The sequence below is a fragment of the Malaya genurostris genome, chromosome 3, assembly GCF_030247185.1.
Source record: "Malaya genurostris strain Urasoe2022 chromosome 3, Malgen_1.1, whole genome shotgun sequence".
Classification (NCBI taxonomy): Eukaryota; Metazoa; Arthropoda; class Insecta; order Diptera; family Culicidae; genus Malaya; species Malaya genurostris.
This window is the reverse complement of record NC_080572.1, coordinates 138119508-138407865: the sequence shown is the minus strand read 5'-3', so window position 1 is coordinate 138407865 and position 288358 is coordinate 138119508. Positions and strand designations below refer to the sequence as shown.

General features: G+C 37.2%; 3 protein-coding genes and 2 long non-coding RNA genes across 10 annotated transcripts in view; 3 read left to right on the top strand and 2 right to left on the bottom strand.

Moving 5' to 3' along the window:
• The window catches only part of LOC131438980 (protein unc-79 homolog), a 676107-nt gene extending 556662 nt beyond the window's left edge, over nt 1-119445 (top strand). For all 4 annotated transcript variants that reach the window (XM_058609436.1, XM_058609433.1, XM_058609434.1 and 1 more), the window contains 3 exons: nt 40643-40821; nt 40879-41311; nt 119062-119445. In XM_058609436.1, the coding sequence (XP_058465419.1) occupies nt 40643-40821; nt 40879-41311; nt 119062-119355 (906 nt within the window). In that variant the 3' untranslated portion in view covers nt 119356-119445. The remainder of the gene's footprint in view (nt 1-40642; nt 40822-40878; nt 41312-119061) is intronic.
• Nucleotides 119446-132739: 13294 nt separating this feature from the next.
• Nucleotides 132740-133780, bottom strand: LOC131434007 (uncharacterized protein K02A2.6-like). The gene has a single exon (XM_058600626.1). It carries the CDS (start codon nt 133778-133780, stop codon nt 132740-132742), a length of 1041 nt encoding a protein of 346 aa, XP_058456609.1.
• Nucleotides 133781-154048: 20268 nt separating this feature from the next.
• On the top strand, nt 154049-155031 carry LOC131438988 (uncharacterized). 2 transcript variants are annotated; one of them, XR_009231035.1, is made up of 2 exons: nt 154049-154490; nt 154777-155031. It is a non-coding gene; the product is annotated as an uncharacterized LOC131438988 (long non-coding RNA). The 2 variants fall into 2 exon arrangements; XR_009231036.1 differs by having other exon boundaries at nt 154774-155031.
• An 8031-nt stretch (nt 155032-163062) lies between these two features.
• Nucleotides 163063-165887, bottom strand: LOC131438987 (uncharacterized). The gene is made up of 2 exons (XR_009231034.1): nt 165225-165887; nt 163063-163505 (listed from the first exon to the last, which is right to left on the bottom strand). It is a non-coding gene; the product is annotated as an uncharacterized LOC131438987 (long non-coding RNA).
• On the top strand, nt 163199-288056 carry LOC131438982 (probable arginine--tRNA ligase, cytoplasmic). 2 transcript variants are annotated; one of them, XM_058609437.1, is made up of 5 exons: nt 163199-163340; nt 163403-164221; nt 164273-164594; nt 287439-287793; nt 287858-288056. In XM_058609437.1, exons 1-5 carry the CDS (start codon nt 163308-163310, stop codon nt 288009-288011), a joined length of 1683 nt encoding a protein of 560 aa, XP_058465420.1. In that variant the 5' UTR covers nt 163199-163307; the 3' UTR covers nt 288012-288056. The 2 variants fall into 2 exon arrangements, with proteins under 2 accessions (XP_058465420.1, XP_058465421.1); XM_058609438.1 differs by lacking the exon at nt 163199-163340 and having other exon boundaries at nt 164087-164221; nt 164277-164594.
• The last annotated feature ends 302 nt before the right edge of the window (nt 288057-288358 follow it).

The following is a 288358-nucleotide window of genomic DNA, read 5'->3' as shown; positions in this document are numbered from 1 at the left end:
GCAGTAATCATTAAAGCGAGGGGGGGGGCGGTGGGGTTAAAGTTATGTCAGTTTATAAATTGATAATAAATTGACAAAAATATGAATTGTCAAGTTATTTGCACTTTAATATAATAAGTACTCCATTGTTCATGAAACTTAATTTTAAAAAAATTCTTCATGGGGGGGGGGTGTTAAAATCCCCAACCCCCACCCCCACCCCCTGCGCACGGGCCTGACTATGTGTCATGCTGAAGAAACTCATTTCATCTGCGTGAATCATAATACTACTAGAGCTATATCATTCAAAATGGTATAAAATACTGTACTGCTCGATATGATGAAGTGTTGAAGAGATTAGTAAATTCGACTAGTTCTTCAACGCTACGAAATTCTCGATGATATCAATGACGATGCTGACATCATACACCACAACTGAGCGGAATGGACGTTGTCGTGTAATTTACGACAGGGGTTCTAGATCTGAAGACTGATTAATACTCCTAATACCAAGCCTAAAAAAGTTACGCGGAAAGTTGGAACGGTAACTTTGAGCGATCAAAGCTCAGTTGTTACTTGACCAATTACGATAAATTTTACACCCTCGAATTTTGTGAAGTTTGTAGATTATTTTAAGTATATCATTATTGACGATCGTTTAGGAAAAACTAATGAAAATCTGATTTTTCCCGTTCCAAGTTTTTTTTTTCAAACTCAAAAGATGCCCTATCTACATTCATGCGGCACCTGCATCGCGATCGGATATTGAGAACCTCAACTTTACCGAGTCATAACTTTGTTGTTAGTCAACCGATCTTCAAAATTTGTTCACCATTGGAAAGGTACTACTTCCAGAAATAAAATGCATTGAAAAAACGAAAAATAGGGTTTTCAACCCAAAGTTATAATGAAATCTGTAGATACATGATCTAAGGAAAAATGAGACTTTTTACAATGATCGTAAATATCTCGAAATTCAAAGCAATGACCCATATAGTTTTACACATCATTCGATTGCTAGTGATACCAGCTACAATTTCCACTCAACTACCATTCCTGCACAATCAAAAGAAAACATTACAAAACCGATGAAATTATAAACATATATGAATTTTTCATTTTTTTTTTTCACATGTTTGTATATAACTCAAAAATTAAAGCGATGCGATTTTTTTGATTCAAAATATTGGAATCATTACCAGAAACAATGAATTGTGACCAAAATTATATATCCGTTCAAAGAATCTCAAGAAATTTGGTACAAATACAGAGAATTTCTATTATAGGGAATATTTTTCAAAAAAAAAACAAATCAAAACTTTTAAATTTTATGACATATATTTTTTTATTATTTTAGTTGGAAATTTATTATGAACAAAATTTACAAAAAAATGAAACTTGGATTTCACTAAAAATTTTAAAAATTTTGGTAAATAACCTAAAACTCTAAAAATAGTTATATTTTTGTATTGGACAGAAGATCTAAACAATTTTTATGCACAACCCAAACGCAATTGATAACTACTAAAATTTTGATTTTGTTTTAGGTTTGCCGTAGAATCTTAAAAAATAGGTAAAAGGTAATTTTAAAATTTCCGAATTATATTGCATTGCACAGTGGTCCGGATCCACATTTTTGGGGGACAAAACATTTGTGGCTTAACCTTATACTTTAGAGCTATGATGTCTTCAAAACAAATGATCAGTGAAGATTAGCCATATGTCGATGTACATGGTATTGGGGTGGCTCTTATTATTAAGGTGATGCAAAACTTTCCGGATGTGTTAAGATAGAGGACTGCATTTTTCGGCAGAATTGTAGATAAACTTATATCGAGCAGCTTTGCTGAGGACACCATAGTAGTATCTGCAATGGTTTTAGTGTTATAGCTATTTTCAAAGAGCAGATTGTTTGCTCTAGAATTTATATTTTTCTCTTTTCGTATTAAGGGGTACATAAAAGACGTCACACCGCAACGGGGAGGGGGGTGGTTCACAAAACGTGAGCTTTTGTGACAGGGGGAAGGAAATAAGGTTGTTGGAATGTGACGTCCAAAATTTTCAATGAGCGCATTTTTGAAATACCTAATTATATTACTGCTTTGCCCTATTTCCTGAAAAAAATCTCCACAATAAACGTTTACATTCTATAGGAAAACGTGGATTTGTTGATGTAAAAGCTTCTTCTTGTAAATTCGGAAATGAATGACGCAGGAAATCATTTCTGTTATGATCAGCAAAAGTGCACGGAGGGGCGAGTAAACTAGCGAAATTTTAGCTACTATTAGTAAAAAAAAGATGCCTTCAAACGGTTCAACTTAATTTATGCACTGACAATTTTTGTCAATGTATATGAGTTTGGGTGCACCAATCGCTTGGAATTATGAATTTTTTAACTTTCGGAAATCTAATGATAGGTATTAGGCAGATGTGGATAATAACCACACAAAGAATAAAAGAATTTATAAAAGTTGGTTTGATCGGTTGCATCAAAATTTTATGCTTCTTGATGTATTTAAAATTCATTCAGGCGGAGTAATTTCAATAAAACCAGCAAATAACATTATCAGGAATCAGAACAAATTGGCTCAAATGGCACGTTCCCCTTGATATTTGGAGATTTGTGCCTTGCCATCAATTTGTTTTTAGCATCATTTTCCCGATATATAAGAGGGAAGGATTGAAAGGAAATGGTAAGGGTTGGACTAGGAGGATGGGAAAAATTGACGACACAAAAACACATAAAAGCAGAAGTAAATTCTGCACTCCTAAGGGATGCTGAACAATCTGCTGAGGATCACATTTAGTGATCTACGAGGCCCCGAACAGTCTGATGTTAATAAAACCTCCAACCCCCGAGAGGATTTAGAGATCTTACAAAAGCGACACCATTCTGCACTCCCGGAAGAATGTTGAACGACTCGCAGTATGTACGAGCAGAAGTAAATTCGGTACCCCCCAAAGGATGCCAAACAATCTGCTAAACCCTATTTAAGGTGAATACAGAAGGGATTCATTCACTCCAGGAAGAACGATGAACCCTTCTGACTATAGCTCCTTACCACATTGGGTGAGAAACGAGAGAATATCTTTCAATTTTAGCTCCGCATACACAGACTCAACCATGTATGGAGAACCAAAAACCAGGATACGTAGCTGCGTCAATGCGGGACAGTTACATATCAGATGATATGAATTACCATAATCGCATTCACACAAATCACACGAATAATACTCAGCACGTTGAATAGTAGCCATGTGATAATTGAGTTTACAATGTCCAGTCAGAGCTCTGACCAGAATACTGCAATGATACTTGGAGAAATGCAGTAGACACTTTGACATTTTCAGACTTAAATCTGGTAGAAATGCTTTTGTCTGAGCGCAAGTTTGCAAGCTGCGCCAGTAGCTGGCATGTTTGGATGCAGCCCAAGAACGAATCCTGTGCCTCATCCAACCAGTTGAAAGTGGTAAAGCTGATTCAGGACCAACGAAATCATTCGTTGCACCAGCTCTAGCCAACTCATCAGCCCATTCATTTCCAGTAATACCAGAATGGCCGGGTACCCATAAGAAGTAAACAGCATTTGAAATGCTGAGGTCTTCAATTTGAGTTCGACATGCGATCACTAGATTCGACTGTGAGTCATTCGAACTAAGTGCTTTTAAGGCTGCCTGACTGTCCACTGTGAAGATCCAATGAATATATCTGGGTTTGAGTCCTCATGATTTTCCAAAAGCTCGTCTGCATTGGCCGAAAGCCATGCAAGCTCTTTCAATCCTGAAGTCAATGTGAGCAGACCAATTCAGTTTTGAGTCAAGAATAACCCTGACGTATTTAACTTGATCGACCACAGTGACCTCTGAACCAAAGAACTGCAACGGACGAGCTCCAACCTGACAACACCATTGTTCAACAGATCGCAGGGCTTGCTGCATTAAATCAAAGAGAGTGTTAATGCTTATACCGGTCATCAATATATGATAATCGTCGGCAAAACTATAAGTCGGAAAGCCAAGGTTATTAAGTTTCCTTAACAAACCATCAACGACTAGGTTCCATAAAAGTGGGGATAGTACACCACCTTGAGGACACCCACAGACACTCAGCTTTCTAATCTCTGGCTTGCCGAAGCGATGATCAAAGAAGTTGATTGCTAAGCATTGCGTGTATCCAGTAAGGGAAAAACCCAAGATATTCCGTTCATGACTGCAATGTTTAACCTCCTGCAGCCATTCAGCCTTCGCACGGAAATACACCTTGACTTAGGAGTTTCTATTTTTGTGGCCTTTTACGACATGGAACAGGAAACCAGTGGATCAATTCTTGGTAAAAAAAATAATTCCGCCGGATGCCACACGACTTACCTGTTTGGTGGACTTATACCACCGGTACAGGTGGACCGTAGCGTTATTCTTAGCCAGTTGGGAAACCGCTACCGCTACCGACACGGCTATCTAGGCTGCTCAGAGAGGGAAGTTGACATTGATGGTCAACTCCCATGGATGGCCGAGCAGCCTATTCACATATATGCTGTGATTATCAATAATTATAATGATAAGACAAACATGTTCAATCATAAAGCATGTCATGCAGCTGATTAATTTACCCTCTTCAGCTTGAATATCATACACAGAAGTAACAGCCCGGGTTTAAGTGATTTGCAAACCAATTATTAAAACCAAACATCTCAATGAAAGAAAATAACATTATTTAGTTTGATATAAGAGTTAAAATATAAAAAAGTATGGGTGTGTAATGTCAGAGACATAACTGAATGTCGTGAATACGAATAAAACTGACACGATTTCTTTACACTTTCGAATTCGAATTGATAGTTGATCGATTGTGTGAAGATATGTGCCTGACTACCTCAAAATCGTCGTCCTTGCGCGAAAAACCCAAGCAAAAGTAAAGAGTTTTCCGCGTTGTTTTAAAATTTTCAGAAAACATATTTTTTGATTTGTTTGTGGTTATCTCACACTGTTCAAAATATTATCCTGAATTCCTGATCATATTTTTGATGAAATAGTGAAAGAATTATGTTGCTGCCATTAATACAAGCCGAGATATTCACGATTAAGTTCTGCCCATTGTTCCATATGACTAATTTTGAAAAGGCGCCCCATAGTAAAGTAAGTCGTATTCACGACAAAATCATTGCAAAGTCTGCATGAGAAAATAGCAACAAAATATAAAATTCTGCCATTGTAACATCAAAGCAAGGGCAAAACATTTATGGAAGACGACTTTTTTCAGTAATTTGATTTTCTAGCATTGAGAATAGTATATCATAGGAATTTCTCTCATATGATTCTGATGCAGTTTATTGAATTGTATTCCATTTGAAAAGGAACCACTGGATCAATTGTACTTAATGAAATTGGTATGCCTCATCAATAACGAAATGAGATATAATAACAAATCTTGATGCTAAAATAGATATTGTCTAATCTAAAGATAAAATATAAAGAAAATATGAAGTATTGCTATGACAGCACAGGACCATCAAGACAAGATATGTTGGTAAAATTTGTTATTATTTTGATTTTTGTTCACTATTCACATCTACCCTGGAGAGGTGCAGGTTTCAAACGCACCTGCTGTGTGCTCAAACATTGTGCTCCTGTTACTTCCATAAATCAAATTCATGTCATTTTTTTATTGAGTTTAATCAAAATAGTGCATCATCATAAACATCATCATCAGCATCAACCAGCTGGGAGTAGAACAAAGTCTTTTGTCGCTCTAATCACTATGGTGTGTGAAATATTTGTTTAAACTAATTTTGCAAGGAGCATTGCTATTGCGTAGAGAATGCTGTCAAATTAACAATATCAATGTGATTACGATAAGGGGACGGGTGTAGCGTGATGAGTAAGTCGATGCATTTCACGCTGTCCACCTGGGTTCAATTTCCAACCCCGCACATAGGGTCAGAAGGTTTTTCTGGCCCGAAGAGGCGTATGACTTTAATGTTAAAACTTCTATAATCGAAAAAAATGTGATTACGATCCAATCTTATTATTTTCATGAAACTTTCATCTAGCATTTATTGTTCTTAATCTAGTATTCATTTATTGCGAATGAAACAACGGTTGCGAAATCGAACACGGGATGCATCAAACGAGAATATATGTTGAAACTACGTAAACCGTGTCGTAACGAAACCGTGTTTTCCCCAACTCTGTTGATAAGGAGTGTTAGAAGAGCATTTCCCAAAGATACAAAATTGACAATGTTCTATGATTTTGGAAAATTCTCATTGACACGCGTTATAAGTTCCTGTAGGATTGCTATTGTTACTAATTTTCACACCCCTCAGCGGGGGATCAACGATTTCAGACGTAGATCATGCCATGTCTTATCTTGATCATATGTGGTTTTCCTCCACCAAGATCAAAGACGATCGAATCATCCAATGATTGAACTTACATAAGTCAAGAATCATTTTAGCTCAAAATCATTACCGATTTTGTGTGACGGAAGATCAGTACCAATTTTGATCGATGTGATTTAAATATCACTGGTCAACTGATCTTGAAAAGATCAGATCAGATGTGATCTTTATTGGCAAAGATCACAAGCGATCTTCTTCGGCAGTGATCTCGATTTGATTAGGTTTTGATCTTTATTTTCTCAGCCCTGTATGCTGCACTAGGGAAATATTACTCCTTAGCTAAAGAAATAACATATCTGTGTACCCCTAGGAGGATTGAAACAGATGATTTAAATATTTCATTACTTTTGTTAAATTATATAATTAATATTAATAAAATAATTTCGATGGCTTTATAATTTTAAGGATATTTTTTAATCTAATGACAGCATGTAATAAATCGATTTTTCCCTCATATTTGTATGGTTTGTCATACATATTTAGTGTGTATTGAGATGAATTTTATTTATTTTGAATTCGTGACATAGGGGAGATGGGGGGTCTTTGTTGCAGTGAAAATTTGTGATAAAGGGAGGGTGGGGAGTCAAAAATTGCCAAAAAATGCGTGACGTCTTTTATGGACAGCCCCTAGGTATCTTTGAACATCTTTTAGAGTTTGTTAAAACCAATTATTTAATGATTGGCGCATTCAGGTAGCGTTTTCTGAACCGAAGTTATAAGCAAAACTAGTTCAAAAACAGGTTACTACGAAACGAAAAAGGCGGGTGGGTAATGTCAGAGACATAACTGGATGTCGTGAATACGAAAACAACTGGCATGTTCCTTAACACTTCCGAATATCAATTAATTGATCAATTGTATGAAATTGTATGTAGAATTTGAAACGATGCACCTAAACTAAAGTTACATTTAACATTCTGAAACACAAATATTATGAAATAACCAGTATAGTTCTTTATAATAAAATAATGGTGGCCCGAAAAGAACCTTTTATGAAAGCGTTTGTGATGGAGAGTGATGAGTTGAATTCGAATTCCGATGGATGCCGCTGACTTCCGTCATCTAATTTCAGGCTGAACTGTTGTCCATAATTGTTGTCGATAATGATATGGTTGGTGTAGGTGTAGCGTTTACAACCGATTATAATCTTCCAATGAAGGAAACATTAATTCGCTGGGTTGATCAATGATACAATAGGAACAATTTATTGAACGAAACTATCAGTATGCTATAGGGATTCGTTTCTAGCATTCAGGAGGGTCAAATTGCGTAATTCTCTACGACATTAAACTCTAAAACATTTTTCGCAAAAACAAAGAAGGCTTCACTTGATCTCGATTACTGTGAATTTCACACAGCGAAAAGTGCACAAATCTAACCAAACTGTACTAGATTTGCACTAAACTGGGGATCTTTACCTTCGATTTGCGAACAACAAATCCTAATAGTTCTTTAGAAAACTTTTGAGCCATTAGAACGGCTGATTTTGTGTAATGCTCTCCACCGTTGATTTTTCACCAATGCAAACGACTGACAGCTGTGACGTAATCGCTCTTGTCGGAAGCGAAACTAGCTTTGCAAACGACACAAAATACATCTGCTCGCATTGGCGATAGAATCCAAACTGATACAATTTTTGTTAGAAGTTTCTTTTTACGTGATTTCGTTTGTAGCTTTTTCACTAATGGGCGATCCTTACGGCTATAAAAAAAGCCGCATACAGAATTTTAATGTCGATTATTTCATTTTGGATTTGCATAATTTATTGAAAGAAACTATCAATATGCTGTAGGGATTCGTTTCTAGCATTCAGAAGGACCAAATTGACTAAACTCACTACGATATTCACCACTTTTCGGAACATTTTTCTCGGACGATTTGTACAGCAGCTTATATTTTGTTCTCTTCCTCAGAACGCGTTCTGATTGGCTGGTGTTAACATGGGTCAAATGAGACAGGTTTTTCAATAGTGTACTATTGAAATACTTCAATGCTTTTGCTATACACGTTTTAGTGGAAAAATTTCGATTCTATTGGTAGTTAGATTATATAAATCCTTTCACAAATCACTGAGCTATGAGCTTTAAAAATACGAGAAATTCAAACGCGCCTTATGAATTATCCTCTTTGATACTCGTTTATACCAAACATTTCAGAAAAGTTTAATTTTGAATTATTTGAGATTATGTCACACAACTGAAAATTTTATCATAAAATTATGATCATATTTCCGATGGCGTGTAGCAAAAATTATGTTGATTCGTTAGATACAACAAGAGATATTCACGATCAAAAACTTATCACTCTCTCAGAGGGTAAATTTTGAAAAGGAACCCCATAGTAAAGTAAGTCGTGTTCACGACAAAAAAAAACCGTTTCTTGTATTTGACAGTAATTATTTTCCAGCATGTTTATAAAAAAAGGCGGAGGAGATATTTTTTTCTAATTTTTTTTAAATTATGTTCAAACATTGGATTTTTTCATTGAAAAAAAATACTCGTATCATGTAAGTCATTTATTAGCTATATATGAAAATAATATATTTTTGTCTTCTAAAGTGTTAAATTAATTCAAGTGCATATTTGGGAAGAAATCGTTCTGCATTCTTCTAGGAATGCAGAATGGTGTCGCTTTATGTTTTGTGCTGTTTTCCCACCTCACCCAATTCCCAATTCCTTTCCATGTTCCTTTTATCTTTCCCTTCCCATCAGAAAGTTAATGAGAAGCTACGGCAAGGCACAAATCTCCAAATAACTAGGGGAACATGCCATATGAGCCAAGGTGTAGGGTTTCATTCAGTAAAAAGCATTCAAACGAAGAGGTTGTTTTTCGAGACGAAGACAACTGTAAGCTGCAAATAGATTGGTTGGTGGGTGCTGATCGCAAAGGCTGCTGCAAAGCCAATATTCGGGGCGATTCCAGTTTCATAAGTACCTGAAATAGTGGAACTCACTTCACTGAGAAAGATGGCCTAACCGATTTGAGAACTGTTTCATTTTGTAGGTTACACTAGTTCATGCACTAGCTTTCATGTTTTTCGAAAATCAAACAAAACTGTTTGAAGAATACATTTCTTATATGAGAATAAGAGTGATATGAGAAAGCCATCATTACACCACAAGGTGGATAAAAACAGGTTTTAGTTAATTTCGTATGATTTTTTGTGCTAAATTTGGAATTTTACTTTTTTTGAATTGTTTACTAATATAAAATTCAAATAGTTATCGAATTCTATACATTCCGAAATAATTCTAAGTTTGTGATATTTAAACTTTTATATTCTATCGATTGTAATTGATGTCGTTTAGGATAGCGGAAAATTTAAGATATATATTTTTGTTCTTAATTGCTTGTAAAACAAAAATCAAACAATTTTTTTAATCGTTCTAATTTGACATAATTTATTTTATTAATAAAACACAAATTCTACGTCTCTTTGAAACAGATGGATTCCAATATTTTCACTTTGATTTGCAGAAACGTTTTAACGCAATATATATAAGAATTTTGAAATTTCCGATCTTCTACCGATTTTTTGAGATTTTACCGCAAACCTAAAACAAAATCAGAATTTTAGTAGTTATCGATTGCGTTTGAGTTGTGCATAAAAATTGTTTAGATCTTTGTTCAAAACAAAAATATAATTATTTTTAGAGTTTAGGTACATTTACCAAAATTATTAAGATTTTCAGTGAAATCCAAGTTTCAGTTTTTTTTTAAATTTTGTTCATAATAAATTTCCAACTAAAACAATAAAAAAAATATATTTCATAAAATTTTAAAGTTTTGATTTGTTTTTTTTTTTTTGCAAAATTTTCCTTAGAACAGAAATTCTCTGTATTTGTACCAAATTTCTTGAAATTCTTTGAACGGATATATAATTTTGGTCATCAATTCATTGTTTCTGGTAATGATTCCAATATTTTGAATCAAAAAAATGTAAATGTCATCGCTTTAATTTTTAGTTATATACAAACATGTGAAAAAAATGAAAAAATCATATATATTTATTAATTTATCGATTTTTTAATGTTTTCTTTTGATTTTGAATGGTAGTTGAGTGAAAATTGTAACTCGTATCACTAGCAATCGAATGATTTGTAAAAATATATAGGCCATCGCTTTGAATTTCGAGATATTTACGATCATTGTAAAAAATCTCACCTTTTTTTAGGTCATCTATCTACAGTTTTCATTATAACTTTGGGTAAAAAACCCTATTTTTCGTTTTGTTTCAGTGCATTTTATTTCTAGAAGTAGTACCTTTCCAATGGTGAACAAATTTCTGAAATCGGTTGACTAACAACAAAATTATTACTCGGTAAAGTTGAAGTATTCAATATTTTCTATGCGACGATTATGCCAAAGGAACGAAAATTGGAAAGCAGATAGGGCATATGAAGCGCGTTGAAAAAAACCTGGAACGGGAAACATCAAATTTTCATTGGTTTTTTTACCAATCATCTCCTACAAAGTTTTTGAATCAATCTACGAACTTCACAAAATTCGAGGGTGTAAAATTTATTGAGATTCGCTGAAAAACAGTTGAGCTATGGCAGCTCGAAGTTACCGTTCCAACTTTTTTTGAGGCTTGGTATTTGGAGTGTTAATCATTTTATGGAACGACATGTAAAACTCCCGCGAATTGTTAAATGAATGATTTTAGTTAACTTTCAAACTTTGAATTAACTCTCGTAATCGTTTTCTTACAGACAACCTGCGCCCTTTTTTAAAATTTTTCTCAAAAAACTAATGACAGTGCTTTTTAAACTCTCATCAGAAACCGTGTTAATTGCGAAAACGGAATCCATGTAAAAAACCGTGTATAAAAAAAACCGTGCGGAAAAAAACGTGTAAAAAGAGACCTTAGTGTACTACAAATCGTCTAACTTCATCTGCATTAGTAGGGGTAGGATAATTTTTTATTGCTGAGAATTTGGATGGATGTGGCAAAATACCCTTTTCCGAAACCTGGTGAGATAAATATGTGACGTCATTTCCGAAAAAGATGCATTCTGTTGAGTATAAATTTAGGTTATATTTCCTGAGTTTTTGAAAAACAATTTCAAAATTTTTCAAATGGTCGTTGGTCGATTCATAAGAACGTATACTCTGGTGGTAATCCACTCAGCGCGATTGTCACCATACGTTGGAAACCATTGGGTGAAATATTTTGTCCGAATCTGATGAAAGCCTGACATCAGGTCAAGTGTCGTAAAATACTTTGCTCGGTCTGAATTTCCAAGTATATTATCGATTCTTGGTAATGGCAATTTATCTGCAATAAATTTTTTGTTCAATTGTGGAAAATCAATGACAAATCGCCATTTTTTTTCTTCAGTAGTTGATTTTTTGGTATTAGTAAAAGGAGGTACTTGTACGAGGATACTGACGGCTGAATAAAACCTTCATCAAGCATTTTATCAATTTGGTTGTTCATTTTCTTCTCTTTTCTCAGAGATGACTGAACCGAGATTTTATCATTTCTCAGAGATGGCTATACAGATTTCAACAAATTTAGGCTCGTTTAAAAGCTACTGTTCGAACAAATTCGAAGATCAAATGGCTTTGACTTTTGGTTCCGGAGATATGATGATATAAGTGACGTAACCGACGAAACACATTGTTTTTTCACCACTCAATTTTCCCAGAGATGACTGAAGCAACTAAAACAACCTTAAGATCGTTTGAAATCTATTATCGAACCATTGTTCAAGTTCGAATATCAAATAGCTGTGACTTCTATTTCGGGAGATATAATGGTATAAGGGATTGAACCGATAAAACGCTGTTTTTTTACCGCGCAAGTTTCTCGGAGATGGTTGAATTGATTTTAACAAACCTAGGCCCGTTTGAAAGCTATTATTAGGCCATTGATGAGGTTTGAAGATCACATGGCTCTGGCTTTTGGTTCCGGAGATATGATGGCATAAATGATGTAACCGACAAAACGCGTTGTTTCTCTACCGCGCAAGTTTCTCGGAGATGACTGAACCGATTTTAACAAACTTAGACTAGTTTGAAAGCCACTATTGAACCATTGATCAAATTCGAAGATCAAATGACTGTGATTTTTGGTTCCGGAGATATGACGGTATAAGTGACGTAACCGACAAAACGCGTTGTTTTTTTTATCGCGCAATTTCCTTAGAGATGGTTGAACCGAATTTCACAAACTTAAATTCAAATGAAACAACTTATAGCATTAAATTGTTTTCTTGAATTTCATCTGGATCGAACTTCCGGTTCCGGAATTACAAGGAAATATGTGCAAATTTAAAAAAAAATGCGCACTCAATTTTCTCGGAAATTTCTTAACCGATTTTCGCAAACTAAGATGCAAAAAAGCTTTTTAAATCCTTTAAAAAAAACGATCAAATAATCAAAATCGGACTTAAAGTTGTGGTAATACAGTGCGCTTAGTGAAAATTTTCAATTTCATGAGTATTTTCTCACAAGCGATGGCGAAACGAGATGCATATTTTTATAAAACTTACTGCTTACTTCATGTAGTTGGCAGATCCTGTTATAGTAAGTTTGAGAGGTAAAAAGTTTCTACCCCCTAATTTATGCTAGGTGCACATAACAAATTTCACTTGATTTTACGTTTCGTCTTAGACTCATCAATGCGTAGCAGTTTATGTTGAACTGCTACCTCCGACCTGACGGTTCAACATAAACCGCTAGGCAGACGTAAAGTTAATGTTATTTGCAAAACACTTCTTTGATATTAGTGTAACATCAAAACTGACGTCCCGAACGAAACAAGTTTCGGCTTACTAGCCGTACAGATAGTGGTAAGTTTGAGAGGTAAAGAGTTTTTACCCCCTAATTTAATTTTCTTTACCTCTCAAACTTACCACAATCTGTACGGCTAGTAAAGGGGGGTAAAAACTCTTTACCTCTCGATTTCTCAGCAACTGTTGAACCGATTTTCACGAATCATGATTCAAATTAAAGCTCTGGTTGTTTTTAAATCTACTGTGCAATTTCTTCCAGATCCGACTTCCGGGTCCGAAATAATACGGCAATGAGTGCCAAAACATTCAAATCGTTATTCAAAATGACGATGCAAAATTGGTACACATCGATACGTGCTGTTAAGCATGATTGCCACATTAAAATATACATTTTTCAGATGGAAAAGTGTAAATTATGTAAATTTGTAAATCTTTTATTCAATGTGTACCTGGTTGTTAGTTTTATTAAGAAATCATGATAACAGTGCTTTTCCATAAAAGTACACTTTTTGCCTTTCTCATCTAGAAAGTTTATGCAATCACTTAAAAAATGAACTAGTGAAAATTGGCCCAGATGGCTAAGTGTTCCATATCATTCGACACAGTTCATCGAGCTGAGCAATGTATGTTTCTGTGGTGTATGTATGTCACTCATAAAATTAAAAAGTCTCATAGTCCCATAAGTTGCTATTGAATTTCATCATACTTGCATAGGGTTTAAAGTTGCACACCGTCATTTAAAGCGATAATGCAAAAAGGATAAGATTCTTCTAGATTTGGCTCAAAACTGATTCAATTTGTAGGCTATATTAGATACTTACTAAACGAACCGACTTCGGCTATATTGGGTCCAAGTTCCCGGTTCCAGTACCGGAAATAGTGATCAAAAACTCTAAAACGAGACTTATTCAATTTTCTCAGAAATGATTTGATCGATTTCCACAAACAGGTTTAAATAAAAGTTACTTTAGTCTCATAGGTTGCTGTTTAGGTTCATCCTGGCCTGGCTTCCGGTTCCAGATCTATAGGGTAAAGTGTGTTTAATCATTTATTCCTATTAACTTGGCATAACTGTTCACAAATTGAAAAGAATATATTAGTTCATACCCAAAGAAAGTTTCTTATTTTATTCAAGATTTAAAAAAATTCTTCGCAGAATATTCTAGTAGTATTTTTGTAAATGAGTATTGTAAAATCGGTTACCCCATTTTTCACGAGGTAACCGATTTTACAATAAGTGTTGTTGTTTTGTAGTATTAGTATCTACGAACATATTCGTGAAATATTTCGTAGATATTCGAATTTTTTATACTATTTTTAGTTACATTAACATTTATATACCTTTTCATTGTAATGCTTCCTGAAACTCAAGTTCTCTTTCGAATTATACGAAACTTTGCAAATGCATAAACAACTATTTTGGTCATAGAATGAAGAAAAAAGTTTTTAAAAATGTTCAAGTTTACTAAAATTTCTACTTAAGTTTTCCAAAGAAATCGATATTAAAATACCTTTTTCACGCGATTTTCGTTTCTGTTAAATGCTAAAATGTTGCATATGTTATTGGTTTTCATAATCAACAAAAAATTTTTTGTGCTCAAATAGGGTTTTTGAAATATTTGATTTTTTGTATACGCGCGCTGTATGCAAAGTGCACCATGCGAGCAAATCGGTATGGTGCGGCAGGGTTCGGTAGGGTGCGATGTCGTCGGTGTGATTGAAGCGAGCTGCGACAGGTTTGGACAAGTAGGTATAGAAAATTATTTTGTCGTGAATACGACTTACTTTACTATGGGGTGCCTTTTCAAAATTAGCCATATGGAAGAATGGGCAGAACTTAATCGTGAATATCTCGACTTGTACTAACGGTAGCAACATAATTCTTTCACCATTTCATCAAAAATATGATCACGAATTTAGGATAATTTTTTTTAAATAACTATTTATTGGAATATGAGTTAAAATTAAATTATTAAGATTTAAATTGGGTGTTCAGCCACAAGTGGTGACTTTTCAGCCCTATTATATATGTGATTTGGTTATTACCATGAGGACATTATTTGCTTCCCCAATTCTGAGATTTTTGTGTAGGAAAAATTCTAAACCTACTTGTATTGTGTAATGGGGAAAAGGAACTTATATACTAACTTACTAACTAATACAGAGAGCGAATCGATTCAATTGAAGATTGCATCGATTTTTGTCGGAATTTGCTTATAATATTATGTGACATTACATCTAATGGTTCTATATTTGTGAGTCTATGTAACTGATTTGTACTAAACCAGGGAGGACGCTTCAAAATCATTTTCAGAATTTTATTCTGAATCCTTTGAAGCGTTTTCTTCCTGGTGGAACAACAACTTGACCAAATTGGTACTGCATAAAGCATGGCTGGTCTGAAAATTTGTTTATAAATTAACAATTTTTTTTTAGACAAAGCTTAGAATTTCTGTTTATAAGAGGATATAAACATTTAATATATTTATTACACTTTGCCTGGATTCCTTCAATGTGATCCTTGAAAGTGAGCTTTTTGTCAAACGTTAAACCTAAGTATTTAGCTTGATCAGACCATGTCAATTCCAAGCCATTCAATTTGAGAATGTGATTATTGTTTGGTTTAAGAAATTAAACTCTTGGCTTATGAGGAAAAATAATTAATTGTGTTTTTGCTGCATTTGGTTTAATTTTCCATTTTGACAGATAATCACTGGAAATATTTAAACTTCTTTGTAGGCGACTGCAGATCACTCTTAGATGTCTACCTGTGGCTAACAGACTTGTGTCGTCACAGAATAGCGATTTCTGACAACCAACGGGTAGATTTGGAAGATCAGAAGTGAAAATATTATACAAGATTGGAGCTACGCTCGAACCCTGCGGAACACCGGCTCGTACGGGTAGCAATTCAGATTTACAATTCTGATAGCTAACCTGAAGAGTACGATCAGTTAAATAATTTTGAATCATTTTGATCAAATCAATAGGAAACTGGAAATCAGACATTTTTGCTATTACCCCTTTGTGCCAAACACTGTCGAATGCTTTTTCTATGTCTAGAAGAGCAACTCCAGTGGATAACCCAGAAGATTTATTTGCTTTTATCATGTTCGTTACTCTGACAAGTTGATGAGTAGTTGATTGTTCATGACGAAATCCAAACTGCTCTGGTAAAAAAAATTGAATTCTCATTTATATGAGACATCATTCTCAACAAGATAATTTTTTTCAAAAAGTTTACTGATAGAAGAAAGTAAGCTAATTGGTCGATAACGTGATGTTTCTGCTGGATTTTTATCAGGTTTCAGGATAGGAATTACTTTAGCGTTTTTCCATTTTTTGGGAAGTAAGCTAATGAAAAACACTTGTTGAAAATTTTAACCAGGAGTCTCAAGGCAACATCGGGAAGATTTTTAATAAGAATATTAAAAATTCCATCATTACCAGGAGCCTTCATGTTTTTGAGTTTCCTAATAATTGATTTAATTTCATCAAAATTCGTCTCAATAATGTCATCGTGTGATAACACTTGGGTTGAAATATGCTCATATTTCAGTGAGACTTCATTTTCAATAGGACTCACAACGTTCAAATTAACATTGTGTACACTCTCGAACTGCTGAGCAAGTTTTTGAGCTTTTTCGCCATTTGTAAGAAGTATTTGATTTCCTTCCTTGAGAGCAGGAATTGGTTTCTGAGGTTTCTTAAGAACCTTAGAAAGTTTCCAGAAAGGTTTAGAATATGGTTTAATTTGTTCAATTTCATTAGCGAAATTTTCATTTTGCAAAAGAGTAAATCTATGTTTAATTTCTTTTTGTAAATCCTTAACTATGTTTTTCATAGTAGGATCACGAGAACGTTGATATTGTCGTCGACGAACATTCTTCAACCGAATGAGCAGTTGAAGAATCTGTAATTCAACCAATTAGCTCTATGATAGTTGAATATAGAACTAATTGGATTAATTATAGCTTCGTTGGAAAGTCTGAATGTTACAGGAAGATGATCTGAGTCAAAGTCAGCATGTGTAATCGGTTCACTACAAATGTGACTTTGATCCGTTAGAACCAGATCAATTGTAGACGGGTTTTTCACGGAAGAGAAACAAGTCGGATTACTGGGATGAAGAACTGTGAAGTAACCAGCTGAGAGTTGATTATGAAGTATTTTACCATTACTGTTATTTTTCCTACAATTCCACTGGACATGCTTAGCATTTAAGTCCCCTATTACGAAAAATTTCGATCGATATCTTGTAAGTTTTTGCAAATCGCCTTTAAAGAAATTCAATTGTTCGCCGGTGCATTGGAATGGCAAATATGCTCCAGCGATGAAATAAATTCCATGAATGGTTTCAACTTCGTTTCCCAAGCTTTCAAGAACTTTAGTATTGAAAGAAGGTAAAATTCGATGTTTAATTTGCCGTTCGACAAAAATGGCAACTCCACCACCCATTCCAGTAAACCTTTCAAATCGATGAACCACATAATGTGGATTACTTTTCAATTTGACATTTGGTTTAAGAAAAGTTTCTGTCACAAAATGGCATAATGGATTTTGTGAACTTTGAGAAAATTATAAAATTCATCTTCACTCGATTTCAAAGATCGAGCATTCCAATTTAAAATATTCAAATAATTATTTAATATCACTGTTAAATTTTAAATTCATTACAATACTATTTGCAAACTGCTATCCTATTTGAAATGCTTCAAAAAGTGATGAAGTCAAATTCATTTGGATGATCATTTGAAAAAGTTGATCTTGTAGGTAGATCATTTTATTTTCAGTTATATCGCCTAAATCGACTTCATTTAAAGAAGCGATTGGCTTTGAAGGAATATTTGTAGGTAGACTGCCATTAAAAGAAGATGATTTGGCCGGTCTACCTATTAATAAATTGTTTTCGTTAGAGTTATTTACATTAGAAGAAATAGGTGGTAGATTTCTACCTAAAATACCAGCATAACTGACATTAGAAGAAGATGATGACGAGGTCGATCTACCTGTCAATAAATTGTTTTCGTTAGGAGACGAATTGGCAGGCGTACCTGTTTTTTGTTTTAAATTCGAAGAAATCAGTGCCTTAGAAGAATTAGGCGTGGCATTTGTAACGGTTTTTTGATTTTCAGGTATGTTCTGTAAATTTAAGGTCGTTGATTTGACTTGTTGTCTAAGCGAACGAGCGTTTAAAATTTTTTCCCTGACAGAACATTTCAAATAATTGGATTTATGATTTCCATCGCAATTTGAACATGAAAATTTATCAGTGGTTTCATGCATTGGACAAACGTCTTTCGAATGCGATTTACCACAATTCAAACACTGTATATCCATATGACAATTTTTGGTTCCATGTTCGAAGCCTTGGCAACGACGACATTGCGTTAAGTTTGCAATACGATTATACCGTTTATAATGTTCCCAATGAATTTTAATGTGGGAAATGAAACGTACTTTTTCTAAAGTTTTCAAATTGTTTACATCACTTCGATTAAAGTGTATTAAGTAAAGTTCATGGGAAATTCCAGAGCGTGGTTTAGAAGTACCATTCGCTCTTTTTTCATAAGTATTACTTGGGAAGGGGCAAAACCAAGCAATTCTTTCAGTTCATTTTTAATTTCATCAATACTTTGATCATTTGATAAACCTTTCAAGACAGCCTTGAAGGGTCTGTCTGATTTTATATCATATGAATAAAATTTTTGAAGTTTCTCGGACAAATATCGAATAAGTCGTTCGTAATCTTCCAATCCATCAACCAAGACTCGACATTATCCTTTTCGTCCGATTTGAAATGAGACTTTTACTTCCGGGAGAAAAGTAGAATGCTTTGAAGTCGGAGATCATCACCGTCACTGGTGGCATAGATTGATGTTTCTTCCCAGAACGAACAGCGTCCATTTTGGGAATTTTTGAAGAATAGAAGTCGCTACAATCGGATTCAGGAATAATCTCGTAAATATTGTTAGACGGCATAGGATCAACGGAAGGGAAATCCGTCCGTTGTCTTTTATTTTTACATTCCGATTCTAGGATAATATTTTGAACAGAGTGAGATAACCACAAACAACTCAAAAATTAAGTTTTCTTAAACAACGCGGAAAACTCTCTACTTTTGCTTGGCCTTTTCGCGAAAGGACGACGATTTTGAGGTAGTCAGGCACATATCTTCAACTGACTGCGTATAAAAGGGGAACCGTGGTCAAAAATCGTTCATTTCTTCTTGTGCGTTGGACGGAAGCAGACGTCGTCTGACCAGCAGCTTCGGATAGTGCACCTTCTGCGTGGTTAAAAACCTCAAACGCTTAGGTCGTGCTTTCATTTGAATTTCAATCGTCGAGAGCAGCGGTCGTCAATAATGAGAGCAGAACTTTTGCGTGGTACAAAACCTTCAAACGCTCAGGTCGTGCTTTCATTTGGACTTCAATCGTCGGGAGCAGCGGCCACTAGTAATGAAAGCAGACCTTTAGCGTTGTACAAAACCTCAAACGCTCAGGTCGCAGTGCCAGTTTCCCTTCGAAGAAGATCGATTACATCATCTTGTTGGTGGTCGTTTGCATTGGAGCAAAATACTACGGGAAATGGACAACAATGTGGAACATTATGCAAAATCAGCCTTTCTAATGGTTCTAAATGTTACCTAAAGAACTATAAAGATTGCTTCTTTGTAAATCGAAAATTAAAATTAGCAGTGCAGTGCAAATCTAAGATAATATGATCAGTTTTTTTTTGCAATTTTCGCAGTTCTAAATTCGCAACAGTGTTCAAAATCGTTTATCAGTGTTTAAAATCGTAGAAAATTATACAATTTGGCCCTTCACGCACGCCTTCATAAAAGGTTCTTTCCAAAACCACCAATATTTTATCATGAAGAACTATACTGGTTATTTTGTAGTATTTGTGTGTCAGAATGTCTGATGTAACTAATCTGTACTGTAGTTTGGGTGTATCGTTTCAAATTCAAGTAGTGAAAAATAGGAAAGCTTGCACAATTCACACAATCGATCAACTAATGGATATTCGGAAGTATAAAGAAAGCGTCAGTTTTATTCGTATTCACGACATTCAGTTATGTCAATTACGGCTCGGCAAAGCAAAATTTCAAAATTCTAAGAATACTTAGTTATGATAAATTTGATTTCGAAAACTGTGTTTTTGGTTTTTCGAAAATCGGTCTAGTTTTTGAATAATTGATCAAAAACGCGATTTTCGCATTCCGCTACATTTCACCTTAAAGTCAGTTTCTAACTTGTATTGTTTCCATGGCATTTTGTCGGAACTAGTCGACGCTTATTAACGGAGGGCAATAAAATAACATTATAACTGAACCGACTGGTTCATGATTACTGGACCAACATTTTTCAACGAATCGTATGGGACATTGTAATCTTGAGTTTATCTTTGGTTAAACTGACTCTTCGTTAAACTGCGTTTAAATGAACCATTTCACACACTGGGTCTTATATACAACATCCATCAGAGCGTAATATCGGACAGAATTTTTCACATGATTCATTGTATGTACACTTTCATGGCCGGATTAGTTCGTTGGCCTCCACGTGATGAAATAAAAAACACATGCCAACTTCATTTCGACGCAAATAGAAAGATCGTGTAACTATTATTCTAGACTGTTTCGAAATACCAATTAAATCACCAAGATCTCAAGAAATGACTGCAAATGCAAATGTTTACAGTTTCTACAAACAACATACGACAATCAAAGCTCTTGCAGGAATAACACCAGATGGATGCTACTCATTTATATCAGATGCATTTGGAGGAAAAACATCTGATAAACAAATAACTGTCATGTCTGGAATCCTCGATTTTATTGAGGATGGAGACTTTGTTCTCGCGGATCGAGTATTTTTAATTGAAGATCTTTTACGACAAAAAGGAGGAAATCTGAGCATTGCTGAATTTAAAAGAGCTAATAAACAATTAGAACCTTCGGATGCCTATGATTCAAAAGAAATTTCAGTTCTTCGTGTTCATGTCGAAAGACTAATTGGTTCACTGCGACAAAAAATGTTAATTTTAACTGACACTATCCCAATCACGTTGTTAGAACGGTGGCATGGTCAAACACTAGTACTTGATCAGATTTTGAAAATAGCTGCTGCAATTGTGAACCTATGTCCAACTATTGTACCTCAATAAAATGCATGTATTGTCGTGAATACGACTTACTTTACTATGGGGCGCCATTTCAAAATTAGCCATATGGAAAAATGGGCAGAACTTAATCGTGAATATCTCGACTTGTATTAATGGTAGCAACATAATTCTTTCACCATTTCATCAAAAATATGATCAGGAATTCAGGATAATATTTTGAACAGTGTGCGATAACCACAAACAACTCAAAAATTAAGTTTTCTTAAAATTTGAAAACAACGCGGAAAACTCTTTACTTTCGCATGGGTTTTTCGCGCAAGGACGACGATTTTGAGGTAGTCAGGCACATATCTTCAACTGAATGCGTATAAAAGGGGAACCGTGGTCGAAAATCGATCATTTCTTTTCGTGCGTTCGATGGAAGCAGACGTCGTGGGAGTGGAATCATCAACCAGCAGCGACGGAGAATGCACCTTCTGCGTGGTTAAAAACCTCAAACGCTCAGGTCGCATCTCTCATTCGCTTGCTGGCCATCAAGGCGAGAACCAGCAGCGATTGAAACTGGATTCTGAGTCTGTTATTGGATCTAAATTTAGGTCTTGAACTCAGGGTCCAGTTCTCTATTCCAGACTTCTATTCGGTTCTTCTTAAAACCATAATAATACTCCTAAAGAATTATGCGGAATTTACTTTACTGTACCTCTATACAACCCATTTTTGTCGTGAATACGACTTACTTTACTATGGGGTGCCTTTTCAAAATTTACCCTCTGAGAGAGTGATAATTTCTGATCGTGAATGTCTATTGTTGTATCTAATGAATCAACATAATACTTGCGACATGCCGACATGGAAATATGATCACAATTTTATGATAAAATTTTCAGTTTTGAGACATAGTCTCAAATAATTCAAAATTAAACTTTTCTGAAATGTTTGGTATAAACGAGTATCAAAGAGGATAATTCATAAGGCGCGTTTGCCTTTCTCGTATTTTGAAAGCTCATAGCTCAGTGATCTGTGAAAGGATTTATATAATCTAACTACCAATAGAATCGAAATTTTTCAATTTAAACGTGTATAGCAAAAGCATTGAAGTATTTCAATAGTACACTATTGAAAAACCTGTCTCATTTGCTCCATGTCAACACCAGCCAATCAGAATGCGTTCTATGGAAGAGAACAAAATATCTGCTGCTGTACAACAAATCGTCCGGGAAAAATGTTCCGAAAAGTGGTGAATATCACAGTGAGTTCCTCAATTTGGTCCTTGTGAATGCTAGAAACGAATCCCTACAGCATATTGATAGTTTCTTTCAATAAATTATGCAAATCCGAAATGAAATAATCGACAATAAAATTCTGTATGCGGCTATTTTTATAGCCGTTAGGACCGCCCATTAGTGAGAAAGCTACAAACGAAATCACATAAAAGGAAATTTTTTTTCTTAACAAAAATTCAATCAGTTTGGATTCTATCGCCCCTGCGAGCAGATGTGTTTTGTGTCGTCTGCACAGCTAGTTTCGCTTTCGACAAAAGCGATTACGTCACAGCTGCCAGTCATTAGCATTAGGAAAAAAACATCGGTGGAGAGCATTGCACAATATCAGCCGTTCTAATGGCTCTAGAAGTTTTCTAAAGAACTATTAGGATTTGTTGTTCGAAATATCCTCAGTTTACGGCAAATCAAGAACAGTTTGCTTAGATTTGTTCACTTTTCGCTGTGTGAAATTCACAGTAATCGAGATCAAGTGAAGCGTTTTTTGCAAAACATGTTTTAGAGTTTAATGTCGTAGAGAATTACGCAATTTGACTCTTCTGAATGCTGGAAACGAATCCCTACAGTATATTGATAGTTTCTTTCAATAAATTATGCAAATCCGAAATGAAATAATCGACAATAAAATTCTGTATGCGGCTATTTTTATAGCCGTTAGGACCGCCCATTAGTGAGAAAGCTACAAACGAAATCACATAAAAGGAAATCTCTTAACAAAAATTCAATCAGTTTGGATTCTATCGCCCCTGCGAGCAGATGTGTTTTGTGTCGTCTGCACAGCTAGTTTCGCTTTCGACAAGAGCGATTACGTCACAGCTGCCAGTCATTAGCATTGGGAAAAAACAACGGTGGAGAGCATTGCACAATATCAGCTGTTCTAATGGCTCTAAAAGTTTTCTAAAGAACTATTAGGATTTGTTGTTTGCAAATCGTAGGGAAATATCCTCAGTTTACTGCAAATCAAGAACAGTTTGCTTAGATTTGTGCACTTTTCGCTGTGTGAAATTCACAGTAATCGAGATCAAGTGAAGCGTTCTTTGTTTTTGCGAAAAATGTGAAAAAGGGGAATGCGTACATAATTCATACAATTGATATTCGGAAGTGTTAAGGAACATGTCAGTTGTTTTCGTATTCACGACATCCAGTTATGTCTCTGACATTACCCACCCGCCTTTTTTCTATGGCTTTTCATTTCAGAATAATAAAAGAGAATATTATGATTTTTTAAACGTTTATTCTACACTATTCAGTAGGCTAAATGTAAATGTTTTAAATAACAACTCGGGGAGCAATACAGATTTGAAGAATATCATAGCTCGATTTTGACAGATGCTCCAGAATTCGTCATTTTTTGATTTCAAAAATGTATTGTTTCTATGAAAATAAACGTAACTGGCATTTACGATGTGAGTTTCGGCCAAAACCTGATAATAATATTTATGCCGGCAATTCAACACAGTTTCTCCTTTTTCATTCATAATTATGAATGGATTAGTCATATAAAGGAGTGTATTGGTGAAATCTTCGTCGTTGCGCGCAGAGTATGGACATTTGATTTCCACCACGATTGTTCCATGACAGTCACATTCAATTATCCCGTCAGGAGATGCGCCGAGATATGGGTGCTCAGTGAGTATAACGAGACCACAATTCTTTTTAACGGCGTTTGTGTGACACTGAAATACACTCGCAAACAGCTGTTCATAAGCACGAGTTTCGTTTTAATGTGGAACACATTTTTGTTTTCTATATAGGGGTGCAAATTAGAATCTCAAGAAAAATACTCGTAGAAATGTGGTCAGGTTTTGAGCAATTACAGCTCAGTCAATTTTGTATCAATTATTATTATTATGTCACCATTTGATTGGAAATATTTCTACGTATTGATTTGAATTTCGTTGTCTAAAAAGCAAATACAAATCACGACAAATAAAGTCTATATTCTGGATTCGCGTGTTCGGTCCTTGTAGTTTTTCTTTCCATATTGAATATCGGCTATCTTCTGGACGATTTCATTATTATAGCAGATTTTCTTGATTAATGAAATCGATGGTGATTGTAAACTTGTGTGACAGACTTCTTTAAGCACTGAGGCGGTGATAAGACCATGTCGGAAATCTACGCAATGAGCTCCATCTGCTTGGGATGTAGTTAGTTGGCGAATTCTTGACAACTTATCTTCGTCATTTGCCATATTTTCAAAAGCCATGTCTATCAACAATTTACGTTCACTTAATATCTTCATACGATTATCAGAATGGAATAGTCATTCTAGAGCGTATTCATGAAGACCCTTGTTTCTTTACATGTTATACATGTGAAAGAACCGACGCAACGACAAATTCATAGCTGCCACCTGTCTCCCACTGTTTAGTATATTTTCAAAAAAATATATCGTACCGGTTCTCGTATATTCGTTATCTGAATCCCAGTATCGTTTTATTTTCCTTCCAAATGAAATGTCTCTTATCTTTTTGTACAATTTTTTTTCAACACTCATTGGGGGCTTATTCCAGTAAGATATCAGTTACAGATATCTAAAGATGAATTATTTCATTAGTCTGCTTGATATAAACAAAACACTAAAATACCTCAGTTTTTGCAATGACTGAGCGGAAATATATATTGGAGAAGCCAAGTGAAAGAAAAACTAACAGAAAAGATGATTTTTTGGAAAAAGATACGCTCAGAGACAGGACTCGAACCTGCGTTCTTATGCATTCCGTGCATACGCGCTACCATTTCGCCACTCTGATCTTGCTTTAGCCACACTAAAACTCACAGACATGGTAGCAACGTACATCGAACATGGTCTACATCCTGGCCGTCACCCGACCGACACCTTATATCCAAACATCTTCTCTGTCCATCAAACACTAGTCCTCTCGCTTTATACCTATTTCTCCGATCAAGCATTGAGTAGGAGAGTGTATTTATAATCGCTTGTCACCTTCTTTAATGGTGCCAGTCGCTGGCTGGACATCGTGCCAGTCGCTGGCTGGACTCTCCTACTCAATGGTTGATCGGAGAAATAGGTATAAAGCGAGAGGACTAGTGTTTGATGGACAGAGAAGATGTTTGGATATAAGGTGTCGGTCGGGTGACGGCCAGGATGTAGACCATGTTCAATGTACGTTGCTACCATGTCTGTGAGTTTTGGTGTGGCTAAAGCAAGATCAGAGTGGCGAAATGGTAGCGCGTATGCACGGAATGCATAAGAACGCAGGTTCGAGTCCTGTCTCTGAGCGTATCTTTTTCCAAAAATTCATCTTTTCTGTTAGTTTTTCTTTCACTTGGCTTCTCCAATATATATTTCCGCTCAGTCATTGCAAAAACTGAACTTAGTCATGGCGGCTTTACGTCAAACTAAAAATTAATAAATCGTTAAAAACAATTGCGGTTTGATTTTCCGTAACAATCTGCTTCTGGTAGGAAAGGGCAGACAATCAATACAACCTTCATAGGGGTCTGTCGCTGACGATGTCCAGCCAGTGACTGGCACCATTAAAGAAGGTGACATACGATTATAAATACACTCTCCTACTCAATGCTTGATCGGAGAAATAGGTATAAAGCGAGAGGACTAGTGTTTGATGGACAGAGAAGATGTTTGGATATAAGGTGTCGGTCGGGTGACGGCCAGGATGTAGACCATGTTCGATGTACGTTGCTACCATGTCTGTGAGTTTTAGTGTGGCTAAAGCAAGATCAGAGTGGCGAAATGGTAGCACGTATGCACGGAATGCATAAGAACGCAGGTTCGAGTCCTGTCTCTGAGCGTATCTTTTTCCAAAAATTCATCTTTTCTGTTAGTTTTTCTTTCACTTGGCTTCTCCAATATATATTTCCGCTCAGTCATTGCAAAAACTGAACTTAGTCATGGCGGCTTTACGTCAAACTAAAAATTAATAAATCACTAAAATACCTGTTTGTCAAGAAATTTTCTTTGTATATCTTCAAGAGTAAACAATGTTGCTCCAACGTGCGAACAAGTTTCTAGTAGTCCAATGGCACATTCACAATGTGCGGCTAAAATTTTTCCCGTTTGATGAATTCATATCCACGGTTTCAGTGGACTAGCACGTAGGTTGAACGAATGTAGTACTTTGCCGTGAACAACAAATATATCGTTGATTTTTCTCCCACTAACACATTTCACCCATCCTTGTTGGAACCAAAAATTAGCCTGCATTCCTTTGAAACTATCCTTAGCTGCGCCAGTGTATGGATTTGGTTCGATTACCATATAATTATATATAAATTCAAAGCTCACATTCATTGGAACTTCTTGTGTGAAAGTGCGGACTTTACACGGATCCATTCCATTTATTCTTAGTTTTTTCTCGTAGCGTTTTTTAGCTTCTTTTAGAATCCTGTAAATAAAAATGTGGTTTAAAACCCTCAGATGAATTATTTAGCATATTTTACTTACCATAGTTGAAATGTTTTCCAATGTTATGGTAATTTCCAATCTTCAAATCAAATGTCGTGGAAGTATTTAATTCACTTTTTTTGACAAGTCTTTGTTTTCACCAGGAAACGAATTGCCCGCCCATTTTGTACTAGGGTCGACGTTCATTTTTCACCGGGCATAGGAACCTCAATTATTTTTAACATTTCAATTCTGGATGCACGCTAAACGCAGACTGTTAAACATGACTGCACTAATAGCCTTTTTTGTCACAAGATGATGTTACTGTGATATCTTTTTCGATTTTTATTGGATTCGTTTAAGTGATCCATATTGATATATAATATATTTGATATCACTTTACCGAAAGAAACTCGATTGACAAGTGAAATGAATATCATAGTCAGCTAATGTGACTGATATTTCAAAAAAAGCAAAGCCTTGGTATTACATTCCTGTAGTGGAATTTGACTTTCTGTTTCAGAGATGCCATATCTGCAGATTTGTCTGTAAATCTGCAGATTTTGTACATAGTGCTGCAGACATTTTTAGTTGTGCAGACTTTTTAAAATCAAGTTTTTCGCAGACTTTCGTCAAAATGTACAGACATTTGAAATTGTCGCGACCTTTTTTTTCTCGCCAAGTCAGTTTAGCGTATCAGTCTTCATAGAGAAATAAAGACATACTTGCTAACTGCAAATTTTTTTTTCGGATATACAGACTTTTGCAACCTTGTTTGAAAATATTTGAAATTTTTACCTGGCATCTCTGTTCTGTTTCAACAGACTTCGCAGTCGATTCCGAGTGTACAAAATCATTGCTTGGCTGGTGTTACGATTCTACTGACACTACAAATCCTTCCAGGTCGGGGCTCGAACATACGACAACTGGTTTGTAAGACCAGTGCCCCGCTATCCCGGAACAATGACTGATATTTCACTATGACTGATTTTCAGTATCGATTATCGAGGATCGATTTTTTCTCAACCTTGATCCGGCGAGCGACTGATTTTCATTTTTTTACAATAAATCGGGAAACTATCTAATACCTGTCTAATCTAATATTAATTCGGAATACTGTCTAATTTCACGTTTTACAACAAGGTTTTTGGCGCAGTGGATATCAACAACTCACTGATCATTTGCAAGCTACCGATTTACCCCACAGCTGGATGGGTACGGTACAGATGAACGTGACGTTACAGACGTTATCGAGCTTCCTCAAGAGTATCGTACAAGACGAAAGCGAAGTCGTGGCAAACGGACACGCATCAATATCTGTCGAATATTGTTTTTAAAAATAGTAAAACAAATAGCCGAAATGAAGAATACGTGTATGCGCACGATACATTGGTACGTTCGATTTTATCAGCACAGGAAAGAGTACCGTGTAGAATCTGTGACGGACTGAATCATCGGATCAAAAACTGTGACAATTTTCGAAAACTTCCCCTTGCCAAAAGGTGGAACCTGTACGTAGGTGGAAGTTGTATCAGTTATGCTTAAACGAACACGGAATAGCTGCAATTTGAGTTTCCGTTGCGACATCGAAGCATGTAAAGATCGACAAAACCCTCTGCTACAAGCGGTAAGGCTGTCTAGCGGTTTAAACTGCAATTTCCACGGTATCCAACCAAAGCCTCCGTGATATTCCGAATGATGCTTGTTACGCAACGCTACGGAGAGAATGCGGTGGATACGATAGCCTTTCAGGATGAAGGTTTCTCGTTACACTTTTAGAGAAGGAACTGGTCAGTCGTTTGGAGTTGAAGGTGTACCGCAACCGCTACGCGTGACGTGAATTACCGAAGTTTTACGACTTGAAAAGGAATCAGCGCGCGTGAATTGACACATTTCTACAAAAGATCAGTGCCCTGATAAAAAGTGCCCACACGGTAGAAAGTTTGAAGCTTCCGACACATTCCTTATCTCTGTTTGAAATGGTTAAAAAGTTCACCCATTTTCAAGGTGTGTTAACTACCGTTATTCGTCCAGTCTCACCACAGATCTTCATCGGTTTGAAGGACCTATCCGTCTGCACCAATAGCAGTCAGATAAAAGCTTGGCTAAACCGTCTAAAAAAACTGTAAAAAGACAAAGGGACGAAGGAGCTATTAAAGAAGACGACGCAAGAACGAAGAGTTGAACAACGCGCACACATAAGAGTTGAGGCCAGTAGGTTGCGTATAACCACGGGGCTCGCTCTGCATATTACATCTATTTATTTATTTATTCATTTCGTCAAGAAAATGTAGACTACATATAAATTATTTACAATGTTCACTTACATACTACGCATTGTTTCTACGACAAAGTTGAGATTTAATTTGATTTCCTGACATAGTAAGGTCAAGATGTTCGCAGTATAGGTTGTAATGGCGCATTATTCGATTGACTAGACTGTATTTTGCATTATTTGTTCTAGTACGTTTTTCTAAAAATAATTTCCTGGAACGTAGTTGACGGCTAGGTTTATAAAAATTTAATTGCGATAATAATGAAGCTGATTGAATGCGTTGAGATATAATGTCGCTGACAAAATAAAGCATTGTAAAGTCTTTAAGTGTTTGTATATTGATAAGCATGCAGCGTGCTTCATATGATAGTAGAGGAAATGCTGTCCAGTTTAATTAACGAAGTGCATATAAAAGAAATCCTGCAGTGCTACGACATCGAAGCCGCGGATTTGAAGCTCATCATGCAGCATTCGGTCGTATCCTGGGAAGCCAAGCGATTTGCAGTTCCATGTGCCAAGCTTCTAATCGTAGTCCTTATTTCGTCGCGTAGGTCTTTGCCGATTGTTCCGAGTCGTATTTATATCCTGATTATTCGTAACAAGTGTTTTCCGGGCGGCTTGTTAGGCCTGCACCAACCTCCTGTCTCGCCGAAGGGCCATCGTGTCAGCATTGTTTAGAGTCCCACACTGACACAAGGACGGTAATCAGTCGCTAATAACCAGTTGTCCAGTCGTTTACCAACTTGCACGAATACGGTTTCCCGGTTAAACTGACGCGATTGGTCAAAGCAACGATGGATAGAGTGATGTGCTACGTCCGAGTATCTGGGTCGCTCTCGAGTCCCTTCGAATATCGGAGAGGGCTACGTCAAGATGATGGACTTTCTTGTATCTTGTTCAATATTGCCCTGGAAGGTGTGATTCGAAGAGCGAGGATCGACACGAGTGGCACGATCTTCCGAAAGTCCGTACAACTTTTTAGATTCGCTGACGATATTGATATTGTGACATGTAACCTTGAGAAGATGATGGAAACCTACATTGGACTGAAAGCTGAAGCTAAGCATATCGGACTGGCCATAAATGCGTCGAAAATAAAATAAATGAGAGGAAGAGGCTCTAGAGAAGAAACACTACCCCTCCTACCACGAATATTGATAGACGGTGACGATATCGAGGTGATTGACGAGTTCGTGTATTTGGGCTCACTGGTGACCGCCGATAATGACACCAGCAGAGAAATTTATAGACGTATTTTGGAAGGGAATCGTGCGTACTTTTCACTCAGAAAAACCCTCCGATCGAGAAAAGTACGCAACCGCACGAAATTGACCATCTACAAAACGCTCATTAGACCGGTTGTTCTCTATGGCGACGAGACCTGGACTATGCTGGCAGAGGACCAACGCGCCCTCAGTGTTTTCGAAAGAAAGGTACTGAGGACCATCTATGGCGGAGTGCAGATGGAGACGGCGTATGAATAACGAATTGCAACAGCTGCTAGGAGAACCACCCATCGTACGGACAGCTAAAATCAGACGTCTACGATGGGCTGGGCACGTCATAAGGATGTCGGACGACAGCCCAGTTAAAATGGTTCTTGAATCTAATCCGACTGGTACAAGAAGAAGAGGAGCGCAGCGAGCCATGTGTATCGATCAAGTGGAGGGTGATCTCAGAAGCATCCGTGCCTTGAGTGGCTGGCGACGAGTAGCCATGGACCGAGTTATGTGGAGACGTATGCTTGATACAGCAAAGGACACCCCAGGCCTATAGCTGTTATGTAAGATAAGGTAATAAAAAAGAAATTGTTTTTGTATCGATTCAATGCGGTCTTCGTGAATAATGTTATATGGATTCCATACTAGGCTGCAATATTCCAAAATGGGTCTGACATATGTACTATATAGCAATTTTATAGTATATGGGTCTTGGAAATTATACCTGAAGCGTTTGATAAAGCCCAGCATACTTTTTGCTTTATCGATTACTGTGTTGTAATGTTCCACAAATGTTAATTTGGAGTCCAAAATTACACCTACATCTCATACAATTTTACTTATTTCTACTATTTGATTTCCTAAAAATATGTCTACAGATTGGGTTTCGTTTTTCCTACTGAAAGTTGTTGAGTTGAATTTTTTTACATTGAGTTGAAGAAAACTTTTTTCAGCACCAAATGTGGAATAGATTGATTTCGTTCTGGAATATTACAGCGTCGTTGATATTTTTAATTTGCATGAAGAGTGTCATGTCGTCTGCATATATAAACACTTTTAGATTTTTGAGTATGATGGAAATGTCCTTTATATTTGAAATGAAAAGAAGAGGCCCTAGGTGAGTGCCCTGAGTTACGCCAGACGTTACATTAATTAGTTCAGAGTTGATGTTTTGGAAGCGAAGTACTTGTACACGATTCGTTAAGTATGATTCAAGCCACTCCAGAAGGCTATGCATTTATGGCTATTTTGAGTTGATTGCAGAGGTCTATGTAATTTTGGAGATGAGTGGCACTGTTTTCGTGTTTGTAAGTTTTGTGTGCTTTTTGCTTTCTATTTTTCAGATGTTTCAGTTGTGAATTGAGCCACACAGGTAATTTGCTATTATAATTTTTTCTTCTTCTTTTCTTTGTTAAAGTTTCTGCTAATATATTGTTTACAATTTGTTAAAATTTGTCTACTTCGTCGTCGACATTTCCTTCTACTTTCAATACATTTCGCCAATTGATTGTACTTTGTCTACGCTTGACTTCTTCAAAGTCAATTTTATTGTATTCCGGCACTTCCTCATACTCCAAGTCGCAGGGAAGGGATGCATTGTGTGAATATAATGAATATTCAATTGCTTTGAAAAATGCTTCCTTTTTTCATAATGGCAGGTTTGATGCATTCACACAAAAGTCTTCTGTGCAATTTGTGAAATAAATCTAAATATGCATTTTGTCGATTTTTCTACGATGCAGTTTTCTTGATGCAGACCAAAATTAGAAATTTTGTCGAAAAAGTAATGCAATGTTGCGTTTTCTCCTACGACGGGAAGTAAGATGGATTCATTTTCAATGTCAGAAATGAAGTCCGCATGACGTTGGTTGAAGTGGCCGAAAATATGAAGCTTTACTGCTAGTTCCATATTCGAAATGACTGTGTCTAAAGATTAAAAGAATAATTTATGATTTGTTTGAATTTTCGGGGGTTGGGGGGTTCCAATTCTTTATATTTAGGAGTAATAATTTCTGCAGAAGTAAAGGAAGGCTATGAGGACTCCACCTCTAGATTATTTCTGACACAGAGATAAATTTCGATCGTGCCGAAATACATTAAAGTTATTTCCAAATACTTTTTCGCTTCTGACACTTTCATCCCAGCTAGTTTCAGTTGCTAGAATTACTTCAAAAGAGGAGGTTATTAAATTTTGATGAATTTCTTTCATTTTGTCTGGGCTTTTCATGCGATATACCAGAATTTCAGTCACACTGGAATTCCTTCGGAGACGAGCAGCATTTTTATACTTGTTGGAGTTTGTCCGTCGATGCACACGTTGGATGATTGATCCTTCATGTATGCTATATATAGTTTATTTGATGCGGGTGCGACCAATTAATGTTGTTTCAAATAAAGAGATGGCTTTTTGGTCAATACGTAGGTAGAAGTTGTATCAGTTATGCTTAAACGAACACGGAATAGCTGCAATTTGAGTTTCCGTTGCGACATCAAAGCATGTAAAGATCGACAAAACCCTCTGCTACAAGCGGTAAGGCTGTCTAGCGGTTTAAACTGCAATTTCCACGGTATCCAACCAAAGCCTTCGTGATATTCCGAATGATGCTTGTTACGCAACGCTACGGAGAGAATGCGGTGGATACGATAGCCCTTCAGGATGAAGGTTTCTCGTTACACTTTTAGAGAAGGAACTGGTCAGTCGTTTGGAGTTGAAGGTGTACCGCAACCGCTACGTGTGACGTGAATTACCGAAGTTTTACGACTTGAAAAGAAATCAGCGCGCGTGAATTGACACATTTCTACAAAAGATCAGTGCCCTGATAAAAAGTGCCCACACGGTAAAAAGTTTGAAGCTTCCGACACATTCCTTATCTCTGTTTGAAATGGTTAAAAAGTTCACCCATTTTCAAGGTGTGTTAATTACCGTTATTCGTCCAGTCTCACCACAGATCTTCATCGGTTTGAAGGACCTATCCGTCTGCACCAATAGCAGTCAGATAAAAGCTTGGCTAAACCGTCTAAAAAAACTGTAAAAAGACAAAGGGACGAAGGAGCTATTGAAGAAGACGACGCAAGAACGAAGAGTTGAACAACGCGCACACATAAGAGTTGAGGCCAGTAGGTTGCGTATAACCACGGGGCTCGCTCTGCATATTACATCTATTTATTTATTTATTTATTTATTTATTTATTTATTTATTTATTCATTTCGTCAAGAAAATGTAGACTACATATAAATTATTTACAATGTTCACTTACATACTACGCATTGTTTCTACGACAAAGTTGAGATTTAATTTGATTTCCTGACATAGTAAGGTCAAGATGTTCGCAGTATAGGTTGTAATGGCGCATTATTCGATTGACTAGACTGTATTTTGCATTATTTGTTCTAGTACGTTTTTCTAAAAATAATTTCCTGGAACGTAGTTGACGGCTAGGTTTATAAAAATTTAATTGCGATAATAATGAAGCTGATTGAATGCGTTGAGATATAATGTCGCTGACAAAATAAAGCATTGTAAAGTCTTTAAGTGTTTGTATATTGATAAGCATGCAGCGTGCTTCATATGATAGTAGAGGAAATGCTGTCCAGTTTAATTAACGAAGTGCATATAAAAGAAATCCTGCAGTGCTACGACATCGAAGCCGCGGATTTGAAGCTCATCATGCAGCATTCGGTCGTATCCTGGGAAGCCAAGCGATTTGCAGTTCCATGTGCCAAGCTTCTAATCGTAGTCCTTATTTCGTCGCGTAGGTCTTTGCCGATTGTTCCGAGTCGTATTTATATCCTGATTATTCGTAACAAGTGTTTTCCGGGCGGCTTGTTAGGCCTGCACCAACCTCCTGTCTCGCCGAAGGGCCATCGTGTCAGCACTGTTTAGAGTCCCACACTGACACAAGGACGGTAATCAGTCGCTAATAACCAGTTGTCCAGTCGTTTACCAACTTGCACGAATACGGTTTCCCGGTTAAACTGACGCGATTGGTCAAAGCAACGATGGATAGAGTGATGTGCTACGTCCGAGTATCTGGGACGCTCTCGAGTCCCTTCGAATATCGGAGAAGGCTACGTCAAGATGATGGACTTTCTTGTATCTTGTTCAATATTGCCCTGGAAGGTGTGATTCGAAGAGCGAGGATCGACACGAGTGGCACGATCTTCCGAAAGTCCGTACAACTTTTTAGATTCGCTGACGATATTGATATTGTGACATGTAACCTTGAGAAGATGATGGAAACCTACATTGGACTGAAAGCTGAAGCTAAGCATATCGGACTGGCCATAAATGCGTCGAAAATAAAATAAATGAGAGGAAGAGGCTCTAGAGAAGAAACACTACCCCTCCTACCACGAATATTGATAGACGGTGACGATATCGAGGTGATTGACGAGTTCGTGTATTTGGGCTCACTGGTGACCGCCGATAATGACACCAGCAGAGAAATTTATAGACGTATTTTGGAAGGGAATCGTGCGTACTTTTCACTCAGAAAAACCCTCCGATCGAGAAAAGTACGCAACCGCACGAAATTGACCATCTACAAAACGCTCATTAGACCGGTTGTTCTCTATGGCGACGAGACCTGGACTATGCTGGCAGAGGACCAACGCGCCCTCAGTGTTTTCGAAAGAAAGGTACTGAGGACCATCTATGGCGGAGTGCAGATGGAGACGGCGTATGAATAACGAATTGCAACAGCTGCTAGGAGAACCACCCATCGTACGGACAGCTAAAATCAGACGTCTACGATGGGCTGGGCACGTCATAAGGATGTCGGACGACAGCCCAGTTAAAATGGTTCTTGAATCTAATCCGACTGGTACAAGAAGAAGAGGAGCGCAGCGAGCCATGTGTATCGATCAAGTGGAGGGTGATCTCAGAAGCATCCGTGCCTTGAGTGGCTGGCGACGAGTAGCCATGGACCGAGTTATGTGGAGACGTATGCTTGATACAGCAAAGGACACCCCAGGCCTATAGCTGTTATGTAAGATAAGGTAATAAAAAAGAAATTGTTTTTGTATCGATTCAATGCGGTCTTCGTGAATAATGTTATATGGATTCCATACTAGGCTGCAATATTCCAAAATGGGTCTGACATATGTACTATATAGCAATTTTATAGTATATGGGTCTTGGAAATTATACCTGAAGCGTTTGATAAAGCCCAGCATACTTTTTGCTTTATCGATTACTGTGTTGTAATGTTCCACAAATGTTAATTTGGAGTCCAAAATTACACCTACATCTCATACAATTTTACTTATTTCTACTATTTGATTTCCTAAAAATATGTCTACAGATTGGGTTTCGTTTTTCCTACTGAAAGTTGTTGAGTTGAATTTTTTTACATTGAGTTGAAGAAAACTTTTTTCAGCACCAAATGTGGAATAGATTGATTTCGTTCTGGAATATTACAGCGTCGTTGATATTTTTAATTTGCATGAAGAGTTTCATGTCGTCTGCATATATAAACACTTTTAGATTTTTGAGTATGATGGAAATGTCCTTTATATTTGAAATGAAAAGAAGAGGCCCTAGGTGAGTGCCCTGAGTTACGCCAGACGTTACATTAATTAGTTCAGAGTTTATGTTTTGGAAGCGAAGTACTTGTACACGATTCGTTAAGTATGATTCAAGCCACTCCAAAAGGCTATGCATTTATGGCTATTTTGAGTTGATTGCAGAGGTCTATGTAATTTTGGAGATGAGTGGCACTGTTTTCGTGTTTGTAAATTTTGTGTGCTTTTTGCTTTCTATTTTTCAGATGTTTCAGTTGTGAATTGAGCCACACAGGTAATTTGCTATTATAATTTTTCCTTCTTCTTTTCTTTGTTAAAGTTTCTGCTAATATATTGTTTACAATTTGTTAAAATTTGTCTACTTCGTCGTCGACATTTCCTTCTACTTTCAATACATTTCGCCAATTGATTGTACTTTGTCTACGCTTGACTTCTTCAAAGTCAATTTTATTGTATTCCGGCACTTCCTCATACTCCAAGTCGCAGGGAAGGGATGCATTGTGTGAATATAATGAATATTCAATTGCTTTGAAAAATGCTTCCTTTTTTCATAATGGCAGGTTTGATGCATTCACACAAAAGTCTTCTGTGCAATTTGTGAAATAAATCTAAATAGGCATTTTGTCGATTTTTCTACGATGCAGTTTTCTTGATGCAGACCAAAATTAGAAATTTTGTCGAAAAAGTAATGCAATGTTGCGTTTTCTCCTACGACGGGAAGTAAGATGGATTCATTTTCAATGTCAGAAATGAAGTCCGCATGACGTTGGTTGAAGTGGCCGAAAATATGAAGCTTTACTGCTAGTTCCATATTCGAAATGACTGTGTCTAAAGATTAAAAGAATAATTTATGATTTGTTTGAATTTTCGGGGGTTGGGGGGTTCCAATTCTTTATATTTAGGAGTAATAATTTCTGCAGAAGTAAAGGAAGGCTATGAGGACTCCACCTCTAGATTATTTCTGACACAGAGATAAATTTCGATCGTGCCGAAATACATTAAAGTTATTTCCAAATACTTTTTCGCTTCTGACACTTTCATCCCAGCTAGTTTCAGTTGCTAGAATTACTTCAAAAGAGGAGGTTATTAAATTTTGATGAATTTCTTTCATTTTGTCTGGGCTTTTCATGCGATATACCAGAATTTCAGTCACACTGGAATTCCTTCGGAGACGAGCAGCATTTTTATACTTGTTGGAGTTTGTCCGTCGATGCACACGTTGGATGATTGATCCTTCATGTATGCTATATATAGTTTATTTGATGCGGGTGCGACCAATTAATGTTGTTTCAAATAAAGAGATGGCTTTTTGGTCAATTGGCTTCTCGTCCAAACATTTATTTTTCGTTAAAGACCAACGTTTCGAAGGTTATACCTTCATCTTCAGGGCAACTGTAATTTTATGTATTATTTAGTCACAAAATTTTTTTCACAAAATACAATAATTTTACAAAATGTACTCACATCGAAAACAAATATTTTTCGTCATGTAATATTTATAATGATTGGTTAAAAAACGGCTACTCTACACTAAAACACAAAACGATTGCGCTGTTTACGGACCTTTTCACTCCAGTTACTCTTCAAAGTTTTTTTATTCCCTATGAAGCGCCAGCCATGCTCGTTGCAAGTGTCTTTTTTCTATTGGTTTTGGTGGTTTGTCTGCTTTCAATTGTTCAGCTAGAGTTTTAGACTGAGTATTTTCCACGTCTTTAGCGACGATATTCGAGATTGATTTGACTTCATCACTCAATTCTTCAAAGATAGGATTGAATGCAGCGGTGGGGGGTTCGACAATTTTCGAAGGAAGCATAAATTCGTTTTAGAGGCGAGAAAGACGCTTACTTATTTTATTCATAATTTTGTTGTGGATTTGTTCGATTTGAAGACGTCGCTTATGGCTGTATACAGAGAGGCCTCGCATGACTGTATACGCTGACCTAGATTGCCGCAAATCCTATTGTCATTTTTGCCGATATTAAGTAATGACTGCTTCACGTCAATGACTAAGCACTCGACACTATCGAAAATTTCAAAGTAGTGACTTTTGATTGTGATGGCACCATCACAATGGTGCACCACTGGCACCATTAATGCCAAGATTAAATGTTCCTGATGTCGTTGGACTCCAATTCAAGCGGCGTGATAAGCCTTGTCGCAATATTCGCATTTCCATAGGAAGCGGTTGTCAATGTCAAAGCAAGAATCCACTATACACTTCATTTTTCTTAAATTTCACTAAATTTGATAGCACTATATACTTAGGCTATAAGAAGCCCACGAGCGATGTTTGACTATCCGTGCGAAAAATAAAATAAATAAATTATTACTTGGGAGCGCTCGAAAAAGCGAACCGCGCCCGATGAAGGCGATGAAGGCGCGCCCGATTCGAGGCGAAAAAACAAAGAATCAAATCGGCGATCGAATTTCCCTCCATGCTCTCTCGCAAATGTGCAAAATAACTCTCGATGTGGCCGGGTGCCCAAGAAAGTTTTGATATTTTCGTTCACAAGTTTGACTACATCACATAAAATCCAATAAAGCTTCCACTTGTTTGGCAGCCTTGTTGAACCGATTTATTTTTTCTCTCATGTTTCGTTACGTTACCAGGAAACAAGAGCAGAAAAAGTGGCGCGTCTATAGAAATCGACTCACCGTCACAAAAATAACATTCACTTCATTTTTATAGCGACAACATATATGTTTCTATGCATTATATAGCCTTGGTATTACATTCCTGTAGTGGAATTTGACCTTCTGTTTCAACAGACTTCGCTGCCGATTAAGAGTGTACAGAGCCATTGCATGGCTGGTGCTACGATCCTACTGACACTACGAATCCTTCCAGGTCGGGGCTCGAACATACGACAACTAGTTTGTAAGACCAGTGCGCTATGCATTGAACCGCCAACCCGGGTTACTATGCATTAATCGCATCTAAATTATATTATCTAGATCAGTGATTCCCAAAGTGGTCGATATAGACCCCTTGGGGTCGATATCCTTTTTGCGGGGGTCGACGTAAACGAAAACTGACTATGGGGGTCGACGAGGTTTAGAAATCGACCCCTATTGTTCGATATAAGTTGTTATTTGAAATATTTACGCTAAAACAGTTATGTTTATTTGATCATCCGCAGAAATCGGTAAGTATTTTACATCAATAATAAAAAAGCAAGAAATTGAATTTTCAAAGGAATTTGTTGATCGAGGTCTGAGGCCTAAGTTAATTTTAGTAAAAAGGTCCATGACCCAAAATAGTTTGGGAACCCCTGATCTAGACATTGCCAGGATAGATTTTTGATCCATGCTTTTGAAGGCGAAATATTCAATGAACAAGTTCAAAGACGGCGTTTTCAGATATGCAATTCTTCCTTAAGAAAAAAGACTTTTCCGAACGCTATGTCAATGAGTGATTCTGAAAATTTCATAGAATAATCTGAACTAATCTGGTTCTAAGAGATTGTCAGTTGGGTTTTCTGATATTCGTCACCGTTTCTGAGAAAATCAGATTTGAAGCGTGAAAATAGCCCTCTGAAACGCCCCAAAACACACTGGCCCCATTCCTTAAGCGAAGACAAGGTGTCTGGATGCGAGCGAGTACTCGAGATAGTATAGAGTTCGGCGTACGACGGATTCTCGTTTTACACTAAATTGAGAGACTATCTAACACCTGCGTAATAAGATTCTTCGATCGCATAAGAAAGCTGTCTCATTTCACGTTTCACGGCAAAATCTATGGCGTAGTGGATGTGAGTGGGATCAGCAGATCAATAATGCGTTTTCAGAAAAGTAAAGAAACTGGTTCCAAAGCCTTCCGGATGTTGAAAACATGCCAATCCCTCGCTATTATTTCCAAAGGAGCTGTTTGTTTGATTACGACAACCTACAGCTGCATACGTTTACCGATGTTACTCAGGAGGCGTACGGAACAGTTGCGTATAGGACTAATATGATTTCCTGTTGTGTCGAAATCAAAGGTATCACCATTCCAGAGCATGCCAATTCCTCTTTGGAGCTCCAAGCAGTAGTGTTGGGTGCAAGACTTGCAAACTCTGTATCCGATGTTCTTTCGCTAGAGGTGAAACGATGTTTCATGCAATCCGATTCGAAAACGGCCTTGTGGTGAGGATCAATTCAGTGATTCTAGGACTCGCTGGAACTTCAACCCATCCACCGCATCTCATATGGGCGGGGTACGGGAGCGACTGGTTCGCTCTGTAAAAGCAGTTCTAACTGTGTTTGACAACGGTCGGTCATTCACTGAAGAAGTGCTCCTAACGACTATCGCGGAAGTCGCCTCGAACTCGCGGCTTTTGACGTGTATCTCTCTGGAGCCTGAAACAGAAGAAGTGTTGATCCCGAATCATTTTTTTCGCGATGTCGGTGCTATTGAAACCGAACAAATAATAATAACAATAATAATAACAACAATAATAATAATAATAATAATAATAATAATAATAATAATATAAATAATAATAATAATAATAATAATAATAATAATAATAATAATAATAATAATAATAATAATAATAATAATAATAATAATAATAATAATAATAATAATAATAATAACCATACAAATTTATTTTATTTGTTTTTTATTTATTACTAGTCAATTATCAAATTCCTAGATTTTTTTTCTAGGTCACAAATCTGTTAAGCTTTAGTAACAGCCTCACACAATAAATTAATGTTTTGATTTGTATTACACTTAACAGAATTTTAGGAATGGCGCCATAGCATCTGGATTAAGTGAAGATACGTTAGGTGGAGTATTGAAGGGAGCTATTGCTCAATATCTAGCCCTTGAAATGTCACGTGGGAATTCGAGAGACAACCGAGCAATTACAAGATATCTCCCGTGGTTGAACAACGCTCCATCATCCTTGCAGCAAGGGTACGTATGAAAATTGTGTATCTCCTATATTAATTTATATAATAATTTACATTTTAGTCCAAAGGAATTCACGGAATGCGTTGGACATATGCGCTTATTATCATGGTTACTGATGGGTTCACTAACGCACACTGCATTAATGGGAAAACGTGGCGGGCAAATCGGACAGCACGGAGCTACTATTCATTACCATCTACAACAACCAGTTGATACTATTGCACAGCCTGTGCCACAGGAGTCAAGCTGTCACATAGCTGACCATATCCAAGTAATTTTTGCTGGATTCGCCGAGCAGTCAAAGACATCGGTTTTGCATATGTCTTCGCTTTTCCATGCATTCACTCTTTGTCAACTATGGACAGTGTACCTAGAGCAGACAGCTTGTTCCGCGGCACCGTCTGCTGAATCGTATAATATTACAATGGGCATTTTATTTGAATTTTGGGCGAAAGTGACACCTTGCATACTGCAACTAGTTTCCCATTCTAAGGTAATTGTTCATAACTTATTTATTTATTTCGATAATGTAGATTTAGGCAGGAACGAACGATTTCTTCGAAAGTCATTTCTCCATAAGCTCTTTATTCAAAAGCAACACTGTATCAAACAGACTTCAATTACTCACCATTCAATTATCAAATTCAAATCAATGTGAAAACTAACTTCAATTACTTCAGAGTAAATCCAAAGCATGAAATTGCACCAAACTGTATCCTTGCTCAAATCCCAATTAATATATCCTGAAATCATACGAATTTCTAGAAATTCGTAAAAATACTTGAACGATCGATAATTTTTTAACTCGTCCCGCAAAACCAGATGTCCTCGATCTCACTCTTCAGTTTAACCACCCGCGTTGCAACACTCGCTGAACATGCAGCATTTCCTCGGTTACCCGTCCGGCATAGGCTACAACTCGTAGACATGCCTTACACTTCACCAACCCGATCAAAATCGATCGTGCCGATACATCATTCACTCATACACTTAATCCCACATTCTTCTTTATCCCTCACTCTGGACAAAATAAATAGGTGGACTTCATTTCTCAAACAAAAAGAGTCACATGGCTTCCTGACTATTGATTCTACGTCGAGAGAAAAAAAAATACTTTAAGCCTAAGTCCGCGCGAGAGATTTGAGAAAAAAAATGTTAGTGTTAACATGGGAAATCCGAAGTGAGTGTTTTGATATGTCTTAGTCCGTGCAAGGGACTTGTGAAAAAACTGTAGTGCGGAGATGCGAAACCCGGAATAAATGCGTTGATTATGAAATATTGATAACAGTGCAAATAAAGTGTGATAAACCGACAGTTGATAGCCTCCCAAGTACAGTGGTTGTGTGTACATGTAATTGTTCGGTAAAAGAACTATTATCTGCTGTGAACATACCGTGTCCACTATTTCCCCTCGAAGTGTCAGTAAGTGACGAAAGATAATTTAAAAAAAATTAAGACCCGAAAACCAAAAAGATTTAAACAAGTAGCAACGAGCAGTTCGCTTTCACATCTCATCCAAGTCAGTCGATAAAACAATACCGCTTACGTTCGGAACGGAAGAAACCAAGTACAGTATTGTGTAGTGAAGAATAGAACGACCTCGAAATGAGTGAACCAAACGAACAAAAGCTAGCGCCGACACGAAAGAATACAATTATTGTTGACTTCAGGCAGTGCAGAATTCGACCTTCGATACGAGAACTTGAAGGTTTGCTTAAGGAGCAAATGAATCTTGACATTAAACGTGTATATGTTACATCCAGTTTCATAAAGAGTTTAATGCAATTCAATTTGTAAAAGACAATAACAATGTGCACTATGTGGAGCACGAAAACATTAGGTAAAACATTACAGTGTATATGGAAGATAGTGCTATAGAAGTGCGTGTGCATGATCTTCCCTCAAGCGTCATCGATCCTTATATTCGCAAAACTATGTCTCAATACGGAGAGATTCTCTCTATCGAAAAAGAAAAGTGTAAAAACTTTTTTCGCGGTATTTTGAATGGCGTACGTTTGTTACGCATGCGCTTGAAGAGGCCTATACCTTCTTATGTGACTTTCAGTCAGGATACAAGAATCCCGTGCAAATCACTTGTTATCTATGACAATCAGATGGCCACATGCCAATATTAGAAAATAGCTATGCACTACGGTAAGTCATGTGATAAACTGGACAAGGAGACAACTACACCAAAGGACAACGGTGACTCCTTCACGCCAACTCCAAGTAACCCCAGCACACCTGTGACACAATGAAGCATCCCCTTCAACGAATTCTTCAGTATCTCGTACAGAACAAAGTCCACCAGCTGCAGTTAACAACTTACCCTCCAACCAACAACACTTGTACAACAAGGCGCATCTACAGCAATTAGCAACGAACTCAAGACTGCGAACAATAAGGAAAACGAAAAGAAGACGGAAATCAACAACAATACCACCGATGCGGCAATGGATGACGAGACGAGCCACGAACAAAATCCTCCTCCTCAATCCTCGCAAGAGGGGAATAGAAGCGCCACTACCCCTAGAAAAAGGGTGACAACGAGAACCAATACAAAGAAATTTTTATTTTGAAAATCGATATATATATATATATATATATATATATATATATATATATATATATATATATATATATATATATATATATATATATATATATATATATATATATAACACATGGATCAATAAGTCCCGAGACTAAAGCGGAGATGACGCTCGTAGTAAACCAGTAACCACGTCTTTCTAGAGTACTAACCTTTGCTTGAAACGGGTCAAAATTTAAAGTCGATCCGACCAGAAACAGCTGAGTTATCGAAGTTGGAGTAAAGTCGTTTTGTAGTTTGTTTAAAAAATGGAAAAAACCGAGTTTCGTGTTTTGATAAAACAGTGTTTTTTATGGGTAAAAACACCGTGCAAGCGAAACAATGGATTGAAAAATATTATCCGGACTCTTGTCCATCAAAAGCAACGATTTGTCGGTGGTTCGCCGAGTTTAAACGTGATCGTACCGACACAAATAACGCGGAACGCTCGGGTAGACCTGTGGAAGCCGTTACACCGGAAAATGTGAGTGAAGTGACAAAAATTATAATGAAAGATCGTAAAGTGAAGCTCCGTGAGATTGACACAGATATCATATGGAAGTGTATTTACTATCCATCATGAAAAATTGAGCATGGAAAAGATTTTTTCCAAGTGGGTGCCGCGATTGCTTTCGATGGAACAAAAACAGCAACGAGTCGATGATTCAGAAAGCAGTTCGTCGCAATTTACTCGCAACAAAAAAGATTTCTTGCGTCGTTACGTGACCACGGACGTAACATGGATACATAACTACACTCTAGAGTCGAAGCGGCAGTCATCTGAGTGGCGCACAGCTGGCGAAAGCCTTCCGAAGCGTCCAAAACGCAGCAATCAGCTGGCAAAGTCAAGGCGTCAGTTTTTTGGGATACGCATGGCGTCATTTTCATGGACTACCTCGAAAAAGGTAAATCGATCAACAGTGATTATTATATTGACTTACTGGTGCGTTTGAAAGAGGAAATCGCAAAAAACGACCGCACATGCAGAGAAAAAAAAATCCTTTTTCATCAAGACAATGCACCCTGCCACAAGTCGATGAAAACAATGGCGAAAGTGAACGAATTGGGCTTTGATCTGCTTCACCACCCCCCATACTCGCCAGATTTAGCCCCCAGTGACTACTGGCACTTTGCTTATCTTAAAAAAATCCTCCAGGGAAAAATATTTGGCTCAAATGAGGAGGTCATCGCTGAAACTGAAGCTTATTTTGAAGCGAAAGATAAATTTTTTTATAAACATGGTATTGAAAAAATGGAAAAACGTTGGAACCATTGTATCACCCTAAAAGGTGATTATGTTGAAGAATGAAAAAAAATTTTGCGAAAAAATGTTGTTTCCATTGTTAGTCTCGAGACTTAGTGATCCATATATATATATATATATATATATCAGTTACGATTACCGAACAAAATGAGTGAATGACAAAGCGAACGAAAACGATCGGTGTACACTGGGGTCTCTTTTTACGCGGTTTTACCTTTATTATAAATATAAAAAATAGGTACAGAATTCGCTCAAAGTTTAGAAAAATCTTCCGAGGGGCGGAAGGGCCGAGTGTCATACACCAATCGATTCAACTCGACGAACTGAGCAAATGTCCGTGTGTGTGATTGTATGTGTGTTGTAAACAAAGAGGTCGAGATCTCAGAAATGACGGGACCAATTTTGATCAAACCGGTCGCAAATGGAAGGTCTCCCCGTTACCCTGAACGCTATTGAATGGTTTTGAGATCGAATGTTTACTTTTTGAGTTATATGTCCATTTTCAACGGAGATATCGATATTATTGTGTAAGCGACTTTTCGCCTTATTCCAGTAGTAAGAGTTTTGAGCGCTGAATGACAAAGTAATTGTTGGGAGCAACGTGGAACACGATTTTTTATACAATTGTTTCTAAGTACCAAAAAGACTGTGTACAGCCTACATTTTCATGAAATTATGCCTCGGACCGATTTCAGCACCGTTCGTTTTTGGCAACATAGTTGTTCGAATATGACACATGTAAACTAGATGATGGCTGCATTTTCAAGTTGAAAGTAATTGCATAATTATATTGATATAAACTACTTATAATAAATGCTAGAAGAACATAACACCCATATACTATTCGAATCAGTTCGTCGAGAACATCAAATACGTATTTGTTAAATAATGTCACTCAATTTTCTCGGAGATGACTCAACCGTGTTCTACAAACTCAGATTCACATGAAAAGTCGTATGCTACCAAACAAAGTTCCTGAATTACTTCTGGTTCCGGAACTACAGGATGATATGTGAAACGAAATTAAAATAGTGCTACTTATTTTTCTAAAACGATCTAAGATTCAAATGAAATAAAAGAGCAATAAAAGATTGATTCCGGTTTAGGTGATACAGAGTGATTAGTATAAAATGTTCATTTCACATTTATTAATCAGGTTTATCGGGTTTAAAGATTTGGATAGTCGATAACCCAATAAACTTATCTCAATTTTAGCGGTATTCTACTTTCGATTCGGAAGGTACCCAAAAATTTAATTTGCACTACGATTTCTCAAAGATGTCTACACTGATTTTCAAATAGTTTGAATCAAATGTAAACTATACAACTCCTGACTTCGACTACACCGATTTTGGAATTCCGGTTCCAGTATCAAATCGTTTCTCAAAGCTCAATCGTTTTCTCAATAAAGTCCAAGTTGAATTTCTAAACCCAAAATTCAAATTAAAGGATTTATGGTCCCATACAAAATTAATGAATTTTATCAAATTCTGGATAAATGGGTGATGAGTTTTTAAGATTCATACCGATATAGAAGATGACAATTCAAAATGCTTCAAAATTGGACTCAAAACTATTGTAATTTATTCGTCATATTAATTTATGGCCATACGAATCGATTTTGGTTATGCTGCCTCCTGAATACCGGTTCTGGTAGTACCGTAAATAACCGTAAACTCTAAAGTAGAAGTTATTTCGACATCTCATGGAATGTTCAATCGATTGTTACGCGTTTAGATTCAAACTCGATCCGATTACCAGTTTCGACATTACAGGGTAATGAGTGAATAGAACTTTAAATTGACACTTGAAACGACGGTCATTAAAATAATGTCATGAGAACTAAACCACCGAAGTATATTCATGCAAAAAAAACACATGCAGATGATAAAACAAGTATCATCTCACTGCTAGGTGGAATAAGCACGTTTTTTTAATGCCGTTTCTTTTTATGCGGGTTTTTTACGCGGAATTCCGAAGTAACGCGGTTTTGTCGTGAATACGACTTACTTCACTATGGGGCGCCTTTTCAAAATTTACCCTCTGAGAGAGTGATAAGTTTTTGATCGTGAATATCTCATGTTATATCTAATGAATCAACATAATTCTTTCTACACGCCATCGGAAATATGATCACAATTTTATAATAAAATTTTCAGTTCTGTGACATATTCTCAAATAGTTCAAAATTAAACTTCTCTGAAATGTTTGGTATAAACGAGTATCAAAGAAGATAATTCATAAGGCGCGTTTGCCTTTCTCGAATTTTGAAAGCTCATAGCTCAGTGATCCGTAGAAGGATTTATATAATCTAACTACCAATAGAATCGAAAATTTTTAACTTGAACGTGTATTGCAACAACATTGAAGTTTTTCAATAGTACACTGTTGAAAAACCTGTTTGATTTAACCCATGAAAGCACCAGCCAATCAGAACGCGAGATGGCTGAATCTATACAAGAGCATTCATATAAAAGTAGAGTGGTTCATTTTTCCTACCATCTGTTCCCGAAGCAAGACACACGAGAGCAACATCGAGGACCTGTCGTCTCACTGTTTCCCGATCTGAATGCACGAGACACAATGACGCACAATGACACCGAAAATCGGTAGAAAGGCAGCTAAAAAGTCCAGCAAGACCCATTGCTGAAACAAGACACACAAATAAGGCACATATCTCCAAATATCAAGGGGAACGTGCCATTTGAGCCAATTTGTTCTGATTCTGAACACATTCAATTACGAAAGGCAATGCGAAAGCGAAAGTGATGATGTTGAACACATCTTTATACTAGTATGGGGTCGTGTGAAAATATGCCATGCGATACAGGGTTGCCATATAAACAGATTAATCTGTATTATTATTATTATTATTATTATTATTATTATTATTATTATTATTATTATTATTATTATTATTATTATTATTATTATTATTATTATTATTATTATTATTATTATTATTATTATTATTATTATTATTATTATTATTATTATTATTATTATTATTATTATTATTATTATTATTATTATTATTATTATTATTATTATTATTAGTATTATTATTATTATTATTATTATTATTATTAATGACTTGCATACCGAATATCGTCGATACATTTCAGACCAGGTCATTGCAATTGTTTCGTACTGAAATTTCGAGTAGAATCAGATATCTTCAAACTTCATAGCTTCAATAAAAATAAACTACAAATTTGTCGTACCTAGCCTCCTATATTGGCAAACTAAAAAGGAATTGTTTCAAGTTTGGAATATATAGCTGTAGAATAGTAACTGTTTAATGTAACTAATCTGTACTTTAATGTAGGTGCATCGCTTCAAACTCTATTAGTGAAAAAGGGGAAAGCTTGCACAATTCATATGTTATAATCAATCAACTAACTGATATTCGGAAAAGTGGTGGGAGCGTGCCAGTTTTTTCGTATTCACGACATCCAGTTATGTCTGACATTACCCACCCGCCTTTTTTACGCGGTTTTGTTCGGCATAAAAAAATTCGGTTTTTTGGAAGCCTCAAAATTTTTCTATGTCTCAAAGTCGATTTTCACAAACACCAGATCTGGACGTTTTATGCATTTCTAAGATATTTGGCATCAAAAAATTGTTTTAATGTGGAACACATTTTTGTTTTCTATATAGAGAAACTCTAGAAACTCAAGAAAATACACGTAGAAATGTGGTCAGGTTTTGAACAATGACAGCTCAGTCAATTTTGTATCAATTATTAATATTATGTCACCATTTGATTCGAAATATTTCTTTTATATACTACTCACCTTAGGATAAAAAGGTCAAAGTGGAAATATCACTAAGTGAAAATCACAAATGGAAAGAACACTTTGAGAAAAGGCACTGTGATAACTTTGTTGATCTAAACAGTTTAGTAGTCTTGTAAGAACTGATTCGATCTTGGTCGAGCAACTTTATTTTGTGAACGTTTCTTGATCGTTCCGTGTTGCCAGAACTTTTGATGTTTAATTCTATTTTTTCGTTAAGTTATATAACAGTATATAACAGCTCTTATCCTTTTAGAAAATTCTTTAACAATTCAATACAATTTTGTATAAAATTTAAACATTTTTTTTTACAATTATGTTATTTAATTATTCGAATTCAAAATTATGAAAGTTTCAACAAATCAAAAATATAAATAATCACTTTCAGCCTTTGCCGTTTTCTTCACTGCTTTCAGGAAATCCACAAAAATCTTCTTCTCCTTCCATGCTTCTCGATAGCTTCTCCGAGGGAGCCGTAACGAGAAGATTCGGTCTCGATAGATTCGATTGGTCCTTAGACACTCGTATCTGGTCTCGATGGGCCTCTGCCCAGACGTTTCCAATGGTAATCTGAAATATGTTTTTGGAAACTCGTTTTAAAAAAATAGCTTTTAACCATCTTACTTTATTATTTGGGTTATGGTTTTTATACCAAATTTCATCCCCTTCAATCAGTTCATTTAATGGATCATTCTGTTCCTTGCGAAACGTAATCCTATCATTTTCTATATTTTCATCATTTTTTGTTTGCGGAAGAAGCAAATGTCTTTTATAACCCAATTTATGGTTCAATAAATTTATTAAAGTCTTTGGTTTATGAGAATATTTTCTCTGATGGAAAATATCCATCGCTTGTCAAACAGTTATTTCTATAATTAAACAAAAATAAATTTATCTGATCCTCCAAATTTAACTCAGACACTTCCGGTTCTAATAGAAATTTCTTTAATACTTCTTTGGTTGTTCTTACCAATCGCTCCGCTTGACCATTACTTGATGGATTGTAAGGCGGGCTTTTGAGGACTTTAATGCCTTGTCTCTCCAGAAAAGTTGTAAAAGAATGAAGTTGTAATATTATTTCGCTTTTATTTGTACTGCCGACACTTTCCTTATAATAAAAGAAAAAAAAAGAAATATTAGAATGAGGTTGAAAAACGTGTTCAATTGTTCCAATAAAACAAAGGATCTATTATTGTATTAAAACTTTTATTGTTCAACAAACAAAAGAAAAAAAAACGACGCCACGCTTGCTATCAAAAGGTTAAATTCCACCATAGAACAACGCGCGCTAAACTTTTCTTTAAAATAAAACACTGCCACTATGATACACTTTTACCCTATATCCACTTACCACTCATTATGTAAATGAAAACAAAATGTATTAGTAGCGTCGGTATCGACCGCCGCTATTTGCAGATAACTTGCCTGCGGAAACAAAAAGCTATACAAAAGCACTAAAGCACACCGCAAAAAATGCCACTTAATAGAATTTTCCTCGTCGCCACTTTTTATATACTACTCACCTTAGGATAAAAAGGTCAAAGTGGAAATATCACTAAGTGGAAATCACAAATCTCGGTTAATTTTTCAAAAGGGCGTATAAGCAAGTGACGATTTCTCTTTAATCACTCTCTCTTTCGATTATTGTGATGTAATTAAAAAAGATTTTCTTTGATATCACTATTCTGTTTGAAAGTCGAAAGTTTCGGGTATAAACTTGGAAACCGCTTGGTAATTAATAGAAGAGAGAGTAAACAAAGAGAAACTGTCACTTGCTTATACGCCCTTTTGAAAAATTAACCGAGAAATGGAAAGAACACTTTGAGAAAGGGCACTTTGTTGATCTAAACAGTTTAGTAGTCTTGTAAGAACTGACTCGATCTTGGTCGAGCAACTTTATTTTGTGAACGATTCTTGATCGTTCCGTGTTGCCAGAACTGATGTTTAATTCTATTTTTTCGTTAAGTTATATAACAGTATATAACAATTTCTACGTATTGATTTAAATGTACATAGCAGTGTCCTATTTGGTCTGCAAAAATCTCCGGCATACCGGATTTCCCTGCCATAGTCGACGGTTTTGAAGGAGTAAGCGATATATCAATTGGAAAACATCGCTCTGATTGATCGATCGATCGATCTAAAAGCGAAGCTGTTGGAAGCACGCGAATTTATAAATAGAAGCAAAATTATAGCTAACGTTTCAGTCTTACGCGTAGTATGCTAGAGGTAGATTGTTGCTAGACAGCAAGACAAAAAGTGCCATAAAACGATTTGAAGCTTTAACTGGTATACTTTGATCTTGTGTCATGCAAGATCGGATGAAATTCCATGTTATGTCGTTTCGCCTGAGAAAATGACAACTACCCCATGGTGAATTTTGAGTGCATAAGATTAATTTCTAATTTATATAAGACGAACTCGATTGATGATGAGATAAAGTTTATCGCTTCAACTAAAATTGCAGAAGGATAGTAATGGTAGAGAAACGCTATAAAAATAACTGCTTGCATACAAAACTTGAACACAAGCTTGGCGAAGAGAAGCTTAAATATCGATATCCGTATCGCAAGCATGTACAAACATAATTGCATACATTTGGGCTATTGATGTAATTTCGTCGGCTACAAAACAAATACAAATCATGACTATTAGAGTCTATATTCTGGGTTCGCGTGTTCGGCGTTGGTTCCTAATACAGATCAATCTAAGCAGACTCTTATGCATTTGCGGATTCAAAAGTGTGACGATTAATTGAAAATATCGATCATTAGAAATTTTGGTTGCCTTGTTCCACATCAACGGCTCGAACAACCCCATGGGGCTGATCCTTGTAGTTTTTCTTTAGTTTGGAGGTTTTTTACGCGGATTCCCGAAGTTACGCGGTTTTTAAGCGAATTTCCGAAGTGTGATATCCCATGAGAACCAAATTAATTATCCATACTAAGTAAAGACCAACTGTAAACACATGAACTTATCATAATAGGCCAGCAGTGATCGAACCAAGTGAACGATCGCTGCGTTTTGCCGACGCTGCACATGACTGGCAAGCGAAGCGAGCCATAAGTGCGCGACACTAAATTTTGTCACACGCAACACATTTATTTGATATAAAAGCATGTTGGAAATCAATATATCAGCAGATACCTAATTAGTCTATACTCATTGCTGCTCCTAGCTAGACCGGAAAACACCGTAATCTAGCTAGGACACCAGCCTTTGATGACTTCCCGACTTATTACACCGCAATCCGTGGCAAATATCGTGTCAAGAGTGTAGAAGCATTTCAATAATGGGATAGTCAAGCGCAAAAAGTGCGCAGAATACCGGTGACCCTCAGGTGAACATTCTAAACAGACTAGATGTGCACGAGGAGTTGCACGAAAACCAAGATTTCAAGCTTATACTGATACTTGGTGTAGTGAGTTTACAGCTGTTTATTACAATGTACCAACTAATTAAGCGCTAAAAACGCCAACAAACATTAAAAATTTCCAAATCGGTGGCTAACATACAGAATGTGTAATCAAGAATATGAACCTTGTAATATAGTTCAACTAGAATAGTGATAAATGACACCCAAAACTGTTTTAAGAAGATGCAACAAGAATTAAAAACAATTAACAGTGCAATCAAATCACAGCAATAAACAAAACCGTAAAAAACATAATACAGATAATAGCGGAAAATGAAGCAGTAGAAATTCAATTTCTGGATGCAAGTGCCATGGTGACATTGTATAAAATATGTACAATATAAACGGTAACGAAGATAACAAATGTGAAGTACAAGGATCTGGTCAAATGGAGACAGCAATTATTGCCGCATGGAAGACCCGGAAGATTGGTTTTAGCAACGAGCATGACGTCCAGGCAGAAAGACAAAAGATTGGAGGTAAACTACTTTGTTATTTCTATTAAAGGAGCTGCGAATTGATGAACAGCATTGCGTTGAGTTTTATGGTTTATATTACTTTGTGAATTTTAGCAACTAGATGCTCAAGAAATAACTGTAAATTCCATTTTTTAATGCACAATTATTACATGGCATGCACACTATACGAGAAATAGAGGCTTATATAATACTTGGAACACAAAATATACAAAAAACAGGACTACAAGCTTGCAAGGCATTTTAGAGAAAAAGGAACCATTGAACAAAGCTATTCAATCCATGAAATTTACTATGTTACAAAAAAAACAGCCAACGCATTAGTTTACGAGATTGGGCTAATGAAGTAGAAAATTATGAAGCTCTACAAGTTAGAATCAAACTTGCACTGAAAATTTTAGACGAGACAGAATTGTTAGCTGAGACAAAAATGAGTAAACCCAACCTAATAAACTACAAACGACGATAGCAACTATTAAAGCCCTTACGCCTTCAATAAATGATGACAGTCCCAACGCAGCGATTAATGTTATCATTTCAAAATTATCAAGCAAGGCACGAGTAGCTGTCGGTGAGAATCCCGAAAGTCCAGAAATAATAATACGAAGATTAATCGAAAAATGTAAAAATCAACAACAGCCAGAAGTTATTCAAGCAAAATTCAAAGCTGTAAACGTCCGATTTTAGCTGTCCGTACGATGGGTGGTTCTCCTAGCAGCTGTTGCAATTCGTGATTCATACGCCGTCTCCACGTTCCGTCTACCATCTGCACTCCACCATAGATGGTCCTCAGTTCCTTTCTTTCGAAAACACTGAGAGCGCGTTGGTCCTCTGCCAACATAGTGCAGGTCTCGTGGGCATAGAGAACAAGCGGTCTAATGAGCGTTTTGTAGATGGTCAATTTCGTGCGGTTGCGTACTTTTCTCGATCGAAGGGTTTTTCTGAGTGAAAAGTACGCATGATTCCCTGCCAAAATACCAGTAGTATTTTGGCAGGGAATATCTGCTGGTGTCACTATCGGTGGTCACCAAATACACGAACTCGTCAACCACCTCGATATCGTCACCGTCTATCAATATTCGTGGTGGGAGGTGTTGTGTTTCTTGTCTAGAGCCTCTTCCTCTCATGTATTTTGTTTTTGACGCATTCATGAGCAGTCCGATACGGTTAGTTTCAGCTTTCAGTTCGATGTAGGTTTCCGTCATCTTCTCAAGGTTACGTGTCACAATATCAATATCGTCAGCGAAGCCAAAAAGTTGTACGGACTTTCGGAAGATCGTGCCACTCGTGTCGATCCTCGCTGTTCAAATCACACCTTCCAGGGCAATACTGAACAAGATACAAGAAAGTCCATCACCTTGACGTAGCCCTCTCCGAGATTCGAAGGGACTCGAGAGCGTCTCAGATACTCGGACGTAGCACATCACTCTATCCATCGTTGCTTTGACCAATCGCGTCAGTTTATACGGGAAACCGTATTCGTGCATTATCTGCCATAGCTGTTCTCGATCGATTGTGTCGTGTGCCTCTTTAAAGTCAATGAATAGGTGATGCGTGAGTACGTTGTATTCACGACACTTCTGGAGTATATGTCTAATCGCGAATATGTGATCCGTAGTGGCGCGGGCTCCAGTAAATCCCGCTTGGTACGGCCCTACGAATTCCTTAGCTATTGGGGATAGACGACAGCAAAGGATTTGGGAGAGTACCTTGTAGGCGGCGTTCAGCAATGTGATTGCGCGGTAATTGCAACAGTCTAGCTTATCGCCCTTTTTGTAGACGGGACATACTACTCCATCCATCCATTCCTGCGGTAGAATCTCCTCCTCCCAAATCCTAGAAATCATCCGGTGCAGCGCTCTAGCCAGTGCCTCTCCTCCATGTTTGAGCAGCTCGCCTGGCAACTGGTCATTGCCCGCGGCTTAGTTGTTCCTCAGCTTGCCGATCTCCTCACTTATCTCCGACAGATCAGGGGCTGGGAATCTGTCGTCGGCTGAGCGTGCACCCAGATTGATTCCTGTACCGTTCTCTATATCTTGTGCTTCGCCATTCAAATGCTCGTCATAGTACTGCTTCCACCTGTCGATCACCTCAAATCACCTCGTCGTATCCTTCACGATGCGCTTGTTGTTGTTTCCTCCGAAACCGGTGGCAGTCCGTATGCGACACGTCTATATTCATAATGGCCTGAAAATTAAACGGCTTCCTTGAAAATCAAAGTCGTTGCCGACACAATTATTGAACAATACTCAATGCAACTTACTTAACTTACTTGAAAAACCAACATCAATGAACAATTACGAGCTTAATTCCAACACATTTTGCATTCCTTTACAGTTTCATTGTACCACGTACATGAGATTTGGCGTTCCAATGAAATGAGGATTTGATCATTTGTATAGTCATCCCAAACGAATTACATAGTTGAAAAAAAAAAACTTTACGGTCATGTAGTTATCACATGGATTCTGTTCATATGAACAATATGAATAGTGTTTTCAAACTTCACAATCTTCTAGCCAACTATATATGTACGCATGGTAACATTTTTACATTGTAAAGAAGAACATACTGACATGGTAGCAATAACTACTTCGCTTTTCAAATTTATCATGAGCGATTTCACCTTCCTTGTGATGGTTATTTTATCTATTTGTTCTTAGTTTTGAGATGACAACCATTGTTAGAATGACCATACCAGAAAAGTCATAAATACAAACAGTCTTCTCAAGTTATAGTCTTTGTTATCTAGTACTTTATACAATACAGATAGTGAATAATCTCATATCATGGTCGTTGTTACTATTTAAGCATATAGTTGAAATAACCATGACAAACAGGTTACGGCTACTATAGTATTATTCTCAGTGTACTATTACAATTCTATCACGATCAGTTAGTTTATTAAAGAGCTCATTCAAACAGGCTGCATGTTGCTCATATAAAGAAGGTTCGGAGTTCGCTGGTAAATAAACTGCACAAATAACAAACGAAATGCCTCCGCACGTAATACAAACCACTATCTGCTCAAGACAATTCGCTCCTTGGACAGTCATGATACTGCCGTGATTGCCTTTTTTAAAAATCAAATCAATCTGATTGCCTTTTTTAAAAATAAATGCAATCAGAACACCGCCACCTCGAAGATATCGGCTTGTAAGATTGTTGCGATCACATCGGTAAATGCTATACTGGTCAGTGAGTTATGCATCAAGTATATTATCGTTTATCCAGGTTTCTGTTAGAACAATGACATCGTGCGCAGACCACGTACGTTTTGATAATATATTGATACAGATCCATTCGAGGGGTTACTTGAGTTGTTTAAAACAGTGCTAACATGTATCAATGGAGAATATGAAGTTGAGTTAGCGCATCTAAGCGGAGTGGATCGCGAGTCTGCCGTTGAATCACTATTACTTAGCGGGTTGAAAGTGAAAAGTTGATCGTGCTTTAAACTCGAATTCCCGAAAAGTAATTCCCTTCTGCCTGGTTGATGTTAGTAACGAAAGAGATTTAAACTGCATACCAACTCCGACTTTGAATGACACAATTGAAAGTTCATCAAGATTTTTACCTTTGGGAACTAACTTGTGCACTTCGATAGTCTCATTAGTGTCCAGGTTTCATAGTACTAATTTCCGTATATCCTCCTTAGTGGCTTTAGGATCGAAACCGGAAAAGTGCAGCCAAAACAAGTCATCATTAGGCTTGCGTGCTGCCAAAGGTATCATCAAATTTGGATCAGCATCTTTAGTGCCTACTGATGTATCCGAAGCGGACTGATCGAAATCAATGTTTGTCCGGGGACGTTTCCGGGGATTATCACTAGACGTACCTTTTTGTCCGGCTTGCTGAAGGATGGTTGGAATTTGCTGCAGAATTTGAATTATTTTCAATCTGTTTTGTTCCATCTCGTCCTTAAACTCCAAAAGTGCTTTGTTGTGTTTTACACTCATGGTGATGTTGTTTGTTGACGAAACTGAATATCCAGAGAAGATTGGAGGATTTGACGATTGAATCACGAATCGCATTTGATTATTTATCACACTTAAGATGGAAAGACGACCTACAAAATCCACTGCACACAATTTCTTCTGCTTTTGCTACTTCGCAGGCACAAGCACAATAAGCTGAAGCGGAATCCATTGTTAGGTTAAGGATGTATATTCAGTTTTAAAATCTCTCTGGAATTGCTGGTTCGATGGCTTGAAACAAGTGTACTCCAGATGAAATTGGTGATACGTAGATCGGCAGTTTTGATGAAAACGTAAGTTTGTGATGGAATGGATATAACAGATCGGCTGAAAAGTTCGTATCGTTTCTATGAGAGGGCGCCACTAGAATTAAATCCATACCATTTTCAGTTAGTACCAACCTTCAAAAGATACGTGTATAAATTTGACAGCTGTCTGAGTGTAGCTACTTTTGTTATTGTGAAAAAAATGGAAAAAAAGGAATTTCATGTGTTGATGAAACACTACTTTTTGATGAAAAAAAGTGCCGCCGATACCAAAAAATGGGTTGATGAGTGTTATCCAGACTCTGCACCGGTTGGTTTGCAAAATTTCGTACTGGTCATATGAGCACCGAAGACGATGAACGCAGTGGACGTCCAAAAGAGGCTGTTACCGATGAAAACGGGAAAAAAAGGCGGGTGAGTAATGTCAGAGACATAACTGGATGTCGTGAATACGAAAAAACTGACACGCTCCCATCACTTTTCCGAATATAAGTTAGTTGATTGATTGTATGAATTGTGCAAGCTTTCCTCTTTTTCACTAATAGAATTTGAAGCGATACACCTACATTAAAGTACAGATTAGTTACATTAAACAGCTACTATTCTACAACTATATATTCCAAACTTGAAACAATTCCTTTTCAATTTGGTAATATAGGAAGCTAGGTACGAAAAATTTGTAGTTTATTTTTATTGAAGCTATGCCGTTCGTACTTGAATGAGTTAGTGACGGTACAAATCTGCCATCTTTTCGGTGCCATCGTGCTGACGGTGCCTCGTACGTTCAGAGTAGCTGCTTTAACTTAAATGACGCTATTTCTCACATCACATTTCCTTTTATACGTGCTAGTGGTAGCGGTGGAAGGACGTCCCCTTTGTTAGAATTCCTTTCCTATACGCAGAACGGGAAACAGTGAAACGATATAAAAGAGAGAGTTAGCAGAGCGGCAGCCAGTTGAATTCGTCATCTAACACTCGATGTGGATAGACGAATAACCTACTACGACTAATTTCGATTTTGTTTTATTTTTTATTCGCAGTTGTCTACCTACCCAAGCTATGGGTAAAAACCGCCATAGATCCGAGAAGGATCCAAAGGATGCTAAGCGTCTGAAGCCAAGTGATGTACAGGTAAACGACCGTTTGCTGAGTAAAAACCAATATGCTGATCTGCCAGTAGATGTCGAAGATGAACTGCAGAAGAAGGAAAAAATGCCGCCTTTCTACCTGAAGGGCTTCCCACCAACTCTACGCTCGGATTTCAACACACTGATCAGCAAAGGACTACAGGCAACAATCCGTTTATGTACTGAAGGCTACAAAATAACTGTTCCGGCTTTGAACCACTACAAAGGAGTGGAATGCTATCTGAAGCAGACAAAAGCGGAATACTTCACACACGATATTGCCGTCAACAAACCTATGAAGGTTGTAATTCGAGGACTACCCGACATGATGGAAGCCGAACTAAAGCAGGCACTGTCGGAGGCTGGACTAAAGCCTTTGATGGTATTTAAAATGAAGCGCCATAATACGGACAAAAAGTTTAGAGATCAACTGTACCTGATTCATCTGGAGAAGGGCTCCATCACCATGAGTCAACTGAAAACGATTAAATCGTTATTTCACATAATCATCGAATGGCAAAAGTATAAACCGGTACATCGGGATGTCACACAGTGCACGAACTGTTTGAACTACGGCCATGGAGCGAGGAATTGCCACATGAAAAGTCGGTGCGGGAAATGTGCCGAACCACACAATACCAACGATTGCCTACTAGATGACATCGCTGTAAAATGTGTGAACTGTGATGGCGACCATCCATCTACTAGCAAATCGTGTCCCAAACGTGCTGAGTTCACAAAAATTCGACAACAGGCATCCCGTAAACAATCAACGCACAAGAATGTTCCACAGAAGGATGAAATTAATTTCCCACGGCTCCCACCGAAGAGGGACATTCCGAATTTGCCGCCACTTCCTCGCAGCAATCCAAAGACTTCAGCCTCTGGATCCCAAAAAGAATCTTCCTCAAGAATCCCTCCTGGATGGGGCAATAATCAACCACAAGCAAAGGATGACTCTGGTGATTTATTCTCTGCTGAACAACTGATCGTCATTTTTGAAACAATGACAACAAAACTACGAAACTGCAGAACGCGGTTAGATCAAATCAACGCCTTAGGCAAATTCATCATCGAATATGCAATATAATGAGTTGGTTATAGTAAATTGGAATGCTTGCTCACTCAGGAGCAAAACTGCTGAATTGTCCGACTTTCTTCAAGAGAAGAATGCCGATATTGCTATTTTAACTGAAACTCATCTTAAACCTGAAATTTCTATTTTTATTTCCAATTACAGGATTCACAGGCTCGACAGGACAACTACCAGAGAAGGGGGAGTTGCCATTGCCGTTAAACGATCCATTCAGCACAGGCTTCTGTCAGCCTTTAAATTGCAACTCATAGAAGCCATCGGAATTGAGATTACAACGACGATGGGACCCATCATCATCATTGCAGCGTACTGCCCCAAACAAACCAATCTTCGAGATGGTACGTGTGCATCATTGAAGCGAGATCTGGCTATGCTCACTCGACGACAGAACGAATTCATCATTGCTGGGGACCTGAACGCACGGCATGAGCTGTGGGGAAACAGAAGACAGAATCGAAACGGATTCGTACTTGCCGAAGATTACGAAGCTGGACAATACAACATCTTCGCTCCGGATCAACCAACGCGACTTTCCAGATCGGGAGTTCATTCCATTTTGGATATATTCATCAGCAACATCGCCATAGACAGCTCTCCGGTTGTCTTCAACGAGCTCTCTTCCGACCACTTTCCAGTAATATTGACGTTGGGATCTTCACCAGAAACAGTGCCTATTCAACCTCGGAGGAACTATTATCGCACTGATTGGGTCCAATTTCAACATATCGCCGACCAACTTATTAATATCGATTTGCCACTTGATTCCCCGATGGAAATCGATGCAGCCCTATCTTCCTTCCAGCATTCAATCACAGTCGCTCGTGATAGGACGGTTGTACGGTTCCAGTACAACACATGCCGAGTTCCTCTCTTCAAATCGACAGTGTCACCAAGAAACTCATCCGACTTCGGAATATCTACCGGAGGCAGTATCAACGAACTGGCATTCTAGATAGGAAGACTACTTATAACAACTTAACTAGGATAATCCAGGAAAGGATATCTGAGCTTCGCAACAGGAACTTCCAGCAAAAGCTTCGAGTAATTCTCCCACATTCAAAGCCCTTCTGGTCCTTAACGAAGGTGCTTAAGAAAAAACCGAAGCCTATTCCTCCTCTGATGTCACCCCAGGACGCAGCTGAAGGAATACCTTTAATCACACCAGTAGAGAAGGCAAATGCGCTAGGCCAGCAGTTTGTGTGTTCTCACAATTTAGGACTTAACATTGTTAGTCCATATGAAAGAGCCGTTGCTGATAGCGTAGCTGAGGTTGACCAATCAGACAGCTTGGTTCCTGAGGAAAGTAGAGTCACTGCGAATGAGCTGATGGCTTTTGTGAAAAAATCCAAAAATATGAAGGCCCCCGGTTTCGACAACACATTCAACATTGAGCTGAAACATTTGAGTATTCGCTCATTTGTCTTCTTAGCTAAAATTTTTAACAGGTGCTGGGAGCTTGGTTACTTCCCTTCAATGTGGAAGTTAGCTAAAGTTATCCCAGTTTTGAAACCGGGGAAAGATCCTTCCTTTTCCAAGAGCTATCGGCCCATCAGCTTACTCTCTGCCCTATCCAAGCTGTTTGAAAAGTCAATACAAAGGCGAATTCTTGCTTTTGCAGATGAACAGGATATATTTCTGGAAGAACAGTTTGGGTTCCGGAAAGGAAGATCCACCATCCACCAGCTCACAAGGGTTAACAACGTCATCCAGCAAAACAAATCAGTGTCCAAAACGACTGCCATGGCAATATTGGATATTGAAAAGGCATTCGATAATGTGTGGCACGATGGCCTGGTGTTTAAACTGCATCGGTATAATTTTCCCATGTATCTTATTAAAATTATCAAAAATTATCTTGCAGATAGAGCATTCCAGGTTTCTCTGAATAATGCACTTTCAGAAAGATTTACTATTCCTGCTGGTGTACCCCAGGGAAGTATCCTAGGTCCCATTCTATACAACATTTTCACATCAGACATCCCACCTCTTCCAGGTGGTGGTGTTCTGTCACAATTTGCTGATGATACTGCCATTCTTTACAAAGGTCGTGTCATTAATGCTCTGAAAAATAAACTACAGACAGGTCTGGACGCTTTAACGGAATATTTTACAAGCTGGAAAATTGTGATCAATGCAGCAAAAACTCAGGTCATCTTGTTTCCACATTCAAGATCTCCAAAACTTGTTCCATCAGACGAATGCAGAATACGATTCGGTGATGAGGTCATTCAATGGTCCGATGAAGTTATCTATCTAGGACTCACCTTTGACAGGCATCTGATATTCAGGTCACATGTTGACAAAATCGTGCAAAAATGCAGCATACTCATTAGGTCTCTGTATCCGCTGATTTGTAGAACATCTAAACTATGCCTGAAGAATCAGATGGCTGTCTATAAACAAATCATCTACCCCGCAATTGAATACGCAATCCCTGTTTGGCGGGGCTGTGCACGAACACACAAACTTAGGCTTCAGCGCATTCAAAGTAAGATCTTAAAGATGATTCTAAATCTACCCCCTTGGACAAGAACTAGTGAAGTACATGAGATGGCCTCACTGGATATACTAGAACAAAAATTCGAACAATACTGCACGAAATTTGAAGAGAGGTGCTCAATCTCTGAAATACAAATAATTCAAAATTTGTACGTATTAGTTTAAGGATAGTTATAAGTAGGTAGACATTTTATAAATAATTAAAATAAATATTATGATTAAACATTAGTATGTAAAACAAGAGTAACTAAAACACCTAATATTAATAACGAATCGTATGAACAACAAAGATGAAAGGCCAAAGGGTCAAAACACTTGTACTGTAAAATGTTGATGTAATACACAAAAATAAGATTAATAAACAGATATTTATGCAAAAAAAAAAAAAAAAAAAAAAAGCGGCAGCCAGTAATACTGAATGGGTCGTCGAGCTGTCAACAGCATATTGTGGAGGAACAGTTAAGGGCAAGGCAAAGTCCCGCTCAAACCGTGCTAGTCTGAAGTGCCCAGTTGGCGGCAGAATCCATCGTTTGCCTCGGAAGGGGAACTACGCCGAGCCTGTCAGTGCTGGTGCATCGGTCTATCTGGCGGCAGTGATGGAATACTTGGTTGCCGAAGTGTTGGAATTGACCGGTAACGCTGCCCATGACAACGAAAATCATCCCTCGCCATCTGCAGCTGGCCATCCGTTGAAAACCCCGTCCTTTTCAGGATGACCACATCACTGTGATAAAGAAATATTTAGAATTGCTTTAAGTTTAGCCAGTTCTGATACGCCTGGAAAGTAGAATGCGCAAATCAAGTGGAAACATTTGTTCTAACAATTTTTGTTTTCGGCCGCATACTAAAGTAATCGCGACAAAAATACATATTGATCTGTGGCAACTCTGTTTCGCACGGCATATTTGTAAACTAGTATAAAGATGTGTTCAAAATCATCACTTTCGCTTTCGCATTGCCGTTCGTAATTGAATGTGTTAGTGACGGTGCAAATTATTTTAACTCCCATCTTGAATCTTTTGGTAGGAAAAATTGAGATCTGAGATGGTTCTCGTGTGTGTCTTGTTTCGGCAATGGGCCTTGCTGGACTTTTTGGCTGCCTTTTTCGGTGTCATTGTGCTGACGGTGTCTCGTTCATTCATATCGGGAAACAATGAGACGACAGGTCCTCGATGTTGCTGTCGTGTGTCTTGTTTCGAGAAGAGTTGCTCAGCAAATGGTAGGAAAAATGAACCATTCAACTTTTATATGGATGCTCTTGTATAGATACAGACATCTCGCGTTCTGATTGGCTGGTGCTGTCATGGGTTAAATCAAACAGGTTTTTCAATAGTGTACTATTGAAAAACTTCAATATTGTTGTAATACACGTTCAAGTTGAAGATTTTCGATTCTATTGGTAGTTAGATTATATAAATCCTTCTACAGATCACTGAGCTATGAGCTTTCAAAATACGAGAAAGGCAAACGCGCCTTATGAATTATCTTCTTTGATACTCGTTTATACCAAACATTTCAGAAAAGTTTAATTGTGAACTATTTAAGAATATATCACACAACTGAAAGTTTTATCATAAAATTGTGAGCATATTTCCGATGGCATGTAGCAAGAATTATGTTGATTCGTTAGATATAACAGGAGATATTCACGATCAAAAACTTATCACTCTCTCAGAGGGTAAATTTTGAAAAGGCGCCCCATAGTAAAGTAAGTCGTATTCACGACAAAAATCCACAAAATGATTTTCAATGACCGTAAAGTGAAGTTGATCGAGATAGCTGACACCCTGACAGATATCAAAGGAACGTGTTGGACATATTATTCATGAATATTTGGATACGAGAAAGCTTTTTTTTCAACGACTACCTTGAAAAGGGAAAAACCATCAACAGTGACTATTATATAGCGTTATTAGAGCGTTTGAAGGACGAAATTTCAAAAAAACGGCCTCATTTGAAGAAGAAAAAAGTATTGTTTCATCAAGACAATGCACCGTGTCACAAGTCGATGAAAACCATGCTGAAATTGAACGAATTGGGCTTCGAATTGCTCCCTCATCCACGGTATTCTCCAGATTTGGACCCCAGTGACTTTTTCCTGTTCTCAGACCTCAAGAGAATACTCCCTGGTAAAAAATTTAGAAGCAATGAAGAGGTAATCGCTGAAACTGAGGCCTATTTTGAGGCAAAGGACAAATCGTACTACAAAAATGGTATCGCTATAATCGCTGTATCGCCTCTGATGGCAATTATGTTGAATAATAAAAACGAATTTTGGCAAAAAATGTGTGTTTCTATTAAACGATACGAACTTTTCAGCCGAACTGTTAAACATGCAAAAAACACTGATTGAAAAAGTACACAGCTAAAAAAAATGAGAAGTAACCTCGGCATAATAATGTTTATCACATAGATATCAGTCATGTAATCACACTTTGAGTGTATTTTGCTGCAATATATCATGCACATGAAATGAATGTTTTAAATCATGTGAATTTCAGCTCGGTCTTGAATATTTTTGACATTTTTATTGAGATTTTACACGACTTGCTCAATATTCAGCTAACTGAGGTGTAATTTTACACGATTTGGCGCGGAACAGTATTGATTCAAGATAAACGTCAAAGATTAAGCTCTGCCATATTAAATTTTGTGTTTAGTTTCGACGGCAGTGGAAAGTTTTGAAGGTAATTTTAAAATGGAAGAAATCATTAAATGTACCATCTGCTGTACAAAAAACAGTGGAGTGAAAAACTACTTAGTGCACATGAAAACTCATAGGAATGCAAGATTGCATGAGTGCCCGATTGTTGATTGTGAAAAAAAATTTAGTTCCTTCCGCAAGCACGTTCGATTTCGTCATGGATATTTAGAAGCAGAAAAAATGGATAATCGTTTTAAGTGTTCTCTCGCAACGTGTTGTTTCGAATCCAATTGTTTCGAGAAAATTATGAAACACACCACAGTGCACATTTCTTCCGAACAACCTGTTTATTAACCTTTACGGTGCCCCACAAGAAAACCTTTCGCGACAAGCAATAGTTTCAGAATACACAAAATGTATGCACATAGAAGAATATCCAGAAAATCAGAAATTTCGAAAAATTTGACAGAAACACCGATTGACCACTATGCGGAAAATGAAGAAATAATTATTGACGAAAACAAATTAACGAGCATATTGCCTCTGTGCAAGAATTATGTGATAATTGTACCGATGAGACTGTTCTTGTGTGTGGAGACTACAATCAACCTCGAATAAGTTGGACTGAAAATAATTCTGATGCTATGTACAACAACGCACAATTGCCATCGGCTAGCCATGCATTGCTTGACGGAATTGAATTCTTACTGCATACGTAATAATCTCGGTCGCGTACTTGATCTGGTGTTTTGTCCATCCGATTGTGAAGCTACAGTCGACCTCAGTTTAGCCCCGCTGCTCCCCGTTGACACCCATCACCCACCGCTTGCTATTTATCTTCAAACGAGTATTGTTAGCGTTCACTCATCGATTTATTCATTATCGGTTGGCGGCAGTAACAGTGTATGGCCACTAAATTATAAATTATTGGATTTCACTGCGCTCTCTGATCATTTGAGAAATATCAATTGGGCGGTATTGTTTTCAACTGAGGACGTTGACGATATGGCAAGGATTTTTTGCAGTGAAATCAATCAGTGGCTTGATAGTAATGTTCCTCGTATCAGGCCGGCTGTCATTCCAGCATGGAGTACATCAAAATTACGTCAATTGAAACGTGAGCGGAATTCCTGTCAACGTAAGCTGCGGCGGAATCGATGCTTAGCAAATACTATAAAATTTCACCAATCTGTAAATGCATATCGCACACTGAATTCGACATTGTATAGATCGTATGTACTTAAAGTGCAGACAAACCTCCGAAGAAACCCTCGTAATTTCTGGCGATTCGTAAATTCAAAGAGAAAATGTTCTTCAATCCCCTCAAACGTATTTTTGGACAATACGGTTTCTGCTTCAATTCCAGAATCTTGTGAACTATTTGCGAGTTTCTTTGCCGGTGTTTTCTCGAGTAGTTCTACCTCGACATTCGACGCGAATGACGCTGCTTCAAATGTACCTACCGATTTGTTGGATTTGGATATTTTTACCGTTACACCATACTTGGTTGAACAAGCAGCAAAAAAACTTAAACGCTCCTTTTCTCCTGGTCCGGATGGTATACCATCCGTTGTTTTGTGTCGCTGTATTTCAACTTTAGCTGAACCATTGAGCATTATTTTCAATCGATCGTTTGAGCAAGCTAGGTTCCCTCGTATATGGAAACAGTCGTTTATTTGTCCCATTTATAAAAGTGGTGATCGACGTAATGTAGCGAATTATCGTGGAATAACAAGCCTCTCGGCATCGTCGAAATTATTCGAGATAATTGTGAGTGTTGCAATTTTGGATCGCGCAAAGAATTATATCTCATTCGATCAGCATGGTTTTATGCCGGGGAGATCAGTTACAACGAATTTGTTGGCCTTCACATCCCAGTGCATAACTAGTATGGAAGCTAAAATACAAATGGATGTTATCTATACCGATCTCAAAGCTGCTTTTGACAAAATAGATCATAAAATACTTCTTTGCAAATTATCTCGCCTTGGATTATCTTCGCAACTCGTATCTTGGTTGGACTCATATCTTTCCGATAGGAAATTACGCGTGAAAATAGACCACAGTACATCATCCGAGTTTTCGAATAAATCAGGTGTCCCACAAGGTAGTAACTTAGGACCCCTGTTGTTCGTATTATTCTTCAACGATGTGGCGTTGCTTTTGGGAGCTGGATGTAAATTAGTCTACGCAGATGATTTAGAACTGTATCTCACTGTTCGTAGTGTAGATGATTGCCAGCGACTACAATGTCTGCTTACATTGTTCAGCGATTGGTGCAGGAAAAACAAACTCATGATAAGTGTAGCCAAGTGCCAAGTCATCACATTTCATAGGATTTCATCTCCAGTTATATTTGACTATAACATTGATGGTACAATTATCTCTAGAGTGGATCAAGTGTGTGATCTTGGTGTACAGTTGGATGCTAAACTGACGTTCGATGCTCATCGTTCTCAAATCGTTTCGAAAGCAACACGTCAATTGGGTTTCATCGCTAAGATTGCAAAGGACTTTAAAGATCCGCATTGCCTTAAGGCTTTGTATTGCTCACTCGTTCGCCCAATTCTCGAAAACGCGTCGGTAATCTGGACTCCGTATCAAGTATCGTGGAGCCTTAGAATTGAACGAGTGCAGAAGCGATTTGTTCGTATGGCATTACGAAATTTACCGTGGAGAGATCCAGTAAACTTGCCACCATATTCAGACAGATGCCAATTGTTAGGAATCGACACGTTACAGCGACGTAGAAAAATTCAACAGGCTTTGATAATTGCTAAGTTGATCAACGGAGAGATTGATGCTCCTGAACTACTTTATGACCTCAATTTTCGAATACCGAATAGATCACTGCGTAACACAAACCTGCTTCAGAACAGATTCCATAGGACTGTATTCGGATACAACGAGCCAATTACTGCATGCATAAGAACATTCACTACAGTAGAAGAGTTGTTTGAGTTTGGAGAGCCTTCCCGCCGCTTCATTGAAAAAATCAAGCGTTCTGAAATAATCTGACTATGGATAATTTATTTTTTGTTAGTTGTTTGTAATAGCTTTTAAGTAGTTGTGTAGTTGTCATGTAATTTTTGTGATTGTTTTAAAAGATAGTGGTTTTTATGCCTATCTGAGAATGATATACATTTTTCAACTCAGATGGGCTTTTTCCCACTCTGTTAGTCCATTTAGACATCAGTCCGATAGATTTTGTTTAATAAATAAATAAATAAATAAATAATTGGCCTAAATAAATGAAATAGAAGAAGAAGAAAATGAAGATCAGCATCCCATCACTGGACCACTGCTAGTATCTGTGAGTAAGTTTAGACATAAAAAAATAACAGAAGTCTTTCGTAAATGCGGATTAGACTGATGTTCCACTCAAGGCTCAAGGCAACTGTTAAATCGAGTTACTTAAACAATCATTGAAAATCATTGATAATTGTAGTTAATTTTTTTATAGGCATGGGACAACAACGCTACATGTTTTACGTCTACGCAGATCAGATTCGGCTAACCGAAGGTACAATTGAATTCATCCGAGCCATTTAAGATCTTGTGGGTATTCACTTCGTTCACAACTATAAATATTTAAAATTGTCGTCAAAATTGTTGGAGTTTATACAGCTCTATTTTTTGAAAATAAATTCTGAGTATGGTTCCAAATCGAACGCCTACAAAGTAGGAAATACACAGCGTGTAGTACACCGCGCGATAGACGCCTTGTCAAAATATGCCGCCTAATATTTGTAAGTCATATATATCAGAGAAATGATAAATAAAAAGAATAAACGTGAAATCAAATAAAATATGTTTTCCTGGCATACAAAGCTTTTCATTCAAAACTTTTAACAACTTTAACAAAAAAATACACGATGTTTAATACCTCTGCTAACATTCCTGTAAAATCACATGTCGTGCCTGTATAAACCAAATCGGGCGTGTAAATTTTAACTCTCGTGTAAAACTACGCAAAACATAGCGTTCCTTTTGTGTGCATAAGATTTGGCGCAATTTTACATGGATTTTTTTAACTGTGTAAGCTCGATATTCAAACAACCAGACTGTTTACCTCAACTGTCAAGTATTCGATTACTACAGCAATTTTTCAGTAATTCTAATATCTTTCTAGGTAAAAAAGAAGTAATAATGGAATATTTGTTTGATGACATAAGCTCTATTCAATAGAATTATTTAATAATCAAGATATACTTATTCGCTAAATTAGACAATATCTTCTCAGGAACTCAGTTTTAGCGGATTCTGAGATGATTATGACATTCATTGGTTTAGTTTTCGATAAAATATTTGTTAACGAAGTAGCTTACAAGTTACTACGACTCCAACTGTCGTCAACAGTAACAGCTATAACAACCGTAGCTGTTAGAGAAGAAAAACTTTTCATCAGTACAAACCTAACCACCGATCAGAACAGTTCAGAAATAAACTGCTTTTAATTGTTTCCCTCCGGTCTTGCTTACTGCACTCTGTAACATACAAGAGGTTATGGGCACCCCGCAAATTCACGGAATTCCACAATATTCCGGTGGACCAGGATTCGAAAATTGGAGTTTCCGCGTCAAGTTGTTTCTGGATTCAGTGGACGTGCTGAAGGCCTTGACAACCGATGTTCCATCTGTGGAAGCGGAGAGGAAGAAGTTCGAGGAAGCTGACCGGAAGGCAAAAAGCTTAATCGTTGGATTCCTGGCTGATGAAGTTCTGGAAGTGGTCCGGAACAAACAAAGCGCAAAGGATATGTGGACGAGCTTGGGCGAAGTTTATGCCAAGAAGTCGGTGGCGAGTCAAACTCTCCTAAGGAAGCAACTGGGTCGTTTGCGTATGAAGGAGGGGGCCTCAATGCGGTCACACTTTCTGATGTTCGAAGATTTGGTAAGACAACTGAGAACGGCTGGTGCGGTTTTATCCGATGGAGATCTCGTCTCTCAGTTGTTTCTGAGTTTACCGGATACGTATGATCCGTTGGTCACGGCACTTGAAAATATCAGGGAAGAAGATTTGAACCTGGATTTTGTCAAGAAAAGACTGTTAGCGGAAGAGCAAAAGCGTACCGATCGCATGGATGAAACTTCTGAAGCAAGACCAGCAGCGTTTGCAGGTAACCAGCAAAAGAAGTATGTTGGCAAGTTCAAGGGAAAATGCCATAAATGTGGAAAACTTGGTCACATGAAGAAGGACTGTAAGCAGAGAGAAGCACATGCAGTCACAGAAGAAAAGGCTGTCAGTTTTATGGTGAGTCGCGACGCAGCTACGAAACCGAGTGAAAAGACTATCCACTTCAAACTGGATTCGGGAGCTAGTGATCATTTAGTGAACGTGAAGAGTTTCTTTGATAAGGTTGAAACCTTGACGACTCCCGTGGTGATAAATGTTGCGAAGGATGGGCAGAATCTAGTTGCAAGGGAAGAAGGTGAAATAAATGGTTTAAGTAACCAAGGCATACATCTCAACGTGCGGAAGGTGCTGTATGTACCGAATCTACGAGATAACCTACTGTCGGTACAAAAGCTCGCGAACGTTGGTATGGAAGTACTGTTCCTGAAGAATAAAGCGGTATTGAAAAAAGATGGTAATGTTGTCGCCACTGCCCCGAAGAAAGGAAATCTTTACGAGCTCGATATCAAGGTAATGGTAGCTGCTGCGTACAGTTGTCAAGTTGATTGTAATGAGCTTTGGCACCGACGCTTGGGACATCTCAGTCAAAGTGGTATGGCTACGATCGTTCGGAAAGAGCTAGCAACTGGTGTAAATTTCAAACCTGGGAAGCTTCAGTTCTGCGATGCTTGCGCTCAAGGTAAGCATTGTCGGGATCCTTTCAATGGATCACGTGATAGAGCAAAGCAAATTTTGGAACGTATCCATTCTGATGTGTGCGGCCCGATTGATCCCTCTGCCTGGGATGGCTCAAGATACTTCGTGTCATTCATCGATGACAAGACACATTTTGCAATGATTTATCTCATGAAGCGGAAGTCGGAGGTCTTTGAGAAATTTCGAGAATATGAAGCGCTGGTGACCGCTAAGTTCGGTATGCGGATCTCGAAACTAACCGTAGATCAAGGTCGAGAGTATGGCTCTACGGCGCAAAAATCATTCTACAAAGAAAAAGGTATCCAAGTAGAAACTACAGTGGCTTATACACCCCAACAGAATGGTGTGGCTGAGCGGTTCAACAGAACGCTTGTTGAAAAAGTAAGGACTATGTTGATTGATGCGTCAATGCCGAAGTCGATGTGGAATGAAGCTGCCTTAACCGCAGTGTTCCTGATCAATCGCAGTCCTTTCTCTGAAAGTGTTACGCCAGCTGAAAGCTGGATTGGTTCCAAACCAGATCTAGCAAAGCTTCGTGTGTTTGGATGTAAGGCTTATGCATGGATTCCATCGCAGCTTCGCAAAAAGTTGGATGCCAAGAGTCAAAGCGTGGTAATGATCGGCTACGCTCCTAACGGATACCGCCTTTGGAACAAGGAAACCAAAAAGATGGTAATTGCTCGAGATGTTCGTTTCGACGAAAACTGTTTTCCGTACTCAGCTGAGTCCAAAGAACACGAGAAACCATTCGTAGTATTACCGCCACTCGAGCAAGAGGGGGATGCTGAACCAGTATCAGATGATCTAGAAGAAGAGCAAGTTAACGAAGAAGTCAGTGATCAAGAGGATGAATCAATTGAATCTTCAGCTGCCCGCGCGCTCCCTTCGCAATCAGAAAGACACGAGATTAACATGGACTCATCGTCAAGGCATAGCGAACGGGAGCGCAGGTTACCTGGTAAGTTGCTTGATTTTTTTACTAGTTACCGAGCAACTTCTGCCGTAAACTCCTCTGTCGTAGATGTTCCTGAAGGCTATCAGCAAATTTACGCTCGTGATGATCAAGAACAGTGGCTGGAGGCTGTGCGTGACGAACTGAAATCAATGGAGACCAATCAAGTATGGAAATTGGTTCAATGTCCTGTTAATGTAAATCCACTAAAAACCAAGTGGGTGTTCCGGCTAAAGGAGGACGAGACTGGAAGGATATTGAAATACAAGGCGAGACTTGTCGCCAAGGGATTCCAGCAGAAACCAGGATTGGATTTCGAGGAAACGTATGCACCAGTAGCCAAACTTGCAACGATCAGGATTGTACTTGCGGTTGGTGTACACAAAGGCTTCTACTTTCATCAAATGGATGTGAAGACGGCTTTTCTCCATGGCGAGCTGAAAGAGACAATTTACATCTCGGTTCCAGACGGAGTCGAAGCTCCACCAGGAACAGCATGTAAGCTGCTGAAGTCGTTATACGGGCTGAAACAATCTCCACGTTGTTGGAATGAAAAGTTCAACAGTCAGATCGAGAAACTGGGATTCGTTCGATCAATGCACGACTACTGTCTGTACATTAGAATTCGTGAGGCTGACGAGCTGTATGTTGTCCTGTACGTCGATGATCTAATCATAGCTGGAGGAAACTTAGAGTCGATTAACAAGCTGAAAGTGCAGCTTGCGTCCGTGTTCGCTATGACCGATTGTGGAAAAATGCGCCATTTTCTCGGGATAACGATTGAGTATAACCACAGTGAAGGTATCATGAAGCTCTCACAAAAATCCAGTATCGTGAAGGTGCTTAATCGTTTTGGCATGAACAATTGCAATCCGACCAAGACTCCTATGGAAAAAGGACTTCAATTGTCTCGTGGTGGTGAAAGTGCGGGCGAACCTTACCGAGAGTTGCTTGGAAGCCTGATGTACATCATGCTCTGTGTCAGGCCAGACATTTGTTATCCTGTGGGTTACCTCGGTCGTTTCCAGCAGGAATCGTCGACTGTTCATTGGAATGCATTGAAACGAGTATTGAGATATTTGTGTGGAAGTACAAAAATGTGTCTCGTATATAAAAAGAACAACGAGTCTGAAGCTTTAGTCGGGTATGCAGATGCGGATTGGGCTGCTGATCTCGAGGACCGAAAATCGATCAGTGGATACATTTTCAAAGTTTTTGGATGTACTGTATCATGGAGTAGCAAGAAGCAATCCACGGTGTCATTGTCATCAAGTGAAGCCGAGTATGTTGCTCTTAGTGCTGCAACAGCAGAGTCTGTGTGGATAACTGGTATTTTGAAGGATCTTCAGGTAGTTCGTGACGATGCTGTAACGATCTATGAAGATAATCAAGGATGCGTGTGTATGGCGAAAAACTTGGAAAATAAAAGAACCAAGCACCACTTTGTCCGGGATCTAGTTGCAAATGGAAAACTGAATATCAAGCCAATTGGAACACGGGATCAGTTAGCGGATCTTTTCACGAAACCACTAGAAGCCACTCATTTTCGAAAACTTAGGTCTCATCTCGGATTGTCGGATTGAGAGGGGGTGTTAACGAAGTAGCTTACAAGTTACTACGACTCCAACTGTCGTCAACAGTAACAGCTATAACAACCGTAGCTGTTAGAGAAGAAAAACTTTTCATCAGTACAAACCTAACCACCGATCAGAACAGTTCAGAAATAAACTGCTTTTAATTGTTTCCCTCCGGTCTTGCTTACTGCACTCTGTAACATACAAGAATATTTTTGTGGGATTTGTCATTTTTAGACTATAGCCGTTTGAACAGAATTTGTAAAAATAGATTAACCCTTTTCAAAAGACAGTTTAGATCAGTTTTTGAAAAACAAAGTATGCAAAGAGGCTTTTCGTGAAAGTCTTCATGTACAGAAAGTTTCAATAAAATCTGAGAGGGTGCTACCCACTCTAAATACGATTTGATTATTACCATCATGACTTATTTTGCTTCCACAATTTTGTGATACTCATTGCAAAGAATAATGGAAACCAACTTAACCTATTACAGGTGATCTTTTACATAAGCTTTCTTTTTATTTTAATTATTGAAGTTGGACTTAAAACGTCAGCTACTGATACTTAAAAATAATCAGTAAAACACAAGAATAAATGATTGATTTTCAACCATAGTTTACCTATTACACTCGTCAAGTTGAACATCGGGACTGATACCCGCATGTACATGGAAAAAACAATTCTTGAGACGAGGTAAATGAGATTGAAATATTGGTATGTTTGGTAATGAGAAAGCACTGTTGTTGGCAACATTTTCCATAATTAGTATTTATGAAGGCAATAACTTATTGCCTTTCATATGTACTTTTTTAAGGGGGGGGGGGTCATAATTTGCAATGTCCACTGTATCTCAGCGCAGACTAATCATAAGTTAACAAATGAACGCAGCATAATTAGAATAGAAGTTTTTCTAGACCCCAACGTTTCTGTTTGATTTTTTTTTATTTTTTGGTGGTTGTTCAAATTGAAAACTACAGTTTTGCACAAAAAAAACACCATTTTGTAGCTCTTAAACCTCCCCAAAGTAACAAACAACGAAAAAGAAAACGTTGGGGTCTGTTTTTTATATGTAGAAATTGTGTGCAAGATTTGAAAAAAAAATGTGCAGTAGTTTTTGAATGATGATGGACAAAGACTTTCAAAACCTACTTTCGAGGAAAACGCGTGTAAAGATTTTTGTCTATAAAATCAATGAAAACAAATAATTACTCCAGGGAGCCAGAAGAGTCTAATGTTTTCGAAAAATCATTTTTTATCTTTTATAATTTATAATTTATAAAAGATAAGATATGATTTTTTTTTAAATTTATTATAACGATTATGGATTTATTGGATACAATATTGCATTTTTTCATAAGTGATAATACCTTAATCTTCTATTATTACAACAAAACTGCGTACTGAATTTATATACATCAAATTGTTTGAATCTTGTATGCAAATCGACATAATATCACAATCGAAGTTATATAGTAAACAATTTTCATCAAACAATGTAATGAGAACGTCGATATAATTCTGATCGCGAAAAATTCTGTCCTATGAAATGCGTTTTATTACACGCTTGGATTTATTAACATGTTTAAATTAATACTCATCTATACTTCCCCTAAAAATTGTGTGATATTACACTATTGCGCGCATTAATAAATTAAAGTACTTTTTCCCCAGTGCAATACTGTTTGTGCCAAACTTTGTGGACCTTTCGTGAGCTAAGAGCTAAGTTCGTAAGTTCAGGGAAAACTTACAAGATTTTCTCTTTTCCTGGGTATGAAATATTTTGTAATGAAGAATATCATTAACGCTATAACTGCCACGGATTTAATGTTCAGAAAATTATTCATTCTAATTTTCCATAATATATCCTCTATTTCTAGCGCCGGTATCAGAGTTCTATGTTTTATCTATCAGTAAATCAAATGGCATTGAAACACCGTCAGGATATTGCATTTATGCTCGAAAATGCAATACCAGAGCAATCTACGCCACCAGTGCTTTACAATGAAAAACGGCATTAGTAATGCATTTAAAAGAATGCAGGTTACGCGTGTTCGCTTGTAGCTGAGCTCCCAACCCACTGCAGTTGATAGCAGTAAAGTTCGAAACTGAATTATTTTCGGTTTCAAACGAAACTGTTCCATAGATTTTCAAAAAAATAAATCAGAATTGCAACCGCTAACGTATTCTGCATTGCACATTGATCGTAATGCAAGCTACTGTATGACCAAATTTTTTGTCATTTTCAAGCAATGGGAATAAAAACGAAAAAAATGTTTCTAATTTTGGCATTTGTTTAGCTTCAATGTAGAACGCTAAAAATGTGGAACCGATCGAAAACGGTTCTACAAATCTTGTATGGCAAGAATCTGACAGAAACAGAACCGTTAATAACCGCTAGGCGAAATTCGCTGCCGAAAACAGGGATGCCAGGTCATTTTTTAAAAAATCTGTGATCAAACCAAAAACCTGTCTGTGAAAATCTGTGCCCGGGAATAAACCCGGGAATAAAAACGAAAAAAATGTTTCTAATTTTGGCATTTGTTTAGCTTCAATGTAGAACGCTAAAAATGTGGAACCGATCGAAAACGGTTCTACAAATCTTGTATGGCAAGAATCTGACAGAAACAGAACCGTTAATAACCGCTAGGCGAAATTCGCTGCCGAAAACAGGGATGCCAGGTCATTTTTTAAAAAATCTGTGATCAAACCAAAAACCTGTCTGTGAAAATCTGTGCCCGTTTTCCGTACCATAATTTTGGTGAGCAAAAAAAAAGGTCCTACTCCCAACACGCTCTGTACCTTTTTCCTCAACCGCTCTGTACTTTTTGGTGCTAAACTGTGCTCGATTTCAAAAATCTGTGATTTATTCCAGAATCTGTGGAAATCTGTGATCATTTTCAGAAATCTGTGAAAATCTGTGTCATTTTTAAAATCTGTGCAGAAAATTGAAAATCTGTGTAACACAGATAGATCTGTGAACCTGGCCGGAAACGGTTGTTGCATTGTTGCCAGATTTTAGCCTGAATACTAGCAGAATTCCGACAAAAAATGGCTGGCAGACACAGCCAGCCGTCTGGGGGAAATTTCCCCGCCGCATACAAGTGGATATGTGCCTGAATACCTCAAAACAGTTGTCCGAGTGCAAAAAGGGCTAGAAAGCGTGATGAGCTTCCCTAATTGATTTTGCAAGTTTGAAAAATCTGTATTTTTGGAGTATGCACCATTCCAGATATTCACGATTGAATTATAGCCAGTTTTCCCAGGGTGAATTTGAAGAAGCGACCCATAGTTAGGCAAAACGCATTAACGACAAAAGTCAAATATTGATCTTACTTGCAACTTTAGTTATAATTAAGGCTCGGATCCGTACTGTATTTTACAGTATTGTACTGTATTTTGGACCCAAATACTGCGTACTGTTTTTCACTCTAAAATGTACTGTATTTTTCTTTGTACTGTATTTTGCCTTTCAAGAGTACTGTTTTTTTAAACAGAAAAAAATAAATACACAATTTTATTCTTTTGACGCTACGAATTTTGGTATACCGAATCTAGTTTATGTTCTGTGGCAATAAAATAAAAATAATGCCTGATATCAAGTGATATGCGGATATACTTGATAGTTGAGAATATTCCATACAATTTGATGCCAACGCATATCACAATCGCATAGCGAATATAAATACATGCAAACAGCCAGGGATTAATCTGTGAATCTGGCATCTCTGCACACAGCAAACGGTGAATTTTATCGCTCCACGATAGAAGGGCATATCTGCAAATGAGAGCCTCTCTTTGTTGACATTCTTTTTCAATTATTGCTGCGCTTTTATAGAAATTTTCTCAGTTTCTAATAATATTCGAAAGATTAAGGATTTTGCTTGAGACTTATGCGAAGTGTTAATAATTATCAAATAATAAATCAATCAGGTATTTTACGAATCGCCAAATAAATAAAGACAATCTGTCATTTATAGCACGGCCCTTTTTTGTGAGACGATAGTACAGAACGAATGGAAATGTCAAAAAATTTGTCGTTCTCCTTTTCGTCATGAAAATATCACAAAATTGAGAAATGGCAACGTTTCAATTATGAATCGCTGGATGGAAATATTCAACCATCTTAAACGTGCAGATTGCAAGTATAAAGACATTGCTATAATAGTTGAGTATATTTCATGCTTACCAGGAACATCAGCATCAGTGGAACGCATATTTTATGCAGTCAATAAAACTTTGACCACAGATAAGACGTGCTTGGAAGTGGATACACTGGAAGCGATACTGATTGTGAAGTGCAATTCAAAGTACGAATGCGTTGAATTCTACAATTACCTCAAAACAAAATATGGACTGCTTCGTCAAATTTCATCAAAAGAGAAATACGAGACGGCAACTGCAGAAAGATCGAAATCGAAGGTCGATACAAATGTATACAATTGATGGTTATTTCATGATTCGTATTTTTTGTTATTTTTCATTTAACTTAGATATTTATTTTATTTCAACTGAGAAATGAAAAAAAAAATAATGAGAATATTAATTAATAGTATCTGATAATAGTTTTGTTTTGTTTTAGTCATCATTTTTATATAAAATGTGTACTGTAAAACGTACTGTTTTTTTAAAGCCGATGTACTGTATTTTTTTGTTTTTTCTGTAAAATGTACTGTATTTCAAGAAAAAAAATATCCGAGCGTTAGTTATAATCTAAGTAATAATCTCAGTTATATTCTTAGTTATGATTTTAGTTATAATCTTAGTTATAATCTTAATTATAACTGTTAGAAATTTCGTAGTTTTGTTTAAATGGCAAGAACTCGAACTAAAATTTATTGGAATGTTATTTCGGGATTTCACATAATTTTAGCTTACTTACTATTAGTATCTAACCGAGTGCTCGCTGGCTACTGAGTTCCCAACTTGGCAATTTGTACGGTTACTGGTATTCCTATCGAGCTATAGTTAAGGTTACCTGTATAAGTTAAGTTCACTGTTAATGACAATTCTCTTCATACCTGGTGAAGTTACTTCACTTAGCTCGGGCCTACTTCTACGGCAAACGTAATTTATAAATAGAAAAATGAATTGTGTACGATGATAACGGTAATGAATCTCAACGGTGATAAATCAAGTTAACTTATCCAATAAGGTTAACTTCTCCGATCTTCGCACGTGAATATATCTCCGGTTATGACGTTGGATGTCCTGCTGTCAGTCCACTAGTGACACGATTTCTCCGAAACGATTTCTCCGACACGATTACTCCGACATCACTGCGTACGGCGATCGAGGGGCCTACTCCATACATAATATAACACCCCGACCCGTAATACCCGTTATTTCTGGGTTTTACCGACCTCCTGAACGTCCAGAAGGGCTACCTTGATCGCTGGTCTCTGCAGTACTCCCGAATTGGTTTGAACGTCGACTTTGCGTACCTGTCCGTCCACAGCTGTATACGTCTTGACGATGCGGCCTCGTAGCCACCCGTTTCTCACAGATTCGTCGACCACAATAACTAAATCGCCTTCTTCTAGTGGACGCAACTCTGAGAACCATTTGGTCCGCCGAGCGATTGTCGGAAGATACGCCTGGATCCACCTTTTCCAGAACTGGTTTAGAAGATGCTGCATAAGTTTCCAGTTTGTTCTCAGCGAAATTGGTTCATCTATTGGGATTCTGTTGAGGTTGTTGGATCCACTCGAGCTCATGAGGAGAAAACTGTTCGGTGTAACAACATCTTGTTCAGCTCCTTCCAGTGGTACGAATGTTAGAGGATGAGAGTTGATAATCATTTCGACTTCTGCAAGAAGTGTAACCAGCCCTTCGTCGTCTAGTCTTTCGTGATGCGCTAACACTTTGAATGCGTCTTTAACCGAGCGCACCTTTCTTTCCCACACTCCTCCCATGTGCGGGGCAGAAGGTGGATTAAAGTACCATTTCGTATCGGTGTTGGTAAAGGTGGCTGCTATCTCGTGGTTAATTGCCTTAATTTCGTTCGCCAAAATTCGAGCAGCGCCGTGAAAATTTGTGCCGTTGTCGCTGAAAATCTGCTGCGGTGCACCTCTTTTTGCCACGAACCGTCGTATGGCCATTCTACAGGATTCTGTTGATAGCGAATGGACGGCCTCTAAGTGAACAGCGCGTATTGTAAGGCACGTGAAAAGTGCCACCCAGCGTTTGACGTTGCTTCGACCTCGCTTAACGACCAGCGGTCCGAAGTAGTCAAGACCTGTGAATGTAAATGGACGCACGTATGGTTGCACTCGTGCTTGCGGTAATGATGCCATTATTGGTTCGCCTGGTTTGGCTCGGTACACGCGACACCACATACATTTTTTTATCGCTTTTTTCACTACTGAACGCATCTTTGGTATGTAAAATTTCTGGTGCATCTCATTTATAACTGTTTCTGTATTTGCGTGTGCAAACCGCTGATGGAATCGAAGTATGAGCAAATCTGTCACGTGGTTCTCCCTTGGTAGAATCACTGGATTGCGAAAATCGAAACAATAGTACGCCGCTTTGGGGTCGATTCTACTTTCTGAACGGATAATACCATCTTCATCTAGAAAGGGCGATAGACCTCTCAAAGTGCTTGCTTTTCCCAGACGCTGACGCTGAGCTATGGGTCGCTCTGAGTTTGCTTTCAATAATGAGATTTCATTTGCGTAAGGACCGGCCTGTACCATTCGCCACAGACTCTTTTCCGCCGAAACGTAGTCTTCATGATTCAGATACACGGTACGGGACTTTGTTAGAACCCTGTTTTTGTAACAGCACTGATTGCGAAAATGTTGGAGGTACGACAGCCGTTTTATTAGATCATCGAAGCGGGAACACTTCGCGAAATCAAACGGTGTTTGATGCGGAATTTCTCGATGAATAAGGGCGGTCCGCAGTTCTTCGGTAGGATCTTTCAATGAGGGCTCAGCTGATGGCCAAAGGTGCTCGGGCGAGTACAAAAACTCGGGGCCGCGATACCAGCAGCTCAGTGGATCGAAGCTTGGACCACTATTCCACTTTGTAGCTTCGTCGGCGATATTCATCCTTGTCGGTACCCAGTGCCAATCGTCAACATTCGTTTCGGTGAGAATTTCGGCAACCCGAAATGCCACGTAAGGGCGATATTTACGAGGGTCTGCTCGTAGCCACGAGAGGACGGTTGAGGAGTCTGACCAGATGAATCGTCTCTTAATGGATAGGGAATGATTTTCTACTATACTCCTCATCAATCTAACGCCCAGCACGGCAGCGTTCAATTCGTTTTTAGGAATAGTCTGCGGTCGGAGCGGAGTTACTTTCGCTTTCGATGCTACCAGGGAACATCTTGGTGTTCGATCCTCAACGATACGAAAGTACGCTACACTGCAGTATGCCATCTCGCTCGCGTCCACGAAAATGTGTAGTTCAAGCGAGTCGTAGCTTCCGGGTGAGTAGTTGTTGAAGTAGCATCTTGATATTCTCACTTGTCGCAACTCGGGAACCAATGTAATCCATCGTCTCCAACTATATAAATCCTTTTTTGTAATGGGATCATCCCATTCAATTCCAGATCTCCACACATCTTGGATGAGTATCTTTCCGTGTATCGTGTAGTTAGATATAAACCCCAGCGGATCGAACAGGCTCATTACGATTTGTAGAACTTGACGTTTTGTAGGAGTAATATCGCCCGTCAGTAAAGGCTGAAGATCCTTGCGAAACTGTGTCGTGAAGCTGAAAACATCATCACTTGGAATCCACGCAATTCCTAATATCGATAGTATCTCTGCTATCTAAGTAGTCATCGACATACGTGTTATTAACGATTGCTGAAACTGCTAATGGGAATATGGACTCGAATTCCTTCGCGTTTAGATTTTTAACATAATGCGCGGAGCATGGGGAGCATTTCGCTCCGAAGGTTGCTACATCCATGATGTAAACATCTGGGGCACATTTTGCATCAGTCCGCCATAGAAATCGTTGGGATTGGCGATCTTGTTCTCGTATCAGGAGCTGATGAAACATCTGCCTTATGTCGCCAGTTATCGCGTATTGTTTTTGACGGAAATTACACAGAACTTTTAAAAGTGGGGTCAGCAGGTCTGGTCCTTTTAACAGATTGGAGTTTAAGGATATTCCCTCAACACAAGCAGCCGCATCCCATACGACGCGGATTTTGTTCGGCTTTCTTGGATTGCAAACCACTCCGAGTGGTAGGTACCATACTCTGCGAGAATCACATTCCTGTAGCTCCTTCGCTGACGCTTTATGAGCGTAACCTAGCCTTTGGTATTCCATGATCTGTTCGTGAACCGCCTGCTTCAGTTCCAAATTTGTTTCGAGTCTACGCTCGAGACATTTCAGTCGGCGATTTGCCATCGGATAGCTGTTGGGGAAGTTGATATTATCAGTTTTCCATATTAGTCCCGTCTCAAATCTGCCGGACTCCGTTCGTCTTGTTGTGTCACGAAGTATCTTCCAAGCACGTGTATCTCCCTCCGATTCACGTGGTGTACAATTATTAATACCTAAGTTCTCGACCAGGAAGTAATCTTTCACCATTTCGTTCAACTGTCGTTCTTCAGTACAGGAGCAGATATGAACCAAAACGTGTTGGGTTTCACTGGTTCCGCTTATGCCTCCAAAGATAGTCCATCCCAGGCGAATTTTAATAGCTACTGGCTCTTTGTCTCGTCTGTATCGGTGATTGAGCGGCAGCTTTAATCGCGCGTTGTCCACTCCAATTAGAATACCTGGACTGGCCCCGGTATAGCTTTGAACGGGAAGCCCATGTAGATACGGGAATTGCTTCACTAACTCCGGATAGTGCAGACTTTGCCTAGGTAGGTCGAGGCTATCCACGGTGCGTACGTTTCGAAGAGCATATTCCTCATTAGCATTGAAACCTGAGATGTTTAGATGGACTTTTTTTGAAGATGATTCCTTTCTAGTAACGTTACCAGTCCATTGAAGACAGAGCGTGCTTTCGGTCCCATGAAGGTCAAGTTTATCTGCGAGGTCCTTGTCCAGTAACGTCAAATCAGAACCATCGTCTAAAAACGCGAACGTTTCCACTGACTTTCCGTTATTGCGTAGTATGACTGGTAATATTTTGAATAAAGATGATGTACGATGGTTGTGAGTGTATATGATAGCTGGAGAACTGGTTTGAGAATTTATGGTTGGTAGTTCGATCGTATGCAGTAGTTTATGATGCGCTTCTTGACAGCCATTTACACTACAGGGCTGTTTCGTTCTGCATGGCCATCTCCCATGCCCGGTAAGGCATCGTTTACATAGTCCGTTCTGTTCCACGAACTTGATGCGATCTGAGACAGAGTACTTTAGGAATGTGCCACAGTTCCTGATCTTGTGTTCAGTTCTCTGGCATACGTGACATGATTTTAACTTTACGTTCGACGAGCGTGATATAATTTCATTGCTTAATTGTGTGTCGGAATCGTCTTTCGTCGAGTGCGCATTCAGGAAACCGTCCTTTTCTCTTTTCGATCCGCGTCGTGTTATGCTGTCTGGTAAATTGGAAGCACATTCAAGCGGAGAGCTCACTTGGCAGGCTGCTGTTTTAATAGACGATACATAGTTACTAAAGGCTTTCAACGTGCTCTCAGATATCCGTTGACTGTACAATCCCCAGTCCAGTCGCAAACTCGGTGGCAATTTGCCACGAGTTCAGACAGCAACATCGGGTTCGAAAGGTGGGAATGTAAGTTGGCAGCTTCGATATAAGTTACTAGATTCCTTACTTCCCTGCCGAATATGACTAACGTCTCTAGTTTGTTCACGTTAGGAGCGTTCCGTATTTTCGAAAGCAGACAGTGAACTAATTGTTCCGGTCGACCACACTCATCTCTAAGCGTACTTAATATTTCCGGAATAGCCGATGGAAGAGTGAGAAGGCTTTGAACCTTCTCTCTGGCGCTTCCAACCAAACTTTTTTGCAACCTGGCCAGATTTTCGTCCGGTTGTATTCCACACATGACCGTGGTTGATTCGAATGCGCTCAGAAACATAGGCCACTCCAACGGATCTCCCGCGAATTTAGGTAGATCCCTGCAGACAACGTGACGAGCTGCAAGTTGATGTGGACTAATAACTCCGCCTGCAGGCCAAAGGTATTGTGATGGCTGGGGGTGTGACGTTGATTGTTGGGATGGCATGAAATTATCAAAGCCGTTAACCAGGGGGTTCGAATGCACTGTCATATGATTCATTCCTCTTGCCGGATGCGCGGTTTGTGTCGTTGGAACGTTAACAGTACACTGCGCTGTACGGTCATAATCATTCCCTGCCGTCGAAGGTGGATTCATATTATGTATATTAGAGCTTACCAGATGTTGACGATCGTAAGGCTGATATAAACCAATTCTATCGGGATACCATATGGCATCAGACTTGCGTAAATTCATTTCCATCGGCCGCTGGGTCTCTGACTGGCTCATCGAGGGGTGTGTTCTTGATTGTTCCGCGATACAGGAGATAGGTACAGACCCTAATGCGAACTCATTTACATTATTAGCTAGGTAATATCGATAGTTGTACGTTTCGGGATCTACAGGACTTGATGCTCTTATTCCATTAGGTAAATTTGTCGCTGAAGGCATAAGCTTCGTTAAACCGGCCGGCGGATTCAAGAGGTACTGCTGTTGGTTAGGGATTGTCATTTGATGTGTAGGCATGGTAGCCGTTGTATAAACCGATTGTGTCAGAGGCGGTAAGTTTACTAACGAGAGCTGTGATTCGGGCGAGCATATCGATGAAGCAACACTTATGTGTGCTGCTGAGGTAACGGGAGTTGAAGTACAGGAGACAAGTAGATTAGTTCCCTCACTCACTGTGTTTTGCTCTTCTATCCAGCTACTTATATCGAAGCGGCAGACACTGCCACAGTTCTCTACACTATCTTCGTCACTTTCTGCGTCTTCTTCCAGCTGATGTTTTTGTGCCAGATACTCCCTTTCCTTCTGGACCCGCAGATCCAGAATTTTATCTTCTAAAGCCTTTTTTTCTTCCAAGTGTTTCAGGCGAAGTCGAGTGGTTTTCGCTGTTCTACCTGATACAATGGAACCGCAAAGAGGTGAGCAGTTATTGCATTTCCATGATCGATCAGCAACTGAGTCTGCCACACCTGCACAACTAAAGTGCCACCAAGTGCTGCACTTGTCGCAGGCCACCATGTTTTCTTCCTGATCTGGCCGCTCACAGCCTTTACAGTTGAAGGTTACGGAGGTGTAGGCTCCCGGCCGAGCGGTGGCGGGTGGCAGAATAACGAAGATGACGTTTCTTTTAGTTCTATACGGAGTAATACCACGAAATTCACCTTTTTTCTGAGTTTATAGTTTATCTTTTTATGCTTTTCACTTAACAGCTACTTATTCTCAATAGTGCAGGATTAGGCTGTTTTGGGAGTTCTTTCCCACAATCTAACAACGAACAATAACGATTGTTAATAAGGCTAACGCTTCACGCAGTCTCACTAAGTTCGGCATATCATTAAGTTTACGCACATATGAACGTATGTCCTACTGCAGTACAATCTAGTGCATACTCCACTAGTTTGAAAATCTATTCACAACACTTCATGGTGATCTCAAACACTACACATGAATCTGTTAAATCTCTATTCATTACAGCAATTTTCACTTCTTTAGATGCCTTCCGAAAACATTATTTCTTGCTTGTTTTTGAGGTCACTTGATACTTGACCCTCACAATGCACACTATGCATACTCCTACGGCTTACTGTATTACACTCCGAACTAGACTTAACTTTTCACTTAATTCTTCAGAGATTGAGTCTGGTATGTGCTGAACCGAGCTGAACTCTAACTTTTCACTTAATTCTTCAGAAATTGAGTCTGGTCTGTGCTGAACCGAGCTGAACTCCAACTTTTCACTTAATTCTTCAGAAATTGAGTCTGGTCTGTGCTGAACCGAGCTGGACTCTACTGAACTGAACTCAACTGAACTGAACTGAGCTGACTACTAACTTGTCTACGGGCCGACGCCCGAGACTAACGGATATTTTCCGCGCACTCTGAGACTGAACTACCCCTAACTCTTCCCGACTAGTGGTTTTTGTGTTCCTAACATTTCACTAGCTGTTCGGCCTAAACCCGAGACCATCGTGAACGTTACCGCGGTTGTCCGTGAAATTTGTTTGTTTACGCAGAGCACCTCAGTGTCGCGTAAACAAAAACACCTCAGCGACCCCGAGCACATTTCAAGTGCGCGTAACCAAAAACTGCTGCGCCAATGCAAACTAGCAATACAGCAAATTCGCTAAGGGCGCTGCATGCCCCCTTACTTACTGAGCTTGATGATACCTTAAGGGTTAGCATCAAGTCGATTGTGATGGTATCAGACTTAGGCGCGAGGATATGGGTACTAAAAAATTTTGTATAGTTTTCATAACTTAATGATAATCTTGGATTGTAAATTTTAGCTCGGCTTATTGACTTTGTGGACAGAAAAAATATTCCGATTTTATCTAGTCAGCTGTTATCATCCTCAATTGAAGTATCCTAAAACGGATTACTTAGGTGTTTTTGTTTTCATGTGTTTTCGTTTTGCTCTGTATTTTATTATTCCTTTTGTTTAATAAGGCTAGTATACAATATGCGTTTTTAGTTTTTGTCGATCAACATAATGAACATCCCCCTTCTGCCGATCATCTCCGAATTCTGGTAGTCACTTGGGTTTGCGTTCCGATGATGTCTTCCTTTGCCTCGCAAAGGACCACCGCTGTCACCACTTGTAGGCTCCCGGCCGAGCGGTGGCGGGTGGCAGAATAACGAAGATGACGTTTCTTTTAGTTCTATACGGAGTAATACCACGAAATTCACCTTTTTTCTGAGTTTATAGTTTATCTTTTTATGCTTTTCACTTAACAGCTACTTATTCTCAATAGTGCAGGATTAGGCTGTTTTGGGAGTTCTTTCCCACAATCTAACAACGAACAATAACGATTGTTAATAAGGCTAACGCTTCACGCAGTCTCACTAAGTTCGGCATATCATTAAGTTTACGCACATATGAACGTATGTCCTACTGCAGTACAATCTAGTGCATACTCCACTAGTTTGAAAATCTATTCACAACACTTCATGGTGATCTCAAACACTACACATGAATCTGTTAAATCTCTATTCATTACAGCAATTTTCACTTCTTTAGATGCCTTCCGAAAACATTATTTCTTGCTTGTTTTTGAGGTCACTTGATACTTGACCCTCACAATGCACACTATGCATACTCCTACGGCTTACTGTATTACACTCCGAACTAGACTTAACTTTTCACTTAATTCTTCAGAGATTGAGTCTGGTCTGTGCTGAACCGAGCTGAACTCTAACTTTTCACTTAATTCTTCAGAAATTGAGTCTGGTCTGTGCTGAACCGAGCTGAACTCCAACTTTTCACTTAATTCTTCAGAAATTGAGTCTGGTCTGTGCTGAACCGAGCTGGACTCTACTGAACTGAACTCAACTGAACTGAACTGAGCTGACTACTAACTTGTCTACGGGCCGACGCCCGAGACTAACGGATATTTTCCGCGCACTCTGAGACTGAACTACCCCTAACTCTTCCCGACTAGTGGTTTTTATGTTCCTAACATTTCACTAGCTGTTCGGCCTAAACCCGAGACCATCGTGAACGTTACCGCGGTTGTCCGTGAAATTTGTTTGTTTACGCAGAGCACCTCAGTGTCGCGTAAACAAAAACACCTCAGCGACCCCGAGCACATTTCAAGAGCGCGTAACCAAAAACTGCTGCGCCAATGCAAACTAGCAATACAGCAAATTCGCTAAGGGCGCTGCAGAGGGTTGCGTCGTCATCTGGTTAGTAGATGTTGAATCTTCGGCTCCTAAGTCGCTCATCACTCGTAATTTTCGAGATTGTTAGAAATTTCGTAGTTTTGTTTAAATGGCAAGAACTCGAACTAAAATTTATTGGAATGTTATTTCGGGATTTCACATAATTTTAGCTTACTTACAATTAGTATCTAACCGAGTGCTCGCTGGCTACTGAGTTCCCAACTTGGCAATTTGTACGGTTACTGGTATTCCTATCGAGCTATAGTTAAGGTTACCTGTATAAGTTAAGTTCACTGTTAATGACAATTCTCTTCATACCTGGTGAAGTTACTTCACTTAGCTCGGGCCTACTTCTACGGCAAACGTAATTTATAAATAGAAAAATGAATTGTGTACGATGATAACGGTAATGAATCTCAACGGTGATAAATCAAGTTAACTTATCCAATAAGGTTAACTTCTCCGATCTTCGCACGTGAATATATCTCCGGTTATGACGTTGGATGTCCTGCTGTCAGTCCACTAGTGACACGATTTCTCCGAAACGATTTCTCCGACACGATTACTCCGACATCACTGCGTACGGCGATCGAGGGGCCTACTCCATACATAATATAACAATAACCTTAATTATAATCTTTAAAAAGGTTGAGTAGCTGAGAATGTGACTTTTTGGATAACAATGTTTATGAAAAGGCTAACTAATCATTAGCATTTAAAAAAAATACGGGTGTGTAATGTCAGAGACACAACTAGGTGTCGTGAATAATAATAAAACTGACACGTTTTCTTTATACTTTATACTTTCGAATTGATAGTTGATCGATTGTGTGAATTGTGAAACTTTCCCCCTTTTCACTACTAGAAATTTAAACGATTTTGACGTCAATTATCTCATTTCGGAGTTGCATATTTCATTGAGAAAACCATCAAGATGCTGTACAGGATTTATTTCTGCCTCTTAAAAGGACCAAATTGTGGAATTCTTTATGATATATAGCACAGTTCGGAACATTTTTCTCGAACGATCTTCGCACAGCGAAAAGTGTACGAAGGAAATCAAATTATTTTGGATTTTCACTAAACTGATGATTTTTAACTTCGATTTGCAAAGAAGTATTCTTAATAGTTCTTTAGATAACATTTAGAGCCATTAGAACAGCTGATTTTATATAATGTTGTCCACTTTTCGTTTTTAGTTTTCTTTCTCTCCAATGCAAACGACTAGAAGCTCTGTTGTATGATGCAATCGCTCTTGTTTGAGTTGAAACCAGCTTTGCGTACAAACCGCAACACATCCGCTCACAGCGCCAAATGATGCGAAACTGGTTTAATGGGTCTTCTCGCCTTGACAACTGGAAGGCCAATGCGAACTACGACCTGAGTGTTTGAGGTTTTTAATTACGCAGAAGGTGCGCTCTCCGATGCCGCTTCCATCCAACGCAAAAGAAAAACGGCGGGTGGGTAATGTCAGAGACTAAACTGGATGTCGTGAATTCGAAAACAACTGACATGTTTCTTAACACTTCCGAATATCAATTAGTTGATCAATTGCATGAATTACGCAAGTATTCCCCTATTTCGCATTTTTCGAAAAAACAAGAGGTTTCTTTTTACGTGATTTCGTCTGTAGCTTTTTCACTAATGGGCGGTCCTAACGGCTATAAAAATAGCAGCATATAGAATTTTAATTTCGATTATTTCATTTCATTGAAAGAAACTATCAGAATGCTGTACGGGATTCATTTCTGCCTTTCAGAAGGACCAAATTGTGGAAATCACTACGATATTAAACACTGTTCGGAACATTTTCTCGAACGATTTGTTATACAGCAGCAGATATTTTGTTCTTTCCCTCAGAACGCGTTCTGATTGGCTGGTGTTGACATGGGTCAAATGAGACAGGTTTTTCAATAGTGTACTATTGAAATACTTCAATGCTTTTTCTTTACACGTTTGAGTTGAAAAATTTCGATTCTATTGGTAGTTGGATTACATAAATCCTTTCACAAATCACTGAGCTATGAGCTTCAAAAATACGACAAAGGCAAACGCGCCTTATGAATTATCCTCTTTGATACTCGTTTATACCAAACATTTCGGAAAAGTTTAATTTGAATTATTTGAGATTATGTCACACTACTGAAAATTTTATCATAAAATTGTGATCATATTTCCGATGGCATGTAGCAAAAATTATGTTGATTCGTTAGATAGAACAAGATATATTCACGATCAAAAACTTATCACTCTCTCAGAGGGTAAATTTTGAAAAGGCACCCCATAGTAAAGTAAGTCGTATTCACGACAAAAATGATCGATTTTCGACCATGGTTCCCCTTTTATAACGTTTAGTTGAAGATATGTGCCTGACTACCTCAAAATCGTCGTCCTTGCGCGAAAACCCCAAGCGAAATTAAAGAGTTTTCCGCGTTGTTTTCAAATTTTGAGAAAACTTAATTTTTGAGTTGTTTGTGGTTATCTCAAACTGTTCAAAATATTATGGCTAATTTTGAAAAGGCGCCCCACAGTAGAGTAAGTCGTATTCACGACAAAAAAATTCAAGTGTTCCATGTATGCTTGAATCAGAGCTGATATCTGTCACTATCAATTAGAATCATTAAAATAAATGTTGAATGCTTCATGTTACTAGACCAGGCTCTAAAAATTACAATGTATTGATGTCTGAGAGCAGGTATGTAAAACCTCAATTTTTTTTTAAATATTTCATTCATTGGTTGCCGATGCAATTAATATTAATAATATATTAATATTATTATTTAATTAATTCGTTTCTCCTATCACTGCTTGATTATAATGTGACAAAATACTAATCGAATAGAGAAAATATTGACATATAATCATTTGCACTAATACCTTATGATCAAAAGAGAACCGGAATTTTCATTTTAAAATTCCCGCGCTTGTCCAATCGAAAACTTTAATCTCTCAACGTTGGCAACACTTTTATACACATTCTGTCAAATTTTGACGCATATCCTACGATTAGTTTTTGTTTGGCGTCTATACAAAGAAGTTGAAAAATTTTCGTACACGCTGCCAAAAAAAACCCAACGGTTGACTTAAATTCACCTAACATGAAGTAATCAAGCATGTTTTTAATTGTTGGGTGAAAAGTACTGTATCGATTGAGTAGTTTTCACTCAACAGTGTAGTTTACTTCAATAAGTTGCTGTTGGGTGAAAAAATTTTGTGCGTTGCATCGCAGAAACTATCGGTCAGATTTGAAGTGAGTGAAATTATTTTGTAAAATTGCCGGTTTTAGGAGAATAATTCAATGATTATCATCAATCGCAGTGTGAGTAGCTTTGTATAATTTCTTTTTAAAACAATAATTACACCGCAATATCATTTCAGGCGATGGAAGATATTGAGATGCGTTCGATCGCTCAACGGTGCAGTTCCAGCAGCTCAATAGAGCAGCCTTGGCAGTTCAATTAAATAGTCTGTAGATTTTATACTGTTGCAGCTCCAATTGCAAAGTACAATGAATATGAATTCCCATAAGTGTGCTTTAATTTTATTACCCATTCTGAATTTTGTAAATGTAACGGTAACAAACCATCTGAACATAATTACATTGTTGAAATATGTAAAAAGATAAATATTAAATATATAAAGTAATCATAGTTGACTTCATTGTTTGCGTTTTATTTTTCAAACCATCGAACGAAAACTGAAATCAAATTACCCAAGTTGATTTTTATATCGCTTGCGTAGTTTCTACCTAATCAGTACTATTGATTCTTTTACTCAAAAATAAGTAAAACCCATTTTACCCAAAATTGGCTTCCTGCACACAACCCCTCTATTGAGTGAAAAGTACTTAAAATTAGGTAATTTTTTGGCAGCGTGTACAATTAATACGATATGCGTCAAAATTTGACAGAATGTGTATAAAAGTGTTGCCAACGTTGAGAGAATAAACGTTTACCGATTGCACAAGCGCGGGAATTTTAAAATGAAAATTCCGGTTCTTTTTTGATCATAAGGTACATTTCAAGTACGATGACTTTTTGCAAAGAATAATTATTATTATCGTTTTATGTTATACTAGTACTTCTTGGAAAATGAGATAGCCATAAATAAAGGTATATAACTTTCAGAGTTTCGTTCCAATAGGTTTGATAATTTCACAGAAAATTCTTCAAATGTTTTACTACAAGAAAATATAAAGAAAATAGTAAATGATTTTTCAAAAGTGTTAGACCCCCCCTTAAATGTAAAACCGATTCAAAACGGTTCTGCCAATCTTGTATGGCAAAAATCTGACATAAACAGAACCGTTAATAACCGCTAGGCGAAATTCTCTGCCGGAGACGGTTGTTGCATTGTTGCCAGTTTTTTGCCGGAATACTAGCAGAATTCCGACAAAAAATGGCTGGCAGACACAGCCAGCCGTCTGGAGGGGGGGGGGTATATTTCACGATTGAATTATAGCCAGTTTTCCCAGGGTGAATTTTGAAAAAGCGACCCATAGTTAAGCATAACGCATTAACGTCAAAAGTCAAATATTGAACTTACTTTAAACTTTATTTATAATCTTAGGAGTGTATCGAAAAGTAGTTAGCAACATTGATTATTGAATAAAAACGCGAAAAAAAACATATTTTGACATCAGTTTTCGATATATTGTAGAAAAATCACATTTTCATGCATTTCACTGATTATATTGAAGAAAATCCTAGTTTCTGTGAAACGCTCGCACTTTGGCCTTGACATTCTTCATTAAATTCTGCACAGTTACTTTTGTGACTTTCCTGGTGGCAGCTGTCCAGTTTTTTTTAACCCCTGCATGTTTTGGGACACTGTACCTTCCTTCCGAAAGTGCCGCTTGACAATTGCCCAATACCTTTCAATTGGCCGAAGATCCGAGCAGTTCGGTGGGTTGATGTCCTTTTCCACGAATTGTACATTATTTTTTGACAACCACTGTAGAACGGAGTTGGCGTAGTGGGTTGAAGCCAAATCCTGCCAGAACAGAGGAAGAGCCTTATGCTTTCTGTACAGTGGCAGCATTCTCTTCTTCAAACATTCTTCCTCGTACACCATAGCGTTAATTGTGCCCTTCGTGAAGAAAATCGACGACCGCAAACCACAGGTACAAATTGCTTGCCACACCAACACCTTCTGCCCAAACTTTTCCATCGCCACCGTGGTGTCAGCGTCGTCCTGGTACACCGATTTCGTATAATATTGTGGTCCGGGCAGCGCTCGAAAGTCTTCCTTAGCGTAGGTTTCGTCGTCGATTAGGATGCATCCGTTTTTATTCTGTAGAATCCGTTTATACAGTTTTCGCGCTCTTGTTTTGGCCTGCGCTTGCTGTACCAGGGACTTTTTCGGCACCTTCTATTTCTTGTACGTTTTCAGGGAGTTTCGAGCTTTGATCCGTTAAATCATCCCGACGCTGGTATTAAACTGCTTGGCCAAATCCCGCCGATGGGTTTTTCCTGATGTACTCAAACACTTTTATGTCCCGGCCGAGCTGGCTGGGACCCGTTTTCCTACCGGATCGGGGCAAATCCTTCATGAAAAGGGTCTTACCGAACTTCTCGATAAAATTTTTGACACTAGTGTGGTGCACTTTCACCCATTTTGCAATTTCGTTGTAAGTGACACCACTTTCTGAGCACCAAGTGTGCAGAATTGTCTTTCGCGTTTCCGAAACAATTCGACTCATCATTGAAACGATAAACCGTACCGAAACCAGTCGATTGCGTAGCTGTTATTGACATGTAAACAAACATGTCACCGCAAAACACGCTGCAAAAATTTAAGCCATTTCAGAGTAATAACTGTTTGAATGTTGCTAACTACTTATCGATACACTCCTTAAGTAATAATCTCAGTTATAATCTTAGTTATGATTTTAGTTACAATCTTTATACTTTCGAATTCGAATTGATAGTTGATCGATTGTGTGAATTGTAAAACTTTCTACCTTTTCACTACTAGAATTTTAAACAATTTTTGACGTCGATTATCTCATTTCGGAATTGCATATTTCATTGAGAAAACTATCAAGATGCTGTACAGGATTCAGTTTTGCCTTTTAGATGGACCAAATTGTGGAATTCTCAATGATATATAGAACAGTTTGGAACATTTGTCTCGAACGATCTTCGCACAGCGAAAAGTGTACGAAGGAAATCATATTATTTTGGATTTTCACTAAACTGATGATTTTTACCTTCGATTTGCAAAGAAGTAATCTTAATAGTTCTTTAGATAACATTTAGAGCCATTAGAACAGCTGATTTTATATAATGTTGTCCTCTTTGCGTTTTTCGTTTTCTTTCTCTCCAATGCAATCGACCGGAAGCTCTGTTGTATGATGCAATCGCTCTTGTTTGAGTTGAAACCAGCTTTGCGTACAAACCGCAACACATCCGCTCGCAGCGCCAAATGATGCGAAACTGGTTTAATGGATTTTCTCGCCTTGACAACTGGAAGGCCAATGAGAACTACGACCTGTTTGAAGGCCAATGAGAACTACCGAGTGTTTGAGGTTTTTAATTACGCAGAAGGTGCGCTCTCCGATGCCGCTTTTTGAATGCGTCTTCTCGCCCCGACGTCTGCTTCCATCCAACGCACAAGAATAAATGATCGATTTTCGACCATGTTTCCCCTTTTATAACGTTCAGTTGAAGATATGAGCCTGAATACCTCAAAATCGTCGTCCTTGCGCGAAAACCCCAAGCAAAATTAACACTCCTAATACCAAGCCTAAAAAAGTTACGCGGAGCAACAAGCCTCAAAAAAAGTTGGAACGGTAACTTTGGGCTATCATAGCTCAATTGTTACTTGACCAATTGACCTGAAAAATTCTTAAAATTTCCGAGTTAAATTGCATTGCCCAGTGATCCGGATCCACAATTTATTGGGACAAAAACATTTGTGGCTTAACCTTATACTTTAGAGCTATGATGTCTTCAAAACAAATGATCAGTGAAGATAATCCATATGTCGATGTACATGGTATTAGGGTAGCTCTTATTATTAAGGTGATCCAAAACTTATTTTCCGGATGTATTGAGATAGAGGACTGCATTCTTCGGCAAAATTGTAGATAAACTTATATCGAGCAGCTTTGCTGAGGACACTATAGTAGTATCTGCAACGGTTTTAGTGTTACAGCTATTTTTAAAGAGCAACTTAGGGTGTTCCCCAAAAAATCAGTTTATTTTGCTCTAGCATTTATATTTTTCTCTTTTCGAACTAGGGGTTGTCCATAAAAGACGTCACGCCGCAAGTGGGACGGGGGATTTCACAAAACGTGACCTTTTGTGACAGGGGAAAGGGGGAGGGTTGTTGGAATGTGACGTCTAATATTTTCAATGAGCGCATTGTTAAAATACCTAATTATATTACTGGTTTGCCCTATTTCCTGAAAAAATCTTCACAATAAACGTTTACATTCTATGGGAAAACGTGGATTTGTTGATGTAAAAGCTTTTTCTTGTAAATTCGGAAATGAATGATTCAGGAAATCATTTCTGTTGTGATCAGCAAAAGTCCACGGAGGGGCGAGTAAATTGGCGAAATTAATAAATTTTGCCTTATATGTGTAAAAAAAAAGATGCCTTAACACGGTTTAACTTAAGTTATGCATTGACAATTTTAGTCAACGTATATGAGTTTGGGTACACAAATCGCTTGGAATTATGGATTTTTTAACTTTCGGAAATCTAATGATAGGTAGTAAGCAGATGTGGATAATAATCACACAAAGAATAAAAGAATTTCAAAAAGTTTCGCATCGAAATTTCATGCTTCTTGATGTATTTAAAATTCATTCAGCAAAACCATGTTGACGGAGTAATATCAATAAAACCGGCAAATAATGTTAACATATATGCTGTGATTATCAATAATTATAATGATAACAAAAACATGTTCAATCATAAAGCAGGTCATGCAGCTGATAAATTTACACTCTTTAGCTTGAATATCATACACAGAAGTAGCAGTCCAGGTAGAAGTGATTTGCAAACCAATTATTAAAACCAAACATCTCAATGGTAGAAAATAACATTATTTAGTTTGAAATAAGAGTTAAAATATCAAAAATCATTGGAAAGTCTGCATGAGAAAATAGCAACAAAATATAAAATTCGGCCATTGTAACATCAAAGCAAGAGCAAAACATTTATAGAAGACGAATTTTTCAGTAATTTGATTTTCTAGCATTTAGAATAGTATATCATAAGAATTTCTGCAGCTTATTCAATTGTATTCTATTTGAAAAAGGAACCACTGGATCAATTGTACTTAATGAAATTGGCATACCTCATCAATAACGAAATAAGATATAATAACTAATCTTGATGCTAAATATATTTTCTCTAATCTATCTAGAAGATTCCTTCGATGAAATATCAAGAAAATATGAAGTATTGCTATGACAGCACAGGAACATCAATACAAGATATGTTGGTAAAATTTGTTATTGTTTTGATTTTTGTTCACTATTCACATCTACCATGGACGAGTGCAGGTTTTGCTATGGCAATTCAAACGCGCTTGCTGTGTGCTCAAACCATGTGCTACTGTTACTTCCATAAATTAAATTCATGCCAAAAAGCGTCTTTTTTTAGTTTAATCAAAAAAGTGCATCATCATAAACATTATCATCAGCATCAACCAGCTGGAAGTAAAACAAAGTCTTTTGTCGCTCTAATCGCTATGTGTTGTGAAATCTATTTTTAAACTAATTTTGCATGGAGCATTGCTATTGCGTATAGAATGCTGTCAAATTAACAATATCAATGTGATTACAATCCAAACTTATTATTATCATGAAAATTTCATCTAGCATTTATTTCTCTTATCTGTATTCATTTTATTGCGAATGAAACAAAGGTTGCGAAATCGAACATGGGATGCATCAAACGAGAATATATGTTGAAACTAGGAAACCGATCAATATCCCCGCAAGGATATCCACAAAGCTACCTGGAGATCACCTGACCAACAAACCGAAAACCAAATCGACCACGTTTTGATCGACGGAAAATTTTTCTCGGACATCAACAATGTTCGCACCTAGCGCAGTGCGAATATAAATTCGGACCACTACTTGGTTGCTGTATGCATGCGCTCAAAACTTTCGACGGTGGCTACCAAACGTCGAAGCCGAACGTCGCGGTTTAACATCGCACGGCTCCGGGATGCTGGAGTAGCTCAAGATTGCGCGCAGTTGGCAGTGGCACCACCAACGGAAGAGAGGTGAAGATATTCTTGAAGATGACTGGAGAGACATCCGTTCTGCCATAGGTAGCACTGCATCAACAACGCTAGGTACGGCGGCTCCGAACATAAGGAATGACTAAGCAAGCTGCAACAGCGAACAAGAGACAGTACAGACATGCGCGGAACAGACCAAACTCGGTATCTCGTAGCAAAAAGCGCCAACAGGAAGACCGAGATCGCGAAGCGATGGAACAGCTGTTCCGACAACTAATGACACAAGGAAGTTCTACGAGACGATGAACCGTTTGCACAGAGGCCATGTGCCACAGGCCGATATGTGCAAGGATAACAACGGGAATCTTCTCACAAACGACTGTGAGGTGATCGAGATGTGGCGGCTGTATTTCAACGAGCACCTCAATGGCGATGTGGCGGAGGACGATAGACTGCCGGTCCTAGACCTCCAAGAAATCGAGGAGGAAGTAAGCCGGTTGAAAAATAATAAGGCCGCTGGCGTTGACCAACTACCAAGCGAGCTACTAAAACACGGTGGTAATGTACTAGTGAAAGCACTGCACTGGGTCGCTACCAAGATCTGGGAGGACGAGATTTTACCGGAGGAATGGATGGAAGGAATCGTGTGTCCCATCTACAAAAAGAGCGATAAGCTGAATTACTGCAATTACCGCGCGATAACTCTGTTGAACGCCGCCTACAAGGTACTCTCCCAAATCTTATGCCGTCGACTTTCACCGATTGCAAACGAATTCGTGGGACAATATCAGGCTGGATTTATGGGCGAATGCGCTACCACGGACCAAGTGTTCGACATCCGCCAGGTGTTGCAAAAGTGCCGCGAATACAATGTGCCCACACATCACTTATTCATCGATTTCAAATCAACCTACGACACAATCGATCAAGATCAGCTATGGAAAATCATGCACGACTACGGATTCCCGGACAAACTGATACGATTGGTCAAGGCTACGATGGATCGAGTGATGTGGGTTGTTCGAGTATCGGGAATAAACTCGAGTCCCTTCGAAACTCACAGAGAGCTACGGCAAGGTGATGGCCTTTCGTGTATGCTATTCAACATTGCTTTGGAGGGTGTGATAAGAAGAGCGAGGATTGACAGGAGTGGCATGATTTTCAGAAAGGACTAGACATCAATGTGTCAAAGACAAAGTACATGAAAGGCAGGGGCTCGAGAGAAGATAATGTCAGCCACCCATTACGCGTTCTGATTGGCGGTGATGAAATCGGTCGACGATATTTTTCAATCTAATGACAGCACGGATATTTTTCAATCTAATGACAGCATGTAATAAATCGATTTTTCCCTCATATTTGTATGGTTTGTCTAACATATTGCCTATGTATTGAGATTAATTTTTTTTTATTTTGAATTCGTGACATGTGACATAGGGGAGATGGGGGGCTCTTTGTTGCAGTGATAATTTGTGACAAAGGGTGGGGAGTCAAAAATTGCCAAAAAATGCGTGACGTCTTTTGTGGAGGTATCTTTGAGCATCTTTTAGAGTTTGTTAAAACCAATTTTTTTAATGACTGGCGCATTCAGGTAGCGTTTTCTGAACCGAAGTTATGAGCAAAACTAGTTCAAAGACAGGCTATATCTAACATTGAGGCAAACGAAAAAAATCCGTTTCTTGTGTTTGACAGAAAATATTTCCGAGCATGTTTATAAAAAAAGGCGGAGGAGATATTTTTTTTTTTAAATTATGTTCAAACTTAGGGTTTTTTCATTGAAAAATACTCGTATCATGTAAGTCATTTATTAGCTATATAAGAAAATTAGGTATTTTTGTCTTCTAAAGTGTTAAATCAATTCAAGTGCATATTCGGGAAGAAATCGTTCTGCATTCTTATGGGAATGCATAATGGAGTCGCTTTTGTAAAATAGGCCTCTCGGTGGTTGGAGGTTTTATCAACCGTGCATTTTGGCACCTGCAGATCGTTCAGCATCCTTTGGAGGATGCATGGCGATTTATTTCTTTACGTTTTGTGCTGTTTTCCTACCTCACCCAATTCCCAATTCCCTTCCATGTTCCTTTTATCGTTCCCTTCCCATCAGGAAGTTGATGAGAAGCTACGGCAAGGCACAAATCTCCAAATAACTAGGGGAGTGGCATCACTTGAGCCAATTAGTTCTGATAACATACACTCAGAAAAATCCTCACTTTAATGCTACGTGAAAACGTATGTGATTTTTATCCATAGAACATTTCTTGTAATACTTATGTGAAGTATGGATAACACAGAATGAACTCATGAACTTTTAGTCCACGTTTGTATCACGTAATATCTATGTCACTTTTTTCGTAGATTCTATAGAATACTTTGGCGAAATTTATACAAAGTGTGGCAGGTTTCTTTCATTAACGAAGAAGTCCAGTTCCCGCATTGGTTACTGAATGAATGTTCAATTTTATTTCTGCATTTTGGTTTTTATAAAATGTACAAATTTTCTCTGTGTACGTGTAAGTTTGACGAGAAGTCTTGAGACTTGACAATTACATATATCGTAAAAGTTTTGGTAATGATTATATGGAGAAGGCTAGTGTTTAATAAACAATTGAAGTTATTTATTTTCCTTCGCGCGAGGCGGAAAATCCACGCCAGCGGCGCAATGGTTTAAGGTGTTTATATTCATTGCGTTACTTTGCTTGTGCGCTGTAAGCAGTTCAAGTGTTTAAGATAGGGGGACCGTTTTTGGTACCGAGCATAATTTCGGCTGTATCGGTCCAACTCATAAAATATTTAAAGTTTATGATTTGTAAAGTGCCGATGCATCAAATCATAAAGCTGTATGTGCTACGATGTATGGCTGATTTCCGTACAAAGTATTCCCAAGAAGACGTTTACAATGTAACTACATTGTGTCGAAATGAAATGAAATGAAATGTACTATTGCAATTGTTCTGAGTGTTTAACGTGGAAAACGTGGTGGTTTTGTAATTCCGCCACAAAAGTTCATTTAAATTGTGCTGTAAAATTTATTACATCTGAACTTACTTTTTACCAGAATTTTACTTAAGAGTCACATTATTTTCATGTAATTCTTACTATAAAGTTCTATATTGAATCTTAATAATGTATATTAGTACGAAAAACTAATAGATTACATAGTCTGTTGGACATTACATTGCGATAAATTTTGTTCGCACGCAGATATTCTGAAAATTTTACTTTTAAATTCGTTTCTTTTGAATCACTTGCGAAAAAGATCAAAAATACAGCATGCATTGTTCTAAATCCTTTCTCCGGAGCAGCTAAACTGAAGCAAACATTGTTCCTTTTAAGGAATGCATTCAGCTGGAACTAGTAGTTCAAGATGTGATTGATGTGCTGGAACACAATCTAGAGGTTTTGCCTTTTGAACTCCGCTGTAGAAAAAAACAAAATTGATATGTGTTTCAGTTTCGTATTTTTGGAGCACAGAATTCGCGTAATGCCAATTGGTCATGCAAAAAAGTTGTTGAGGATTGGGTTCGCAGAGCCATTTAGTAAACTCACTAAATGGTACATTCGCTTATAAATTATACTTCTGCTTGGTTCTAATATTAGATCTGAAAGTATAATAAAAATTAGCTAGACTTCATAACTGTTGATAAAATCAATGAGCAATTATTTACCCTAATATCACTGTGATAAATACCGTAGAAGGGTCAAAAGGGATTTGGCCTATGTTGTTTGTTCTAAGTTTTTCAACTGACACCATATATCGAGCACAAAATGAACATGACAAAATGAATTCAAGTAAGTGACACATAAACACAAGTAAGTGACACATAAAATATATGTGACAACAGCAATAATTCTGACATATGGCTCATTTCATATTCAATCATGATCCGCTGGTTGTTAAGAAGATCACGTGAACTCCGATGACAAAGCCATTTTTGGAATCTACGTGTTTTTTCACATAAGGTTAACGTGTGGATTTTTTTGAGTGTAGGTGTAGGGTTTCATTCAGTAACAGCATTCAAACGAAAAGATCTGGCAACCTGGCAACGCTGACTGTAAGCTGCAAATAGATTGGTTGCTTGGTGCTAATCGCAAATGCTGCTGCAAAGCCAATATTCGGGGCGATTCCAGTTTAATAAGTACCTGAAATAGTGGAACTCACTTCACTGAGAAAGATGGCCTAACCGATTTGAGAGCTGTTTCATTTTATAGGTTACACTAGTTCATGCACTAGCTTTCATGTTTTTCAAAAATCAAACAAAACTGTTTGAAGAATACATTTTTTATATGAGAAAAAGAGAGATATGATAAAGGCATCATTACACCACTAGGTGGATAAAAACAGGTTTTACTTAATTTCGTGTGACTTTTTGTGCTAAATTCGGAATTCTGCTTGTTCTGAATAGTTTACTGATAGAAAATTCAAATAATTTTCAAATTCTATACATTCCGAAATAATTCTAAGTTTGCGATATTTAAATTTTGATATTCTATAGATCAATGTCGTTTAGGATAGCGGAAAATTAAAGATATATGTTTTTGTTCTTAATTGCTTGTAAAACAAAAATCAAGCAATCCTCATTCAGTAAAAACCATTCAAGCGAAGAGGTTGTGTTTCGATTGTACTGGCTCGTGAGTTGACGGCTGCTACCGAGACAATTCTAAGCTTCAGGTAGTTAATCTGTCCATAGCAAACGCAATATTCGGATCGTTTCCCGACTGGAAAGCTAGCAACGAAGGCCATCCCGTTCATACGCACAGAGGTGTAGAGACACAGAGGTGCGAGAGCATAGAAAAATGCGTGACGTCTTTTGTGGAGGTATCTTTGAGCATCTTTTAGAGTTTGTTAAAACCAATTTTTTTAATGACTGGCGCATTCAGGTAGCGTTTTCTGAACCGAAGTTATGAGCAAAACTAGTTCAAAGACAGGTTATTTTAAATTGCTATATCTAACATTGAGGCAAACGAAAAAAATCCGTTTCTTGTGTTTGACAGAAAATATTTCCGAGCATGTTTATAAAAAAAGGCGGAGGAGATATTTTTTTTTTTAAATTATGTTCAAACTTAGGGTTTTTTCATTGAAAAATACTCGTATCATGTAAGTCATTTATTAGCTATATAAGAAAATTAGGTATTTTTGTCTTCTAAAGTGTTAAATCAATTCAAGTGCATATTCGGGAAGAAATCGTTCTGCATTCTTATGGGAATGCATAATGGAGTCGCTTTTGTAAAATAGGCCTCTCGGTGGTTGGAGGTTTTATCAACCGTGCATTTTGGCACCTGCAGATCGTTCAGCATCCTTTGGAGGATGCATGGCGATTTATTTCTTTACGTTTTGTGCTGTTTTCCTACCTCACCCAATTCCCAATTCCCTTCCATGTTCCTTTTATCGTTCCCTTCCCATCAGGAAGTTGATGAGAAGCTACGGCAAGGCACAAATCTCCAAATAACTAGGGGAGTGGCATCACTTGAGCCAATTAGTTCTGATAACATACACTCAGAAAAATCCTCACTTTAATGCTACGTGAAAACGTATGTGATTTTTATCCATAGAACATTTCTTGTAATACTTATGTGAAGTATGGATAACACAGAATGAACTCATGAACTTTTAGTCCACGTTTGTATCACGTAATATCTATGTCACTTTTTTCGTAGATTCTATAGAATACTTTGGCGAAATTTATACAAAGTGTGGCAGGTTTCTTTCATTAACGAAGAAGTCCAGTTCCCGCATTGGTTACTGAATGAATGTTCAATTTTATTTCTGCATTTTGGTTTTTATAAAATGTACAAATTTTCTCTGTGTACGTGTAAGTTTGACGAGAAGTCTTGAGACTTGACAATTACATATATCGTAAAAGTTTTGGTAATGATTATATGGAGAAGGCTAGTGTTTAATAAACAATTGAAGTTATTTATTTTCCTTCGCGCGAGGCGGAAAATCCACGCCAGCGGCGCAATGGTTTAAGGTGTTTATATTCATTGCGTTACTTTGCTTGTGCGCTGTAAGCAGTTCAAGTGTTTAAGATAGGGGGACCGTTTTTGGTACCGAGCATAATTTCGGCTGTATCGGTCCAACTCATAAAATATTTAAAGTTTATGATTTGTAAAGTGCCGATGCATCAAATCATAAAGCTGTATGTGCTACGATGTATGGCTGATTTCCGTACAAAGTATTCCCAAGAAGACGTTTACAATGTAACTACATTGTGTCGAAATGAAATGAAATGAAATGTACTATTGCAATTGTTCTGAGTGTTTAACGTGGAAAACGTGGTGGTTTTGTAATTCCGCCACAAAAGTTCATTTAAATTGTGCTGTAAAATTTATTACATCTGAACTTACTTTTTACCAGAATTTTACTTAAGAGTCACATTATTTTCATGTAATTCTTACTATAAAGTTCTATATTGAATCTTAATAATGTATATTAGTACGAAAAACTAATAGATTACATAGTCTGTTGGACATTACATTGCGATAAATTTTGTTCGCACGCAGATATTCTGAAAATTTTACTTTTAAATTCGCTTCTTTTGAATCACTTGCGAAAAAGATCCAAAATACAGCATGCATTGTTCTAAATCCTTTCTCCGGAGCAGCTAAACTGAAGCAAACATTGTTCCTTTTAAGGAATGCATTCAGCTGGAACTAGTAGTTCAAGATGTGATTGATGTGCTGGAACACAATCTAGAGGTTTTGCCTTTTGAACTCCGCTGTAGAAAAAAACAAAATTGATATGTGTTTCAGTTTCGTATTTTTGGAGCACAGAATTCGCGTAATGCCAATTGGTCATGCAAAAAAGTTGTTGAGGATTGGGTTCGCAGAGCCATTTAGTAAACTCACTAAATGGTACATTCGCTTATAAATTATACTTCTGCTTGGTTCTAATATTAGATCTGAAAGTATAATAAAAATTAGCTAGACTTCATAACTGTTGATAAAATCAATGAGCAATTATTTACCCTAATATCACTGTGATAAATACCGTAGAAGGGTCAAAAGGGATTTGGCCTATGTTGTTTGTTCTAAGTTTTTCAACTGACACCATATATCGAGCACAAAATGAACATGACAAAATGAATTCAAGTAAGTGACACATGAACACAAGTAAGTGACACATAAAATATATGTGACAACAGCAATAATTCTGACATATGGCTCATTTCATATTCAATCATGATCCGCTGGTTGTTAAGAAGATCACGTGAACTCCGATGACAAAGCCATTTTTGGAATCTACGTGTTTTTTCACATAAGGTTAACGTGTGGATTTTTTTGAGTGTAGGTGTAGGGTTTCATTCAGTAACAGCATTCAAACGAAAAGATCTGGCAACCTGGCAACGCTGACTGTAAGCTGCAAATAGATTGGTTGCTTGGTGCTAATCGCAAATGCTGCTGCAAAGCCAATATTCGGGGCGATTCCAGTTTAATAAGTACCTGAAATAGTGGAACTCACTTCACTGAGAAAGATGGCCTAACCGATTTGAGAGCTGTTTCATTTTATAGGTTACACTAGTTCATGCACTAGCTTTCATGTTTTTCAAAAATCAAACAAAACTGTTTGAAGAATACATTTTTTATATGAGAAAAAGAGAGATATGATAAAGGCATCATTACACCACTAGGTGGATAAAAACAGGTTTTACTTAATTTCGTGTGACTTTTTGTGCTAAATTCGGAATTCTGCTTGTTCTGAATAGTTTACTGATAGAAAATTCAAATAATTTTCAAATTCTATACATTCCGAAATAATTCTAAGTTTGCGATATTTAAATTTTGATATTCTATAGATCAATGTCGTTTAGGATAGCGGAAAATTAAAGATATATGTTTTTGTTCTTAATTGCTTGTAAAACAAAAATCAAGCAATCCTCATTCAGTAAAAACCATTCAAGCGAAGAGGTTGTGTTTCGATTGTACTGGCTCGTGAGTTGACGGCTGCTACCGAGACAATTCTAAGCTTCAGGTAGTTAATCTGTCCATAGCAAACGCAATATTCGGATCGTTTCCCGACTGGAAAGCTAGCAACGAAGGCCATCCCGTTCATACGCACAGAGGTGTAGAGACACAGAGGTGCGAGAGCATAGAAGTGACGAGTCACAGAGGTGCCATCGCATAAAGGTGCGAAGACGAAGGGGTGCAAAGGCACAGAGGTGCTAAAGCAACCCAGTGCTGATCTACCAGGTACCAGAATTTGAACGCTGCGTAGGATCAAAAGAGACGGCATATATCGCGAGGTGCTACACTGCAAGCATCGCATTTGATCGCCACCAAGAGCAAAAGCACTGTACCTGGGGTCAGGTACAGGCAGCACAGCAAGTGCAGTGGTGTTCACAACGACGGCAGAGCAACTGAGATAGCAGTAAACGACAGAAGACTGTCAATTGGAAACAGCAGAAGATTGCCAAATGGAAATCGTCGGAAGAGCTTCACGTCGTTCTTCACGATAAAGGAACAGAGACATCAGCTAAAAGGTAGATTTAATTTAATTTATTTTTTATTTCTTATATCTGAAATTTTACTAAACATAAGTTTTTATTTTGGTATTATTAATTTACAAAAAAATTTAATGTAATGGATGATCTCATGGAAAATCATCCGAATCCGATTCCGGATGCTAGTGAGAGTTTAAATACTCCAAGGGCTAAACATTATCCACAGGGTACCACTGGGCCATGGATAGTCTATCTTCGAAAAAAAGAAAAGATTTTAAACTTGATGCAAATTACAAAGGATTTGACATCACATTTCTCTGAAGTTAAAGAAATCTGTAAGGTTAATAGAGATAAAATTCGAGTTGTTGTTAACGACTTGAAACAGGCAAACGATATTGTAACCTGTAAATTATTTGCTATTGAATATCGAGTTTACATTCCATCGAAGGAGGTAGAAATTGACGGTGTTGTGACTGAAGCAAGTCTGACAGCAGATGATTTACTTAAAAATGGAGTTGGCCGTTTTAAAAACTCCATGCTTGAGGGAGTTAAGATACTCGAGTGCAAACAATTGTACTCAGCATCTATTGTCGATGGAAAAAAGTCTTATCGTCTCTCAGATTCGTTTCGCGTAACATTTGCCGGATCTGCATTGCCTAGCCATGTCTATATCGATAAAATTCGTCTTCCTGTTCGGCTTTTCGTACCGCATGTTATGAATTGCACGAACTGTAAAAAATTCGGACGTACAGATACTTACTGTAGTAATAAGTAAAAATGTATAAAATGTCAAGGGCCTCATAAGGATAATCTTTGCGATAAAGATGTTGAAAAATGTGTTTATTGTGGGGAAAGTCCTCATGATGATCTTTCAGTGTGCGCTGCATTTAAGCTGCGTAAAGACAAAATGAAGCTTTCTTTAAAAGCACGGTCTAAGCGCACATATGCAGAAATGCTTACAACGGTCATACATGTCTCCCCTTTGTAAACCGAAAACGGTTTTTCAAATCTTGCGGAGCCAGAGGAATCTGACTCTGACGGAAATAGTGAAGATACCTCGTTCGTCACTCCTCAAGGGTCTGTTAAGAGGAGATTACCAAACCATAAAATACCAAAAAAAGACACCCAAAATAACACCTAAAATAACACTTTCAAAAAAAGATCCCCGTGTTAAAGCTAAAAAGCCAAATTTAAAACCAAAAACTGTGCCTCCTGGTTTGTCAAATTCACAAACCAATCCAGGAACTAGCTCAGGAAAAGAAAATAATCCAGTGGGCTCCATTTCACATTCACCAACAGGATTACTGAAATTTTCGGAAATTCAATATTTCTGAACCTCTAAAGACCATCATAACAGCATTCCTACCAATGGCTAGAACTTTTTTGAAACAGTTATCAGCTCAATGGCCAGCTCTTTCAGGTTTTGTATCATTTAATGGATAATTTATCATCCGCCGCAAATGATTCAATCACAGTCCTGCAGTGGAATTGTCGAAGCATCATGCCAAAACTTGATTCATTTAAAGTTTTGTTGCATAGTCAAAAATGTGATGTATTTGCTTTGTGCGAAACATGGCTTAAATCAAACATAGCCTTAAATTTTAATGACTTTAACATTATACGTCTCGATAGAGACTCTCCGTATGGTGGAGTGCTTTTAGGAATTAAGAAATGTTATTCCTTTTATAGATTATACATTCCTTCGACTTCTAGCATAGAAGTTGTTGCTTGTCAAATAAACATTAAAGGAAAGGACATTTGCATTGCTTCGGTATATATTCCTCCAAGAGCTCAAGTTGGACAACGACAGCTTAATGAAATGGTCGAAGCCCTTCCTGCTCCACGTTTGATTTTAGGAGATTTCAATTCGCACGGAATGATGTGGGGTTCGGTTTACAATGATAGCAGATCATCTCTAATATATAATATTTGCGACAATTTTAGCATGACGGTACTAAATATGGGTAGCATGACACGGATCCCAAGACCTCCTGCACGTCCAAGTGCATTAGATTTATCTCTGTGCTCGACTTCAATTCGACTAGATTGCACCTGGAAAGTATTTCCTGATTTACATGGTAGCGATCATTTACCAATCATCATCTCAATTAGCAGTAACAAAGGCATTGCTAATTCAGTTAATATTCCATATGATTTGACAAAAAATATTGACTGGATTAAATACCAAAGTAATATTTCAAGTGTCTTAACTTCAATGGAAGAGCTCCCCCCACTTGAAGAATATGACTTCCTCGTTTGTTCGATTCTGGAGGCCGCAGAACAAGCCCAAACCAAACGATTTCTTGGTCCATCGTCTAACAGAAGGCCTCCAAACCCTTGGTGGGACAAAGAGTGCTCAGATACTAAGCACGCGAAACAAAATGCTTTCAAGACGTTTTTAAAACGAGGAGGAGGAACTCCTCAGAATTTTGAAAATTTCTTGACTTTAGAAACCAAGTACAAGAGCATACTTCGGGCCAAGAAATGTAGCTATTGTCGAAGGTTTGTCAAGAGAAACCTCAATGAGCACTCTTTGGAATACGGCCAGACGAATGAGGAATCGTAACGTAGGAAATGAGAGGGAGGCATACTCGAACCGATGGATATTTGATTTTGCGAGGAAAGTTTGTCCAGATTCTATTCCTACGCATAGCATTATAAGAGAATCTTTTCCAAATAATGGGTCCATTGATAGCCCCTTTTCAATGACGGATTTTTCCATAGCACTCATGTCTTGTGACAATAACGCTCCTGGGTTGGACAGAATTAAATTCAACTTGGTGAAGAATTTGCCCGACCTCGCAAAAAGACGTTTGTTGGAATTGTTTAACAAGTTTCTTGAGCAAAATATTGTTCCACCTGACTGGAGGCAAGTGAAAGTAATCGCCATTCAAAATCCGGGGAAACCAGCTTCCAATCACAACTCATATAGACCCATTGCGATGTTGTCCTGCATCAGAAAATTGTTCGAAAACCGGGTTGTTGTCTGATACTCAGTTTGGCTTCCGTAGAAATAAAGGGACGAATGACTGCCTTGCATTACTTTCGTCTGACATCCAAATTGCCCTCGCTCATAAGCAACAAATGGCATCTGTATTTTTAGACATTAAAGGAGCATTTGATTCAGTTTCCATTGATGTTCTTTCAGGCAAGCTCCACCAACATGGACTTCCACCGGTTATAAATAATTATTTGCACAACCTTTTGTCAGAGAAATGCATGCATTTTTCACATGGCGATTTGGCAACATTCAGAATTAGCTACATGGGTCTACCGCGAGGATCATGCCTCAGTCCGCTCCTTTATAATTTTTACGTGAATGACATTGACAGCTGTCTAGTAACCCCATGTACACTAAGACAATTGGCAGATGATGGCGTGGTTTCAGTTACTGGACCCAAAGCTATTGATCTGCAAAAACCATTGCAAGATACCTTAGATAACTTGTCCGTTTGGGCTGTTCATCTGGGTATCGAATTCTCTGCGGAGAAAACAGAGCTGGTCGTCTTTTCAAGAAAGCATGATCCCGCGCAGCTTCAGCTTCATATGATGGGAAGAATGATCCAACAGGTTTTGACTTTCAAATACCTTGGGGTGTGGTTTGATTCCAAATGCACTTGGGGAGGACACATTAGGTTTCTGATAACAAAATGCCAATAAAGAGTAAATTTTCTTCGAACAATAACAGGATCTTGATGGGGTGCTCATCCGGAAGATCTAATAAAATTGTATCAGACAACGATACTTTCAGTGATGGAATATGGATGCGTTTGCTTTCGTTCCGCTGCAAACTCTCATATTATCAAATTAGAGCGAATTCAATATCGTTGTTTGCGAATTGCTTTAGGGTGCATGCATTCGACACATACAATGAGTCTTGAAGTTCTGGCGGGAGTTCTTCCATTGAAAGATCGTTTTTGGAGCTTTCATCGCGACTGCTAATAAGATGTGAGGTACTGAATCCCCTGGTTATTAATAACTTCGAAAGGCTAGTTGAGCTTCAATCTCAAACAAGATTCATGACAGTATATTTTAATCATATGTCACAGAAAATCAACCCTTCAAGATATATTCCTATCCGTGTCAGCCTCCTAAATGTCCCTGACTCAACTTTATTCTTCGACACATCCATGCAGCGCGAAGTGCGTGGAATCCCGGAACACCTAGGCTCGATGGAAATCCCAAAAATATTTACAAGTAAGTTCAGGTATATTGACTCTGAGAAAATATTTTACACGGACGGATCACGAATTGAAGAGGCTACTGGGTTTGGTATATTCAACAATAATGTTTCGGTATCATTTAAGCTTCAAGAACCTGCATCTGTTTATATAGCAGAGTTAGCAGCAGTTCATTATAGTTTGAGTGTAATCGTCACATTATCTCCAAACCATTATTTTCTTTTCACAGATAGTCTGAGTGCAATTGAAGCTATTGGCTCAACCGCTGCTTGCCAAAATGAACCTTTTTTCTTGGGCAAAATAAAACAGTGCCTGAACGTCATATTGAATAATAATTATCAAATCACAATAGTTTGGGTTCCGGCTCATTGCTCCATTCCAGACAATGAAAGAGCCGATAGTTTAGCCAAACGTGGTGCTATTGAGAGTGAGATTTATGAGAGACCGATTGCTTTCAACGAATTCTATAGCGCGTCTCGCCAAAGAACACTTGCCAGCTGGCAAGCTTCTTGGGATAAAGATGATCTGGGTCGGTGGATGCACTCAATTATTCCTAAAATATCGACAAAGGCATGGTTCAGGGGACTGGATGTGAGTAGAGATTTCATTCGTGTGATGTCCAGACTCATGTCCAATCACTACACGTTAGATGCACATCTCCTTCGAATTGGACTTTCCGAGACTAATCATTGTGCTTGCGGCGAAGGTTACCGCGATATTGACCATGTTGTTTGGACATGCGTGGAGTTTCGTGATGTCAGATCTCAACTAATAAATTCCTTGCGTACCCAAGGTAGACTATCCAATGTCCCAGTTCGCGACATTCTTGCTTGTCGTGACCTTCCATACATGAAACTTCTTTATCATTTCATTAAATCCATTGGAGTTCCAATTTAAATTTTATTCTATGTTAGACTGTTTTCTCTTCCATGTGTTCAACCAATAGCCAACTATAGGATATTGAATATAAGTGGTGAACTGATACAAACAAACCTGAAATAGTTATAAGATCATGTACAAAATAAATGTATTTTCTTTAATGTAATTTAAAATAGCAACTCGCTTGATAAAAACAGTGTTCAGATTAACTAATGAGTACCAACATACTAATATGATATTCGAAATGTATTAGGTTTAAACTACTATGTATTGTGGATGCCACGGCGAAGAAAAACTTATGTATATTGCCTATGAAATAAACGTATTTATGAAAAAAAAAAAATCAAGCAATGATTTTTTTAATTGTAGTTGGTTTCTTTTGCCATGGGTTAGTATAAGGAATTCATTTAATTTTACGTTCGATTTCTTATTGTACAAAGCCATTAAAATAATTCAAAATTTTTGTGTTGTCACAAAATTTATTTTAATAATAAAAAAAATTCTTCGTCTCTTTGAAACAGATGAAATCAACACGGATTCAAATATTTTCACTTTGATTTGCAGAAACGTTGGCACGCAATATATATCAGAAATTTTGAAATTTCCGATCTTCTACCGTTTTTTGAGATTTTACGGAAAACCTAAAACAAAAAAACCTAATTTTAGTAGTTATCAATTCCGTTGTGCATAAAAATTGTTCAGATCTTTTGTCCAATACAAAAACATAATTATTTTTAGAGTTTAGGTATATTTACCAAAATTTTTAAGATTTCAGGGAAATCCAAGTTTCAGTTTTTTGTAAATTTTGTTCATAATAAATTTCCAACCAAAATAATAAAAAAATATATGTCATAAAATTTAAAAGTTTAGATTTGTGTTTTTGGCTTAATTCACCCGATAATAGAAATTCTTTGTATTTGTACCAAATTTATTGAGATTCTTTGAACGGATATATAATTTTGATCATCAATTCATTGTTTTTGGTAATTGTTGCAATATTTTGAATCAAAAAATGTACATGTCATCGCTTTAATTTTTGAGTTATATACAAACACGGTATACGATCATTGTAACAAGTCTCACTCTTTCTTAGGTCATCTATCTGCAGTTTTCATTATAACTTTGGGTAGACAGCCCTACTTTTTTTTAGTGAATTTTATTTCTGGAAGTAGTACCTTTCCAATGGTGAACAAATTTTGAAGATCGGTTGACTAACAACAAAGTTATGACTCGGTAAAGTTGAAGTATTCAATATTTTCTATGCGACGTTTTTGCAAAGGAAAGAAAATAGGAAAGCAGATAGGGCATATTGAGCGCGTAAAAAAAAACTTGGAACGGGAAAAATCAAATTTTCATTGGTTTTTTTTACCAATCATCTCCTACAAAGTTTTTGAATCAATCTAGGAAATTCACAAAATTCGAGTTAAAGTTTATTGTTTAAGTTTATTGAGATTCGTTGAAAAACAGCTGAGCTATGACAGCTCAAAGTTACCGTTCCAAATTTTTTTTTGAGGCTTGGTATTTGGAATGTTTAGGAGTTTTCCGCGTTGTTTTCAAATTTTGAGCAAACTTAATTTTTGAGTTGTTTGTAGTTATCTCAACTGTTACTAGACCAGGCTCTAAAAATTACAATGTATTGATGTCTGAGAGCAGGTATGTAAAATCTATTTTTTTTTGGATATTTCATTCATCGATTGCCGATGCAATTAATATTAGCTTCGTTTCTCCTGTCACTACTTGATTAAGATGTGGCAAAATACTAATCGAATAGAAAAAATATTGACATATATTCATTTACACTAATAAATTTCAAGTACGATTACTTTTTGCAAATAATAATGATTTTTATCGGTTTATGTTATGTTAGTACTATCTTTTTTTTGCCTTTCTAAAGGCCAGGAGGGACGAGTGTCATATACCATTCGACTCAGTTCATCAAGTATATAAAATGTCTGTGTGTGCGTATGTGTGTACGTTAAATACAACGTTTTTTGCACTAACTTTTCTCGGAGAGTGCTGAACCGTTTTCACACATATGGATTCAAATGAAATGTCTTGTGGCCCATACAAATTTCCTAAATATTGTTTGGATCCGGCTTTCGGTTCCGAAACTATGGGATTAAATGTGCAAAAATATGAAAATAAGTGCACCAACCTTTCTCGGAGATGGCTGAGCCAATATTCACAAATATGTTAGATTCAAATGATAGTCCCATAAAAAAAATCCTGAATTTCATTTCGTTCCGACTTCCGATACTGGAATTACAGGGCGATTAGTGTAAAAATTGCAATCACAGACTAACAGACAGGACTCCCAAATTGGAATCTTTAATAATTTTAACGGTCATTTCGAATATTCCTTTAGCTGGGACAGTACTTTTAGTCGGCTGCTCGGCCATCCATGGAAGTTGACCATCAATGTCAATTTCCCTCTCTGAGCAGCCTAGATAGCCGTGTAGTGTCGGTAGCGGTTTCCCAACTGGCTAAGAATAACGCTACGGTCCACCTGTATCGGTGGTATAAGTCCACCAAACAGGTAAGCCGTGTGGCATCCGGCGGAATTATTTTTTACCAAGAATTGATCCACTGGTTTCCTATTCCATGTCGTAAAAGGCCACAAAAATAGGAACTCCTAAGTCAAGGTGTATTTCCGTGCCGATGGCTGAATGGCTGCAGGAGGTTAAACAATGCAGTCGTGAACGGAATATCTTGGGATTTTCCCTTACTGTGTTAAGCGAAGCTCTGGCACAGTGGACGACTTCTTTCTTCGCAACTCGTGGGATTTAAATGATTAAAACATTTAAAAAAATCCTTACATGGTTCGCTATAGGCGATTATAAGCCAATATATTTGGTTTCTTGTAGTTGTTGTACGGTAAGTGCTGGAGGTGGAGTGTTCGTTACTTTAATTGATAATGGTTAGAGTAGCACAAATCAATCTCCAGCATAAACGTACAGCAACTATGAATCTATCCAGACTTCTGCAAGAAGGTAAAGCTTCTTTAGCTTTGGTTCAAGAACCATATTTCCAAAAGGGAAACTTCTACGTTGGAAAATTGTTAAACCCAGTCTTTGTTGCCTTTAACAAGACCGGAATGACTAATCCACGTGAAATGCCTCGAGCATGCATACTTGCAAATAGTGCTCTCGATGTCTCTCTCATATCGGAGCTCACAACTCGGGATATTTGTGCTGTCACAGTTGGTATGACTACTGATGGCATAGACAGGAAATATGTCTATTGTTCGGCATATTTGCCGCATAACCAACCTTCGCCAAGCGATGACTTCAAAAAGGTTGTATCATACTGCTGCAAAAGTGATTTACCGCTTGTAATCGGCAGTGACATAAATGCTCACCATATCATTTGGGGCAGCACAGATATAAATTCGAGAGGCTCTGATATGATGGAATTTGTGAGCAGTACAAACCTGCACATAGTCAATGCAGGAAACCGTCCAACTTTTGCGAGATCTGGCAGAGAGGAGGTTTTGGACGTAACTCTCTGCTCTGATAGAATTGCGCATGAGTTGGTGAATTGGCTCGTCTCCGATGAGCTCGAACCTTCGTTGTCTGATCATAAGTACATATTCTTTGATCATTCAAACGTTAAATTTGATATTATCACATATCGTAATCCCAAATCTAAAAACTGGGACCTCTATGAAGAGGGCTTGGCGACTAGATTTTACGGGTACCAACCAACAATTGAAACCCCAATTGATTTGGAAAATGTTGTCGACGAGACAAACTCACTCATAGTTGCAGCATATGAAGAGGCTTGTCCACTTCGGATTGTGCGAGCTACTAGAGGAACTCCTTGGTGGAATGCTGAACTTGCTAGACTAAGGAAACTATGCAGAAGAGCTTGGAACCACCGTCGCAGAAATGGGTCGGAGGCATTCGTGTTGGCTCGAAGGGCTTACAAAGCGTGTAGTGTCGGTAGCGGTTTCCCAACTGGCTAAGAATAACGCTACGGTCCACCTGTATCGGTGGTATAAGTCCACCAAACAGGTAAGCCGTGTGGCATCCGGCGGAATTATTTTTTACCAAGAATTGATCCACTGGTTTCCTATTCCATGTCGTAAAAGGCCACAAAAATAGGAACTCCTAAGTCAAGGTGTATTTCCGTGCCGATGGCTGAATGGCTGCAGGAGGTTAAACAATGCAGTCGTGAACGGAATATCTTGGGATTTTCCCTTACTGTGTTAAGCGAAGCTCTGGCACAGTGGACGACTTCTTTCTTCGCAACTCGTGGGATTTAAATGATTAAAACATTTAAAAAAATCCTTACATGGTTCGCTATAGGCGATTATAAGCCAATATATTTGGTTTCTTGTAGTTGTTGTACGGTAAGTGCTGGAGGTGGAGTGTTCGTTACTTTAATTGATAATGGTTAGAGTAGCACAAATCAATCTCCAGCATAAACGTACAGCAACTATGAATCTATCCAGACTTCTGCAAGAAGGTAAAGCTTCTTTAGCTTTGGTTCAAGAATCATATTTCCAAAAGGGAAACTTCTACGTTGGAAAATTGTTAAACCCAGTCTTTGTTGCCTTTAACAAGACCGGAATGACTAATCCACGTGAAATGCCTCGAGCATGCATACTTGCAAATAGTGCTCTCGATGTCTCTCTCATATCGGAGCTCACAACTCGGGATATTTGTGCTGTCACAGTTGGTATGACTACTGATGGCATAGACAGGAAATATGTCTATTGTTCGGCATATTTGCCGCATAACCAACCTTCGCCAAGCGATGACTTCAAAAAGGTTGTATCATACTGCTGCAAAAGTGATTTACCGCTTGTAATCGGCAGTGACATAAATGCTCACCATATCATTTGGGGCAGCACAGATATAAATTCGAGAGGCTCTGATATGATGGAATTTGTGAGCAGTACAAACCTGCACATAGTCAATGCAGGAAACCGTCCAACTTTTGCGAGATCTGGCAGAGAGGAGGTTTTGGACGTAACTCTCTGCTCTGATAGAATTGCGCATGAGTTGGTGAATTGGCTCGTCTCCGATGAGCTCGAACCTTCGTTGTCTGATCATAAGTACATATTCTTTGATCATTCAAACGTTAAATTTGATATTATCACATATCGTAATCCCAAATCTAAAAACTGGGACCTCTATGAAGAGGGCTTGGCGACTAGATTTTACGGGTACCAACCAACAATTGAAACCCCAATTGATTTGGAAAATGTTGTCGACGAGACAAACTCACTCATAGTTGCAGCATATGAAGAGGCTTGTCCACTTCGGATTGTGCGAGCTACTAGAGGAACTCCTTGGTGGAATGCTGAACTTGCTAGACTAAGGAAACTATGCAGAAGAGCTTGGAACCACCGTCGCAGAAATGGGTCGGAGGCATTCGTGTTGGCTCGAAGGGCTTACAAAAATGCTCTTCGATCGTCTGAGCGAAGTGGTTGGAAAAGCCTCTGCACAAATGTCTCTAGTCTCAACGAGGCTAGCAGATTAAATAAGTTACTTTCGAAGTCTAAGGACTTTAATGTCAGTTTCTTAAGAACTTCAGATGGTGAACACTTGTCTGATGAAGGTGATGTACTTCACTATCTTTTTAACACTCACTTTCCAGGATGTATGGATCCATCACCGACAGCTCTTCCCGAGACTTTTTCAGGTAGTTACGATTCTTGGGCCCTTGCTCGAAGCGTTGTGACGATTGAATCGGTCAAATGGGCAGTTGAGAGTTTTGCTCCGTACAAGTCTCCTGGAAAGGATGGAGTTTTCCCAGTGTTACTGCAGAAAGGGTATGAACATTTCAAACATGTTTTGAAGAAAATACTTACTTTTAGTCTTGCGACAGGATATATTCCAAGAGCCTGGCAGGAAATAATTGTCAAATTTATTCCCAAAGGCGGTCGCGACACTTATGAGGAAGCGAAGAGTTTCAGGCCTATCAGTCTAAGCTCATTTCTTCTTAAAACAGTGGAACGCATAGTCGATCACTATATCAGAAATGTTAGTTTGTGCCTGCATCCGCTACATGGAATGCAACATGCTTACCAGCGTGGAAAGTCCACTACAACCCTGCTACATGATGTTGTGTACAACATTGAAAAAGCTTTCTCACAAAAGCAATCTTGCTTGGGAGTTTTCCTAGATATTGAAGGTGCCTTTGATAACGTGTCTTTCAATTCAATTCTGGAAGCAGCCCGTGGTCATGGCATACCTTCAAGTATCACAAATTGGATACACGCAATGCTTAGCAATCGACTTCTTTGTTCATCGCTTCGGCAAGCAGAGATTAGAAAGCTAAGTGTCTGTGGGTGTCCTCAAGGTGGTGTACTATCCCCACTTTTATGGAACCTTGTCGCTGATGGTTTGTTAAGGAAACTTAATAACCTTGGATTTCCGACTTATGGTATAAGCATTAACACTCTCTTTGATTTAATGCAGCAAGCCCTGCGATCTGTTGAACAATGGTGTTGTCAGGTTGGATTATCTGTAAATCCGGGCAAAACATCAATGGTGCTTTTCACTCATCGTAGGATAATCACAGGAGCTCGTCCGTTGCAGTTCTTTGGTTCAGAGGTCACTGTGGTCGAACAATTTAAATACGTCGGGGTTATTCTTGACTCAAAACTGAATTGGTCTGCTCACATTGACTTCAGAATTAAAAGAGCTTGCATGGCTTTCGGCCAATGTAGACGAGCTTTTGGAAAATCATGGGGACTCAAACCCAGATATATTCATTGGATCTACACAACTATTGTTAGACCAATTTTAGCATATGGATGTCTTGTATGGTGGCAGAAAGGAGAAGTCGCGACAGTTCAGTCAAAGCTAAATCATCTCCAAAGGATGGTCCTAATGGCGATGACAGGAGCATTCACGACAACTCCTACTGCTGCTCTAGAGGCGCTACTGTGCATTAAACCACTACATGTGTTCCTAAAACAAGAAGCATTATCTTGTGCATATCGTCTTAAGGTTACAGGGTTTTGGAACAGTATGCTACCAGCCACACTCGCTTGTGGTCTCAAATGGTTACGTGGGATGAGTATTTACTCGCTCCTAGTGACCTAACTCTCACATGCAGTTTTCCTTTCAAAACATTCAATGTGAGCTATCCTTTTCGTGAGGAATGGTTGTCTGGTTGTCTGGAACGACAACTTGATGAACACATAGTTTGTTATACGGACGGTTCTCTGTTGAATGGTCGTGCTGGTGCTGGTGTCTACTGTCGTGAAATGAGGCTGGAGCAGTCTTATTCACTTGGTAGATACTGTACTGTGTTTCAAGCAGAAATCTACGCGATTCTGTGTGGAGTACAATCGGCACTTCAGCAGAGGATCTGTGGTGAGCGAATTTATTTTTGTTCCGACAGTCAGGCAGCCTAAAAGCACTCAGTTCGAATGACTCACGGTCGAATCTAGTGATCGCATGTCGAACTCAAATTGAAGACCTCAGCATTTCAAATGCTGTTTACTTCTTATGGGTACCCGGCCATTCTGGTATTACTGGAAATGAATGGGCTGATGAGTTGGCTAGAGCTGGTGCAACGAATGATTTCGTTGGTCCTGAACCAGCTTTACCACTTTCAACTAGTTGGATAAAGCACAAGATTCGTTCTTGGGCTGTATCCAAACATGCCAGCTACTGGCGCAGCTTGCAAACTTGCGCTCAGACAAAAGCATTTCTACCAGATTTAAATCTGAAAATGTCAAAGTGTCTACTGCATTTCTTCAAGCATCATTGCAGTATTCTGGTCAGAGCTCTGACTGGACATTGCAAACTCAATTATCACATGGCTACTATTCAACGTGCTGAGTATTATTCGTGTGATTTGTGTGAATGCGATTATGGTACTTCATATCATCTGATATGTAACTGTCCCGCATTGACGCAGCTACGTATCCGGGTTTTTGGTTCTCCATACATGGTTGAGTCTGTGTATGCGGAGCTAAAATTGAAGGATATTCTCTCGTTTCTTACCCAATGTGGTAAGGAGCTATAGTCAGAAGGGTTCATCGTTCTTCCTGGAGTGAATGAATCCCTTCTGTATTTACCTTAAATAGGGTTTAGCAGATTGTTTGGCATCTTTTAGGGGGTGCCGAATTTACTTCTGCTCGTACATACTGCGAATCGTTCTGCATTCTTCCGGGAGTGCAGAATGGTGTCGCTTTTGTAAGATCTTCAAATCCTCTCGGGGGTTGGAGGTTTTATTAACAGCGGACTATTCGGGACCTCGTAGAGGTTCAGAATTTACTTCTGCTTCCACTAAATGTGATCCTCAGCAGATTGTTCGGCATCCCTTAGGGGTGCAGAATTTACTTCTGTTTTTATGTGTTTTTGTGTCGTCAATTTTTCCCATCCTCCTAGTCCAACCCTTACCATTTCCTTTCAATCCTTCTCTCTTATATATCGGGAAAATGATGCTAAAAACAAATTGATGGCAAGGCACAAATCTCCAAATATCAAGGGGAACGTGCCATTTGAGCCAATTTGTTCTGATTCCTGATTCCTGATTCCTGTCACTACTTGATTAAGATGTGGCAAAATACTAATCGAATAGAAAAAATATTGACATATATTCATTTACACTAATAAATTTCAAGTACGATTACTTTTTGCAAATAATAATGATTTTTATCGGTTTATGTTATGTTAGTACTATCTTTTTTTTGCCTTTCTAAAGGCCAGGAGGGACGAGTGTCATATACCATTCGACTCAGTTCATCAAGTATATAAAATGTCTGTGTGTGCGTATGTGTGTACGTTAAATACAACGTTTTTTGCACTAACTTTTCTCGGAGAGTGCTGAACCGTTTTCACACATATGGATTCAAATGAAATGTCTTGTGGCCCATACAAATTTCCTAAATATTGTTTGGATCCGGCTTTCGGTTCCGGAACTATGGGATTAAATGTGCAAAAATATGAAAATAAGTGCACCAACCTTTCTCGGAGATGGCTGAGCCAATATTCACAAATATGTTAGATTCAAAGATTGACGAAATCATGCATCCTTGCCAGCAGCTTAACGGTGTTGACAAACGGGGAGGAACCAACCAATAAAAAAAAAACTTTAACATAACCAAAGACATCATATTAACAAGATATCCAGCTCTCACATTTCCCCAACAAATAATAGGCAACATCCTTTTTTGCGAGCATGTCGCCCTCAGGTGAGTCCGCATCGAATCTCATACATAGAAGTAGGGGAAAGAAATGTCAAATTCGTATGCGCCAAAATAGCAGGGCTGCGCACCCATACAATCGACATGACATGTTGAATGAGACGCCGTGCGATGGCGTTGCTGAACTGAAGATTGAGATCGTTCCAAGCTGACAGGGTCTGACATAACACAAGGGGTGTACCGATAGTAAATATTTCGCGCAGTGAATATAGGTGGAATTAGTTCCGGACGAAAATTTATTTTCAGAAGAATTTACTCATAATGTCATGTCTGTTAGTCTGTGTTGCAATTTAAACTTATTTAATCACTTTTCTCAGCCATCTCTAAAAATTGCGCGGCAAAAAAAATGCGTTTTGTTGGTTAAGTCGTCTCTACCATCATATCTCCGGAATACAAAGTCACAGCCATTAGATCTTTGAACCTGATCAATGGCTCAGCAGTAGCCTAAGCTTGATAAAATCGGGTTGGCCATCTCCGAGAAAATTGTGAGGTAAACAACAACTCGCTTTTTTCCTGGAATTCTAATAATACAGAGAAAAGTAACAACGAGTTTCACATGGTGAGAAGTATCAAACGCGTAATGGTGTACGCAGTCAATTTATTGATTACTACATTTGTTTCACTCGTAACTGTTACAGCAAAGCAAAGCCTTGGTATTACATTCCTGTAGTGGAATTTGACCTTCTGTTTCAACAGACTTCGCAGCCGATTCAGAGTGTACAGAACCATTGCATGGCTAGTGCTACGACTACAGGTTGGGGTTCAAACGTACGACAACTGGTTTTTAAGACCAGTGCCCTATGCATTGAACTACCAACCCGGGACGTAACTGTTACAGATGATTAATAATAAAGTCTCAAAAATGATCAACTAGAGCCATGTTAATAATCTACTAGATAAAAGGGTTTGTTAACACTTCTCTAGGAAAAAAAGATGGACATTTGATAATTATTTTCAATAACAGAAACGGACAAAAAATAAAATTGAATCGTTGTTTCTTACAGTTTTATCAAATATTGTTTTTTCTCTTTCAGCTCTCTGAAAGTGTGAATCTTCACTTTCTCAGCTTGCTCGAGGCATTGAAAGAAACTCGTTCTACAATATTAGCCAAACTACTACCAATGTGGACTCCGGTTCTCTCTTCCAACACACAGCTATCCGGTACTCTACATGTTCGTCTACAAAACTGTCGTGATGCCGTTCCAAACGCAACCGATCAAGATTTGCATACTTCTGAAATGTTACTTAGGTGGCTTCAGCGACTACAATTTAAAATGGGTCAAATTGAATTACAATCTTCTACTGCCACACAGTTCTACTCTATATAATCTAAAACATTTAAAAATAACTAATTTCTTCCTCAATAATACTATATTGAATAATTGTAATAAATATATGAATAAAAACTAGTGTGTGAGTTCCTTGTTTTTTTATTACATATTGAAATACGGATCAATTTTACATTGTGAAGCTTTGAGTTAAATGTTCAATGATAATGTCTTGCCCTATTGTTTACATTGTTTGCTTATTACCACCATGATATAATTTATTTCCACAACTTTGTATTATTCATTGCAAGGAAAAATGGAAACCTGCTTAACAAGTGGCATGGAGAGATAATCGTTAAAACTATTTTTTTTTATTTTAATTACTAATGTTAAACTTGAAACGTTAGCTACTGAGAGTTGAAAAGAATGAGTTGTCTGCATAAGCTCTCGCCCTCTTAGAAAAAAACGTTCAACGGTGGTCCTTCATTGGTCCAATACGTGGGATCATTGGTCCAATGAATGTCCAATCAATCGTTCAACGGGAGGCAAACACGGGACCTTCGTTTGGCTATTTTGAAACAGACCGTTGAACCGAATGCCATTTTTTTCGTTCAACAAACCCGGCAGACAAGGGTCCATTGTTGAACCATTTTTAATAAGAGGAGTTGGAGCCCCGTGGGACTAATTTTACTGGACAATTTTCGAAGATTTCTCCACTTATTTTTTTAAACTAACACTAAATACCTGTACAATACTCCTACTTCACGTAGAATAACAACAAATCTTCTTTATATATAAAGGTCACAATAATTTTCACACTATTTTTGCAAGAGAAAAAACAACAACAAACCGTTCCAGCAAATTGAAAGAATATTTCGTGCAGTATATCGTTCAACGAGCGCTCAACTACCAACAAATAGAACCGCCTGCTGAAAGGGCGCGCACAATGCACAGGCAGAGGCTTGGGCAAACGCGCCTAATGAATTATCCTCTTTGATACTTGTTTATACCAAACATTTCAGAAAAGTTTAATTTTGAATTATTTGAGATTATGTCACACAACTGAAAATTTTATCATAAAATTGTGATCATATTTCCGATGGCATGTAGCGAAAATTATGTTGATTCGTTAGACACAACAAGAGATTTTCACGATCAAAAACTTATCACTTTCTCAGAGGGTAAATTTTGAAAAGGCACCACTTAGTAAAGTAAGTCGTATTCACGACAAAATTCATATCTGTATTGTCAACGCGTATACGATCACCGTGTTATTTCCCGAACCTCCGAAAGTGCGTCTTCCTCTACTGGCTGTTCGTTTGTGAATCCCCCGTGGCTACCAATATCTCAATGTAACTGTCAACGTATTCGTACCGTGTCGCTGACAACCATCCCAAATCCCAGTATTGCCATAAATGCCTATTTATACATCGTTAAATCCCTCTTTTTAATAAGTGTTTGATATTATTTGAATCATTTTACTTTATTAACAAGAAAACAGTAATACAATAGAAGAATATTATTCATACAAAATATAATCTCGGTACTTGCTTGGTCGTTTATGTGTACGGTGACCAACTCGTTCGCTGTAGATGGATTCGCGATCAATTTGACCTGTCTTGGTTACCTGCGGATCAACCGCCGCATTTTCCTTATCCGATGTATCTTTATCTGACTATTTCCCGTTGATTTCTTTCTCTTGAGTCGTAGTTTTGTTGAGTTTTTGCCTTTCTCATATAGAAAGGTTATGCAATCACTTGAAAAACCGAATAGTGAAAATTGGCCCGGAAAGCCAAGTGTCATGTACCATTCGACTCAGTTCATCGAGCTGAGCAATGTCTGTGTGTGTATGTATGTGTGTGTGTGTATGTGTCAAATAATCTCACTAGAATTTCTCGGAGATGGCTGAACCGATTTTGACAAACTAGGATTCAAATGAAAGGTCTCGTGATCCCATACGGAATTCCTGAATTTCATCCGGATCCGACTTCCGGTTCCGGAATTAAAGGGTAAAATGTGTTCAATATTGTACACCGTCACTAAAACCGGCGAAACAAAATACGTAAAAAATTTTCAAAACTGGTCTCAAAACTACACAAATCGATAGTCATTATCAGTAGGCAACTAAACAAACCAATTCCGGCTATGCTGGTTCCCGGTATCCGGTTCCGGAAGTACCGGAAATAGTGGTCATATATACCAAAATGGATCTCACTCACTTTTCTCAGCGATGGTTTGACCGATTTCCAGAAACTTAGATTCAAATGAAAGGTCTTCCGGTCCCATACGGAATTCCTGAATTTCATCCGGATCCGACTTCCGGTTCCGGAATCATAGGGTAAAGTGTGTTCAATATTGTACACCGTCACTTAAACCGGCGAAACAAAAACCGTAAAAAAATTTCTAAACTGGTCCCAAAACTACACAAATCGATAGTCATTATCAATAGGCAACTAAACAAACCAATTCCGGCTATCCTGGTTCCCGGTATCCGGTTCCGGATGTACCGGAAATAGTGGTCATATATACCAAAATGGATCTCACTCACTTTTCTCAGCGATGGTTTGTCCGATTTCCACAAACTTAGATTCAATTGAAAGGTCTTCCGGTCCCATACGGAATTCCTGAATTTCAACCGGATCCATATTCCGGTTCCGGAATTATAGGGTAAAATGTGTTCAATATTGTACACCGTCACTTAAACCGGCGAAACAAAAACCGTAAAAAAATTTCTAAACTGGTCTCAAAACTACACAAATCGATAGTCATTATCAGTAGGCAACTAAACAAACCGATTTCGGCTATCCTGGTTCCCGGTATCCGGTTCCGGAAGTACCGGAAATAGTGGTCATATACACCAAAATGGATCTCACTCACTTTTCTCAGCGATGGTTTGTCCGATTTCCACAAACTTAGATTCAAATGAAAGGTCTTCCGGTCCCATACGAAAATCCTGAATGTCATCCGGATTCGACTTCCGGTTCCGGAATTATAGGGTAAAGTGTGTTCAATATTGTACACCGTCACTTAAACCGGCGAAACAAAAACCGTAAAAAATTTTCTAAACTGGTCTCAAAACTACACAAATCGATATTCATTATCAATAGGCAACTAAACAAACCGATTCCGGCTATCCTGGTTCCCGGTATCCGGTTCCGGAAGTACCGGAAATAGTGGTCATATATACCAAAATGGATCTCACTCACTTTTCTTAGCGATGGTTTGACCGATTTCCACAAACTTAGATTCAATTGAAAGGTCTTCCGGTCCCATACGAAATTCCTGAATTTCATCCGGATCCGACTTCCGGTTCCGGAATCATAGGGTAAAGTGTGTTCAATATTGTACACCGTCACTTGAACCGGCAAAACAAAATACGTAAACATTTTCCTAAACTGGTCTCGAAACTACACAAATCGATAGTCATTATCAATAGGCAACTAAACAAACCGATTCCGGCTATCCTGGTTTCCGATATCCGGTTCCGGAAGTACCGGAAATAGTGGTCATATATATCAAAATAGATCTCACTAACTTTTCTCAGCGATGGTTTGACCGATTTCCACAAACTCAGATTCAAATGAAAGGTCTTCTGGTCCCATACGGAATTCCTGAATTTCATCCGGATCCGACTTCCGGTTCCGGAATTAAAGGGTAAAGTGTGTTCAATATTGTACACCGTCACGTAAACCGGCGAAACAAAAGCCGTAAAAAATTTTCTAAACTGGTCTCAAAACTACACAAATCGATAGTCATTATCAGTAGGCAACTAAACAAACCGATTTCGGCTATCCTGGTTCCCGATATCCGGTTCCGGATGTACCGGAAATAGTGGTCATATATACCAAAATGGATCTCACTCACTTTTCTCAGCGATGGTTTGTCCGATTTCCACAAACATAGATTCAAATGAAAGGTCTTCCGGTCCCATACGGAATTCCTGAATTTCATCCGGATCCGACTTCCGGTTCCGGAATTATAGGGTAAAGTGTGTTCAATATTGTACACCGTCACTTAAACCGGCGAAACAAAAAACGTAAACATTTTTCTAAACTGGTCTCAAAACTAAACAAATCTATAGTCATTATCAGTAGGCAACTAAACAAACCAATTTCGGCTATCCTGGTTCCCTGTATCCGGTTCCGGAAGTATCGGAAATAGTGGTCATATATACCAAAATGGATCTCACTCACTTTTCTAAGCGAGAGATTTTACCGATTTCCACAAACTTAGATTCAAATGAAAGGTCTTCCGATCCTATACGAAATTCCTGAATTTCATCCGGATTCGACTTCCGAATCCTGAGTTATAGGGTGCGTACTAGAAGAGTTTGTGTGTCATGTTAGTTGGTGGCCGTACGAACCGACTTCGATTATACCGGTTCCGGTGCCGGAAGTGTCGTTCTCTTAGAGATGGCTTACGCAATCAAAGCACTGTTTTATTCTGTATGTTATGCATAAACAATGGTTTCTTTCAAAAATCGAAGAGAAATTTTTTAATAGAATACCACAATATTATATGTACATGAGAAAGGCATCATTACACCACTAGGTGGATTAAAACAGGTTTTTTTTTTCAAATGAGCACTATTTCGTAAATATACTTTATCCGTTTACAAAACTGTATTGCAAATTTAACTACCCCTCAGTAACTGGTAATGTCAAAACGAAATTGCTGGAAACAATTTTGAAGCTGGTCACTCAAGTTGATAAATTATTGATTTTTAATAACAATCACCATACCCAAGTAACATTTTTAATATTAATAAATACTTGTAGCTGTCTTCAATGCTACATAATAAATCTTGCATTAAAACTTTAAACTCCACGAAAGCCTACTGAAAACTTCTATAAGAGCATGTTCCTGCTAAGTGGACCATTCTTCATAAGGTTTATAAAGCAAAGTGAAGAATCAGCATAAACCTGCGTTAAAACTCCAAATTCAAGAAAATTTTGAAACCAGCTTAACGATCAACATTAAATTTATTCGGATGGAATGAATTCCGCTATGAATAAACTGTCGTTTTGATCATATTTTTCTTGACTATGTGTTTGTCATGTCTGCTTTGAATGGAATCAGTAAGAATTTATTAGATTTTATTTACGAGTTTGAGGCTTTTTCCGAACGTAGAAATTTCATGCGCTTTTATTTTTATCGTGAATGTATGGATAAAAATATGAATTATAACTAATCGCCTTGAAATAAATGCGGTTTTTGCGAAAGTCTCCATAATTTATTAACATTATTTTCTGTGATTCATCGTCATTTTTGTATAAAACTATTTCGTGGCGTTAAAACTTGTGCATACGTCCTGGAAATGAATCATGAAAGTCCATCATATTTCCTTCTTTTTTGCATTTCGAAGTTCATTTGATGTCAATAAAAGCTACGGCAAGAAACATCATAATGGCGGCCATGAAATTTCCTTTAATGCAAATTACACTTAACGTAAGATGCAATAAATCAAATAGGCCACAACAAATATGTCATATATGTTCTTTAGAACCCTCAAATTTGCTCTGAGTGAAACTGTCATCCAATGAACACGCACACACACAAGACTAGACTTATGAAAGAATTTAACTGACAATAATGTTTTAAAGAAAATGTTTGAAAGCCATATTAAGAGCGTTTGAATGGTTTTATTCTAGTGCAAATTGTTTTATTTTCAGCCAAGTTGTAAGTCTAGGTAAAGGGTTTTAAAGAAGCTTTAAAAACTATTATATTACTTTTCAAAAGAGACACTTATTATAGTTATCATAAAACAGGTAGTGATTGAAAAATCAAATACAAAACTCCTATAAATTATAATCAAAACCATAAGGCATTCGAATTGTTACTTGGGTAACCTTGGTTACTGCTTAGTGAAGACTTTTGAATTGTAAACAAAACAAATAGCAAAACGGATACTTCAAACGAAAACTCAACTCGGGTGGAGGATCTCTTTTGTGCAGTAAGTTGCAAGTATTTATTGAAAGACATCTATTTGTAGGAAAGTCCAACTGATCTAGAAATTATCGGGTGTACTATCCTGCGAAATCGTGTTGTTTTGATTGATCACTACATACATATCGTTCTCCTCCAGATAGTTTATTGTATGTATTTGTATGAAATAAACGTTATCCAAAAATTCCCTTTTACTCATTGTTTCGAAATACAATGTACAATGTTACAAATTAACGTTCGTGAACCGAGTCGTATACTTCACTTCACACTTCACTGGATACTTCAGCGAAGCGCTATAAATTAGGGTTGTGTTGCAGCAAGATAATGACGTCATAATTTTGAAAAAAAAACTTAACCAGCTGCAAGATTTAAAATAAGGAACACTATTACAAGCACTGATGATGGAGATTTAAATCGTCCACTTCCCTTATCTGCTCTTAAGAAGTGGGGCTTAGGGCACGAAATTTGAATCATTTGAACTGTTCCACAACATCCACAAATAGTTTGTTCATTTATTCTGGATCCTTGGTTACTAGTTCGTAGCACGTCAACCAGTGTTGCTCGAGATAAATTTAAGTGGACACCGTAAGAGACACAGAAACGGGAGAATTCTTCCGCTCTGAATTGTGGACCATTGTCTGCTGTTATGGAACGCGGAATACTGAACATTTACATTGCATCCTTAGTGGCCGAAATGAGCGAGTTGTACTACCTTATCACGTAATAGTTTTGGGATAACGATACGATCTCCGCGTAATATAAGTCCTCCGTAAGTCGTCGAATCATCTTCTATCGTTGCGTTTTAAATTCAGCAGTGGCACGCTCCAAGTTTCCAGAGAAAATCGCTTCCTTGACGGGTTAAAGTTCATCGTCTTGTTTTGTTTCTGTTTCGATCTCTTCGATACTAAGAGCAGACGGTTTCACTTCTTCTGCTAACCACGCGACGACATCGGTGCTATTGTTAATCTCCTCTCGATCTTGGGACATCCTTGACAAAGGGTCTGCTATGTTCCTACTGCTCGGTTCGTAGCGGACAACGAAAGCAAAACTTTGCAATCTCAGGATCCACCGTTTAATTCGAGCGGATTGCTTTGACTAAACTCTATTAAACAAATACTCGAGTGGCTTACAGTCTGTGATTAATGTAAACTGGATACCATACAGAAATACAAAAAGTTTTTCCATTGCCCATATTATCGCCAAGCATTCTTTTTTGGTTTGGCAATATTTTCATGCGCCGCCAAACTCCTGGAAACACAAGAAATCGTCCATTCTTAATTTGTAATAGAATAGCTTCCAAACCATTTGGGCTGACATCCGTTACAAGCTCAGTGACGTTAACTAGGTCAAAATAACCTAACGACTCTACGTTTCCTAAAATTGACTTAATTTTTTTAGTTCCTATCGTGTTTCTCAGTCCATTCGAAAGGAGTGTTTTTAACAAGTAACTCTCTCGTGTGGAAAGTCAATGCAGAGATTTGCGACAAATCATTCAACAAAATCGATAAATAACAGCAATGCTTTTAGTTTTGTCAATTAAGTATAGCTTTTATTCTTTCATCTGTAGGACTAACACCATTGTCTGTTACGAGATGTCCCAGAAATACAACTTCCGTTCTAGTGTAAACCTATTTATGTTCGTTGATCCGCATATTACTATCTTTCAAAATTTCTAGAACACGTGTCAGTGTTGCTTCATGCTCCTCCTTTGAAGCCCCATGAACCAACACATCATCCAAATATACAGTAACACCCTTCATACCTCTGAATAGATTTTTCATCTCCCTTTGGAATAACTCAGGAGCAGAGTTTATGCCAAACATTGGCCTACGGAATCTATAAACTCCACTTCGAGTCACAAAAGTTGTTATATCTCGGCTAATTCGAAATGGTAGTATGCGGCCTCTACATCAATTTTTGTTAATCTTGAAACCATGGTTATAGACGTCATAGCAGCGTCAATGTTAGGCATCGGGTAGTTTTCACGCCTAACTACCAGAAGCGCAGCACGCGTGTCGACACATAGTCGCAATTTTCCATTAGTTTTTCTTATTGGTACTATCAGGAATCAGAACAGATTGGCTCGAATGTCCCGTTCCCCTTGTTGTATGGAGATTTGTGCCTTGGCGAGAGATCTGTATTATCATCATTTCCCTGAAGGGAGAAAAAAGACTATAAGGAAGGAGCTTGGCAATTCAGGAGCTGGGTAATTTAGGAGAAAATGACGATAAAAAATCTGGTTTTTGGGTGGCCGATTCGGCTCCATGAATTTCTTTATAAAATTGATGCAAGGCCGTACACGTCGAGTGCAGTTTTCGAACTCTTTATTCAACATCATTTTACTTAACGCTAGGCCCTACTTGGGCGGTAGCTACTTGACCCTTTTTAACGCGTCAGCATAAACGGTAACCGTCCAGTCGGTGGCAAAGATCGCGCTTTATACTGAGTTGAAGGTTTTGGTAAATGTTTATTTATTTTAGTAATCGAAGCGGGCCTGTGTCCACCACACGCCCTTTCTTATTGAATTTAAAAATTAGTCTCCAGTTCTAAATTTTAAACGCAAAAGATACGAGAAAGCATTTTTCACTGATTTTGTTAAAATATAGTATAAAATATCTGTATTTCATGAATAGAATCAGTGACTTCTACATGAAAATTTAATTAATGGTAACTTTCCAGTGTATGCAATTCAAATGCTAACCAGTCAACATGTTCTACACAGAAAAAAATAAATTGTGATATCACATCAAAATCGCTGCACTTCAATGTTTAAGTATATTGTTGTAATATAGCACACCTATACGTCTTATTGGAACGACGTATGAGTATTGATGTGATTAAGGAGATGTACTGTACTTATTGTAATGTAGCACGACGTGATGAAAAATAGTGTGACGGCAATCGATGTGACCACAAACAATGTGATTTAAAACAACGCAATTGCAAACGATGTATTTTGTGAATATAGGTATTATTATGAACTTATTTTAAACATTTACAAAAACATAAATTGTGGGATTTTGTATGAAAACAAAACAAATAGGATAAAGTAATAACAAAAACGTATTTTTTATTTAATAACATATTTTAAGGCACATTGCGTTAAGCTATAAGATGCCGAGGGCATATGTTTAAACTACTTAAACTAGATTTTATTTTATTTTCACACCATATGAGCTTTGAGAGATCTGGTCTTCAACGGGTGGTCGGCAGTGGCTGGCTGGATCTTGTACACTGGAGTAATCTGGCACGACGTTGGTACGCATCACTGTTGGTCGCATTTTTTCGTTCGTGTGGGTCCGCGGAAAACACCCCCGACTACGAGGAGCCAGCTGATGGCCCGCATGATCATCGACTTGAGCGGCTCTCCGTGGTGGTGAATTTTGTGGAAGAGAAGGAAAGAAACAGAGAGAAGTTTATGTTGTTGAAAAAGGTGGTAAGGGAGCAAAAACGTATTTTATTTTTTGTTTCAATTACATATTTAATTTGAAGGGGCTGGGGTCCACTAGGAGATTGATAGTACCTATTAGCTCTCTCCGGACAGTACCAGCCTAGATGCCGTGTGGAATCCGGCGGAAAAAAATGAACCAAGAATAGATCCACTGGGTTCCTGCTTCCATGTCGTAAAAGGCGACAATTGCAGGAGTTTCTTTTTCCTTTCAGTTATCAGATATTTTCAACATTTCACTTCTGATTACTCTGTTTTACTAAATTATCTCTTCTTTCAACCTATCAATTTCCATCTAGCTTCGAAGAAAAGTTTTATTTGGAATGTTTTCTTCTTCCATGTTATTGATTGTCTTTCAGGATTATAAATTGAAAATCAACTATTGCGCAAATTCGTTGATATTACAAAGTTAATAACAGATATAACATATATCGGTATATTGAATACATAGTAAAAAACACTTGATATTAATATTTCAAGCAATAAATGAATAGTTTTCTCGGTAGCCGGCTGCCCAGATCAACCAATATAACCAATTAATAATTTTAATAAATAATTTAAATAATTTTGTCTAAATCCTATTCACTTTTTTAATTTGTATCACGTAATTTCATTTATAAAAATAGGGAAGTTTTTATTCTTTACGCGATAGTATTGCAAATTTTTCTTTAGTTTCCTCGAATAAGAGCTGTGAATCAAGACTTCCCGGGACTTCAATATAGGATATTTGAAACGTTCATTCGGGAAGTTAGTGAGTTTAGTGATGCATCCGAGCATCTTGAAACCGGAACATACTGAGTCGCGCGCGAATACTACCAATACTGAAATTTTCACTAACAAATATCCTCCTCCCGTGACACTTGTTGAGTGCACAGTAGTATATACGGCCTCTAGTAACAACAAGTGTTGGACTAACAACCCTTCCCATTCCTTAGACGATCTACGTTCGGGCCTGGCCGGCGCCGGTGCTGATCGATTAATTCTGGGATTACCAGAAAATGTACATTGAAGGATGATTTACCAGTCCCAGGTCGGATCATCTAGAAACTCCCTGTACAATTTCAGCTAATCCCGAACAGTAGCGGAGTAGCAACCAGGGGTGGTCGCTCAAGCTCAAGCTCAATTACATATTTAATTTGATTTAACATTTGTCGTGTTTCGCTAATTTTATCAATAGTGATCGGACCATGCGTTGCTGTTGGCCTACTAGAATTGCTTTCGATCGAGTACCTTTCACTGGTCTTAGCTTCAATAAATAAAGTTGAATAAACTCTAAAGTTTTGGAGAGCACTGGCGGATAATGATAGCAAAAAATTAAATAAAACATGATGAGGTGTTGTATGACCGAAGCAAAGTTGTCAAGATGTTCACTGACCCTGTGGCCCTGCGCATGAACATAGAATTGTTGAGTTGAACCTAAAATAAAATAAACACAGAAATTAAACTAAACGAATGCCAAAAATAGACATATTTTTTCTTTTTTAATTCCCATTGGTTGAAAATCACCATTTGGTCATGCGGTAGCTTACATTACGATCAATGTGCAATGCATAATACGTTAGCGGTTCCAATCCTGATTCATTATTTCTCGGTTGATTTTTTATTAAGGCGTATACGCAAGTGAGTTTCTCTTTGTTTACTTTCTCTTCTATTAATTACCAAGTAGTGTCCACGTTTATCACTAAACTCTTTTCATGAAATGATACCCGGAACTTTCGACTTTCTAACAGAATAGTGATATCAAAGAAAATCTTTTTAATCACATCACAATAATCGAAAGAGAGAGTGATCAACGAGAAACTGTCACTTGCTTATATGTCCTAATGAAAAATCAACTGAGATTTTTGTGAAAATCTATGGAACAGTTTCGTTTGAAACCAACCTCAGTTTCGAACTTTAATGCTATCAACTGCAGTGGGTTGGGGGCTCAACTACAAGCGAACACTCGTAACTTGCATTCCTTTAAATGCATTTCTAATGCCGTTTTCTCATTGAAAAGCACTGGTGGCGTAGATTGCCCTGTTTTTGAACTTTCAGGCAGAAATGCAATATTCTGACGGTGTTTAATTGCCATTTGTGCTCGAAAGTGCAAAACCAGAGCTATCCACGCCACCAGTGTTTTTCAATGAAAAACGCCATAAATGATTTACCTTAGCACTGCTTTCCAATTTTCAATTGCAATGGGAATAAAACTTAGTTGATTTGCCGAACTGAATTCATTAGGGCATATTCAGTAGTGTTCTAGTTCTAGATACATAATTTATGTCAGTTACAAAATTTGAATCTGAATTTTATAACAAAAGAAACTTGCAGCCCCAGTAGTGTTTTACTCGTGTTTCAAATATACACAAAATAAAACGGCATCGTAGACATCGTTTTAAATTTGACAGAACTGGTCGAATAAATAAAACTAGAACGGCTTGCTGGATATACGTTTGTTCCAGTTTCTGCTCTATTATAGATCTTTCATATAGAACTTCTAGCTGCTGAATTTGCTCTTAGTATATGACAGCTAGTATTACTAGTCAAGTTTTCAAGTTATTGCGTAACGCATACATAAATGTGAACGATAAAAATATATGAATATAAGTATGTAAACAGCGTTACCCATTTCTATTCGTCTAAGAACAAAATGCAACAAAACAAATACGATTAGAATGTTCATGGGTGCGAATATGACAATAGAAATACTTACATATTGTAATTTCCGAAAACAAAGTTTGCTGATAAACGTTGAACTCTGTAGCAGGATGGACCGTGAGCGGTCTTAGCCGTCCTTAGCAAAAACACAAAGGAAAGAAAAAACGGCGAACTCTGATACCGGCGCTGGAAATAGAGGTTATAGAGAAAATTAGTATGAATAATTTTCTGAACATTAAATCCGTGGCAGTTATAGCACAAACTAACAGACATGACAGTATGAGTAAATTCTTATCAAAATAATTTTTCGTGATTCACTAGTTCCACCTATATTGTACTGCGCGAACTATTTACTATCGGTACACCCCTTGTGTTATGTGAAATTTTTTTTACTAGTTGGTTTCCCCTCGTTTGTCAACACCGATCAGCTGCTTGCAGGAATGCCTGATTTCATCATAATATTTGAAAATGAATCATCACAATAAATTATTGGATTACGTTGATAATATACTTAACTTTTTCAGCGATGTTGGAAGGTAACCATTTATTTTTCTCAACGTTGCTCATCTAGATTATTTTTTATTGTGTTGGTAATTTTCATCCGAAATTAAGTGGCGGTAGACCAGAAGCAAGTAAATATTGTAACAAAACGGGTTCGATTTTGTATTGCGTTGGAGGATGAGAAGTAGCACAATTATGTATATAGTTTTGGCAATATGTGTTGTGTCTTACGAATTACAACTCGGTTAACGGAACAACATTTATTAAATTTTAAATGTAGTTCATTTAATTCAGAGCGTTAAAATAACGTGTTTTATTCTACTCAGAGTCTACGAAATCACTCCGCATGAAAGCACTTGCTGTCCATCTCGTCGTGGTCAGTCCGCCAGTGCTGCCATAACATCTCCCCCTTTAAGTCATCACGTAGTGCTCGAACCTCGGCGGAAGACGCACTGATCGTCCCCTAGTTGTACAGGATGAAACAAGTGTTGGAATACGACTCGGTTTTTTAACTATTGAACCACTCGTATTTGGAGTCGTCGGATATTAAGATTTATCATTGCTTTCTGTCAGTATAGGTGAAACAGATTCCTCTGAAACGATTACTCCTGGTTGACTGATGCCAAACTCGTCTAGCAGAATGCTCAATGGAAAATGATGATCACTCTCTGTTCGCTCACGGTGCAAATCATCTTTCATTTCAAAACGGGTACGAAGTTGGTTGATGTGCGAACGAATTAACTTTGGCCTTTGCCCAACTATCCACACATTATACTTCACTACTCCCAGCTTCTCAACGACTTTCCCGGGTTCCCAGGACCAGGTATTTCGTTTGTACACGTTTTGCATATACCAAGTCACCGGGTATGAACCGACGCATCGGGCATCTCTCTGCAGACTGCCTAATATCTAATGCTTGCATAGGACGTAGTAGCACAGACTGTGGTAGTAGGTCAAGTGTAGTAGCACAGACTGTGGTAGTAGGTCAAGTGTAGTCCTCATTCGTCGACCAAACATGAGTTCACTTGGAGATTTTTGTCCAGTGGTTTCACTTGGCGTTGAACGATAAGTTGCTAGAAATACCTCGAGTGTTTCCTGGAGGGGTTCTCCCTTGTTTATTTTCTTCATAGCTCTTTTCATTGAATATACAAAACGTTCCGCCTGTCCATTAGATTGCGGATGGTAAGGAGCAGTCAATATATGTTTGATACCATTGTTTTTGCAAAATGATTCAAACTCATCACAGACAAATTGAGCTGCATTGTCCGACACTATTACCATCGGCAATCCAAGCCGTGAAAAAGAGTTTCGTAGATTTTGGATCGTTACCTTCGCCGTCATCGTAGACGATGAATATATCTCCGGCCATCGAGAAAATGCATCAACGATGACAAAGAAATATAAACCATCAATTGGCCCCGCATAATCGATGTGAACGCGTTGCCAAGGTCCCGGTGGAACAGGCCATGCCACAGGTGCAACATGTGGTGGTGATTTTGCTGCAGCGGCACAGTCCGTGCATTGCTTTACTGCTTCTTCGATGTGCCGGTCGATACAAGGCCAATAGACAAAACTCCGAGCGAGGCTCTTCATTCTGACTATGCCGGGATGCCCGTAATGTAAACGCTGCAAGATTCGTTTTTGGTAGATCTTTGGAACTACTACTCGCTCTCCGAACAGAATACAGCCTTGAGCTAGTCCCAGCCCGTCTTTACGATTGAAGAATGTCTTTACATCAGGATCACTGATTACCCCTAGCGATTCCGGCCATTCTGTTTCCAAAAACTTCTTCACTTGTTTTAGCACTTTATCCCGTAGTATGGCTGTGGCGATCATTACCGCCGTCACTGGAGTAGAAGCTATTGAATCCTTCAGGACTGCCTCCATGTCTTCCTCCAGACGAACACTAGCGATGATATATTCTTCTTCCGTATTTACTGTTGAACTCATAAGCCTGGAAAGTACATCTACATACCCGAATTTCAAAGTAGGTACATATTCAACACTGAAATCATAGCATAGTAATGTCAAACTCAGTCGCTGCAACCGATTTGATGTGTGAACCGGTATTCCTTTGTGCGATCCGAAAATACGTAGAAGAGGTTTGTGATCAGTCTCCAAAACAAAACGTCGTCCCAAAAGCATACGATGAAACTTTGTAATGGCGTAAACAAGTGCCAATGCTTCTTTATCGATTTGTCCATAACCTCGTTCTGTCGGTGTCAACGATCTTGAAGCGTGCTGTATCACCTTCTCAGAGCCGTCCGGAAATCTATGCCTGATGTTGGCCCCAATGCCAGTGCTGGAGGCATCAGCGGCCACGACTATCTCGAGCGATGAATTATAGTTTTATAATTCTTGTTGATTTTTTCATTAAATGGCCTTAACAATAAGTAACAATTTCTTTTGTTTGCTGTCTTTTATTTCAATTACTTAACCATTTCCATGTTTTGTATCATCGTACGTAGGATGCCCGATCATTTAGACTACTAAGTACTGGTCGTACTTAAGAGTTTTCTTCACGAGCAAAGCCTCAGCTAATGTTCCCAGTTTGACTACGTTAACGCACAAAATTTGCTTCTTTTGCTCGTTCTACTCGATAATCAGCTGGCATGACTCGTGATCGATCACAGCATTTCGAGTGAGGAATTTCCGCAGTTTTTTTTTTTTTTTGCTTTTCTCGGCAAACGAGATTCATACCGAAGAATTTGATCTACAATGAAGTGTAAAATTGAGTTGAGTAAAATGTTCATTCAAAGCTAGTACTTGCGAACATGCCATTTTCTACCGCCCGTTCTTGCACTATGGGGCTGTCCATAAAAGACGTCACACTTTTTTTGACGATTTTTTACTCCCCCTCCCCCCTTTGTCACAAATTGTCACAGAAGCAAAAACCCCCCACTCCCCCTATGTCACATGTCACGAATTCAAAATAAATAAAATTCATCTCAATACATTCTCAATATGTATGACAAACCATACAAATATGAGGGAAAAATCGATATAGATATATTATTGTTTTAGGTAAAGAATAATATTTCCTTAGTGTAGTATACAGGGCTGAGAAAATAAAGACCAAAACCTCATCAAAACGAGATCACTGCCGGAGAATGTTTTCATGATCAGTTGATCAGTGAAATTTAAATCACATCGATCAATATCGGTACTGATCTTCCGTCGCACAATGGGTAGTGATTTTGAGCTAAAATGATTCTTGATTTATGTAAGTTCAATCATTAGATGATTCGATAAGATTTGATGTTGGTGGAGAAAAATCACATATGATCAAGATAAGACCTGACATGATCTACGTCTGAAATCGTTGATCTATCGTCCTTTTTCGAATGGAGTACAATTGAATAAACTGCATCACAATCAGATAAGAGAATTTCTTATGATATACTATTATCAATGCTAGAAAATCAAATTACTGAAAAAAATGTCAGCGCATAACTTAAGTTAAACCGTTTGAAGGCATCTTTTTCGTTTTTACTCATATTTGGCAAAATTTATTAATTTCGCTAATTTACTCGCTCCTCCGTGCACTTTTGCTGATTACAACAGAAATGATATCCTGCATCACTCATTTCCGAATTTACAAGAAGAAGCTTTTACATAAAAAATACACGTTTTCCTATAAAATGTAAACGTTTATTGTGTAGATTTTGATGTGGAACACATCTTTATTAGGGGTGCAAACCAGAAACTCAAGAAAAACTACACGTAGAAATGTGGTCAGGTTTTAAACACTTACAGCTCAGTCTGTTTTATATCAATTTTTAATATTATTTAATCATTTGATAGGAAATATTTCTACATATTGATTTGAATGTTCATAGCCATGTATTTTGAATTGAAATCATTGAAATGTTGATTAACAGCTAGCAGTGTCCTATTTTGTCTGTGAAAAATCTCCAGCATACCGGATTTCCCTGCCATAGTCGACGGTTTTGAAGGAGTAAGCGATGTATCAAAGAGAGAGCATCGCTCTGATTGGTCTATCGATGCAAAAGCGAAGCTGTTGGAAGCACGCGAATCTATAAATAGAAGCGAAATTAAAGCTAACGTTTCAGTCCTATTCCTAGCATGCTAGAGGTAGGTTGTCGCTAGACAGCAAGACAAAAACGTGCCATAAAACGATTTGAAGCTTCAAGGGCTGATGCCAGTTGTAAGCGTAAAACCGTGTCGCTCGCTGTGCGTCTTACATTTCTCTTCATGCTCTCTCGTAAATGTGTAAAATGACTCTCGATGTGGCCGGGTGGCCAAGAAAGTTTTCATATTTTCGGTTACAAGTTTGACTACATCACATAAAATCCAATGAAGCTATCGCTTGTTTGGCAGCCTTGATGAGCCGATTTTATTTCTCTCTCATGTTTCGTTACCAGGATACAAGAGCAGAAAAAACGGTTCCGCCATAGAAATGGACTTACCATTACACAAATAACATTCACTTCATTTTTATCGCGACAACATATATGTTTTTATGCACTAATCGCATCTAAACTAAATTATTTAGACATTGTCAAGATAGATTTTTGATCCATGCTTTTGAAGGCGAGATATTCAATGAACAAGTTGAAAGTTGCCGTTTTCAGCTATGCAACTCTTCCTTCAGAAAAAAGACTTTCCCGACCGCTAAAGTCAAACAATCATTCTGAAATTTTCAGAGAATAATCTAAACTAAATTTCTAAGAGATTGTCTGTTGGGTTTTTTGATATTCGTCACCGTTGCAGAGAAAATCAGATTTGAAGCATGAAAATAGCCCTTTAAAACGCCCTAAAACACACTGGCCTCAACCCTTAATTGGTATACTCTGATCTTGTGTCATGCAAGCTCGGAATTCCATGTTATTTCGTTTCCCCATGAGAAATTGACAACTACCTCTGGATAAATTTTGAGTGCTTAAGATCAATTTCTAATTTATATTAGATGAACTCGATTGATAATGAGAAATAGTTTATCGCTTCAACCGAAATCGCAGAATGGTAGAGAAACTTAACGCTAAAAAACTGCTTGCATAAAAAACTTGAACACAAGCTTGGCGAAGAGAAGCTTAATTATCGAAATCGCAAGTATGTATAAAGATATAATTGCATATATTTGGGATAATGGTGTAATTTCCTCGGTCATAAAACAAATGGAAATCAAGACAAATGATGTTCGGTGTTGGTTCGGATTGATTGAACTTTTTGATTGTAGATCATCAGAAATTTTGGTTGCCTTGTTCCACATCAACGGCTCGAACAACCCCATGGAGCTGATCCTTGTAGTTTTTTCAGGAAATAGGGCAAAGCAGTAATATAATTAGGTATTTCAAAAATGCGCTCATTGAAAATATTGGACGTCATATTCCAAAAACCTCCCCCCCTCCCCCCTGTCACAAAAGGTCACGTTTTATGAAACACCCCCCTCCCCATTGCGGCGTGACGTCTTTTATGGACAGCCCCTATGCACATCTTGTCGAACAGCTGCTTTATGCTCTACAGTTTCTGCTTTTTAGGGGGTGCTAAACGGAACTAAGTGCCAAGCAGATCCTAGGGATAATGTAACCAACCGTCCGTATTTCTTTGTTTTGAGATTATTTATATAGCATGTTTCAAATAAACAACATACGTAACCATGGTTCTGGTAATTGTTATTTAAAATCAACAGTTTTCGTTTTTTGTTGCCAGATTCAATAGTTTTTCAATCAATTTCGTTTTGGCATTACCAGTTACTGAGGGGTAGTTAAATTTACGATACAGTTTAGATGGACGAGTGGCAGGTCGTGTCGTCGGAGAAACTGTCGCTTCCTTATACGCCCCTAAGACAAGACCTGACAACTGGCTTCTTATTCTTCCTTCCGAATCATCCTTCTCGTCATTTTCACCCTGTGGAATAAATACCAACGTATCGGCTACAGTGTAGCCATATTTACAGATTTTTTAATAACTATGCTAGGAAAAAAATATTACATATAAATTTTTAGAATTTAGGTTTTTGATTTGAAATAAACATAAAACATGTGTTGGTGAAAGCATTTCTTTATTATATATTAATGCTTAAAAACAATTAATTGAGCTTTGATGACAAAACACGAAATATCTCTTGTTGAACGCAAAATCGAATCCTTTGTTGACGTATTACCGGATCTTTTGGAAACCGGAAGAAGTCAGGTTTGGATAGAAATGCTTAATGCGATCACAGTGTGGAACACAACAGTTCATTCTTCTCGTGAAACTAAACACACTTTCGAGTTTACAGTAATTTAACAAATATTTTTAAGTTACCTTTAATTCACTAAAAAGAAAAACGGCTTGATGCCTATTTTAATTACACAGTCCTGCCACTATAAACATTTATTACCAATGAGATTGAAAAACATGTGAAACATTCTCCGAAAATTTTCATTTTCATTGGTGAGCTAAAATTATACATTTTAATAAATATGTTTTCTGATTTTCTTTATACTTGGCATCATTGCTCGCGTACCCTGCAAAAGTTTTTTCTTTTCACAATGTGCAGGTGGTAACATCAAAATCAGCCAATCAGAAACTGGTCCATTTTGGAACAAAAGCAGCCCCCCCAGATGTCAGGTCTTGTCTTAGGGCGAAGCGAGAAAAACCTGGCAACGCTGCTTCAAGCCAAAAACAAGAAAATACACTAATTGGCACCACGACGTAAAATACACTGGTGGCGTTATAAGACAGGTTTGGTTGTGTTGGTAATTTTCTCACGAAATTAAGTATGGTGCGCCGGGATTCAAGCATGTAAACATAAACAAATGACCATTTCAGATCGGGATTTCACTTCTAAGTTACTCCAGTTGTCGCGCAGCCTGGCGAATCCTTGGCACTAATTGAAAATCTGGACATTTTTTCTTCAAGGGTTTGCAAGGTAACGTCGAAATATAGAAAATTGTACACACATCCGATTCTGTTCATTTCGTTGGAGGAAGGATTTGGCGGATCGCACTGTGGTATCTATTACAGTTATTATGAATAATGGAATTTTCATATTGGCAGAAGTGATTTGCAACATTCTTATAATTTATTCAAGAGTACAAATAGATATAAGCAATAAAAGTACACTCGGAGTAGAAGAAAATCGATTTCAAAATGATTACTACTACTTTTTTGTCGTGAGTACGACTTACTTTACTATGGGGCTCTTTTTCAAAATTAGCCATATGGAAGAATGGGCAGAACCTAATCGTGAATATCTCGACTTGTATTAATGGAAGCAACATAATTCTTTGACTATTTCATAAAAAATACGATCAGGAATTTAGGAATATAATTTTGAATAGTGTGAGATAACCACAAACAACTCAAAAATTAAGTTTTCACAAAATTTGAAAACAACGCGGAAAACTCTTTATTTTCGTTTGGGTTTTTCGCGCAAGGACGACGATTTTGAGGTTGTCAGACACATATCTTCAACTGAACGTTATAAAAGGAGAACGGTGGTCGAAAATCGATCATTTCTTCTTGTGCGTTGGATGGAAGCAGACGTCGGGGCGAGAAGACGCATTCAAACAGCGACATCAGAGAGCGCACCTTCTGCGTGTTTAAAAACCTCAAACGCTCAGGTCGTAGTTCTCATTTGCCTTCCGGTCGTCAAGGCAGGAAGACATTAAACCAGTTTCGTATCATTTGGCACTGCGAGCGGATGTGTTGCGGTTTGTACGCAAAGCTAGTTTCAACTTAAACAAGAGTGATTGCATCATGCAACAGAGCTTCTGGTCGTTTGCATTGGAGAGAAAGAAATCGAAAAGTGGACAACATTATATAAAATCAGCCGTTCTAATGGAACCATGTTATCTAAGGAACTAGTAAGATTACTTCTTTGCAAATCGAAGGTAAAAGTCATCAGTTTAGTCAAAATCCAAAATAATTTGATTTGCTTCGTGCACTTTTCGCTGTGCGAGGATCGTTCGAGGAAAATGTTCGGAACTGTGCTAAATATCTTAGAGAATTCCACAATTTGGTCCTTCGAAAAGGTAGAAATGAATCCTGTACATCATCTTGATAGATTCTTTCAATGAAATATGCAAATCCGAAATGAGATAATCGACGTCAAAAGTTTCACAATTCACACAATCGATCAGTTATCAATTCGAATTCGAAAGTATAAAGAAATCGTGTCAGTTTTATTCGTATTCACGACATCCAGTTATGTCTCTGACATTACACACTCGTACTTTTTTAGTGGAGACTACGATTAACTATTGAAAATCTTCAGAAATTGGGTAAGGTTAGGTTTTTTCGGATCAACAATTCTTTAAACAGAAACCAGTGTAATGTTGATTAGCGATCGAGTACTATTTATTTTGGATACTTTATTTGATATTTCCAGGAATTTGAAAAGTGATATAAAACCAAGTTTAATGCTCTTTCTGAATAAACGGTAGATTTCGCACAATGAACTAAGATCAACATTACCACTTCAGAGTGAAAACTTTTTCTTCAACTTCTACTATGATTTTTCAAATGAATTGCCCGTTTTCAAAAGAAATCGTTGAAAAGGTGAAGTAATTATAAATTTTCCTACCGATTTGACAAGCAGCGCCTTTACATTTCAGTTTTGCGACAATATGTCAATTGGCATATGTCACAAACGGCCTCCTGTCACGACGCCATCTTGATGAGATCAAAATCGGAACTTCAAAATCAGAGGATGGCAACGTACACAAACAAACAAACATACATTTGTTTTACGCGATTACCTTGTTTAGTGCACGAAAATTAGTAAATTTCGGGTCGACTCTCTCGCAATAACTTGTCAGTTTACCAAAAATACAGGCAGTGTTTTGGGACATCAAGTGGAGATAATTTTCACAATTTGAGAGTCGCGATGAGTATCAAAACATCGCCGTGTTTGGGGCTCGAAACGCGAGGGGCTCAACGTAATCGGTATACCTTCAAATGGCTGGTGCTCACATACCGTTGTCGAATGGGTGGTCGCAAAGCTGATTTACCGGTAGCGACAGCTGCCAATGAAAAATGGAACCAAGAAAAGGAGGATTCTTTCGGAAATTTTCATATCGGCAGTAGTGATTTGCAACATTTTTATCGTTTAATCAATAGTACAAATAGATATCAGCAATAAAAGCACACTCGGAGTAGAAGAAAATCGATTTCAAAGTGATTGTACTACTTTTTTCAGTGTAAACTACGATTAAACCTGGAAATTCTTTAGAAATGTGTGAAATTGAGTAAGGTTAGGTTTATTCGGATCAACATTTTTTTGAACAGAAACCAGTGTAATGTTGATTTCTCGAGTACTAGAATGTATAGCGATCGAGTACTATTTATTTTGGATACTTTATTTGTTATTTCCAGGCATTCGAAAAATGGTATCAAACCAAGTTAAATGCTCTATTCTGAATAAACGGTAGATTTCGCACAATGAACTAAGATCAACATTACCACCTCAGAGTAAAAACTTCTACTATGATTTTTCAAATGAATTTGCCCGTTTTCAAAAGAAATCTTATATATGTATCACTCATTCAATCAAATAGCAATCATTTGATCTATGTACAACTGCTATATAGAACTGGGATGACCTCCATTAAAAGTTACATATAAATTTTATAAAACTAATCATATGGTATAGATAAACCTATCTATATTAATTCGAAATGAATATTATATGCGCTTCATAAATTGTTTCAATGTATGTTGTGTGGATATCTAATAGGACGTGCCAATAAATTATAGGGCGTACAAATAAATTTGACTCAGACTGGAAATTTCATTCGTTATACACCCTCATTTTACAAAACTCAAAACTGAGTGACACACCACTCAAGTTCACAAAAAGTGCACGTACTCTAAACTTGAGTTACCAGCTATCTACTCATTTTTGAGTTAAGAGACAAAGCTTTCAAAATTTGAGTATTTTTTACTCAAAATATGAAAAAAATATTTTTTTCAAAATTTGAGTGAGTTTAACTCAAAACTTGAAATCCTTGCACTCAAAATAAAAACATTCTTATTCATAAATGTTGAGATACAAAGTCATTCTTTTTTTTAATAGAATGCCCAGAAAAGTGTTTCAAACCCGTGTCCTTTTGACCGGTTTGGAGTCAATCTTGAATGAAAATTGAAGTATTTTTTTTTCACTCAAATGTTTGAAAACTCAACGCTTACTCTATTGTATGAATAAATGCGAGAGAACTCATGGCCTGAGCAAATTTTACTCAAATCGATACTCAAATTTTGACATATTGTTCCAGTTTATGAATTTGAGTAATCACAACTCAAATCATGAGTTATGTTCAATGAGAGTGTATGAAAATTTTGTAAAAAATACGTTACGAAGAGTTTTATGTTTCATAAGATTATCTTATATTTTTTACATGATATTCAATACACTTTGTAGCTATCATTGGAAATGTTGATAGTGAAAAATCATTAGAATATCATGTAATGTGAAAATGAAAATTTAGCTCAGTGTACGGTTCGCATATCTCGGTTGATTTTTCAAAAGGACATATAAGTAAGTTTTAATAATAAATACGCACGGTTTCAAACATAATCATAATCTGTCTTCTTTATTTAAATATCATCCTTTTATAGTCTATTCTCTCCTAACTTTGTTAAATTAAAATTTCCAGTATGGATTGCTATAAATCCGGGGAGAGGAGTTAGAACGCGTAGCTTAAGTCTGATTTAACCAATGACGTGTCTCGGTCATTGTAATCTATTTAAGTAAGAGAGAGAGTGAGTAATGTTTCTAGACAAGTGTGTGAGTGTGATGCGGAGAGGGGAGGTTGAGAGTAGTCAGGTTTAACTCTCGTGAGTGTCGGTTCGAGTCAGTGTCTTTTCCTGGGTTACCGTTATTCTAGGTCATGCCATATGGCACTGTTTGAGAGAGGTGTAGAGGTGTGGAAAGTGGAGAAGCGGGGAAATGACATAACTGAATTGTTTTTAGTTGATATTTGATGCTCAAGTTTCCGTGTTTACGTTTGTTGTATAAATGCGATATTTTTCGTTGGGTTGAAGTAAGTGCTGAAAATTTAATTGTCTTATGTAGGTGAAGTTTATATTTCAAGTGGGTTTCTGGGCTTCGTGACTTGGTGTCAAATGGAAATTTGTCGAGTACGTGTTTTATGGAAATTTGTCAAGTGCGTGTGATCTGAAGTGTGGGAAAGATTTACTTTTGAATATTTTACATGGTCTGGGATGTGTGAAAGGTTTAATGTTACATGGTCATATTACATCATCCCCCTTTTGGAAGAATGATGTAACGAAGGGAAATCATTCTGTAGTGTTTTAAGGGATTAGTTTACTGTTGCGTTCGAACTCCCTAACAATTTTAATATATATTACAGTGTTTTCTTATATCTAAAATAACCGAATTTTACAGTTTTTCTCAGAGAAGCTGAGTAAAACTTCACTTACATCCACGGCAATTATTTTTTGATTTTTCTCTCTTTTTTTTTTTGTTTTACGTGGTGTTAAGCTCGGTATCTAAATCTTAATTCTAAAAGTTTGATGTTACAATTTTGTATTTTATGCTTTGATGAGTCTATTTTTGTGAACAATGGTTTTTTCTTTTGACTGTAAATTTTGTATTTCACAATTTGAATCTTGAAGTTGTGTAACTTTAAATGGACCAATATAAAATGGATCTAGCTTGCGTCTATTTTCGTTTTGTAGATATACTATGTCGTTTAATTGTATTTCTATCGGATTGCACAGGTGATCTGTTGTCGATTTTCTGAATTCTTTTTGGTGTATTAAATGTTTGTTTGCTATTTCGTGTGATTTGTGTAGTCGGTATTGTAACTCTTTATTGTACATGTCGAAATTATATATTGGTTCAATTTTGTCTGAATAAATTTCTTGTGGTAGTCTGGCTTTTACGCCGAAAACTAGTTCGTAGGGTGTATACCCATGATCTGAGTGTGGTGTTGTGTTATATGAAAATGCATAGTATTGTAACCAATCATCCCAGTCAGATTGATGTTCGTTGATAAAAGATCGCAGAAACTCGTTGAGGCATCTGTGATTTCTTTCCAAAGAACCAATTGTCTGAGGATGATAAGCTGTCGAAAATGTTTGTTTAATTTTTAAAAATTTGCAAATTTGTTCTAGAACCTCGTTTTTATATTCGGTTCCTCTGTCGGTTTTTAACTCAAGAAATTTACCGTAAGTTAAAATGAAATTTTCTACTAACGCTTTAGCTACGATGTTAGCTTCTTTGGTTGGAATAGGTATATATACAACGTATTTGGTTAATTCACACTGTATGCTTACAGCGTATCTATTATTATGGATTGTTTTGGGTAATGGTCCAACCGTATCGATTGCCACTACTTCAAATGGTTTGTTAGGTGTATTAGTAATTTGTAATTTTTCTTTAGTATGTTTAATAATTTTGTTCTTTTTGCAAATTTCACAGGCCTTGATGAAATTAGCAATTGAACTTTTCATAAATTTCCATGTGTATATTTCTCTTAATTTGAGGTACAATCTGTTTTGTCCGATGTGTCCTCCTGTTGGTAATTCATGGTGATTCTTTAATATTGTTTGTATTTCCTGAGGTTTACTAATAAACTTCGGTGGTTTGTAGATAATAATTTGTAATGTTTTAATTGTTTTTAGGGCGAGACCTTTAAACATTTCCATAGGTACCATTTCAAATATTTTATCATTGCAAGAGATTGCTACTCTGCTAACTTTTATTTTTCTCATTTCTTCTTCATATTTGGAGATTGCAAACACGAGTGTTTGTCTGATATCTCTTATTTCTGTAATTACACGATGCATCGGTTTTTGTTTTTGTATCCCTTGGTATGTATCAATTATGATGTGGTTGTTTTCGAAAAAACACCTCATTTTCAATAAGTTTCTTACTTCGCTAGGAGTTTCCGTTGAATAAACAGAGAGTTGATCAGGCTCACTGTTGATGCAAGGATTATTACTTAAATTATTATTATAGTTAGTATTTTTGGTATTATTTAATTTATCTTGTTCTTTTTTCTTTTTTATCAGTTCTTGTTTTTTTGACATTGACCTTGTATTAACCATCAAAATACTATTTGCCTTTAATTCATCGGAAGACATTATTATGCGTGATAACGCATCGGCTGCAACATTACTTTTACCTTGAATATATTCTATATTAAATTCAAATTCCTCTAAATCTAACCTCATTCTAGTTAATTTGGAGGTTGGGTTTTTCATATTAAATAGAAATACTAACGGTCTGTGATCCGTTCGTATAGTAAATTTACGTCCATATAGGTAGGACTTAAAGTAATTAATTGACCAGTGTATTGCTGTCAATTCTTTCAAAATTACTGATTTATTTTTTTCTCCGGGTGTAAAGCTTTTGCTGGCGAATGCTATTGGTAGGTCATTGCCATTAATTATTTGTGATAAAACTGCACCACATCCAACGTCTGAGGCGTCTGTGGTTAAAATAAATTGTTCATTAAAATCTGGGTATTGTAGAAGTTTTGGTGACATTAAGAAGGATTTTAAGGTTACAAAAGCATGCTGACATTCTAATGTCCATGAAAATTTCTGGTTTTTCTTTAGTAGCTGATTTAATGGGTAGGCTATGGTTGCGAAATTTGGGACGAACTTTCTGTAATAGTTGCAAAAGGCAACGAATCTTCGTACGTCGTCGCTACTTGTTGGCGTAGGATAATTTTTTATTGCTTCGTATTTATTACTATCCGGTAGTATTCCTTTGTCTGTAATTTTGTGACCTAAATATGTTACTTCTGTATTAAAAAATTTACACTTGTTGAGGTTTAATTTGAGATTGTACTTCCTAATGCGTTCAAAAACTTTCTCTAAATTCTGAAGGTGGTGTTGAATTGAACATCCAACTACTATAATATCATCTATATATACAAAAGCATGTTCAGGTGTTAATCCTGACATTGCGATTGTCATCATTCTTTGAAAACTGTTTGGGCTGATATTTAAACCAAACGGTAATCTTTTAAATTGAAAGTGACCGGATTGGGTTGAAAATGCTGTAAATTTCCTGGAGTTTACTTCTAAGGGTATTTGATGGAATCCTGACATTAAATCCAGAGTTGTAAAATATTTTGCTCTACCAAGCTGATCTAGGATAGCATCAATTCTTGGCAGTGGGAATTTATCGGCTAATATTTTTTTGTTAAGTTGCCTGAAATCAACTACTAATCTCCATTTTGTATTATTGTTTTCTGATTTTTTCGGGACTAGTAAAATTGGATTGTTATATGGTGATATGGATGGTTCGATAATATCATCTCTCAACATTTTGTTTACTTGTGTTGCAATTTCGTTGCTTTGTGAGTGAATCGTTTTGTAGTTTGGAATGTATACTGGGACTCTATCGCTCAGTTCGATATTTTGTGAATAAAAATTGTTTGACGAAACTGGTTCGTCTGGTAAGCAAAATATATCAGAATAATTTGAAATTAATTTTTCCAGGCTGTTTTTAGCGTATATGGGTACATTGCTTAAATCGAGTTCAGTTAGAACTTTGTTTTTTCTAGTGTTATTTTTGTACATGTTGTTTTTCAAAATTGTGTACTTGCTTAAAGGTTCTAAAATTGGCTTGAATTCAGATTGGCTGACCTTTATAGGTTTGTCAGTAGTATTCAAAAATTTTACGAATTGATTTTGTGGTGAAATAATTGCGCTTGCGCAAAATAACCCTTGTTTAATTTCCTGTGAGTGTAGTACCATGTCCTCACTGATATTTAGATTTTGCATTATTCTGATAACTTCGCATCTTCCTGGTATAATGTAATTTTTATCGATTGTATCTTGAATCGGTATTGCTATTGGAATATTGTTAATTGTAAAGTTTAATATCCAACATTCATAATCTATTAGGCATTTATGAGCCGATAGGAAATCTCTACCCAAGATGCCATCTGTAGAAATAGGAAAATTTGGGCTTACTAGGTGGAATCTATGTTTAATAGAAACTTCGTTGTTAAATATTAATTCTGTTTCTGTCGATGCGATGGTTTCTATCTCGCCATCGGTAATTCCGGTAAGTTTAATTTTATTATTTATATTGATTGGTTGTTGTGGAGATATTTTGTTTGCTTTAAATACTGATATATCTGCACCTGAATCTATAATAAATGTGCATATTGAATTTGTCATTCTTATACCTACTTTGATAAAATTAGCGGCGTGTATATTCATGGTATACAAGCACAGACTAACAGACATGACAGTATGAGTAAATTCTAATAAAAATTATTTTTCGTGATGCACTAGTTCCACCTATATTGTACTGCGCGAACTATTTACTATCTGTACACCCCTTGTGTTATGTAAAAATTTTTTTACTAGTTGGTTTCCCCTCGTTTGTCAACACCGATCAGCTGCTTGCAGGGATGCCTGATTTCATCAAAATATTTGAAAATGAATCGTCACAATAATTTATTGGATTACGTTGATAATATATTTAACTTTTTCTTGATGTTGGAGGGTAACCATTTATTCGACTCAAATTTGTTCATCTAGACTATTTTTTATTGTGTTGGTAGTTTTCACCCGAAATTAAGTGGCGGCAGACCAGAAGCAAGTAAATATTGTAACAAAACGGGTTCGATTTTTTATTGAGTTGGAGGATGAGAAGTAGGCGCAATTATGTATATAGTTTAGGCAATATCAAAGATAAACTCAAGATAGAGTAGTCTGCGATTTCTTAGGTATCATTTGAATAGGACCCCTCGATGAGCTCGGTTCACTGTCAATTTGAGTATTTTGAAGCAAAACAACAAGTGTCTGATCACTAGATGCGTCGTAACTATGACAATGATTGTTTATGTTTGGAAAAATATCAAGTTACAGTATGAGCGATATTGAGAAATTTCGCTTTATATCAGTGATTCTTAGAATAAGAAAGTGAAAACTACTTAGAACCATTGTCTAGAATTTATTTAGTTTGTTATAGCCTCATCCCATGAAGCATCAGTTGTGGCAAGAAATCATTATATGCTGAATGTAAACATATGTGTGCTTCCTTTCTAACTTGTATTGTTTCCATGGCATTTTGTCGGAACTAGTCGACGCTTGTTAACGGAGGGTCAATAAAATTACATTATTACTGAACCAACTGGTTCACGATTACTGACCCAACATTTTTCAATGAAACGTATGGAACATTGTAATCTTCAGTTTATCTTTGGCAATATGTATTAAATCTGTATCCTGCATGAAATTCGCATGGACGTATACAAATCAATACATTACAGGTAATTCTGTATGAATGGCAACTCTGTTGGTAAATGAAAAAAATAAAGACAGTCTAGATGACAGACATGATGTTTTTGATAGGGTAACGTGGCGCCATCATGACACATGTGAGTACTGTCCCAAATAATGGAATATTCGAAATGACCGTTAAAATGATTGAAGAATCAATTTTGAGTGTCCTGTCTGTTAGTCTGTGATACAAGGTCTTTCTTAAAAATTTTGGTTCGTTGGGTATTGGTTAATATTTTGTACTTGTTCGTACTGGCTTGGTATTATATTTAATGTTTCATTTTGTGAGGCATTCTCCATCTGTTCCTCGTTGGTTAATAATATTCTGTTATTTCCGTTCCTTCGGAAATTTTCGTGGTATTGACCTTCTCTGCGGGGTCTTCCACGGTAATTTGTTGTATTCCGCATATTACCTTCATGCCGGAATTCTTGATTATTTGCATTAAAATTGTTATGGTTGAAATTATTATTAAAATTATTATTCTATTATTATGAAATAATTGTTTTTGTGGATACCTATTGTATTGCACTGGATATCTGGGTGCATTATATTGTCTTGCCCCTCTATTAAAATTATTCACACGTTGTTGGTGCTGTTGAACAAAACGTGTGTGCATTATTTGGGAGTGGGTTATTTCATCTGTACCCAATTCTTGTGCTTTCTGGTTTGCTTCTCTTATGTTGCTGAAATTACCAGCTTTGAGAATTATTTTTAATTCGGTGTTGTTACACCCTTTTATTAGAGCGTTTACCCCTATCTTAGTGCTCATTGATTTTGCCACTGGTAGTGGGATATTTTGCTCGACATAGGTATTTTCTAGTTTTGTGCAGAGGGTTTCAATTTCATCGCAAAAACTATTTATTGAGTTTTTTTGCTTTAATGTGTTTATTTTTGCTATGATACTTTCGGGGGTGGTCGTGATTTTACACCTTTCCTCGACTAGTTGTATCAAATTATCGATTGTGTTGACTGTTTCAGGAATGCCTTGTCTGGCTTTTCCGGACAGTCTGGTTTTTAGAAATTTTATTGCCATGGCCATGTGGTCTGGCAGAACTAACTCATTCAGCAATCTAGCTGAGTCGATAAACGTGTATAAGTTCTCAGGAGAACCATCGTAAGGTTGTATAAGAGCCGTCGCCTGACGTAAGTCGAACGGGGTTGTTGTTTGGGTCATTGTGTCGTTTTTGGTTGCTTTAATACATGCGAGTTTAAATTTTATTATTTCGCAAATTTCGTCAGTCCACAGTCTCGTATTTTTTACTAAGTTGTGGAAAGTTTTGTCGTCGATAATTTCTTGTTCTTTTGTAAAAAATTTTTCAAGGTCTGTTTTTAATTCTTGGCATCTATTCAATTTTTCGTCGAGTAACTTTTCTGATAGTTTCGTGTTTATAGACTTTTTTACATAAATGTGGAGTTTTTCTAGCTCCTTATAATTTTGCATTTCATTTTTGCTTGGATATATATAACGTTTATATAAAAATTTATCGTATTTTAAGTGGACATTATATTATTTTTATCGTTATGTAAAAATTTTTTTTTTTTTTTTTTTTGTTAAAAGAAAAAATCATTCCTTTCGCAATTATAAGATATAGTGTGTAGTCTTCTGGACATGAATATACATGCATAACCACATTTGTGTTTTTCAGGAATCGCCTGTTTGCGTTTTTCCTCTACACGAATTTTAATTTCATTAAGTTTCTCTTTGACCGTTAAAGGCCATTTGTCGTTATAAGAATTTTCCATTGTCGCCTAAAAATGTTTGTGTACGTAGTCTAAATTTAAACGTTGGTCAGTTGTACCTGACGTGCGGCCTTGACTGCTATCTTTTCCGTATATTGTTTGTGTAATTTTAGTAGGCCTTTCAGTAGCAGATAGCCTATTACTATCCCTACCAACGCGCAGAGTGCGATGCCTTCCGTTTCCCTCGTCGGGGAGGCTATTGTGTTATTGATGGTTTCGTCTGACGAAAACCAACCCATAATCCTATTCACAAATGTTGTTTTGTCTCAACTCGATATATTCCTAGCTAGTTGTCCCTAATTCCTAATTTAAGCACAGTACCTTAGTTTTACTCCCTTTTCGTCCTCATGTTGCCGGTACTCCTGTGTGAGCGTTGTCGTCGTCTCTTCGTGTTGTAGCGGATCCTTCCATGGTGACACACGGTTTTGTTTTAATTCTGTTTGCACACAGAATTTCTCCGGTAGTTCATAGTTAGCGTCGCACGATGTTTTCTGGTTATTCACTGCTATCAAACGAGCACCAATTACCGAAAGTCGAACAAACTAACGATAATAACGATCGTCACTTGCATCTTTTCATCATTAAACACTCGTTTATCAGTTATTGCATTCTGTTTATTGTTAGCCACTAAAGCCGAATTGCACACTTCACCAAATCACCAATAATTGGAATTTGTTGCCATCACTGTGGGATGCCAGGAACACTTTTTACGGGCATGCAACTATTTCATAAGTCAATTTCTTGTATTCTGTTTAGCCACTTAAGCCAAATCGCACACTTCACCAAATCACCGATAATTGGAGCTTGTTGCCATCACTGTGGAATGTCAGGAACACTTTTTACAGGCTTGCAACTATTTCATAAGTTAATTTCTTTGAAGCAGTAGTAACTTCCTTTGGAAAAATATAGGCACTTTTGCACTGTTCCGAATTTTGAATCCTGATCATTGTTAGAGTTTATTTCTTCGAATTTTTTTTTTCTTGCCTTATCACTTGCACTTATAAAACAGTCAATAGTACTTTAACTGAAACCGAATTGTTTCACAAGTTCAATTCCCGAGAATCGTTAAGAAATTCCATCACTTGCACGTATAAAACAGTCAATAGTACTTTAACTGAAACCGAATTGTTTCACAAGTTCAATTCCCGAGAATCATTAAGAAATTCTATCACTTGCACACCACGGAATCGCTGGTCGGAAAAACACACGGTCGCCATTTAATAATAAATACGCACGGTTTCAAACATAATCATAATCTGTCTTCTTTATTTAAATATCATCCTTTTATAGTCTATTCTCTCCTAACTTTGTTAAATTAAAATTTCCAGTATGGATTGCTATAAATCCGGGGGGAGGAGTTAGAACGCGTAGCTTAAGTCTGATTTAACCAATGACGTGTCTCGGTCATTGTAATCTATTTGAGTAAGAGAGAGAGTGAGTAATGTTTCTAGACAAGTGTGTGAGTGTGATGCGGAGAGGGGAGGTTGAGAGTAGTCAGGTTTAACTCTCGTGAGTGTCGGTTCGAGTCAGTGTCTTTTCCTGGGTTACCGTTATTCTAGGTCATGCCATATGGCACTGTTTGAGAGAGGTGTAGAGGTGTGGAAAGTGGAGAAGCGGGGAAATGACATAACTGAATTGTTTTTAGTTGATATTTGATGCTCAAGTTTCCGTGTTTACGTTTGTTGTATAAATGCGATATTTTTCGTTGGGTTGAAGTAAGTGCTGACAATTTAATTGTCTTATGTAGGTGAAGTTTATATTTCAAGTGGGTTTCTGGGCTTCGTGACTTGGTGTCAAATGGAAATTTGTCGAGTACGTGTTTTATGGAAATTTGTCAAGTGCGTGTGGTCTGAAGTGTGGGAAAGATTTACTTTTGAATATTTTACATGGTCTGGGATGTGTGAAAGGTTTAATGTTACATGGTCATATTACAAAGTGACAGTTTCTCTTTGTTTACTTTCTCTTCTAATAATTACCAAGCGGTTTCCACGTTTAGGGCATATTCAGGAGTGTTTTAGTTCTAGATGCATAATTTATATCAGTTACAAAATTTATCTGTATTTTACAACAAGAAAAACTGGCAGCCCCACACTGAGCTAAATTTTCTTTTTCACATTATATGATATTCTAATGATTTTGCACTATTAGCATTTCCAATAATAGTTACAAGATGTGTTGAACATCATGTCAAATATATGAGATAATCTTATAAATCATAAAACTCTTCTTAACATTATTTTTACAGGATTTCCATATAACGAATGAAATTTCCAGTCTGAGTCAAATTTATTAATTTAGATATCCGCACAACATACATTGGAACAATTTATGAAGCGCATATTATATTCACTTCGAATTTATTTAGATAGGTTCATATATACCATATGACTAGTTTAGTAATATATATATATATATATATATATATATATATATATATATATATATATATATATATATATATATATATATATATATATATATATATATATATATATATATATATATATATATATATATATATATATATATATATATATATATATATATATATATATATATATATATATATATATATATATATATATATATATATATATATATATATATATATATATATATATATATAACTTTTAATGGAGGTCATACGAATAGTAGATAATTGCAAACTACTACTTTTCTTTGAGGATTCAAGCTATACTAGTATTCCGTTCGGTAAGGGAGCACCTCATGATATTTGCGAAAGAGAAGTGAGATCCCGAGACTGAAAATAAAAAAAATGAATCTTACTAGACAGATAGAGTAATGAAACGTACCGGATATATATTTCATGGTCCGTTAACGCATATCCTTGAACGAACACACTTAAAACCATTTCTTGAGCTCGGCATAATAAAATGCCGAAACTGATCAGCAACACCTAAATTTGCTGATTGCTCAGTAATCAATACGCATGTTTCTGAACTTCGTTAAATACATTCACTGATATTTCGGTAAAATGCTTCACTTTGCCGAAATTTGGCATAATTGCTTGCTGAATTTATCAGTAAACAACAGATATGCCGACATCAGCAGAGACGTTTGCCGAGATTTCGGAATATGCGCTAGCTGTTGCTGAGATTCAGCACGACAGCTGTCATTTATTGCTGCATTACATTTTCGCTTCGCATTGCGCGATTATTTTCTGATGAAATTCTCGAGTGAAAAAATGGATAATCTTCGAAGAAACGTGGAACCACTTGCAAGTAAAAATATTGAATAAATATAGTGACATGTTTCGCTTTATAAAAAGCGACTTTATCAGATGATTCGGTAATTTGTTTTTTTTTTTCATTTTTTCGTTTTATTGGATTGCCGAATATTCAGCGAACGTTTACCTGAGCAAACAGTAAATCTTGTGCTGGCGATTTCGGCAATATTTGACGTTTGTCAAATTTGAGGGTGCCGAGACGCTCAGTTATTTTATTTTTGCCGAGATAATTGCTGATTTCTCGGCTGTGCGAATCTCGGCATTTTTTTGCCGAAACTCAGCTAAAAAAAATTAAGTGTGAAGTTGGATGAGCTGTTTTTTCAGCGATTTAAAATTACATTGAGATGCGGAACTTCCTGAAAAAAATGGTCTGGAGCAGTTGACGAATATCGAGGACACAACTATTCCTTCAGCTTCAAGCAGTACAATTCACGACTTTCATCGGATTTCCATATAAATTATATGGGATATTTTTATAACTTTCATTGAGGTTTCTATGCCCAGTGAAAAATGAACAGCGGCCCTACTGAAAAATGGGTGGCCTACACGTTTCCTGATGAAAACAAAACAATATGTAAAAGCGATTCACACGCAGCATCAAGCGACTATCGCCTGCATGGAACGATTACGGAACAACAACATTATTTGTAAGCAATTCAAATGAAAGGACACTACGTCAAGTTCACGGAAAATTTTAACGTCGGATACGTGAGCAATATTCGGCTAAAAAATAATAAAAATAATCTGGACGTCGACGGAAGTTGATTGATCGTCTGAATCGTGTTTAATGCATGCGTTTCCTGATGAAAACAAACCAATCTCATTTGCATTTGTGGTTGTAAGTGAGCTGTCAGAGAGCCTAATAATGATAACGTCCATTTAGATTAGACGTACACATTAAATAAAGACTATAAGTTTCTATATAATTTCTATGAATTATATTCGGCATATGATTCATATGACTAATCTAATGAATATAAATAAGATTTTCATTTCAGTGCAGCAGTGTTTTACTCGTGTTTCAAATATACAAAAAATAGAACGGCATCGTAGACCAGTTTTAAATTTGACAGAAGAACTGGTCGAATAAATAAAACTAGAACGGCTTGCTGGGGATACGTTTGTTTAAGTTTCATTTATATTATAAACCACCCATATGAATCTCGCAGCTGCTGAATTTGCTCTTATCACTCAACTCTTAGCACGAAATGATACCCGAAACTTTCGACTTTCAAACAGAATACCCTCTCAGCAGGCTGTTCAATTTTGTTGGTTTTTGAGCGCTTGTTGAACGACATATTGCACGAAATATTCGTTCAATTTGCTGGAACGGTTTGTTGTTGTTTTTTCTCTTGCAAAAATAGTGTGAAAACTAAGTGTTACCTTTACATAGAAAGAAAATTTATTGTTATTCTACGTGAAGTAGAAGTATTGTGCAGGTATTTAGTGTAAGTTTAAAAAAATAAGTGGAAAAAACTTCAGAAATTCTCCAGTAAAACTAGTTCAACGGGGCTCCAACACCTCATATTAAAAATGGCTCAACAATGGACCTCTGTCTGCCGGGTTTGTTGAACGAAAAAAATGGCATTCGGTTCAACGGTCTGTTTCAAAATCGGCAAACGAAGGTCCCGTGTTGGCCTCCCGTTGAACGATTGATTGGACTTTCATTGGACCAATGATCCGACTTATTGGACCAATGAAGGACTACCGTTGAACGTTTTTTTTTCTAAGTAGGTAGTGATATCAAAGAAAATCTTTTTAATCCCACGCATTCACACGATCCAGCAGAGATCCGGAACGTCAACGGCAAGCTCCGTCAACATTTCTCCGAAAGAATATTTGACGGACTGTGATTATCGCACACATGCACGATTCTTATGATTACGGCAGAGATGCCAGATATTTTCATAGAAAATCTGTATTGATTCGTACAAAATATCTGTATTTATCTGTATTCGCTAATAAAATGAAATTTCTACAATACAATTATGTTAAAAGGTGTTATTCCAATAGATTATGGTTATAGAGTGGTAGATTAAATTTCATATCTTATACAGGGTGATTTTTTAAGAGCTTGAGAACTTTTTTAAACAATAAAACGCATAAAATTTGCAAAATCTCATCGGTTCTTTATTTTAAACGTTAGATTGGTACATGACATTTACTTTTTGAAGATAATTTCATTTAAATGTTGACCGCGGCTGCGTCTTAGGTGGTCCATTCGGAAAGTCCAATTTTGGGCAACTTTTTCGAGCATTTCGGCCGGAATAGCCCGAATTTCTTCGGAAATGTTGTCTTCCAAAGCTGGAATAGTTACTGGCTTATTTCTGTAGACTTTAGACTTGACGTAGCCCCACAAAAAATAGTCTAAAGGCGTCAAATCGCATGATCTTGGTGGCCAACTTACCGGTCCATTTCTTGAGATGAATTGTTCTCCGAAGTTTTCCCTCAAAATGGCCATAGAATCGCGAGCTGTGTGGCATGTAGCGCCATCTTGTTGAAACCACATGTCAACCAAGTTCAGTTCTTCCATTTTTGGCAACAAAAAGTTTGTTAGCATCGAACGATAGCGATCGCCATTCACTGTAACGTTGCGTCCAACAGCATCTTTGAAAAAATACGGTCCAATGATTCCACCAGCGTACAAACCACACCAAACAGTGCATTTTTCGGGATGCATGGGCAGTTCTTGAACGGCTTCTGGTTGCTCTTCACTCCAAATGCGGCAATTTTGCTTATTTACGTAGCCATTCAACCAGAAATGAGCCTCATCGCTGAACAAAATTTGTCGAATTTGACACATTTCGAACCGAACATTGATTTTGGTAATAAAATTCAATGATTTGCAAGCGTTGCTCGTTAGTAAGTCTATTCATGATGAAATGTCAAAGCATACTGAGCAAATAATAATGCATGAAAATCATAACCTCAAAAAATCTGAGCAAATACTAATGCATGAAAATCCTAACCTCAAAAAAATCACCTTTTATTATATTCATCGACGAAATTTTAGTTTTTTCCTATCAACAACAATTGAATTATGGTGCCATATACTTGTCTAATTTGAAAATGTTCACTTCATAAGTTGAGATGGATTTCCAAAACCCAATATGCAACGTCGAGTCAGGTAATACAATTGTCAGTCTGGCAATAAGGTTTCATGATGCCAAGACTTGTCTAACTTTTAAGTTCAATTTAGTTACAAATTTTTCATATAAATGGATTTCAGTGTTCTTCATTAAATATCTGCACAAAAAATATATATTTTAAAAAGTGATTTGTACGTTGATTCCTAAACGTTTATTTCGTCATTGCAATCAAATACTAATAGATAGTTCAAATACTACTAGATGGTTTGATTTTTTCCTTAATACTATTGGTGAAATCTGTATAAATCTGTATTAAATTTAAGAAATCTGTACTCTGTATTAAATCTGTATGCGCATGTAAAAATTTGTATAATACAGATAAATCTGTATAAATGGCATCTCTGGATTACGGCGTTAAGCTGACGTTTGTTATGTACACGCAGGGAAATAGAACACATTAGATTCTAATATATTGAGTCTTTAAGTCAACTTCAAACAATTTTTTGAATCAAATAAAACAATTTTTGAACTGAAATTTAAATCTAATAAAACACTTTTTGAATCAAATTTAGTGTGGCAAAGTATATTAGATTCAAATATATTGAGATATGGATTCAAATTTCCAAATTTTATTGAAACAAATCAAAAATGTATTTGATTCAAATGCTTGTTACAGTACATTAAATTAGAGTGACTATAATCAGAGTGGCGACAGCTGTTCCTTTGGAATGACAGCTCCCAGCTCCAAACGAGCAAACGACCTGTCAATTCAATGTAAAGCTAATGGAATGTTTTGAATTGTTGCCAAAATTACGGATGAGATGGCGTCACTCTGGTTATAGGCACTCTACATTAAATGTATTTGAATCAAATATGTCGTTGAATAGATTCGAATAAGATAATATGTTGACGCTTGAGTTTAATTGAATTAAATGTACTTAGTCTTAGATTCAAATTCTTGGATTGAAACTTTTCGTCCTTGAATCAAATGCCAGAGATTATTGATTCTAAAACATTTTCATTGAATCAAACGTTTGTACTGGCTGATTTTATGAAATTTAACACAACTTTGGCTAAGATTGAAATCGATCGAATTGTGCGATACTATAGTGAGTGCTTTCATAGGATAGGTAGGTTATGAATTCTTATCCAACATTTGTATTCATTCCAGACAGCGGTTTCACAGTAGAGCTTTTGGAAATTATTGAACGAAAGGAATCAGAGGAGTCAATACCGCAACCGTACTCAACTGAGCGCACAAAATGCATTCAATAATAAATAAAAAATTAATTTACAATAATTAATATTTAATTTACAATAATTAGTCAAAAATTCTTTTCAAATAACAATTTATTGAATTAAAAAAAACATCATTGAATCTACACACAGTCGCCCGAAAGCCTGATTTTAGAAACAAAACTAATTTGCTTTGAATCAAATAACAATTGTATTTAAATCAAAGTGAAATGATTTTAGAAACAAAATTATTTTGTTTGAATCAAATAACAATTGTATTTGATTCTAAGTGAAATGAAATTCAGGTGGAAATAAAATATATTTGAATTCAAAACACAATATATTTGAATTTAATGTTTATTTTGTTTATTTCTGTGTGCGTAGAAATAAAAATAATTTGCTTTGAAGTAAATATGAAATGTATTTGAATCAAAGGAAAATGAAAATAAGCGCTGATTCAAAATAAAATATCTTTGAATTCAAAGTGTAATATATTAAAATTTAAAATAAATTTTTCTGCGTGTATGTATTCGGTGTCAAGATCCCACTCTTAAACGAAATATCCACATATAAGTAATTAAACTTATCAGTAGATTTGCAAAGTACGTTACGTTGTTGAGTGGAACTGATTGTTTTGTTTTTTTCCTCTTTCTAGTTAATTTTGAAAATTATTTATTGAATTAAAAGGTAGGAAAACAACAGATCGATTGGCTTCTGAAGCTCTTAGATTTTGTATTAGTGGAATAAAATTGTGCGAAACTAAGTTCTTCAAATTCTGCGTGTAAGAAAATGACATGACGGACACGGATAGGAAACCGGATCGTGTGAATCAGAATGATGGTGACGGACGTTGACGGTGACGGAAGAAGCCGGACCGTCTGAATCGTACTTAAAGAGAAACTGTCACTTGCTTATACGCACTAATGAAAAATCAAACGATATATTATATCCACTTGTGGGCAGCGCTGCCAACTATACCGATTTCTCGGTATTTATACCGGTATTTTGATTCGAAACAGGAATACAGATATGCTCTCTCAAAATACCGATATTTTAATTTTCATAGAGATAAATACCGATTTTCAGTTTTTGTGTTGGATTTCATAGGGGTAAACCAGGTCGAGCGACCTTTTTTTTGGTCGCAAAATCAGTTTCCGCACTAAATCGATGTTTGATTTTTCGAGTGTTACATACGAATAAAAGATGGCAAAATGCTTAATCGTATAATTGCGTCTTGTTTTAACGAGAACATGTAACAGAATGAATAATTTTTCTTTCCTCGCTGTCAGCTTCGATATTCATTCAATCACGGCATACTTGATTATCCTCTTTGTATGTAACATCTCCTCCTTTAATTCAGTATCGAATGTAGTCTTCTAAACGTCTGGGAGGTTTGGAGGATCTGGTAGGCCTGACAGTAGGATTAGCTTGTTGAAAATTTATCGGCGTCGAAGTCGAATAAGGTGGTGTAGTTGCTCTCATGGTATCATTTAGGCTGTTAGATGAACTTTCTTGATTTGATCTGGAATTTTCGACTGGTTCTTGAATACAGCTTGTTTGAGTAGGAACGGGCAATCCAAAATCGTGAATTAATTCTTCTAGAGATAAATGAACTTGATTTGTAAATTGTTGTTCACCATTGAATCTAAGTCGTAATTGATTTGCATGAGTACGAATGAGTTTCCGACGACATGAGGCTTGATCCAAGAGAACATTAAAATTCACTTTTCCTATAACTTCAATGATTTTTCCAGGATTCCAGTTCCAATTAATTGCATTTGTGTACACCTTAGCATACACAAGCGCACCAACTGTGAAGGATGATGATCGTTGAGGATATGCGACTGGTGATGGACTAACTTGTTGAAACGTTGTACATCGCAACAAATCGAGTGTAGTCTTCATTGGTCGACCTAACATGATTTCTGCCGGAGATTTCCCTTCCAGACTGATACATGGTGTTGATCGATATACTTGAAGAAACGTTTGTAGAGCATCAGATGATGGTATATTCTCCCCTTTCGCAATTTTCTTCAGTGAACGCTTGAGAGTATCCACAAAACGCTCCGCCTGTCCGTTTGATTGTGGATGATAGGGTGCGGTGCGAATGTGTATTATACCGGAAAGCTCACAGAACTGTTTAAATTGACTGCTACAGAACTGAGTTCCATTATCCGAGACGATTGTGTCGGGAATTCCATACCTTGCGAATGTTTCATTTAAAAATCCAATTGTAGAAAACGTCGTCATCGAGCGCGTTTGAAAAATTTCTGGCCATTTGCTGAAAGAATCAATAATGACCAGGTAATACATTCCCTCAATAGGACCTGCATAGTCCAAATGAATTCGTTTCCATGGACCATCTGCTTTTGGCCAGGGCTGAGGCTGAACCTGTGGCGGTGATTTAGCTGAACTGGCACATATAGAGCAACGTCGAACAAAGTTCTGGATTTCTTCGTCAATACCAGGCCAGTAAACAATACCACGAGCAACTGATTTCATGCGCTCTATTCCAGGATGACCACGGTGTATTTGTTTCAGAATCCGAGTACGAAACACAGCTGGAATTATAATTCGATCATGGAACATGATACAACCCTTGACGATTGTAAGAGATTCTTGTCGTGAACAGAATATCTTGAGGTTTGGTTCAGTAATTTGTTTAACAGACGGCCAACCACTCTGGATGTATTGAATCACCTGCTGCAAAATTTTGTCTTTATTTGTGGCTGAATGAACCATTTCGAACGTGACTGGAAGAGATGATGTTGAGCTTCTGTAGACGATCTAGTTCTTCGTTGACTTTCTGGATGGCGTGGAATGGTACTGGCCTCTTCGGTCGAAATACCGGCATGGAGTTTGGTTTCAGAAATAATTCTACTCTCGTTTGCGTACAATGTCCTAATGTGTCTTCAAATACTTCCGGGAATCGGTTAGCAAAACGATGTCCACACTCAGGTTGAATTTTTGATTGTAATACCTGATTGCAGATGGAGGCAAACGGCTTGTTCCAGAGATCAAATGCTTCTATGAAATCGAGACCAAGCAGATTCAAATCTTTCACTGAAGTCACGTAGCACGTACCAGATCTAGATTCATCATTAATGGTCATTCGGCATTTGAATTCTCCTTTTAGAGGTAGAGCAGTACCCGAAGCTGTGTTTGCCCGATGAGAAGTTTTGGTGATTGTTGGTGAACCGAGCTTCTTCCACGAATGAACAGAGACAATAGTGATATCTGAACCACAATCAAGTTGTAGATGAGCGGTTTTGCCATTAATTAATACAGTGACAAACTTCCGGTTGGATGCCTTAACCTTGTTGACGGAAAGGATGTGGTTTGATTGATAATGACTTTTACCTTTATGCTTTTTTTGTTGATTTCCTTTTGCTGAAGATTCGGGTATAGCTCCGGACTTTGTTGCTTTAGTGAAACAGCTACAATAACCTTCTTTGTGTCCGGTCTTGTTGCATTGTTTGCATAAGTGACTTGAGAACGGACATACCTTGACGAAATGCATGGCACCGCATTGCCAACACGGTGTTCGAGGAGTCTTCTCACTTGAATGATGAGAACTAGCGAGTTTCTGCTGCTTTGGTTGCCGAACTGCTTGAACCGATAGAGATGACTGCTTCTTTTCCACCAGAGCGGTATCGTGTTTGAGATTCGATAATCGCTGACATTCGGTGACTAAAGTCTCGAGATTTACCATTGCTGCTGCGTCTGTTTCCAGCTTGGACAGTAATCTTGTTCTAACGTCTGCATCTTTGGAAGCTTGAAGTCCGCAAATGAAAATTAGAGCCTTGAACTGGTCAATTGTCAAGTTGTTCAATTCGAAGTCCTCACACTGGCGATTGACTATACCAGCGTAAGTTACATAGTCATCTACTTCGTTTTTCACAATCCTGAGACAATCATATCGTTAACTGAATTGAGATTTATGAAGTCCAAAAACGCTTTTCAGTTTCTTCACAACTTCTTCAAACGTAAAATCTCGTGGGTGTCGGGGCAGGAGATAGTTTAAAAACTTTTCATGAACTGGAACGCTGAGACTTCGCATCAGTAAACGAATTTTTGCTGCGTCGTCCAATTCTCTCCCGTCTGCGCTGAATAAATCTTCATACTTCGAAAACCATCGGTCGAACGTCATACCTTCGGCTGGATTATGATGAAACTCCTTGATTGTCACAGAAAGGGACTCGATGATCTGCTCGGGAGTGTTTCTTGGTACGTGAGGTTCCGGAATAGCTTGTGTAGACGTCAATCGGTCCAGCAATAGTAGTAGCTTGTTCATTATTGCTTGATTAGAAAAATCCTCACAATCACCCATAGTTTCATCAGATCCGCGAAGCATGCTCAAAATCTTTTTTTGAAATTGTCTTGAAGTCTTGAAGAATTTTCCAGCTCCTCGTCGCCAAATTGTTACATACGAATAAAAGATGGCAAAATGCTTAATCGTATAATCGAGAAAGATATTGTACACGCAGAGAAATTGAGCATGTTTAAAATAACAAAACAGTTAGTAGTTTTTTAAATTTGATTTATATTCATTTCAAGCTAGAATATGATTGTTTCAAACCAATTTCTCCCTTCAACAAAAACAATGATCTCTGTTTGATTTGAATCAAAATCATGGTCCAACCAAACCGAAAATATAATTGTTCCGAATGAGTTTATTGTTGAAATAAACTAACAATTTTTTACATGTCAACCAAAGTTGAATTAATGTTACCGGCAGTGTTCTCGTTGACTCAATCCTGCTATACCTTCACATCTAGAAAAAACTTGGTTCAATTTATCTATGGTATTATTTGTGTAATGATACAACTAAGTTTACTGTTTAAATGAACCGTGTTAGTTTTATTTCATGTAAACCAGAACAATTTTTTCTCGCGCGTATACACCATTATTGACATTATTGTCTCCCACGGAAGAAGTTTGTACGCGTTTCATAAGTAAAAATTGATCTGCTTCTTTCATGTCCTAAGGGTACAAGTGTATGTATTGATGATAAAGTATATTTTAAAAATATGTATAACGTTACATAACACATTTTCTTTACCAAAAATATTTGATGCATGTTCTCTATATTGGTCGGACTGATGGAGCACCGAATCGTTTGGATGCTATAAAAATGAAGAAACAGGGCTTTACAATTACATACAATGGTATGTGAATAATTCGATCGTGTAGCAACGGGAATGACGAAGCGTCTTAAAAAATTTCAAAATTAAAAATTATTGTTTTCTAGAAATTTTTAAACCAATATAAGTCGAAATAAAAGTAGTTTTAAATATAACCTTGTAAATTAGTTTGAAAGAAATCATTTTATTTTTAAAAACAAACAAAAATGTATGATTTCAACAAACAAAAGCGTTAGTTGAAATAGCTAAATTTAAGGTAATTTATTTCAACTAAAAAGTTTGTAAATTTAAAGCGCAACAATTCTTAACTTTATCTAAGGTTCGTTCATTCGTAACAAATTTTTCAAATTGAATTCACTGTGAAATTGTTTGTCAAGAAATTGACAGGAACGCACAAGTGAAATATTTGTTGTTTTTATCAAATTGTCGTTTGAAACAAACTAACACACTGAGTAAAATTGATTATCATGTTTTGTAGTTTCAAGCAGCAATATTATTTATATCAAACCAGATTTTCTTTTGTCACTATTTTAACAAAAAAAATCGTTGCGTGAAACCCAAATTTGGTTATATTTACAATTTTTTTCTCTGCGTGTACAGATAGATTTTTCCGCCAAATACAGATTTTTGGAAAAAAACAGTTGACAGCACTGCTTGTGGGCCTTGTGGCAGATGCTGAATTTACTCATAACAAACAACAACAGTTTCAGTTACAGGTTACAGATCTCCCATATAAATCTTCCAGCTGCTGAATTTCTCTAATATAGTTTACAGAATTTATTTTGTATTTCAACTAATGGCGCATACATTTAAAATATTATCTGAAAAGGTGGGTAAATTAGTCTTTGTATATATATTCGAAATAATTCTTTGCTTCTATATATGGGTTAGATTTTACAAGTCATCGGTACCAAAATAAATATATCTCGTTTAACATGGTGCTTGCCGACATCGTCTGAATATTTACAAATCCATGTCCCTGTTGATTGCTATTCTGCAAAAAATTCAGAAATGCAGTCTCGAATTATAAACCACTTCAACAAGGAAACTGCTGTTAAACACATAAAATTTACAAATGAAAAATTGTGTGAAATTATTTACCATGTGAATAGGGAAACTTTCATGTACGATACATTAAACAATCCTATCATGGAAAAGCGCAACATAGCAAAACCACCTAAAACGTTATTAGAATTTAGTTCCCCGAACATAGCCAAACCGTTTCACGCTGGGCACTTGCGATCGGCTCTAATTGGAAATTTTTTAGCAAATATCTACGACTATTTTGGACATAACGTGGTAAAGATCAATTATCTGGGAGATTGGGGAACTCAGTTTGGATATCTTAAGCTTGGAATAGATTTGAAACGATTAGCTAACGAAGATGTGAAACTAAATACATGTGACACTTTGTATAGAGCGTATGTATATGCTCACAAAGCTGCAGAGCACAATGACGAATTAAAAGCAGAGGCTAGGCAAAATTTTGCTAACCTAGAAAGCGGAAGGCCTGAAGAAGTAAACATGTGGAATAATTTCTGCTCGTATACTATAGAAGAACTTGTAACAGTTTATCGACGATTGGGTATTTCCTTTGATCATTATCACTGGGAATCACAATATGGAATCAATATGATTTCACATATACTATCGTTGATGAAAAATAGTAATCTTCTTCATACTCAAGCAGATGGCAGAACTATTGTTCAAGTATATTTTTAGTACAATTGATCTACATGAATAATTTAACTTGTATTTAAGATAGGTGATCGGAAAGTGCCAATTATCAAAAGCGATGGTACGACGTTATATCTAACAAGGGATATAGCCGCATTGATTGACCGTTACAACCGTTTTTGCTTCGATGATGCCATGTACGTAGTTGATAATGGACAAAGTGATCATTTCTCTACCCTCGTGTCAATTGCTCAACATTTAAAACTGCCATATGCTTCCAATGTGACGCATGTTAAATTCGGACGCGTGCGTAAAATGAGCACTAGGAAAGGTACGGCTGTGTTTTTGAAGGATATATTAGATGAAGCTGAAGTCCGCATGAAACAAAAGCTATGTTCCAAACAGAGTAAGTTTTATATTGTAGTGGCCTTAAAATTATAGTATTATAGCTCTGACTGGACCAGACAATTGGCCTCATTTCGCCTTTCTTATATAGAAAGGCTATGCAATCACTGTGAAAACCTAGGCTATGCAATCACTGTGAAAACCTGGAGGGCCGAATGTCAAATATCATTTGTAGAAATGAGCGAATGTTTGTGTATGTGCATCCTATAGCCTGCTGTTAAATTTCATCCCCATCCGATTTCAGTTCCGGAGATACAGGGTGATATGCACCAAAACTAAGGAAAAAATAGGCACTAATTTTTTCAGAGATGGCTGAACCGATTTTAACAAACTTAAATTCAAATGAATGGTTTTATAGACCCATAGCCTGCTATTGAATTTGATTTGGATCCGACTTCCAATTTCGAAGTTACAGGGTAACATGGGAAAATTAGAAAAAATAAGCACTCAATTTTCTCGGAAACAGCTCCACTGATTTTCACAAACTAAGATTCAAATGAAATGTAGAATTCGAGATCATTTTACCCGCATCTGGCATCTGGTACCGAAACTAAAACGTGATAAGTGAAAAATTACCAATTTCATGAGTATTTTTCACGAACGATGATCAAACTCCAAAAATAGTACTCACTTCCAAGGACGGAAAAAATCAATCATCACCCTGAATACACACGATCATCTTTCACTATGCATCATCGTTCCATTGCGTACTCAATAATACATAACAGAGTCACTCAAACTCGTTCGGTATCATACTGCGTGCGATGGCGGAGAATGAAAGAATTGAAAATCGCAAAATTTTGAAACACGAACCCAATTGCCAATGCATGAGTTAAAGAGTGCCAGCGAACATCATCGGAAGCGATTATGTTCGTTCGTAAAAATGAGCCAACTGTTCGTGTGCAATCGAAAATCCGAACGATTGACAAGTGTGACTGGATATATTTAGCAGGAGTTAGATCGAAACGATCTGTTGTAGGGTAGGGTGGAAAAAAACTGGCTATGGCAAGATTGCATGATGAGTTCGGTCGGCTGAATATAAGTTTTTGCTTGAAGGGCAATATGCATTATGATGATCGTTACATTGCCAGTTATGTTAACATGTTACAAGTTTGATGTGCTCTTCTAGTCAGAGTTAATTAGGTAATAATAGACAAATAGACAAATAAGATGAGATTGTTAGTTGACGAATGAGGAAATCAATTAGTTCCAACTCTAACAAATTTGTCCGCCGATCATCGACTTCACTTCGGAATGATTTTCAAGTAAAGTAGAGCTTCATCATTGTAATTGAACAGTTCGAATAATTCCAGCAATCTGTTGAAACGGCCAGTGCGCTTATGCATTAGGTTTCAGATAATCCGCGTTATTGCAAGGAATGCTGATTCGGTCCACCTAGTGGTGTGATGGTGCATTTCATATAAGTTTGTTTTGGAAATCTGGACATAATCATAACTGTATCTTCATGTAAAACCTCTCAATAGGCATAATATTCCAAAGCAGTTGTTCCCTTTGTTGCTTGCTCAATCTTCTCAAGCAACAGTTTATGCATTTCTGTTAATCATATCAATCAATGCATATTCTGACTCATTTCAGGAAGATCAAACAAGTGACACTGGGAAAACCTTCCTTCGAAAAATCTTCATACCACCAGTGTTTGCATTATAATGTTAACGAAATTTTTTTGATTTTCTGAGATTGATATTGGGTGCTGATCAGTGCTGCACAATTATCACCTAGTCCACCTCCGCTAAGTATGGGGAAAATTTCTTTCCTTTCAATATCACTACAGTAATATTATTTAAATACACACATGATTATGAATGATCATTCTCACTATTATCAGCCATGCAGCGATTTGCACTAGCAGATGATGATATTCAGATGTCGGAAGTCCAGTACGCAATAGCAATATGCGCAATAGGATACAGCGAAAAAACAATACATTCTGAATATTGATTATAGAGACAAAGGACTTTGTTTTAATTCTAGGGTTGATTAAATCTCATGGTCTAAGTAACTTTATTACCCTTATTAAACGCTATTTACCATGAATTTTGTGTATAGAAGTAACAAGAGTGCAAATATTTGTGCGCAGCACTTGAACCAGCCCTCTACTGAGAAGCCTGTTGGCTACGATAACACTTGCTACAGCACTCTTCCACCGGGCTTGTTTGTGTTCGCTCTAGCCAAGTTCTCCGCTCCTGTTACTTCGGTGTATGAAATGCAAGCAATAGTGACATATTTTTTTAAACCTGCATAAAAATGTACCTGCAATTTACTCTGCATGAAACATGCTTCGTGATTGAAGTTATATTATTGTCATTATAATTGTTTTTAATCACAATTTTTAATGATTATGATTTTATTATCACGTTCGAGTTTATGGATCATCACTTCTTGTCAAGTACTGATACTTTTTTGAGTTTCATTGAATTCTTGAATGATTACGACATTCTATTCAGTTTAGTTTTCGAAGTTTTCGATAAAAAGACACTGAAATAAATTAGTTTGAATAGGAAAAAATTTGGTTGGAAAACTTTATTTCCTTAGTCATATTATAAAAAAATTATTGCCCCATTACCCAATCATCAGACTGGTGATACACGATCACCTTCTGTGATTTCTAAATTTCTGGTGATCACCGCTTGATCACCGTACGTGATTCCTCCTCTGATACCCCAGAGGACAAATTTAGTTTCACTTAAACAACACCATAATTGACATATTAGACGAAAATTGGGAACTACTCTACGTTCATCGAATTTTAATTTATTGGGTGCTGATGGGACTAACATACACCAAGCGATTATATTAATAATTTTAGACTATTAAAAAATCACGATTCAGGGTTTTAGATACAAGGAATAATATTGTTAACAGAATGTTTCCGCTGATTTGTAAACAACAACAGTTGAAATGTTTATTATTTTGGATAGCGCATGCGTTATTATAAAGGATTATTTCTATTTTTTTTTCGATATGTGTTATATTTATATTACCCCCCACTCTATATCTGTTAGTAGCTAGTTAGATAGATGCTTGCGGAAATCGGTTCAACCATTTCTGAAAAATTCCGAGGATCCGTTTGAAAGTCGGATTTTGCAGTAATTCTTTTACCTCTCTATAGGGAAAAGCAAAATATCCAGTTTGGTCCAGTAGTTTTATTGTTATCGTGTGTTCCCTAACGGTTTCGAGAAAACGCGCAAAGGGAATATCTCCGAAAGAATTGTAAGACTGATTTTCCAATTTTGCATTCATGATTTCTTATAATTATTTATCGATTGAAGCAAACATTGTTCATTGATTTCTTTTGCTCTCTTGTAATATGCTGTTACAAAAGTTGTAACAAAATTGGCACCCGCCCACATGTTATCGTATTCGTAATGGAAACTACAAGACCTTGAACAATATAATGAATTTTGGCTACTTGTATGACTTGTATAAACATTTGTGTCGAACTTGTAAGTGAATACAGCACTTTTTCAGCCCCAAAAAACCTACACGAAGCTATAATATAAGGGTAGATAGTACTACTAAAAATCGAAAACTCTTATGAGCTCGTTGAGAGCTGTATTCCAAAACATTCGATTTTGATGAGGAGAGCCGTTTGTCATATGTTATCGATTCTGGATCGAAAAGTAAAAATATATGTGTGTTACGAACTAAAAATGATCAAAGCAAGCAACTAGAAACGGAATGAAAATTTTAGACAAGAAAATTTTATTGGTAGAAAGATAGACGTAAATTTAAATTCATCAAAAATAAATCTTTTTTAAACTGTTCCACGATTAGAGTTCTTTCTTTTTAACAAGTAGTATTGAAGTGTGTAGTACATCAAATTAGGACGATTGCTACATTTTGGTCCTTCTCGGTTTCTCAGGTGAGAACGTAGTACATCAAATTAGGACGATTGCTACATTTTGGTCCTTCTCGGTTTCTCAGGTGAGAACGTAGTACATCAAATTAGGACGATTGCTACATTTTGGTCCTTCTCGGTTTCTCAGGTGAGAACGTAGTACATCAAATTAGGACGATTGCTACATTTTGGTCCTTCTCGGTTTCTCAGGTGAGAACGTAGTACATCAAATTAGGACGATTGCTACATTTTGGTCCTTCTCGGTTTCTCAGGTGAGAACGTAGTACATCAAATTAGGACGATTGCTACATTTTGGTCCTTCTCGGTTTCTCAGGTGAGAACGTAGTACATCAAATTAAGACGTTTGCTACATTTTGGTCCTTCGAATTTTCAACGTCAGTTTATATGGAATATCAATTACGCCGCTCCAATAGAGAAAATCAAGGAATAGTACCGAATCGATTCAAAAATTTTCGGGTGTGTCTTCCACATAACAAAAATATGTACAGAACTCCACTCAACAACAATCTGCAGGAAAAACCAAATCTTCAATCCAAAGAAGCAAAATCAGTACCAACTGCTAATAATGGCCCCTCGGAAAACATAAATGTCGTTAGTTCCAGTAGTTCTAATGATGATGCATTTTCTATTAAGCATTCAACCAGAAGTCAGTCTTCCAAAATCAGCAAAACTGATAGCCAACTGAAAGCCCTGTTGTTGGAAGAGTAGATTGAGGAAGATGAACTGAAGGCTTCAATTTTTAAAACGAAGCATGAACGCGAATTGAGAAAGAACGAAATTCAAGTCACGGCTCTAGCATATCAAGCAGATCGAGTGCGTGCACCAGAACTTCTACACGTGTATTCAAATGGTTATCTGAATCTGGAAATGGAGAGGCAAAAAATGAGAATATTGAAACTTCTCGATTTACCCAACCATTAGTAGAATCAAAAAATTATGTACCCGTCACTGAATCCGGAGTCAATGAAATTTTATCTCAAGCTTTCAAAGCGTTACAAAATCGAAATATAAAAGAGCTCCCCACGTTTTCCGGCGATGTAATGGATTGGACAATCTTTGAAAACGAATTTGAATCTTCCACAGAAGAATTTAATTTGACTGATCGTGACAACCTAAGGAGGTTGAACAGAGCACTTCACGGCAAAGCGCGCAAAACTGTAGAAGCACTGCTTTCGTCTGCTGAAAACGTAAAACAGATTATGAAAATGTTAAAATCCAATTTCGGACGTGCGGAATGGGTGGTAGCCAATCGAATGGAAGCATTAAGAAATTTAGAGAGCATCAAGGAGGGAAGCATTGAGTCCTTTCGAACTTTCTATAACGTGGTAATTGGAACCAGAACTGCAATAAAAAATGTTAAAGCAGATAGTTATTTGATGAATCCAGAACTTATCTCACACCTGGCTGAAAAACTGCCTGTATTCAGCAAACAAATGTGGATTCGACATAAGGCTGCTTTAATCAAAAACAATATAATAATCGATTTCGACAGTTTTATTTGTTGGTTGGAGGATGAAATGGACACTCAACTCGCCAATCTGAATCCTGTCTTCAATTCCAAAAAGCAAAGCTACCCAATAAAGCCCAAGCAAATGGTTCTCAATGTAAATAGTCGAGATAAAGAATCACCCGTAAAATGTTCACTTTATTCTTCAAAATCACATGCAAGCCTAGACAAATGTGAGCAGTTTCGCAAATTATCTGTTGCTCAACGTAGGTCAACTGCAAATACTTGTAAAGTCTGCTATATTTGTTTAAAAGCTGATCATACAAGGAAAAACTTTAAATCTAAGAAGAAATGTTCAATTTGCGAAAAGAATCATCATGAACTAGTGCATAATGAAGAACAACTAATTTCTAATGTATGCAACGTGAATAGTAGAAACGCGAATACTTTGCTTAGAGTAGGCAAAGTTAAAGTTCGTGGCCCTAATTCAATAGAAGAAGTTTTTTCTCTTTTTGATGAAGGATCTTCATTATCAATGATGGATGCTGATGTAGCAACAAAAATCGGACTGCGTGGACCTATCTCTTCGGTGAATTATATGTGGACCAATGGTATTTCGCATAAAGAAGAACAGTCCATGATGTTGTCCTTCCAAATCTCTGGACCGTCCCTACAAGCAAAGTGGTTCACGGCAAATAATGTTCGTACAGTAAGAAATATTGATCTTCCGTCGATGAAATTTGACATTGAGCAGATTAGACAGTTATATCCGATGTTAAATGATGACATATTAACTACAATTCAAAACACTCGCCCCTGTATGTTAATTGGTTCAAATAACGCTGGTCTAATTGTACCCCTCAAGACAGTGCAGTACTCAGTCAACGGTTTGCAGCTAACTCGTTGTCATCTAGGTTGGACAATACATGGTGTAATCAAACCGAACGCTGGTGAATCAAACGACAATCACGCTTTTCTATGCTCCGGAAATGACGATATCGAACTAACAGACTTGGTGAAAGAGGTGTACAAGGTAGAAAACTTTGGCATTACTGACCAATCGCCAAAAATGGCAGACGAAGATCAACGTGCTCTGGATATAATGAATCGCACAATCATTCGTCGAGGAGAACGTTTTGAAGTTGGACAGTTATACAAATATAACAATTTCACATTCCCAGATAGCAAGCCACAGGCACTTCGTCGACTTCATATAATAGAAAAGAAAATGGATTCAGATCCGGAATATGCAAAAAAGTACTGCAGTAAAATTGAGGAATATGTGGAAAAAGGATATGCCCGAAAATTGAAACCGCATGAATTAGCCAAAACAGCGAATACCTGGTATTTACCTCACTTCAGCGTAGAGACGGCAAATAAGTTCCGATTGGTAATGGACGCCAAATCCAAATGCCATGGATTTTCTCTGAACGATTTGCTACTGAAAGGTCCTGATTTCGTTCCCCCATTAATTGCAATTCTAATGCGTGCCAGGAAAAAGAAAATCGGATTCGTAGCGGATATCAAAGAAATGTTCCATCAGGTTATTATTCGTAGAGTGGATCAAGATTCTCAGAGATTCCTTTTTCGTGGTATGAATCGTTCTACTCCCCCCAGTGAATACATCATGACGGTGATGATATTTGGAGCAGTATCATCCCCTTCAATAGCGCAATACATCAAGAATTTCAATGCAAAACAGCTAGAGGAAAAGTATCCTGGCGTTGAGCGAGCAGTTTTGGAACAACATTATGTTGACGACTATTTTGATTGTGCAGATACCGAGGAAGAAGCCATTCAAATGGCCCAGCGGGTGGTGAAGACACACGATCAAGGAGGATTCAAACTGGTTAAATTTGCATCAAATTCAAACGCACTTTTGAAATCACTTGAACCTAGTTTGATAGCCGAAAACAATACAAATAGAACTCGTGTACTCGGTATTGAATGGGATCTTAATTCAGATGAATTCGTATTTCCACTGAATTTCTCAAACCTGGACAAAAAGTTTCATTCGGGTGACATGGTGCCTACAAAACGACAATTGCTAAAATTCATGATGGGCATTTTTGATCCGTTAGGCCTGCTTAGTCCTATAACAATACATCTGAAGATTATATTCCAAGAGTTGTGGAGATTACAATCTGGCTGGGATGACGAAATTCCGGATAGTTTGACTACAAAATGGAAAGAGTGGTTAAACGAAACTGCTAAACTGAAAGAATTACGTGTACCAAGATATTATTTCTCTGACATACCATACTTCACAAATGTCGAGTTGCATGCTTTCTGTGACGCGAGCGATAAGGCTTTCGCATGTGTAATTTATATGCTTCATCGGCAAATGGGTAAAACACACGTTACGTTAGTGTTTGCGAAATCAAGAGTTGCTCCACTGAAACCATCAACGGTACCAAGACTTGAACTTCAAGGATGTGTTTTAGCAAGCCAAATGATGAAAGTTGTCCAAGACGAAATTAAAATAGAAGTGACAGGACTGTATTTTTGGACGGATTCGAAAATATGTTTGAGTTGGTTGAACACAAATCAGAAGCTTACAGCGTATGTCGGTTCACGAATAATGAAAATCAAAGAAAACGGACATGGAATAACTTTATGGCATTGGGTTCCATCACAGTTAAACGTTGCAGATTCGGCAACGAAATCATCAAAATTTAGCAGCATGCAAAAATGGTTGAGAGGTTGTGATTATCTGTATCAGGATCTCGTTTCCTGGCCGAAAGACGAATCATTAGAGCTGTCTTCCTCAGAATTTGTTAACTTTCAAGCTGAAATAATTGTTCCTGATTCAGGTAATCTTATATGTTGTACAATCCATGAAAATGAGTTGATCGAGCTACCTGATATCATGAGATTCTCTGACTTCAATCGGTTATTAAGATCTACTGCATTTTACCTAAAAATGAGAGAGATTCTAGCACTGCCAAAACGTGAGAAGCCTAAATGTTTTAAAATAACTGTACACGATATGGATAATGCAAGGAATGCTTGGTATAAAAAAGTTCAATTGGAAGTTTTTTACCAAGAGTTACGGAGCCTTAAACATACCGGATTAGTAAAAAGCTGCAGTAGACTGAAAACATACTCACCCTTTCTGCATAATGGAATCATACGCATGCGTGGTCGTATACAAGATAATAGTAAGCCATTTGAAGTGAATAATCCCGTTATCCTTCCTGACAATCACAAATTTTCGACGCTTCTAATTCGCATGTATCATATCGCTAATGCACATCAAGGATTGGAAACTGTTGTAAATAACATAAAAGAAAGACATCGCATTTTGAAACTCCGTTCTCAAGTAAAGAAATACACTATGTCATGTATCAAGTGCCGTGAGTATAGAGTAAAACCGACCATTCCACAAATGGGAAACCTGCCACTAGAGAGGACAACCCCGTTCGTATTCCCATTTACTTACACAGGAATTGATTATTTCGGACCATTATCAGTTTTTACTGGGCGTCGTACTGAAAAGAGGTGGGTAGTGTTGTTTACATGTATGACAGTAAGAGCTATACATCTTGAAGTCGTACCATCGCTTGATACAGCAAGCTGTATTATGGCCATTCGCTGTTTCATGTCCATCCGTGGTTCACCGCAATGCATTATGACTGACAATGGTACAAACTTCGTGGGTGCAGATGCGGAATTGAAGAAGCTTGTGCGAAATCTGGATCAACCACAGATCCAAGATTCGTTGAGCGTTAGAGGTGTTCAATGGAAGTTTATTCCACCTGGTGCTCCGCATTTTGGAGGATGTTGGGAGCGTTTAGTACGTTCTGTGAAGATTGCACTTCGCTGTATGTTACAAGAACGAAGTCCAACAGATTTAGTATTACGCACAGCACTATGTGAAACAATGAATATCATTAACAATAGACCTCGGAGTCACGTGCCAGAGGATCCCCAAGACCCAGAACCAATAACACCCAACATGCTGTTACTTGGTCGAAATAACTTTATCCAATTTGACCACACCTTTGATGAACGAGACCTGGACTGTCGAGCTGCGTACAAACATGCTCAAATTTATGCGGATCGATTTTGGCGCAAATGGATAGCTACGTATCGTGCGGAGCTAATAAGGAGCCGTAAATGGCCAGATAATAGAAATTATCATGAATATCACGTCGGTGATCTTGTAATGATAGTGGATGAATCTTTACACCGAGGAAACTGGCCAAAAGGATTGGTTGAAAAAATTTACCAAGAATCAGACGGCAATGTAAGAACAATTACATCGAAATCAGTTTATACAAGACCTGTGAGTAAAATTGTACTACTCCAAGCAAACAGTTCTGTTCCTGGCCCGGAGAATGTTACGAACTAAAAATGATCAAAGCAAGCAACTAGAAACGGAATGAAAATTTTAGACAGAAGAAAATTTTATTGGTAGAAAGATAGACGTAAATTTAAATTCATCAAAAATAAATCTTTTTTAAACTGTTCAACGATTAGAGTTCTTTCTTTTTAACAAGTAGTATTGAAGTGTGTAGTACATCAAATTAGGACGATTGCTACATTTTGGTCCTTCTCGGTTTCTCAGGTGAGAACGTAGTACATCAAATTAGGACGATTGCTACATTTTGGTCCTTCTCGGTTTCTCAGGTGAGAACGTAGTACATCAAATTAGGACGATTGCTACATTTTGGTCCTTCTCGGTTTCTCAGGTGAGAACGTAGTACATCAAATTAGGACGATTGCTACAATGTGAAAATCTAATGTGCATAGAAAATAGGTTTTCAGTTGAAAATGTTAGTTCCTTTCGGCAACTGTCAAGCCTCTACTGAAATATAGCAAATCAAGATACTACAATTACCTGAAAATACGGTATCATAAATTTTCTAGGTGAGCGGGCCACTAGATACAACATCGTGAAAACTGCAAATAATGTCGCTTTAATTTAGAAAATAACAACTTTTTTCTCATATTTGCAGCATGAATCAAAAATGCACTTAAACTTCCCGTCGGCTCGTGAAATCACCCCACGGATACGATTATTTTGCGCCTGCCTTCATTATACTCCAGAGCGTTAAAAGAATGGATCGTCTTGAATCACGATTCAAAATACTTGCAAATATTCGGATTGCCGAGCGAGTTAACTCATCATTGGTTCGAATTAAAACCGAACATGTACTAAGCAGAATTCAAATGGCAGCGCTCCATAACGAATGAAAGAGAGAATAAATGCGAGAGAATTAATTATTGCGCTTTGCCGATCGGGTGTTACTTGAGGCAATCGGGTGTTCGGCAGAAGCACACTTATGCACGAATAAAATCGAGTGACTCGCATCAGGTAGAAACGTGTCTATGAGTGCTAGCCGAGTGAAAATAGATACGATTATTCCCTTCCTTGCTCACTTCGATCACAAATCGTTGTTAAAATTAAAACTCACATTGTCTCAAAAGCTACGATAAAATTTCATCCAGATCCGACTTCCGGTTCCGCAGTTAAAGGGCTATTAGAGTCAAAGTTTTCAAACCGCCGTAGGGGAAAGTCGTGTAAAGCGCCCCTGCAAGCCAAAATGCCCCCTTTCCTTTCCTAACCATTGCAGACTTTTCTGAACCAAAATTTTATCACTAACACTATCTTTTCGTAGGATCTTTCTGCTATGCAAGTTTGGTGGTTGTCGCTTGCAGGAAAGTATGAAAAAACTAAAAATTTCATTTGGCAGCTTTTCGATGTAAAGTTTTGCTTCGACTAAATAGATGTTTTATCCGCCATTTCTTTGACATACTGATTATCTCAAAACAGTAATTTTATGGACATTTCAAGAAGCATAATGCATCATTGTTGTGGGATAAAATGTCTTTTGTTGTGAGTCATGCCACTGATTTGTTGTGAGAGATATTTTACGGCTGCTGGGGCATTATGTCTGAGGCGAGCGAAAAAAACTAAGAATGTGGCCGTTTTGGAAAATGTGTTTATATCAATCAATTCTCATCTTTTCTATTGGAGTCATTGAAAATTATGTTCCTCGTCCATATTGCAATGAAATACTTACATTCTCGAGGAAAATATATCAATACACTTGGAAATATCTCTATGTTTTCTTAAGGGGGGATATTATAACACTTTACCCTATATAGAATAACAATATTTACAAGACGAACGATTTGTGCTTTGTTCTGTTTCGTGCACGCTATAAAGAAAACGAAACGATTACGGGTGTCTGTTACTGGTGATATAGATTTTTTTTCATAAATACGTTTATTTCATAGGGCAATATACATGAATTTTACTTCGTCGTAACATCCACAATACATAGTACAATAAGATCTTTTTTTTTGCGATTTTTTTATGCGAATTTTCAGTTATGCGGTTTTTTATGCGAATTTTTAAAGTTAAGCGGTTTTTTAAGCGTTTTTATGCCGTACGTAAACTTGCATAAAAAAAGACTTCAGTGTACTTTAAATATAATATGTTTCGAATATCATATTAGTATGTCGGTATTCAATAGTTAATCTTAACACTGTTTTTATTAAGCGATTTGCAATTTTAAATAACATTAAATAAAAAACATTTGTTTTGTACATTATCTTATAACTATTTCAGGTTTGTTTGTATCAGTTCATCACATTTATTCAATATAAGTTAGCTGGCTATTGGTTTATCTTAACACTGTTTTTATCAAGCGATTTGATATTTTAAGTTACATTAAATAGAGAACATTTATTTTGTAGCCAGAATTATTTTTTATCAGCTTAGCTTTACCTCAACCAAGTCAGATTCGAAAAAAAAGTAAATGTGTAGCATTGCTGAAGTGCGAAAAATATCGTTTCCTATCGTTCATCCGGGGTAAAAACGTTTGAGAATCATTGTATCTCATTGCCGCTTGTGTATCAGTAATAACTGAGAATTGATGACACCTCCCGGTGAACTTTCAAAGTTAACGATATAACTAATCTAACTTTCAACACAAACACCTTGTTGAAAAACAAAATTTATCTCGACTACTTATTAAGTATTTCTAGTAACATTAAGACTGTGGACAATCTCGCGAATTATTTTAACTTTAGGTTAAAATTTGACAGTCGTGCAGTTAGCAGTTTGTCGTTGTCAAAAACAATCCTGTTCGAGAGTATGATTATTTTTGGCATTTCGATAATTATTTTTCTGCATTGAAAATAAAAGTCTTGCAAAATAATTATAAGTTTAGATCTTGAGCAAAAATCACTCCTTTGTATACCTCAATATAAAGTTTAAATACATTATCAAACGAAGTACGAGTGTTCCAAATGTTCCAAATTTTGGTCTACGTGGTTTATGAACGGTCCCCTATGTGTGAAGAGGAAACATTGGGCTGTATGAATAAAATGTAGTAAAGTCTGTTGTTTGTAGTATCTTCTCAAAAACAAAGTCCACAGAGTATAACGCGGTTTGGTATGAATAAAAAAACAAGTAGTCAATACTACTTCCAAATTTAATCATTTACTGCATACCGTATCGACACAGAGCCGGAAAAGCTGGCATAAGCATGCACAAAGCAACAAGCGTACTTACATCTGTAAAAATGCCACTTTTTTAATTTCTGTACTTCACTTTATCAGCAAACACACGAGTAGCAACCTCTAGAGCTACCTACCGAAAACTTGTAGTAAATACTCCACTTTGTAGCATGTTTTGACAGGAACGTGATCCACACGTAGCATTTACTACCGAAATTCAAGCATGCTACGTTTTATTCATACGGCCCATTGATTTGGAGATAATGTGACGATTACACTCTAGCTATAATGAACTGCTGCTAACTCATCTATATAAACATATGCAGGTTCTTGAAGTCTAAATGAGACCGAAACATTGTTGTTGAACATAGCAAATCCAGTAGCCTCATCAATTCGTGATTCGTCCGTGTAAAACATTTTCTCAGAGTCACTATGCCTGAACTTACTTGAAAATGTTTTTAGGATTTCCATCTAGCGTAGGTGTCCCGGGCAGTGCTGTAAAACTTCATTCAATTCAATTGAAACTGAATGTGGAACACATTGACGATCTCTCTAATGCAGTAAACTTCACTCTCTGACACACACAATGTTTGCTGACGGCCGAACGAGCAGCATTCAATTCATCACTCGTTTCTCTTCGATCGAGGCTCAGTTTAACCACCGTCAGTTGATCTCTTGAAATGTCAAAATATCTCTTTCAATAGTGTGAGAGCGGCCTTCAAATGAGGTTCATGTAAACATTCGAATTGGTTCAAGATAATAGATGAAAGACAAACCAGATAGCTGAAATATCAATCACAGAATACACATAAATTACTTGTTTCCTCCTTTAGTTTTCATTTTTAATACTTTACTCCATTTATAATTCTATTCGTTCGAGTTTGCTTACTACCAAGAGCGAAGGCGTTGAAGCAGGTAGACTACTTGGCACTCGAAACTGAGAAAACAAAACTTCAAATGACTAGGTACGATTAATCAACTGACGATGAATTCCGGGAGCTTCACTTGAAAATGGCAGCAAAAGTCAAATGAATTAGTAGGGATATGCTGACTATCAGCGGCCATAAATTTCATTTTCATCTTATATTATTCGATTGAAAATGAAATTTTACCGCACTGGTCCCGGGATTCCACGCACATCGCGCTGCATGAGCGTATAGGAATATATCTTGAAGGGTTGATTTCATGTGACATATGCTTAAAATATACTGTCATGAATCCTGTTTGAGATTGAAGCTCAACTAGCCTTTCGAAGGTATTAATAATCAGGAGATTCAGTACTTCACATCTTATTAGCAGTCGTGATTAAAGCTCCCGAAAGCTATCTTTCATTATAAGAACTCCCGCCAGAACTTCAAGACTCATTGTATGTGTCGAATGCATGCAACCTAAGGCAATTCACAAATATAGGTACTAAATTCGCTGAAGTTTGATAATGTGAGAGTTTGCATATTCCATCACTGATAATATCGTGCATTTGGAATCAAACCACACCCCGAGGTATTTGAAAGTCAAAACCTGTTGGGCCTTTTTTCCCATCTTATGAAACTAAAGCTACGCGGGATCATACTTTCTTGAAAAGACCACCAGCAATGTTTTCTCAAAAGAGATTTCAATACCCAGATGAACAACCCAAACGGACATGTTATCTAAGGTATCTTGCAATGTTTCTTGCAGATTAACAGCTTTGGGTCCAGGAATTGAAACCACGCCATCATCTGCCAATTGTCTTAGTGTGCATAAGGTTATTAGACAGCTGTCAATGTCATTCACGTAAAAAATATAGAGGAGCGCACTGAGACATGAGCCATGCGGGAGACCATGTAGCTAATTCTGAATATTGCCAAATCGTTAATGCGTTGCGAAGCGACTACTGACCGATCGCATCGCACTCATTTTTCTGCTGAACTTGAGTGGACGGAGCTCTGCCGTGCGATCTGTCAAGTTTTGCATCGCTTCGCTTCGCGTCGCGTGTCGCTCTCTCTCTCTCTCTCTCTCTCTCTCTCTCTCTGGCTTCATCCTAAGACACTTTAAATATTACTGTGGTATTTAATCCAGTCAATATCTTGTCGTGAATACGACTTACTTTAATATGGGGCGCCTTTTCAAAATTAGCCATATGAAAGAATGGGCAGAACTTTATCGTAAATATCTCGACTTGTATTAATGGCAGCAACATAATTCTTTCACTATTTCATCAAAAATATGATCAGGAATTTAGGATAATATTTTGAACAGTGTTAGATAACCACAAAATTACGTTTTCTCGAAATTTGAAAACAACGCGGAAAACTTTTTACTTTCGCTTGGGTTTTTCGCGCAAGGACGACGATTTTGAGGTAGTCAGACAAATATCCTCAACTGAACGTTATAAAAGGGGAACCGAAATCGATCATTTCTTCTTGTGCGTTGGATGGAAGCAGAAGTCGGGGCGAGAAGACGCGTTTAAACAGCGGCATTTCAACTCAAACAAGAGCGATTGCATTATGCAACAGAACTTCTGGTCTTTTGCATTGGAGAGAAAGAAAACGAAAAGTGAACAACGTTATATAAAATCAGCCATTCTAATGCCTCTAAATGTTATCTAAAGAACTATTAAGATTACTTCTTTGCAAATCGAAGGTAAAAATCATCAGTTTAGTGAAAATCCAAAATAATTTGATTTGCTTCGTGCACTTTTCGCTGTGCGGAGATCGTTCGGGAAAAAAGTTCCGAACTGTGCTAAATATCGTAGCGAATTCCACAATTTGGTACTTCTAAAAGACAGAAATGAATCCTGTGCAGTATCTTGATAGTTTCTTCTAATAAAATATGCAAATCCGAAATGAAATAATCGTTGTCAAAATTCTATAAGTGCCTATATGTGTGGCCGTTGGAACCGCCCATTTGTGAAAAAGCTACAAACGAAAACACGTAAAAAGAAACCACTTTATCTATTTATTTATTTATTTCTGGAGCAGGGAAAAACCCACTGGAGATAAGTTATTATCAATCTTTCACTATGTCTCCAGTAGGCATAAAGCCTCCTCATCTTTTGTACTAACAGATTACAGAATATCCAAATGATACGTTTCATAATAACTATTGTAATACATTGCATATCATTAACTATTATAACTACATAGCTAACATAAGTACTTCAAACTAACGATAAACTTCTAAAAAGATAGTGTTCGACTAAACAATTTCCTGATAGTATCTCGAGTTAGATGAAATTTCGAACTGACTTGAACAGCGATTGAACACTCGGCACATACTGACAAATGACTCGTTGTGGTCATAGTTAGTTCTGGCGGCAGGAATGCGTAGGAAAGGATGAGTTCGAAGACAAAGACGACGAATATTTAAATCTAACATACGTAACAGCTCCGAGCAATCAATTCGTGACTGGAGAAGATCAGCAATGAAAACTTTCTTGAACACATTTCTGCGAACGGAAGTAGATCGGGATCTATGAGCTTGCAGCGATCTTGGTAACTCGGAAGATTTAGGGGATCTCTCCATGGTAGTTGGTGAAGCACAAAACGAAAAAAATTATGTTGAATATTTTCTATGCGTTGAATGTCGTTTTGATAGTAGGGTGACCAAACAACAGCTGCATATTCTAGTGTAGAACGGACCAAAGCACAATATAATGCTTTGAGGCAATATATGTTTTTGAAGTCTTTCGTCACATGAAAGACGAACCCTAACAGTTTCGAGGTATAGTATATTCAATGTGCTGTTTGTAATTCATTTTCGAATCCAAGATAACTCCCAAGTCTTTAATACACGATTCTCGTCTAAGAACAGTTTGTAAGATCGTGTAGTCGAATTCAATCATAGAATGTTTGCGAGTGAATGAAATAAGAAATAGAATGTTTGCGAGTGAATGAAATAAGCATGAACATTTTGAAGCATTAACGGTCATTCGGTTTACTCTATACCAATTTGTAAAAATGTCCAGTTGCGACTGCAAGTATCTGGCGTCTTCGATGGTTTTGATAAGGTGAACGAGTTTAAAATCATCAGCATACGATAACTTCATGCATTTTAGCAAAATGTTTAAATCGTTTAGGTAGAGTAGGAATATGAACGTTCCAAGATGACTGCCTTGAGGAACTCCGGAACTGGCAGTAAATGGAGACGTAGTGCAATCTCCTATTTTCACTGACATGTCGCGATCAGTTAAATATGAGCACAGTCAATTAAGAAAAGGTCCATTGAATCCAGGTACACTGAGGTCTTTTTTATGTTTTTTACGCGACTTTTTTATGCAAATTTTCAGAGTTATGCGGTTTTTTTATGCGAATTTTCAGAGTTATGCGGTTTTTTATGCGAATTTTCAGAGATACGCGGTTTTTTTTATGCGGTACGTAAATTCGCATAAAAAATACTTCAGTGTATACTCAATTTCGAAATTGTGATCCGGTGATTGATCTTGTCGAAAGTGATGGACCTAAAACACAGCAGAGACGCCGAAACGTAATCAAAGCAGAGGAAAAAGGAAAACCGGGAAGTACCACTCGGGAGAAAAGCAAGAACGCGTTCGATAGGTTTCGATTTCACTTTATTATGTCACATGAGATTGAAAAACGTGATTAATCCACCTAGCAGTGTGATGATACCTTTTTTTATCAATCCGCATGCGTATTTTGCATGGATATTCTGAGGTGTTTTAGTTCTCATGACATTATTTTAATCATCGTCGTTTTAAACGGCAAATTGAGATTTTATTCACTCATTACCCTGTAATGTCGAAACTGCAAATCGTATCGAATTTCAATCTTAACGTGTGACAATCGAGTGAACATTCCATGAGAAGTCGAAGTAAGTTCCACTTCAGAGTTTACGGTTATTTAAGGTACTTCCAGAGCCGGTATTCAGGAACTAGCATAACCCAAAATGATTCGAATGGCCATAAATTAATACGCCGAACAATTTACATTTTCTGTATCGGTATGAATTTTAAAAACTCATCTGTAATTCCAGAATCGAATAAAATTCACCAACTATGTATGGGACCTTAAGGTGAAATGTAGCGTCATAAAATGCGCGCAAAATTTTATCCGCTTCAGTTGAACGAACCGTCGCACAAAGCGTACCAAGAAAAACGGACACATAGAAACAAGAACTTTTTTCAATGATTGAGCGCAGTGGGTTTACCTCTCGTTATATTGGCTTGTAAAAAAGACTGGACGTAATGGATTTTTGAATTCTTCACACTTTGAATATATGCTAATTCAATCATTATTGTTAGTGATGATTACTCTTACACTAGAGCTATAAATCATGAGTAATTATGAATGATTAACATGAGGTTATATGTATATGTATTGACTAACTTGCTAACCAAGTATATGCCTGAGTTTAGTAGCAAGCATGGATTCTCCTTCAAAAGAACAATTGAAGACAAGAGAACTTTCAAGTATTTTCGATATCTTTGCCAGTCGTTCACCAGGCCCTTCCCGCCGATGAGATAGAATTTACGTAAAAGTATTCACCATTAACTTTTTTTTGGAAGCGACTTTCGGAATTATATAGCATGATGAGTCTAGAAATGTCTGTTTCTCAAGCACATATTTGGGGCACGAAATTCAATATAAAGTTATCCCGTAGTTCCTTATTATTCAATCGATTTTGAAAGCAAAATCAAGCGTTGATTCCTTGTATAATAGTTGATTCCTTGTATAATAATTGAAAAACCAATGAATTCCAATAAGTTTTCCATGCTGACTGGCTCGAAGCTGACCCTCAATGTTTATCACTTTGTTTGTATATCAGGTTAATGAACGATAATACTTGGCTTGTATTCATTTCATTCAGTAGCTTGTCAATGTTGAAGTTTTAGTTTTGCTATAAAAACTGCTACAATCTGAAATAATACCGGTTTTACGATATTACAAAGCCAAGCATTATTGCTTCAGCAATATCAATGCATTGAACTCAACAGAATTGGACATTATTAGCATTATAAATGACAGTTACTTAGAAAATAAACGATTTCTTACAATACCCATTTTATTGTATTCAACTCGTTTTTATTTCAACACAAAACTCAATGTTGCATAAATTCGCGTCATTATTATATATGAAATTTATGCTCACGATATAATGCCACCGTCCCCACCGTGCATTTCTCACACCACCTCAATACGAAACAGCAGCGCGCAAGCAATAAAAAAAATGCAGAAAAGTTTTGGAAACTTTTTTAATTTTCGGTTGTTTTAGCTAATATTTTATAATTTTGAGTTGCATTTTCAGATTCTTTGTGAAATTCTGCTACAAACACTACTTTTCAGTTCTAAAATCATCCCCGTGGGACGGAACAGTAACCGTTTATACATTTCAAAAACCAATTACGGCTCGGTAAAGCAAAATTTCAAAATTCTAAGAATACTTAGTTATGATAAATTTGATTTCGAAAACTTAAGTGTTTTTGGTTTTTCGAAAATCGGTCTAGTTCAAAAACGCGATTTTCGCATTCCGCTACATTTCACCTTAAGTCCTTTAATTTGAATTTTTGTTTTTGAAGTTTAATTTGGCCTTTTTAAGAAAGTGATTGAGCTTTAAGAAACGATTCGATACTAGAACCGAATTCTAAAATCGGTGTAACCGAATTCAGTTGAATTCACCTGAGGAGTGTGTAGACATCTTTGAGAAATTGTAGTGCGAATTAAAATTTGGGGGTACATTCCGAACCCAAAAACGAATACCGCTTAAACTGAGATAAATTTATTTGGTAATTGACTATCCAAATTTGCTAACCCGATAAACCTGATTAATTTATGTGAAATGGACATTTTTATACTAATCATCCTGTATCTCTCAAACCGGAAGTAGGATCTGACTAAAAAGTAAGATGATTCATAGGATTTTACGACCTCTCATTTGAATCATAGATGATTCTTAGATTTCATTTTAATCTTAGATCGGTTCAGCCATCTATGAGAAAAATGAATTGCATTATTTTAATTTCGCTTCACATATCATCCAGTGGCTCCGCAATCAGAAGTCGGATCCAAACGTAATTCAGGAACCTTGTTTGGGAATATACTACTTTTCATGTTAATCTGAGTTTGTAGAAAACAGTTGAGTCATCTCCGAGAAAATTGAGTGAAATTATTTGTCACACACGTATTTGCTGATCTCGACGAACTGATTCGAATGGTATAAGGGTGTTATGTTCTTCCAGCATTTATTGATGTAAGTAGTTTAAATAATTAGGAGGTATTACTTTCAACTTGAAAATGCTGTCATAATCTGGTTTACATGTCATATTCGAATTATGTTATGTATTATGTGATGTGATGTGATGTGAAGTGAAGCCACCATCAGTTCAAGGACTTGCCAGTGGATGCGGGTAGACTTACAGTAGCCCCGATATGACTCATCCATTCACCTTCTTACTATAGCTGTTACCGAAAAGCGAACAAAAAGGGTTGGGCGGATACGTAAGTAGAGTCACTTACTCGTATTCCGCGGGAATAAAAGATGCTCTTCCAACCATAATATCCAGTGCATGGATGAAGCAAATCGCTATACATGCTTGAACCCGCCTGATGGTTTGTTTGAGAAGGGCGCGTCAGACTCATTTCAAACCTTCAGAAGGAAACAAGTTTCCTTCAAGTGACTTGGGCTGGCTATCCACAATCCCTCGTCCAGTCATCAATTCGTCCGATGCCCTGATGCTCCCTCCCCTTAATGCCCCCGTGTTTTATATTGATAAATACAATGAAACATAGTGTAATGAAATTAATATAACATAAAATGATATAATAGATTACAAAATAATAAAATACAATGTCATACAATATAATATAATATATTATAAAACATGATATAAAATAATAGTCAATGTAGAGAGTCAGTTATGCTATTCTATCTTCGCAATACTGCAGGAAGTAGAATATTTCTCTTCTAATAACAATAATAATATCCACATCTATAAAAATAATATATGTTATTATTATTGATGACAAATTAATAGTAATAACAATCAATATAATAATGAAAATAACAACAAAAAACAATATAATATAGTACAGAATAAATAAAATGATATGTTGCGATATGCTATGATATTATATTACTTGAATTTATATGTCATTTCTCATCCTCTCATTCTGCCATCAACGCATTCCATCGACCTTTTGTCACCACAAACACACGGGTAGGCATGAAACAGGAACCAGTGAGGACCAAGCTCACCTTGTGACGACCTTGATATTTAGTTGAAAGTTACTTTAAAAATGATAACTTATAAGGAAAACAAATTTATATTTTGCGCAGAGGTACGTAGTACTACTCATAATAAACCCTACAATATAATATAATATAATACAACATAATGCGATACAATATAACATAACATAATAGAAATATAATATAACATAATATAATAAAATATAACATAATATAATACAATATAATATGATATAATGCAATGCAGTATAATACTATACAACATAGTATTTAATAACATAAAATAGTGTAAGACGATAATATATGAAATAATATGCTATGATACAATATAACAGGTAATGTCGCAGTGTAAGTTACGCTCTTCTTCTTCTTCTAATAATAATAATAATAATAATAATAAAAATAATAATAATACATGATGTAATAAACAACACAATTATATGTTGTAATATACTATGATAAACACTGCCCTTTAGGATGGGCTTCAACCTACAAGCCATTTCGCACCCTCTCATTCTGCTACTAACGCAGAAGGCGATAGCACCCAGTCGACGCCGTTCTATTGACCAAATGTCATCATAGACGCTCGGGGAGGCATGAGATAGGGACTTGTGAGGACTTAGTTATCTCACCATTTGACGACCTCGAATTATGTTATGTATTATGTTGCCAAAAACGAACCGTGCTAAAATCGGTCCGAGGCAAATTGTCATGAAAAAGGATGCTGTACACAGTATTTTTGGTACTTAGAAACAATTGTATGTAACAGTATAAAAAATCGTGTTTCACGTTGCTCCCAAGCATTGCTTTGTCATACAGCGCTCAAAACTCCTACTGCTGGAATAGGGGGAAAAGTCGCTTATAGAAAAATGTCGATATCTCCGTTGAAAATGGACGGATTTTGACAATCTATTGCTTGTTGGATAGCTATTACCGTGTGGAATCTAATTATAGAAACATATTCTGTTTTTAAGGTCAAATGTGACAGATACCGTAAAATTTTGACATAAAACTTCGTATAATTCAAAAAGTAAACATCCGATCTCAAAACCATTCAATAGCGTTCTAAGTGACGGGGAGACCTTTCATTTGCGACTAGTTTGATCAAAATCGGTCCAGCCATCTCTGAGATCTCAACCTCTTAGTTGACAACACACATACAGAAACACACACATACACACACACCCACGGACATTTGCTCAGTTCGTCGAGCTGAATCGATTGGTATATAACATTCGGCCCTCCGGGCCTTGGAAAATTTTTCTAAAGTTTAAGCGAATTCTATACCTATTTTTGCCTTTCTCTATAGAAAGGTATTAGAACTGCTGGAAAAACCGACTTTCGAATGGAGCCTCGGAGACCCATAGTGTTATATACCATTCGACTCAGTTCGACGAGATCGGAAAATTTCTGTGTGTGTGTACCCAGTCACCCCAGTAACATTTCGGAAGCTTAGCATCTAACAGCATACAATTGGCCATCTCCTGCAGCGACCTGTTTTGCCTTTCTCATATAGAAAGGCTATGCAATCACTGTGAAAATCGACTTTTTAATCGAGGCCCGGAGGGCCGAATGTCATATACCATTCGACTCAGCTCGACGAACTGAGCAAATGTCTGGGTGTGTGTGTGTGGCCATCCGTGTGTGTGTATGTAACAAAAATATGCACTTTTCTCAGAGACGGCTGAACCGATTTTCGCAAATAAATATTCAAATGAAAGGTCTCATAGTCCCATAGCCTGCTATTGAATTTCATTCCGATCCGACTTCCGGTTCCGTAGATATAGGATGATATGTACCAAAAAATGAAAAAATATGCACTCTCTTTTTTCAGAGATGGCTGAACCGATTTTCACAAACTAAGCTTCAAATAAATGGTATTATGGTCCCATAGTTTGCTATTGATTTTCATTTGAATGTGATTTCCGGTTCCGGAGTTATATGGTAATATGTGAAAATTTGGGAAAAAGTTTACACTCAATTGTCTCTGGAACAACTCAACCGATTTTCGCAAACTAAGATTCAAATGAAAGGTCTTACAATATCCTGAAAATTTGTAGAACGTTTTATCTGGATTCGACTTCCGGTTCCAGAACTAAAGCGTAATGGAAAAATTACCAATTTTATTAGTTTTTTTTCCACGAACGATGGTCAAAAACAGGTACAAATCCCACACAACTGTCTGATTTTCCTATTTCTATTCAATAAACAGTTGTTGTCGAAATAGAGCATGAGATAGTATAGGTTTAACTAGGTTCAAAACTGTTCCAATTTGTAGGTCATATTTGTTGCTGGCAAACAAACCAACCGGCTATTCCGGTCATCTGAATCCGGTTTCGGAAGAATTTTAAATAGTGATTAAAAACTGCAAAAAGGATCTCGCTAACTTTTGTTGGATCGATTTTCACAAACTTATAGGTTCAAAAGAAAAGTCTACAGTTTCATACGGAATTCCTTAATTTGTTGTGGACACTACTTTCGCTTCCGGAACTGCAGGGTAAACAGGATTTATAGAGTTTGTGAGATTAGGTCCGAGCAAATTTTCCTATTTCTATTCAATAAACAGTTTATTTTGCGAATTTCACGGTTATATTTATGATGTAACTAGCTGACCCGTCGAACTTCGTCTCGCCCGTTTTTTTTTTAATTTATGTTTTCGGACAGTAGAATTGTCAAACGTTATGCTGTTAATGTATCTTTCCATTATTTTACTGATTACTTGGCTGCGATGAATTCATAAAAAAATTGTCAATATGTTAAAAGCTTTTGTTACGCAAAAATAAAGTGAATGCACCGCGAATCATCTTTTGAGTCAATGCATCGAATAGCGATTGTTGATCTCTCTCAGACTATGGTTTCGACATATGGAATAAAAAGTGAAGCAAAAATAACTGAGATGACTACTTTAAATTGATTAGAACAAATTTACAAAAGCTGCCCTCGCGACTTGTTTTTCGTCACTTCTCGCTAGTCTGGTGATGTTATTTAATCGAGTGTGATGAATGTTCGTAGCGTGACAATCACAGGAAAAAATTTCCATTAACAATTTAGCGATAAAACTTTATTTTTACTTTTAATGTAGACGGTAAAAGTTTAGATGCGAGAAATCTTCTTCTTACTTAAATGAACCTTGTTACGTCGAATTTTCCGGACTTTATTTTCAAATCCTTACTCCTTCTTGAGAACTATGGTTAGTTTGATATTGTTAAAAAATTGAATGATAAAATGAGTAATTCTTAGACATTCGAAAGTTCAAGTTACCATTCTTTTAAATATTGTATCCATTAACTTTTACATGAACACTGCATTCGTTTAATAGTTTTATCAATAGTCATCTCATTAGTCAACGCCACATAATTTTGTTTAGTACCCCACCTACAATTAATGAATGGTTGAGTTCGGCACTGAGAATCTATATCAGAAAGTTTTATATGAAATAATGTGCAGTTCTTCTGTTATAGAGGAGTGAAGATGAGGAGTGATTGTACCAGTATGTAGCTTATCGTTCGAGTCAATGCATAAAATCTCACAACTAATGGTTTTCAATCCACCAGAATTTACCCGACGCGAACGAACTTCAGCATGCTAAATTCAAAGCAAACCTCTATGATTGATCTCATTATTTAAACAGCAGCATCTTATCATTGATTCGTACAAAAATCGTTCTATTTATAAGGTGATTTGTTCAACTCACGCCTACGATGGCCAACAATAAACAACTAACTGATTACATTGCACACAATGCATCTTCTGGTAAACAGTATCAGAACTTTTGATCATGTTTACGGTATAGCTAGAACACTCATATGCGTTCCATCATTGAATCATATGGCAATCAATAGTGTTGATACCCAATCAAGCACGTGGCTCGAAATGACGAACCACATGAATTCACACAAAACAACTCGTTGCGCGCCAAATGATTCTTTCGACGATCTAGTATTCCTTTCTTCGACGGCCAAACACTTATGCAACTCGTTATGCGCCAAACACCTATCGATGATCTAGCAATCATTGGCAACTTTTTCAGTGGAAAATTCCATTGTCCATACAAAATAACTTTATTGATTTTTCCCACTTTTCCGGTAAGTTTTCCTAATTTTTTTGATGTACGAACCCGGTGGGGGTAAAAACTGATCAAACAAAAAAAAGCATCTCAATCCGTCCATCCGTTCTTAGGTGATGCGATTACAAAGAATGATCTCTGCATTTTTATATATATAGATGAGTAATATGAGAAAGGCATCATTACACCACTAGGTGGATTAAAATAGGTTTCTACGCTCCCCTATCCTATTTTACTGCGGGGAATCAGGAGTGGAAAATTGTGCCTGAATACCTTCGTCCCTATAAAATTGTTGCAAACTTTATCCTATGAACTCCCCGCCTCCATCGGATCTGATTACCTTTGGTTTCCTCCCAAATGCGTTTTCATTCCATTGGACGTATTCTTTAATTTTCTGCTCCGCTTCATTTTTTGTTTTCAGAAGAAACACCGAGCAAAAGCCTGTGTAATCGTCGATGAGAGTGATTAGATATCTATTACCACTCGTAGTACCGTTCTCCATTGTACCGCATAAATCCGAATGTATGAGATCCATGAGTTTCTTTGATTTACGTTCAGTTACAGGAAGGAATGGCTTACGTGCTAATTTACCTTTAAAACAGCATTCGCATATTATACGTTATCCGCAATCCTTCACTTTCAGACCATTAACTAGCTTTTTGGACTGCATTTCATTAACCACATTCATGTTCCGATGTCCGAATCGTCGATGCCATGTATGCTGACATCTTTCTGTATGATGGGTACTTAATACCATCATAATCTGTTCAGCCATTTTCAGTCTATATTGGCATCCGATTAATACGCCTACAGACAACACTGTTCGCACTTTTGATCCCGCAGCTCTTCTCGCATAACACTACTGTAAATCCTTTTGCTGCAAGCTTTCGCACAGAAATTAATCCTCCTTCCAATGCGGGAACAGACAGAACATTTTCCAGTGTGTTTGTCATACACTCGCCATTAGCATTTACACCCATAACAATTCCGCATCCAGATGACTTTGTTTTTGACCCGTTTGCTAAAGTTATTTCAACTTCAACATCACGCTTGAAATTACCGAAGAAACTTCGATCGCTTGTCATGTGATAAGTGCACCCGCTGTCAATCATCCAACCTCCTGCAATTGAGTTTCCAGCCACGAAACACACTGCACCACAAACCGTGTCGTCGGTTGCCACCGGAAAACTTTTGGCAGTTTCTTTTGAAATGTCCAGGGCGCTTGCCAAAGGAGAACTTCTTTGGTTCATTCTTTTCATTCACTTCAGCTTTATGCCCTTTTTCTTTCTTACCCAACACCACGCTTCAAGCATTCGTCGCGCAGCCTTGCCACGACTAAATCCATCGTAAGATCGTCTGGAGCGCGATTTTCCAACGAGGTAACAAAACTGCTGAAGGATGATGGTAAACTGCGCAGTAGCATAATAACGCTCAGCTGCTCACTTAATTCGACACCCGCGTTATCAAGCCGGTCGAACAAATTTTTGACTTTGTAACGAGTACAGAATTAGAATATATATTTTTGTAAATAATAGTTAGTAGGTTAATGATTTTTAATAATATTGTTTATAGATTCTTGTATTAAAATTGCATAGAATGTAATTAATATACGAAACGATATTAAAAGAGCTTCACAAAATCGAATCACCCCGTTATGATGAAAATACTCTAAGTAAGAGATTTGCCATAAGACACAGCAGCTCATTTCCCGCCGTTCTTAGTACGCGCCAATTGCTTTCTGCTTTGCCTAGCGTCGCAGCCGATGGGGTGTTTGTTTGGGTTACCGAAAGAGGCCGTTGACCTTTACAAAATTCATGACCGCGTTAATCTTTCGGGAGAATGCTCTGTTTCGCTCTGATGACTGGTCTGGCGGTGGGTTGGTTTGATTGAGGTCGTTCGCAGAAACGAGATGCGATCATGCGACTGGGGAAGTTCGGGATGATCAATGCAAATTCGGAACTGTCGCTATTTTCCACTTCGTGGAAAATACGTCAGATCCGCTAACGAAGATGTACAAACCGCGGTTATTCTGAGGATTCTCAAAGCCCAATAAACCACTTTGAACTTATCAGTGGAAGAGGCAAGAGTGGTTCGATTTTAGTTCGCGCCGTGTTGTGTTTAGTTTGGTAAATTTAAATGTAACTTGAACTTCTTCATCAAAATGTAAATTCGTTCCTTTCTCAAACAGAATAGAAACCCAGTTAGATTCCCTATCGTTAATTTGGCAGTTCGCGTGTGTGTTGAAACCAAGGAATCAAGGTAAACTCACAAATGTTGACACTACCAAGGTGCACGTGCTTATGCGTTTTCTGTGCAATGGCAATTTCTTTCACAGGTTTGTGGCTACCGTCGAAGTACCCGACACATCACACCCGTACATTAGAGACCGCGCTTGACCCCACGATCTGTCTCAAGGTTTGGTCCCGGCGATACACTGGGCCGGAAGAGGGCAGCATCAGTCAATCCTGCGCATTGGCAGGGTTAGTAGACAACCATCATCAATGCTGTTAAGTTTTCTGGTGACGATCGGAAAACTCGACGGCAGTATCCCGTCATCGTAAGTCCACAAATCGGCGGGGAGACCAGCGTCGCCCTTCAGCTCGATCGAGGGAAACGCACTCGTCGTAGCATCGCGTCGCATCGTCAGCAATATCATCGCCATCATCAGCAGCAGCAGTAGGAATCGCCGTCTCCCGCCAACACGTAAATCCTAGGTCGTGAGTACAATATATATTTGTTGTTGTGAAGTCCATGCGCATGGGGTCACTACTCACGGCCTTACCCTACCGTCTAATTTGCATATCGATATATTTATAATATATTAAGAAATTGCCAAGTGATTTTGCACAATGAGATAAGAGGCAAGTGAACAATGAACGCCGAAAGCACGCACCGCAGACAATAAAAAAATCGCCAGTTAGGATAGATGAGGGAAAGGTAAAAGAATGAAAATAGCTAGCTAGCGCAGAATAGAGAGCGAACAGAGAACATGATCGGGAAAACCGATAGAGGCCAATAAATGTTGGATTTTGTTATTTTGTAAAACCTTTGTTTGTGATTTGATGTAGTTCTCCAATTTCCAGATTGATGAAGGTTTTCAAGTCCAGAGTTCCGTATCGTTTGTAGTTTTTGTTGTATTTTGTTTTTACTGGGGAGGTTGGCCCTGAAACCTACCGGAACCATTCTCAAGTTTGGTTAATTTGGCAAGTTGGACTTTGCCTGTGATGATTACAATCGTGTGAGAATATCGTTTTCGGACTGAGATCGTATTGAACATTTCGGACGTGACGTAGTTTGTATGACACGAGCGAATCGGACGCGCTTTTGGTCGACTAGCTTGCTTCCACCCTACAAGGAGGGAAACCGGAACCTTCTCCCGAGAAGTCTCAAAAGGCCGGGCAGCCAAACATCTGGCGGGTGGTCTCTAATCGAGAGTGGCGCATAAATCACCCCGCTTACACCCCTCGGAAGCACGTTCAGGCGGTCCAGTTACAACTTCTTCGAGATGTTTTTCGACTTCACCACATTCGCTCAAATTAATAGCACACAGTTGCTGCAAAAGCAATGCCTGTGTACCGACAGTGGCCTTTTCGTGATAACTTTTCAGATTTCGTGATAACTTTTCAGTTTCAGCCTTTTTCGCGAAACGAAATTGACTGTCGTCAATGAACAAAGAAATTGTAGCACGAGCTTTGGTGTCATTTTTCTTCCACAACGCGAAGCCTGCGTCATTTTCTTCCGGCTTTATTTGTTCAATAACTTCCCACAGCTCTTCGCGTTCGAATAAAGATTTCATGCGAAACTGCCATGACACATAATTTCCACTGCTGAGCTTGGGGAACTGCACCTTCAGTGAATCCGCCATTTTGTTTACTCCGAGCCGAAGATTTTTCGTCAAAAAGACACCGGCGGTGCCTTTCGAAATACAGACCTTTTCCAGCCGAAACAAAACTCTAATTCCTCGTACCTGGGCCCATAACCTAATGGACCTAAAACACAGCAGAGACGCCGAAACGTAATCAAAACAGAGGAAAAAGGAAAACCGGGAAGTACCACTCGGGAGAAAAGCAAGAACACGTCCGATAGGTTTCGAATTCACTTTATTGTGTCACATGAGATTGAAAAAAGGAACTAAAGCAGTGTTGACAATGTCTTTGATTACTCTCTACGCTTCTCACTCCGCAAGGTTGATTCATCGTACTCGACCTATCACTACAAAAAGCAGCAGAAAATTCAGTATATATAGCATCTACTTGCAGTCGCACTTGCAGGGATTTAATTTTTTTTTTATATTTTTTATTCAGGCCTATTTGCGTACAAGCATTACGTGGCCGATTGAGCCGATTTTTCAAATAAGTTTTTTTTTTGAGTTGGATCTCGTTGTCACCCTTTTTCTAGGGGGAGAGGAGCTTCCATTTCCCTCCTGCGAGGATTGAGGAGCACTTCGTTCGTGGTTCGTCTCGTCATCCATTGCCGCATCGATGGTATTGTTGTCGATTTCCGTCTTCTTTTCGTTGCTAGTTGCTGTAGATGCACCTTGTTGTAACATTGGTTGCAATTGCTGGTTGGTTGGGGGATAGGTTGTTAACTGCAGCTGGTGTACTTTGTTCTATAGGGGATGATGATGGATTCGTTGAATGGGATGCCTCTTTGTTGTTGGTGATTGTCACATGTGTACTGGGGTTGCTGGGGGTTGGTGTGGAAGGAAGCACCGTTGTCCTTTGGTGTAGTTGTCTGCTTGTCCAGTTTATCACATGGTTTACCGTAGTGAACACCTTTTTGGCAATATTGACATGTGGCCATCTGATTGTCATAGGTAACAAGTGATTTGCACGGAATTCTTGTATCTTGACCGAAAATCACATAGGAAGGTATAGGCTTCTTCAAGCGTATGCGTAATAAACGTACGCCATTTAGAATACCGGGGAAAAAATTCTTCCACTTTTCTTTTTCGATAGAGAGAATCTCTCCGTATTGGGACATAGTTTTGCGAATATAAGTGAGTGAAGATCATGCACACACACTTCTATAGCACTATCATCCATATATACTGGAATGTTGTACTTAATGTTCTCGTGCTCCACATAGTGCACATTGTTATTGTCTTTTGTGAATTGAATTGCATCCAACTCTTTATAAAACTGGATGTAAACAATATTATTCGTCTTATTGCATTGAAGTAAATGCACACGTTTAATGTCAAGATGCATTTGCTCCTTAAGCAAACCTTCAAGTTCTCGTATCGAAGGTCGAATTTTGCACTGCCTGAAGTCAACAACAATTGTATTATTTCGTGTCGGCGGTAGCTTTTGTTCGTTTGGTTCACTCATTTCGAGGTCTATTGTGCACTACACAATACTGTACTTGGTTTCTTCTGTCCCGAACGTAAGCGGTTTTGTTTTATCGACTGACTTGGATGAGATGTGAAACCGAACTGAGGGATTTAATGATAAATGAAGTGTAAGATACGAGATTTGTAGTAGATCGTTTCGGCATAAAACCGTGTTGACTTTCAGATATATAGTTTGAGCAATTATGTGTTATGTAGTTTAAACGCGAATAGTGCAATCTGAGCCGTAGCGAAGGATATTTGGACAACTTCTTCAAGGTAGATCGCTTAGCACTTTTATAGTTTTTCAAGATAGAATTAGACCGTGGTGAGTGGATTGCTCTACGAGGAGTCTTTTTTGGTATGAACTGATCCATGGCGTATAACATAACATGAGTCCAAGTTACTGCAGCTGAGTTGCATTCATTGGATAATATCGAGTTCCAATCTAAAGATGAGAAAAAATTACTCATAGCGTTGTAGTCTCTGCTTCGATAATGTTTGGTCATTAAGGCATGTTTCAGTGAATATATATATATATAGATCGTAAACACAATCAGAGCAAGCAAGGTTATAGTCGATAAGAGAGCTATGAATCCCCCCTACGTTTTGGTAAAACATTATCAAATCAGGGCTATTTGATTTGGTCCAATTGTTTGATTTGAGCGATGGGACTGCCGAGTATGATTGTTGAAATGATACAGGTTGCTCGGACGAACCGATATGCTATTGTGGACTGTCCGTGCGTTTAAGAAATCGAGCTGGTTCTGTGAATATTCTAAACGAGTGGGGACTGATTTGACCGACGAATCTGCGGATAAGTTGGTTGCAAGCTTTGCTGGTGCGAGGGAAACGAAGTATCCCACTTCCGAAATCGTTGAATATTCCTCGGTGTTAGTGTCAATGTAGACTCTCGGTTGAATGTCATTCGCTTGAATGAATTTGATATGCGCTCCAAAAAAGAAGTGATTGAAACACCTTCGGGCCAGAATTTGGATGAAAGTATACATTTTTCAATGTCTTCAGGAACTTTGAGTTTGAATGAAACGTATGAGAGCGGACGTATGTTAGAATCTTGACGTGCCAACCTGTTTCAGAGGATTAGGTTTGGATTACAATTAGCATGAACCGACACATAACGAACAATATTTGACTCAGATTCGTAGGGAAGAAATCGAGTAACATAGAACCACTGTAGTGATAGTAGGTTGTACATTCGCTGGCCTGATAACAGTATCAGACAATACTGTGATGGTTATATTATATTGTTGAATAAAAAAAAATACTGTGATGGCAGCATTATTGTTATTAGAGCCCGTAATTAAAGTGGTGAGAGGCAAACGAAAAGTGTGTGTGTTTACAAACTGTGGGCAGTGTGTCGTATTTTGAATTTGTTATGTTTTTCCTAAAACTGAAGTATTGTCTTCATTGCGCATACCTGACTGGTTACTAGCAGTATGAATAGATGATGTTTGCATGAATGGAGCGGCAAATCGTTGATGGTGATACATTGTTGATTGGCGGTTCATGGTAACTAGACGATGAGTAACAGGGTTGGCTCGATGAGGCGTCAAAGTTTGAGCGATGGTTGGTGGTGTTGAAAGAGTTGAGGTGGTTAGTAGCTGCAGAGACAGTGTTAACAGCAGCAGTAGCTAGATGAGCGTTGTTCACGGCATCAGAGATTGGTTGAGATGCTGTGGTGGTGAGGGCGGTAGCGGTCGTGGAGTTTGCGGCGGTGGTGAATTAGCAGGTGACGTGGTGGAAGGAAGTGTAGTAGTGGCAATCGTGATGGTGGTGCTGAATGCAACGTTATTTGTGTTTGGTTCAGCAGATGGTGGAGCAAATGTAGTTACAGCGGAAACAAGTATTCCAGATGGCTGTTGAGGCATGAGATCAGTGAGCCGGAGGAACCGTGACAGGAGTCAGTGTCGCACTTATTGTTTTTTGACATTGTCACCGAAAGGCACTGAAGCCAAACAATGGTAGCATCATAATATCAAATCTCGTGGGCAACGATGAATATAAAATCGCTGACAAATCGTTCAATAACGAATAGAATCGTCGAAATAGCACTTATCCGTAACACAGTAGAAGTAGTTTATCACTTTGAGAACTAACATATGTCTACAGATTATTCGGTAATCGTAAATTAATCAACAAAATTGAGCACGAAATTCACAGCACGATGCCAACTAGCCAGATCACGGAGCCTCTTGAGAAAAATTGATTCAGTTTGGCATCACTTGGCACTGCGAGCGTATATCTTGCGGTATTCGTCATCTAAAACTCGATGTGGATAGACGAATAACCTGCTACAACTAATTTCGATTTTGTTTTATCTTTTATTCGAAGTTGCCTACCTACCCGCGCTATGGGCAAAACGCGCCATAGATCCGAGAAGGATCCAAAGGATGCTAAGCGTCTGAAGCCAAGTGATGTATATGTAAACGACCGTCTGCTGAGTAACAACCAATACGCTGATCTGCCAGTTTATGTCGAAGAGGAACTGCAGAAGAAGGAAAAAATGCCGCCTTTCTACCTGAAGGGCTCCCCACAGACTCTTTGCTCGGATTTCAACACGCTGATCAGCAAAGGACTACAGGCAACAATCCGTTTATGTACTGAAGGCTACAAAAAAACTGTTCTGCCTTTGAACCACTACAAAGCAGTGGAATTGTACCTGAAGCAGACAAAAGCGGAATACTTCACACACGATATTGCCGCCAACAAACCTATGAAGGTTGTACTTCGTGGACTACCCGACATGATGGAAGCCGAACTAAAGCAGGCACTGTCGGAAGCTGTACTAAAGCCTGTGATGGTGTTTAATATGAAACGACACAAGACGGACAATCGAAAGTATCGAGATAAACTGTACTTGGTTCATCTGGAGAAGGGCTCTATCACCATGAGTCAACTGAAAACGATAAAATCGCTATTTCATATAATCATCGAATGTTTAAACCGGTACATCGGGATGTCACACAGTGCACGAACTGTTTGAACTACGGCCATAGAGCGAGGAATTGCCACATGAAAAGTCGGTGCGGGAAATGTGCCGAATCACACAATACCAACGATTGCCTACTAGATGACATCGCTGTAAAATGTGTGAACTGTGATGATGACCATCCATCTACTAGTAAATCGTGTCCCAAACGTACTGAGTTCACAAAAATACGACAACAGGCGTCCCGTAAACAATCAACGCGCAAGAATGTTCCACAGAAGGATGAAATTCATTTCCCACAGCTTCCACCGAAGAGGGGTATTCCAAATTAGCCGCCACTTCCTCACAGTAATCCAAAAGATTCAGCCACTGGATCACAAAAATATTCTTCCTCCAAAATCCCTCCAGGATGGGGCAATAATCAACCGCAAGCAAAGGATGACTCCGGTGACTTATTCTCTGCTGAACAACTGATCGTCATTTTTGAAACAATGACAACAAAACTACGAAACTGCAGAACACGATTAGATCAAATCAACGCCTTACGAAAATTTATCATCGAATATGCAATATAATGAGTTGGTTGTAGTAAAATGGAATACTTGCTCACCCAGGAGCAAAACTGCTGAATGGTCCGATTTTTTTCTAGAGTAGAATGCTGATGTTGCTATTTTAACTTAAACTCATCTTAAACCTGAAATTTCTATTTTTATTTCTAATTACAGGATTTACAGGCTCGACAGAACAACTACCAGAGGAGGGAGAGTTGCCATTGCCATTAAACGATCCATTCAGAACGAGCTTCTGCCTGTCTTTAAATTGCAACTTATCGAAGCCATCGGAATTGAGATTACAACGACGATGGGACCCATCATCATCATTGCAGCGTACTGCTCCAAATAAACCAATCTTCGAGATGGTACGTGTGCATCATTGAAGCGAGATCTGGCTATGCTCACTCGACGACAAAAAATTCATCATTGCTGGGGACCTGAACGCTCGGCATGAGCTGTGAAGAAACAAAAGATAGAATCGAAACGGATTCATACTTGGCGAAGATTTCGAAGCTGTACAGTACAACATCATGGTTGGTTAGCCTCTTGTCCAGTAACTCCTATCCCTACCTCCCCGCGGTGTCGGCTGGGGTACGAGTAACCATAGGAAAGATCGGGTAACCAACCCCGGTGGGACCTTGGTCGTAAGCTGACAGGGAAGGGGGGCTTGCCTTCTCTTTACAGAGAGCGAGCCTACCCGAGCGTCTGTTCCCCATGTTGGGGCGGCTCGAAACAGCATCGGTTCTCCATGTTAGGAGCGGCTGATTACCGTCCTTGTGTCAGTGTGGGACTCTGAACAGTGCTGACACGATGGCCCTCCGGCGAGACAGGAGGTTGGTGCAGGCCTAACTAGCTGCCAGAAAAACACTTGTTACGAATAATCAGGATATAAATACGACTCGGAATAATCGGCAAAGACCTACGCGACGAAATAAGGACTACGATTGGAAGCTTGGCACATGGAACTGCAAATAGCTTGGCGTCCCAGGATACGACCGAATGCTTGATGATGAGCTTCAAATCCGTGGCTTCGATGTCGTAGCACTGCAGGAACTTTGTTGGACGGGACAGAAGGTGTGGAAAAGTGGGCATCGAGCGGCTAGCTTCTACCAGAGCTGCGGCACAACCAACGTTCTAGAAACGGGATTTGTAGTGTTGGGTAAGATGCACCAGCGTGTGATTGGGTGGCAGCCAATCAGTGATAGAATGTGCGTATTGAAGATCAAGGGCCGTTTCGTCAATTACAGCATCATCAATGTGCACTGCCCACATGAGGCGAGGCCCGATGACGAGAAGGAAGCATTCCACGCGCAGCTGGAACAAACCTACGACAGCTGCTCACGGCGGAATGTAAAACTCGTCATCGGCTCAGCTAGGCCGGGAGGCAATGTACAGACCCGTGATCGGACTGCAGCCCGCGCCTCTACGGATCACGTATTCGCGATAAGACAAGTACTCCAGAAGTGTCGTGAATACAACGTACCCACGCATCACCTATTCATTGACTTCAAAGCGGCATACGACACAATCGATCGAGAACAGCTATGGCAGATAATCCCCGAATACGGTTTCCCGGATAAACTGACGCGATTGGTCAAAGCAACGATGGATAGAGTGATGTGCTACGTCCGAGTATCTGGGACGCTCTCGAGTCCCTTCGAATCTCGGAGAGGGCTACGTCAAGGTGATGGACTTTCTTGTATCTTGTTCAATATTGCCCTGGAAGGTGTGATTCGAAGAGCGAGGATCGACACGAGTGGCACGATCTTCCGAAAGTCCGTACAACTTTTTGGCTTCGCTGACGATATTGATATTGTGACACGTAACCTTGAGAAGATGATGCAAACCTACATCGGACTGAAAGCTGAAGCTAGGCGTATCGGACTGGCCATAAATGCGTTGAAAACAAAATACATGAGAGGAAGAGGCTCCAGAGAAGAAACATTACGCCTCCCACCACGAATATTGATAGACGGTGACGATATCGAGGTGGTTGACGAGTTTGTGTATTTAGGCTCACTGCTGACCGCCGACAATGACACCAGCAGAGAAATACAGAGACGTATTTCGTGGAATCGGAATCGTGCGTACTTTGGGCTCAGAAAAACCCTCCGATCGAGAGAAGTACGCAACCGCACGAAATTGACCATCTACAAAACGCTCATTAGACCGGTTGTTCTCTATGGCCACGAGACCTGGACTATGCTTGCAGAGGACCAACGCGCCCTAAGTGTTTTCGAAAGAAAGGTACTGAGGACCATCTATGGCGGAGTGCAGATGGAAGACGGAACGTGGAGATGGCGTATGAACCACGAATTGCAACAGCTGCTAGGAGAATCACCTATCGTACGGACAGCTAAAATCGGACGTCTACGATGGGCTGGGCATGTCATAAGGATGTCGGATGACAGCCCAGTGAAAATGGTTATTGAATCTAATCCGACTGATACAAGAAGAATAGGAGCGCAGCGAGCAAGGTGGATCGATCAAATGGAGGGTGATCTCAGAAGCATCCGTGCCTTGAGTGAATGGCGACGAGCAGCCATGGACCGAGTTATGTGGAGACGTATTCTTGATACAGCAAAGGACACCCCAGGCCTATAGCTGTTAGGTAAGGTAAGGTACAGTACAACATCCTCGCTCCGGATCAACCAACGCGATTTTCCAGATCGAGTGTTCATTTCATTTTGGATATATTCATCAGCATCGTCGCCATAGTCAGCTCTCCGGTTGTCTTCAACGAGCTCTCCTCCGACCACTTTCCAGTAATATTAACGTTGGGATCTTCACCAGAAACTGCCTATTCAACCTCGGAGGAACTATTATCGCACCGACTGGGTCCAATTTCAAGAAATCGCCGTCCAACTAATTAACATAGATTTGCCACTAGATTCCCGATGGATTTCGATACAGCCCTATCTTCCTTCGAGCATTCAATCACAGTTGCTCGTGGTAGGACGGTTCCAGTACAACATATGCCGAGTTCCTCTCTTCAAATTGATAGTATCACAAAAAAACTCATCCGACTTCGAAATATCTATCGGAGGCAGTATCAACGAACTGGCATCGTAGATAAGAAGAACTCTTATAACTTAACTAGGATAATCCTGCAAATGTTGCTTCGCAACACAAACTTCCAGCAAAAGCTTCGAGAAATTCTCCCACCTTCAAAGCCCTTCTGGTCCTTAACGAAGGTGCTTAAGAATAAACCGAAGCCTATTCCTCATCTGATGTCACCCCAGGACTCAGCTGAAGAAATACCCTTAATCATAGCAGTAGAGAAGGCAAATGCGCTAGGCCAGCAGTTTGCGTGTTCTCACAATTTAGGACTCAACATTGTTAGTCAACGTGAAAGAGCCGTTGCTGATATCGTAGCTGAGGTTGACCAATCAGACAGCTTGGTTACTAAGGAAAGTAGAGTCACAGCGAATGAGCTGATGGCTATTGTGAAAAAATCCAAAAATATGAAGGCCCCCGGTTTCGACAACACATTCAACATTGAGCTGAAACATTGGAGTATTCGCTCATTTGTTTTCTTAGCTAAAATTTTTAACAGGTGCTGGGATCTTGAAAGGGTACTTCCCTTCAATGTGGAAGTAAGCTAAAGTTATCCCAGTTTCGAAACCGGGTAAAGATCCTTTTCCAAGAGCTATCGGCCTATCAGCTTACTCTCTGCCCTATCCAAGCTGTTTGAAAAAGTCAATAAAAAGACGAATTCTTGCTTTCGCAGATGAACAGGATATATTACTGGAATAACAGTTTGGGTTCCGAAAATGAAGATCTACCATCCACCAACTCACAAGGGTTAACAACGTCATCCAGCAAAACAACTCAGTGTCCAAAACGACTGCCATATTGGATATTGAAAAGGCATTCGATAATGTGTGGCACGATGGCCTGGTGTTTAAAAAGGATCGGTATTATTTTCCGATGTATCTTTTTTTTTTTTTTTTTTGTATCTTTTTATCAAAAATAGATAGATAGAGCATTCCAAGTTTTTCTGAGTAATGCACTTCCAGAAAGATTTACCAAAAAAAAATATTGCTACCTAACCAAAAATTGAATATGTTCCAGCTTTAACATACATATTTCTGGAATTCACTGCTAACTCTTAAATGCGAAATGTTCTTTTCCGGCGTATTTACGTAAAGGTGCTCTAATTAATCCATACTGGGCATTCTTAGGTTAACTAACTACCACATTTAATCAATATACATGTTTTCATTGCTATGGATATATCCGATTGCCGCGCAATCGCGTCGCTTGTGTACATAATCAAGATCAAATGGCTGTGACTTTTGTGTATCCAGCAGGCATGGCAAAAACACGGATCCGTTCTGCACGGTACTCACCTTCACTCGTGAGCGCACCACCAGGAGTATTGAATGCTACGCTTCGTGCCCGTGTTGAAAAACGCACACCGAACGCAGCAGAAAAAGCACCCGTAGCGGTGGTCGTGTAATTGTCAACCACCGGTGCTTGGACTTTCGGGCAGCACTGAAGTCGAGTGTTCCTTGCTTCGGCAAACACCGAAGCCGAGTGTTCCCGATTTTGCCATACACGTTGCTTGTACTATAAGCACCTATAGCGCCACGGTATGACGAAAAATGCGTTTGAATGATTAATTCTTTTTTCATCAATACGCGTCTGATTTAATTCAATTGATTGACAATATAACCACTCGGCTCCGGTGTTTAACGCAACTGAAAACACGCGGTTTCGGTGTATGCCGAAGCTTGAAACACCAGTGCCGAAAATAAAACAGCGCCACGAGCACCGTGCCTTCGGATATTGCGTTTCGTGTTTCTTTTTGTGCACTGGCACGCAATGGCATTCTCAATACACGCGGTGGCGGTGGTTATATGAAGCACGCAGTGCAGTGCAGTGTTTGGACATGCCTGGTATCCAGTCGTTCGAAAGTCGGTTTTTCCAGCAATTCTAATACCTTTCTACAGAGAAAGGCAAAACGGTTATGTGCCCTAAGCACAAACATAGGCTAATCCCTAAATGACCATACCTGCATCGGCCAGAATATGCCGAAAACAACGTTTTCGTTCGGCACGTCAGGAAAGACGTGGTACTCCGGTACCCAACATATGTGTTTTGCGAATAGCATTAACTTTACGTCTGCTTAGCGGTTTAAGTTGAACTGTTTAAGTTTGCAATATGCAGTTCAATTTGAACTGCTCTGCACTGACGAGTCTAAGACGAAACGTAAAGAACAGTAAAAACGGTTATGTACCCTAAGCACAAACATAGGCTAACCCCTAAATGATCTAAACTGTGCCTGAAGAATCAGATGGCTGTCTAGAAACAAATCATCTACCCCGCAATTGAATACGCAATCCCTGTTTGGTGGAAATGTGCACGAACGCACAAACTTAGGCTTCAGCGCATTCAAAGTAAGATCTTAAAGATGATTCTAAAATTTACCCCCTTGGACAAGGACTAGTGAAGTAGATGAGATGGCCTCCCTGGATTTACTAGAAAAAAAAATCGAACAATACTGCACGAAATTTGAAGAGTGGTGCTTAATCTCTGTAATACAAATAATTCAAAATTTGTACGTATTAGGTTAAGGATAGCTATAAGTAGGTATATACTTTATTAATAATTTAAATAAATATGATTAAACATTAGTATGTGAAACAACAGTAACTAAAACTAATAACTAATGACGAATCGTATGAACAACAAAGATTGAAGGCCAAAGGGTCAAAACACTTGTACTGTAAAACGTTGATTTAATACACAAAAATAAGATTAACAAACAGATATTTATGCAAAATGAAAAAAACGGATGTCTTGCAGTTTGTACGCAAAGCTAGTTTCAACTCAAACAAAAGCGATTGCATCATGCAACAGAGCTTCTGGTCGTATGAATTAACAGTTCGTCTGAAAAGTTCGTATCGTTTAATAGAAACACACATTTTTTTGCCAAAATTCGTTTTTATTATTCAACATAATTGCCATCAGAGGCGATACAGCGATTATAGCGATCTTCCAACTTTTCGATACCATTTTTGTAGTACGATTTGTCCTTTGCCTCAAAATAGGCCTCAGTTTCAGCGATTACCTCTTCATTGCTTCTAAATTTTTTACCAGCGAGCATTCTCTTGAGGTCTGAGAACAGGATAAGGTCACTGTGGGCCAAATCTGGAGAATATGGTGGATGAGGGAGCAATTCGAAGCCCAATTCGTCCAATTTCAGCATGGTTTTCATCGACTTATGACACGGTGCATTGGCTTGATGAAACTAAACTTTTTTCTTCTTCAAATGAGGCCGTTTTTTTTAAATTTCGTCCTTCAAACGCTCAAATAACGCTATATAATAATCACTGTTGATGGTTTTTCCCTTTTCAAGGTAGTTGATGAATATTATACCATGCGAATCCCAAAATACAAACGCCATAACCTTACCGGCCGATTGTTGAGTGTTTCCACGCTTTGGGTTCGGTTCATCGCGTGCAGTCCACTCAGCTGACGGTCGATTGGACTCCGGAGTGAAGTGATGGAGCCATGTTTCGTCCATTGTTATATATCGATGAAAAAAATCGGTTTTATTTCGATATAACAGCTCCAAACACTGCTCAGAATCATCAATTCGTTGTTGTTTTTGATCGATTGTGAGCTCACGCGGCACCCATTTTGCACAAAGCTTTCTCATATCCAAATATTCGTGAATAATATGTCCAACACGTTCCTTTGATATCTTTAGGGTGTCAGCTATCTCGATCAACTTCACTTTACGGTCATTGAAAATCATTTTGTGGATTTTTTTCACGTTTTCATCGGTAACAGCCTCTTTTGGACGTCCGCTGCGTTCATCGTCTTCGGTGCTCATATGACCAGTACGCAATTTTGCAAACCACTTACGAATTGTTGCTTCGCCCGGTGCAGAGTCTGGATAACACTTATCAAGCCATTTTTTGGTATCGGCGGCACTTTTTTTCATCAAAAAGTAGTGTTTCATCAACACACGAAATTCCTTTTTTTCACAATAACAAAAGTAGCTTCACTCAAAATGCAATATCTCACAAATTAATAATCAGACAGCTGTCAAATTGATACACGTATCTTTTGAAGGTTGGTACTAACTGAAAATGGTATGGATTTAATTCTAGTAGCGCCCTCTCATAGAAACGATACTAACTTTTCAGCCGATCTGTTAGAGAGAAAGAAAATGAAAAACTAAAAGTGGACAACATTATATAAAATTACTTCTACTTAAGATTACTTCTTTGCAAATCGAAGGCAATAATCATCAGTTCAGTGAAAATCCAAAATAATTTGATTTGCTTCTGCACTTTTCGCTGTGCGAAGATCGTTCGAGAAAAATGTTCCGAACTGTGCTAAACATCGTAGAGAATTCCACAATTTGGTCCTTCTGAAAGGCAGAAATGAATCCTCTACAGCATCTTGATAGTTTCTTCTGTTGAAATATGCAAATCCGAAATGAAATAATCGACATCAAAATTCTATAAGTGCCTATATGTGTGGCCGTTGGAACCGCCCATTTGTGAAAAAGCTGCAACCGAAATCACGTAAAATGAAACCTCTTGAGAAAAATTCATTCAGTTTGGCATCATTTGGCACTGCGAGCGGATGTCTTGCGGTTTGTACGCAAGGCTAATTTCAACTCGAACAAGAGCGATTGCATCATGCAACAGAGTTTCTGGTCGTTTGCATTGGAGAGAAAGAAAACGAAAAGCGAAAAGTGGACAACGTTATATAAAATCAGCCGTTCTAATGGTTTTAATGCTATCTAAAGAACTATTAAGATTACTTTTTTGCAAATCGAAGGTAAAAATCATCACTTTAGTGAAAATCCAAAATAGTTCAATTTGCTTGGTGCACTTTTCGCTGTGCGTAAAAATGTTCCGAACTGTGCTAAATATCGTAGAGAATTCCACAATTTGGTGCTTCTAAAAAACAGAAATGAATCCTGTACAGCATCTTGATAGTTTCTTCCAACGAAATACACAAATCCGCAACGAAATAATCGACGTCAAAATTCTATAAATGCCTATATGTGTGGCCGTTGGAACCGCCCATTTGTGGAAAAGCTACAAACGAAATCACATTAAAAGAAGCCTCTTAAGAAAAATTGATTTAGTTTGGCATCATTTGGCACTGCAAGCAGATGTGTCGGTTTGTACGCAAAGCTAGTTTCAATTCAAGCAAGTACGATTGCATCATCCTGTACAGCATCTCGATAGTTTCTTCCAATGAAATATACAAATCCGAAATGAGATAATCGCCGTTAAAAATCGTTTAAAATTTCTAGTAGTGAAAAGGGGGAAAGTTTCACAATTCATACAATCGATCAACTATCAATTCGAATTCGAAAGTATAAAGAAATCGTGTCAGTTTTATTCGTATTCACGACATGCAGTTATGTCTCTAACATTACATATCCGTACTCTTTTTTGTCAAATCATATGGAATTTAAACTGAATTAGTCATGCATTTGTTACAGCTAATTGAGATGATGATTGGTAAATGATCGCTACCGTGTAAATCTGAAAATATTTTTCTAGTGCAATCTAGTCGAATTAAAGTCGAGCAAAGAGATAAATCTAATGCACTTGGTCGTGCAGGAGGTCTTGGGATCCGTGTCATACTATCCATATTTAATGCCGTCACGTTAAAATTATTGCAAATATTATATATAAAGATGATCTGCTATCATCTCACATCATTCTGTGTGAATTGAAATCTCCCAGAATCAATCGTGGAGCACAGAGGGCTTCGACCAGTTCATTAAGCTGTCGTTGTCCAACTTGAGCTCTTGGAGGAATATATACCGAATGTCCTTTCCTCTACTTCAATTCGACTAGATTGTACCTGGAAAGTATTTCCTGATTTACACGGTAGCGAACATTTACCAATCATCATCTCATTTAGCAGTAACAAAGGCAATGCTAATTCAGTTAATATTCCATATGATTTGACAAAAAATGTTGACTGGATAAAATACCAAAGTAGTATCTCAAGTACTTTGAACTCAACAGAAGAGCTCCCCCACATGAAGAATATGACTTCATCGTTTGTTCGATTCTGGAGGCCGCAGAACAAGCACAAACCAAACGATTTCTTGGTCCATCGTCTAACAGGCCTCCAAACCATTGGTGGGAGAAAGAGTGCTCAGATGCTAAACACGTGACACAAAAGGCTTTCAAGACGTTTTTAAAACGAGGAGAAACCAAGTACAAGAGCATACTTCGGGCCAAGAAATGTAACTATTGGAGACATTTTGTCGAAGGTTTGTGAAGAGAAACCTCAATGAGCACTCTTCGGAATATGACCAGACGTATGAGGAAAGTAACGTAGGAAATGAGAGTGAGGCATACTCGAACCGATGGATATTTGACTTTGCAAGGAAACTTTGTCCAGATTCTGTTCCAACGCATAGCATTATTAGGGAGTCTTCTCCAAACAATGGTTCCATTGATAGCCCCTTTTCAATGATGAAATTTTCCATAGCACTCGTGTCTTGTAACAATAACGCTTCTGGGTTGGACAGAATTAAATTCAATTTGGTGAAGAATCTGCCTGACCTTGCAAAACGACGTTCGTTGGAATTGTTCAACAAGTTTCTGAAGCAAAATATTGTTCCACCTGACTGAAGGCAAGTGAAAGTTATCGCCATTCAAAAGCCAGGGAAACCAGCTTTCACTCACAACTCATATACACCCATTCGAACAGTTCGGTTTTACATCTCATCCAAGTCAATCGATAAAACAAAACCGCTTACGTTCGGGACAGAAGAAACCAAGTACAGTATTGTGTAGTGAACAATAGAACCACGCGAACAAAAGCTACCGCCGACACGAAAGAATACAATTGTTGTTGACTTCAGGCAGTGCAAAATTCGACCTTCGATACGAGAACTTGAAGGTTTGCTTAAGGAGCAAATGCATCTTGACATTAAACGTGTGCATTTACTTCAATGCAATAAGAAGAATAATGTTGTTTACATCCAGTTTTATAAAGAGTTGGATGCAATTCAATTCGCAAAAGACAATAACAATGTGCACTATGTGGAGCACGAGAACATTAAGTACAACATTCCAGTACATATGGATGACAGTGCTATAGAAGTGCGTGTGCATGATCTTCACTCAAGCGTCACCCATTCGTATATTCGCAAAACTGTGTCCCAATGCGGAGAGATTCTCTCTATCGAAAAAGAAAAGTGGAAATGGCGTACGTTTATTACGCATACACATGAAGAGGCCTATACCTTCTTATGTGATTTTCGGTCAAGATACAAGAATTCCGTGCAAATCACTAGTTACCTATGACAATCAGATGGCCACATGTCAATATTGCCAAAAAGCTGTTCACTACGGTAAGCCATGTGATAAACTGGACAAGGAGACAACTACACCAAAGGACAACGGTGCTTCCTTCCACACCAACCCCCAGCAACCCCAGTACACATGTGACAATCACCAACAACAAAGAGGCATCCCATTCAACGAATCCATCATCATCCCCTATAGAACAAAGTACACCAGCTGCAGTTAACAACCTATCCCCCAACCAACCAGCAATTGCAACCAATGTTACAACAAGGTGCATCTACAGCAACTAGCAACGAAAAGAAGACGGAAATCGACAACAATACCATCGATGCGGCAATGGATGACGAGACGAACCACGAACGAAGTGCTCCTCAATCCTCGCAGGAGGGAAATGGAAGCTCCTCTCCCCCTAGAAAAAGGATGACAACGAGATCCAACTCAAAAAAAAAATTATTTAAAAAATCGGCTCAATCGGCCACATAAAGCTTGTACGCAAATAGGCCTGAATAAAAAATATATTTAAAAATAAAAAAATATACACCCATTGCAATGTTGTCCTGCATCAGAAAATTGTTCGAAAAAATTATCTCGACACTTGGGCCGAGACGAACGGTTTGTTGTCAGACACTCAGTTTGGCTACCGTAGAAATAAAGGGACGAATGATTGCCTTGCATTACTTTTGTCTGACATCCAAATTGCTTTCGCTCAAAAATAACAAATGGCATCTGTATTTTCAGACATTAAAGGAGCATTTGATTCAGTTTCCATTAGTATTTTTACAGACAAGCGCCATTAACATGGACTTCCAGCAATTATAAATAATTATTTGAACAACCTTTTGTCAGAGAAATGCATATATTTTTCACATGGTGATTTGGCAACTTTCAGAAATAGCTACATGGGCTTCCCGCAAGGCTCATGCCTCAGTTCGCTCCTCTATAATTTGTACGTGAATGACATTGACTTTGACCCCATGTACACTAAAACAATTGGCAGATGATGGCGTGGTCTCAGTTACTTGTCCCAAAGCTATTGATCTGCATAAACCATTGCAAGATACCTTAGATAACTTGTCCGTTTGGGCTGTTCATCTGGGTATCGAATTCTCTGCGGAGAAAACAGAGCTGGTCGTCTTTTCAAATATGCATGGTTCCGCGCAGCTTCAGCTTCATATGATGGAAAGAATGGTCCAACAGGTGTTCACTTTCAAATACCTCGGGGTGTGGTTTGATTCCAAATGCACGTGGAGAGGACACATTAGGTATCTGATAACAAAATGCCAACACAGAGTAAATTTTCTTCGCACAATAACAGGATCGTGGTGGGGTGCTCATCCGGAAGATCTAATAAAATTGTATCAGACAACAATACTTTCAGTGATGGAATATTGCTTTCGTTCTGCTGCAAACTCTCATATTATCAAACTTGAGCAAATTCAGTATCGTTGTTTGCGAATTGCTTTAGGCTGCATGAATTCGACACATACAATGAGTCTTGAAGTTCTGGCGAGAGTTCTTCTATTGAAAGATCGTTTTGGGAGCTTTCATCGCGACTGCTAATAAGTTGTGAGGCACAGAATCCCCTGGTTATTAATAACTTCGAAAGGCTAGTTGAGCTACAATCTCAAACAAGATTCTTGACAGTATATTTTAACCATATTTCACAGGAAATCAACCCTTCAAGATATATTCCTATCCGTGACACCCTCCTAAATGTTCCTGACTCAACTCTATTTTTCGATACATTCATGCAGCGCGAACATCTACGCTCGATGGAAATCCCATCGTCTCGCCAAAGAACAGCTGGCATATATCAATAACCGTGCTTTTATAGAAAGCTCCATTTTTTCTTTACGAAACATAAATGCAGGGCATGCTGAGATATTATGCGGACTCTCCTCACAATAAACACATTTTGCAATGTCAATCGCAAATGTTATCCTTATGGGGCCCTTCACATCGGATACATTTAGGCTTATTAATAAAAGCCGATACAACTCATCTCCCAAATGCTCAAACTAACTCTTCAACACCGACTTCTATGACCTCTACCGCAGGCACTGTCCATATATATCCGTTACTACCACGAACCAACACCGCCGCTGTAAGTAAATCTCACGGCTACGGACTAACCACACGACGCCGTTTTATTCCATCGCAAGCAAACAACACGAACATCAATGCTTCATACACTACAGTACCATTAAATAATGCTAGACAGGTTTCGGTTATTTTTCTCGCTTTGCCACACACTCAAACTAACCAGATCTTTTACCAGATTTTACAAATTTTGACATTTTACTAGTTTTTGTCTGATCTGACTAGATATTTATGCTTTTGGCCTCTAGACGATAGGTGGTGAGACCTTTTTATTTTTTGTCGTGAATACGACTTACTTTACTATGGGGCGCCTTTTCAAAATTAGCCATATGGAAGAATGGGCAGAACTTAATCGTGAATATCTCGACTTGTATTAATGGTAGCAACATAATTCTTTCACCATTTCATCAAAAATATGATCAGGAATTCAGGATAATATTTTGAACAGTGTGCGATAACCACAAACAAGTCAAAAATTAAGTTTCCCTAAAATTTGAAAACAACGCGGAAAACTCTTTACTTTCGCTTGGGTTTTTCGCGCAAGGACGACGATTTTGAGGTAGTCAGGCACATATCTTCAACGGAATGCGTATAAAAGGGGAACCGTGGTCGAAAATCGATCATTTCTTTTCGTGCGTTCGATGGAAGCAGACGTCATGGGAGTGGAATCATCAACCAGCAGCGACGTAGAATGGACCTTCTGCGTGGTTAAAACCTCAAACGCTCAGGTCGCTTCTCTCATTCGCTTGCTGGCCATCGAGGCGAGAGGACCTTAACCAGCAACAGCAGCGGGAGTTAACCAGCAGCGACGGAGAATGCACCTTCTGCGTGGTTAAAACCTCAAACGCTCCGGTCGAATCTCGCATTCGCTTGCTGGCCATCAAGGCGAGAACCAGCAGCGACTGAAACTGGATTCTGAGTCTGTTATTGGATCTAAATTTAGGTCTTGAACTCAGGGTCCAGTTCTCTATTCCAGACTTTTATTCGGTTCTTCTTAAAACCATAATAATACTCCTAAAGAATTATGCGGAATTTACTTTACTGTACCTCTATACAACCCATTTTTGTCGTGAATACGACTTACTTTACTATGGGGTGCCTTTTCAAAATTTACCCTCTGAGAGAGTGATAAGTTTTTGATCGTGAATATCTATTGTTGTATCTAATGAATCAACATAATTCTTGCGACATGCCGACATGGAAATATGATCACAATTTTATGATAAAATTTTCAGTTTTGTGACATAGTCTCAAAAAATTCAAAATTAAACTTTTCTGAAATGTTTGGTATAAACGAGTATCAAAAAGGATCATTCATAAGGCGCGTTTGCCTTTCTCGTATTTTTAAAGCTCATAGCTTAGTGATCTGTGAAAGGATTTATATAATCTAACTACCAATAGAATCGCAATTTTTCAATTTAAACGTGTATAGCAAAAGCATTGAAGTATTTCAATAGTACACTATTGAAAAACCTGTCTCATTTGCTCCATGTCAACACCATGTCAGAACGCGTTCTAAGGAAGAGAACAAAATATCTGCTGCTGTACAACAAATCGTCCGGGAAAAATGTTCCGAAAAGTGGTGAATATCGCCGTGAGTTCCTCAATTTGGTCCTTGTGAATGCTAGAAACGAATCCCTACAGCATATTGATAGTTTCTTTCAATAAATTATGCAAATCCGAAATGAAATAATCGACATTAAAATTCTGAATGCGGCTATTTTTATAGCCGTTAGGACCGCCCATTAGTGAAAAAGCTACAAACAAAATCACATAAAAGGAAATCTCTTAACAAAAATTCAATCAGTTTGGATTCAATCGCCACTGCGAGCAGATGTGTTTTGTGTCGTCTGCACAGCTAGTTTCGCTTTCGACAAGAGTGATTACGTCACAGCTGCCAGTCATTAGCATTGGGAAAAAAACAACGGTGGAGAGCATTACACAATATCAGCCGTTCTAATGCCTCTAAAATTTTTCTAAAGAACTATTAGGATTTGTTGTTCGCAAATCGTAGGGAAATATCCTCAGTTTACTGCAAATCAAGAACAGTTTGCTTAGATTTGTGCACTTTTCGCTGTGTGAAATTCACAGTAATCGAGATCAAGTGAAGCTTTCTTTGTTTTTGCGAAAATTGTGAAAAAGGGGAATGCGTGCATAATGCATACAATTGATATTCGGAAGTGTTAAGGAACATGTCAGTTGTTTTCGTATTCGCGACATCCAGTTATGTCTTTGACATTACCCACCCGCCTTTTTTTGCTCACAGAAAATGACGCTCGGTCCAAAATTTCCTTGTATATAGTAGACCCAGACAAATCCAGATCAATTTTTGAGTCAGAGACAGATTTTTGAAATAATGACCTGGCATCCCTGGCTACAGTCAATACGCAAAATACTACCCTTCTGCAAAGATCTCTTATTAACAAGATACATAGCTATCACATTTCCCGAAATCTACTATCAGAAAATATCAATCAGATTTAAATCTGGTCAAATATTTCATGTCTCATAAAACAGAACACAGGTTTGTTCTTGGTTCAGTTATGAATGATGTTGAGATCCTGAACTGGACAACATTTGTGAATAGATTTAGAATAATATTGAAATTCACTCTAATGTTGAATTTAAAAAGGTATTTTCGTGTTATTAAATAAAAAGAGAACTTCAACATTTTACTAGATTTTATTTGTATTTGTATTAGCACCGGGGTAAAACAAATAATAATAATGTTATTTGACTTAGATTTAGCAAAGTTTAGTTGATCGATTGCTCTAAAGCTCTGGATGTTCTTATTCGTCACAATCGCTATCCTCCATTGTGTAACCATATGTTACACTGATTAATTGTTGGCTCCACCACAATACAAATGTAGCGAAGACTCACACGCTCGAGTTCCCAAATTCCTTAACCTAACTCAGATCACTACCGTTACCGTGTGAGTGATAGCCTTCCACGTCCATTCTTATGTCTGAGACGGATGGGTCACTCACCACGGAAAGTGTTGCATGTGCTCGACCAGGATGTTTCATCACAACGGTTTGAACATTGTGTTGCGTGATATGCTCCCTATGGCTGTTGGAGCTAGGAAAAAGGCTACTAATATTTGAAAACTTAACTGTCAGTTCGGTTGGTATCGAGATAATGGTGACATTTGTCTCAATGCTACCTGAACTTAGTTGACTCGGTAAAGTGCCTGAAACGTTCTTTCGCATGTGAACACTTGAAGAAGTAAGAAGTGCGCGCGGTTTTCTGGTTTCGCTAGTATTATATTTTCTTAATGGTGGAGTGGTGTTCAGTACTAATAATTTTTTATTTCTATAGATAACAGTAGATAATTAAAAGTTAAATAGTTAATAGTAAAAGAACACAAAGTGTTAGTACGGTTAGTTAATAATTGAAAACATTTGTCAGTGATTATAAAAAATGATATATATTTTGTACAGTGTTAAAAATAGTTGATTAAAATACGGAAAACACATTCACACAGATTAAAAACGGTATAAAAGGTAAATTTATAAAATAAAATATGGGTAATGAATTGGTGTTAGGTTAAGTTCCCCATGCGCTTTATGCTAATGACTGTTGGGTAGGTCCCCAGCGGGCCTTTTATTCTTGGGCTTCGGACTTCGTTCGGAGTGTGGAAAAGTAATGAACGAAGGGGTTCACTGCGACAAGTAGCACGAGACCACTAGTGCATGGACGTCATTGTCATCTACGACGCCATTACCATCTCTCACCGCACTAGCATTTCGGACGTCATCACCATCTCAGACGCCATTTCTATATCTGGCACCATTGTCACCGTGGATGCTATTACGCTCTATGGCATTAATGTATCCAGGTTGCGAGTGACGCCGAGTGCGTAGCCTCGAGCGGCGAGAGGGGTATTTCTTTCAACTCGACGAACTTTAAATATTATTTTTCTTTTCTAAGTTGAACTGACAAACTACACTTTATTTTTATTCCTTTTTAAATACAATGCACTAACTTCTTTCAACTCAACAAACTTTAAATATTATTTTTCTTTTTCTAAGTTGAACTGACAAACTACACTTTTTTTTTATTCCTTTTTAAATACAATGCACTAACTTCCCCTGAGGCACTTAAATTTGTGCCTGACCTAACTCTTATGTTAATCGGTGAACACTTTGAACTATTCTTTTCTTAACTACTGCTTTTGGCCCGAGTAATGGTATCCAAGTTTGATTACGGTGTTACCCGGTCGCCCAAGGAGCATTACTCTTACAGTAGAATTAAGGAAAAAGCCTTGTTCAAACCAAAAACCGACCCTTTTATACTCCAATCTATGTAACTAACAAAAAGCTATATTTATATATATATATATATATATATATATATATATATATATATATATATATATATATATATATATATATATATATATATATATATATATATATATATATATATATATATATATATATATATATATATATATATATATATATATATATATATATATATATATATGTCTGGTGGACTAACTACCACCTATAACTACCTACGTGAATTCACTGCGATCGCATCGCTTATGTACATAATCAATTAATTAATTAATTCGATCGGTGATACAGTTTTTTCTGGCTGATGCAATATGTTGAAATAGCCAGCCGTGGGCATTGCAATAACTCAACTGGTCTACTGCCTGTACTAGCTAAGATATAGATTTCTATGGAAAAATTAGGGCTGCTGCATGCCCCCTTACTTACTGAGCTTGATGATATCATCAAGTTGCTTGCGTGGGTAGTAACTTAATACGTTATGTTAACGAAATGTAAAACTTTTAGCCCTAAGATTGCCGTTACAAAAGATTAATAATTTTTGATCCCCTTTTTTCTCTTTTTTTTTTGTTTTTTGTTTACATATTCATTTGTTTTTTTTTGTTTACATATGCACTTTGTTTCATTTAAATATTTGATGAAGTTAGCTTCCCTAACCTTATAATGCCGTAGCGTGTGCTTCCATTCCAGTCCCAGTGCCGCCTTGTAGTCGCTTTTGTCTGTACCTTCTCTGTGGGGTGGGGTGATCGAACGGTTGCTAGTCTTGGACTCTGGGTGCCGTGTCATTTCCTCCATGGTTGCTCGTCTGGTTCTCATAGTCAAAACATCTCAGTTAGTATCCTTCGGTTTGTTGACCATAGTTTAAAAACTAATTGCTGTTTCGTTTGAGTTTTAAGTGTCATCGAAACTACTGCATTATTCTGCCCGATGAGTTGAGGCTTCTAGCGTATCTCCAAAAATGTTTCGTCTGGTTTCGTGGTCACTTTCCCAATGATCATTGAATTCTTTTCCTATGCTTGTTTATGGCACTCAGTTGAGCTTTGACGATGCCCACTGAGTGAAAGACGGGGTAGTACCTTGTATTGTTGTGGCACCCCCGCGCAGATCATTTCCGACGGTGTCGACTACGTTTACTTCCTTCTTGTCTTATTTCGTGAGAGATATGGGATAGCACTTTGAACTGTTGTGCTGCACCCGCGCATCGTCTTTTACTGTGTTGACTGCGTTCACTTCCTTCTTGTCTTCTTTCGTGAGAGATATGGGATGGCACTTTGGACTGTTGTGCTGCACCCGCGCATCGTCTTTAACTGTGTTGACTGCGTTTTACTTCAATTCGTTGCTATGGTCCCCAATACCGAATCTGCACCTTCTTCCGATTTACTGGCTCTTGTGTTCATATTTCCGACATCTTGATGGGTCCACGGTCCCCTTTGTCTTCGACTTGCCACCGCATTCGACCACACCCTCTCGTTCTCTTAGGTAGCTTTGCTATGCTATGCATCCTTCCTTCTTACACGACCGCGATGAATACGTTGGATGCACACGTTGGCCAGGGCTCCGATTTCTTCTACAAATAATCTCCTAATAAACTTGCATAGCTGTACCTTGTGCCTAATACTAAATTGTTATCCTTTCTATAATGTATTGTTTCCACCGCGTGTATATACAAATCAAATTTCGTAAACAATTTCAGGCTCGTGTTTTTTTTTCTCTGATTATATTGCTCGTTTTTCTTATCTTTCCGTATTGTATAGTTATTTTTGGAACTCATAAAGAAATCTATCTAATCTATCTTTGGCAATCAACATACTATTAGCTTTCCTTTAACTTTAATGCAATTAAGTGTATCTGTCGATATATTTATTCGTCTATAATTTATCTCGACTGAATTTCCGTTGAGGTACCCGTTCTTTCGTTGAAGTACCCATCTGCCGACAATACGTCTGTCTGTGGAAATAAAATTTTTATTAAAGTTGCGGCATGCGAATGCTTGTTGCTGGTTATTATGAACCTTTGTCTTATAAATATGTCTGTTTTTTTTTGTATTCCCTGCAACTCACTTTACATGCCGAATATTTTAGCTTATCTTACCATGAATGCTGCTTACATATTGCTCATCTCTATCCATCGACTTGTTTTCCCTTTATTTACCTCTGGTAATTGCTTTCTGTTTGGTTACTTTTCATCCAGGTCGAATGGTCAGTTCAATGCCGCAACTATTCCCCCTTACTTACTGAGATGTGTTTCCGGCGGTCTATATTGTTCTAAAAACATACTTAGATTTGTATTTTAGATTAATTTGAACAAAAATTGTGAAAAAATCAGATATATATATGTTATACATTGTACATACAGTATACATTGTTAAGTGATTTATGAATATGAATTGTATTTCTCTTCATCCTTTCAACACGTTTTTTTTTAGTATTATTCCTTTATACGACCCTGCGTGATTCGTTGAGTGTTGTATTTATTTTGTCATAAATAATTTGAGGTTTCAAGTAAAATCCGATTTTCAGGTTCATATTCTTGTTTCATTACGATTGTCGCGAAGTCTTGTTTGAGTATTGAGAATTATCACAAAATTTGATTTCATCTCTATTCAGATGCTTTGTTTAATAATACAAATTGCCATTCCGTTCAAAATAGTGCGCACTTTCTTTCATTCTGGGGTCCGGCTCCCCTTGTCCACACACACTAGTTTCCACACTCATACTGAAGAAATTGCTAAAATACCTTTATGGCATAGGAATTATATGCTGGCCAGCGTCGTTTTGGTATTCGTTAATATGCCCACTAGTTTCTTATATCTTTCTCATTTTGTTGTCCTCTAACGTTGTGTCGTATTCTAATTCCATCACGTCATTGTTGAATTATATTTTTCATTATGTTAGTTTAATGTCTAACTACGAATCAATATATTTGTGCTGACCTAATGTTTATCATGTCATTTTATTTTGAATCCATAAACTCTATGAAGAAAAAAAACCCGTTTGAGTATCCCCTTTTAGTTATATCCCATCATCCTTTTACTGCTACTTGATATTGTTTCCCTTGCATTAAGTTTGCTTTCCATTGTAAGCAAAAATATTTCTCATAATTCTCTCTTTTGTGATTTTTTTTATTGTTATGACTAATAAATGTTAATATGATATGTTATGACTAATAAACTTCAATTCGATCTTTATACTATTATTTCGTGCTTCCATTTTGTATATTGTCTTACAATATGCTAATTTTTTATTGTTTATTTGTTTTTTTTTTTGCATTCAGTAATCACTATTCTTATACAGTTATACTGGATTAAAGGTTATCTCCTCAGTTAAAATTATATATATATATTCAAACTCTTTCGAGTGATTACGAGTTTTGTTTTTTTCCTCGATCATTCGGTATATCTTTTCAATCGATTATTATGGATCTTCTCAAGCCTGTTTCCATTTTTAATCGTTGTTGTTTGTTCACTAGGTAGAGCGACTACTTCATATGGTCCTCTCCAAAGTGATTGCAATTTTTGGCCTGCGCCTGTGGGATTGGCTTTGACTAACACTAAGTCTCCCCACATTGGTTGCCATTCGTTGGAGTTTTTATCATACAGCTCCTTAGAGCAAATTCAGCAGCTGGAAGATTCATATGGGTGGTCTATAATGTAAATGAAACTGAAACAAACGTATCCCCAGCAATCCGTTTTAGTTTTATTTTTTCGACCAGTTCTACTGTCAAATTTAAAACTGGTATACATTGCCGTTCTATTTTTTCTATATTTGAAACACAGATAAAACGCTGCTAGGGCTGCCAGTTTATTTTGTTATAATTTCTAGATTTAAATTTTAAAACTGACATAAATTATGCATCTAGAACTAGAACACTCCTGAACATGCCCTTACGTTTTTCTTTTGACTTAACTAAATTTTCTCGTGCTTGATGATGCAATCGCTTGAATGATGATCGCATTTCATTTACGTAGTTTTCATAGTACATTCCATCATTGTTGTATTTGTAGACGGAGTTTGGGATATTTCGCCCATCTTCCGTATAATAATTCAAACGGTGTATAACCCGTTGAGGAATTTACAGTGGTATTATATTCGAAATTGAAGAATGGGAGTAATTGATCCCATGTTTTCGGTTCGTTACCTACGTATTGTCTTAAATAGGTTTTCAGTTCCCTATTCGATCGTTCCACCAAGTTTGCTTGTGGATGATATGTACTCGTAGTAATTTTTTTAATTTTTAAAATTTTACATACATTTTTCATAAGAGAACTAACGAAATTGGTTCCATTATCGGTTACCAATTCGGCGGGTGTTCCATATTTACAAATATAATTATTCACGAAAGTTTGCGCAACCGTGGCACTCTCTTGATTTTCCATCGGTGCTACAATTAGATATCTAGTCAGATCGTCTTGCATCACAAGTCCGTATCTGTTCCCCCATTCTGACTCGGGTAATACCACTATGTCCATATACAATTTCTCGAACGGTTCGGACGATGTCGTGGTAATTCTCATTGGAATTTTGTTCGCTCGACCGATTTTGTTTTTCTGGCACGAGCTACATTGTTTAACATAATTTTCGATATCCTTCCGCATATTAGTCCAATGGAATAGTGGACTCATTCTTTTCAACATCCGTTTGCTTCCAACATGTCCGCCTAGAGGAGCATCGTGGAATTCTTTCAATGTAGTTTCGCGATCTTTTTCTGGTACCCACATTCTGTCTTTTTCTGGTGCGTATAGGGTGAAAATTTTATCAAATTTTTCCGCGATGAACCTCAATACATTTGATTCGGGAATTTTCTGCATATTTCGGTGGGAAATTATTTGAATGTTTTTCGCACCTCTCATGTCTTCGGGACAATTACTAAAACCATCTACTAACCCATCTAATAGAATTTGTGTGTCGGTTAGTGATTTACTTGAGCCATTTAAAACTAATCCCCATATTTTATGTTCAGGAATTGCGAATATTCTTCCATTCAAATAGTCTTTTAAGCCGTGTGGTAAATCTACCAGTTCGGCTAGTTCTTTGTATGCTGATCTACTGTTTATTATTACAAAAGTACCATCAAAATCGCTTTCTTTTGTTTTATGTTTTGAAAATTTCAGCCAATCAAATTTGATATCATTGCTATTTATGCATATTTCATATTCGTCGAAATAAGAAGATGTTCCCAAGTCTTCTTTTTCGTCCCATCCAAAATCGATGTTTTCTAATCCGTCCATGTGCGGATTCCATTCTGTCTTTTGTTTATTTTTAAATAAAGTAAACCTGCCTGTTTCGTCTTTAAGTTGGTTTGAGGGAATTGTTTTATTTTCCGTGTCTTTCCGTTTCGCAAGTTCATTGTTTTCCGCTTGCTGCTGTTGACGTTTCTGTTGTCTAGTGACTACTGATATAGGGTGTAAGGACTCGGCCTGCTCTGGTAATCTTGACAAAAAGTCTGCCACAACATTGTCTTTGCCTTGTTTATAGCGAATGTCCATTTCCAACCCTTGAAGTTTCAGACGTAAACGCGTTAGCGTAGGCGAAGTTTCTTTTAAATGCCATATTGAAATTAGCGTCCTATGATCAGTGTATACAATAAATCTCTGATTATAAATGAAATGTTTGAAACGGTTCACTGCCCATACGATGACTAACAGTTCCTTTTCAATCGTATGATATTTTCTTTCAGCACCTACTAGACCTCTGCTTGCATAAGAAATAGGCCTGTCGATCGATTTTTCATTGGAAAGTACTGCTCCAATAGCGTACTCGCTGACATCTGTCGTGATCACGAACGTATCTTTATAGTTCGGTCTAACTAACAGTGTGTCAGAAGTTAAAAAGTTTCTTAGTTCCTCAAAGGCTTTTTGACACTCGTTTGTCCATACAAACTTAACATTCTTTCGCAAGAGATCGTTCAGTGGTTTACGTTTCTCTGCTATATGTGGTATAAATTTTCCATAAAAATTTACTGTCCCTAAAAATGAGCGGACTCCTTTAACCGACCTGGGCGCTATCATTTCTTTAATTGCCTTAATGTTTTCTTCAGTAGGCCGGATGCCTTCCTTGTCGCCTTGTATTTTATTTCCGTTTTTAAAATTTGACATTTTCCTGGCTCGACTTTTAAATTATGTCGGCGCAATGCCCTTAAAACTTTGCACAAGTTATCATTATGTTCTTCAATAGTTGAACCAAAAACAATTATGTCGTCCAGGTAGACTATAGCTTTCACATCTTTTATTTCATACAACACCGTATTCATTAATCGCTGAAAAGTGGATGGACTATTTCGTAAACCCATAGGCATTCTTGTGAACTCAAAGTGGCCTTTTGGAGTTGAAAACGCTGTCTTGGCAGCATCTTTTGGGTTAATGGGTACTTGATAAAATCCCGATTTTAAATCCAAAGTGGAAAAATATTTACTGTTTCCGAGATTGTCTAAAATCTCGTCGATTAGTGGAATTGGGTATACAAATGGTTTTGTTACTAAATTTAGAGCTTTGAAATGGTTTTGTTACTAAAGTCAACCATAATTCTGTATTTCTTGTTTCCAAATTCATCGTCCTTCTTAGGAACACATGAGACTGGTGCATTCCACGGACTCTTACTAGGCCTTATGATACCTTGCCTCCTCATTTCTTCAATTTCTTCATTAATATGTTTTTTAGTGGCTTCTGGAAATCTGTATTGCCGTTTATTGATAGGCACGTTTGAAGTAGTTTCAATTTCATGTACCGCTGCATCGGTGATAGTTAATTTATCCCCCTTCAAATAGAAGACATCGCTATACGTTACCATAATTCTCTCTATGCCTACAAAGTTTTCTCTTTTCAAGTGATCTGTATTTAATGTTTCCAGTACTTTATCCGTCCGGTCCTGATCAGTTGTTTGACCGTATCTTTTATTTTCCGTTAAACTCAGGTCTTGGTTTGATTCTAAATCAAGTAAATATATATCTTCCTTGTTGCAATATCTTTTTAACAAATCTTGTTCTTTTTCATTAGCAATGTTAGTTCCACAAAAGGGAAGCATACTATCTGAACGATCGTCGTTGTTGTGTATTTCATTGTTGTTATGAGGCACAACATTAATGTTTTCATTTTTATTCACTTTTTGGTTTGTTTCATGTTTATCATGCTTCGATATACCGCGCTCGAAGGCTTCAGCATTTACGATGATTAATTCTTTTTTGTCATTCTCCACATTATTTTTAATATTTTTCTTGATTGTACTCTCTCTACTTGTTGATTTATTTATGTAACAATTGTTGTCGCTTTTTGACAACATCTTTGGCTTTTGTTTACTATCACAAACTACTTTGTTTCTTTCATTTCGGTTTGATATTTCAATGTTGACCTTATCGTTATTAGCAGCACGCGTTCCATAATTCTCAGCTCTGTTAAAATTTTCTTTTTCCGATATTGGAATATATTCTGTTTTAATGTACTCGTTTGGTACCCTTAGGCATATGTACTCGAAATTCTGAGTGACATAAATTGTATATATCTTTAAAAACTCTGCTCCAATGATTCCAGGAACACATAAATCTTTTACTATGTAAAACCTAACTCTGTATTGAGTTTTTCCAATAATCAACGTGATTTTCACTGACTCAATAGTCTGTGATTGAGTTCCATCAAAGCCTGCAATGTATAAATTATCTTTATAGTTTATTTCCTCTGCACCTATTTTCGCAACAGTATCCCATCTCATCACGTTATAAAAGGCTCAGTATCGAGCATATATTCAATTTTTTCATTCGGTCTATTTACTGAAGCAATTCTCACTAACAATTGATGGTTTCTAGTACAATTTATTTTCAACAATTCATGTGGTTGCATACTTTCTTGCAATTGCCCCGTGTAGTTTTTTGTCGTTTCTGTACATTGCCTACCCTGTAGACTAAGATTGGTTTGATCTTCTGTTTGGTATTTTTCCTCTACCTTGACCTCGTTACCTGCCTCGTATTCCGAGACTCTGTTCTCCTGTTTCTGATGAGTTTCATACGATTCCGTTTTTGGTTCAAATGTGAGAGGTATTTTCCATAAGCATATCCACCCTCGGTCATTGTGCATACTAAGAACATACTTATTCATAAATCTCATTCCCAAAATACCACCTGGAGTCAAATTCTCCACTACGTCGAACTTCGTTTGGAAAATTCTTCCTGCGATGATAAAATTCAGTTCTACGGTACCTAATGTTTTTCTAACAGTACCTGTTACCCCAGAATATTCTATTACTTCGTTCCCATTATTTGTACAGGGTGATTTTTTAAGAGCTTGAGAACTTTTTTAAACAATAAAACGCATAAAATTTGCAAAATCTCATCGGTTCTTTATTTTAAACGTTAGATTGGTACATGACATTTACTTTTTGAAGATAATTTCATTTAAATGTTGACCGCGGCTGCGTCTTAGGTGGTCCATTCGGAAAGTCCAATTTTGGGCAACTTTTTCGAGCATTTCGGCCGGAATAGCCCGAATTTCTTCGGAAATGTTGTCTTCCAAAGCTGGAATAGTTACTGGCTTATTTCTGTAGACTTTAGACTTGACGTAGCCCCACAAAAAATAGTCTAAAGGCGTCAAATCGCATGATCTTGGTGGCCAACTTACCGGTCCATTTCTTGATATGAATTGTTCTCCGAAGTTTTCCCTCAAAATGGCCATAGAATCGCGAGCTGTGTGGCATGTAGCGCCATCTTGTTGAAACCACATGTCAACCAAGTTCAGTTCTTCCATTTTTGGCAACAAAAAGTTTGTTAGCATCGAACGATAGCGATCGCCATTCACTGTAACGTTGCGTCCGACAGCATCTTTGAAAAAATACGGTCCAATGATTCCACCAGCGTACAAACCACACCAAACAGTGCATTTTTCGGGATGCATGGGCAGTTCTTGAACGGCTTCTGGTTGCTCTTCACTCCAAATGCGGCAATTTTGCTTATTTACGTAGCCATTCAACCAGAAATGAGCCTCATCGCTGAACAAAATTTGTCGATAAAAAAGCGGACTTTCCGAATGGACCACCTAAGACGCAGCCGCGGTCAACATTTAAATGAAATTATCTTCAAAAAGTAAATGTCATGTACCAATCTAACGTTTAAAATAAAGAACCGATGAGATTTTGCAAATTTTATGCGTTTTATTGTTTAAAAAAGTTCTCAAGCTCTTAAAAAATCACCCTGTATATGCCCCCATGTACTCTGCGTTTCGTCTACTTATCATGTTGCCACTTGCTCCTGTGTCTACTAGGAAGCTCATTTCGTTATTAGGTCTGGTTGCCAATCTCAATAACATCATAAATTCATAGTCTTTTGTGTTATGTAGTTTAACCCATATCCCTTCTGGACGTTTTTCCTTGAAATTATTTGCGTTCGAATATCTAGATGCTCCATATCTCCTTTGATCAGGCACTTTTCTGCTTCTGATATTATTATCATATCTTCGCAATATGTTTCTATTACTGTATGTCATGCAGTTTACCCACAGGTGTTTTGCATTATATTTTAAGTGTTTACTATCAAAATTGCTATCTTCGATCAAGCATCTGTCGTTACGATAAAATTCGTTGTGTAAATTCCGGTTGTATTTATGGGAATATTCAATTTGTCTCTCTGGATAACATTTATAATTGTTGCTTGGACAGAGTTTTGGTTTATCAATTGCATGGTAGGATAGCAGCCGATTTTCAATATTTGTTAATATATAGCTGATTTTTGCCTCCTCTTTTAGGAATCCTATTAATTATTGAAACTTATGAAGCCTGTGATTTTTTGCTAGTTGCTTTAAGTTTTTATTCGATAATCCTGCTATAAAATGAATCGTTAATGCTCTTTCTGCAAAGGATTTTTGTACTTCCTCCGTGACTTGATTCTCTTGTTGAGCGTCAATAAATTCCATTATTTGTAGCGCTCTTTCAGCGTACTCTTCAAAAGATTCTCCATATTTTTGTTCAAGAGTTTCGATCCTGATAAGAATCTCTTCTACTGTAACTTTTACTGCAAATTGATCTCTCAAATTTTGGAATACATCATTTATTGTATTGGCTCTTATTCTATTGATAAAAGTTGCGGCATTTCCTCTTAATTTCGTAAGTATCACATTTGCTAAAGATTTTTCATTCGCACCTTGCGGGATTTGCTCCGCAAAATAACTTATTTGACATAAAAATGGTTCCAGTTCATTAACTGAACCATGAAATTCTGGTATTAATTGTATTGCATCCAACATCGGAAATCGATAGGCACCACCGCCTTCAGTATTATTTTCGTTCGCCATTGTCAATGTGACTTTAATTCGCTATGCCGCTTTATCTTTTTAACTAGTAGCTCTTCATTTCATTTTTATACTCTTGTATTTTTGTAAAACCTCAGTTGTATGTTTTTACGAGCATCATTTTTAACATATGCAGGAATTTTTCGAACACGCTGTGCGCTTCTAATAGTTTTGTTTTCACTACCCCCCACCAGTACGATTTCCGTCGACTACGTATCATTATTTAACAGTGAAAAACTACGATCTTGACCGTGGTCATGGTCGACAAACAAAAACAACAATCATCGTAAACAAACTTGACCTAGTTTTAAATTACTGGTCATTGTGTAACACATCTCAATAAGAAGCCCTGCACGAGCAACTTCCGCCCGGAATTGCAATTTTTTGCGCTGTACTTTTAGTATTACCACATCCATTATAACACAGGGGTTTTAAAATTTGAATCGAATGAACTGATAACATCAGTTCCATCCTATTATGTGTTGAAAATTATGGGAAACGCAAAACCACAGTTAGAAACCTTTTTTTCACGAAATTATTACACCGTAGGATATACCATACACACAAATGTTAGCATCGTGTGCAACTCTAACCAGCATAAAATACCAAACTGACATGTAAATGTAATTTATTATTTTGCTACAACTCATGCAATCTATATTAGTTTAATATTTTGATTGGAATCTCGAAATACTTGTTAGTCATAGCAAATTTGATATGTTCCAAACATCTACAAATCATCGTAGGCCGCAATATCTTGACCATGGCCAACACAGTTTCAAATTTCCTAGTGTTACATACCATACGAGAATTTAATCTGCGCTAGTAATGTTTCAATCGTTCGCGAAGTCGATCGCGCGAAGTTATTACCCTTTATTGTTATTATTATTTACACTGTATGTATCATCATTCATCATACCGCTGCTATGCGCGTGGTTTAAAATGCATTGTTTGCGCTTTTTGTCACTATTCCGGATATGTGCATAGGTTGTTACTTTGAATCATGGATGACATGTCGTCATCGTGAATGGGTTTAAATATATTTAATTAGTACGAGAAAACGTTCTATCGTTTCATTTGAGATTTATTTGTACTATGATACTTTGAATTTAAAATGCAAAACTACTTGTTCCGATATTTTTCTTATGTTATAGTTGGTAGCAAAAATATGAACCAACAATCATTGCCGAAGCATAAGCGGTTGTCAAATATAAGAGTCAGATATATGTCTGTTTTTTATTTCATTTCATTCGCGCGCGCATCAAGTGCAAAAGCTACTCAATGATATTATCGTCGATATGTGTACGCGATAGTATCTGCTGTGTTTGCTCGTTTTGTCAATCTATATATTATGTGCTTTCATTAGCACCGAAATGCCAGCGCGGACGTTGATTATTAGTACGATCAGAACTTCGTATGCACTCAGTCAATTATGTACCTGACCGTTTTTATTCTAACCGTCTGCTCGCGTAATAAATCCTTTTTTTTCTACTCTATCGTTCGCAAACCTGACCGAAGTGAAGAAATAGAAACTCAAATTTTTAACATGACCGCGGATATCACTGGTACCGACAATGTACAGACTGCTGAGTTCATAAACCTGCCTTGCCGTGCGTTTATTTGTCCACTGTATATATATAAAAAAATGTAGACTCACCTGATTATAACTGTCTTCATTTCAAATTCACTCGCGGCACAATACCTCCAAATGTTCTTTTTTTTTCACTGTCTCCACAATGCGTAGCCTCGAGCGGCGAGAGGGGTATTTCTTTCAACTCAACGAACTTTAAATATTATTTTTCTTTTCTAAGTTGAACTGACCAACTACACTTTATTTTTATTCCTTTTTAAATTCAATGCACTAACTTCTGTCAACTCAACGAACTTTAAATATTATTTTTCTTTTTCTAAGTTGAACTGACAAACTACACTTTATTTTTATTCCTTTTTAAATACAATGCACTAACTTCCCCTGAGGCACATAAATTTGTGCCTGACCTAACTCTTATGTTAATCGGTGAACACTTTGAACTATTCTTTTCTTAACTACTGCTTTTGGCCCGAGTAATGGTGTCCAAGTTTAATTACGGTGTTACCCGGTCGCCCAAGGAGCATTACTCTTACAGTAGAATTAAGGAAAAAGCCTTGTTCAAACCAAAAACCGACCCTTTTACACTCCAATCTATGTAACTAACAAAAAGCTATATTTATATATATATATATATATATATACTAGCTGACCCGTCGAACTTCGTCTCGCCCGATTTTTTTTTTGAATTTATGTTCTCGGACAGTAGAATTGTAAAACCTCTTATGCTGTTAATGTATCTTTCCATTACTTTACTGATTACTTGGCAGCGATGAATTCATCAAAAAAATTCTAAATATGTTAAAAGCTTTTGTAACGCAAAAATTAAGCGAATGCACCATATCATCTTTTAAATCAGTGGATCGAATAGCGATTGTAGATCTCTCTCAAACTATGGTTTCGACATATGGAATAAAAAGCGAAGCAAAAATTACTAAGATGACTACTTTAAATTGATTCCACAAATTTACAAAAGCTGCCCTCGCGACTTGCAGTTCGTCACTTCTCGCTAGTCTGGTGATATTATTTAATCGCGTTTGATGAATGTTCGTAGCGTGACAATTTTGATTAACGATTTAGCGATAAAACTTTATTTTTACTTTTAATTTAGGACTACTGGTCAGTCAGTAATTATTTAGTAAGTTTTTGACATATCAGAGACTCGGATGTTTCGCATCGCTAAGTTCGACTCCTCTGGTAGAAGGTAAAAGTTTAGATGCGAAAAACCTTCTCCTTACTTAAGGGGGGGTAGGGTCTAAATGATGAAAAATATCATCATTTTTGTGATTTTTTTAGAATTATCGTTCAACAAAAAAAATTCAAATGTTTTGCATGATGAAAAGCATCATTCAAACCACATTTTGTAATTTTTTCGTGGAAAAATATTGAGAAATAAGTCGGTGAAGAGGTACTTTTAGGACGCTTCCTAAAAATCATGATTTGCGGTGTTCACTGTATTTCAGCGCAGACTAATCAGAAGGGAACAAATCAAAGCAGCGTAGTTAGAGTAGAAGTTTTTCTAGACCCCAACGTCTCTGTTTGTATTTTTTTTTAATTTTTTGAATTCTTGGTGGTTGTTCAAAGTGAAAACTACGAGTTTTTTACGAAAAAATCCGCCGTTTTGTAGTTATAAAACCTCCCCAAAGTACCAAACAACGAAAAGCAAAACGTTGGGGTCTGGGTTTTTATATGTAGAAAGTGCGTGCAAAATTTGAAAAAAAATGGTGCAGTAGTTTTTGAATGACGATGGACACGGACTTTCCAAGCCTGTTTTAGAGGAAAACGCTTTCAAAGTTTTTTGTCTATAAAATCAATGGAAACAATTTATTACTCAAGGGACTGACATTTTCAAAAAATCTTATTTTTTTCCCTTAATTTGTTATAATGAACATTTCATATTCAATATTTTGTCAAGTTTTTAAGTAAATCGAAGCAGAAATCATAAGCCTGTGTGCCGAGCTTTTACTTTTTCGCAGTATAAGACGAACAAAGGCCCATAACTTGCTGAGATTTGTTCCGATAGGCTTGAAAATTTCACAGAATATTCTTGAAATGTTTTACTATCAGAAAATACAAAGAAAAAATAATTGATTTTTTAAAAGTGTGTAAAGATGATGAAGATAAAATGAGTATTTGTTGGACATACGAAAGTTCAAGTTAACATTCCTTTAAATATTGTTTCCATTAACTTTTACATGGACACTGAATTCGTTTAATAGTTTTATCAATAGTCGTCTTATTAGTCGACACCACATCATTTTGTTTAGTACCCTACCTACGATTAACGAATGGTGGAGTTCGGTACTGAGAATCTAAATCAGAAAGTTTTATATGAAAATATTGTGCAATTCTTCTGTTATAGCGGAGTGAACATGAGGAGTGATTGTATCAGTATTCAGCTTATCGTTCGAGTCAATGCATAAAATCTCACAACTAATGATTTTCAATCCACCAGAATTTATCCGACGCGAACGAACTTTAGCAAGCTAAATGCAAGACAAACCTCTTTGTTTGATCTCATTATTTAAACAGGAGAATCATATCATTGATTCGTACAAAAATCGTTCTATAATGTGATTTGTTCAACTCACGCATACAATGGCCAACATTAATCATCTAACTGATTACATTGCACACAACGCTTCTTCTGGTAAACAATATCAGAAGTTTTGAATCTGTTTACGGTATAGCTAGAACACTCATATGTGTTCCATCATTAAATCATTTGGCAAGCAATAATGTTGATACCCAATTGAGCACGTGGCTCGGAACCACATGAATCAAATATGCATGTGCAAATTTCACACAAAACTGCTCGTTGCGCGCCAAAAGATTCTTTCAACGATCTAGTATTCCTTTCTTCGACGGCCAAACACTTATGCAACTCGTTATGCGCCAAACACCTATCGATGATCTAGCAATCATTGGCGACTTTTTCAGTGGAAAATTCCATTGTTTTCCTAATTTTTTTGATGTACGAACCTGGTGGGGGTAAAAACTGATCAAAAAAAAAAAAGCATCTCAATCCGTCCATCCGTTCTTACGTGATGCGATTACAAAGAATGATCTCTGCATTTTTATATATATAGATGTCTGGTGAACTAACTACCACCTATAACTACCTACGTGAATTCACTGCGATCGCGTCGCTTATGTACATAATCAATTAATTCGATCGGTGATACAGTTTTTTCTGGCTGATGCAATATGTTGAAATAGCCAGCCGTGGGCATTGCAATAACTCAACTGGTCTACTGCCTGTACTAGCTAAGATATAGATTTCTATGGAAAAATTAGGGCTGCTGCACGAGAAAAACCTACTACCACGCTGGAATCATGACCGGCTAGATCGGAAGAACCGGACCTACACCAACAAAAACCCATCAAAAGCGCAAGTAGTTAGATTATTAAGTACAGTACAGGGAAGAGTACCGAATAAATTATGAAAATGTCGAATGTGAAAAATTAGCTTAGTTTCTATAAAATGAACAGATTTAGTACAAAAACACTCTTCTTTTTATCGTTTTCCGGACTCTAAAGGAGTCGTCAGCCCTCGTCTTCGAGTGTTCTCCAGAAGGAGACTTTCTGGTTCCGCTTTTTAGAAATTTCATATTCTAATATTTTATCAACCTTTTGGTTGTCCATCTTGGTTTTCAACAATTATAGGTGTTTCGGTTTCCTACAGTTCCCGTTCAAGAGTAAGTACCGTGGTGATTAAATGCAATGCTCAAACAAGTAGTAGTGATTGTAAACATAATTTCCCCTCTAACCACTCACTGAGCAAGTCGAGGGGCTACAATTGGATCTTGATCTGCATCAAAATGGTCAATCACAGCATTCTTTCCTCGTCTACCTCTCTTCGGTGCTACCAATGTTTTAAGTAATGTAGAGTAATATTCCTTTCGTTTGATGTAAGGCATAAGTTTCCTCAAATCTTCTAGCTTTGCTCTCGGTAACTCTATTGGTTGATCCGAAATTGGTTTTAAAATAACATCGTCAACGTCGCTTGCTGCGTTTCTTAGAACTTGAATGCTACTGAATGTTTCATCCTTCACATCAGCTTTATATTCAACTAGAGATTCTGTGGAATACCGGAATATTATAATTTCCTTCATTCTAAATGGCCTACTCGCAGTCGAGAATTTTGGTATTTGGTATCTATTATCTAAAGATTTCAAATTAAGCATTTCTTTTTGGTCCCATTCGATTACATTGAAAGGAAATTTCCGGCGGATCGAACTAATAAATAAAGCCCAATCGTGGGGGATTTCTAATATCAACCGAACATTTTCTCTTTGCCCTTTCAATCGCTGGATGCACAGTGTCTACCTCCATGTGGGAATGGCCGCTTAATATAAACTTGTGAAAAACTTCCAACGTAGTACCACGTCGCTTCATTAATTCAATTAAATAAGTGAAAAGGAATATTATAGTTTTATTATCATTTTGGCCTGAACATCGATCGCTGTAATATATGACAGTGTTGACTGTGTCGGAAATCTTTCTTAAATCCTGAAGAATACATGATCCAATTTCTTGGGATCCACGCTTGGCCTTTGTTTCATCCCACAAATAACATGAATATATATTTTCGCCAAGGTAAGAAGTAAAAACTGTCAAATTATAAGTGTACAACTGCCTACGATAAAATGCTTCACCATTTCGTTTGACTTGCAAAAGCAACTCGCAAGTGAACTGATTTTCACAAACTAAGATTCAAATAAAAGGTATTATGGTCCCATAGCTTGCTATTGAATTTAATTTGAATGTGACTTCCGCTTCCGGAGTTATATGGTAATATGTAAAAATTTGAGAAAAAGTTTGCACTCAACTATCTCTGGAACAACTCAACCGATTTCCACTAATTAAGATTCAAATGAAAGGTCTTATAATATCCTACAAATTTGTAGAACATTTTATCTGGATCCAACTTCCGGTTCCGGAACTGAAGCGTGATAAGTCGAAAATTACCAATTTTATTAGTATTTTTCCACGAACGATGGTTAAAAATAGGTACAAATACCATAAAACTTTCGGATAAATTCTTCTAGTTTGCAGAGCTTGTTAGTTTGTGGGCATGAAAACTTAATTCGGTACTACTGGTCCCCTCTTTTCCTGTTTCGAGAGCACCGAAAGTGGAGAAGAAAAACTCCTAAAACTAAATTCACTTCAATTTCTCTGGGATGCTTGAACCGATTTTCACAAATCTTGATTTGAATTAAAGTTCATACTGTCTTTAAACCTACTGTGAAATTTCATCCGGATCCGACTTCCGGTTCCGCAGTTACAGGGCGATGAGTGTCAAAGTTTTCAAATCGCCATATAGAGTGACAATATGTACAACACCGAAAGAAGAAGAAAACACAAAACGAACAAGGCGTGCTTTGTTCTATTTCGTACACGTTGTGTAGTGATGTCAATATTAATAATAATAATAATAATAACAATTATAATAATAATAATAATAATAAACTGTTCCAATTAGTAGGTCATATTTGTTGGCAGCAAACGAACCAACTTCGGCTATTCCGTTCATCTGAATCCGGTTTCGGAAGAATTGGAAATAGTGATTAAAAACTGCAAAAAGGATCTCACTCACTCTTCTTGGAGATGGCCAAATCGATTTTCACAAACTTATTCTTTAATTTGTTGTGGATACTACTTTCGGTTCCGGAACTACAGGTTAAACAGAATTTGTAGAGTTTGTGAGATTAGGTCCGAACAAATTTTCCTGTTTCTATTCAATAACAATTGTTTTTGCGAATTTCACGGTTATATATATGATGTAATGAGTAATATGAGAAAGGCATCATTACACCACTAGGTGGATTAAAATAGGTTTTCGTTATATATTCTCTTAGCAGCATCTTGATGACTTTCAAGTAGCATCTTCAGTTCCTGTTTTTCCTTCGTATTCGATGCTGTTTTTATCTGAACCATGGGGCGATCACATTTACCACAGGTATCAGATTTGGGCTTTCTGAAGCTCAAATTGAAGGTATTGAAAATCAAAATTACACTAAATCAGCCGTTCTAATGGCTCTAAAAATTTTCTAAAGAAATATTAGGATTTGTTGTTCGCAAATCGAAGGGAAATATCCTCAGTTTAGTGCAAATCTAGAACAGTTTGGTTAGATTTGTGCACTTTTCACTGTGTGAAATCCACAGTAATCGGGATCAAGTGAAGCCTTCTTTGTTTTTGCGAAAAATGTGGAAAAGGGGAATGCTTGCATAATTCATACAATTGATAAACTAATTGATATTCGGAAGTGTTGAGGAACATGTCAGTTGTTTTCGTATTCACTACATCCAGTTATGTCCCTGACATTACTCACCCGCCTTTTTTAAGCAAAAACGATAGGGGTGCCACCGTAAAATAAAACACGAAGGCATAAAGCGGTTCCGTTATGATATTAACAAATAGATTTTTAGAAAAGCTTGTGACATGCAAATATCGAACAGTTCTGGTGTTAAATACGCTGTCAACCCTTGATGATTCTTTTGGATGCATTAAACTGTACAATTAGGTAAGTGCTTTCTGTGGGAACTGTGTTCGAAAACGGTTTGAAAAAAACCTCTTGTCTCATCTGTTAATAGGGCACCTCTACACTAACGATTAACCAGAAAACTGCAACAGAAAACAATAAGATTTATGTGCTGATGCTCTCGAAAGGCACACCATAAGAAAATGCAGTCAACTGAGATGTGCAATATAGTAACAATACGACCATTGCAAATAAGCCGGATTTCGGAGGCACGGAGGAAATTCTGAATGAAATCTACTATCAGAAAATATCAATCAGATTTAAATCTGGTCAAATATTTCATGTCTCATAAAACAGAACACAGGTTTGTTCTTGGTTCAGATATGAATGATGTTGAGATCCTGAGCTGGACAACATTTGTGAATAGATTTAGAATAATATTGAAATTCACTCTAATGTTGAGTTTAAAAAGGTATTTTCGTGTTATTAAAAAAAGAGAACTTCAACATGTTACTAGATTTTATTTGTAGTTTACCATAATAATGGTATTACCACCGGGGTAAAACAAATAATAATAATGTTATTTGACTTAGATTTAGCAAATTTATAAGCCGAAAGTTGATCCATTGCTCTAAATCTCTTGATGTTCTTATTCGTCACAATCGCTATCCTCCATTGGATCTTGATCTGTATCAATATGGTTAATCACAGCATTCTTTCCTCGTCTACCTCTCTTCGGTGCTACCAATGTTTTAAGAAATGTAGAGTAATATTCCTTTCGTTTGATGCAAGGCATAAGTTTCCTCAAATCTTCTAGCTTTGCTCTCGGTAACTCTATTGGTTGATCCGAAATTGGTTTTAAAATAACATTGTCAACGTCGCTTGCTGCGTTTCTTAGAACTTGAATGCTACTGAATGTTTCATCCTTCACATCAGCTTTATATTCAACTAGAGATTCTGTGGAATACCGGAATATTATAATTTCCTTCATTCTAAATGGCCTACTCGCAGTCGAGAATTTTGGTATTTGGTATCTATTATCTAAAGATTTCAAATTAAGCATTTCTTTTTGGTCCCATTCGATTACATTGAAAGGAAATTTCCGGCGGATCGAACTAATAAATAAAGCCCAATTGTGGGGGATTTCTATATCAACCGAACATTTTTTCTTTGCCCTTTCAATCGCTGGATGCACAGTGTCTACTTCCATGTGGGAATGGCCGCTTAGCATAAACTTGTGAAAAACTTCCAACGTAGTACCACGTCGCTTCATTAATTCAATTAAACAAGTGAAAAGGAATATTATAATTTTATTATTATTTGGCCTGAACATCGATCGCTGTAATATATGACAGTGTTGACTGTGTCGGAAATCTTTCTTAAATCCTGAAGAATACATGATCCAATTTCTTGGGATCCATGCTTGGCCTTTGTTTCATCCCACAAATAACAAGAATATATATTTTCGCCAAGGTAAGAAGTAAAAACTGTCAAATTATAAGTGTACAACTGCCTACGATAAAATGCTTCACCATTTTTCAGGTATGGAGTTGCGAGTTGCTTTTGCAAGTCAAACGAAGATGTTCTGATAGTCGAATTTTTATTGGCGTTGGTTATATGTTTCCTTTTTGCCTTTCTCATATGGAAAGGCTATGCAATCACTGTGAAAATCGACTTTTTAACCGAGGCCCGGAGGGCCGAATGTCATATACCATTCGACTCAGCTCGACGAACTGAGCAAATGTCTGTGTGTGAATGTTACTTCCGCTTCCGGAGTTATATGGTAATATGTAAAAATTTGAGAAAAAGTTTGCACTCAACTATCTCTGGAACAACTCAACCGATTTCCACAAATTAAGATTCAAATGAAAGGTCTTATAATATCCTACAAATTTGTAGAACATTTTATCTGGATCCAACTTCCGGTTCCGGAACTGAAGCGTGATAAGTCGAAAATTACCAATTTTATTAGTATTTTTCCACGAACGATGGTTAAAAATAGGTACAAATACCATAAAACTTTCGGATAAATTCTTCTAGTTTGCAGAGCTTGTTAGTTTGTGGGCATGAAAACTTAATTCGGTACTACTGGTCCCCTCTTTTCCTGTTTCGAGAGCACCGAAAGTGGGGAAGAAAAACTCCTAAAACTAAATTCACTTCAATTTCTCTGGGATGCTTGAACCGATTTTCACAAATCTTGATTTGAATTAAAGTTCATACTGTCTTTAAACCTACTGTGAAATTTCATCCGGATCCGACTTCCGGTTCCGCAGTTACAGGGCGATGAGTGTCAAAGTTTTCAAATCGCCATATAGAGTGACAATATGTACAACACCGAAAGAAGAAGAAAACACAAAACGAACAAGGCGTGCTTTGTTCTATTTCGTACACGTTGTGTAGTGACGTCAATATTATTAATAATAATAATGATAATCATAATAATAATAATCATAATAAACTGTTCCAATTAGTAGGTCATATTTGTTGGTAGCAAACGAACCAACTTCGGCTATTCCGTTCATCTGAAACCGGTTTCGGAAGAATTGGAAATAGTGATTAAAAACTGCAAAAAGGATCTCACTCACTTTTCTTGGAGATGGCCAAATCGATTTTCACAAACTTATTCTTTAATTTGTTGTGGATACTACTTTCGGTTCCGGAACTACAGGTTAAACAGAATTTGTAGAGTTTGTGAGATTAGGTCCGAACAAATTTTCCTGTTTCTATTCAATAACAATTGTTTTTGCGAATTTCACGGTTATATATATGATGCAATGAGTAATATGAGAAAGGCATCATTACACCACTAGGTGGATTAAAATAGGTTTTCGTTATATATTCTCTTAGCAGCATCTTGATGACTTTCAAGTAGCATCTTCAGTTCCTGTTTTTCCTTCGTATTCGATGCTGTTTTTATCTGAACCATGAGGCGATCACATTTACCACAGGTATCAGATTTGGGCTTTCTGAAGCTCAAATTGAAGGTATTGAAAATCAAACGATAAGCATTATAGTGCACCGGGACCAAATTTTAAACAGCGCATTTGTGTTGGTACAATTCATACATCTGTCGGATAGATAAATCAGTAGAAAGGTATAGTTGACTTGATTATTCCCTTGTGTAGTGACTTCCATAGGCAAGAAATGATAAAATGTGCTGTTTTATGTAGTGTATATGTTCCTGACTAATCGGTTTCCGATTACTATTCTGTTGACGTTCATCATCGGTGGGTATTCCTAATCCGGTTATGATCTTTGCCGCAAGGACACGTTTTTTTCTGGGCATCTTATAAACTCGGGTGTAACTGCGCCTAGAGTTCACCACCTACTGAATATAGTAAACAAATTGAATGTAGAATGATTGGATGAAAGCTCAAAAAGATTCACTATTACTCACATGTGGCCGGACTGTTCTTTTAACTGTTATGTGGCTCGCTAAAAACTGATTTTGGCTGTTATTTTTTAATCGTAGAAGATTTCGAAGTAGCTTCTGGCGTGTTTTCAAAGCATATTTCTCGTAACATTTCAATCTACATTAACATGGTGTCTTAACTTCGCGTGCAGGTACAACTATTCCATTATCGCGGACATACGACAGACAGCTCTTTTCGTTTTTGATTCATCCGCCTCGCCTTAATTTTCTTCTTGACATGGCATGAGTCTTCGTTTACCACATCGATGCAAAACTCGTCTTCAGGTCGTAGGTTAGCTGTAACATTGTACATAGATTGGAAAGCTGCCGTCAAAGAATTCAATCACTTACCATACGAGCCTTCAGGTTCTTTAACGATTGACAAAGAAACGTCATCATTTGGCTCAACGTACTTTTTAAAGTACTCGAATATTGTGAGATCATTCAAAAATTCATATTTTCCTGTCGAAATGTCATCATCTGAAAAAGAATTATTTTTTGTGCCACTCATATCCGTACTGGCACTGAATGTGTTCTTGTGTTCTGCACCAAGATCGTCTTCTGCAACCACCACTTCTTCAACTGATGGGTCGCTCAAAAATTTGCTATCTCCATCTTGTACGCAAGGTGTGGAAGTAACGACTTTTGAAAAAGTTGGTACTGAGGTGTTCATGTGATCAGTGCATAAACTTTTCTCAGTCGCAAATGTCGTTCGAGAATTATATTGATTAGGAGATGAAGGAATATAATTTAAACCGGATTGAGAAAAGATATGCTTGTCAACAGTTTTCCAAAAATTTTCTGCATGAAAAAAGAAAATGATGAGAATTACATCGAATGTAGTAGAAATAGATTAGTGTTCCTGATGGAACTATTGTTCCTGATGGAACTATTGCGCAACATTTCAATTCCGCTCATATTTTTTGATCGGGACCATAGATGTCTGCTCACAACTGTATATGGATTTTGAAACCGTCGTAATATGGCGAAGCAATCACCTTTAATACAATTGAAAATTATCTTCGTTGCTATTAGAACTTTTCAAAGTGGCAATTCCACTTAATTTTTCGTTTCGGTTTATAAGATAACCCGATTCAACAATCGGACAGTCTTGTCGCTGAACGTAAGGATGATCGGTGGCTATAATATTGCGCCTCATGGATTCTTCCATCTGACTCTCGCACAAAAATTTTGTTCGGTCTACACTAAAAATGCTACTGTTAAAGTAATTGGAAGTTTCTTCCCGACACGAAAGGTTATAATCGACATTTTTAGATTCCTCTACAGTCGCTGTTTTATTAGTTTTGCGGATGATTGAGGGTAAATCAAACGAATCTTTGGATGAAATCTATAATAAATATAACTTATCGTGTAACCACACAGTACATTTTACCACAGATAGATGCTTTTACTATTTCATATTCGTTGTTATGTATGTGGTCATGCTCCTCTACCCAATTTGACGTACGATCATTCGCAATGCCAACACCATCATAACGTTGAGAGGAAACTTGTGTGCTACGTTCGTACCTTTCGTTGTTACGATGGAACTCGGCAGTAATATGCTGGAAATTAAGTGACCGTCGAGTCGATCCTTTTGTTCGTAAAGTTGAATTGTGATCTACGGTTATGATATGAGTTGACAAAGATTTTTATGACTGTTGTTAATTTTCATAATATACATTTACCGTTGTTGAACGATCCAAAATGCTGTCTTTGCCAATGATTACCTTTCGAAATTTTCTTCGAAGTAACATTTCGCTCGAAATCATACGTACGTAAATTTTCTTTCAGAGGATAATGAGTGCTGAGATAGCTCGAAGCATTCACAATCACATCACCATGATCGACATTATTATCCAAACGATGTGAAACGGTATCTGCAGCATCTGAAAATATTCTACAATTGAAAGCACAAAACAACTTCACTTAGTATTCTTACCTAATATTAGCTGAATGTTGTCCAGCGATGGATGCATAGCTTTCAAAAAATGGTAAATCCACGAAATTTAGATTAAGTTTTTATTTTTCCATGCGTGTTTGAAAAGTCCGAACTGCACTTTCAGAATGTTTTTTTATTGTCAGATTGAACTACTCATCCGTCAAACAGGGGCTGGGGTCCACTAGGAGATTGATAGTACCTATTAGCTCTCTCCGGCCTGTACCAGCCTAGATGCCGTGCGGAATCCGGCGGAAAAAAATGAACCAAGAATAGATCCACTGGGTTCCTGCTTCCATGTCGTAAAAGGTGACAATTGCAGGAGTTTCTTTTTCCTTTCAGTTATCAGATATTTTCAATGTTTTACTTCTGATTACTCTATTTTACTAAATCATCTCTTTATTCAACCTATCAATTTCCGTCTAGCTTCGTAGAAAAGTTTTATTAGGAATGATTTCTTCTTCCATGTTATTGATTGTCTTTCAGGATTATAAAATGAATGATAAAAATCAACCATTGCGCAAATCCGTTTATATTACAAAGTTAATAACAGAGATGACATGTATCGGTATATTGAATACATAGTAAAAAACACTTGATATTAATATTTCAAACAGTAAATTAATATTTTTCTCGGCAGCCGGCTGCCCAGATCAACTAATATAACCAATTAATAATTTTAATAAATAATTAAAATAATAGATGCATAAACGAGTGACTGCATACTCGACAGCCGGCTGTCCGGAGTTTTGTCAATTTCGGAGATTGACTGTTTCGTGCATTATATTGCCAGCACAAAGTAACACATAAAACGATAATACTTTAAAACATTCTTGGTAGCCGGCTACCCAGAGCAATAAACGCATGATAACATTATTAAAACATTTACTAACAAAGTATCCTCTCCTGTGATGCATGTGGGAATGCAGAGGATTCCTCGGTTCTTAGTAGCAGCATGCATCGAACTAACAATCCTTTCCCTCCCAAGTAGATCTGCATTCGGACGTGGCCGGCGTTGGTATTGATCAGCATGCATGGTTCAATACAGTTTGCACAGTGTGAAACAATGTGTTATTCCCAAACATGTTACTTCAAAAAATCATTTTGCAATCTCAATTGGTCTAGATCAATAACGGAGTAACAACACACGGGCGGTCTCTAATGCTAATGCTAATGCTAAGATTGAACTACTCATCCGTCAAACGTCCAATCAACAGAACTGTGCGATATTGTCGGTAAAGCAGAGTGGTCGTTTGCATGTATTAATAATTTCATAGCAAAAATTAGAAAAAAACAGTGTTTTTGGTGGAAATCATAAGTTTAACGCGAGATAACTGTTCCTACAGTGTTATCATGAATTTTAATAAATTGTCAGATAGGACCTTTTGAAATGTTTGTCTTGAGTTAACCTCGATCGCGTACACACGTGAAAAAATAAAGATTCCCTGCTATACTGAACCAGAAGTCGAATCCGCATGATTTTTTGAAACTTTGTATGGGACCATAAAACCTTTCATTTGAATCCAAGTTTGTTAAAATCGGTTTAACCATCCCAGAGTAATGTGAGTGACATTATTATCACATTTTGATGTATTGCTTTCACATTTTTATGCATATCACTCTGTATTTCCGGAATCAGAATTTGGATCTGAATGATATTCAGGAACTTCGTATAGGACCGTGAGACCTTTCATTTAAATCTGAGTATGAGAAAATCGGTTTAGCCATCTCCGAGAAAAGTGAGTGACGTTATTTTCACATTTTTAATGCATTATTTTCCCAGTTTTGGTGCATATCACCCTGTAATTCCAGCGGATCCAAATGAATTCAGGAACTTTGTATGGAACCGTGACCATGAATCCTTTCATTAGAGTCTAAGTTTGAGAAAATCGGTTTAGCCATGTACGAGAAAAGTGAGTGACATTATTTTCACATTTTTATTGCATTATTTTCACATTTTTTATGCATATCACCCTGTAATTCCGGAACCGGAAGTCGGATCCAAATAGAACTCTGGAACGTTGTATGGGACCGTAGGGCCTTTTATTTGAAACTAAGTTAGTGAAAATCGGTTCTGCCATCTACGAGAAAAGTGAGTGACATTATTTTCACATTTTTGGTACAAATCACCCTGTAGCTCCGGTACCGGAAGTCGAATCCAAATGAAATTCAGGAACTTTGTATGGGACCATGGGACCTTTCATTTGAATCTATGTTTGTGAAAATTGGTGAGCCATCTCCGAGAAAAGTGAGTGACATTTTTTTCACGTTTTATGCATTATTTCCCCCTTTTTTGTGCATATCACCCGGTAATTCCGGAACCGGAAGTCGGATGGTAATGAAATTCAGGAACTTTGCATGGGACCGTGAGACCTTTCATTTGAATCTAAGTTTGTGAAAATCGATTCAGCCATCTCGGAGAAAAGTAAATGACATTTTTTTCACAATTTTTGTACATATCACCCTGTAGCTCCGGAACCGGAAGTCGGATCCAAATGAAATTCAGGAACTTTGTATGGGGGTATGAGACATTTCATTTGATTCTAAGTTTGTGAAAATCGGTTAAGCCATCTCCGAGAAAAGTGAGTGACAATATTTGTCACACACACACATACACACACAGACATTTGCTCAGTTCGTCGAGCTGAGTTGAATGGTACATGACATTCGGCCCTCCGGCCCTCGGTTCAAAAGTCGGTTTCTGCAGTGATTGTATAGCATTTCTATATGAGAAAGGCAAAAATATGATTTTTTGAAAAGGTTAGACCCTACGGGTAATTAATTATTTCCATTGATTTTATAGACAAAAACTTTTAAACGCGTTTTCCTCGAAAGCAGGTTTTGAAAGTCCGTGCCCATCGTCATTCAAAAACTACTGCACCAATTTTTTTCAAATTTTGCCTACACTTTCTACATATAAAAAACCAGACCCCAACGTTTTCCTTTTCGTCGTTTGTTAATTTGGGGAGGTTAACAGCTACAAAATAGCGGATTTTTTCGTGAAAAATCGAAGTTTTCACTTTGAACAACCACCAAAAATTAAAAAAAATTAAAAAAATCAAACAGAAACGTGATTAAAAACTGCAAAAAGGATCTCACTCACTTTTCTTGGAGATGGCCAAATCGATTTTCACAAACTTATTCTTTAATTTGTTGTGGATACTACTTTCGGTTCCGGAACTACAGGTTAAACAGAATTTGTAGAGTTTGTGAGATTAGGTCCGAACAAATTTTCCTGTTTCTATTCAATAACAATTGTTTTTGCGAATTTCACGGTTATATATATGATGTAATGAGTAATATGAGAAAGGCATCATTACACCACTAGGTGGATTAAAATAGGTTTTCGTTATATATTCTCTTAGCAGCATCTTGATGACTTTCAAGTAGCATCTTCAGTTCCTGTTTTTCCTTCGTATTCGATGCTGTTTTTATCTGAACCATGGGGCGATCACATTTACCACAGGTATCAGATTTGGGCTTTCTGAAGCTCAAATTGAAGGTATTGAAAATCAAAATTACACTAAATCAGCCGTTCTAATGGCTCTAAAAATTTTCTAAAGAAATATTAGGATTTGTTGTTCGCAAATCGAAGGGAAATATCCTCAGTTTAGTGCAAATCTAGAACAGTTTGGTTAGATTTGTGCACTTTTCACTGTGTGAAATCCACAGTAATCGGGATCAAGTGAAGCCTTCTTTGTTTTTGCGAAAAATGTGGAAAAGGGGAATGCTTGCATAATTCATACAATTGATAAACTAATTGATATTCGGAAGTGTTGAGGAACATGTCAGTTGTTTTCGTATTCACTACATCCAGTTATGTCCCTGACATTACTCACCCGCCTTTTTTAAGCAAAAACGATAGGGGTGCCACCGTAAAATAAAACACGAAGGCATAAAGCGGTTCCGTTATGATATTAACAAATAGATTTTTAGAAAAGCTTGTGACATGCAAATATCGAACAGTTCTGGTGTTAAATACGCTGTCAACCCTTGATGATTCTTTTGGATGCATTAAACTGTACAATTAGGTAAGTGCTTTCTGTGGGAACTGTGTTCGAAAACGGTTTGAAAAAAACCTCTTGTCTCATCTGTTAATAGGGCACCTCTACACTAACGATTAACCAGAAAACTGCAACAGAAAACAATAAGATTTATGTGCTGATGCTCTCGAAAGGCACACCATAAGAAAATGCAGTCAACTGAGATGTGCAATATAGTAACAATACGACCATTGCAAATAAGCCGGATTTCGGAGGCACGGAGGAAATTCTGAATGAAATCTACTATCAGAAAATATCAATCAGATTTAAATCTGGTCAAATATTTCATGTCTCATAAAACAGAACACAGGTTTGTTCTTGGTTCAGATATGAATGATGTTGAGATCCTGAGCTGGACAACATTTGTGAATAGATTTAGAATAATATTGAAATTCACTCTAATGTTGAGTTTAAAAAGGTATTTTCGTGTTATTAAAAAAAGAGAACTTCAACATGTTACTAGATTTTATTTGTAGTTTACCATAATAATGGTATTACCACCGGGGTAAAACAAATAATAATAATGTTATTTGACTTAGATTTAGCAAATTTATAAGCCGAAAGTTGATCCATTGCTCTAAATCTCTTGATGTTCTTATTCGTCACAATCGCTATCCTCCATTGGATCTTGATCTGTATCAATATGGTTAATCACAGCATTCTTTCCTCGTCTACCTCTCTTCGGTGCTACCAATGTTTTAAGAAATGTAGAGTAATATTCCTTTCGTTTGATGCAAGGCATAAGTTTCCTCAAATCTTCTAGCTTTGCTCTCGGTAACTCTATTGGTTGATCCGAAATTGGTTTTAAAATAACATTGTCAACGTCGCTTGCTGCGTTTCTTAGAACTTGAATGCTACTGAATGTTTCATCCTTCACATCAGCTTTATATTCAACTAGAGATTCTGTGGAATACCGGAATATTATAATTTCCTTCATTCTAAATGGCCTACTCGCAGTCGAGAATTTTGGTATTTGGTATCTATTATCTAAAGATTTCAAATTAAGCATTTCTTTTTGGTCCCATTCGATTACATTGAAAGGAAATTTCCGGCGGATCGAACTAATAAATAAAGCCCAATTGTGGGGGATTTCTATATCAACCGAACATTTTTTCTTTGCCCTTTCAATCGCTGGATGCACAGTGTCTACTTCCATGTGGGAATGGCCGCTTAGCATAAACTTGTGAAAAACTTCCAACGTAGTACCACGTCGCTTCATTAATTCAATTAAACAAGTGAAAAGGAATATTATAATTTTATTATTATTTGGCCTGAACATCGATCGCTGTAATATATGACAGTGTTGACTGTGTCGGAAATCTTTCTTAAATCCTGAAGAATACATGATCCAATTTCTTGGGATCCATGCTTGGCCTTTGTTTCATCCCACAAATAACAAGAATATATATTTTCGCCAAGGTAAGAAGTAAAAACTGTCAAATTATAAGTGTACAACTGCCTACGATAAAATGCTTCACCATTTTTCAGGTATGGAGTTGCGAGTTGCTTTTGCAAGTCAAACGAAGATGTTCTGATAGTCGAATTTTTATTGGCGTTGGTTATATGTTTCCTTTTTGCCTTTCTCATATGGAAAGGCTATGCAATCACTGTGAAAATCGACTTTTTAACCGAGGCCCGGAGGGCCGAATGTCATATACCATTCGACTCAGCTCGACGAACTGAGCAAATGTCTGTGTGTGAATGTTACTTCCGCTTCCGGAGTTATATGGTAATATGTAAAAATTTGAGAAAAAGTTTGCACTCAACTATCTCTGGAACAACTCAACCGATTTCCACAAATTAAGATTCAAATGAAAGGTCTTATAATATCCTACAAATTTGTAGAACATTTTATCTGGATCCAACTTCCGGTTCCGGAACTGAAGCGTGATAAGTCGAAAATTACCAATTTTATTAGTATTTTTCCACGAACGATGGTTAAAAATAGGTACAAATACCATAAAACTTTCGGATAAATTCTTCTAGTTTGCAGAGCTTGTTAGTTTGTGGGCATGAAAACTTAATTCGGTACTACTGGTCCCCTCTTTTCCTGTTTCGAGAGCACCGAAAGTGGGGAAGAAAAACTCCTAAAACTAAATTCACTTCAATTTCTCTGGGATGCTTGAACCGATTTTCACAAATCTTGATTTGAATTAAAGTTCATACTGTCTTTAAACCTACTGTGAAATTTCATCCGGATCCGACTTCCGGTTCCGCAGTTACAGGGCGATGAGTGTCAAAGTTTTCAAATCGCCATATAGAGTGACAATATGTACAACACCGAAAGAAGAAGAAAACACAAAACGAACAAGGCGTGCTTTGTTCTATTTCGTACACGTTGTGTAGTGACGTCAATATTATTAATAATAATAATGATAATCATAATAATAATAATCATAATAAACTGTTCCAATTAGTAGGTCATATTTGTTGGTAGCAAACGAACCAACTTCGGCTATTCCGTTCATCTGAAACCGGTTTCGGAAGAATTGGAAATAGTGATTAAAAACTGCAAAAAGGATCTCACTCACTTTTCTTGGAGATGGCCAAATCGATTTTCACAAACTTATTCTTTAATTTGTTGTGGATACTACTTTCGGTTCCGGAACTACAGGTTAAACAGAATTTGTAGAGTTTGTGAGATTAGGTCCGAACAAATTTTCCTGTTTCTATTCAATAACAATTGTTTTTGCGAATTTCACGGTTATATATATGATGTAATGAGTAATATGAGAAAGGCATCATTACACCACTAGGTGGATTAAAATAGGTTTTCGTTATATATTCTCTTAGCAGCATCTTGATGACTTTCAAGTAGCATCTTCAGTTCCTGTTTTTCCTTCGTATTCGATGCTGTTTTTATCTGAACCATGAGGCGATCACATTTACCACAGGTATCAGATTTGGGCTTTCTGAAGCTCAAATTGAAGGTATTGAAAATCAAACGATAAGCATTATAGTGCACCGGGACCAAATTTTAAACAGCGCATTTGTGTTGGTACAATTCATACATCTGTCGGATAGATAAATCAGTAGAAAGGTATAGTTGACTTGATTATTCCCTTGTGTAGTGACTTCCATAGGCAAGAAATGATAAAATGTGCTGTTTTATGTAGTGTATATGTTCCTGACTAATCGGTTTCCGATTACTATTCTGTTGACGTTCATCATCGGTGGGTATTCCTAATCCGGTTATGATCTTTGCCGCAAGGACACGTTTTTTTCTGCTACCGATGTCGTATGTTGCTTGAAACATAGTCTTACATACTTTGACTGTACCATCGATACCGGGCATCTTATAAACTCGGGTGTAACTGCGCCTAGAGTTCACCACCTACTGAATATAGTAAACAAATTGAATGTAGAATGATTGGATGAAAGCTCAAAAAGATTCACTATTACTCACATGTGGCCGGACTGTTCTTTTAACTGTTATGTGGCTCGCTAAAAACTGATTTTGGCTGTTATTTTTTAATCGTAGAAGATTTCGAAGTAGCTTCTGGCGTGTTTTCAAAGCATATTTCTCGTAACATTTCAATCTACATTAACATGGTGTCTTAACTTCGCGTGCAGGTACAACTATTCCATTATCGCGGACATACGACAGACAGCTCTTTTCGTTTTTGATTCATCCGCCTCGCCTTAATTTTCTTCTTGACATGGCATGAGTCTTCGTTTACCACATCGATGCAAAACTCGTCTTCAGGTCGTAGGTTAGCTGTAACATTGTACATAGATTGGAAAGCTGCCGTCAAAGAATTCAATCACTTACCATACGAGCCTTCAGGTTCTTTAACGATTGACAAAGAAACGTCATCATTTGGCTCAACGTACTTTTTAAAGTACTCGAATATTGTGAGATCATTCAAAAATTCATATTTTCCTGTCGAAATGTCATCATCTGAAAAAGAATTATTTTTTGTGCCACTCATATCCGTACTGGCACTGAATGTGTTCTTGTGTTCTGCACCAAGATCGTCTTCTGCAACCACCACTTCTTCAACTGATGGGTCGCTCAAAAATTTGCTATCTCCATCTTGTACGCAAGGTGTGGAAGTAACGACTTTTGAAAAAGTTGGTACTGAGGTGTTCATGTGATCAGTGCATAAACTTTTCTCAGTCGCAAATGTCGTTCGAGAATTATATTGATTAGGAGATGAAGGAATATAATTTAAACCGGATTGAGAAAAGATATGCTTGTCAACAGTTTTCCAAAAATTTTCTGCATGAAAAAAGAAAATGATGAGAATTACATCGAATGTAGTAGAAATAGATTAGTGTTCCTGATGGAACTATTGTTCCTGATGGAACTATTGCGCAACATTTCAATTCCGCTCATATTTTTTGATCGGGACCATAGATGTCTGCTCACAACTGTATATGGATTTTGAAACCGTCGTAATATGGCGAAGCAATCACCTTTAATACAATTGAAAATTATCTTCGTTGCTATTAGAACTTTTCAAAGTGGCAATTCCACTTAATTTTTCGTTTCGGTTTATAAGATAACCCGATTCAACAATCGGACAGTCTTGTCGCTGAACGTAAGGATGATCGGTGGCTATAATATTGCGCCTCATGGATTCTTCCATCTGACTCTCGCACAAAAATTTTGTTCGGTCTACACTAAAAATGCTACTGTTAAAGTAATTGGAAGTTTCTTCCCGACACGAAAGGTTATAATCGACATTTTTAGATTCCTCTACAGTCGCTGTTTTATTAGTTTTGCGGATGATTGAGGGTAAATCAAACGAATCTTTGGATGAAATCTATAATAAATATAACTTATCGTGTAACCACACAGTACATTTTACCACAGATAGATGCTTTTACTATTTCATATTCGTTGTTATGTATGTGGTCATGCTCCTCTACCCAATTTGACGTACGATCATTCGCAATGCCAACACCATCATAACGTTGAGAGGAAACTTGTGTGCTACGTTCGTACCTTTCGTTGTTACGATGGAACTCGGCAGTAATATGCTGGAAATTAAGTGACCGTCGAGTCGATCCTTTTGTTCGTAAAGTTGAATTGTGATCTACGGTTATGATATGAGTTGACAAAGATTTTTATGACTGTTGTTAATTTTCATAATATACATTTACCGTTGTTGAACGATCCAAAATGCTGTCTTTGCCAATGATTACCTTTCGAAATTTTCTTCGAAGTAACATTTCGCTCGAAATCATACGTACGTAAATTTTCTTTCAGAGGATAATGAGTGCTGAGATAGCTCGAAGCATTCACAATCACATCACCATGATCGACATTATTATCCAAACGATGTGAAACGGTATCTGCAGCATCTGAAAATATTCTACAATTGAAAGCACAAAACAACTTCACTTAGTATTCTTACCTAATATTAGCTGAATGTTGTCCAGCGATGGATGCATAGCTTTCAAAAAATGGTAAATCCACGAAATTTAGATTAAGTTTTTATTTTTCCATGCGTGTTTGAAAAGTCCGAACTGCACTTTCAGAATGTTTTTTTATTGTCAGATTGAACTACTCATCCGTCAAACAGGGGCTGGGGTCCACTAGGAGATTGATAGTACCTATTAGCTCTCTCCGGCCTGTACCAGCCTAGATGCCGTGCGGAATCCGGCGGAAAAAAATGAACCAAGAATAGATCCACTGGGTTCCTGCTTCCATGTCGTAAAAGGTGACAATTGCAGGAGTTTCTTTTTCCTTTCAGTTATCAGATATTTTCAATGTTTTACTTCTGATTACTCTATTTTACTTAATCATCTCTTTATTCAACCTATCAATTTCCGTCTAGCTTCGTAGAAAAGTTTTATTAGGAATGATTTCTTCTTCCATGTTATTGATTGTCTTTCAGGATTATAAAATGAATGATAAAAATCAACCATTGCGCAAATCCGTTTATATTACAAAGTTAATAACAGAGATGACATGTATCGGTATATTGAATACATAGTAAAAAACACTTGATATTAATATTTCAAACAGTAAATTAATATTTTTCTCGGCAGCCGGCTGCCCAGATCAACTAATATAACCAATTAATAATTTTAATAAATAATTAAAATAATAGATGCATAAACGAGTGACTGCATACTCGACAGCCGGCTGTCCGGAGTTTTGTCAATTTCGGAGATTGACTGTTTCGTGCATTATATTGCCAGCACAAAGTAACACATAAAACGATAATACTTTAAAACATTCTTGGTAGCCGGCTACCCAGAGCAATAAACGCATGATCACATTATTAAAACATTTACTAACAAAGTATCCTCTCCTGTGATGCATGTGGGAATGCAGAGGATTCCTCGGTTCTTAGTAGCAGCATGCATCGAACTAACAATCCTTTCCCTCCCAAGTAGATCTGCATTCGGACGTGGCCGGCGTTGGTATTGATCAGCATGCATGGTTCAATACAGTTTGCACAGTGTGAAACAATGTGTTATTCCCAAACATGTTACTTCAAAAAATCATTTTGCAATCTCAATTGGTCTAGATCAATAACGGAGTAACAACACACGGGCGGTCTCTAATGCTAATGCTAATGCTAAGATTGAACTACTCATCCGTCAAACGTCCAATCAACAGAACTGTGCGATATTGTCGGTAAAGCAGAGTGGTCGTTTGCATGTATTAATAATTTCATAGCAAAAATTAGAAAAAAACAGTGTTTTTGGTGGAAATCATAAGTTTAACGCGAGATAACTGTTCCTACAGTGTTATCATGAATTTTAATAAATTGTCAGATAGGACCTTTTGAAATGTTTGTCTTGAGTTAACCTCGATCGCGTACACACGTGAAAAAATAAAGATTCCCTGCTATACTGAACCAGAAGTCGAATCCGCATGATTTTTTGAAACTTTGTATGGGACCATAAAACCTTTCATTTGAATCCAAGTTTGTTAAAATCGGTTTAACCATCCCAGAGTAATGTGAGTGACATTATTATCACATTTTGATGTATTGCTTTCACATTTTTATGCATATCACTCTGTATTTCCGGAATCAGAATTTGGATCTGAATGATATTCAGGAACTTCGTATAGGACCGTGAGACCTTTCATTTAAATCTGAGTATGAGAAAATCGGTTTAGCCATCTCCGAGAAAAGTGAGTGACGTTATTTTCACATTTTTAATGCATTATTTTCCCAGTTTTGGTGCATATCACCCTGTAATTCCAGCGGATCCAAATGAATTCAGGAACTTTGTATGGAACCGTGACCATGAATCCTTTCATTAGAGTCTAAGTTTGAGAAAATCGGTTTAGCCATGTACGAGAAAAGTGAGTGACATTATTTTCACATTTTTATTGCATTATTTTCACATTTTTTATGCATATCACCCTGTAATTCCGGAACCGGAAGTCGGATCCAAATAGAACTCTGGAACGTTGTATGGGACCGTAGGGCCTTTTATTTGAAACTAAGTTAGTGAAAATCGGTTCTGCCATCTACGAGAAAAGTGAGTGACATTATTTTCACATTTTTGGTACAAATCACCCTGTAGCTCCGGTACCGGAAGTCGAATCCAAATGAAATTCAGGAACTTTGTATGGGACCATGGGACCTTTCATTTGAATCTATGTTTGTGAAAATTGGTGAGCCATCTCCGAGAAAAGTGAGTGACATTTTTTTCACGTTTTATGCATTATTTCCCCCTTTTTTGTGCATATCACCCGGTAATTCCGGAACCGGAAGTCGGATGGTAATGAAATTCAGGAACTTTGCATGGGACCGTGAGACCTTTCATTTGAATCTAAGTTTGTGAAAATCGATTCAGCCATCTCGGAGAAAAGTAAATGACATTTTTTTCACAATTTTTGTACATATCACCCTGTAGCTCCGGAACCGGAAGTCGGATCCAAATGAAATTCAGGAACTTTGTATGGGGGTATGAGACATTTCATTTGATTCTAAGTTTGTGAAAATCGGTTAAGCCATCTCCGAGAAAAGTGAGTGACAATATTTGTCACACACACACATACACACACAGACATTTGCTCAGTTCGTCGAGCTGAGTTGAATGGTACATGACATTCGGCCCTCCGGCCCTCGGTTCAAAAGTCGGTTTCTGCAGTGATTGTATAGCATTTCTATATGAGAAAGGCAAAAATATGATTTTTTGAAAAGGTTAGACCCTACGGGTAATTAATTATTTCCATTGATTTTATAGACAAAAACTTTTAAACGCGTTTTCCTCGAAAGCAGGTTTTGAAAGTCCGTGCCCATCGTCATTCAAAAACTACTGCACCAATTTTTTTTTCAAATTTTGCCTACACTTTCTACATATAAAAAACCAGACCCCAACGTTTTCCTTTTCGTCGTTTGTTAATTTGGGGAGGTTAACAGCTACAAAATAGCGGATTTTTTCGTGAAAAATCGAAGTTTTCACTTTGAACAACCACCAAAAATTAAAAAAAATTAAAAAAATCAAACAGAAACGTGATTAAAAACTGCAAAAAGGATCTCACTCACTTTTCTTGGAGATGGCCAAATCGATTTTCACAAACTTATTCTTTAATTTGTTGTGGATACTACTTTCGGTTCCGGAACTACAGGTTAAACAGAATTTGTAGAGTTTGTGAGATTAGGTCCGAACAAATTTTCCTGTTTCTATTCAATAACAATTGTTTTTGCGAATTTCACGGTTATATATATGATGTAATGAGTAATATGAGAAAGGCATCATTACACCACTAGGTGGATTAAAATAGGTTTTCGTTATATATTTTCTTAGCAGCATCTTGATGACTTTCAAGTAGCATCTTCAGTTCCTGTTTTTCCTTCGTATTCGATGCTGTTTTTATCTGAACCATGAGGCGATCACATTTACCACAGGTATCAGATTTGGGCTTTCTGAAGCTCAAATTGAAGGTATTGAAAATCAAACGATAAGCATTATAGTGAACTGGGACCAAATTTTAAACAGCGCATTTGTGTTGGTACAATTCATACATCTGTCGGATAGATAAATCAGTAGAAAGGTATAGTTGACTTGATTTTTCCCTTGTGTAGTGACTTCCATAGGCAAGAAATGATAAAACGTGCTGTTTTATGTAGTGTATATGTTCCTGACTAATCGGTTTCCGATTACTATTCTGTTGACGTTCATCATCGGTGGGTATTCCTAATCCGGTTATGATCTTTGCCGCAAGGACACGTATTTTTCTGCTACCGATGTCGTATGTTGCTTGAAACATAGTCTTACATACTTTGACTGTACCATCGATACCGGGCATCTTATAAACTCGGGTGTAACTGCGCCTAGAGTTCACCACCTACTGAATATAGTAAACAAATGTAGAATGATTGGATGAAAGCTCAAAAAGATTCACTATTACTCACATGTGGCCGGACTGTTCTTTTAACTGTTATGTGGCTCGCTAAAAACTGATTTTGGCTGTTATTTTTTAATCGTAGAAGATTTCGAAGTAGCTTCTGGCGTGTTTTCAAAGCATATTTCTCGTAACATTTCAATCTACATTAACATGGTGTCCTAACTTCGCGTGCAGGTACAACTATTCCATTATCGCGGACATACGACAGACAGCTCTTTGCGTTTTTGATTCATCCGCCTCGCCTTAATTTTCTTCTTGACATGGCATGAGTCTTCGTTTACCACATCGATGCAAAGCTCGTCTTCAGGTCGTAGGTTAGCTGTAACATTGTACATAGATTGGAAAGCTGCCGTCAAAGAATTCAATCACTTACCATACGAGCCTTCAGGTTCTTTAACGATTGACAAAGAAACGTCATCATTTGGCTCAACGTACTTTTTAAAGTACTCGAATATTGTGAGATCATTCAAAAATTCATATTTTCCTGTCGAAATGTCATCATCTGAAAAAGAATTATTTTTTGTGCCACTCATATCCGTACTGGCACTGAATGTGTTCTTGTGTTCTGCACCAAGATCGTTTTCTGCAACCACCACTTCTTCAACTGATGGGTCGCTCAAAAATTTGCTATCTCCATCTTGTACGCAAGGTGTGGAAGTAACGACTTTTGAAAAAGTTGGTACTGAGGTTGTCATGTGATCAGTGCATAAACTTTTCTCAGTCGCAAATGTCGTTCGAGAATTATATTGATTAGGAGATGAAGGAATATAATTTAAACCGGATTGAAGATATGCTTGTCAACAGTTTTCCAAAAAATTTCTGCATGAAAAAAGAAAATGATGAGAATTACATCGAATGTAGTAGAAATAGATTAGTGTTCCTGATGGAACTATTGCGCAACATTTCAATTCCGCTCATATTTTTTGATCGGGACCATAGATGTCTGCTCACAACTGTATATGGATTTTGAAACTGTCGTAATATGGCGAAGCAATCACCTTTAATACAATTGAAAATTATCTTCGTTGCTATTAGAACTTTTCAAAGTGGCAATTCCACTTAATTTTTCGTTTCGGTTTATAAGATAACCCGATTCAACAATCGGACAGTCTTGTCGCTGAACGTAAGGATGATCGGTGGCTATAATATTGCGCCTCATGGATTCTTCCATCTGACTCTCGTACAAAAATTTTGTTCGGTCTACACTAAAAATGCTACTGTTAAAGTAATTGGAAGTTTCTTCCCGACACGAAAGGTTATAATCGACATTTTTAGATTCCTCTACAGTCGCTGTTTTATTAGTTTTGCGGATGATTGAGGGTAAATCAAACGAATCTTTGGATGAAATCTATAATAAATATAACTTATCGTGTAACCACACAGTACATTTTACCACAGATAGATGCTTTTACTATTTCATATTCGTTGTTATGTATGTGGACATGCTCCTCTACCCAATTTGACGTACGATCATTCGCAATGCCAACACCATCATAACGTTGAGAGGAAACTTGTGTGCTACGTTCGTACCTTTCGTTGTTACGATGGAACTCGGCAGTAATATGCTGGAAATTAAGTGACCGTCGAGTCGATCCTTTTGTTCGTAAAGTTGAATTGTGATCTACGGTTATGATATGAGTTGACAAAGATTTTTATGACTGTTGTTAATTTTCATAATATACATTTACCGTTGTTGAACGATCCAAAATGCTGTCTTTGCCAATGATTACCTTTCGAAATTTTCTTCGAAGTAACATTTCGCTCGAAATCATACGTACGTAAATTTTCTTTGAGAGGATAATGAGTGCTGAGATAGCTCGAAGCATTCACAATCACATCACCATGATCGACATTATTATCCAAACGATGTGAAATGGTATCTGCAGCATCTGAAAATATTCTACAATTGAAAGCACAAAACAACTTCACTTAGTATTCTTACCTAATATTAGCTGAATGTTGTCCAGCGATGGATGCATAGCTTTCAAAAAATGGTAAATCCACGAAATTTGGATTAAGTTTTTATTTTTCCATGCGTGTTTGAAAAGTCCGAACTGCACTTTCAGAATGTTTTTTTTATTGTCAGATTGAACTACTCATCCGTCAAACAGGGGCTGGGGTCCACTAGGAGATTGATAGTACCTATTAGCTCTCTCCGGCCTGTACCAGCCTAGATGCCGTGCGGAATCCGGCGGAAAAAAATGAACCAAGAATAGATCCACTGGGTTCCTGCTTCCATGTCGTAAAAGGCGACAATTGCAGGAGTTTCTTTTTCCTTTCAGTTATCAGATATTTTCAATGTTTTACTTCTGATTACTCTATTTTACTAAATCATCTCTTTATTCAACCTATCAATTTCCGTCTAGCTTCGTAGAAAAGTTTTATTAGGAATGATTTCTTCTTCCATGTTATTGATTGTCTTTCAGGATTATGAAATGAATGATAAAAATCAACCATTGCGCAAATTCGTTTATATTACAAAGTTAATAACAGAGATGACATGTATCGGTATATTGAATACATAGTAAAAAACACTTGACATTAATATTTCAAACAGTAAATTAATATTTTTCTCGGTAGCCGGCTGCCCAGATCAACTAATATAACCAATTAATAATTTTAATAAATAATTAAAATAATAAAGCGGAAATAATAAAGAATCAAGACGCGTGTGAAATCTGTTGACCTTTGTTTGGTGATTTAAAATGATTTTATAATAACTGTTTAGAATATTTCAATGCAATGAATCAACTTTTTTGTCTAAATCCTATTCGCTCGTTTATTTTGTATCACGTAGTTTCATTTATAAAAACGTGCTTAATCCACCTAGCAGTGAGATGATACCTTTTTTTATCAATCCAAATGTGTTTTTTTGCATGACTAAAAAAAACGCGAAAGGTAGATGCATAAACGAGTGACTGCATACTCGACAGCCGGCTGTCCGGAGTTTTGTCAATTTCGGAGATTGACTGTTTCGTGCATTATATTGCCAGCACAAAGTAACACATAAAACGATAATACTTTAAAACATTCTTGGTAGCCGGCTACCCAGAGCAATAAACGCATGATAACATTATTAAAACATTTACTAACAAAGTATCCTCTCCTGTGATGCATGTGGGAATGCAGAGGACTCCTCGGTTCTTAGTAGCAGCATGCATCGAACTAACAATCCTTTCCCTCCCAAGTAGATCTGCATTCGGGCGTGGCCGGCGTCGGTATTGATCAGCATGCATGGTTCAATACAGTTTGCACAGTGTGAAACAATGTGTTATTCCCAAACATGTTACTTCAAAAAATCATTTTGCAATCTCAATTGGTCCAGATCAATAACGGAGTAACAACACACGGGCGGTCTCTAATGCTAATGCTAATGCTAAGATTGAACTACTCATCCGTCAAACGTCCAATCAACAGAACTGTGCGATATTGTCGGTAAAGCAGAGTGGTCGTTTACATGTATTAATAATTTTATAGCAAAAATTAGAAAAAAATCAGTGTTTTTGGTGGAAATCATAAGTTTAACGCGAGATAACTGTTCCTACAGTGTTATCATGAATTTTAATAAATTGTCAGATAGGACCTTTTGAAATGTTTGTCTTGAGTTAACCTCGATCGCGTACACACGTGAAAAAATAAAGATTCCCTGCTATACTGAACCAGAAGTCGAATCCGCATGATTTTTTGAAACTTTGTATGGGACCATAAAACCTTTCATTTGAATCCAAGTTTGTTAAAATCGGTTTAACCATCCCAGAGTAATGTGAGTGACATTATTATCACATTTTGATGTATTGCTTTCACATTTTTATGCATATCACTCTGTATTTCCGGAATCAGAATTTGGATCTGAATGATATTCAGGAACTTCGTATAGGACCGTGAGACCTTTCATTTAAATCTGAGTATGAGAAAATCGGTTTAGCCATCTCCGAGAAAAGTGAGTGACGTTATTTTCACATTTTTAATGCATTATTTTCCCAGTTTTGGTGCATATCACCCTGTAATTCCAGCGGATCCAAATGAATTCAGGAACTTTGTATGGAACCGTGACCATGAATCCTTTCATTAGAGTCTAAGTTTGAGAAAATCGGTTTAGCCATCTACGAGAAAAGTGAGTGACATTATTTTCACATTTTTATTGCATTATTTTCACATTTTTTATGCATATCACCCTGTAATTCCGGAACCGGAAGTCGGATCCAAATAGAACTCTGGAACGTTGTATGGGACCGTAGGGCCTTTTATTTGAAACTAAGTTAGTGAAAATCGGTTCTGCCATCTACGAGAAAAGTGAGTGACATTATTTTCACATTTTTGGTACATATCACCCTGTAGCTCCGGTACCGGAAGTCGAATCCAAATGAAATTCAGGAACTTTGTATGGGACCATGGGACCTTTCATTTGAATCTATGTTTGTGAAAATTGGTGAGCCATCTCCGAGAAAAGTGAGTGACATTTTTTTCACGTTTTATGCATTATTTCCCCCTTTTTTGTGCATATCACCCGGTAATTCCGGAACCGGAAGTCGGATGGTAATGAAATTCAGGAACTTTGCATGGGACCGTGAGACCTTTCATTTGAATCTAAGTTTGTGAAAATCGATTCAGCCATCTCGGAGAAAAGTAAATGACATTTTTTTCACAATTTTTGTACATATCACCCTGTAGCTCCGGAACCGGAAGTCGGATCCAAATGAAATTCAGGAACTTTGTATGGGGGTATGAGACATTTCATTTGATTCTAAGTTTGTGAAAATCGGTTAAGCCATCTCCGAGAAAAGTGAGTGACAATATTTTTCACACACACACATACACACACAGACATTTGCTCAGTTCGTCGAGCTGAGTTGAATGGTACATGACATTCGGCCCTCCGGTCCTCGGTTCAAAAGTCGGTTTCTGCAGTGATTGTATAGCATTTCTATATGAGAAAGGCAAAAATATGATTTTTTGAAAAGGTTAGACCCTACGGGTAATTAATTATTTCCATTGATTTTATAGACAAAAACTTTTAAACGCGTTTTCCTCGAAAGCAGGTTTTGAAAGTCCGTGTCCATCGTCATTCAAAAACTACTGCACCATTTTTTTTTCAAATTTTGCCTACACTTTCTACATATAAAAAACCAGACCCCAACGTTTTCCTTTTCGTCGTTTGTTAATTTGGGGAGGTTAACAGCTACAAAATAGCGGATTTTTTCGTGAAAAATCGAAGTTTTCACTTTGAACAACCACCAAAAATTAAAAAAATTAAAAAAAATCAAACAGAAACGTGGCGCCCTCAAGTGGCCCCAAATATTTTTTATAATAAATTTAGAACAGTCAACTGTGAAAAGGTGTTTTACACTGACGGATCAAACATCAACGAGTCCACAGGCTTCGGTATCTTCAATCAAAACATCACCGCTTCGTACAAACTCAGTGATCCGGCTTCAGTTTACGTCGCAGAATTAGCTGCTATTCAGTACACCCTCGAGATCATTGAAACCTCGCCCAAAGACCATTACTTCATTGTCACGGACAGTCTAAGCTCAATAGAAGCTCTCCGGGCAATGAAGCCAGGAAAGTACCCCCCTTATTTTCTGGGGAAAATACGGGAACACTTGAGAACTTTATCTGAACGGTCTTATTCAATATCGTTAGTCTGGGTCCCTTCGCATTGTTCCATTCCGGGAAATGAAAAGGCAGACTCATTGGCTAAGGTGGGCGCATTAGAAGGTGATATTTATGAAAGACCAATCTGCTTCAATGAATTTTTCAGTATTTCTCGTCAGAAAACTCTCGAAAGTTGGCAAACTTCATGGACGAATGACGAACTGGGACGATGGCTACACTCCATTATTCCTAAGGTATCAACGAAACCGTGGTTCAAGGGGATGAACGTGAGTCGTGATTTCATTCGCGTTATGTCACGGCTCATGTCAAATCACTATACATTCAACGCACATCTCCGGCGTATCGGGATCGTGGAGAACGGGCTCTGCACCTGTGGCGACGGTTATCAGGACATCGAGCATGTCGTGTGGTCGTGCGTAGAGTATCGCGACGCCAGGTCGAAGCTACTGGAATCCCTCAGGGCCCGAGGTAGACCGCCTGAAGTTCCGGTTCGGGATGTGTTGGCGAGTCGGGATAGCTCATATATGCTTCTGATATACGAGTTTCTCAAACACATTAATATACCAGTGTAATCTGTTACATCTGGCTTAGAAAGTTCCTCCTATTTATCGACGTTGTTTCAACTGTGGCTAAGAATAATCTTCACCTGCAGGTTCGACACTAACTTCCGCCGATTATCCCGATTCCTCATCTGTCCACCATCTTCATCGGAACTAACAAGATCTTTGTGCTGTCACTAACCTTTTCACTTCCCCCCTCCCCGTCTCTTCACCATCTCGATGTCAACTAATTAAATCTCTGTCGTTTTAGTCATTTCATTCCCATATCCCCTTTTTACTCCGTTTTCCGCAATATTTACTTCGCTATTTTTTTTTTTCATTTTCTTCTGTAACAACACTATCATCGCCCACGAAAACTTACCAACAGCATGCGGGCCACCCGCCGGGTATTCGTAACCTGGGGGTGTTTCCCGCGGACCCACACGGACCGAAGAATGCGGCCAACATGAACATTCACCAACGCCATATGGAAGACTCTCATGAAATATTCAATTCACCGGTCACTGCCGATCACCAGCTGAAGGCTGGATCTGCCAAAGTCAACTATTGCGACCCAAATATGACATTACTCAATGATACAACCCTAGTTTTAAGTTAGTCGTAAATTAAAATTAGTAAAAGCCCTTGGCATCTTAGAGCTTAAGCAGTGTGCCTTAAACATTATATTCTTGAATAAAAAAAAACAGAAACGTGGGGATCTAGAAAAACTTCTACTCTAACTATGCTGCGTTCGTTTGTTCACTTCTGATTAGTCTGCGCTGAGATACAGTGGACACCGCAAATCATGATTTTTAAGAGGCGTTCTTGAAAATACCTCTTCACCGACTTATTGCTCAATATTTTTCCACGAAAAAATTACAAAATGTTATTCGAATGATGCTTTTTATCATGCAAAACATTTGAATTTATTTTGTTGAACGATTATTCTGGAAAAAAAATCGCAAAAATGATTATTTTCATCGTTTGGACCACCCCCCCCCCCCCTCCCCAGCAAAATAAAATAATTTATCGTTAAATTTTCGGTTTTCATTGCAAGGCCAGATCTACTCTCTATTAATTGAAGTTCACAGAAGTGTTCGCTCACCATCACGCGCCAGTGATCACTTGGGTGTATTTAGGCGAGAGCACGTGTGAGCGATTCGTGCGAAGAGAATGTTATTCTCTCGCATCAGCTTCTTTCAACACCAGCACGCACTTAAAGTCTGTCTGTCTGGACACTGAGAGTGTGCTTTTCTCTTTGTGTTGTGCGCAGCAAATGTATCCGCAGTGTATAATTGAAACCAACACCCTGGTGTATCACTCTAGTGAAGTGCAATCTCTGATCACCAACACTGGTCACAACCAGATACAATGCTACAATGATTACATCCTTGTAGGGTACCTTGGGTCAACATTAGGATACAAAAAGGCAGGGTACATATAAACTGTCCTACTGAACTATCAATTCTGAATTTAAGTTCATTTGTGGCACTACGATGAAAATCTTATGCTTAATCCACCTAATGGTGTGATCGTGCCTTTTTCTTGTCATTGACTCAGTCTCAATATGATTTTAATTTGCCACTTTTACCTTTTTCTACAAAAAATAATGGATTTGCTGGAGAAACTGACTTCTGATAGCAATATCTAAAAAATGTCTGTGTGTACGCACCTTTCGAAGATTTATTCTATACACTAAAGTTTCTCGGAGAAAACTACTATTGAATTGTGAATCAAGTTTTAAGATCAAGTGGATGACAGTTCCGGTTCCGGAGATATAATCGTAGATGTGACGTAGTCGACAAACCGCATTTTTTTATCTATACGCTCAATCAGTGCTGGATACTGCTGATATTTTTTAATGTCATGTGCCGGAAATTTTCACGTTGCTTGATATCCGGGCAGTCATATATGAATGTCGCACGAACCATACAGATGAATGTCGCATGTGACAGTCATGAGCGAGCGCTACATGAATGTAGTGGCGACAGTCTTACTCGTATTGGGTCATGAATGTAACAAAAGGATGATAGTCATCAATAGGATCGGCTGCATTTTGTTTTCGGTGCGAATTTCATTGTTGGTAATAAAATTTCATGAAGAAATTCAAAAAGGCGTCATTAGTGACGGTTTTCACCTCGGTACCGTTCCATAAAATAGTTGAAACTCAAATTCCTGCTGTGGAGGCTATCAAAAACCGTAGTTTTAAGCTTTGTAAAGATGCGTAGGGTTGTCAAAGAATGCAAAAGGGAAATTTTTGAAGAACACTAAGATTGAATAAAAAATGAAAGTTAATATTCCTTATAGTTTCCTTAAAGTACATTTTGGTGAAGAAAAGGTTCCAAGCAGCTCTTCAGCCCTGTTCAAAATGCAAACCCTCTCCGTTATTATTTTGTATTCATTCGCATTCAACCCTAGCGTCTCAGTTGGCACCTATTAGTTCTTCGAGTCCATCCTCCAGTGTCTTTCGCGTTTATCCCCCACTTCGGACTGATTCTGCTGAATCATTGATCTGTCATGTGTTTATTTATTTATACAACCCTAACTAGTCACTAAATATGCCTTTGATCCCCGCAGATACAATGTGGCTCAAATAAAGTTGGTTTTCGAGTATTACCAAAATAGTATCTGTTTATTTTCTGCTATAGTTTATCAGCTGTATGGATATGATCTGTCCATTGCAGATCATTTTCAGTCTGTCGTTTTACTCCGCAAAATTGAATTAAGTCACATAAGTTCAAACCTCGGTGCTTACCGGGCCATTCTCATTAAATCTTGTAATGCCTACAATCTGCTCGTGGAGTCCCAGAATCTCTTGGACATTGAGGCGACATCTACTCATCGAACCCGTTTTAAAAACACCCAAATTGTGATAGTTTGTAACGAATATGGATATGCCGGAAAACGATGTTTGAAGTCGCTTCAATATCAAGGATGGCGACTTCCAGTTCTTTGATATACGTTACAAACTGTCACAATATGAGTATTTTTCGAACCGATTTTATGAGTGGATGTCAGAAAACGATGTTTGAAGTCGTAATATCGAACTATTAATCGAGTAACAGATAATCGATTAAAATTTAACGAATTGTTTAAAAATTATACTCGATTATTGAATAATCGCGTAATTTCAACATCCCTAGTTCGAAGCTGTTTTAAAATGCGACTTGTTGAATTCCTCGATATTATTATATTATTATTTAAAGTTCCTAAATAGGTGTTTGGTCTACCAACACTATCCATTCTAATCTAATCGAATTGTTTCTATCTTTGTCGGTGTTACGTTACGTTTCCTTTTCCCCATTGCATTGTTTTTTTTACTGTGCCGGAGAGATCTGTTAACATCTCAAGTTGATAGGGTAAGGGCTCCCTATTTCATCTCATTTGTAAGGACGTCGCCTTCAAACCCCGATTTAGCCACTAAAATCACTATAACTATTTCATATTACCGCTTCATTCGCCTTGCTCCACATTGAGAATTGATTCACATTGCTTGAAAATTTAACAAATATTCATAAAACAGCTAAAAACACTTATGATGTGTTCACTACCCTGCTCCTAATTCAATCTCAATGAATTTTTATCCATCCTATCGTTGATCCTTTATTCATCCTATAAACTAGCAATGGCGACAGCAATCAAAACAAAATATTCCACACGCTTAAAAATAGTTACTCAAAAATGAGTAAGATCTCACTCATCTACAGAAAAAGTGGAACAACTCTAATTTAGAGTAACTCCAAAGTTACTCAAATTTGAGTTCTTCCACTGGAAACGATATTTGGGTAAAATCTACTCATTTACTGAGTAATACTTAATTTGTACGTGTACCAAAAATAGAGTAACTATCACTCAAATTTTGAGTGAAATTTTATTTCACATATACCAAATTTGCAAAAAAATTGCTCCTTTTCTGAGTGTATTGTATTAAAATATTAAGTAATTGAACTCAATACTATATCAAGTTGTGGTCGCTTGGAGTTGTGTGTCAATCGCAAATTAACATACATGTCAGTTATGCTCAGGCACCAATCATACACTTATTCCTCATAAATGACATTTGAGCATATTCGTTTCCATTCTAAAGCAAAACACGGAGTTTATCATTCCGGTTTTTGCAGACACAACACCGTTTGTGTTAAGCGACTCACCCTCGAAACACGCGATCTCACTAACACAAAATACAACCTGTTACTACAAATGGTTATTACAACTTTTAGACTGATCTTGCGAATAGTGACAAAAAAACGAGTTCTTGCGTTAAACTCAAATTTAGAGTAGAAGTTACTCAATATCATTGATGATAACTACTCAATTTTTGACGTTTCCATGTATCATTTGAAAATGAGTAACTAGTACTCAAACTCTGAGTAACTTTTTCTAAGCGTGCACTATTACACTCTCAGATTCAAAATGTCAGAATTCTTCTCAAAAACGGCCTAATGCGAAAACATACGATATTTTTAGAACCAGTTTGAAATCATTTCAACGTTTAATAATTTTTCGGTCGTTTCCGTTACCTTTCGCTTTAAATTTAAAATTTTACTGTAAAGTTAATTTGGTAAACTTTAAATAAAAAATAAAATGTAATGGTTACTATTTATTCATTAGCCCTTCTTAAAACAAAGTGTAGAGCCAGAGATGCCATTTATACAGATTTATCTGTATTGAATAGATTTTTGCGTTCGCATACTGATTGAAATCAAAGTACAGATTTTAAACAGATTTCCTTAATTTAATACAGATTTGTACAGATTCATAGAAAGTGAGAAGTAAAAAATTAGACTTTTCTCTCTGAGTAAAAATCTGTGGAAAGTGGAAATCTTTTATGCAGATAAGTGATTATGATTAACATCATTTTATTAGTGAAAACAGGTAGAGCAGATATAAACCTTTTATGCAACGTAATATATATTTTCTATGAAAATATCTGGCATCTCTGTGCACAGCCGATGAAACACACACACTTCACAGCATTATGTTGACGTATAGCAGACCCTGTCAGCTTGGAGCGAAGTCAATCTTCAGATCAGCAACGCCATCGCACGGCATCACATTCAACATATCATGTCAATTGTATGGGTGCGCAACCCTGCTATTTTGGCGCGCACGAATTTGACATTTTTCTCCCCTACTTCTATGTATAAGATTCGATGCGGGCTCGTCTGGGGGCGACATGCTCGCAAAAAAGGATGTTGCCAATGATTTGTTCGGGAAATGTGAGAGCTGGATATCTTGTTAATATGATGTCTTTGCGTATAGCGAAACGAAACCAGTGCTACTAGATTTGCCACAATGGTTATTTCATTAGTATTTAACATGCTCTTTCTGGTAATATTCGAAGCCAAAACAGTTTTATTTGAATATTACTATCAATAATATAATTAAACTAATGTCACGGATACCAAAAACATACTTTTTGCTAATAATTTGAAGAAGAAAAACAATTTATTTTTTGTAACAAAATGAAATAGCTTGGCAACTTTGCGAAACCAAATGAGATAAAAACGAAGAGCAATCAAGTGGATTAAGTGAAAAACTTTCATCTCATATTTTTAAAGACTTTTATTGTTTGTCGGGTAAGTTTTGAAGTTTTAAATCATTAATTAAACAAGTGGCAAGTGATCATTACTAATTATGAAGCAATCCAGCATTCAATGGTAGTGCAATTTTGCGAAATAGTGATCATGTTTTGAGACGAATCGATTAGTAGATATTCAGAAACATGACGAACTGTAAATTTTGAGACGAAAATGTATCCTAAATTGAAAAGTGAGTTTTTTTTAAATGAAAAAAATGATAACCTAAGAACTTAAAACCATTTCTTTCAATAGGAAAGTGTGACAATAGCTTTTATAATCATTTTAAAACATTTCACAGTCTGGTTCAGGTAGGTTGTAAAATATTATTCATGTTCAAAGTAATGAGGTGAAGGGATGAGATGGAAATAGGAGCTCAGATGAAATAGGGAGCCGCTACCCTATCTAAATAAAGGAATAATAATAATAAAAACAATAACAATGCCAATAATAATAATAATAATAATAACAATAGCAATAATAATAATAATAATAGTAACATTAAAAATAACAACAATTATTATAATAAAATTGATAGTAAAAATAGTAGCGCATTTACCTTTTTCTTTTATCATAACATAAATTACCAAAAGTTAGATAATTACATAAAATAACTATTTTGCTTTATTTTGGTGGGACATTCTAGGGTCTTCTTCCTTGGTCTTAAATCTTCGATGATAATCTTTTATTTCAACAGGCTCGTTTTTCGTCAAGAAAATAAAATAAAATCAGGTGTTAGTGAGCATGTTAAATTTTATAATGTAAGGATGCGCATTTAACACTAGATTGCCCAGGAAAGTCACAATATGTACACAATGGAAGGGTTGTTTAAAATTGCTCAAAACTCTTTTTGCCTTTCTCATATAGAAAGGCTATGCAATCACTGTGAAAATCAACATAAAACTGTCTGATAAATTCTTCTAGTTTGCAGGGCTTGTTAGTTTGTGGGCATGAAAACTTAATTCGACACTACTGGTTTCCTCTTTTCCTGTTCCGAGAGCACCGAAAGTGGAGAAGAAAAACTCCTAAAACTAAATTCACTTCGATTTCTCTGCGATGCTTGAACCGATTTTCACAAATCTTGATTTGAATTAAAGTTCATACTGTCTTTAAAGCTACTGTGAAATTTCATCCGGATCCGACTTCCGGTTCCGCAGTTACAGGGCGATGAGCGTCAAAGTTTTCAAATCGTCATATAGAGTGACAATATGTACAACACCGAAAGAAGAAGAAAACACAAAACGAACAAGGTGTGCTTTGTTCTATTTTGTACACGTTGTGTAGTGATTAGAGCAAATTCAGCAGCTGCAAGATTCATATGGGTGGTCTATAATGTAAATGAAACTGAAACAAACGTATCCCCAGCAATCCGTTTTAGTTTTATTTATTCGACCAGTGCTACTGTCAAATTTAAAACTGGTATACATTGCCGTTCTATTTTTTCTATATTTGAAACACAGATAAAACGCTGCTGGGGCTGCCAGTTAATTTTGTTATAATTTCTAGATTTAAATTTTAAAACTGGCATAAATTATGCATCTAGAACTAGAACACTCCTGAATATGCCCAGTAGTGATGTCAATAATAATAATAATAATAATAATAAAAATAATAATAATAATGATAACGATAATTAATGCTCGTATCCGTACTGTATTTTACAGTATTGTACTGTATTTTCGACCCAAATACTGTGTACTGTTTTTTACCCTCAAATGTACTGTATTGTTACATTGAAATATACTGTATTTTGCACAATAAAAATGAATACAAAATTTAAAATTTTTAATGCATTGAATTTCGATTTGTGGTAGAACAAAGCGTCAGAAAGGACAGTGACAACACGTAGCGAACGTGAATGTAAGTACATGCAAACAACATTTTTTTCATTAATCATTCGTGTTCAGAGCGCGTTACAACAATTTTGCGAAATTTTGATGGTTAAAAAAAATTTCTCAACCAAGAAGAATCATACGCTTCTCAAAAAATGTTTGATGAATAATTCGTGCAGTTTTTAGTTTTTGTCAAACTTGCCCTAAAAAGGATTTTAAATCAGATTATGAAAATAAATCGTTTGATAATTATTTGCTTTCAACGATTTGTCTTGTTAAGACACAGAGTCGTATTGAGCTAGTTTTATATGTGATCAGTATCTAACGAGTAAAACAGATCTGATCGCATAAATGATGAAAACCGCAAAAAAGCTACCGCAGAGACGGGACTCGAACCCGTAGTTAGCTTCTATCCGGGGAAATTGTTTTGCCAACTAAGCTACCCTGTATGTGAATCACACAAGAACAAAGCAGACTAATTGAGCGCTGAACCAACAGGTGGAAAGGTTGCAATATAGAAATGACTACAAATTAACGCCGTGGTGCCCGAGCACAGCTGAACATGCTTGGTTCCTTCGTTCAATTAGACTGTTTTTTCGTGTGTTTCACATGCAGTATAGTTTAATTGACAAATTTACCCGGATAGGAGCTAACTACGTGTTTGAGTCCTGTCTCTGCGGTGGCTTCTTCGTGGTTTTCATTAAATAACAGATCGGCTGAAAAGTTCGTATCGTTTCTATGAGAGGGCGCCACTAGAATTAAATCCATACCATTTTCAGTTAGTACCAACCTTCAAAAGATACGTGTATAAATTTGACAGCTGTCTGATTATTAGTTTGTGAGATATTGCATTTTGAGTGAAACTACTTTTGTTATTGTGAAAAAAATGGAAAAAAAGGAATTTCGTGTGTTGATGAAACACTACTGTTTGATGAAAAGAAGTGCCGCCGATACCAAAAAATGGCTTGATGAGTGTTATTTAGACTCTGCACCGGGCGAAGAACCAATTCGTAAGTGGTTTGCAAAATTTCGTACTGGTTATATGAGCACCGAAGACGATGAACGCAGTGGACGTCCAAAAGAGGCTGTTACCGATAAAAACGTGAAAAAAATCCACAAAATGATTTTCAATGACCGTAAAGTGAAGTTGATCGAGATAGCTGACACCCTAAAGATATAAAAGGAACGTGTTGGACATATTATTCACGAATATTTGGATATGAGAAAGCTTTGTGCAAAATGGGTGCCGCGTGAGCTTACAATCGATCAAAAACAACAACGAATTGATGATTCTGAGCAGTGTTTGGAGCTGTTATATCGAAATAAAACCGATTTTTTTCGTCGATATATAACAATGGACGAAACATGGGTCCATCACTTCACTCCGGAGTCCAATCGACAGTCAGCTGAGTGGACTGCATGCGATGAACCGAACCCAAAGCTTGGAAAGACTCAATAATCGGCCGGTAAGGTTATGGCGTCTGTATTTTGGGATTCGCATGGTATAATTTTCATCGACTACCTTGAAAAGGGAAAAACCATCAACAGTGACTATATAGCGTTATTAGAGCGTTTGAAGGACGAAATTTAAAAAAAAACGGCCTCATTTGAAGAAGAAAAAAGTTTTGTTTCATCAAGCCAATGCACCGTGTCACAAGTCGATGAAAACCATGCTGAAATTGAACGAATTGGGCTTCGATTTGCTCCCTCATCCACCGTATTCTCCAGATTTGGCCCCCAGTGACTTTTTCCTGTTCTCAGACCACAAGAGAATGCTCGCTGGTAAAAAATTTAAAAGCAATGAAGAGGTAATCGCTGAAACTGAGGCCTATTTTGGGGCAAAGGACAAATCGTACTACAAAAATGGTATCGAAAAGTTGGAAGATCGCTATAATCACTGTATCGCCTCTGATGGCAATTATGCTGAATAATAAAAACGAATTTTGGCAAAAAAAATGTGTGTTTCTATTAAACGATACGAACTTTTCTGCCCAACTGTTAGTTGTATTCGAATGTCATTTTTTCAATCTGTTTTCCTCGTAAGATGCTAATCAAATTTATTTGCTTTAGAGTTTTATTCACTATTTTTAGAAAAATGCGTACTGTAAAATGTACTGTTTTTTCAAAGTCGATGTACTGTGTTTTCTTGATTTTTACGCCAAATGTACTGTTTTTTGTAAAAAAATATATACGAGCCTTAATAATGATAATGATAATGATAATGATAATGATAATGATAATGATAATGATAATGATAATGATATTGATAATGATAATGATAATGATAATAATAATGATAATAATAATAGTAATAATCCTACTATATGTTTTATGGTTCTGATTCATGCTGTTTAGCTTGACTTACATATGCAAAAGTAACAAAAACGCAGGTTCGTTTCGTTTGTTAGATTTCGTTTAATTGGTTTAATCGAATTAGATCATGAGATAGTAAGTATAAGTTTAACTACATTCAAAACTGTTCCAATTTGTAGGTCATATTTGTTGGTAGCAAACGAACCAACTTAGGCTATTCCATTTATCTGAATCCGGTTTCGGAAGAATTGGAAATAGTGATTAAAAACTGCAAAAAGAATCCCACTCACTTTTCTTGGAGATGGCCAAATCGATTATCACAACCTTATAGGTTCAAAAGAAGTCTTACAGTTTCATACGTGATTCCTTAATTTGTTGTGAATACTACTTTCGGTTCCGGAACTACAGATTGAACAGGATTTGTGAGATTAGGTCCGAACAAATTTTCCTATTTCTATTCAATAAACAGTTGTTTTTGCGAATTTCACGGTTATATTTATGATGTAATAAGTAATATGAGAAAGGCATCATCAAACCACTAGGTGGATTAAAATATGTTTTTATTTTTTATTTAACGATATATGCATTAAGGCACACTGCACTAGCTTTTGGTTATTCTGTCAGTTTTTTTTGTTTGAAGAGAGAATCTAATTATTTTGACTGCTTTTGAGCAATTTAATTTTTTAGCTCTCTAGTGTTGAGCACGCATCCAGGGAACAAGAACTACATGTATTTCGTAAAGAAATACTAGGTGTGATTGTATGAAATGATCCACGTGAACCGTTCTCTTCCAAAAACACACATCTCACACTTTCAGTTTGAAAGTGACATCTGTGTCAAAGTTAGAGAAATTTAGGTACATTCAAACCTTTCCTGATTTGAGAGTGTATCCACACCTGATCAATCAGTTTCGCCGTCAGTGCAATTTGTAAACATTAGTACCGATACCGAACCGGATCGGAAAGGTTTGAAAGCTCATCGACGGTTCATAAGAGGTCAATTTATTCTTATTCCTGATAACAATAGTTCTCTTTTTTTAATTAAATTCACCAGTTCAGGACGAATGTTATATATTAACATTAATCCCAACTGGATGAAAATAATTCAAATTGGTGACCAATTCCAGGCATAAGAATGCTCGAAACCACCTAATGACCTATTGTCAATTTCAAGCAGTATTAGTCCAGTCCACTCCGTGATCGATCCAGATAACATAATAATTTTCATCTTTTTACATTTATAAGCGAACGATCGATCTCGGTATGGTCCGACTTTGTCAATACGCGAAGTATAAATGGACTCCCACCCCCATCCGCCAAGCGGAGGTACGCGCCCTGTAGCTCATCATACAAAGCCTAGGGACAAATCTGTAAAACTCGTTTCATATCATTAATATACATAATAAATAAAATTGGTCCTAGGACACTGCCTTGAGGCACTCCAAGTGAATTATCTAGAGAACTAGTCACAAAATCGTTAAATATAGTCTTTTGTTTTCTATCATATAAATAGCTTTCAAACCATTTGTATACTACTCTTCCAATGTTAAAGCGTTGTATAGTTTGTAACAATAAAGGTCTTGAGATTGTTTCAAAAGCGCGCTTTAGATCCAAGAACACTGCAAGAATAGTATCTTTAACTTCGATTCTCTCTTTCCATTTTGCAAATACCAGATTCAAAGCGGTTTCGCAAGAATGTCCCTCTCGGTATCCCGATTGTTCCGGCATTAGCAAATTATTACCGTTCAAATAGTTCATCAACTGGTCCTTAAATACATGTTCCAATATTTTCTCCAGCGTGTGCAACATGTCGATGGGACGGTACTCTTCGGCTTAATCCGTTCCTGCAACTTTGGGAATAGGAACCACTAATGATTCTTTCCAAACTTTCGGTACGTGCCCAGTTTGTATCGATTCATTTATCATGTTTAGAAGATCGTGTCTGATAACATGAAAGCAATCTTGTATCACCTTTGCGTTGACATTATCGATACCTGTCGAACTTTCCAAATTAAAACAAATATCTCTTAACTGTCCAAAAGTGATTGGATGAAATCCTTCAAATCTGCAATTGTTATTTATTGACTGTGTTATTTCACTAGGTTCACTGACCTGATCAATACTCTGATTGATCAGTTGAACACTGTTTATGAAATAACTGTTCAATTTTTCAATTATGTTTTACCAACACCGTTCTTCTATCCCATTAAAACTCATGCTTTTCGAATAATTATGTGTTAGCTTAATCATTTGCTTAAGGATTTTCCACATCTTCTTGCTATTTCGTTGATGTTGATCGATCTTCCTCAGAAAATACTCACATCTAGTCTTTTTCAAGGCTTGTGAGTATATATTCCGAGCATTCGTGTATTCACGCCAGTGAATTTCGTTGTAAGTTCTGCAAAACGTTTTATACTTTTTATCCTTCTCTCGCTTCAACCGTAAAAATTCTAAAGAGTACCACCGGCTCGAGCTAGTCAAGCTAACGTTTTTCTCAGATACCAAGCAACTAGTACACCTTTTCAACACGTCAGTCAGAACAGTCGCTCTGCTATCTAAATTTCCAGCTGACTGCGTTAAATCCAAACTTCTTGATACCAGTTGAAAGATAGCTTGGCTTGAGATTTTTTCCAGCATTTTATTTTAATTTTCTTTTCTTTTAGTATAGAACCTCTCGTCAAGTAAACTAAGAGAAAGTAAGATTGTTTCATGATCTGAAATCTTACATCCGTCCGCCACTAATGAACGGATGCCGTTGAAATTTGAATACACGTGATATTTTAAAGTTCTATTATGTCTGGAAATTCTCGTGAACTCATTAACAGTTTGCTTGAGGTTGAAGAATTCTGACAACTGTTTCAAATGATTCGAATCTTGGTCCCTGAGCCAGTCAGTATTGAAATCTGCAGAAATTATGTTCAATTTACTGAAATCTAAGAAGCTTTCCCACCAGTTTTCTGAAATTTCCAGAAAACGACGGTCACTTGAACTAGGAGAATGATATACAACTCCATAGTTTCCCTGCTGCATGCCTCTTTCAACTAATATGCCCAATTACTAATTATTTTCAACCATTTTGTTTGATCGAATGCTGAATTTAATCGATTCTCTTACGTAAATTGCTACTCCACCGGTATGTCTTGAATGCGATAAGCAATAAACAACAGTGTAACCAGGAATACCCAGGTGATCAAATGCACTGGAATGAACTATATGTGTTTCTGATAGCATAACTAACTAGGGCCTTGTATCCTCCACAAGATGCCGCATTGCGACAAAGTTAGTAGACAAACCGGCTATATTCAAATACAAAATTTCCGATAGCCTCCTGCCAGTTAGTTGCTATCCATTTGACAAAACGTTTTTCTTTTTCGATTCAAACAGCCTACGGTACACTGGACACTGTTTACTGAATGCCGGATGATTTATGTTCAAATTCATTCTACGTTCCGTGTTATTTTGTAGACAATTTACGCATTTAAAATCAGTTGAAGAGCACTCCGAAGTTCTATGTGCTGCATTACATGTTGAACAAGTCTCTTCATTCGCACAATATGTACTCTTGTGACCAAACTCTCCACATTTTAAACATCTCAGTACATTAAAGGCCTCGTAAATAGAAAACTTATCCCATCCAACATTAACCGTTTGGGCTGCCATCAGACTGCTTCAAGTGTTTTTATCAACCTCTATCATTACTTATATTTGTTATATTTGAAGCGTGGATTTTCAAAATTAGTAACAACTTTCATATCTTCGATCGCAACGCCCTCGTTCTGACTTCTCAAAAGATCGATGAAGACATCAGAGGAATATCGATCACTCATCCCCACTATTTTAATTTTTGGATTCCCGAAAGTAGCTCTAACAGCACTGTAGTTGGCACCCAAATTGCTCTCAATGTTCTCTTTCACTAATTTAATATCTTCCCCGGATGCACACTCAACAATAATCGAGCCATCTTTGCCGTTTTTAAAGTTACTAATCATATGTGCTCTTGGATATAGCTTGCCTTCTAAAAATTTCCTTGTATCATCACTCGTTTGTGATCACTCGACTGGTTTTATCATAATGACCGAACGAGTCTTACTATTTTTATTACCTTTGTTCTTATTTGTAAATTTTCCAGACAGAACATTCGTATATGTCATTTCGTTATTTTCATGTAATTAAAAAAAATATATTTTCAAAATAGTTCATGTCTATACCTGTCGATTCATCTTCATTATCAGTCATTAACTTTCTTTTTCGTCTAGGGTTACCATCAGACTCAGAGTAAGTCTTTCTTCCTACAACAACTTTTTTCTGTTCATTACATCCAATTCATTATCATTTCGCTTAATATTCGAAATCAAGAAACCTTTCAAATCTTCCAATTTTCTGGCCACACTGTTTTCCAAGCATGTCATTTTACTTTCAAGAGTATCATTGTAGGATTTGATCAGTCTCTCAATTCCGTTCTCCAATGCGATGTTCATCTGCGATATGATGCTCTGTCACTCACCAGAAAATGATTCCGCGATGGATGTTACTTTATCCATCTCTTTCCTCATATCGCTACTGAACGAATGATCACCACCACAAGACACCACATTAGATGCACCTGAACGACATTCTCCAAATTTCTACAAAAGCATCGGAGTTCCGGAAAGCCAGTTCACCATTGCCTTTGTAAGGTTTGAACACTTCTGATGAAAACCATTATCACAAAAAGAACATACTATCCGATACGATACTGTTAGCTTTTCTTTGCATTTGCCACACTCAGCCATCATGTCTGCGCAAACCAGCAGAAGGACAAATAAACAGAATGCAAAAACAATACACATGTCAATCAATTTACCCGAAACGACGCCTTTTGTTCAGGCGAACGCTGAACGGGAATAATTTAATCGAAATAGCACCAAATATAAGCATGCACAGAAAATGCACTCTACTTATCTGAATAAAATGCAGTATCGCACTTAGTGTTGCACTAAATTCTTTACGAAAAGTAATTTATTTCACATAAATTTATCACAATTTGATTCGGCATAATAGATGCTGCACAAGTTATCATGATCGTCACTCACTGCTCACATTTTCTAGTTCTTTACCGAAAAAAATAGTTAGATGAAAAAAAAATTTTGGGTGGCTGATTTTGCGTGGAATGCCATGTATATAGATTGGTACTTTCAACTGTAAAGTTTTCTTACATTTTCTTATATTAATAAACTATTAGGGGCTGGGGTCCACTAGGAGATTGATAGTACCTATTAGCGCTCTCCGGACTGTACCAGCCTAGATGCCGTGTGGAATCCGGCGGAAAAAAATGAACGAAGAATAGATCCACTGGGTTCCTGCTTCCATGTCGTAAAAGGCGACAATTGCAGGAGTTTCTTTTTTCTTTCAGTTATCAGATATTTTCAATGTTTTACTTCTGATTACTCTATTTTACTAAATCATCTCTTTATTCAACCTATCAATTTCCGTCTAGCTTCGGAGAAAAGTTTTATTAGGAATGATTTCTTCTTCCATGTTATAGATTGTCTTTCAAGATTATAAAATGAATGATAAAAATCAACCATTGCGCAAATCCGTTTATAGTACAAAGTTAATAACAGAGATAACATATATCGGTATATTGAATACATAGTAAAAAAAACTTGATATTAATATTTCAAACAGTAAATTAATATTTTTCTCGGTAGCCGGCTGCCCAGATCAACTAATATAACCAATTAATAATTTCAATAAATAATTCAAATAATAAAGCGGAAATAATAAAGAATCAAGACGCGTGTGAAATCTGTTGACCTTTGTTTGGTGATTTAAAATGATTTTATAATAACTGTTTAGAATATTTCAATGCAATGAATCAACTTTTTTGTCTAAATCCTATTCGCTCGTTTATTTTGCATCACGTAGTTTCATTTATAAAAACGTGCTTAATCCACCTAGCAGTGAGATGATACCTTTTTTTTATCAATCCGCATGTGTTTTTTTTTGCATGACTAAAAAAACGCGAAAGGTAGATGCATAAACGAGTGACTGCATACTCGACAGCCGGCTGTCCGAAGTTTTGTCAATTTCGGAGATTGACTGTTTCGTGCATTATATTGCCAGCACAAAGTAACACATAAAACGATAATACTTTAAAACATTCTTGGTAGCCGGCTACCCAGAGCAATAAACACATGATAACATTATTAAAACATTTACTAACAAAGTATCCTCTCCTGTGATGCATGTGGGAATGCAGAGGATTCCTCGGTTCTTAGTAGCAACATGCATCGAACTAACAATCCTTTCCCTCCCAAGTAGATCTGCATTCGGACGTGGCCGGCGTCGGTATTGATCAGCATGCATGGTTCAATACAGTTTGCACAGTGTGAAACAATGTGTTATTCCCAAACATATTACTTCAAAAAATCATTTTGCAATCTCATTTGGTCCAGATCAATAACGGAGTAGCAACACACGGGCGGTCTCTAATGCTAATGCTAATGCTAATTTTCTTATATTAATAAACTATTGTATTTTTGCCTTTCTCATATAGAAAGGCTATGCAATCACTGTGAAAATCGACTTTTTATCCGAGGCCCGGAGGGCCGAATGTCATATACCATTCGACTCAGCTCGACGAACTGAGCAAATGTCTGTGTGTGTGTGTGTGTGTCCGTCCGTGTGTGTGTATGTGTGTGTGTATGTAACAAAAATATGCACTCACTTTTCTCAGAGATGGCCAAACCGATTTTCACAAACAAAGATTCAAATGAAAGGTCTCATAGTCCCATAGCCTGCTATTGAATTTCATTCCGATCCGACTTCCGGTTCCGGAGATATAGGATGATATGTACCAAAAAAGTGAAAAAAATATGCACTCACTTTTTTCAGAGATGGCTGAACCGATGTTCACAAACTAAGATTCAAATAAAAGGTATTGTGGTCCCATAGGTTGCTATTGAATTTCATTTGAATGTGACTTCCGGTTCCGGAGTTATATAGTAATATGTGAAAATTTTGAAAAAAATTTATACTCAATTATCTCTGGAACAACTCAACCGATTTTCGCAAACTAAGATTCAAATGAAAGGTCTTATAATATCCTAAAAATTTGTGGAACATTTTATCTGGATCCGACTTCCGGTTCCAGAACTAAAGGGTGATAAGTGGAAAATTACCAATTTTATTAGTACACGGAACGACCGAAATCAGCATTTTCGCGAAAAAAATTAGTTGATTTGCTGATTTTAGTTAGTTATTTTTTGAGACAACTAAAAAAATCTTACTTTTGCTGATTTAGATTTTTTATTCTCATTCCCTTAATAATAATAAAATATTTGTTGAAATGACTATTTTTTTTAGTTGAATTCACAAATTAAACGTACTGTCATTTCTTAGCTAAGGCACACTTCATATCCAGTCAACTAATTTTTTAGTTGAATTAAAGAAATATAATGTTGTTTTCAACCAATATGAATGGTTGAATTGGCTTCTGCAATCTGCAGCTATATGGCGCCCTGTCACCGAAACGGTAACACCTTAATGACTACTAGCCACTAGATGGCACACTACTGCCGAAAAAAATTCAGACGCGGTTGTCTTTCCTATATTGGCAGGTATAAATACGATGTTGTGTTGGAGAAAAAGACATAAACGAAACGTAAACATCTTTTTAATTTTTTTTTTCTTCTAAATCACTGTTTTCTTCATTCTCACTGAAAACTTTGAGCACTCGGAAAACAAAAACCGAATACAAATAGTACACCGGACGGCGCAGCTCGGAAGGTTTGAAGATACAAAAAAACTTCATCACAATTAGAGTGAAACATTCGAAATTCACTTCACTGTTCCGCGTAAAAACATTATTACGCACAATCGCTTCAAGTGCGCACAAATTCTGAATAAATACACTTTCCACTAACAGTTTACGTCATTTTTACATATCGGTTTAGAAATTTATATAGGGATATATCGTAACACATGCGAAAAACATCAAAACAATTTGCGAGCAGTTTCAACAAGACTGTCCCTTTTAGCTTTTTAATGGATTGTTTTGCTTTGACACTGCTGTCCTTCAGTAATGACGGTGATAGATAAATAGAATCAAAGTTTCTGATTTTAATAACGAAATTAGTTGTCAATAAGAAGTTCGTGTTGGATTGAAATATTGCTGGTTTGTGTCCAGAATATTCGCCAACTAAACACATTCTCTAAAAATAAGTTTTTTTCAGCACAGTAAACTCTAAATTTTAACTAATTTTATAGTTATTTTGGAAATTTTGTTGTTAAAATCAACTAATTCAAAAACAGTAATACGAATTAGGCGCAGAGCTAATTTCGGTCGTTCCGTGTAGTTTTCCACGAACGATGGTTAAAAACAGGTACAAATCCCATAAAACTGTCTGATAAATTCTTCTAGTTTGCAGAGCTTGTTTGTTTGTGGGCATGAAAACTTAATTCGGCACTACTGGTCTCCACTTTTCCTGTTCCGAGAGCACCGAAAGTGGAGAAGAAAAACTCCTAAAACTAAATTCACTTCGATTTCTCTGCGATGCTTGAACCGATTTTCACAAATCTTGATTTGAATTAAAGTTCATACTGACTTTAAACCTACACACTTATTTTCGGATTTTCAGTTCGGTAATATTCTTACTGGAAAATTCGTTACTTTTATCAAAATTATCGATTAGTCTGCTGTTCTTATAAAAATTGACGTATTCAGCATATTTTGTTACCGAAATTCAGTTCTTCAAAAACATGTATTGAAAATTTGGCAATTATCTACCGAACTGTCTTCACTTTGAAATTATTCGGTAAATTTAATAGAAATCGTGCTGGTCGATCAGTAATTTATGGACTTTTAGCGAATTGTTCGGTAAAGAGTATCGAATCAATTTGTAAAACGCAAGCACATAGCACGCCATATTGGTTTTTGTATACTGTGATCGAAGTGAGTAAAATGGAATATATATTGAACAAAATCCAATCTTTTATCCCCGAGAACCGCAATTTCTCGTGAATTTTCCGTCATTTCAATCTGCATTTGAATATGCGGAACTAGCGGATAATGAGTCAGTAGATTCAATTAATGAAGACACTAAACATACCGAAACGGATTAAATTAAAAATTCTCGTGGCGCGAAAAGAACAAAGGATGCAGATCCAGAAAAAATAAACCCGTTAAACGGTTTAATTCAGTGGTTAAAGGTAAATAACTGTAACAGATCAGCTGAAAAGTTCGTATCGTTTCTATGAGAGGGCGCCTTTAGAATTAAATCCATACCATTTTCAGTTAGTACCAACCTTCAAAAGATACGTGTATAAATTTGACAGCTGTCTGATTATTAGTTTGTGAGATATAGCATTTTGAGTGTAGCTACTTTTGTTATTGTGAAAAAATGGAAAAAAGGAATTTCGTGTGTTGGTGAAACACTACTTTTTGATGAAAAAAATTGCCGCCGATACCAAAAAATGGCTTGATGAGTGTTATCCAGACTCTGCACCTGGCGAAGCAACAATTCGTAAGTGGTTTGCAAAATTTCGTACTGGTCATATGAGCACCAAAGACGATGAACGCAGTGGACGTCCAAAAGAGGCTGTTACCGATAAAAACGTGAAAAAAATCCACAAAATGATTTTCAATGACCGTAAAGTGAAGTTGATCGAGATAGCCTACACCCTAAAAATATCAAAGGAACGTGTTGGACATATTATTCACGAATATTTGGATATGAGAAAGCTTTGTGCAAAATGAGTGCCGCGTGAGCTCACAATCGATCAAAAACAACAACGAATTGATGATGCTGAAATTGAACGAATTGGGCTTCGAATTGCTCCCTCATCCACCGTATTCTCCAGATTTGGCCCCCAGTGACTTTTTCCTGTTCTCAGACCTCAAGAGAATGCTCGCTGGTAAAAAATTTAGAAGCAATGAAGAGGTAATCGCTGAAACTGAGGCCTATTTTGAGGCAAAGGACAAATCATACTACAAAAATGGTATCGAAAAGTTGGAAGATCACTATAATCGCTGTATCGCCTCTGATGGCAATTATGTTGAATAATAAAAACGAATTTTGGCAAAAAAATGTGTGTTTCTATTAAACAATACGAACTTTTCAGCCGAACTTTTTTTGTTTGTTTTTTAAATTCCGTCTTGTTAATACCATCACAAAGAACGAATATAATATTAGTATTAATTAATTACGCAGTTATATCTGTGAATTTATATGTGTTATTCCAGGTTGATGACCCGTTTCCTGGGGTTAATTCCTATATCCCGATACTGCTTTACAAAGCTGAAGGAGGAGCTATTATTTGGCGCGATCTTAAAGTTCCAGTAGAGGGAGATATTCTGTACTGCTTTGGATAGCTGTGCCAGTGTTTTGAAGTATTCAACTGTAAAAGCCATCCTGCAGATAAACTCTTTTATTTGTTCATTATGAACTCTTTATATGGTATTGGAACTCTGAATACAACGGGTGAAAACTTTCGCCGAAGCTATGAGATGAAAGAAAATTAATGTTTTTTAAATCAAAAATAAAACGGATGTAGAGCAATCAGTTGTTCAAGATATTTTTTTCCGAAATTTCAAATGAAATAATTTAATCATTCAAAATTAATTTTCTGTTGCACTGAACTTTAAAAATTACTGATTCAATCAGTTGGTTTAACCGCTGGTTCGGTAACTTTTCAACGTAAAACAAATGCTGATTAAACAGCAATATTTATTGAATCCTCATCAACATTTGCTGACCAGTATAGTTAAAAATGACAGTCCGAACAAACTTCAGTTTTACTGAACGTTCGTCAATTAATAAATTACTGAACAGATTACCGTACGTTCAGCTGTGTAAAAGTCGGTAAAATATTGCTGAAGTCGGTAAAGAAAACTAAGTGTGTACTGTGAATTTTCATCTCGATCCGACATCCGATTTTTCTCGTAGTTACAGGGCGATGAGTGTCAAAGTTTTCAAATCGCCATATAGAGTGACAATATGTACAACACCGAAAGAAGAAGAAAACACAATACGAACAAGGTGTGCTTTGTTCTATTTCGTACACGTTGTGTAGTGATGTCAATAATAATAATAATAATAATAATAAAAATAATAATAATAATAATAATAATAATAATAAAAATAACTGCTACGGCTGCTGATTCATGATGTTTTGCTTGACTTACATATGCAGAAGTAACAGAAACGCAGGTTCGTTTCGTTTGTTAGATTTCGTTTAATTGGTTTAATCGAAATAAAGCATGAGATAGTAAGAATAGGTTTAACTACGTTCAAAACTGTTCCAATTTGTAGGTTATATTTGTTGGTAGTTAACGAACCAACTTCGGCTATTCCGTTTATTTGAATCCGGTTTCGGAAGAATTGGAAAAGTGTGATCAAAAACTGCAAAAAGGATCTCACTCACTTTTCTTGGAGATGGCCAAATCGATTTTCACAAACTTATAGGTTCAACAGAAAAAAATTACAGTTTCATACGGAATTCCTTAATTTGTTGTGGATACAACTTTCGGTTCCGGAACTACAGGGTAAACAGGATTTATAGAGTTTGTGAGATTAGATCCGAACAAATTATCCTATTTCTATTCAATAAACAGTTGTTTTTGCGAATTTCACGGTTATGTTTATGTTGTAATGAGTAATATGAGAAAGGCATCATTACACCATTAGGTGGATTAAAATAGGTTTTTATTTGACCAACCAATTCCACAGCGGACACAAGTGATTCTCAGTCGGAACTGTTGGGTTCAATACAATTTATTGTATTTTGATGAAAAAATATATTTTTTACTGTGCAATATGTTTTTCTTATGTTTGTTTTAGCTGCTAAATGAAAAAAAAAGTTTTTATCTATCTGCAGGGCCGAAATGGCTGAAAAATTCGGTTTTATCAAAAATAGCTCTAAAAAATGAGTGTTTTTGTGATCTTTCACAATTATCTGGAAAAATAATGCGATGATATAAATTTTTTCTTTCAAATAAACCTTATTATGGCTACAAAGATTACATTCGGACACATTTTTGGAAAACCTTTTCACGTTTGCCGTAGAAAATCGACGAATTTCAAAAATTTCAACGAAATCGGTTATATGAAATTCGTGAAAAGCCATCTATGAGAAAAGTTAGAAAACATATTTTCATTATTTTGCATAACTCCGGAACCGGAAGTCGGATCCAAATAATATTCAGGATATTTTTATGGGACTACAAGACCTTTCATTTGAATCTAAAATTGTGGAAATCGGTTCAGCCATCTCTAAGAAAAGTTAGTGCACTTATTTTCACATTTTTTTGCACATTTTATTCCATAGTTCCGGAACCGGATATCGGATCCAACTAATATTCTGGAATTTTGTATGGGACCACAAGACCTTTCATTTGAATCTAAGTTTGAGAAAATCGGTTCAGCCATCTCCGAGAAAAGTTAGTGCACTTATTTTCACTATTTTTAGCGCATTTTATCCCATAATTTCGGAACCGAAAGTCGGATCCAAATAATATTCAGGAATTTTGTATGGGACCACAAGACCTTTCATTTGATTCTAAGTTTGTGAAAATCGGTTCAGCCATCTTCGAGAAAAGTTAATGCAAAAACGTTACATACACACACAGACATTTTGCGTAATCGACGAACTGAGTCGAATGGTATATGACACTCGGCCCTCGGTTCAAAAGTCGGTTTTCACAGTGATTGCATTCCCTTTCTATATGAGAAAGGCAAAAAACTCATTTTATCAGAGCCATTTTTGATAAGACTCGAAAAATCCTCCGAATTTTTTAACCATTTTTGCACTGCAGATAGGGTAAGGGCTCCCTATTTCATCTCATTTGTAAGGACGTTACCTTAAAAACCTGATTTAGCCACCAGAATCACTACGCTTTTTTCATATTTCTGCTTAATTCGCCTTGCTCCACATTGGGAATTGATTCACATTCCTTGGAAAATAAAATAATAATTGAAAAATCAGCTAAAAGCACTACTATGTTCACTACTGTGCTCCAAATTTCACCTCAAAGGTTTTGTATTCTTCCTATCGTTGGCCTTTATTCATCCCATAAATTATCAATGGCGACAGCAATCAAAACCAAAATATTGCACTATTACACTCTCAGGTTCAAAATGTCAGAATTTACCTTAAAAAGAGTCTAATGCCAACTATGACACAACACACGATATTTAAAAAAAACAGTTTGGAATCATTTCAACGTTTAAAATTTTTTTGGATCGTTTTTATTACCTTTCGTTTCAAATTTAAAATTTTACTCTGCAGTTAATTTGGAGAAATTAGAAAAAAAAAACAAAAATAGAATTGTTACTATTTAGGCATTAGCTAAGACAAGACCTGGCAACTGGGGTTTGGGGCTTTTGTTCCAAAATGGACCAGTTTCTGATTGGCTGATTTTGAAGTTGCCACCCGCACATTGTGAAAAGAAAAAATATTTGCAGGGCACGCGAGCAATGATGCCAAGTATAAAGAAAATCAGAAATGAAGTTTATTAAAAAGAATAATTTTAGCTCATTAATGAAAATGAAAATTGTTTATAGTTTATAGTGGCAGCACTGTGTAATAAAATCAGCATCAAGCCTTTTTTGTGAATTGAAGTGTCTTTGTAGTGAATTAAAGTGTAACCATAAAAGATTTGTTAAATTAGTGTAAACTCGAAAGTGTGTTTAGTTTTACGAGAAAAATGAACTGTTGTGTTTCACACTGTGGTCGCACTAAGCAATTCTATCCAAACAAGATTTTTTGCGGTTTCCAAACGATCCAGTAATACGTCAACAATGGAATCGATTTTAAGTTCAACATGAGATATTTCGTGTTTTGTCATCAAAGCTCAATTAATTGTTTTTAAGCATTAATATGTAATAAAAGATGCATTCACCAAAACATTTTTCATGTTTATTGCAAATCAAAAACCGAGTCTAAAAATTTAAATTAAATAAATATATTTTTCTTAGCATAAAATTATTTAAACATCTGTAAATATGGCTACACTGTCGTCGATACGTTAGTATTTATCCTACAGGGCGAAAATGACGAAAAGGATGATTCGAAAGGAAGAATAAGAAGCCAGTTGTCAGGTCTTGTCTTAGGGTATTAGCCCTTTTAAAAACAAAATGTAGAACCAGAGATGCCATTCATACAGATTTATTTGTATTGTATAGATTTTTTCGTTCGCGTTCGTAACCATAAAAGATTTGTTAAATTAGTGTAAACTCGAAAGTGTGTTTAGTTTTACGAGAAAAATGAACTGTTGTGTTTCACACTGTGGTCGCGCTAAGCAATTCTATCCAAACAAGATTTTTTTGGTTTCCAAACGATCCAGTAATACGTCAACAATGGAATCGATTTTGAGTTCAACATGAGATATTTCGTGTTTTGTCATCAAAGCTCAATTAATTGTTTTAAGCATTAATATGTAATAAAAAATACATTCACCAAAACATTTTTCATGTTTATTGCAAATCAAAAACCGAGTCTAAAAATTTAAATTAGATAAATATATTTTTCTTAGCATAAAATTATTTAAAAATCTGTAAATATGGCTACACTGTCGTCGATACGTTAGTATTTATCCCACAGGGCGAAAATGACGAAAAGGATGATTCGAAAGGAAGAATAAGAAGCCAGTTGTCAGGTCTTGTCTTAGGGCATTAGCCCTTTTAAAAACAAAATGTAGAACCAGAGATGCCATTCATACAGATTTATTTGTATTGTATAGATTTTTTCGTTCGCGTTCGTTAAATCAGATTAAAGATTTTCTAAATTTAATACAGATTTGTAAAGGTTCATAAAAAGTGAGAAGTCAAACGTTAGACTTTTCTCTCTAAGTATCTATTAGTATTTGAATATAGTACTTCTTTAAAAGTTTATTAATCAACGGACAAATCACATGTTAAAATGGAAATCTTGTGTGCAAATGTTTGATGATGAACACTGATAAACATTTATATTAAAATTTAAAACCAATTTGAATTTGATTTGAATTTGATTCATTTTATTAGTGAAAACAGATATAGCAGATATAGAGTGCCTATAACCAGAGTGACGACATCTCATCCGTAATGCTGGCAACAATTTAAAACATTCCATTAGCTTGACATTGATTTGACAGGTCGTTTGCTCGTTTGGAACTGTTAGCTGTTATTCCAAACGAACAGCTGTCGCCACTCTGATTATAGTCATTATAGCACACAATTTTCTATGAAAATATCTGGCATCTCTGTGCACAGCCGATGAAACATACACATTTAACAGTGTTGTGGTGACGTATTAGGTTCTCTGACAGCTCACTTAAAACCACAAATGCAAATGAGATTGGTTTGTTTTCATCAGGAAACGCATGAATTAAACACGATTTAGACGATCAATCAACTTCCGTCGACGTCCAGATTATTTTTATAAATTTTTTTAGCCGAATATTGCTCACGTATCCGACGTTAAAATATTCCGTGAACTTGACGTAGTATCCTTTCATATGAATTGCTCACAATTAATGTTGTTGTTCCGTAATCGTTCCATGCAGGTGATAGTCGCTTGATGCTGCGTGTGAATCGCTTTTACATATTGTTTTGTTTTCATCAGGAAACGTGTTGGCCACCCATTTTTCAGTAGGGCCGCCGTTCATTTTTCACCGGGCATAGAAACCTCAATAGCGGAAAGGAACCAGTGCTACTAGATTTGCCACAATGGCTATTTGATTAGTATTGAACACGCTCTATTTGGTACTATTAGAATCCGAAACAGTTTTATTTATATATAAATATCAATGATATAATTAACCTAATGTCACGGATACCAAAAAATACTTGTTGATGATAATTTAAAGAAGAAAAAACAATTTTTTTTAACATTATGAGAAAACTTGGCAACCTTGCGATACGAAATGAGATAAAAACAAAGCGCAATCAAGTGAATTAAGTGCAATTTTTCATCTCATATTTTTTATAGCTTTTATTGCTTATCAGGTAATTTAAGAAGTCTTCAATCGTTGACGAAACAAGTGGAAAGTTATCATTACTAACTATAGGGTCATCCAACATTGAATAGTGGTGTAATTATGTGAAATAGTGATCATGTTTTGAGACGAGCCGATTAGTAAATATTCAGAAACATGATGAATTGTAAAACCTCAGACGAAAGTGGTTCCTAAATCAAAAAGTGAGTTTATTTTAAATCGTATCTTTGAAGGTTTTTAAACTATTTTTTTCAATTGGAAAGTGTGACAAAACCTAGAATAAATGTTTTAAAACGTTCCACAGTTTCGTTCAGGTACGTTTAAAGATATGATTAATGTTCAAAGTTATGAGGTGAAGGAATGAGATGGAAATTAGAGCTGAGATGAAATAGGGAGCCCTTACCCTATTTAAAACTTTTTCAAAGGTCTGTATTTTTCTGGTTTCGGCAAATTTTTCAAAATTTTCATCGAAAATTTCCTAGAACCACCCGCGCGCATGGTACTTGGACGATGGCCTTAAACTGTAACATACACTTGATTCTTTTCCCAAAAATTGTTGAGGGGAAGAATCAAGCTTTTAATTGTTACGATACTTAACAAACAACACACACTTCATTGTACAAAGCTTGTGCGCAATTCACCGATGAAAATTAGTACGATAACTCAACTGTATCCAGCATAGTTCTTAAAGAATATTGAAATGTCTACTTATGTTCAATGGAAAAGTTTCAATGAATATGTAACAATAAATCTTATGGTTTCTCTGCAACATTGTCTCAGGTGACTTGGTGGTATAAAGCTAAAGCAGAGTGCTTTATTGAATATATTATTTTTACTACCATGGAGTAGGAAGGTAAGTTTCTTGAGACATTATCAACTATTCAACCAATTGTCTTTCAGTTATTTTAGTCAAGGGCGAGAAGTCCGAAGAAACTATATTTGATCCGCATACATACGACCAATGTTGCGACATGTTCAACAGTTCGGAATTTATTTCAAAGAAGAATAACACGCTAGGTAATTTCTTGTGTAATCAGTGTAAGTGGATTTATAGGAATTCGGCAATAAATCATTCGATGGTATGAACCGTTTTATCAACAGCAAAAATACGACCAACTTTGAAAAGCAGATCAAGACTTGAAAAAAAACTGTCGGAACTGAAATGGTTAGTAGCAAAGCCACCCTGATGAATCGGGTTATAGTGCTGATCGGTTTAATATATATTAGTTATAATTATAATAACACGTATGCGAAAATAAACCAAATTAAAATTTGAACAAATATTTTTTTACTTTTGTTGAATAAATGATTTTTATCTTCAGTGTTATTTTGTATCTTCTTCTTTCAATGAAAATATTTGTTAAAAAATCTAAATCAATTAAAGGAAAACAAATTGCAGCTTCAACCAATTCTACTCATTAAATTAAACCATTGATGTTATTATTTCAATAAAATCAATAAAAATTGTCCAAACTTAATTATTCGTACAATATTTAATAGTTTTATTAGGCATCCTGCGGCTCCAGCCTAAAATAGACTCTTGCGAATAATCTTATCAAACTATTGTAAACTATAGTATACACTGAAGTCTTTTTTATGCGAGTTTATGCACAAAAAAACGCATAAAAAACTGCATAACTCTGAAAATTCGCATAAAAAAATCGCATAACTCTGAAACTGCGCATAAAAAAACCGCAGAAAGTACACCGCATAATTCTGAAAATTCGCATCAAATAACGCATAACTCTGAAACTTCGCATAAAAAATCGCAATATACTGTGATACCTTTTTGACATTTTGAACAGTTCTAATTCATACTCATTGAATTCCAATGCAATCAAAAAAATTCAACTGTCATTGAAATATTTAAAAATGAAACTGGAATATAAGTAAAACTTTTTTAATTGTAGGTCATTTGAATTATAATTTATTTTTATTTCCAGCTGTATAATTTCAATATTATTTCATCCTAATATCATTCGCACTAAAAAGACTAATATAATACATACTAATACAAAAACTCAATGATAATCATTGAACATGAACATCATACACACTACAAAATGAATAGTATGGCTGTTGTGATGACTAATTTTGAAACGAGCAATCAAAAAAATTCAACTGTCATTGAAATATTTAAAAATGAAACTGGAATATAAGTAAAACTTTTTTAATTGTAGGTCATTTGAATTATAATTTATTTTTATTTCCAGCTGTATAATTTCAATATTATTTCATCCTAATATCATTCGCACTAAAAAGACTGCATAATACAAAAACTCAATGATAATCATTGAACATGAACATCATACACACTACAAAATGAATAGTATGGCTGTTGTGATGACTAATTTTGAAACGAGAATCATCTACATTTTGAAATCTTTCAATTTACAAGTGTATGTGTTTCAAACCAATTTTCAATGATACTCATACAAATCATTTTTTTTTTGAGAGAGGGGAAATTGAATGACCGACTTTCTAAAACCATCTGATAATCGTTATGGGGTTCGGATAAATAAAAAACCATTCAGTTTGTGGGCGGTAATTTCTTTCAGTGTAATTACAGATTTTTTAGATTAGCATCACTTTTCTCATACGAATAGGCAACGCAAATGTAAGCACTAGTTTGGCTGTGTGACATAAACACTGAAGCATGCTTTTGTGAACTATTCTAATCAATCTGAATCAATTGGTGTCAAAATTAGTATCCGAAATTATTTAATAAAAGTATGAAATATATTTTCATGAGACTGTTATGAAAGAAGAGAAAGGCATTATCACACCATTAGGTGGATTAAGAAGGGTTTTTATTTTATAATTTATTATAACGAAACATTTCAAGAATGTTTTGTCAAGTTTTGAAGTCAATCGAAGTAGAAATCTTGGGCCTGTGCGCCGAGCTCTTGCTTCGTAGAATGAGGTAGCCATAGATAAAGGTCCATTACTTCTAGAGTTTCGTTCCAATAGGCTTGAAAATTTCACAGAAAATTCTTGAAATTTTTTACTATAATATAAAGAAAATAATAAATGATTTTTTAAAAGTGTTAGACCCTAAAACGCCCCCCCTTAAATGCACCACGCTGGTTTTTTGTTGCTGCGATGATATCCGTCTCTCTTTGATGGCACTGATTGAATCGTGTAAAGAGTTTCTAGAGAGCATTCTTTGATACGATAAAAGCCATCCTTGGTTGTGACGATCAAAACAACTAATAACAGTACGAAGACGTGGTATTAAATAACACAAGATGATAATATTTTACGAATAGAATGCAATCACATTTCATCAGAATGTATCCATAACTAATAAATTAGTTCCAGCCACTAAAGTATTATATGTATAACTTTATTTTTAGCAACTAAAATAAATATTTCGGATATATCTGGAACAACGTCGATCTTGGCCACAACTGCCGTGGTAGTAAATGATTTGAAGCAGCGTCGGATGCGAGAATACGATTTCAGTTGGGATAAAGCACTTCAATCTGATGGTGATTGTGGTATCAAACTACAATATACTCATTGTCGCTTATGGAGTTTAGAAGAACAATTCGGACATTATTGTATAAAAGCTAAATGTTCTCCATTATTGTTGTCTGAAAAGGAAGCGATAGATTTGGTATTTGAAATAGCCAAATTCGATGCGATTTTAATAGAATCTATGGAAAGGAAGGAGGCTTGCGTTCTAGTGAATTACTTATTCCAACTGTGGTAAACTTAATACGATTGTAATGTTTAAAATAATCCGATATAAGATAGATTTCTGTTTTTTCAGTAACTGTGCTAACCGGGCTGTGCATACCCTGAATGTGAAAAACGAAGATTGTATAAATAAACGGATTCAACGAATGATACTCTTCACAACAGCACGAAAAGTTCTTTATGTTGGAATGAAGGTTCTAGGGCTCACACCGTTATTGAAAATGTAAAGCTATACAAATAGTTTCCCGAATACTCTCATATCACAAAAAGCATTTATTACATCGCCTAAATTAATGAAAGAAATTACCGACCACAAACTTGTTAAGTGCATACGCTGTCCGTTTGAGCGGCGGCGGGAGGAAAGAGCGAAAGGAGTGTTTCTTTTCCACAATTAAAAAAAATTGTTCTTCTGTAAACTTTCTTTACTTCTGATTCTTCACAATTAACAACACGGTTCTATTTTCATCTTAGAACTTTTATTTACTACTGTTTCTTCACAATTAACAGCTCGGTTCTATTACCTCTTAGAACTTTTATTTACTTCTGTTTCTTCACAATTAACAGCACGGTTCTA

What these genes read in the sequence shown, in the direction of transcription:
- LOC131434007 (XM_058600626.1), bottom strand. Translation starts at nt 133,780, where the DNA reads ATGAGTTCAACAGTAAATACGGAAGAAGAATATATCATCGCTAGTGTT.
- LOC131438982 (XM_058609437.1), top strand. Translation starts at nt 163,308, where the DNA reads ATGGCGCATACATTTAAAATATTATCTGAAAAG. An exon ending in TTAAAATATTATCTGAAAAG is followed by an intron (nt 163,341 to 163,402) that starts GTGGGTAAATTA and finishes TATATGGGTTAG; the next exon opens with ATTTTACAAGTCATCGGTAC. An exon ending in AAAGCTATGTTCCAAACAGA is followed by an intron (nt 164,595 to 287,438) that starts GTAAGTTTTATA and finishes CTTTATTTTTAG; the next exon opens with CAACTAAAATAAATATTTCG.